This window comes from Adiantum capillus-veneris, chromosome 22, assembly GCF_014529385.1.
Source record: "Adiantum capillus-veneris isolate H3 chromosome 22, ASM1452938v2, whole genome shotgun sequence".
NCBI lineage: Eukaryota > Viridiplantae > Streptophyta > Polypodiopsida > Polypodiales > Pteridaceae > Adiantum > Adiantum capillus-veneris.
The window spans coordinates 11,079,526-11,367,883 of record NC_140952.1 but is presented as its reverse complement, the minus strand read 5'-3'; the positions used below and the strand labels follow the sequence as shown (position 1 = coordinate 11,367,883).

The window sequence follows — 288,358 nt, the reverse complement described above, 5'->3', positions numbered from 1 at the left end:
GAGATTACTGAGGTGTCATCACAAACTACACTTGGGGTACTAGTAAATGTACTCACATGATTGATGCTCCAAACAAAAAATTATATCCTTGAAGAAAGAGAGGCATCATCAATCGCCCAATCAAAGAAGAAGAAGAAAACATGAAGGAAGAGATCACAAAAAGCAGCGAATTCAAACCCAGTTCAAAGACCAACATAGGGATTGTTGACGACCCTGTGTATATGAACAATCTTGAAGATGATACAGAGTCAGATGAGACCGTGGAGACTAAAACGGCCACTATGAAAGAAAAAAACAAGGAGGATCGTCATGAGCCACGAGGGCCAAAATCCAATGAACCCTCCCTATAGAGGAGATCGAGCGAGTCAAGCAATTAAGGAGTTTGGTAGAAGAGACCCAAACAAAGCTAGAGTCAACACCTAAGAAAATCTAGATTATGGACATACTATTTCCTATGCAAACATGACCTCACAAACAAGGACCAAAGACTGCTAGCCACACCTAGTGTCATCTAGGAAGAAAGTGATCTTAAGACATCAAAAAGTGGACATACTCCTTTCTTGTTGGAAAGAATGTTCAAGGAGGGATTGATTGACCCTATTGACAAAATGGAGATTTCATATTCCCCTTATCAAGGGAAAAAAGTCCAAAAAGTGCCCTTAAACATTGCCAAATTAATGGATTTCATGGCTTCAAAAGTTAGAACCACCATCATGTCTAAATTGTATGGAGATCCCGAGCTATTCCTAGCTCTTTGATCTTTAATCAATAGAGAACTGAAAGTCAGGTTACCACAATTTGTGTATATGAATAGGGCTAATAAAGTACCAGTTGAGGAGGATCACTTATATCCACAACCCAAGCTAGATGGGAACTATGTTGTTGAGGTATCAGATAACAAGTTAGGACAATACTTTGAAGGCAATGAATCCAATGCAACCCTACCAATCACTACTAAAGGATTAACAGTAAAGGGAATTCTTGATGGTGGTGTTGGGGTCAGCATTGTAACTAACAATAGTTGGGAATCTATGGGAAGACGTCACCTGGGGATCACAAAAATAGTGGTAACAATAGCCAATGGGACTATCATTAAACATATTGAAATGCTAGAAGATCTCAAGATCAAGGTCCTTGGACACAAGGTAAGGCATACCTTAATTGTTATGGATTTTTCCAAGCATCCTATGGCATCTAAGATTATATTAAGACGTCCTTTCATAAGGGAAGAAAAAATGGTGCATGACTGGTCTAAAAACCATGTCTACCTACAGTTTCAAGATTCTGTCATATGAGTTGATCTTGTAACCGATCAAGTGCATCCTCTAGGAAGCAGATTAAAAATTGACCATCAATCTGACACCACAATTAACTCATCCCCATTGCAGTATTGTTACACATGTAAAAAGGACACTAATATTGGAAAAGATGTCTCTTATAAGGATGTTCTACCTGGAATGGCTGAGTCCGACAACCCACGTGTCCAGCTAGAGGTAACCATAGAAACATGGGGAAATATAGGGACTACTTGGGTAGCACGTGAGGAGAAGGAAGTGCCACAACCTGTACCTTTAAATATGATAGGACCAATGCCTATAGCTTCTAATGGCATACAGGATGAGGTCTTGATTAACGTGGAAACTAGTAGTGTCTCAAAAGATTGTAGCCCACATAATTTGGAGTCTAAATCATCAATTGAAATTGACTTTTGAGCTTGATGGAGAATCTGGAGCAAATATTGGCACAAATATGGAAACAAACCACTCGGAGCCTAATAGTACCCTATATGAAAATCTATCCTGGAGAGAAGAAGACATGAGTAGCAATTCATTCAATAATTCTACACTAGATACAACTCATAATAAAACATTAGACAAGAGGAGTAAAAGGTTTAAGAGGCGATGATATCAAGCAAATGTGCATACTCAAATGAATGAAAAGAAATCCATTGTGGATTAGCTTGGTTATGTAGGGGCATGTGATGCTTATTGGAAGTTGGTAGATAATTGGGGTGAATACCTTCAAAGTGTCATGTGTTGTAGTCCACAACCCCTTGACTAGAGATTGCAAAGAATCCAAAGTTAAGTAGTATTGTAAGGAGATGCCAAAACAAAGAGTTAGCTCAGCAAAAAAAGGAAGCAGAAGTAAAATCACAATCCATAACCCCAACAAGATCCCATCAACTTACACCTTGCACCTGAGCATTTCAAACATTACACCACGGGGGAGCATAAGGTTTTGTACACAAAGGCCCAAAGAGCACCAACCAAGGAAAGTAATGGAGTCTACAATGGTCCGGTGATAATTAAGGAAATAGAGTTAGTAGACCCAGGCGAGGAGTCCAAACCTGTTTTCATTTCCCAAGACCTAACAAGGACCAAGGAATTTGTACTTAAGGATTTCCTCAAGGAAGTCAAGGCCATATTTGCTTGGACATATCATGATATGAAGGGTGTTCCACCTTCCGTAGTGCAACATACAATTCCAATGATTAGCACTCATAAGCCAATCCAACAAAGGCCCTACCCAACAAATCCTAGATATGTCAAGATTGTTTATTAGGAAGAACTTGAAAAGCTTATTAAATGTGGATTCATATACCCTATTGATATTCATCATGCCAAAAAAGAATGGGAAATTCAGAGTGTGTGTGGACCTCAAAAAGGTTAATGCATTAGGAGAGACCATTATCCATTACCATATTCAAAAGCAACGAGTAGCAATCAAAGAGACTTATAGCCTTCTAGATGGGAACTCAGGTTACAATCAAATCATGATTGCACTGGAGGACCAAGCTAAAATTGCCTTCATAGCATAATTTGGGGTGTTTTCATTTTGTGTGATGGCTTTTGGCTTAACCATTGCCCCTGCTACATTCCAAACATTAATAAACATTGTCTTTAGAGAATATTTAAGGGAGTTTTGGGAAGATTTTTTAAACATGTCTACAAAAGGTGTTTCAAAAGTGTAGGTTATATCGTATCAAATGCCAATTTTGGGTCAAGCATGGAGTTATTTTAGGGTATATAGTGTCCAAAAAAGGTATTTCCACTAACGAAGGAAAAATTAAGGTGATTTTTTAGAGTTTCCACCACCCACCTACCATAAGGGAATTCAAAGATTCATGGGTCATGTTGGTTATTATCAACGGTTTATTCTATTTTTTGTCGATTATTATCAACGGTTTATTCTTTTTTTTTGTAGAGATAGTTGGCCCCTTATACAAGATTCTCATTAAATTTAAATGTACCAAAGAGTGTGACAAGGCCTATGAGCTATTGAATAAAGTCCTAGCAAGTACCCCAATTTTAAGGGCACCTATCTAGAATGTTATCTTCCATGTGCATATTGATGCATGAAACTTTGCTATTGGGTGTGTTCTTACACAACCAAGAGAACATAAATTGGACTACCCCATTAGCTTTCCAGACGCCAATTGAATGATGCTTCAAAAGAACTACACGACCAAAGCAAGAAGGTTTATCTATGCTTTATAAAGTAAAGAAATTTTATTATTATCTTCTTGCTAACAAGTTTGTTTTTTATGTGGATCATCAAGCGTTGTTGTATCTGGTATAAATAAATCATGCTCCATGGGAAGAATTACACGATGGTTATTAATTTTTCTTGAGTTTTATTTCACAGTTGTGATGACACAATGGTGACACACGGTAAAATACATGTCATGGCTAATCATTTGTCTCACATACCCAATGGTGAAGCACCTACTGGAATTGATGATGGATTTCTTGATACTCCCTATTCCTAGTCAAGACCATGCTCGAGCGGAGTGAGAAAATTGTAAACTTTTAGTTAATGGTTTTCCACCCAAGGAGCTTTGTAAGGATATAGCTCGGTATATAAGGCGGGACACGGGACTCAACATAATATGCTATCTTATGGAGTGTGGTTTTAGTTAGGAAAGCCACCTTTATCCAAGAGTACCATTGAAGTCAATGATATCAATAAGAAGAAAACTATTGTCTTCAAAATCCTACACACTCGTGTCAATTATTCATGGCTCAAAGATTTTTGGTCATGCCTGTGCGTGATATGGAGGGTAACACAAACCTGGGATGTAAGTGGATGTCTGCAACGAAGAGTACTAATTGGGGGACAGAAAGTATCACAACCCAAAAACCAACTCTTAGCCCTACCAATCAAGCAACGGTCCATGAGTTATCACCTCCTGAGAGAGCACAAGACAAAACAATTTAGATTTGAGAGATTAAAACATCCGTATTTGTAGCACAACCCTCTAGAGTTTCAACTTCCATGGCTACAATAGAGAATGCGCCACCCAGGACTCAGTGTGATTTGACAAGGGGAACATACATATGGGTTCGTAAAGCTACTTTAATGCCATCTGTGTATCTTTGGTCTTATTCAAGATAGAAGCCTCTCAATAAATTCTCCACTTGCCCCACGAAACGCAAGGATACATTGTGTTGGGTTCCTAAATTACTATTGGGAGCCCAAGGTTACTATGATGGTAATGATAAGATTTGGGCACCTAAATGTAAGTTGTTTTCCTCTTTGCCACCTATAGAGCCATGTAAGCCATCTCTTGTAACTCCAAAGCCAATTGAAGGCCATGAAAGGGAAAAAATCATAAAGTACTCCACACATGTTCCGAAGGAGCTAGTTTGGGTACCGAAGTGAGAAAGATTTTTTCCACCTAGCTCACAAAGAGGGGAGTCAAATGAAGCTTCTAGCTCTTCCTGTAGTTCATCCATAGAGATAAAAGGTTCTACACAACCTCCACCTACTACTGTAAATATACACAAAAACAAAAAAGAATCAACACTTCCCATTGCAGACTCATCACCTAAAACAATGTTTCAAGTACAATCATTGGAGAGTACCTTACCACCCTTGCAAATTGATGAAGCGCCTAGGGTGGCAAAAAACTATTTTCCAAAGTCCTTACCCATTACAACTTGGAACATTGGTTTCAAAGGGTGACATCTTTCCAAAAAGCATGATCTACCCAAGGAAGCGGGGAGTACTTACTCACATCCATCATTCACTCTCTTCCCTCTTAGCCTTCCTCCCTGGGCTCTTAACTTTCAAATCTTAGGAAATTTATATATCTATAGTCTTATCCTAAATCCAAAACAAGAAAAAAGTAAAAGATCAAGAGCCACTAAACAACAAGACTGAAACCTACAAGATATGAAACCAAAATGCACAAGGAAACATCATGCAAAATGACACAATCCTTACATTATTTCCCGTGTTATTAACCAAAATCAATTTATGTGTACATACATGTTTAGCTCACCAGAATCATCCACTCCTATTTTTGGTGAGAGGTAGTCTCTTTACCTTTCTCAAGTGTTTCACATGATCTACCCTGTATTTTACCTTAGAATGGATCCTGGTAGCTAGTCTAGCATGTGAGAAAAATTTTGAGGAGTTAGAATGGCTAATGCATCTATTGATCACGAGTGATCCATATGCAATAAAGGACATTGTCCCATTGGCACATGATTACTCCTTTGCACCAAATGACTACCCATGGATGGTAGCATTCTTGATTAGCATACATGCACAAGAATATGAAGAAGAACCAATAGATGAAATTGAGGAAACCTATGATCTCATTGAGGATGACAATATTTATCTTGACAATGAGAATAGAGGCCTAGCATTAAAACTACAGCCAATCTATACGATATCACGTTTCCTTGATCCTATAGTGTGGTGCAAATAGATAGGTTAGGGTTCTCTATTTTGTTTTGATTATATTCAATAAAGGGTTGGGGTCTCTTCCCATTGATGTGCCTTCTAGAGTTATTTCCTATCATTTGCTAGTTTGTACAAGAATGTATTGCAGTAGCTTGTCTTTCAAACATCATACAAATTTGTCATGTTCACTCATCAAATCGAGCAGGATGGATGGCACAAAATAGGTGTTTCTTGACCATTATTATTGATTGTTGTCTTTTCTAGCATACATACTTGCCTGGCTTAAGCATTGGTAACAAAGTATTTAACATATTTGCTTTGTAGTCCCTTTTTTAGGTTTATTATCATAGAATTCTGGCTAAGCTAGTCTAACCAAGGTAGAGCATTAAAAATATTCTTTTAACACAATAGAGTATTCTTTATAATCCTTAATACTTACTTAGAGTTCTTAATCCAATATTATGAGGCATTGTGTACAGTGTGTCAGTGTTTTCTAGAGACCTTACTCTACATTTCTCCTAAGCTTAGATATCATAAAGGAATTTTTCCATTGTGATGAGCTTGGGGAGGGTAGCAGTGTTGAAACGACCCCCCAAATATAACCAACATGGCCACTCAAAAAAAGAGAGAGAAAAGGAGCTAAAAACCAATTAAGTCTCTACGTGGCAAAAAATCTAAACAAATATTCTTTGAGGGTCAACAAAAGGAAATATATTCAAGTGCCGATTTCATTGGTAACTTCCTTTATCGTATCTCATCTTGAAGGTCTTCTAAACATAGCCTCTAGTGGATCTTGGGACATGATACAATCTGCTCTCCCGATTAAACATCTCTAACTTGACTATAACAATTATGAAGGTTACCAATGGGAATAAAAACTCACCTTTAGTGCTTATTGACAAATTTGTGAGTTTGAATTTTTGATTTGTTGACCTCTACAAGTGCTCATGAGTTTAATTATATTGCATTTTAATGTTTAATGATCAACAAACTGTTTAATATTTTGTTACCAATCATTCTTTATGCTTGTTCACTGTATATGATTTTTAATTATCCATGTTCTTATGAGAATGCAGTGACTATGTTATTTCTTGTTGATTTTGTCGCGTTCGAGTGAAGATAAATAGTGCACTCTTACAAAGGACAAGTGCACCCTCTTGTAATATTAAAATTCTTGATTGAGAACACGTCCATGGGCCACTACTCTCATCAAGATGTTTAACTACTACAAGACCCATACGAGTAAATCCACAGAGTTCCTGCTTTTCTCACATACATTCCTAGCTTTCAAGGATAGAATCTACATTAGGAAAGGGGGTATGGTAACCCATCATGCCATTATTATTATTTTTTCATATTTTTATTCATGGGCCAGGTTTGTCACGCCCCTAGGTTATGGTCAAGGATTGGTGATCACTGATGAGAGGCGCACCAGACTTATTTAGTGCTGGCTGGCCAAATGTGGGCGCCCATATGTGGACAAGACAACCCACATCAGTGGTATGTAACCTATTATTTGGTCATTCTGGAATGTATGGAGATTGGTCTTTCTCTCCTCCTCTCTTGTGTTATCTCTTGGCTATGGGTGAGCATGACGGGGGGTGGGGGGGGCGGGGGGGTGGGGGGGGGTGGAGTGAGTGCGAGCGGTGACACAATGGCAGCGAGGTGGTTGAGAAGAGGCGGCAAGCTCCCTCTTCATTGAGGAATGTGTTTCCTTCATTGATAGTAGCTACGTAGAGGTGAGTGACACACCCAACTACATCTACAAGTTTATATGCATCCAGGTTGTGTGTTTGTAGTCTCAGTGGCTCACACACAACACACAGCAAGTCCCTTGTGATCCAACATAGCACAATATATCTATATTATGTCTGATGTTATGACGTCATTAAACTAAAAATTTTCCTCATTGAAAGTGGACAAATTCAATGGTCCCAATTTTTGGACTTGATATGCTATATTGGAGTTTGATCCTATGCACAATAATTTGTAGATTTTTGTCAATAAAACAAAGCAACAATTGTTAACTTGTGATGTTGAGCTACAATGTCTTAAACACGATGAGAAAACCATTGCGATCATTTTCCTAGCACTTAAGGAGAACTTTATCCATCATATGGTAGGGATGACCCCATTGGTGCCTACATGGCAAGATTTGAACAAGCTATTTGGTGCCCATATGAAGAACACAATTTTTTTTGTGAAGATTCATGAAGATTTCCTCTTCATGAAGACATGTACAAATCTTACGACTCATTTAATAGCATGTGTAATTTTATGTTGTAGTTGGTTAGAATTGATGCCAAAGATGAAGAAGGCAATGCTACCATAGTTCTTCTTAAGAGTGCCCAATATTTTCTTGAATATAGGAACATGGTCACTACCTTGTGGCATCTTAATGAGATTTTTTTTTCAGGTGTGGTCACTTCATTATAGTTACAAGAGCATGTGAATTTCACTAGTACTTGGTCTTTAGAAGAAGTGTACAATAGCATACCGGCTCTTACTATTCAACATTAGAGACCGATTGTTGCCAATACATCCAAGAATGGTCGTGGTAAACCTCAATTCAAATGTTCCATATGTGATAGAACTAACCATATTGAATATGTCTGCTTTTATAACAACAAACCAAAGGTCAAAATTCTTGTTTGAAAAGAGAAGTCTCTTCTTGTTTTTTATCCTTCTTTGCAACAATAGAAGAATTGGTAAAACTCTCTTTACATGTCAAATTCCCGAGGTGTCCACTAGAAAATATGTAAGATAGCACGTGCGAACAAAATAAGGGATTTATAATTATGTACATTTACAAAAAAAATGTACTTACATAAAGGGTTTTTTAATTGAGAAAGTGAGAACTTTCATACATAAGGGGTAAATATAATACTTGAAATTATACAGGTGAGGGATTATTTAAATACCTCTTTTTTGAATGTGATATATGCAAATATTTATGTATGTATATGTGTGTGTGTGTAGCCGTTTTATCATAATAATAAGACATAATTGAACTTTTACATTCAAAAGGCAGTTGGATTTAGAAAAACAAAAAGATAAGTACAAAAACAAATCAGTTCTAGAATTATTTTTGTACAATGTTTGTAAGAATGAGGTCTCACTCCAATATACAAATACTAGATGAACTTTCCCAATAGTGAGTGTGTAATCCAGTGTAGGATAGTTTGCCAAAGTAAAAAAAACCTTCCAAGATAAGATAGAGTCCTTATTTGCATCCATCCAAACAAGACAACAGATATGTTAGCCTTGGATGTGTTTTACAGGTATCAATGGACTATACCAGTTGTTATCCATGTCCATCTTACAAACTTTTTTTAAACCTTTTACAAGCTAAGTCCATAGTAAATGTTTTTTCGAAAAAGAATCCAAAAATTTAGAGAAGAATTTTACATCATTCTGATTAGAAGGCCATCAGCCCTTCTAATCAAAATGTCAGAATCCCCCCACTTTTATTATCACAGTTCATCTTCCTGGATTAATGAAAGCACCATCATATGAAGTTTATGCAATAGGTTTTCTTTAGTATGTATAAAAGAATTCCTTTAATAGTTCCGATCCAGCCATAGGCTAGTTCAATGTTTGTTTTTAAGTTGGGAAAAGTTTAGCCCACCATGTTATCCAAACTCACCAGTTTGCAAGTCACCTACCTTATACATTCTTATGGCCAACCCATGTGGCAAGAAGCCCTTGCTGAATCGAGTTAAGAACATGAGTTTAAAAAACTTTACGCTATACAGTAACCAATTCCTTATGTGAATGAAAGAAGGAGATCCTTCTAGTACTTTTATCACGATGGTTTTAGCCATTCAATCAATAACCAAAAGAAGTAAGGCCAAAAAGAACCATCTAACACCCGTATGCAGTAGGGTCAAGCCCTATTTTGTCCGTAATTACAAAACCATAATGCCCATGTAAATATCAAAAACAGTAAATCAACCTGAATTTGGGAACCGTCACAAAAGACGTAATGGAATGCAGTCATGGCAACTTCCCATACCATAGTGATGTCAAACAACATTGTGCAATGCTAAAACCCCTTTTTGTTCAAAAAAACCAACCTAAGCAGCGGCGGTCAGTAGTAGCCCAAGACAAATATCAAGTACCAAAGGGAACAACAACTGCTAGTGGGCAAGCAAAAAAACGTAAAGTATTGCCCTTTACCCTGGTTATAAAGATATGTTCAGAAACAACAATAGTGTGCAAAAAGAACATATTCACTATCGGTGTGCAAAGGGTGGAACAACACACCCCCCCTTTTCAAGTTCTCTATCAATAAACAACTATGGTTTAACCAATCATAGAGCAATAACCCATGCAACAAGGCACCAGTTAGCCAGCCAACCTGCAAACAAATTAGTAAGCATCCAAAAAAAGTCAAATTGTATCAATTACCAGGGAAAAAGTCGTAACCAAACCAGTGGTCAAACCCCTGAACAGTAGCTAGTAGGAAGGTTTGCATTATGATAGAGAAACCAAGGTTTAACAACGACAGTAGGTAGTAAGCTATACCAAAAAGAACCACCAATATGGCATCCTCAACAGAAATAACGCAACACAGATCAGAAGCCCAATATTGGGAATAAATCCTTGCAAGAAAAATAACCCATTGTTTCTTACTATACTGTGTAAAAATCCCCTCAAGGTGTCATGCCCTCTGACGCAGCACAAACATATTGCCATAAAGTAGGTGCGAAAAAAACCATGAAAAAGTTGCCAACCTGTGCTACTTGAGTTGAGAGCTCCATGCTTTGATGCAGTAGAGATACATACCCGCAATCACTTTCTTTATGCAGAAAATAGAGCACAAACAAAGCTAAGTGAGGGGCAGAGATGCACCCTCACCTTTTAAATAGAGGAAGGAGGGAGGTCACCATAATTGCATAGCACGCAGATTTCCATGAGTGGAGAGATCCCCAGCTGCAATGGTGAGGCTGCCTGCATGGTGTAATGAAGAGGCAACCCAAGTGCTTTCACGGTCGGGTTAGCCCGAGGTAGTACCACGATGCAACACTCAAGTTTTTACAAGGGCCATGCCCCATGGTGGAGACCATAGGCGATAAGTCTCAGTAGAATCCCAAGAGTTAAGTAAGCTTGGGATTGTTCAATAAGGAGGTGTTAAAGTGTGTGTGTGTGTGTGTGTGTTACTCAACCCGGGTAGAAAAAACTCCTACCCCAATAGGTCCCTTAAGATGGGCTAAGCCCCATGGTGTGGACTTTTTTGAAGTGAATTTAGGAGTTAAAAAAGAAGCTAGGAGTTCTAAAGTACCATAGTGTGAGTGTGAGTGTGTGTGTGTGTGTGTGTGTAGAGAGAGAGAGAGAGAGAAAGAAGAGAGTATCGTCCTCCATACCCTTCTCCTTGGTGATATATATATATATATATATATATATATCCTAGTCCTCCCAAGGATAAAGAGGGCATGTGGGATAGAGGAAAGACCTTTCCCTCCAAAAGCCTTCCTTAAAATTGCACTTTCACCCACATGCCTACTAGGTAGAAATTGCTTGTTTTGGGGGCCACATGCACCTTGGTTGGTCAAATTTTATGTTGTTAAGTGCACCAAGATCTCCCAAACAATACACTCGTTTTGAGCTATTGCATACCCTAGTTCACATTGGGAGTATCAAGAAAAAAAAGAAAAAGAACAAAAAAAACACAAAACAAACCAAGAAACAAAACACATACAAAACGGAAGGCAAACATCTAGTTCTTGCCAACACTTATAGGACACCAAAGTCACATGTACTTATGATTTGTTTGAGTGATAGAGTCTAAATATCTAGAGAGTGCTTCAATGTACTTGGGTACCCACTATCCACTCACAATAGTTTTCGGGCCTTCGGTTGAGAACCTAATGTAGTGCGATTCAGGACCTACACATCACTGCTAGTGACTCTTTTTCTAACTACGACATGATGGAGGGACACCCTAAACATAACCCTGAGAATCCAAAAAAAAAAACCTTTCTGGGCCACACAACTCAATGCTAGTGTGTTTAGTCACCTAATGGAAACATTCAGTAGAGCTACTCACTCCAAACCTATAGCTAGCAAAGTAAATGAAGGGGACGGGGAGGTAGATTCACCTTTCACATCTCATGTAGACCCTACACTCCCTAAGAGTGTCCATGTGGATATCCTACCCACTACAATTAACGAAGGTCTTACAAGGCTATCATCCTCTGAAGTTCTATTACCTGATGGTAGGAGTCTTGTAGAAGTGCAAGAAGTCGAGCATTATATGCAAGCAAATAGAGAGAATAAAATTGAAAACTTGCACATGGTAGAACAACACCGAGAAATGAAGGAATGGCCCCTATGATAGCACTTGTACTAGTCAAGCAATTGATTTCTCCCAAATTAGCATCCACTAAGAGTCAAACCATAGGGAGTCACAATGCATCCACTTCAAGAAAAACCTCTAGCACACTAATCCTCAATGGAGTATTTCTCAATGAAAATTGGGAATATGACCTAAAAACTAAAACTTTGACCCTATATACAGGCTACACATACCATGGGGGGGGGTTGGTTAGATGTTGTTCAATCCACATCTAGTGGCACCAAAACTGAGGATCATCAACAAATGGTATGTGATATCATCCATAGGATTGTCTAGTTGGAGAGGCAAAACAAATGAATTAAGAAGCCTTTGATAGGTCTTATAAGATTCTTGGATACAGGAAAGGAAAAACAACCAACCCTATCACAAATGGAGACTCCTTTCATGAGCCCCATGGATTCTTTATATGTTGTTTCACCTAAAGTCTCAATGCAGTTTGAGCCCACAAGCAGTACCTTTATTTTCCCATACCTAGCTCAAAATTCTCTTGGAGACCAACCTACTTGAGTGATGAGCATGACAAAAAGTGCACCCTTGTTGTTGGTGGTTTTAGTATTGCACTGCTACCTAGTAGTGTAGTGCCTACAATAGTATATACAAGTGTGCATCAATCATTATGAAGGTGTTTCCACTCATGCTCATGTAGTTCCTACACCCCCAATTATTCCAATGGATTATGCTCCATGATTGCATTATTCAAGCTTTTCAAGTGGAGCCATGCCAGATAACAATAACATGTCATATCCCCCATCTTCTATGCCTAGGGCCACAACTATGAACTTTGTATCGTCACTTGGCATAACATCGTACCAAGCATGGGAGTCAAGAATTATGTGTATGCCAAGTCCAATGTCAACCCTCGGTCCACATGTAGTTTTGACAGCGCCTACACCCGCTACACCTACTCAAGTAGGTGATTTGATAGCATTTTCTCAAACTATTGATCGATCTATTATGGAGACTATGTGTGGCATACTTGACAGAGAGCCTAGAAGCAAGTTAGTACAAGTGGCCAAGCTCACACAGAAATTTAGCATGAATCAAAATATTTGAACACGCATGCGATTCTCTGGAAGAGCACAATGAGTTACATAGGCATAAGACCTTAAGCTTGACCCTTAGCCGGAAGGCTGGAGATTGGTATAGGACCTTAAGGGTTGAAGAGCACACACATTACCCTACTCTTAGGAAGGCTGGAGATTGGTATAGTACCTTAAGGGTTGAAGAGCACACACATTACCCTAATCTTAGGAAGATTGTTCTTGAAAGAGTAACTACAAGAGGATGTGCTTTGGGAGGTAGCATCTCAAGTCCAAAAATCCAAAGGAGAGTCAGTGAGAGATTTTATTAGTCGTTTGAAGCATCTGAATTCTCGTTGTACCCTAAATGATCATTTCAACAATAACCAATTGTTTGATAGATTCATCGGAGGGTTTCAACATGAGGATATCTACAATGGCCTAATCATTAGAGATATTAATGCTTGGGAAGTAGTCACTACCAATGCAATCTAGCCAGAAGACAATTAATGATTGTAGGAGAAAGGGTGTCTTCTGAACCAGTCTCCTAGCTCACAAGAATCTAAGCATGAGCCAATGACAATAAAGCCTATCATTAAAGAAAAACAAATATCTAAGATGAATTTGACAAATCTCACCAAGGCTATTGAAGAGATCCTTGGAGATAATCATACGTCATAAAACAATCATATGTATTTAAGAAGGGAGCAACAATGGTGCTCAATTTACTTGGGTCCACATAGCACCAATGACTACCCATACCTTTAGAGTAAAGTTTAACAAGAATTGCAATGCATGTGGTAGGTATGTCCATCAATCTAAGGACTGCTTAGCACATTGGCAAATAAACCACCTTTAACTCGGACAGATTCACCTCAAGTTCTTGTATTAATGCCTGTCCCACCTGTTGAGCAAGGACATAAGGAAATTGCTCCCATCCCATAATGGTTCAATGAGTGCCTTCATCAAGGCTAACCAAACCGGACAAGAACCTCCAAGACAAGCCACAAGGGCCAAAACCCTAGGAGACCACGAAGAAGATTGGGACTTACCAAAACCCTATAGAGGAGATTGAGCAAGTCAAGCATTTAAGGATTTTGGTAGAGGAGACTCAAAGGGAGTGAGAGCCAAATCTAGGAAGATTAGGATTACAGACATAGTGTTTCCCATACAACCTCACCCTCACGAAGATGACAACCTATTAGCCATACCCCGGGGCGGTCACTTTTTAGAATGTGTATGCTATCACGTGAGCTAACCGGAGAGGATTATTAAAAGATCAAAATGTATACATACAGAGGGGGGTGGGGTTTTTTTAAATACGCACATAGTGGAAATATAGTATGTATGTTGAGGTATTATTAATAACCTCTTGAACGCACGTGATATAGGAAGCTTTTGATAAGTGACCGCCCCGGGAGCCATACCTAGTATCAGACTGGCCTTTGGCCTCTAGAACATTGGCCCAACATTACTCCCCCCTTGGAGAAACGTTTTTTTCTTCAAAAACAAAAGTGAAAATTTTCTTCTTAAGAACACTAATGTTTTCCCAAGTGGCACCTTCCTCAGGCCTGTCTTTCGACTTGATGAATGCCGATGATGCACATGATGATGCATATGTAAATCATCATAGCTAAGAGTATGCTCACATTCATATGTTTGGGTTGGAGTCTCAATTAAATCAACCAAAATATGTTGTTCAATGACCTTTTTGTCCCTATGCAAGCGTTTACGTAAACGACTTACATGAAAAACCGGATGAATATAAGAGTGTGCAGGTAAAGAGAGTTTGTAAGCCATATCTCTAACTCGCTTGAGTATCTTAATAGGCCCACAGTATCTTAGAGATAATTTGGGTGTTGGCCTAGTTTTCAAACTTTTTGAATGCTCTGGCACACATAAAAATACATTTTCCACTTCCATGAAGGTTACTTGCGGACATGTCTCATCGGTATACTTTTTGTATCTATCTTGTGCTCGTCGAACATTTTGATGAGAAAATTTCAACATATCCATGTGGTCTTGGAGAAAATCCTTGACCTACTAAAGTTTCTCAGTTGTTGCCAACCCCAACATAATTGGTGATCTAGGTTGAAAACCGTGCATAAGCATGAAAGGACTGAAACCAGTCATCACATGTTTGACACTATTGTAAGCAAGCTCTAGAGTAGGGAGATAATCTTTCTAATCAGATTGATTTTTGTTGTATGATATGAGCATATCCTCTAGCACTTGACTAACACATTCAATCTAACCATAAATTTTTTGATGATCTACAGTGCTGATGCTAAGTTGTGTACCCAATCGTTTAAACACAATCGTCCAAAAATGACTGTTAAACACGGGATCACGATCACTCACAATATTGTTGGGCAATCCGTATAAAGTATACACATTGTCAACAAATAATTTAGTTGATTCTAGGTTTTTACTTGTGGATTTGGTTGGAATAAATTTGCAAAGTTTAGTCAATTGATCTACTACCACCCATACCGATTCATGACCTTGTACAATGGTTGGTAAACCCATAATAAAATCCATAGAGATACTTTCTCATTTACCATTGGGAATCTCCAAAGGATGTAAGAGAACTCCTGGTTTTAGGCGCTCCGCTTTATTAACTTGACATTTTTGGCAATGCAACACATAGCCTTGAACATACCCGTTTAACCCTAGCCGACAAAACTATCGTCGTACGAGTGCATAAGTTTTCTTTATTCTTGGGTGTCGTGCATTGGGACTGTCATGACATTTATAAAGAATTTGGCATGGAATGTTTGCGTCCATCACAGTACACAAATTTTCCCCTTGTGAGTAGGTACCCATTATCTATGAAAAAATTCTTCCATCTCTTGCAGCTCATCACTCAAAAGAGGAGAATTGGGCGTGGAGGAAAAAGACACACTACTAGCATTGGAGTGAGAAGAATTCCTCATTTTGGCTCCACACTTTGGAGTATGTTTCATCATGCTTATATTTTCCCTTTAAAGATTCCAAAAACTCACTTCAAAGCTCTATAAAAAGAAGAGAGTTGATTTTAGGCATACATCTAAGAGTATTAGCTACCACATTGTATCGTCCATTAGATACAAAAATTGTGCGCCATACTCTTGAAGAATCTCAGTCCACCTAGTCTTTTGACCCTTCAAATTGGTTTTTTATTAAACCATTTTATACTTTTATGACCAAACACAATCTCAAATAAGCCACATACAAATAATGTCACCATGTTTTCAAAGTAGATACTATTGCATAGAGTTCTCTTTTGTAAGCATAACAATCTATTGTGCAGAATCTATTGTACCTCTTACAAAAGGACTGCTCCAATGGCACAATTGGTAGCAACCTTTTCTAACACAAACAATTTCATAGGGTCCACAATAGCTAAAATATGAGTTGTAGCTAATGTGATCTTGAGAGCATCAAAACTTTGTTGTTGAGCTTCTCCTCTTTGAAAGGTTTTCCCCTTGGCTTTCAGTTGGTCAGTCATCGAAATAGCAATACGAGCATAGGTTTTAACGAAACATCCATGAGAACCTACCAATCCCAAGAAAATATGAAGCTTCGCTAGATTTTTGGATGAAGTCCATCTCCTAATGGAATTCACTTTGGATTTATTCCTATGGAGTTCGGAAACTGAAATTGCATGCCCCAAATAGTGAATTTCTTACTTCATAAAATCACACTTATTTTCCTTGGCACATAATTTGTTTTGCCTTAACAACTCAAGCACCTGCTCCTTCAAGGTCATTGGTGTCCACTCCCTCAAGCTCCAAGTCCTCTCCAAAGCCAACCCCAACCAAAAAAGCTCGCAAAATTCTAGACGCCTCTTCTCCTTCCTCAACTGCAACAAAGGCCAAAGGGACTACAAAGGAGCACTCTTTTCGTGAGAAGACTAGACACTACCATTTTGAAAAATGGTAAGATGTTCCTTGTTGGTCATTCCAATGTGCACTATGACATGCATGGCATGCCTACACATGCATCTATCACCTATGATACACCAATTATCAATAGGTCAAAAACATCACCAACAAATAAAGAACTACAAGAATCGATCAAACAACAACACTAACATAGCAAGGATAACTAGAACAACAAAGTTGTGGATTTGTGTGGGAGAGAAAATTTTCTAGTCAAACAAAAAAAAAACACATTCTGTATAGCCTCAGTTTGTTTGTCATACCCTCATTGTGTAGGGGACGATTGTGCATTTCACATTTGTGTTTGGGAGATTATTGTGTTCCACCTAATTGTGCTAGGAAAGGCTTGTGTGTGCCTATCCTATAGTGTAAGTGGAGACCCATTGTGCTAAGGGAGACAATTGTATACTTCATCTTTGCGTGTTTGGGAGAAGGCAATTTGTGTGAGTACTACTACTAAAACCATAGTTTCTACAACAATACCCACAAGGCAAGGGTTGGTGGCATGAATGAGCCCCCTCTCCATGTCATCAATCTATGTGTCAAGCCATGTAAGCAAATACATGTAAAAGTTATGTGGAAAGCCTAGTCAACATCTTATATGGAAGATAAGCATCTTGTGAGGTCATCTATGTGAGTAGAGAGATGCTAATGTAGCTTTGTTTAAGAGTACCCTTTGTACACACTTTGATCTTGCATTAATCAAAGTCTTGCATTGATCTTGCTTTGTACACACTTTGATCTTGCATTTATCGATGTCTACTTTGTGCATTCACTCTCTCTCTCTCTCTCTCTCTCTCTCTCTCTCTCTCTCTCTCTCTCTCTCTCTCTCTCTCTGTGCGAGAACATGTGTAATGTGGGAAACATCAAGTGTTGGGTTCTCAAGAAGTACCTTTTTGATGCATTGGTGACATTGGTTCTTTTTTATGGAGTTGAAGTGTGGGGAGGGAGCATCTCAAAGTCTACTTGGAAAGAGTTTGAGAATGTCCAAAAGCATTTTCTTACAAACTTTCTCCAAGTTAAGACACAAACACTATATATGCTCCTACGTCTTGAGTCAAGATCTCTTCCAATTGAGGTTATGGGCATGGAAAGGGTTGTGGAGTACATGATAAAGATGCATCAAAACCCCTCACATCAAGTTCCTACAATTGCATGGAAAGCAAGCAAAAAAGTTCAAAGGACGCATAAAAGGAAGATCTTGAGCACGAGATGGATGTAAGACGTAAAGAAGTGGTTTGAGAGATGGGATGCATTACACTTGCTACATGATGCTTCAATTGATTCCAAAGTGAATGAAGCTTTTCTACAACGCCAATGTATTACGGCTTGGGAGAATTCCGATGGGTCACACTTCTCACATTACACCACCCATATTGCCCCCTGCTACAAAACCATGTTCTTCGCTGAAAGAGGAAACCTTACTCACACTTACATGCTTGAGCCAATCCCTCGGCGACATGCACTATCGTAGTCATTTGGCTTAGCTCCCATTCCCTTCGATGCGAGACAGGGAGTTGGGGCAATGGAGAAGAGTCAAATTGACTATGCATATTATGCTAATTGTTGCAAGTTTGAGAGTTTGAGTACCACACACTACTAGAGTGCTCAGCTTTTGGTCACATCTGAACTTGCTTCTCTCACATTTTCAGCCATGACTTAGATCTACACACTTTCCTCTCCCAGCCCCACAGTGTGGTCTCTCCATTGCAACTCTCCTCACCACAATTTTGGAGCATCAAGAGTCACTCACATCAGTCATACACATACTACATCACATGTAACTTTGGTCCCATAGGTCATATTTGACCTCCGAGGACGATAATGAAATCTCTCTCTCTCTCTCTCTCTCTCTCTCTCTCTCTCTCTCTCTCCGTCCGTGTGTGTCGCTCGCTTGTGCTAATCTTAAGTACAAGCCATGAATGCTTTATTGACATATCCACCATGACCATTGTAAAGCAAGCTCAATGGGCATCATCAAAATCCAAGCCCAGTTCTCGAATTTGCAACAAAAGATATCTTTCTAGTAGTTATGACCACCATATTTTGTATACCTTTGTAGAGGGTAGGACTTTTAAGTCCCAAGGACCAATGAGCCTAGGTTTATATGTCTACGTATTGTTTTTCCAATGGTAGAAGCTTATAAGTTATGTAAAACTCCTACTTGCAATGCCAAATGTGACGCCAAGGGGGATGGTGAAACAAATGGAGTGTGGGCTCTTGCTTGGTTTCTAAGGAAGTCATTTTCCCAAGTCTATAGGAGATCTTGAGTTCCAAGTAAGTGCCTTGTATTCTCATATTTACATTGGAGTTCATAATGTTTACTTGTGTCGTCTTTGGGCTCATGTAGATTACAAGCATTGAATCCTTGACAAGGTGTCATTCGATAGAATTTGACACACACACACACACACACACATCAAAATCAAGATCGGGATAGCGGTCGTTGAGATCTTTCTTTTTTTCACCCAATCAAGAACTAGTTGGAGTCGTTTTTTTCTGTCAATTCAATTCTTCTTTGAAAAAATTCTTCTCCCTCTCTTCTGTGGTGATTTTTTAGGATCTATTTATGGTTTTTTTTTTAAACTTAAAACCTTTCAAAAATTAAAAAGAAGAACCTCATCACTTCTACAGCTATGGATTGACTCTGCAATGCTGTGAGTGACCTGCTAGCTCTACTGTGACCACAATTTAAACTAAACAACATGATAATACATACACAAAGAGAATTGATAGGTTTGAACTAACAAGGACCATGTGTAATCCCAACACATGTTTGTATAGACGATAAACAAAATCAACAGCAAATGTATCCTTCCCAACATTTCTTGCTGAATGAAAAAACATAACCTCAAACAATAGCATAGATTGCAATTAAAGCTTGACACACAACAGTTCTTTGGTAATGGTGTCAAAAATGTCATCTATAGGGGGCCTTGTTATGTGTCATGTGCAAGTCATGAAGGCTACAAGCACACAACCTTGCTACAGACAAGATCAAAAGATGTAAAAAGTGTGTCACTCACCTCAGTTTGTCGCCATCCAAGAGGGAATCTCATGCTGTAGTGAACAGGAAGCTTGCCTCTGCAACTCAACCGCCTCATCGCCACCGTACCATCACCAATTCTTGATCCCCCATGCACCCTTTCCCTCTCTCTCATGCTTACACACACTCACACATAGACAACCAGAGGATGTTGATGGAAAAGATAAGAAGAGCAAGAACACTCTACATTGATACCCTTGAGAATGATCCAAAAACTAGGTCACAAGGTCTTTTATGTTGGTCATTTTGTGCACCCCTATGCCCACACTTGACCAGTCAACACTAAATCTTTTATCTCATAAAATTTGTGGTGCACCTCTCATCAATGATCACCCGATCATTGACAATGCACCTATGGGACCCACAAGCCTGGCCCATGACTAAAAACAATACAAATAATGAGAATGTCCTCCTAGATTAATAGTGTATGTTTGAAGTTCTTTTTCAATATTCTTATCTGATTTTAGAAAAAAATTTCATTGGATTTGATAAGTAAACTTTTGAATCTCCCCAAGGTCTAAAATGATGTATTAGATCTTACATCCATAAAGTTGAACACAAATCAATGGCTAAAAAATCTGTCTTTTCTTATCATTGGCATAGAGAAATTCTCTAAAGTTTTTTGTGAGTTGTATGTGGAGAAAATTATTGATGGTCTTTGGTTTGTACTATGAATTAATGAGCAGTAAGAAGTATTATTATTTGCTCCTCCCTTTGACTTGGTTGTAAGGAGTATTACTTGATGGAAATTTATCTGCATGATTGAAAGTCTAAACCACAAAAACCTGTAGGATCCTGATAGAGATTGTCCTTAGGGGGGGTAAAATCTGGTATCCCTTACTTGTCCTTGATATGGTTATTAAACTGGGTATCTTCACACTATATTATGCAAGGAATTGGGATTACAATTGTAAGTTTAAGAGAAGAGTATTCTTCTAGACATATTTCAATTTGTTGATTGATTGATGTTGTTCCACTTCAGAAAGCTTAGAGATTTTTCTCATCCACTATTGCCTATCTGACTTTAGGTTAGGTTTTTGAAAATTGTCTCTACGCCTTTTTGATATTTGTCTAAACTTTTCTTCTTGAAGCTCAGATTTGACTCTTGACCTCGATATAGGATTTAGCCTCTTACTTAATTTTATGAAGCTACTAATTTTAAAAATTTTCCCACCACTATTCATAGGCTATTGGGAGCTTTACTGACGTTGATTTGGTCTTTGGTAGAATGTATTTATGGTCACTTGATGCTCTATAGTAATTTTATTTTGGCAAAATTCTCCGAGTCTACTGGTCTTTTTGAGGAAATGTTTTATCATGTTCTTCATTTTATACAAGTGAGCAATATAAAGCAACACCTTCTTGTTTTCTCGACTTAGATATGACTTTTGAATGAATTGAACAAGGCAAGTACCTTTGTTACAAAGCCTTAGTAAGATTCCCATCTACCTTGATATCTAGAATTCTTTTGTTAGAATCTAAGATAGGAATTATACATTTTTTCATAGAGTAGCCTAATAACAAACACGCTTTCTAAAATACATGTTGATATTGCTCTCTGTAAAGAATGTGAAACTATGAAGCTTTTCCTTCTGGTAAATGGAGTTAGATCTAGCATGTTGAGTCTTTGCCTTTTGGTTTGTACTATTTAACCATCTCTAATCCCTTAATATACTTGGTGTACATTAAAGATAAGTTTTGAAATGATAAGTTCCTAATGAAGGCTAGATAGCTTTGCCTATTGATGCCCGACCTCAATTGAGTGTATACCATAACTGTCTTGCATAAAGGGTTCTTATTAACTATACAAAGGAAACTATCTAGCACATACTTTGTCGCTGATATGCTTGACTGTTATGAACTTTGAATTTTTTAAAAGATATTTCCAATATTGGGCATCTTGTCTATTTTTATCTCTAGAATCTAGTTTAGCTTCAAAAAGATCTAACTAAATTGTTTTGATGCATCTCAGAAGATACCACAATACTGGTTTCTTGTCATATAAAAAAGACTTGATAAGAAAGGAATATCTGGTTAAAAAGATTGGTGCATATTTACTTTTTGATATCTAGGAAACCATGTACATACTAAGCTTGGATTGTATAATGGGTTTTTTTGCTAACCAACTTAAACAAATCATTAAGATTATTGGCTATCTTGACTTATGATGAATGTTAGAGGCTAACGATCCGAAAGTATCTTCACGTGGGAAAGTGGGCTTAGAGGCCTAGGGATATAAAAGGTCATGGGAATCGGGAAGTTGAGATTCATAGGGCATTGAGCCATTGGTCTTGGAGCTCTTTAAAAACGAGTCTTTTGTATCATGTTTGCATGCCACAAGGAGAATGGGAAGTTAGTTTGTGCCTTTCCTTGGTCTTTCTTTCTCTCAGTGAACACCAACAATCCTGTTGTTGTTTCCTTGCCGATGGAGGAATTGGAGCGGACCTAGCATCTCTCGGGAAGAAGAAGAGTAAGTAACCAATGCGTGCTACTATGTTGTACCACACATACACACACAAAGGAGCCATGGCGGGTTGACAAAGGTGGATTTTGTAGCAAAGATGAACCATGTCATAGAGGCGGATCTTCTCTAGTAGGCAGAATGCCCGCAACCGAAGGTACAAGGGGAGTTTCACTATGAGTTTTAGATAGTTGATGGCTCTTGAAATAATAGAAAGCGCAAAAGGAGTAGGGCTAGAAGCATAGAAGGGAGCAAGGTGCATTGAGAAATATAGTGCATTTGCAAGAAGTGGATTAACGATGTGAAGACGACACAATGTCTGCACAGGAGTGAAGAGGAAATGACGCTTAGTCCCAAATCTAGAAACCCCTCTCCCTGCCACAAATATATTTTATAGTTGAAGCCATTCACCTTATACACAATGGTCGGTGATTTCAAGGGTGGAAATAATTCTTGCATCCAAATTTTTTTTGCTGCATGGCATGGTTTTGGGGGAGCGCCAGTTTTGAGAGTAACCAGACAGTTGGAGCAAAGTTGGAAATTATTGAAAATTTGACATGGTGATATTTCACGACAAAAGTATCGCATCTTGTTGAATCTGATTATTCGCAAGCAATCAAAGTTGAAAGCGGTATCTTTTTCTGATCTTTGACAAAGATCAAATCCATCACTAGTTTAAAATACAAAAATCAATTTAAGCATCCAATTAAATGGACTTGGTGAAACTCGGTACTATATCTGTGGCCCTCCATATAGCAAGTTTAATCGGTCTTGAATTGGTGTGGTGCACTAATCTTGAGGGTTGAACATGGTTGTTGTATTTTAATTGAAGTGTTTGTGATGGGGGGTAAAAAGACGAAGGAGAAATGTGAGGTTTGCATGAGTTGGAAGCATGAAGTGGAGGATTGTCCCAATCATTGGGAAGTTTCATGGAGCATCATGCTATAAGAAGATGGAAAGAGCTATAGAGAAGCTAGATGCTTTTGAGGATGACCTTGAGAATGCATATGAATGGCTAGATGATCACATATGGGAGAGGAGGAAATCATGTACTAGCAGAAAGAAGATTTGTATTTTCAAAAATCATGTAAGAGGTTTGAGGGATGCATATAAGGATGAGTTCAAAGGGGAGTCAAGTGATGATGATGATGGATGGGCTTGTATGTTGCCATTAAGCCATGAAATTGGGATACCAAAGATGGAGGAAAAGGAGGTTGGCCAAAAGAGCCTAGAAGAGCCCCTAGATACCCCTTCCCAGAGTATGCTCCTGAAGTGGAAGTGGAACATCCATTGACCAAATTTATGAGGGTCGTGTCATTTGCATATGGAAAAAGTAACCTTGTTTGTGAGAAGAAGCAAACCATACATAACAATGATGTTTTTCATGGTATCAAAAGCCCATTTGAAGAGGCGGATAGTGAGATGAATAAAGGGGAGGATGTGATTGAGTTGTTTCTAAGCTCCATGGATGATGTGTACAAAATTCAAGATCAAGAACCAAATAAGAAAAAATTCTCTGAAATTAACTTTGTTGAGGAGAAAGTTTTTGCAAACATATGTGTTCAAGAGAAATTTTCACCAGAAACATTCGTACAGGAGGAATTTCCTGTAGTGAGATCCACACAAGAGGATATGCAGCCAAAGGATGTTGCAAAATTTTTATCTAAACCATATAAAGAGAAGTTCAAATCAAAAAATCAATGGGAAGAATTTCAAGAAATCAGGTATAGTCAAGAGGAACATGGAGGAATAGGAACAAAATCCGTTCTTGGACATTAGATCATGTTTGTTACAGATAATTGTTATGGCTACATTTCAGGTGTTTCAAGAATACTAGAGGAGTTTACAGATGTTTATTTTGATAGTTTTGGCAAATTCAAACAAAAAATCAGACCATTGTGTAAAATGTTACGGATGAACAAGAGAATCCGAATTTTGATTCTGAATGTTTTGAAGGACAGATTTTGATGTCACAAGTGGATACCAGGCAAGAACATGTTTTAGTTGCAGAGAATTTACCAATGGACTGATTTATGGTCAGATTTGGATGAGAATGGATTATGATTTCCTCATGATTTTGAATTGATCTTGTTGATGAAGGATATACATATTGGCAAATGTTTTAGTGACGAGTTTACATGTTGACTACGTTTTGAGGAGGGCCTTACATATTGTCAATTTCTCACTTTAAGTCAATGAAATAAATATAGGCTCTAAATATAGAAGATTTCTAGGATAATCTTGATACTATTATAAGAATAATAGAACCTCTTTAATAATCAAATTCATCGGTGACAAGTAGTTTCTTTTAATTTATCTAGAAAACTTTAAACAAATCATCAAAATCTTTGTATATTGGTAAAGAAAGGGGGGGGGGGGGGGGGGATTTCCCTCTAAATGGATCAAGAATAAACCCAATTCATACACTTTTATTGTTTAAAAACTTAGGAAATTAGCTAGTCTAGTAACTTTGACATAAGACAAGGATAACAATTGATACGTATCCAAAGCTAACAAAATCTATTTTCTTTTTTATATGGATGTAGGTGAGAATTTTATATTTTCTTAAATAGGTTTAGGGCCATCTTTGAAGGTTAAGACCTATTTCATCCCTAATTTATTTTGTATATCCTAATGTATATTTTCATTGCATTGAGTTCTTATTCTGACTGTATCGTAGCAAAATGATTGATATATAGAAGAGTTTTAGTGGAAGTATCTTCTAGAGATCTAGAGCATGTTGTCTTGTGAATATAGTGTTCTTTTGTGTATATACTTTAATTTAAACAACAACACACACAATATAAATGCAAGGCCTTCCGAAGAAACTAGGAGGGCTGAGAAAGAAGTTAAACCTTGCTTCTTATCCTTGGTCTTTGGCATACTCACTATCATTAATTTATTCTTTAGGTTGGTAGGCATTAGGTGGTCTATGCATTGATCTTGGATGAGGTTCACATTTAGTCACTATAGTTCTTTGGCTTAGTTGATTTCACGAAATAGGAGCTACCACTTTGACTTAGCTCTTGTTGGAAGAAGTCGTCCCTAGACTCACTTATAAACAAATAGCTCAAATAAGGGTTGTATATGACCTGAAAGAACGAGCCAAACTCATGGATCTAGGTCTGATCCTTTTCTTGAGAGAAAAGATAAAAACAAACATATTGTATATTCAAAGTAACTACTTTGCTAAGGGATCCACTAGTTATTGGATTTGTAACAAACTTTGGCACTCTCTCAAGGCCTGGAACTAGGATCTGAAGCCCTTTCTATGGCTAAATCTCTTGTTTTGAGATGTATTAGCAGTTTGTATGCTTCCCAGCTCATTTATGACTCTTCTTTGTTGGAGGAAAATAAATCTTCTATTTTGCATACGATTTCCTTCAATAAACAGGTCAAGATACCTGCAACACTTGACAAAAGTTTTGACGAAGATTGCAAAATGATATTTGAAATGATTAATCAACTCCCTCTCTTGGCCCATAAATACAATTAGGATCTCTCTCTCTCTCTCTCTCTCTCTCTCTCTCTCTCTCTCTCTCTCTCTCTCTCTCTCTCTCTCTCTTTTGAGTAGAATATCTTGAGTTTAAGGCCCCACAAGATAGATCTTTAAGGTTTCTTAGGATTGTTCCTATGACGTTCAAAACTTCTCTTCTCGTGTGTGTGTGTGTGTGTGTGTGTGCGCGCGCGCGTGCGCGTGTGTGTGTGTGTGTGTGTATGAATAAGAAGAGGAATGGAATAACTTTCTATCACCCAAGTGTGGTAGATTGGCTATCTCAATTCCCTCTTAAGTAGGTCTTGATATTCAAGCCTCGCCATATAGGGTCTCTTGGGATATTTTCGATGACATTAAAAACTCTCTTCTTCTTCTCTCTCTCTCTCAATGCTAATTACTTTTACTATTGCATGTTGCACAATTGCTAATGCATTTGCATCAACTCACTTGTGATTAGATGTAGCATTAAGCACCCAAACATATCTAGAACTAGTTATACCAAGAATACACAATGGAGAAAATTAGAAAAAAAGGACATTCCCTTTTTTAAGAAAATTGTTTCTTTGGCTCATAATCAAGAAACTTAGACTAACGAGGTCAAAATTAACCCTAGTCTTTAGGTAGAATGACCTTTTGAAAAGTGTTGATTTGTTTACCACATGTTGATTTGTTGCATATGGCAATAGCCCTCACAAAAGCCTGTAGCCAACCACTATTGCTAGTTTGGTTTTGTTAGAAATTGAGAGCAAATCTTTTTAAACCTCAAGCTATGTTATGGAATTGGATATTAGAAATTCAAATTTTTATCCGTGATATTGTATGATGTTATTGTGAAATTTGGTGTTCAGTAGATTTATGTGATGGACATTGTAGGACAGGTGATGGTTGCAATGCTTGAGTGTGGTAAGTGCCACATTCTATATGTAGATGGCGGGTATGAGGAAGGCTTACTCTTTTGCTGAGAATAGCATGATCCTTACCTTTTTTTTTGCCCAGGTGAATGTAGCTATGTTGAGTATATGTCCTAACTTATGTAATGAATACATGCAAGAGAAAGATGCTCGCTCCTGTTTGGGGGGGGGGGGGGGGCGCGGGGCAGGCACAAATTATAACTTTTCGTCTCAGTGTAGAAAAGGGTCAAACAATGCGAACATGGTAGAGAAAGGTAATGTTACCTTCCAAAGTGCCCAAGGAACTCATTAAAGAATCCAATGTTTCTTTAAAATGGGTCTCGAAAGCCTCTAGGAGTGGGTCAAAGGAGGGGGTTTTGGGCAAAGTGGTGCATTTAGACCTATTAGTGCCCAAAAGGGTAATGTTGCTTTCAATACTACCTAGGGAATTCATTTTGGATTTTGACATGATTTTATAATATAAAAAAGGGTTTCCAATGCCTCCGAAAGAGAGATAGGAGGGGCAGCTTTGACTCCAAAGCACCAAAAGGTGAAGGTGGGTTGTCAAAGGGTGGGAGGAGAGGCTGATGAGGGAACCCTAGATTGAGTGTGCAACAAGTAAACAACCCCCCCCCCCCCTCCGAAAAAAGAGACACTCCTTTTCCACCCACAATGGGGCTCAGTTTCGGCTTTTAGCACATATGTGGCCAGGTTTTTGTGTAGACAGGCTCCTCCCAAAGCTTTTTTCTCTCCTCTTATGAAGCTTCTGCAACGATAGAACTCTACTATGCTGTAAAATTCTATATCTGAGCAAAATGTATAAATTATGAGTAGAAAAGTTCCTCTAGGCACAAAGCTCTTAACAAACATTACACTACCAAATTATGGAGCAATCAATCTATGACGGGAAGAATACGAGTACATGATTCTAGGTCTCTTGTGTAGAGAGAATTGAATTAATATAATCCTTTTGTGGGGCCGGGGGGGAGTTGGCTCCACATCTCCATGCTCCATTTCTCTCTCTCTCTCTCTCTCTCTCTCTCTCTCTCTCTCACACACACACACACACACACACACACAATACATGTGTGTAGGGTGATTTAATTATAAATTGTTTTGAAAGTTTATGAAATTGTTTTACACACACATATTAATCTCCATAATTTTTATTTTTATTTTTTGCAAAATTGTAAACTTTTTGTGACATTGGTATCATGTTTTGTCTTTTAGAAAAGAGGGAATGGTCTAGGAAAGAATTAGCACATTTAAGTTTCATCATGAATTGCGTTCTAGTGTTTGATAATGATTCAAAAGAAGATAATTGGTTTCCCAAATCTTAATTTGACGAATGATACTTGAAACTCTTGATGGAGTTTGGGTTGTTGAGTTTAGAAGCCATGACTAATCTTGCTTTGTAAATAGTGATGCGAGCGTAATATTCAGAATTTGGTTCTGATTAGTGGAGAAAAGAAATCACTACCAGATACACTTCTCAATTCAAGAGAAACATTCTCCTGAAAGAAGAGAAAGAATTCCTTCAGGGAGGCAAATGAAGTGTGCTTTGCTTTCGTTGGTGTCCTTTCATTTTCGATGATTAAATTTTGATTGTGTTGTGTTGTGAGACCCTTGCAAATGGCGAGCAGGATAATGCTCACAAAAACAAGACCTGTTGCCAAATTATGTCATGATAGGATTTGCAAGACAGGCAAGGAAAAAAACACAAGATTTTGGCTGATTACAAAATCAAGGAGAAACCCAATGATGAGGGATTTCAAGACTTGGGGTTCCAAGCATTGGTCTAGTAGCATGTCTGAAAGTGGCAAATTTTACGTTAGAAATTATGTCTCAACTCACAATTGTGCCACTTTGAAATCCAAAAGTACCACTTGATAGGAAGAAGAACATGAGAAACCTAGAAAGATTGTGTGAAAACAGTAAAGATTAGCCCCTAAAGAGTTGGTCTAATAGTAAGGCTTTGGCTTCTCAACGTACGGGCTGTGGGTTCAAATCCCCCGGACACCTTGTGCTCACCTGATGTTCATGTTGCTAGGGCTCTTACCCTTGGACACTTCAATGCATCCTCCTCCTGGGGTCCCTAGTTGGTTGCTACTGGTTCTCTCTGTCGTTCCCAACACGTGGTGGATAAAATAGGTGGCCATGGTGATGCCTACATGTAGCTCTTGCCCGATGATAGGCAGCCCATGCTCGACCATGTTTCACGAGAATTGATAAGCACCTGCCCCTGTCGGCCCTATGGTGCGTTGAAAAAGAGAAACTAGTTTGCCTTGATTGCTGTACTATGCAGATGGTAAGAAGGAAAAAGTGATAGTGATGTGGATTTTACCTGATGGTATAAGAGCTTGTGATGATAGCTCCTTAGCATCTCTCCTTGAAGCTTTTGCCAAAAACTCTATGACCTCCATCAGAAATGAGATTTTGCATCAAGATGTATGGGGGAAAAAAATGCACATTCTATAGAGCATTCAACGATGGAAAGAGATGCATTGTGATGCTTGTGCCCAAAAAACAAAGAAAAAACCATATGTATGTATGGTGTGGAGTTGGCACCATTCTCCACATTTATAATAATATCGTAGGGAACGTGCCCTTCCCCCGCCACTTTTATCTCCTCGAGTGTTGAAGGGGGACTTATGCTTCTCCTCCAGTGTTGGAGGGACTTTTTTATTGCAAAAATACTAGAGTTGTAGAAGGAATAACTCACTGTTGATGTTTTATAAAGACATGTATCATTCCACGTTGCCATGTCATGGTGTATTATCCACGTGTTCCTTTGTTCAGCATAACGAAAATTCTTGAGTCCTTGTCACCTTCATCTAGAATCTTTTCAATAAAAATGATGTGAATTTCATTTATTTAATGTGTACATGACGTAATCTAAGTACTATTTGATCACATAAAGGAAATCAAAATACAAAATAAAAGTGTACCTTTGATATTGGTCCTCTGCATCAAAGCACAATCTTAGATGGATTGATTGCTAGACCTTCCTTACATTGTTCCACCACCTCCCACTAGTATGTGTTCTGCCATCGCCATCCCTTTTGCAACTTATGCCAACATGTTGACTGTCACATTCACTTTTTCTAGATCATGCCTACCATTACCTGCACTACATCTAGTGTTATTGGTATTAGAGTAGGCTAAATCGATGTACGCCATTTTGAACAGTAAGCAAGCCTTATTGAGATACCGTGCAATTAGTACACCACTCTCTCTCTCTCTCTCTCTCTCTCTCTCTCACACACACACACACACACACACACACACACACACACACACACACACATGCACACATGGATTGGCCACTACAATCACGCTATTGATATAGGATTGAAGACAAAATCTTCATCTTTACAAGTTGAAAATACACATACACATACATATTGGCCCCTACAATCATGCTATTGATATAGGAGCAGAGTCTTCATATTTACAAGCTAAAAAAGAGCTGATAAAAGTAATCACAATTGTGAGTGGTCGTGTTAGTTTTTCCAAAATAAATGTGAAGTCAAAGTACTATTTACAACTTCAAAAATGAGTTGCTTAATAGCTCTGATGCTTTCTCTCTTGACTAATTGAATGCAACCTCGAATAAACGTCACCGTCAGCTGTGCCAACCTATGGCCATCGCAACTCATCCGATGTTGAGAAAATCCCTAAAACAGAACTGATACGACAGTGTTGCAATTCCACTTAGCAGAGAGAGAGCTACCAATTGGCTGACAAGCATTGTGCAAAAAGCTTTGACTAAACACCATGCCAGCAACCTATAGTAGAACGTATGTGGCAGATGAGAAATAACGGTGTGGTCATATGAGGCCTAGTTACTTGGTGAGCCAATCATCATTTTTTTGGCTGTTTGTGCCCACAAGCAGCCACGTGGCATAGAATAGAAGGAAAAATGTAAGTAACAGCACCAAGAAAAGCAGCATATGGCCCTTGCTAAGCACACACTTATCCGTTTGCGGTAGGCTTTTTGCCAACACGTCACGTCTGGAGAGCTCAAGGCTTTGGAATGTGCTTGCTTCATCGATGACGTGTTAGAAAAAGACCCTCTTCCAGTGTCGTGCCACCTTTGCTCTCCAGCTCAAACATGGCACCATGAATGAGCTCTACTATTGTTGGGCGATCTCCATCCATTGCTGGGCGATCTCCACCCACTAATGTCGACTGCTTGGTGCTTTGCCAAGGCCCTGGCCAGCCATCCGAGGAGCAAATACAGACGAGGAAGAAAAAACCAAGCAATAATATCCCTTTGCACCACTTGTGCATTCTATGTGGTTGATTAACAAGCGTTGCAGAGTCTGCATTGCCTTTCGAACACCGTGTCTCTTTACTTGGTCACAGAAAGGACTCAGAGCTAGATCGCTTGCTTCAGCAGCAAGATACTTCACCAAGGTCTGTTTGCCCTTCATCGCTAGGGTTCTCTTTCCCTTCAACTATGGAAAGTGACGCGATGAAAAGCATGCAAAAATAGCTTGCGAAAGAGAATGAGAGGTGCCATTGTTGAGAAGTGCAAAACTCTATATAACAAGTGCAACCCAAATTGGAGGCAGGATTGTTGCAATCAAGTACAATTACAGGTGTCTTTGTGTCTGTGAGGATTGAGGCCGCATGTGTACATCATTGAGGAATGTTGTGGTGTTGTTAGAAAAGATGATGTGCCTGTAGAAGGCGAAGACAATCCTAGCAGGCGAGAACTATCCCTTAGAAGACCGACCAACAGGAGGCAATCAATCACACTGATAGTAATTACCACAGGTAGTTATTGCACAGTAACTCTTGAGAGCTATAAATAGGACCCGCTACATTGTAATCAGGCTTCTTAGCTGTTTTGCATTTCGGCTTTAGCTTTCTAAACACTTTGGGGTCTACGAGCTCTTCGCCTCTAACTTCACTTTGTAATCATTACTTCTGTAATCATCTAAGCTTAAACCCATTATACATTGTACAGGTTGTCCTTGAGCTACCAATCTGAATTTGCAAATACTCTTTCTAGTCTTTCAGTTATGTCTCTCATTCCAGTATCACATTCCAGTTCAGTTATCTATTTTAGTTCAGCCAATCTCTGTTCCAGTCTCACTAACTAAACTGACGACATAACCAGTAGCTCTAAATTCTAACACCGGAATCAGTTGTCTGAAGAGATCAGCTCTAATTCCATTTTGGCGATCACGGTGGTTAGAGCTGTTCGCTCTTCGACCAGAACACTCTTATCTCCTAGTTCAAATTTTCAGCTGAACACATGGCGCCCAAAGTCAATCACGGTCGTAAACCGTCAATCCGGTTAGGCATTGATTTTGACCGCATCGACCCTATTCTTGAGGTCTCACAAAGAGAGTCTGAGCATAAGAAGGACCCGAATAGCGAGACTGAGGCTCAAGAGGAGCACAATCATGCTGATGAGGCCAAGGACTCTCAGCACTCCTGTCATTCCAGGAGGAGAAGGGCTGAGCGAGAAGAACACAAAACCAGGGGTTCTTGGTCCACATATAAGTTAGATGTAGCCAAAGGCAGTAAGGGCAGTCATCACAATTCCAACAGAAAGGCCAAGGAAGAGACAACGACTGAAACTGAAGAAGAAGTTGATTGGGACGCTGACACAGATCATTACAAAAGGTCTTCTCGACGTAGTCAGGCTTCCAAGGGTAGAAGAAGCAGAGACGATGCCTTCCGGCATGATTATACTTATTCATTGAAAATCTCTTTCCCAGTGTTCAAAGGAGGAAAGAAATATGACCTAGATATTCATATTCAAGCTTTTGAACAGTATGCTGAGTTGAAGAATATTGATGAAGATGATTGGGGAGAATATTTCCTCAAACACTCAAAGATGCAGCAAGAAAATGGTACTACCATTACCCAGCCTGCCAACTCAGATCATACAACAAATTGCTTAAAGCTTTCAGATTGGAGTATTCAGATAACAGGGGTGATGAGGACATCCTCTACGAGCTACATAAGATTAGACAAGGGAAGTTGTCAGTGAGAAGTTATGTAGGAAAGATCAAGGAGTTAACCATGCAATTGCAGGAGCCACCATCAGAAAAGAGGCTACATGCATGGTTTTTCAATGGGTTCCATAGTAAGAATCTCAGAGAACAAGAGGTACCGGCACCAACGAAGAAATTCAATGATTTGGTGTAGAGAGCTTTGAAACTTGAACAACAAGCTAAGAAGGAGAGAAGCCACAAGAAGAGGAGGTCCAGCAGTAGCAGTTCTCCTCTGAGAATTTTGATTCTAGTGTGACCTCCAGCATCTCAGATGAGAAAAGCAAGGACAAGGCTAAGAAGGGATCTTGGTCCAAAAAAATTGATGAAATGGCCCGGAAAATTTCTGAAATCAACCAAACCAAACAACCAATTAGGAGAATGGAAACTTGGTGCTCAAGGTGCAAATCTAAAGATCATGTTTCCATTGAATGTCCACAATGTACCTAAGCATATGGTCATTTATGGAACAATTGTGGCATTCACATTCATCACTTCAAGAAGGGAAAGGATTTGTCAGTAGTAGCATTTATCAATGTTGAACCAGTCAGAGTAGAGACAACTAGTGTACCCCAAGAAGACAAACCAGGTACCATTGGCACTGGTACTGGGCGTGGCACATACCAAGGAGGTACTAGTCAAGGCCAAGGTCGTGGTAACTTTCAAAACTGAAGCCTGAACTGTTATATTTGTGGCAAGTATGGGCACTTTGCGGCTCAATGTCCAGAGGTGCCCACTAATGCGGCTACTACTGAGGCAAAAGTCCTGTGCGCTCCTTGCCGCACTGTCGAAGCAAGGGACTTGCCAATACACCGTATGCGAGCCACAAACGGCTCCAAGCACACAACAAGCCTAAACTAGCAAGCTCAAGAAAACAAAGGGTGTGTCACTCACCGCTCTACGCTCGCCTTCGTGGTGGATTCCTCGCCGCGATGAAGAAGAAGCTGCAGTCGTGCCGCGCTCAACCGCTTCGCCGCCGTCGTGCCTTCGTAATGCTCGATCGCACACACACTCTCCCTCTCTCTCTCTCTCTCACACACACACACACAAGGAGGTGAAGAAGAAGAAGATGGAGATGGAGCAAGAGCACTCTTCAATTGCACAAATGAGAGAATGAGTAAAAATTAGGTTTAGTTGGCTTTTATAGGAGCTCACCCCATTCACACTTGGGCGCCCATGCTTAACCAACTAATCCCTTGAATGTCCAAGTTAAAGTGCGCCTCTCATCGACGATCACTCTACCTTTCCCTATTGGTCCGACAAGCCCGGTACCTGACTCTATCGAATACATAATACGCGTCCGTCGTAGGTGATGGGGTGTCCGTGTGCCGTGAGGGTTAACATGCCCCCCTTCCTGATGTAGATTCCGTCCTCGGAAGCTATTGAGTTGAAGCTGGTTCGTCGAGGTGGAAGAGCATTGGAGATGAATGTCCTTAGCCTTCTTCAGTCACTGCAAAATCAAACAACATTGGCACAGTAATTGCATTCTCTTAAAAAGCATATGCAGTTTTAGGTAGACACATTGATTGGTAAAAGAATTTCAAACAATTTGATAGCAATGAACATTAAATTGCAATGTAATCAAATGCATAAACAGATGTAAAGGCAAAAAATTAAACAAGTCTGGGGTCGCTAATTTGACGGTCGAAAGGCACTAGAGATCGAATATTAATACCATGGGTAAGCTTCTTAATTTTCTGTGGTCAATTAAGTTGTTTAATCGCGAGAGCCAAGTATTCATGTTCAAGGGCTGACTAGAGGCTATATCTAGAAAACCTTGTAGTTAAGCTACCATAAAAGGAATTTCTCATGAAATCATCGCCTGACTGATTACTTTTTCTTTGACCCCCCAAGGTCTTTTCACATTGATTCAATTATGATGTGTGTGCTTATTTTGTATGCCTTGGGTTTTTTGCTTTTCAAGGAAAAGCGCCCACACTGGGAACCTCTAGGGCTCTAGTACCATAGGCTATACATGTGAGTGAAGTACCAAATCAAGCCGAGATTTCTCTTCCAGCTTAAAATTTTACATTGTGGCACTTTGATTTTTGCTTGTTCATTTTCAACATTTAAATTTTGTAACTTTGGGGGGTCATATAACACTGTTACATTCCCCAGGCTCATCACATTAGTAAACTCCCTTTATAATACTTAAGCTAAAGGTCACTAGGGTTAAGCCCACTAGAAAGCCCTAGTACATTTCATACAATGCTGCCTAAATCGGATTAAGAACCTAAGTAACCATTGATTATTAGGAAGGCATTCCCCATGGTATTAAGAGAAGATTTCTAACACCTAGCTTGGTCAAACTAGCTTAGTCAGACTGCTTGATTTTTAAACCTAGACAAGTGACTATGACAAAACATTACATTGAATTAAATGTTTGATACTAAGCAAATGCACTGAATATTATGCTACCAATCACAATCAAGGCAGACAATCATAGATGCAAAAAAGATAAGGGCAATGCTAATGGACAAGAAACACCTGTTTGTGTTGATGGTCGCGCTTGATTTGAAGGTTCCATGAAGGTCCAAATCCTATCAATAGCAACACGCTCCTGTACACACTATGAAACACAAACAATACCTCTAGGAGGCACATCAATGGGAAAAGAGAACTTTGCTAATCACTCAACTCTAAAACAGAAACACTCCTATCGTACTAATCTTACCTACCCTCCATCATTCAAGTGATGAGGATCAAAGGTGTTTTATGGCATAGGTTTCTGTTTCACTGTACCAAATGTGACATGTAAGGAGGCACATCAGTGGGAAAAGAGAACTTTGCTAATCACTCAACTCTAAAACAGAAACACTCCTATCGTACTAATCTTACCTACCCTCCATCATTCAAGTGATGAGGATCAAAGGTGTTTTATGGCATAGGTTTCTGTTTCACTGTACCAAATGTGACATGTATAGGTCTGAGTCAATGTTTTGACTTTAATGTGCATACTCGTTTGCTAATTGCTCTTGCTCCCTTCTTTTTTTTTTTGTGAGTATAAAGCTTTATATGTACATTCCCTAAGATTGGAATTGAGAGGTCAGGGAAAAAGGTTGAGAGGGAAACAAATGAATGATGACTGTCAGCAAACACTCCCCCTTCCTTGGGTAGATCATACCGTTTGAAATGAGCTTGTCACCCTTTGAAACCAATTATTCCAGTTGGTAATAGGTGAGGATTTTTGCTAGTAGTTTGTTATTACCCTAGGTGCCTCGTCAAGCTGCAAGGGTGGTAAGGTACTCTCCCAGGATCGAACTTGAAGTGGTTCATTAGGTGATTCTTGAACACTGGGAGGTGTGGATTCTTTTGTAGCTTCATGGAGGTCCACTACTATAGATGGAGGCTGTGTAGAAGCTTTTACCTCTATGGATGTATTACATGAGGAGCTAGAATCTTCATGGGACTCCCCCCTTCCTGAGCTAGGTAGAACAAATCGTTCTTTCTTTGGTACCCAAACTAGCTCGGGAGCGGGTGTGTAGCATTCTGTGATTTTTTTCTTTTCACGATCATTGATTCGTTTTGGAGCCACAGGATTGGGTTTACATGGGCCAGGTGACAGGTAAGAGGACACTTTACGTTTTGGCACCCAGATTTGATCATTTCCTTGATAGTAGCCTTGGGCTTCCAATAGTCGTTTAGGAATCCAACGCAGCGTTTCTTTACTTTTCTTGGAGTGAGTGGTACGGTTCTTACTAGGTTTCCGTTTTTTAGCACTAGCTATGGTCACTAAAGAAGCTTTAGGGACCCACTTGTATGTTTTCTTCGTTACATTAGGATGAGTCTTGTCGGAAGCGATATGCATCGCTTGTAGCATATTTAAGGGTACATGCATTTCATCCCCCTCAGGTGTTACCCAGGTCGTCCCCCTATTTCCCCAAGTGTCTATGGTTGATGCTAGGTGGACCCAGTCTACATTGTCTGATTCCGTCATACCCGGTAACACATCCATATAAGGAGAATCTTGGCCAATGTCTGTATCCTTCTTACAAGTGTAACAATATTGTAGTGGGGCCGAGTGAACTGTGGTGTCAGAGCAATGATCAATAATGGTTTTACTCCCTAAGGGGTGTACCTTACCAGTCACCAAATCCACTCTAAGGACAGAGTCTTGGAATTGCAAATAGACATGATTTTTAGACCAATCATGAACCATTTGTGCTTCCCTCATGAATGTTCGTCCTAAAATCATTTCATATGACATAAGGTGTTTAGAGAAATCCATTACAATGAACGTATGTCGTACCTTGTGTCCTAGAACTTTGATCTTAAGATCCTTGAGCATCCCCATAGGTTTGGCTATGGTACCATTTGCCATCTTTACCACAATGTTAGTAACACTGAGGCGGGGTTTTCCCATGGATTCCCAACAATCTTTTGTAACGATGCTAACTCCCGCACCACCATCAAGAATTCCCTTTATAGTTAATCCCTTGGTAGTGATGGGTAGGGTCGCATTAGACTCGTCGCCTTCAAAATACTGCCCTAATTCGTTAATGGGTACCTCGATCACAGACTCGTGTCCATCTAAGTCAAGTGATTGCACATGATTTTCCTCATCAATCATAATCGAGTCATGCCTATTTGGTTGCGCAAACTGCGGTAATCCCGTTCGTAGCTCTCCGTTAAGGAATGCTCGAAGTGCAAGGAATAACTCAGGATCTCCATACAGCTTTGCTATGATCGTGGTTCGGACCTCAGAAGACATGAAGTCCACTAGTTTGGCAACATTCATTGGCGTTTTACAGGGTGTAGGTCCTTCACTAGGAACTGGTGAGGATGGAATCTCATATTCCTCAATGGGATCAGGTATTCCTTCGTTAAACATCCTTTCCAACAAGAAGGGTGTATGCTCACTTTCTGATGTCCCGTCCTCACTCCCTTCTTGGATGATACTAGATATGGCTAACGGTCTATGGTTCATGTGGGGTGGATGAACTTGCATGGGAAACACTGTGTCATGAATTTTGACCTGCATGGGTTCTGGTTCTAGTTTCCTTTGAGTCTCCTCCACTAAACCTCTTAGATGTTTCACCTGCTTAATCTCGCCTACAGGGTTTGGGTACGTCCCAATCTTCTTTTTACGATTCTTCCCTTTTTGCCCCTGCGGTTTATCTTGGGGGTGTTGGATTGGATTTGGAAACACTTGTGGTGTTTTCAGAGGCTCTTTATGATTTTCTCTTATTAGGTTTTCATTTGGTTCCATGTTACGGTTTTCTTTGTCGGTCTTTCCCTTTGTGGTATTGGTTCTAGTCTCCATTGTCTCGACTGAATCTAAATCATCCTCGAGGTCATTCATATACACGGGGTCATCTCCTGTTCCTATGTTTGTTTTGGAACTTGGCTTTGAATTTTCCGTATTCTGCGACTTCTTCCTTCGTGTCTTCTTTTTCTTTGCTTGGATAGCTGACGCGGTATCTCTCTCTTCGAGGATATGTCCTGGCCCTTGAAGCATGGACCGTGTAATCGCATAAGCGGGTGCGACGGGTGGCATTGGCGATGTCACACTAGCAATTTCGACCAAATTCAGGGGTGTGATTTTAGGTGCATTTGGGTTATAGGGGCATTGGGCAATCAAGTGATCTATGCCACAACGATTACATGTGAGTATTGGCATTGCAGACGTGCTCCCTTGATTCATTTGCAGCCTAATAGGGCACTCCGCTACTCGATGTGGTCCACCACACTCGTAGCATTGAAGAGGTGGCCTCCTAGCCTGGGTGTTGATATTTTGACCTCTGGATGCGAGAGCAGCAGCTTGATAAACCGGCTTGACTTGTCCCCAACAATCTTCCATGTAGTATATAGGACACTCTTCCAATGTATCAAGTCCGTAGGCAATACTAGTGTCTATTTCCTCCTCACAACCATCTGCATAAGCATTTGATGGCTCGCAACCCACTTGGTTCATAGGGGCGACTCTTGGATGCGGGGGCTGCGGTCCTAGCACAGGAGGTGGTAACGGTGTAGCTTGTACAACATTTTGAGATCTAGGGACCATGTGTTGCGGTAGTTGCTCAACAGGTGGAGTAGGCATCAATACAGGAGCTCGAGGCGCATCCGTCCAAGCTACAGGTGGTCTATTTGCCATCATACGTTTGATCATTAAACAATCCTTAGCTTGGTGACCATACCTACCACATGCGTTGCAAGTTCCATTAAATTTTACTCTAAACGTAGGGCACTCACTAGTGCTATGTGGACCTAAGCAAATGGAACACCATTGTTGCTCCCTTCTTGGATACATGTGACTATTTTGAGGGGGTCGATTATCCTTAAGAGACTCTTGGATTGCCTTGGTGAGGTCTGTCAAGAATGTCTCAAATACCTTTGGCTCATTGGCAATGGGCTTTGCAGTCATGGGTTCATACTCAATGGCTTGTGAGCTAGTGGATCTCGTGTCAGTAGACACCCTCATGCCTGCTATCATCAAGTTGTCCTCTAATTGAATTGCATTGGCAGTGACATCTTCCCAGGTTGTGATACCTCTAATCACTAGTCCATTATAGATTCCTTCATTCCTCAACCCTCGAATGAATCGATCAAGCAGTTGGTTATTGTTGAAGCGCTCATTTACAGGGCAGCGAGAGTTTAAGTGCTTTAGACGACTAATGAAGTCCCTTACTGACTCTCCTTCCTTACGTTCGGCCTTCTGTAGCTGAGATGCTACACCCCAAAGCACACCTTCTCGTATGTACTCCTTTAGAAACAACCTTCGAAGGGTAGGGTAGATTGTTTTCTCGTCCACCCTTAGGGTCCTATACCAATCTCCAGCCTTCCCACTTAATGTCAAGCTTAAGGCATTGCACTTATGTAGTTCGTTGTGTTCCCCTAAGGAATCACATACTTGTTCAAACACTTCAATGTGTTTCCTAGCATCTTCATCCCCATTGAATTTTTGCGTGAGTTTGGCAATTTGTACTGCCTTACTTCTAGGCTCTCTATCAGATGCATGATGCATATTTTCCGCGATAGATCGACCTATGGTTTGAGCAAACGCTGCCAAGTCACCTATGTGAGGAGGCAGGGCCGGTGGAGGTACTCTTGGAATCATATGTGGGAGAGGAACGGGTACCGGTCTTGGCATATGTGTAGATGAAGCAGGATATGGAACATAACCGGGCATAGGTCCACTCGGATAAGAGCTAGGGAGCGGCACTCGAGGAGCATAAGCAAGTGGTACAATTGGAGGTGTGGGGGCCATGTGTGCATAAGGGGCTAGAGGCACATATGGTCGAGGCCCCATATTAGGTACTACAACACTAGGTAGTGGCACTGCGCTAACCGTAGATGTCATCGGTACATTCTCTGTTAGGCTTATCCCTGGAGTGAGCACTGTGTTTTCCTTGATAGAGGGTTGAGCCAAGTTAGGGAAGCTAAAGTTGTCGCTCGGAGGCTCAGATTGCATAGAGACCCCAGGTGAAATGACGTAAGATGGGTCCATGGGGCTCATTAGAGGAGTCTCCATTTGTGATAGAGTAGGCTGTTGAGCCTTGCTCGTATCCAGAAATCTCATGGGGCCAGTTGAGAGTATATTTACCCCTCGGTTTTGCCTTTCTGATTGAATAATGCCATGGATAACATTACATATCATTTTCTGTTGATCTTCGATGCTCGTGGCACTAGAGGTGGATTGTACAATCTCTATCCATCCTACATGGTAGGCGTGGCCAGAGTGTAGATCCGTCAACACCTCAGTGTGGAGGTCGTATGTCCAATGATCATTAATGAACAATCCTTCTAGAGTCGACGTGTTAAAGGTTTCTTGTGAGGTAGAAGCAATGTTGCTCCCTGTGGTTTTACTTGTCACCAACGGTACTCTAGAGGGAACTTCTGAAGGAGGCAGCTCAACAGGGCCTTCTTGGTAAGAAGTTGGTAGGATATCCACATGGACACTCTTTGGGGGTGTGGGGTCCACGTGCGATGTGAAAGGAGAGTCCACTTCCCCACCCCCTTCGTGTGCTTCATTTGCATCAGGTTCCGAGCGAGTAGCTCTACCTAATGTTTCCATGAAACGGCTAAACATACTAGTACTAGGCTGTGGAGCTTCGGGAGGTGCATGGCCTTCTCTCTCAGTGTTTTGGGTAGGGTATGCTTCCATGATTTCTGAGTCGGAGGAGGAGTCACTAGCGGCTATTTTAGGGTCTTGGGTGGTGCTACCTTGTGTCCCCGCTGAGGGTCTAGAGCTTATCGTGGATGGGTAATGGGTGTCCGTATGAACAGAGGCACTCTCAATATGCTCGTGTTCTAGCACCCGCCCAGAGCGTAAGTGCATGTGCTTCTGATACCCTAAGGTGTCAAAAAGCTGCTCTAGGAGGCCTTGTGACTAGTTTTTAGCGTGTTTTTTGTTTGTTTTTTTGCTAGATTTTTTAGAGCGTGTCGTGGAATGGGCCGTGTGATAGCTCGAAACGAGCGTATCGGTCAGAGGGTCGTGCCGTGCTTTACAGCCCTCCGTTTGGTCACTCTATGCCCTCGGAATCCCTAAAACTGTCAATTTCCAGTAGGGAACTAGGCCCAAACTAGAAAGTCTAAGGGTGCAAGTGGGAAGAGAAAGGAGGAGAGTGGAGGACTTGTCCCACATGCTCTCATTCTCTCTTGAGGGAGTAGGGTATATATATAAGAGTGAGTCTAGTATATATCATAAGACTGAGGACTGAGGCCTGGGCCTGGGCTTGGGCTTGGGCTTGGGCTTGGGAAAATGATAGAAATTGCACCACAAGGAAGCGTAAAGTGCTAACCGAGCTTAGTGTAGGGCATATCCTCGGCAGCGGCGCCAAAAATGTGCGCTCCTTGCCGCACTGTCGAAGCAAGGGACTTGCCAATACACCGTATGCGAGCCACAAACGGCTCCAAGCACACAACAAGCCTAAACTAGCAAGCTCAAGAAAACAAAGGGTGTGTCACTCACCGCTCTACGCTCGCCTTCGTGGTGGATTCCTCGCCGCGATGAAGAAGAAGCTGCAGTCGTGCCGCGCTCAACCGCTTCGCCGCCGTCGTGCCTTCGTAATGCTCGATCGCACACACACTCTCCCTCTCTCTCTCTCTCTCACACACACACACACAAGGAGGTGAAGAAGAAGAAGATGGAGATGGAGCAAGAGCACTCTTCAATTGCACAAATGAGAGAATGAGTAAAAATTAGGTTTAGTTGGCTTTTATAGGAGCTCACCCCATTCACACTTGGGCGCCCATGCTTAACCAACTAATCCCTTGAATGTCCAAGTTAAAGTGCGCCTCTCATCGACGATCACTCTACCTTTCCCTATTGGTCCGACAAGCCCGGTACCTGACTCTATCGAATACATAATACGCGTCCGTCGTAGGTGATGGGGTGTCCGTGTGCCGTGAGGGTTAACAAGTCCTAGAGCCAGTTCCAGTAAGAGCAGTTACACGCAGTAAAGGGGTAGTCATTGAGGAAATCCGAGATGAGCCAATAAAGCCAGTCAGTGCTAAAACTAGTAAATGGACTTAGCAGAGAGAGGTATGGAAGGCAAAGGGCAAAGAGAAGGTAGTCGATGAATGGCAGGAGCAAAGAGAACTGGCAGCTAAGATCACAGAAGATCTAGCCAAGAAGCTACCAGAGCAACCAAAAAGTTTGAGGTTGGAGTCATTCAGAAGATACCAGCCCAGTCTTCTGAGAAAAGACAGTCAGATCAATCAAGACTTTCTAAGACCATGCTGGCTGTAGTCCAGGGACTGGTGAAGAATGTAAAAAAGGTCAAATTAGATCTAGCTGGAATGAGAAACAATGAAGAAGGTAAAGATGACACTAGAGCAGAGGATTAGCACTGTGCAGATGATCCCGATTCCTCAAGTTTTGAGGATAGCTCTGATCAAGAGAGAGAGGAAATACATGTAAAGATCTCTGAAAGAATTCAGAAACTGACAGTTGAATTAGAAGACAACAAAAAAACTTTGCCTAAAGCAATGAAATTCATCAAACAGCGAAGGAAGGTTGAAGCCGACTCTAGAGCAGTTCACCTTGTAGCTGTCAGGGATGATGAAGTGTCGATAATCTAGGTAGACTACAAAGTTAGAAAACAATGGGAACCACTATCCGGTGTCATACTGGATGGAGAGGCAGGTATCAACATCATGAGGGCACACCTTCAACAATGAATGGGAGTCACAAACTTCAAATTATCACCATTCAAGGTTCGAATGGCCAATCACAAAGTTGTGCAATCAATTGGGATGATCAAACATATGCAGAGAAGGGTGGGGAAAGAAAAGTTCAAGACCAGCTTCTTAGTTCTAGATGTGCAAGGCACATATGGAATGCTACTGGGATGCCCATGGCTGCGAATGGCACAGGCTGTTCACGATTATGCCAATCAGACTCTGTCAGTACAAGGTTCCAGTAGAAGAATTTAGGTCCAGACAAACACACCAAAAGCTAGAGGAAGGCATTGAGACCAAAGGAGCTTTGCCAGAAGTATGGGGTAAAGAAGATTGAGAGAATACTGGCGGCAATCAATATTTTTCCATTGGCCGAGATAGATCTAAATGCAATATTATTTGACAAGGACAAGGCTGAAAAGCAAAGGAAGCAATGTCCAGATCAGTTCACTGGACTGAATCCTGGAGAACAACCAGTTCACCTAACTAGTCAGCCAGAGAAACCAGTTGACTCCAAAGAAGAATTGACAGATTCTGGTACACCAACGGCTACTGAAGAGGTGCACTCTGAAGAAGTTTCTGAAGCTCAGAATGATAGTTCATAACTACAAGGACTGTCCTAGAATTATGCTGAGGAGTCAGCCAAAAAGAAGAGAGGTGGGCCTAGCTAGTTGCTTCCAAATGATCAAGAAATCGAAGAGTGTAATCTAAGTTTTAAGAAAAATTGTTGATTGATAAAGGTAAACAAGCATCTGAACCCATGAATGAAAGAAAAAGCCCGACACATGTTTCAAAAGTACAAAGACGTATTTGCATGGGAACATACAGATCTAAAAGGTGTAGATCCAGAGGTCTGTCAACATAAAATACCCCTGAATCCAGATGCCAGACCAGTGCGTTTGTAGCGGTACAAAATGAATCCAAATTACGCCAAGAACGTCAAAGAAGAAATTGACAAACTTTCGAAGGCTGGATTAGTCATAGAGGTAGCCAGTAGTGACTAGTTATTTCCTATTGTCGTAGTGCCCAAGAAGAATGGAAACCTTAGGGTTTGTGTGGATTATCGAAAGTTGAATGCTCAAACAATCAAGGATCCTTTTTGGCAATACCTTTTACAGACATGCTTCTTGATGAGATTGCAGGCCATGAGATGTATAGCTTCATAGATGGCTATAGTGGCTATAATTAGCTAAAGATTGCTCCTGAAGATCGGAGTAAAACCACTTTTATTACTAAATGGGATGCATTCATGTAAGTGGTCATGCCATTCGGTCTTTGCAATGCTCCAGCAACGTTCCAAAGGTGTATGATGGAGATATTCAGTGAATTCCTGCACCGATTTCTTGCCATATTTATGGATGATTTCACTGTATTTTCAACAAAGGAGAAGCATTTATTATTTTTGGAAATGCTCTTCCAAAGATGTAAGTGTTGGACGGATACGCCACGACGGACGTCATCACAGCGAGAACTCACCTAACATGTAATGTCAGCTAAGGACGAAGCTCGACCCGCAGGCGCGTGGAAGCAAGCATAAGGTGTCAACCTACACTCGACTGACTCCTAACTAATTTCTACAGAGGTCTCTACCAATTGTCTAAGTCACAGCCTTCAAGAGTGCATAAGAGGAAACTTCCTACAACGCTTTCTAGAGCCGAACACCCATCAAACAATCTCAAAACACCATAGAACTTGAAGGAGATCCTACTAATACCAATAGGTCGCTCTCCCTAAGGTCTATGAACCAAAATCCCAACCCAAAACACCCGCTGCAAAAACACGTAGGATGTCTCGCCGAAATCTACAGGTCTTCGTTTCCGGAATCTAAAGTGCCTAATGTGTACTTCTACTCAATGTGAACGCGTGGATATGCTGCAATGCAAAATCAGACAACGTATGCTCACCCAAACACTCGATGAAGCTCGTAGAAGGAGCTCGTAAAACCGGACCGTATGCGCGCAATGTAGGTATCGGCGCGTAGCTCTCGTCGAGGGCAACACGCTGCACTTCTCCGCACTCGATTACAACCACCGGAGCACACATAGCGTCAAGATGAAGCTCACACTCTCTCTCGTACACAGTACGCTCACTCACAGACTTCAAAACTTGTTTTTTAAAAATGACAAAAGGTTCTTCATTAAGGTCAAAAAGTGGTATATATACCTTACAATTTCTCAAACCCTAAAGTTCCAAAATCAACCATCTACTCAATCTAACTATCAAAACTGGGATACAATCTGGAAACTTCTGTAAGTCCCAATATTTACAAGGTGAAAAATCAGGTTTTCCTCAATGAATGAATAATTACAAAAAATAATAATCCTCCGAGTAGTTAGTTGCCGTGGGGTGTGTCCAGCTTCTAACACTCCCCCCCTCCTTGCTTATGTCGTCCCCGACATGGCCGCTAATCTGCTTCTTCATTGTATCGTTTCTCGCATCTTTAGCAGTGATTCATATCTTGCATGCAGGTTTATCATTTTCGGGCCGAAAATGTCATTGTTTATTGTGAAGAAACCTGTATAGAACGCTTCTTCAAAAGCCTGGAGGTGATAGGATGGTAGAAACATTATCCTTTGATACATTGCATGTATCACCTCCTTGGAAGGCTAACCAGACAGATCATAAGTGCATCTGTATGTATCTTGGAAGAAAAAGATGTTGTTGGTCACCTGGCCTGGCTTGAAAGTCTCGAACACTGCTAAGAGGGTTCTGCAGATTTTCCTCATCATAATGCATGTAAGGTCAGGTGAGCCAGTGAACAACTTTATGGCGCCTGTTAGGGTTTTCACCATGTATTGGACACTTATTCTCTCACCTGCCTTCAAGCCCGGTAGCTTAGGGTAGTTCAATCAAGTGGGTTGGCTCCTTTGCAATATTTCCTGCGCTTTCCACGTCCTAATCCTTGGTAGAGTACAAAAGCTGAGGTTGTCTCTGATATTTTTTGGTGCCTCTACCAAGTGGATTAGGTATTGTGGGTACTTTGTAAGCCAGTCCTTCCTCCACTTTGGCTGAGAATCAACAATGAGCTTGACCCCTTCTGGTTTTGAGGTATCTGCATTGTAAAGGGGTATGGTTGGCTCTTCTATGATCTGCTTGTTTATGGTAGCTGCCTCATATTTCAGCAATGGATATGGGAGAGAGGGTTGAAGCCACTCGCACCTGAGGTTGCTGGCGTCGATCTTCTGAATGGTCATAGACTTGAAGACCCTCTGCTCCCACTCCAAGGCTTCCTTTGTGGTTTCTCTGAGCTCCACTTCTATTGCTTTACGCAATTTTTCTTCCTCTTCCTGTGTTAGATCATGTGGCTCTTGAGAGGATCCTTCTAGGATTTCCTCTTGCATAGGCGTGTCCACCGGATCTGCCATGTTTTCTAAGTCAATGCCCTCATTGGCTGCTGGCCCTATGCTCTCTGGCTCTCCTGCTTGCTGTCCTTTTAACTTCTCAATTTGCCTCAGGAGTTTTTGTTTTTTTGTTTCCGCTTCTTCGTCCATATTCACGAGGAGGTCATTAAGTTCGGCGTTTACTCTCTCCGCCTCCTCGATATTTCTCTTCATGCTTTCTACTTCCTCTTGCAGGGCTTTTTGGCCTTCTTCCATTCTAGTTTGCATGACGATAGATCCTTCTGCCATCATTAATCTCTGCTTCTTCTCTAGAGTTAGCTCTTTCTGAAGTTCTTGCATTTGTTCTTCATAGAGTTTACTCTCAGTCGTGACTTGAGTCGAGCTAGTAGCTCTGACTTTGGCAGGTGATGCTCGCAGCCTCTGGATGGTCTGATCTTTTACTTTGAGGTTGTCCTTGAGCTCAAGGACCTCATCCTGGCTTGCTTCTTGATCTATCTCTGCTCTTTCCTTGGCGTTTCTCATGGCTTCTACTTCTTTAGATTCTTCTGCCAGCTGTAGTGTCAAGTTATCTCTTTCCTTCTCGGCATCTAGCAATGATTTGATGAGCTGCTGACACTCTTCTTCAACTGCTTGCATTCTTTTTGCGGCTGCTTGATTGTCTTACTCCATTGCCTGGCAACTTTCTTGTGCCCTTGCTAGGCTGGCATGTAGCTCAGCTTCTCTCTCCTTTTGCCTCTCGCTTTGTCCTTGCAGAGAGTCTACTTCCATTTTAATCTTTACTTCAGTGGCCTTGAGAGCTGTCATCTCTTTCTCTGAAGCCATGGATTGTGCTCTCAACCCTGTTAGCTTCGTTATCACCACGTCCCAGTCATTGGAGGGCGGGTGCAGGTCCACTGTATCTGTGGCAATTTCCTTTAACTCCACTAGCCTGATGCCTTGCATCTGTTCTTTAGGCCCTGTCCTTGCCAAGTCGAATGCGATTGTGGCGGCTTCTTCCTTCGTGTATCCCGTAGCTAGCAGGTCCAAAAATGCATAATAAGAATCATCTAATTCTTTTTGCTCACTTCGAGGCTTAGCCTCTTCTTTTGGCTCCGGCTCTTGTCTTTGCTCTTGCTCTTCTGCTTTGTCTTCAACCGACTTATCTTCTGGTGGAGGGCTGCTAGGAGGTGGAGAGGGTGGTGGTGAGGGCTGTGGGCTACTGGTTGGCTGGTAGAGATGCAGGTTTGCCCTTTAAGTCCCTGTCTGCTTTAGATTCTTTCTTGGCTCTCTTGCTCATCTAGCAGTTTCTGCCGTATTTGCTGTACTTCCTCCTTTGTGAAAGGGACATGTGGAATATTTTCTGATGCTGCATCAAGAATCTCAAAGTTCTTGATATAGTCCTCAAATCGGTCCCTTTGCACTCTTCGGGATGATCCTGACATAGACTCTAGAGAAGGCTTCTAGAGTTCACTTAAATCACCCTTGAGGGCTCTCTCTGCTCGGAAGCTCTCCATCAGCCTCTCTAGTCTTGCCGCTTTCTGTGACCTTGTTTCTTTGGCAGGCACTTGAGCAAATTCCTTCTTCCCTTTCTTCTGCTCGGGCTGCTCCTCTTGAACTGGCTCTAGCCGTCTTTTCAATCTTGTAGCCACCCTTGGTGCTCTTTGCGGCTCATCTTCCTTGTCTTCTTTTAGCCTCAGCCAATCATTCTGAGACGGGGGGTCAGGCCACCTTCCTTTTGCGTGTAGTGCCCCATAAATCACCTTGGTGATTAGTTCTCCTAGCACTATATAGGTTGGCTTCTTGTTACCCATCTTTACTAGGTTGTCATGTATATATGCCGCATAGTTGATTATCTTTGGGGTGCCTTTCGTCATCGCCCAAGTGAATGTCATGGCAATTGCACCTGGCGGCATCCTGTACTTTTGTGGCCTCTTCGTGCACATGTGGAAGTACTGGTTGTATAACTGGCTCATGATTGCCACTCTTGGGTTGGCAATGTCCAAAAAGGTGTAATTCCCCTTCTTCTCATTGTACACCTTGACCTCATCCCTTCTTTTTGTTACACTATCCCCCTCGTTGGAGAGGTCTAGTGCATCTGCTACAACCCGCTCAGTGATGATTATCTCTGTTCCCAACCTGCCTTGTAGATCTATTACTTTGGCCACTCCATCCTCTTTGATGGTTGTCACAAACTCCCAGACTCTCTTGATGTCCACCCCTGCCGGTATTGCTTCAAAGTAATTATGGAGATCGATCTTCTCCAAGTATCCGGCCATCTTGCTTCGTACGAACTCATTGAGTTCTCGCGGCAGCATTGGTAGCTCAATAACATTGCCTTCAGTGTCTTTGAACAATCCTTGGTAGATCTTTAGGTCATTGGACTCTAACAGATCTTCTTGTATCCATGTGCTAGTGGGCTTTAGTGTTCCTTCTGGAATGACGAAGGGTTCCACTTCTTCCAGGTAATCCTTGATGGTCATTCTTTTCTTCTTTGCCGATGACTTCGCGGCTGCCATAGATCCTGTTGCACTCAGTAGCCCGAAGTTAGCGTTTTTTCATATTAGCTGCGAAACTGACTTATCCAAATGATTTGAAAATTGAAAATAAAGCTTAAAAGGAACTTGTGAAGCTGTGCATGTGCTCACATTGCAAATTTGGCCAAAATTTTTCATCTAGACATCCTACGCGTAGGATGTCTTTTTCATCAGAATTGGTTCATACTTGATATGCTGGTAGTGTATGGCTCATGGAACATGGCTATGTGCTTGGATTTGGATTTTTGGACTGATTCAGGCTTTAGGTCACAATTTGGGTAGAAAGTCCATCATAGGTAGCAATTGATGTCCAAATGGGTTGAAAATTAGTATATGGGCTTATTGCACCATGGTATTGGCTTCCATGATGTCACTCTTTGCACAAAAGGCTAAATTTATGCTGGAGACATCCTACGCCTAGGATGTCTTTTTCATCAAAATGACATGAAACTTGTCTTGTGGGTAGTCCTTGGCCTATGGAACATGGCCATGTTCTTGGATTTGGATTTGGACAAGGATTGATGCTTGTAAGGACCTGTGTGGTGTTTTTGGGCTCAAAAAGTGTATCTTGATAGTGTTGGGGGTCAAAAAATGATTAGAATGGCTTCAAACTTGATGTATGAGCTCCTGATGATGAGGTGATTGGATATGGAATGATCAAACATCCCCTGCATGTCAAAAAAGTCAAATAGATATCCTACGCGTAGGATGTCTATTTCATTATTTTTTGCTTTTGACCGTACAGATTGGTTGTTGATGTGTTGGTGAATGTGTTGTGCAAGTTTTATTGGATTTGGACAAGATTTGGTAGGTCTATGGCCCATTATTGCCTCTATGCCCTAACTTTGCGTTTTTTCATGCATATGAGGTCAATTTTGGTCCAAATGTGATGAGACTTGGTGGATAGTTTGTAATGTCATTCAAAAAATGTGCATGATGGAAAATGTTGGAGTTTGTGCCCCGAAGTGCCCTTGAGACGTCCTACGCATAGGATGTCTCCTGGTGATTTTTTTCATGGATGGTGCTCCCAGTGCTTGCCCTTGGTCCCCCTGAGTCCCTTTTGAGCCTAATTTCAACAAAAAAGTCAAATGGATAGAGAATAACTCCCTGTATGGACTTCAGAGCCTCCGAGCCGTTTTTTGACTTTTGGAGTGCTTTTTGGCGATGAAATTTCTTGATGTTGGTCTCCATAGCTTCCCGATCCCTTGGGGATCCTTGCCGTATGGTTTTTGTCGACTTTGGCTTCACTGGAGCTTCATTTGGCAATTTGTCGCTTTAGAAGCACCTGTGGTTGTGTTTACATACCTTCGATGATTTGTGGTGGTCTACCACCATAGAACTTGGTTGTTGATGGTCTAGGAAGGCCGGTCGTGAAGTTTGGTGGCAAACGGACTTGCGGTTTGGCCGCAAGAGTAATTTGACGCTTTGTGTGTCTGATGCTGTTTTTGAAGTTTAGTGCCGCTTCGGGTCACTTTTTTGGTCATGCGGGTCATATAGACTTGTCGAGCATGTCGAGATGCTCCTACCCATGAATTTTGGTAGCATTTGGTCGCCGTTTCGCCGATTTCCCATTTGGTGGCCTCTTGCGGGTTTCTGGGAATTAGGGTTTTTTTCGATGGTTTCCTGTTGCCTTTGGATATCCAGGACTGGTCTCCTAGGCTAGGGTAAGCTGCGGATGAAGTCTTGTTGCTTTCGGGTTAGCCGTTAGGCCGCCGTCTCTACTTGTAGGTCTCTAGTGCCCGCTTTGTGTGTGACCCCTACGCTAGTTTTCGTGACATAATGACAAACATGCGCGAAAAGCTCAAGGTGGTCATGTCTGGAGCTCGTCGGGTAGTCGTGCGCATTGTAGAAGTTGCTGGAAGGTCGGTCCGCTCTAGGTGGTAGAAGCTCTCTCCACAAAGTCAATAGTGAGAATGAGCTAAAAATGAGGTGAAAATTTCTTATAATGGAGGTCCCTGAACCACTTTTCACGAAATTTGACATGTGCTCCTATCTCCTTGCGAGATGCGGTTTAGGCTCAAAAATTTCTTGATTTGGACTCCATTTGCTCTGTTTACCAGAAATTTGGCATTTCGATCAAAACCTGGCCAAAACACGCTTTTCGCTCCAGTCTCATAATTGCACCCCCACTCTACCATAGGTTGTCCTATAGTCACTGATCATCCCCATATTTTTTGTTTTTCATTACGACTGTTTTTCACCTGCTTTTTGTATTTTTGAAGTTTTTCTGCCGAAAATTAGCAAAATTAAAAGAAAAATAGCAAATCAAACCCTGAAAATCCCCAAAAATCATAATAAATCAAAAAAATCACCACAAAACATTATGTACACTCACATGCAATTTTTATGGCCGGATTTCTCTGTTTTACCAGTATTTTGCCCGAAAAATGACTATTTCTACTTATATACACACACCTAGGGGCTTGATTTGGCGTTTGGCCCCATATACCTATAGATAAATGTTGTATAAGGGCATCTATACTTGGGTTACTCCAGAAAATTTCACGATGAAACAACCCTTAAAATAGTCGAAATTCATGCCCTTTTTTGTTGTTTCTGTTATTGGTTCCGCATTTGAAAATGCCTCCCCCCCTCCTAGCCAGAGTCCTCCCGGACGACAAGGTATCGCCTCGGAGTATGTGTCGTGCATAGGTTGAAAAAGTTGTGCTAATGCCTGGCCGATTAATGTGGCCCTATTTTATGCATACTCGGTCAATGCATGGAAAAATTAATGATGTGCAAGAGAAGGGAATAAGCAAGATGCTTATTGGCATTCGCCATCGAGGTTTCCTTTTTTCTTTCCAAGTAATAGCTGTAACTCTACTGCTCTCTGTTTAATTGTCTTTTTTGCAAAAGGCAATTGCTTTGCCGAGACTGTTGATAGAGCCGTAGTTGTTTCTAGGTCGAGAATTGGTTGGGCCGTAATAGCTATGGGCTGTATTGCCTTTGCTTTCCATTGGTATTTTTTTGCTGCCGGTTTTTGTAGATGTTTTGGCACTTTCTTGTTTGCCACTGATTGGTTGTTGATTGGCATCCACATAAGTCAGTTTTCCTTTTTCAAGTGCAGCTGTTTGCCTTCTGTTGTTGCTTGTACTGAAGGGAGTTCCTTTTGCTTTTGTCCTGTTATCCAAATGCAAGTGACATTTGGGTTATGGCTAAGCATTTTCTTGGGGATCCATACCTGTTTTAGGCCCTTGGTTTGTGGTTGAACCATCTGCTTTGTTGGAATTATGTTGTTGCATTTTTGTTTGTCCGCCATGGCATTTATATCCTTCCGCATCCATACTTGTTTCCCTTGTTTTGGTAACCTAGATCTTTGCATTGCGGCCGGTGACTTCATATGTCTGTAATTAGCATGGTTGGATTTTACCTGATTGTTGGTCTCGGGTATTATGTTGTTCTTTGATGTCATTTGTGCTTCTGGCTTTTTTTCCAATGATTGCATGGCTTGCGACTGATTATTCTGGTCTTGCGGAGCAAAGGCTGTCACCTGTTGTTCATGTGCATGCTGTATTTTGACTGCCTTTGCTTTCCAATCTATCTACACATTGTACTATTTTTGCCAAGGTTGCCCCAACATCATTGGGTGTTGTGTGCTTTCATCCGCCACCACATAGAATTTGTGTGGGTAAATATATTGATGTATCTGTACATGCAATATAGTCCATCCCAATGTTTTCAACGGCTGTGATGTGCTACTTTCCAACACTTGAGGAGTAGGATGAAGTTGACCTGTGAATTTGAGATGTTGGTACAATCCGTAAGAGATCAAATTTGCTTGAGCTCCAGAATCGAGCAAGGCTGTCGATTCAACTTGATTGCTGCCCACTTTGACCGCAATTATTGGCTCTACTGTGTCTTCATGCAACTTCGTTAGTCGCATGGCATTGATTCGCAATGGTGGTCCACTTTGTTGTTGTTATCGCAGAAGTGTTCTTTTTGCAATGCGTTCTTTTGCTTCTGCTTGAGCTTCTTCTCGTACTCTTTGTTTTTCCTTCATTCGTTGTTTTCCTTGATGAATTTGTTGGAGCATCTCCTGTGTGAGTGGTAGATGATATCTCTTCAGTCAACATCCACTAATCCAGTTTGGCATTTCTTCACCTGCTAATGTAGCAAGCTTGATAGCTCCACTTTGCGATAGATCACTAATCACAAATGGTCCCATCCCTCTCTTTTTAAGTTTCTTGGCATGTTGCTTCAAGGTATAAACAAGTACGTAATCACCTGTTTTGAACTCTTTAGTACGCACATGTTTGTCAAAAAATTCTTTTTGTCTTCTCTTTTTAGCATAGAGTGAAGCTACAGCTCGTAAGCGGAGTTCATCTAGCTTTTCAAGATCATCTATTCTTGAAGAGAGCTCATGCCCTGTCCATTCTAAGATTTTTGCTACTCGTAGAGTTGGAATTAAAAACTCTATGGGTAGTATAGCATTTAGGCCAAACACCATGTTGTATGGTGTTGTTCCTATTGATGTTTTGTAAGCTACCATGTATGCCCACAGTGTTGAGTGTAGCTGCTGATCCCAATCTGTTCTTGATTCTGACACTATTTTACTGAGAACCGTGCATAGTGTTTTATTTGTGGCTTCAGCTTGTCCATTGGCCTGTGGATGGTATGGAGCAGATTTCCTATGTATGACCATGAATTCCTCTAGCAGATATTCAATAACTTCATTGAGAAAATGTGTCCCACGATCACTGACAATTTCTATTGGTAACCCGTATCGTACAAAAACATTCTTATACAAAAATTGTGCAGTGGTGCGTGCATCAGCTTTTTGTGTTGCCTTGGCTTCGACCCATTTTGTGAGATAGTCCGTAGCCACAATGATATATTGGGTATGGGTGCGATATGCAGGGGGTGATATAGGTCCCACAAAATCAAAGCCCCATTTTGCAAATGCTCTTGCTCCCATCATTGGCCGTAAAGGCATCTCATCTCTTTTTATTGGCACCTTGGTGCGTTGACATGCGTCACAACGCTTTACAAACTCTTCAGCATCCATGTGCAATGTAGGCCACCAAATTCCTACGGTTAAGATAATTTTTGCCGTCTTATCGCCCGAAAAATGCCCTCCACTTATTCTGCTATGTGCATGTTCTAGAACCAGCAGCTATTCACTTTCACTTGCACAGATTCTAAGTTGATTGTTCTTTCCTCGCTTATAGATTTGGTTCCCAATTAGCTAAAAGTCACGAGCTTCCAGCTCTATAGCTTTTTTCCGTGCTCTTGTGATGTTCTCATGGAATGTCCTGGTGGTTAAGAAGTCAATGATATATTGACTCCATGCAGGTGCTATGTTTACCTGAAACAAAGTTGCGTGATCCACTGGTCGTTTGGCACTACATATAGTACAATTGGTAACATAAGAATGTGTGTCCGCATACATTGTTGGCCAATAAACCCCTAACTGTTTCAGTCTCTGGTGTGTTTTTACTATTGAACAATGAAATGCACAATCCTGGACATGTGCCTCTTCAAGGTAGCACTCGAATTCTTTCGGATTTATACATAATCGTAGGATTTGGTCCGATCCAAAATGATACAGCCGTCTTGCTATCAACTGGAAGTTTTTTGTTTGTCGAATTGTTTGTTGTTTGGATCTGCATTCCGTATTATCAAACCCACTTCCAAAGGAGAGAATGCTAACAATTTCCTGAGACCATTTGGGTACCATTTCAAAATTGAAAAGATAAGCATCTGGTATGTCATCATCTACTCCTTCAAGAGCTTCCCCGTTGTGTATCCTTGAAAGATGATCCGCTCGTAAATCGGTTTTCCCCTTTTTGACCACCACTATGAAGTCAAATTCTAGTAATATAATAAACTAGCGTACGATTCTCCCTGTATTGCATGGTTTATTTACCAGATACAAAAGAGCTTGATGATCTGTGAAGAACACAAATTTGTTTGCAAGCAAATAATGCCGAAATTTCTTTACAGCATAAATCATTCCTAACCCTTCCCGCTCGGTGGTTGTGTAGTTCTTTTCCGCAATGTTTAACTGTCGGCTCGCATAGCAAACCGGAAAATCCATTGTTCCGTCTCCAGGTTGAGCCAGAATACTTCCAATGGCATATGCTGAAGCATCAATGTGAACATGGAATATCTTTTCCCAATCTGGTGCCTTCAGTACAGGTGCTGATATAAGGTTTTCCTTCAGCTTTTGGAATGAAGTTTCGCACTCCTCGGTCCAATCGAAATCGACTAGCAAACGATATAGAGGTTGTGCGATAACCGCATACATGTATATGAATCTTCGATAATATCCGCAGTGTCCCATGAAGGATTGCACTTGTTTCGTATTAGTAGGCCTGGGTAGGTCTACAATGACTTTGACTTTGTCTAGGTCTGTGGTTATGCCATTTCTTGAGACAATGGATCCTAAGATGCGGCCTTGCTTAACCATGAATACACACTTTTCCGGGTTAAGACAAATTCCATATGTCCTGCATTTTTCAAAGACCTTTCGCAAATGGTCAATATGCTCCTCTCGTAGAAGAGAGTGTACACAAAGATCATCCATGTAAATTTCTAAGAATATTCTTAGGTATTCCTTGAATGCGTGCGTCATTAACCTTTGGAAAGTGGGTGGGGCATTAGTTAAGCCAAATGGCATAACTCGATACGCATAAATCCCCCATTCTGTGGAAAAAGCTGTTTTGTGTTGATCCTCCCTTGCTATTGCCAGTTGGTTGTATCCTGAAAACCCATCCAGAAAGGAATAAGCCAGTTTCCCGGCCACTCACTCAAGTACATGTTCTGTGATTGGCAAGGGATAATTATCCCTTATGGTGGCTGCATTTACCTTTTTGAGGTTTACACACACTCGCAGTTTTCCATTCTTTTTGGGAACTACCACAATGGGTGACACCCAATCTGTATGTTCAATCTCATAGATGACTTCAGCTTCCATCAGTTTATCAATCTCCTCTTTGATTCGTTTAGCAAATGTGTCATTATATGTATAAGGACGTTGTTTTCTAGGTTTTGTATCCGATTTCAAAGGAATTGTATGTTGGCATATCGATGGATCAACTCCTTTGAGGTCTTTATAGGACCAAGCAAATACATCTTTATACTTCTTGAGAAGTTGTTTTAGCCGTTCTTCCTCTTCAGGCTCTAAATCGTTGGCTATATAGACCGGCTAAGGCTTTTCACCTGGTTCTGCAAGGTCTATCCCTTTTGCATTTTCTGGCCCATCGTAAGATTCTTGGTTGGTTCTTTCTGACTGGTGGTGTCATGATGATTTTTCTGTCCTGGATAGTAAATTTCCGATAGTGTGATGGTACATTCATGTTTCCCTTTTCTGAATCCCCTTTACCATCACTATCTTCTTCAGTAGTCCATATCTCACATAAAGACCGTTTCAGTTCTTGGTATTTCTGTTAACGCTCCAATTTGGTCCACTTTTGGTCTTTTGTTGTTTCTTTTTTTTATTTTGGATATTTTTGTGATTTTGTTTCTGTTTGAGCTTTTCGTACCTGTTTTATTTCCTCTAGAGTTCTTTCTTTTCGATCTTTTGAGAATCTTCCTGATATTTGATCTTTCACACAATCCTCTGCTTTCACAAGCATCAAATAGTGGGTTTTACCTTTTATCCTGGGCATCAGGTTCTCTCTCGCTTTGTTTTCTGCTCGTTTCCTCCTATAGCGTTCCTGGCGTCTAGGGCGTTGATTAGAAAAATCATAAAACTTGATATTCTCGGTTTCATTTCCACACTCACTCGAGGTGTCTAAACACTCATTATCTGCTTCATCATTTACTTCCAAATGTTCAGAGGAGTTGTAAAACTCTTCTTGTTCTGGTGGTTCTACCGTCTCATCTTCTCCAGGTATAACGCTTACCATGTAATAGGGTAACACATCATAGCCATCCTTATCACAAAATTTTGTTGTTGGACTATCTGTAATGGTACAGACATCCAATGTTGCTAGTATGTGTTCCCATTCTAGAGGTTCCAAGGTATCTTCAGGGAAAGGTTCCGGAATATACTCTTTGTCCTCTATCGCTCTTTCTAAGATGCATTCCTCTCTTCTTAAGCTTCCACAATGTGAAGGTCCGCACATCCATAGCTCTTTTGGTTGCCCTAACCATGCTGGGAGTTTTGATCCTGCTATTGTAGCTGAATCAAACTCTTCCACAGGTGTTTGGTTCACATCTTTGTAACGATGGTCTTTCAGGTATATTTTAGTTGTTGTCTCGCCATGTCTGAGGTATATGTGGTCATAACCCCAATCTTGGACCATCTTCAATTGTCACATGAATGGTCGTCCCAAGATGATCTCATAATTGTTCTTTTTGTCGAAATTGACTATTGCAAATGTATGCTCATACTCAATTCCGCACGAAGTGACAATCACTTTTTCTAAGAGTCGTAGAGGCTTCTCCATGAACCCATCTTCCAATTGTAGTTTCATCCTGGTAGCCCTTAAAGCTGGTTTTTCCCATTTTTTCCAGATTTCCTTGGTGGCGATAGCAACTCCCGCTCCACTGTCAAGAATAGCTTTGGAAACTACTCCTTGGAATTCTACTGGTAGCGTGGTGTTTCCATCTTCTCCCTCGCAGTACTCTCAAACCTTGTTCAATGGTACTAGCCTAGTGTTTAGTTGGGGCATGTCCAACTCTCTGATCCCTTCCTGAAGCTTCAAGGTGGGGTCTTTAACTCCAAATTTTTCTAGGCATTTACCTATTGTGGTCCACATGTTTGGTCGTAACCTTAGGAGTTTTGCTAATGTGATTGTGCATGCCACCGGGGTGGACAACAACTCAATCAATCCTTGCAAATCCATCACTTTGTTAGAAGAAAGTCTTTGAGATGGGATTACTCTCACCTTCCGACTTAGCTTCATACTCTCCTAGGTAAGAGGGTAAAGTTCTCAGCGAGTCTTGTTGGCTATGCCCCGAACTAATTGATCGTTGGTCTCCCCCTTGTGAATGTATCTCAAAGTTCATTTGTGACCTTGCCTCAAATTCTTCAATAGGAGGTAAGATCACATTCTTTTCTTTTCTCGTGCCATTCATGTGGTTACTCATCCTATTAGCCTCGTTGGCCTCATGGATTTGCTTCCACAGATCGTCTAGACCGTTACAGTCCTTACCCATTTCTGGCAATATTTTAGGTTGGAACCCGTCACTTGTCCCATCTGTGGTATTCGGCACTATGATAGGCTCTCCTCTGGACTCATAGGCATTAGTGAGTCTTTCCTTTGTTTCCACATGTCTTTCCAAAGTTGGTTGGATAGGGGTTGGAGCTGGTGCCTCATGCCAATTTGCAGGTTTACCCAACGGGTCTTCCATCAATGATTGAGCTGTCTCGATCATCTTTTTACACATTTCCAGCCTTTGTTTTTCTATTTCATCGTATGGATAAGTCACCCACCTTTGCTCCTGGGTTTGGTTATTTTTGAGTCTGGCTTCATAATCTTTTGGAAGTGTATCCAACTGCTCATTTACCTTGTCTGCCAGTACGGACCCTCCTGATCCCGCACTTTTGGGTTCTGCTATTTCCTTGGGTGCTATGGTTGCTGTGGTGTGTGAGCTTAAGCTAGCTAGATCCTCTAACCTCTCTAATCTATCCTTTGTATGTTTCAACTCCTCGGGCAGAGCTGTTTGTTCTCGTTCTTTCCTTGCTTTCCTACGAGTCTTTCTAGCTTTCCAAGTGCTTCTCTGATTTTTCGTTTCTGAACTTTGGGCGTCAGTTTTTGGTTCTTCAACTATGGGTTCGTTCGTCCTTCTTTGAGCTTGGGCTCGTGTTACCGCCTGGATGGGTATGATTGTTTCATTTTCTGATCCTCCACTGGAAGGTACTGTTTCTCGCCTGTTCAAGGTGGTTTTTGCTCCTTTGCTCGGGTTTTTAGGACAATCGGGAATCAAATGAGTAATTCCACATTCTAAGCAATACGCATTGACTCTAATGATTTCATCATGGGGACAGTCTCTCAGCCAATGGTCTCCACCACACTTGTAGCAGGGTCCCTTGGGTTGTTGAGGTGCTCCTTGAGCTCCTCTTTGTTGGTAAGCATGTCTCTGTCCGCCCATGCCCCCATTGGCTATGAACATCAGTGTTCATTCATCTAAGCTATATCTTCCTTCTCCTGCTGCCTGTGCAGCAGTTGGTGGTCCTGTATTTCCTATCATGCTCCATGGTTCTGGTGTTGAGGGTTCTTCCGGTGGATAATAGACAGGGTTTGCCGCATATCCATTGGGATCTTCATAATATGCATGCATAGGCACCAAAGCCTTATCCTCTGATTCAGTTACTATTGGTGTGTATCTTATACCAATTGGTCGTAATCCTGGTAGGGGTGGTTGTTGCCCCAACACTGGTTGTGGTCTTTCTACACCTACAGGTCCTGGTAGGTTGCCTGCTTGATATCTAGGCATCGGTGGAACTTGAGGAGAAGCTACCGGAGCTTGGGGAGCGTAAGGTCTCTCTCTCACATATCCCTTGTTCTAATAACATTCCTCGGTCCCATGGTTTGTCCATTTTTGTTCAATAGCACACCACTTGGGCTATTTAGCCTAGGGTTTGGCATACAAGTTGATCTTTTTTAGCACTTCATCTACAAGCTGCTCCTGGTTTACAGCTACTTATCCTTTCGGTGCTGTCTTAGAAGACTTGCTTTCACTTTGTTGTGAAGATGAATCGTCATCAAGGTCCTTGAACTCCCCCTCTTTTTAGATCGCACAATTGTCCACAAGGTAAAGAGCCTCCTTGGTGAACTCATTCAAAGTCGTGCTCCTCTTCATATGTAAGTCTTTTTGGAGATCCGCATTCCTTAGTCCTTGGATAAATATTAGCATAAGTCTGGACTAAGTTGGCAATTCTTCCACATGGCAGAACTTAACATATCTTTTTAGTCTTAGGGCTGCCTTTCGTACAGATTCTCCATCTTTCTGTTTGAATTTATGGATCTATGAGATGGTATTATGAGCTATTCCCCTTTGTGAGAATTCCTCGATAAAATCCTCAAACACTTCCTCCATAGACTCAAAGTCTCTACGCTCTACAGAGTCAAACCAAGTGGCAGCATCATCCTCTAGGGTTAGTCCAAATCCTACAATGTGGGTAGGAAAATCTAACACCTCTTTGGCTCTAATTACACGCACAAAGGCTGCTACATGATCTCTTGGGTCTCTGCTTCCTGTGTATTTCTTGTTTACCCATTTTTGCACTTGAGAAGGTCTAATTCTTCGATGGTCTACAAACCTCATCATTGGATCTCCACGTCCTAATCGATATACCTCCTCATGTCTTCTGTAATAGGCCGGTTCCTCTCCCAATGGTGCTCCTAAGCCATAATTTCTAATGGTTCTCGCTGGAGGTGGTTCTTCTCTTCGAACTCGTTCTATGGGTGGTCCTCCAGGCTCTGTTGACCCTTGAGTCTTTGGATTACTCTCTCCCTGATACCTTGAATAGAGTGCTGGTTCTTGCAAATCCCTTAGCCCTCGTGCGTCTTGATAACCATCTCGGTTTTGGTCTTGTTCCATTGTTGCACTCTGTCAAAGCCATGCCTGCAATGATGGCTGGTTTGCTGGTTGGTCTTGGTTGTTGAATGCTTGCGGTCGGGTGGAATGTGAGGTAGCGTCATACTCATCTGAAAAAGGATTCGTTGACTTGCTTGGGGTGTAGGTGGCTCTTGGCACTTCCTCACGGGCATATGCTGATGCTCTTGGACCTGTTTCCCTTTCTACCTCCTCTGGGAGAATACGTTGATATTCTCGCCCGTATCTATCAACAAAAACTATACCCTTCCCCGTAGCAGTTTCATAAGAGAATAAGTAAAGAACCTTGTCTTTGCTTAATTCGTTTACGTATGGTTCTTTGCTCCAAAAGTAAGAGACTATACCCTCACTCTCATGCTTGTAGATTCCCAAGCTCTCGTTATAAGTTGGAACCCTGGTTGTTTTCTTATCATAGATAAAAATAGCTCCGGGCCGATCAATGTTTGGTGGCGGTTCTTGAGCTTCTGAAACCATTTTCCCTTTCGCCACGTTATCTCCATATCTGTTGTAATCTTCAGGGTTACTAACTATTAGATAGTGGTTCCTCTTTTCATCTCGGAATCTATCTCCATCATCATATACTCGGATTATCTCCAATCTCTGAGCTGGTCTCTCTTCGATACAAATGCACTTGCGTCCTCGATAGTCAGAATAGACTAGGGCTTCCCTCGAGTTTGTTCCCTCTAAGAAGATCACAGTGAGCTTAGAATCATTCAAAGGATTTTGGGAGGTGCTTCTCCTCGCATAGGTCCATCATAGGTGAAACCTCCTGGCTGTTGACTACCCATCATGAAGAAAGATTTTTCTGATGAAGTGTCAGTATCACTACCTTCCTCAATAATCGGTGCTAGCGGATCTAGCCTTGCCTGAGTTACACTCTCTTCGGTGGACACTAAGCTACCTTAGTTACCTGCCACCTTCTGGTCTCTAACAATGTATCTTCCTGATCTTAAATCCATCAAACTTATCAATGCAATTTATCACAAATCCAATCACTCACCTGGCAAAGTGTCAGTTTCTGCACAACTTCTTGCTTTGTTGCTGAATATACCTGTACACAAGCATTTTAATTTCGGCAATCGAGTCAAAGCATTTATCTGCTAGAGGTTATCTTAGTAATGATTGGTATAACTGGAGAGTTAATCTCAACCACTACTATATTTTATACACTGTTGATGTTCTGGATTAGGTCTGCTAATCTGAAACTGTACTTCCCTCGGATGTTGGTCAATTTACGCAAAAAAGTTTGAATTCAGTCTTTGCTTCGTCAAATGGGTAAACAAGGTCCAAATTCACTTCTGAAAGAAGTTCTGGAACCCTTAAGCCAAATGGAATCTCAGTGTCTATGCCCAATCAAATTTTCTTTGCAGTATGCCCCAATAGACATCCTACGCGTAGGATGTCTCTTGCTTTGTTTTGCCTGGATTTTTGCACTATGGTTTCCCCTTGATGTGCTGAGCCTACAGCTGCTTTTACTTTTTGATTTGGACACCTATTAGCTGGTCAATGAGTCAGAAATCTGTTCCGACAGCCTGTTGCTGATATTGATCAGTCTAATCAACTCCAATTTGGATCAAAATTGACTAGGAGGCTTGCCTTAGGCTATAAAACACCTTACTATGCTCTTTGTCAAAGTCTGGTTTCGATTTCTTGCAATAGACATCCTACGCATAGGATGTCTTTTTCATCATAATGGCTTCAAACTCAGAGCCCAGGCTCCCCTTGAGTTGTTGATCACTTTGGTATACTCAAAATTTGGTTTGGAGTCCAAAATCACTCAAAAGACATCCTATGCGTAGGATTTCTTTTTGGACTGTTTGACCCCAGACTTGTCCCACAGCTTCCCCTTGATGTCAGTAACCCAGTGGTATGCTTAGATTTTGGTTTGGATTTCAAAAGTCCCAAATTTTAGTTGTTCTTGCCTTTTTTAGTCAAAAGTGCTAAAGTCCGCTTTGAACCCAATTTTCTCACCCAAATGAGATGAAACCCCTTTTAGTCACTCAATATATCATGCAAGACATGCTCATGCAGCCATCTTATGGTTTTGGTCTCAAAATAATGTTTTGGCACAATTTGGGTAGGATGTCTGCCAATTTCACTTTATCTGGCCTTATTCTATCAAGATATGGTCAAATTTCCACTTTCCAGTTGAAATTAGGGTAAACCCTACCTTCTGAACACACTGGTCAACTCAAAATCCCAAAATTCCCACCATATTAGCCTGTAGACATCCTACGTGTAGGATGTCTCCTGGCTTAAAATTAATTTTTTTTCTGACAGAAATGCTCCTAATGCTCTGTAGATTTATCAGAACCACTCACAGAAACTTTTGGACTTCAATTATGCTTTCAAACACACTTTTGCGTCTTTTACAAACTTGTGATGACTTTACCAAGCAAGTGTACATGCATGAAATGCTCTAGATCCTGAATCATGATGTCCTACTTACTCTACTCCTACTTATCATGTGAAATGGTGATAATGGTGTTTTTGGTTGCTTTTTGGCCTCTCCAAACTCTCAAGCTCTCCTCTCACCGCTTCTACCACTTCAACTCCTACTCAAGACCTCGACTACTACCTAAAACTATCTTTGTCTACCTAATCTACCTAAGTCGAAGGATCTAGGCCAGACACACGCTTCCTAGACTCCCTCTAAGACCTAGAGAGTCCTCCACCCTCTGATCCTATTTAAACGTAAAACAAGACTCTTGGCAAGCCAAAAATCCCAATCCTCAAGGATTAGTCTCGGTCACCTACCTAAGGTTTTCGTCCCCGGCACCGGCGCTAATGTTGGACGGATGCGCCGCGACGGACGTCAGCACATCGAGAACTCACCTAACATGTAATGTCAGCTAAGGACGAAGTTCGACCCGCAGCCGTGTGGAAGCAAGCATAAGGTGTCAACCTACACTTCATCGACTCCTAACTAATTCCTACAGAGGTCTCTACCAATTGTCTAAGTCATAGCCTTCAAGAGTGCATAAGAGGAAACTTCCTACAACGCTTTCTAGAGCCGAACACCCATCAAACAATCTCAAAACACCATAGAACTTGAAGGAGATCCTACTAATACCAATAGGTTGCTCTCCCTAAGGTCTATGAACCAAAATCCCAACCCAAAACACCCGCTTCAAAAACACGTAGGATGTCTGGCCGAAATCTGCAGGTCTTCGTTTTCGGAATCTAAAGTGCCTAATGTGTACTTCTACTCAATGTGAACGAGTGGATATGCTGCAATGCAAAATCGGACAACGTATTCTTACCCAGACACTTGATGAAGCTCGTAGAAGGAACTCGCAAAACCGGACCGTACGCGCGCAATGTAGGTATCGGCGCGTAGCTCTCGTCAGGGGAAACACGCTGCACTTCTCCGCACTCGATTATGACCACCGGAGCACACATAGCGTCAAGATGAAGCTCACACTCTCTCTCGTACACAGTACGCTCACTCACAGACTTCAAAACTTGTTTTTTAAAAATGACAAAAGGTTCTTCATTAAGGTCAAAAAGTGGTATATATACCTTACAATTTCTCAAACGCTAAAGTTCCAAAATCAACCATCTACTCAATCTAACTATCAAAATTGGGATACAATCTGGAAACTTCTGTAAGTTCCAATATATACAAGGTGAAAAATCAGGTTTTCCTCAATGAATGAATAATTACAAAAAATAATAATCCTCCGAGTAGTTAGTTGCCGTGAGGTGTGTCCAACTTCTAACAGTAAGGAAAAGAGGATCTGTTTGAACCCATTCAAATCTATTTTTTTGGTCTGGAAGGGACAACTACTGGGACATATAGTGTCCAGGAATGGCATAGAGATGGCCAATGATAAGATCCAGAGTGTCCAGCAGGCCAAAGCACCCTGCTCAGCATCGGACTTAAGTTCATTCTTGGGATATATCAATGTTTATAGAAGGTTTATTCATATGTTTGCTTCCAAGGCATTATCCTTGTATGATCTCACAAACAAAACCAGAAAGTTCATTTGGACTGCTAAATGTGAGGAGAGTTTTCAATGTTTGAAGAATGCCATTATCAGTAAGCCAGTACTCAACCGGATTGGGAAGTCATCTTCCATGTGCATGTCAATGCATCGGAATTGGCAATGGGGGCAATCCTGGCTCAACCAAAAGGGAGAACAGACTATCCAGTGTATTTTGCTAGTCGGAGATTCAGTCAGGCTGAATAAGGATACACTACTACGGACAGAGAAGCCTTAGGAATGGTTTTTAATGCTACTAAGTTTTGACATTATTTGTTGGGCAAGCTATTTAATTTTTATGTGGATCATCATGCTTTTTGTTTTTTATTAATAAAGCTATTATTCAAGGAAGATTGATCAGATTGATGATGTTACTGATGGAATTTGAATTCGGCATCTTCCACACGCCCTGTAAAACCCATTGTGGCGTTGATTTCTTGTCGAGAAGCACTGATGGCTACTCAAAAGTATCCTTGAGAGATGAGCCAGTGGACGCCGAACTGTTTCAGGTAATAGCTAAGGAAAACACAGATCAAGAGTGGTATGAAGTATATCAATTCCTTTCCAAAGGAGGATCCCTAGAAAACTGGACTCAAAATCAGAAGAAGGCTCTGATTATTGAGATTCTGAAGTTCACCATCATAGGAGGTTTTCTCTATAGATCGGGAGTAGATGGGGTTCTTTGAAGGTGTGTACCGATGGAAGGAAGGATGCAAGTTACCAATCCTCTTGCTGTGTGAGCTACCTAGACATTTCAACAGTCTCTGTGTGTGGTTCCTAGGGTGGGACTGTAGCAGTTACTGGTTGTGGTGGCGGCAAGGGTTCTACCTCTGTTTGAGACTGTGTGGTTGCTTCTGCTGCTTTGTCTTATTGAGGCTTCATGGATGCCTCAGTTGTTTCCTGTTGGGTGGTTGTAGACGGTGTTGCCTCTGTTTCCTATGCCTTTGGTTGCTCAAAACTTGTTGTGCTGCCCTTTCTGATTCTGGCTCTTTTTCTTTGGCTTGCTCATCCTCAGTGGGTCTAACTGTTGGTGATGGGGGAGGGCTTGGCATGGGGTGATCTTGTTGTTTCGTAGCAGGTGATGATGGTATCGAAGACATCTCACTATGTTTGTACTGGGCTTCACTTTGTTGTGTTGCTTCAGCTTGTCTTTCTTGCTCGGTCGAATCTTCCTTGGCTTTTCTCTCAGCTTCTTGAGCTTCTTCAGCTTCTTGTAGCCTTAACGCTTCTGCTTCCGCATACATTCTTTCAAGAAATTTAGTGGGATCCTATGTCTCTTTCCTTGCAGGGTGCTTTATTTTAGGTCCCTTTATTTCTTTAGGAATCCACTTTTCAAGGTCCTCCTACAGCTTGGCGGCTTCTTTCATAGGTGTGCTTCTCCCTTTCAAATCTTGCCTTTTTCTGTTGAGTCTCCTCTTGATGTGCAGCCACTGCTTTTCTTTTCATCTCTTCAATCCAAACTCTTCTTTCCTCATTGTCTGAGCTTTCACTGCTATTTGCTTCAGGAGAGCTCTCGGCATATTCTTCATTGGATTTGTAAGATCTTTTTGTGGACCTTGTGGCTCGAGGGTATGGCTGTGCAAACACAATCCATGTGTTCTAACCTAGGGCAGGCGGCAAATTGTTTGCCATTTGATAGCATGGTATGCTATTCTTGTGACCACCTCAGGTGCTCCCAAATAGGTTATCTTGCCCTCTTTCTTTGTACCCTTCAGTGTGGATACCACACACTGTGCGAGATCAGTGGGTTGCCTGGTTGTCGACTTTAACACTTGTGTGAATGTAGTCGCAACTGCATGATTGAGTGTTGTGTACCTTGGTGGTCTCTTTTCTAGAAAGTGGAATGTTGGTGATATAACCGTGCTGGTTCTTCCACTTGCTTCTAGATGAGATCAGCAAAGGTTGCCGCAGCGGTTTCCTTGGTGAAGGTACCTGTTGTCTTTCTGTCTCTAGCTCTCATCATCATCCCCTTTGTCGGCAACTTGAGAGCTTCAGCCACTATTTCTTTCGTAATGACCACTTCTACTTTTTACCCTTGCTGGTCAGTATTCTGGGCTATCTATCTTCCTTGATTGTAGCCAAAAGCTCATAGGCTTTCTGGAAGTCTACACCACATGGCTCTTGGTCATAGAATTCTCTGAGCCCAAGCCTTTTGTAAGCTTCTTTTGTTTCGGGCTTTGCCGCGACATTATAGACCTCTTTTGGCAAAAGCTATAGTTCTACCTGATGTCCTTCTACACTTTTAAATTTGCCTGTGAAAACCATTGTGTTGTTCTCTTCAAGCTGTTCTTTGGATAGATAGGTTGCTTTCGCTGTCTTTACTAAACTGGGGTCCAGTTGGTATGGTGGAAACTCTTGCAGCTTCTCTTTCTGAGTGACTCTCTTCTTGCCCTTCTCCGCAGCTTGCATTGCTCCTGTTAAGTAAATAGAGTGCCAAAGTTAGAAAATTTGACAGATTCGCTCTGAAATATTCTTCAGTTTGAATTGCTAACAAATTGAGTCTAATTTGCTTCAATCAATTTTTGAACATGCATAGATGCATAAAAACATGTAAAGATCAAAATCATGAAGTCCAAGCAAAGATTTGCAACAAAAGTAAATAGTCGCGATTATTTACAACTGATGAATTTTTTAAACTTTTTGCAATTTTGGCATCATTGGCTTGAAATACATATCAATTAGATACTCTGAGTGAAGTGTGGGGTCATTTGAGTGCACAGGGTGAGAATGGTGCTAGATTTAGGCTTTTAGTCTCTAAAACCGTAGATATAAATGAATTTTAAGATTTTAAGCTCCAAATTTGTTCAAACTTGGTTAGTGGGCTTAGGACATCATGTGCTTTGGTCCCATAAGGGCAAAGTTGCAATTTTTTTCCATTTTGGCAACAAAGTAAATAATCGCGATTATTAACTTTTTCATCAAAATAAACATTTTTTGGTGCAACTTGGTTCTAAGCATGATGTAGACCTTGTGTATGTGATATGAGTAAATTTGGATCAAAAAATGTGACTCATAACTCAGAAGTTAGTTTGAAAGGACTTCTTTGCGTTTTTTGACAATTTTCCAAGTTATCATTGATCAATTTGGCTCATACTTGAAATGTGACATGTAACAGGTGTGCACAAGTGATAGGTGAGGTGATGGTATCATTTTCAAGCCAAAATAATGCAAAAGTAAATAATCATGATTATTTACAACAGTCAATATTTTTTTTACAAAACTTAAAAATTTTGACCTAGACATATTCTAAACACCTAAAGCAAGTTCTAAATTGAATTTGGTAAAGTTTCTTCTTGTCAGTATCACTTCGTGCTTTGTCAACTATGAAATCACCGATTTTTGTGACTACATGGCCTATAGAGTTGGTTAGTCACTTTTGAGGCTATGGACTTGTCCGCTACATAGTCCTGAAGCAGCTTATCCAATTTTGGCCCATTTGGAGTCAGTTTGACCTGGTATATCAATTTTGACGCTTTGTAGACTTCGAGTTGTTTTCTGCTTTCCAAGGGCTTGTCCTGATTGATTTTATGAAACCAACCATATACATTGTATATAGACCCAGTCTATAAGCTGTCTGTGGAGTCAGAGTCCAATTCTGGCATCTGCCAAAAACTTGGCTTTTCTACTTGGGACCCCCTCAACCCCTGTCAAATGGTCAACTGTTGATATAGAAGTGTTCTATCATCTAAGCGCATGCTACAGGTGTAGTCTCGTCTGATTCAGTTGAGCTGACAGGCCGTTATGGTCAATTTTGGTCGTAGGTCTGCGTGCACTACTCGGATTCTAGGGCTTTTTCATGGGGTTTAGACTAGCTACCAGCCGTACAGAATGGATCATTGATAAGTATAGAACTTACCCCTCATGTTTCGTGTGAAGACGGCGCTGAAAACAGTCAATTGTGGACTCCAGAAAATGCGCGCGAAGAAGGTCGAAAAGCTCTCTCTCCAAAGGCGACAAGTAGAAATGAGGTGATTTTAAACTACCTTGGGTATCTATACTCGCACTTCCCGAACCATTTTTCTCCAAATTTCCCTGTTAGTCCTACTATGCCGTGAAATCAATGTTAGACTCAAAAATTTCTCCAATCGGATTCCTATAGCTCGTTCTATACGAATTCTGCAAAAGTAGGTATGGCCGCCTAATTTAGGCTTTCCGCTTCAATCTCCCGATCTGATTGAAATTTTTTGTGTCTGTGCACCTTGTCCTTCTGATCATCAGCGCATCTTCAATTTTTCCATCTGAGCTCATTTGCTATTTATTATTAATTTTTGACCTGTTTATTAAAAAAATCAAAGAAAATAACAAAATGCGCTAAAAAAGCAAAGTGAAAATCCAATAATAAAGAAAACCCATTGAAAAACACAGCTTTATAGTTTTTTGTTGGATTTCTCCATTTTTAAGTCTCAATATCAAGAAATATGATGAAAGATAACCAAAAAAGACTATTTTTTGATGATTTTTTGATAGTATATACACTATTTACACTCATCGGGGAGATATTATCAGCTAAATTCTCATGTTGATGATTTATAAGGACATTAGTAGGTAATTTTGTAAAAAATCACACATTAACATCAAACTTTTTCCTCCCTCTTCAAACATTGCCCTTAACTATTTACAATTGTGTCTATGCATAGCCTTGGTTAGCTCTACCATGCTTTGAAGATCAATGCAGTTAAGACTATGATGTGTAAGATTTGGGTCTTGAGTAATAAACTCAAGGGTTTCTGATGCCGAGGTTTTTTTATGCTATCTTCCAAAGAGCAAATCTTGTAGCTTGTGTGCTCTTTGCTTGATTATACCATCAGGATGCTTTGGCATGCTGATTTCCTGAGCTGTTGGTATCAATAATGATTGTTGCTGAGCTTTTCTCCGCCATTGGTATCGTGGTTTGCTTTGTGCAAAATGGTGTGGTGGAGTCTTTTAAGACTTAACTCTCCATTGCTTGATCGGTTTTACAGTTTGAGGAGAAGATAAGTGCTCTTTTTTCTTCCAAATCCATTTTGTGTTAGGTTCCTTGCTCGGAGATGCTCCCTTTGTGTTTTGAACCTTGGAACCATCTTCGGTACAGTAGATGATGTTTTGGGCACCCAGATTTGAATCGGATTGTCCGTAAGCTGTGCTTTTGGTACCCAATTTTTCCTGACTCCTTGCATGCTACTTGTAGCATTTGCTTGTCGATAGGATGGACAAGATTGATTGCTTTGTGCTTTGATCTGTCGGTAACCTCCTTTCCATTCCTCTTTGCTTGGTGCAATTGGAACAATGAGTTGTCCACCTTTAGGCGATAGCTTGAGTTGATTGGTATCCCAATCTGGTACTGCCTTGTATGTCCGTATCCATGAGATTCCAAGAATCATTGTCTCATTCATGTCTTCATCTGGTAAGCATACAAACTGATGAGGACATGAATATCCGTGTACTATCACATTTAAGTTGACTATTCCCAATGTTGATGTTGGGTTCTTGTTGCATCCTTTGATAGTCGCTATTCCTACTGTCAAAGACTGACTTGTTGCTTTCTTCTGCGTGGAATAACTGACCGCATTTACTCGAGCTCCTGTGTCGACCAATGCATTCGTGCTATGATTGTTCAGTTGTACTTTGATGCGAAGGTCCATTCCATCTAACCATTCATCATCTGTTGACACTGCATCTTTCTACAATTCCGATTGTCAATCATCTATCTCCAGACTGTTGATGGGAATAGGTATTTGTTGATTCTTGAGAGCAGCTTTCCTTTTGAGTACTCAAAGCCGATCTTCTTCTTAGGCTTCATCAATAAGTTGCTACCGTTTTATCCTTCTTTGTTTAGCTGCATGCATTCTTTCTAGCAATTCATTGGTTAGTGGCAAATTGTACTTCTTTAAACGACATCCACTAATCCAATTAGCCATTGGTTCACCATCTAGGGTAGACAACTTAGCTCCTCCACTTGGAGATACATCTTCAATGATAAACGGTCCGTTTCCCTTTTTCTTAAACTTGGGAATGTGTTGTTAAGGGAATAGATTAAATCTAAGTCCCCTTTTTTGAAGATTTTTGTAATTAGATGGGAATCAAAAAAATTGTTTTTGTTTCCGCTTTTGTGCATAGATGTGAGCTATAGCAGTTAGCCTTTTCTCATCTAGCTTTTCTAAATCTTCAAGTCTCTCTGAAAATTCATGTCCAATCCACTCAAGATCCTTAGCTACCCTTAGTGTTGGCAATAGAAATTATATTGGCAGTATGACATCAAGACCATAAACAAGGTTAAAGGGTGTAGCATTTAAAGTTGTTTTGAATGAAACTCGATAAGCCCATAGAGCAGCATGGAGATTCATTTTCCAGTCTGTCCTTCCAGAACTAACCACTCTAGTCAATACTGAGCTAAGAATTTTATTCGTATGCTCAGCTTGTCTGTTTGCTTGTGGGTAATAGGGAGCTGATTTGTTATAGATGACCATTTATTCATTAAGCAGATAATCAATTACCTCATTGAGGAAATGAGTTTCCCTATCACAGACTATTTCTATTGGCAGTCCATTTCTTGTGAACGCATACTCATATAAGAATGCAGCAGTGGTTTTGGCATCCTTCTTTTGAGTTGCTTTAGCCTTGGCCCACTTGGTCAAATAGTCCGTAGCTACAATGATATATTGAGCTTGGGTTCTATAAGCAGGTGGTTGTATTGGCCCAACAAAGTCTATACCCCATTTTGTGAAATCTCTAGCCCCTATCATTGGTCTTAAGGGCATGCTATCTACACGGGTTAGCATTTTTTCTCGTTGACAAGCATCACACCTTCAAACATATTCCTTGGTATCTGCAAAAAGCATTGGCCACCATATGCCTGCCATTAAGATTGCTCTTACAGCGGTATCACTAGAAAAGTGACCTCCAGTTAATCCAGCATGTGCATGTTCTATAATGGGAATATATTCGTCTTCATTTGCACAAAGACGCAGGTGTTGATCTTTACCTCTCCGATACAATTGATTTTCAATAAGAGCATAATCTCTTGCTTCTATTTCAATTGCTCTTTGACGGTGTTTACTCATATCCTCAGGAAACGTTCGGCTTGATAAGTAAGTAACTAGATAGTTACTCCACTTAGGAACAGGTGACATTTGAAACAATGCTACATGAGCTATGGGTGTTTGTTTTTGACATTGAGGACAATTTTTCACAAAAGAAAGAACTTCACTCCTCATAGTTGGCCAAAATACTCCGAGTCTCAAGATCCGTCGCATGGTTTGTTCTTCCGCCAAGTGAAGTCCTACTATGGTAATATGTGCTTGACTTAGGTATTGGGTCTTCTCCTCACGATTAATGCATAAAAGCAACATTCTGTCTTGATTTCTTTTGTATAGCCTTTCAGCTAGTAATTGATACATAGACGATTGCTCAATTAATCCGATTGTAATAGGAAGTGGTATTTGCGAATCCACTTGAGCTATGGTCACCAATGATACCATGCTTTCTGACCATCGAGGTATCATTTCCAAGGAGAATAGATATGCATCTTGTAGATTATTATCTACTCCTTTAGATGGTCCTCCTGAAACAATTCTTGACAAATGATCTGCTCTTTGATGTGTAGTGCCCTTTTTTACAACTATAGTGAAATCAAATTCCAAAAGAATGATGTACCATCTCACTAGTCTTCCCGTGTTGCATGGCTTGTTGACCAAGTACAATAAGGCTCGGTTGTCCACAAAGAACACAAATTTGTTAGCTAATAGGTAATGTCTATACTTTTTTACGGCATAGATCATTCATAGTCCTTCTCTCTTGGTGGTAGTATAATTCTTTTCTGCCATGTTCAACTGTCGGCTAGCATAAGAAATAGGAAAATCAATTTTCCCCTCTCCTAGTTGAGCTAGTATACACTCGATGGCAAAATTGGAAGCATCTACATGTATGTGGAATATCTTATTCCAATCTGGTGCTTTCAATATTGGAGCTAAGGTGAGAGCTTGATTAAGCTTCATGAAGGATTCTTCACACTCGTCAGTCCACTCAAAGTGTTGTGACCAAACTATACATGGGTTTTGCAATTATAGCGTACATGTAAATGAACCGTCTGTAATATCCACAATGTCCCATGAAGGCTTGAACCCCCTTGACTATTGTTGGTCTAGGAAAATGAGCACTAACATGAATTTTATCCATGTCAGTAGCTATGCCATTTTTAGACACTATATGTCCAAGAATTTTTCCTTGTCTATCCACGAATGTGCACTTCTCAGGATTTAAGCAAATCCTATAAAGTTTACATATTTTGAATACCTTTTTGAGGTGTTCAAAATTATCAGCCCGGATTGATGAATATACACATAGATCATCCATATATACTTCCAAGAACTTGTGAAGATATTCTTTAAAAGCATGGCTCATCAATCTTTGAAAGGTGGCAGGAACATTAGTTAACCCAAAAGGCATAACCCGATAGGCAAAATTACCCCATTCTGTTGCAAATGCAGTTTTATACTTGTCTTTGGGATCAACCAAAAGTTGATTGTATCCTGAAAATCCATCTAAAAAGTTGTAAGCTTCTTTTCCTGCAACTCGTTCTAAAACATGCTCAGTGATTGGAAGAGGAACATTGTCTCTAATGGTAGTTGCATTCACTTTCTTGAGGTTGACACACACTCGTAATTTTTCATTTTTCTTGGGTACTACCACAATTGGAGACATCCAATCTGTGTGATTAATTTCATAAATGAATTTGGCCTCCTTTAGCTTTTCAATCTCTTCTTTGATCTTCCTGACAAATGTTTCATTATATGTGTATGGCCTTTTTCTACTTGGTTCACATCATCTCTCATGGGTATGATATGTCGACAGATTTTTGGATCAACACCCTTGAGATACTTATAAGACCAAGCAAAGATATCTTGGTATTCTTTCAGTAAGCTTAACAAAATCTCTTCTTCTTCTTCCGTAAGGTCATTTGCAATGTAGGTTGGTCTAGGCTCTTCTCTTGGTTCGGCCAGATCTATCTTTTTTGCGTTTCCATGCCCCTCATAGGGCTTGCCCTGTTTTTGTAGTTCTCTGACAGGTTGTTCGACTATGATTTTTCCATCTTGGAGAGTATATTTCTTGTAATTGGATGGAACACTCATTACATCTTTACCTTCATCCTCAATGGTTTCCATTTCAGTTGTATATATCTCCTTTAAAGCTTTTTTCAACTCTTGATATTTCTTTTTCCGTTCAATTCGTGTCATGGTTGAATCCTTGTCCTGGTTTTTAGGTTTTTCTTGAGTTTCCTTTCTTGTTTTTCTCAATGTTTTTGACATTTTTTAATTTTTGTTGAAGGATATCTATCAGTGATTTTGTCTTTGACACAAATCATGTGTTCTACTGGAGACTCATGGCGTAGGTCTAGCTTCATGTGTTCTACTGGAGACTGATGGCGTAGGTCTAGCTTTCAAATTTCTATTGTCTCTTTTTTGTCTATATCATTTATGTCTTCTCGATTTCTGGTTAGGAAAGTCAAAAAACTTTTCCCCCTCCTTTCATGAGTATCTTAGCTCTCACATATTCTTTCTCTGACCCCGAATCATATGAGGTAGCTGAGTGTTCTTCTAACTCATTTGTTGCATCATAGTAGAGGTCTGAAAAGACTTGTTGAGCTTTCATCAAGTCTTTGGGTTCTGGAATTTTGTCTTCAATGTGAAGGGTTGAGATCATTTGGATGGGAATTATGTTGTAGCCGTCCTCATTGCAAAATTGAGTAGACATAGACGTGTTTACACATACATCCATTGTCGCTAAAATATGAGTCCACTCAAATGGCTCAAAAAAATGCTCTGGAAAGGGTTCAGGTACATAGGCTTCATCTGTGCAATCCCTTTCTAAGATACATTCTTCTCGTTTTAAACTCCCGTTTTCTGAAGCTCCGCACATCCGAATACGAGCGTCTTTCTTCAACCAAGATGGAAGTTTAGTTTCAGCCGAAGAGATTGAATTGAATTCTTGTATGGGCGTTTTCATGGCATCTCTATAAGTGTGATCTTTTAGATTAACCCTTGTTATTGATCCCACTTGCTTCAAGTACAGATAGTTGTTTCCCCAAATCTTGTATAAGTTGTACTTGTCGCATGAAAGGTCTTCCCAATATGATTTCGTAATTGAGTTTCTTTACAAAGTCTACTATGGCAAAAGTGTGTTGATGTTCAATCCCACAGGAATTAACTATCACCTTTTTAAGCAGCCCTAAGGGTCTTTCGATGTGTTTATCATCCAATTGCAATTTCATTTTAGTTTGTCTAATGGCTGGTTGGCCCAGGATTCCCATACTACTTTCGTGGCTATGGCTATGCCTACCCCACTATCCAGTATCGTCATGGTATGTCATTATATTTCATTGGAAGGGTTGTGTTTCCTCCTTCCCCTTCGTAGTATTCTCCAACTTTATTCTCCTACAAAAAACCATAGAAAAGGTGGGAATAACAGGGCAAATCGCAAAAAATTTGAGAAAATTGAAACATGAAATGGATAACAAGGCTGCATTAAAAATTTTGTCAACCAAAATTGATCCTCCAGATTTCACGGTGGTTTCCTTGATTTCGCTTCCAGTTTCTTTTCCCTTTTTTGGGAACAGCTTCTTTGCTTTCTCCTTAATTTCAGTCCTTTGTTTCTGTTTTCTCATCTCATACCTTTTGTTTTTGCTTCTCTTGGTCTTTTGAGAGGAAATTTTTGTATTTTTTGAATCATCAGAGGAGTTATATTTCTTTTTCTTAGCCTGGGCTCTGGTGATTACCTTGATTGGAACAATTGGTTCACTCTCAGAAGAGCTACTAGGTATCACTTGGACTAGTTCACAACTATTTTACCCTTATTTAAAGGATTTTTTGGACAATTTTCCGGGAAGTGTCCTCCCTTTTTGCAACGTTGTATGCAATAATCTTCAACTGGCTTGAGGTTCTTGTCAGGCTCTGGGCATTCATTTTTCCAATGATCATCTGCACCACAATTATGACAGTTTCCAGTTCGTGGCTTAATCATGGGTCTTACCATTGGAGGTCTGACACCTTGATTAGCTACATAATACATTGGTGCAAGATCTGTTGTAGTATGAGTCACGGGTTCTTCCATTGGTGGTGGATGCGAATTATAACAATCCCCTTCTACCATTATTATAGATGGACTATGCTCAACATAGGGTGTAACACGCACTAGTGCTTGTTCATCTATGACTCCCTCTGGATGCATGTACTTTACAGGCACTGCATTATGTCTTGGATATGGAGGTTGTTGACCCAACAGGGATTGAGGTCTTTCCATACCCATCGGTGGTCTTTGAGCTGGGGCCATATTAGGCTGATATCTATACATGGGTTGTTCTTGTGGCCTCATAGACACGTATTAATTATTCCCATCATACTTTTGTCGGTAATAGCACTCATTGGTCTCATGGTTGGTCCATTTATCCTCGATTGCACACCATTTCTACGGCCTAATTGGTTGTCCCTGTTGAGGTATCCCTTGTCCTAGTCCCCTCATAGGTGCTTTCTACATGTTATTCATCATGTCATTCATACTTTTGAGCATGTCTTCTATGGCTGAAAGCGGTGCTGCAGGTATCCGTTCCCACTTGTGCTAGTTTTGTAGATGTTATTTTCTCACTTTGGTTATCCTTAGGGACATCTTCTTCATTGAAAATATCACAATTGTCTCCTAAGTCAATAGCATCTGACACACACTCTTCTAGGGTTGTGTACTTCTTGCTATATAGTATAGCATGAAGTTCTTTGTTTAGCAGTCCCTCTAGAAACAATAATACTAGTCGTTCTTCTACAGGTATCTCTACCTCTAGGCATCTTGCAATGTATTGTTTCATTTGAGTTGCACAATCCCTAACATACTCACCTTGTTTCTATTTAAAGTTATAGATTTGAGCCACCGTATTGTGTTTGATCCCCGTTTTGGAACAAGCACCTACAAATCCTTGAGCCAATGCATTTAAGTCCATGATTGACCTTGGTGGAATGTTTTGGAACCATGTCAATGCTTTTCCTTCTAATGTCATTTCAAACCCCTTGAATTGAGTATGGAAATCAAATATGCATTCTGCTCTTAGCACTTGCTTAAAGCTTGCTAAGTGGTCATATGGATCCCCAGATCCATTGTATTTCTGATAATCAGCTGGTCTGACACGTCTATTTGGTTCAACTCTCGGTCTCCTGGCAGTTGGTCTTGTTCCGAGTCCTTCAAACCAGTCTGTTGGAAATAGTGACTCATGTAGCCCTAGGTTGGCTTTAGTGCCACTCGGTTTTCTTCGTGATGAGGAGGTTTCTAGTTTCTTAACATTACTCTCAAAAGATCTCTCGTGGAGTTCATCCCTTGGAATAGTTTTTGGTCCTTGGCCCAATATCCAATCCCTTATGGAGTACCCTTGGTATTTGGTTTGTTCCACCTCCTCAGGAGTCATCATAACAAAGTTGTTGTTATAACAATCCCTAAACAGGTAGGTTGGTAGATCTGCTAAACCCTTATCTTTGATCTTGAAGATATAGATGATCTTCATGGGTGTTAGTTGTCCTGATTTGGCATGCGAAGTCCACAAAAGATCTTTGACGTTTCTATCCTCCTAACAATAGACTCCAATCCTAGGATTATCCGTACTGAGCCATTTCTAAGGCTTCAAATCAACTTCATCGTATCGCTTGAATTCTAAAGTTGGTGGTCCTTCTTTTGCTGCCATATCTGGAATTATGGTGTTTACCTCTAGCCCCCATTTTTCTATCACGTCAAGGTTTTTGACTTGTAAATACTGAGTTCTGTTTCTATCCATGTACATTTTTCCTTGTTTGTTTGCCCTGATTTCCTCTTCGAACTCAATACCATGGTCATCAATACGAATAGCATACTCTTTGTTGTGATCCAGGTAAATCTGAGCTCCATGGCGATTGATCTTATAAAAAGAGAGTATATGCTTATAACACACTGTAGTTCCAGTTTCTGAGTGAGTCAAATACGAAGACATTTCAGATTTTGATTTTGAAAAAGTGTCTGAGACTTCTTCAAGGATAGTGTCCAAGTGCTCGTCTTGATTAACACTCTCTTCAGTGGATATTCTACTGGAGATTTCTCCAAATATGTGTTGGTTTCCTAGTATGCGACCAGATCTAAGGTTCATATAGACTTGTGAAGCCCTGGATAGAGTACTTACCGTCGGATTGACTTGTTGTCAATTTCTTCAACTTGACTTGATTGCAACTTCTGTCAAGTTGACATTCCTTGTCTGCAACCTGATTCTTGTATCAATTTTGATCAAGTTAGCTATTCTTTCACAAAGATTGTATAGTTTTTGCTAACTATTGTGATTGGTTTATGTGTATCACTTCAAATCGAGCTATGTCAGTCAGCAGTTGAGACTTTCAGATTCTAATTTTGTAAAAAGTCAAAGGACTAATCTGTAACCTGAAAACTAAGTGAACATGTACAAATTTGAATCCGATTGAACCCAAAATTGCTCGGTGGCCTTGTATTATGTTGGTCTAACATTGTACAAGTTCAGAAGTCAAAAATGGTGTCTTCGTGTAGCAGTACTAAATAATTATGATTGTTTACTTTTCTCAAATTTTTACACTTTTTGGCTTGATTTTCCAAGTATACAACCTATTAAGGTCCCCGGACAAGTTTCACTAAGTTTGGACAAAATTTGTTCAAGTTTATCAATTGTTTCGTGTCCGCTGACTCGGTTTTCAAGAATCTAGTTTAAGTCTCACTTTTGTGATCCAAATTTCACCAAAATTGATTTGTGTGGTCTACTTGATATGCTTGACCTTGTGGTATACTCAAATGTACAAGATTATCAAATTTTTTAGCAGTAGTAAATAATCGTGATTATTTACTACAACTATTTTTTTTGCAAGTTTTTGTCCCAATCTTAACACAGATCTGTTAAATATCTCAACTTAAGCCCCCTAGCCAAGTTTCATCAAGTTTGGACAATTTTTGGTTCAAATGGTCATCAGTTTTGTACTGTAGACTAACTTTGCAAATTTAACCACAATTTCCAATCCAATGATCAAAATCTTACCAAATTTGATTTGTGGGCTTATTACAACATGGTAAACCTAGTGGTATGTTAATTTGGTCAAAGAAGTTGAAAAATGGGGTAGATGTAAATAATCGCAATTATTTACTTCTAGCAAATTTTTGTATCTTTTTGGTCAAGTGAGCATGTACACATGTCTATCACATCAAGATAAGCCTATGAATCAAGTTTCATTAAGTTTGAACAAACTTTTTCCCAATTTACACTCAAGTTTCCGAAAGTCAGTACAAAATTTAGTTTTTACCCAATTTTTGGTCAATTTGGTGATCCAAATTCTATGGTCCTTTACAAAAGTTATTTGTACACATGCGTAGAGTCTCTGATATCAACCTTGGTCAATTTTGAGTTGAAAGTAAATAATTGTGATTATTTACTTTAGGCCTAAAATGAACACTTTTTTAAATTTTTTCATTTGACAGTCTTTTCATGAGCTATTTTAAGCCTGTTTCAAGTCAAAACTTAATTTGGCCTAAAATATCAAGAAAAAGTAAATAATCTGAGTTTTTGCAAGCTCTTGAAATTTTTACCTCTATGTGTCCTTGAGCTTACCCACTGGTTCATACAACTTTTAAGCATACTCTCTAGTCGGATTGAGTGGTTGGCAATCTTTTCATGCTATTTATAGCCATAGTCTTGAAATTCTGCAACTTCAAATAACAACTCACAATTGATTCTTTTGGAGAGAGCAATGTTCTGAAATCCACCTCGGAATTTACTTACCCTACTCCTACGTTCTATTGCAATGGGGTTATGGAAAGTGTCCACTAACACTTGTTTTCTTGTTTTTTATGGGTTTAAGAGGCTTGATCTTAAGACTTGTTTCGTTCGTCAATCATTCTCAAAACCCTACTCTAATTCTACAATCCTACAATTCTAAAGGCACTCAACAAGTACAATTACTTCCAAGCTACCTCTACACCGCAAAAGACGACAATCTTAAGCTATGCGGTTTTAAAAAGAAACTTTCTACTCTAGGAGATCCTAGAGGAAGTTAAAGGATAACTTCACAAGACACTCGTGTTTTTTTCTAGTTAGGTCTCTTCGATCCCCGACAACGGCGCCAAATGTGGGATAGGTGCCTAACCTCACTCCTATCTTATTGCAGATGTAGCAAGAACCACAATTAAATTGTCAATCCATAGGACGAAGCTGACTCGACTAGTGTATAGAGGCTACAAGAGGTTGTCAATCTTCTGGAAAACAACAAAAAACTCCCATCTAACTCAAGCTACACTCAAGTGACTGAAATCACCAAAAGCCAATCGCTCATCGACAAACAAATCACATCCGTTACAGCATCAAATGAGATCCAAACGTACCAAAACTTCTAGGACATGTTTATAAGACCTAAGCACACATGCTTATGGTCTCAAATCTCGCTTTAGGTCAAGCGCAAAAATTGCAAGTATTAACAATAGTGGATTTTTGACATAGTTTTTTTCGACCCAGAATGCATCTAAATGCTTAGCAATGATGCTCCAATACCCACCTGTGTTTAGTTTTTTATTTTGAAGTGTAAATTCCTACTTATGATGAGATTAGGCCGCGGGTCGGCGATGCCAAAAGCTACGAAATACCATAAAATGCTTACATCAATGGGTAGAGCTCTTACCTGCGGTTGCAATGCAGTCGACGCGACTACAATGTGACAACCGGGGAGGGAGTAGGAAGCGTGAGAAGGAGAGAAGTGAGCGCCATTAGCTCACGCTGTGTATTTGATTATCCAAAACTTGAAAATAACTTACAAAAATTGTCTTTTATACCTTAGCTAAGGTTTTGGTGGTCAAAACTAATAATCTGGGAGCTCTAACTAAGGACAGGTTGATACAATCTGGAAGCTTGTAGCCCCGACTCATCAATTACAAAGTTTATCAGGAAAATCGCAGTTACAATATTCCCGATTCATCAAAATAATAAATGTTTTTACAATGAGAGCTCCAAAAAATGGTATTTAAGTTAGCAGCTAACAGGGAAAGAAATGTATCAATCAATGGCAAAGTCCCGTAGATCTTTTGAAATCCATTTGTCATATCAAAATTGGGTTTCAAAAAAATTAGCAAAAACAAAACATTTTGAGAAAGAATTAACGGATCAAATCAAGTCGTTAGACACTGGTTCTTCATTCTCAAAGACGATGAGTAGAAGAACAAGATTGATGGGCGGTAAAAGGAGGAGAATACCCTGCACCTATGACCCCTTCGTCAATAACTTCCACATAAGAATTCCAATTTCATAGAGATTTTTGTTAGAAGATGTCTTCGGTTTGAATCTATGGGAATGGGAGAAATCAACGGCCGAAAGAAAAACTAGAAAGGCAAAAAAAACTGTCAGGATAAATGCTATCAAAGGTAAGCTCTTAACAAAAATTCAGGGATCGAAATAGGGATATGGAATTCCACTACCTTGGGAACCTTGCCGTCGAGAATCAAATGCATGTTCTATTTTATATTTGAAAATCGATATTTATATGACTATGATCTACAAAAAAAAGACAAATCTTTGCCCATACTCGATGCTACATGGAAACTCCAAGTTTAGTGTGTCGTTGACGCCTAATACGTTTTTGTCACTCTTGACTCTCAACTTGAGCTTGTATCTTTTTCAATTCTGCTTCTGCCTTGGCTGCCTTGTTTTTATGGATGGCACATACCTCCTCTTGGCTTAAAGGATCATAGTATCTTTTAAATTTACTCCCATTGAGGAATCCAATGGTTTAAAGTCCATCTAGAGTTTCCACACAAATGGTACCATGTGGGCTCATTTCTATGGTCCTTTTCCAACATATTTCAACCTTTTCTTCTTGTTATGTACTCTATACATAAGGAATTTATCCCCAACTTTGATATCCTTGTTCTTTTTCTTGATTTGATGAATGGACATAACAATTATTACATGATTTTTGAAAGCCAAGCTACTGCAATACGTTCCTGTACAAACTAGCAAACAATAGGAAATACCTCTAGGAGGCACACCAGTGGGAAGAGGCAAAAACCCTTTATTGAACAAAATCAAAACAAAATAGAGAAGCCTAACCTATCTATTTACACCACACTGTAGGATCAAGGGAACATGATATTGTATAGATTGGCTAGCAGTATGAAGATTAGGCCACCATCCTCATTGTCAAGATAAATACAATCATCCTCAGTGAGACCACAAGCTTCCTCAATGTCATCTATTGGTTCTTCTTCGTATTATTGTGCATGTATATTAATCAAGAATTCTACCATCCATGTGTAGTCATTTTGTGCAAAGGGATAAGCATATGCCAATGCAACAATATCCTCTATCACATAGGAATCACTTGTGGTCAATCATTCTAACTCCTCAAGATTTTCTCACATGCTAGACTAGCCACCATGTCCCATTCTTGGGTAAGTATAGGGTAGATCATGTGAAACACTTGAGAAATCTAATGAGGATACCTCTCACCAAAAGTAGGAGTGGATGACTCTAGTGAACTAGCCATATTTGTATACACAGATTGATTCTGGTTAGTTTGAAAATAAGGTAAGGGTTGTGTCACTATGCATGATGTGTCATTGTGCGTTTTGGTTTATGGACCAAATTTTGTAGGTTTCAATTTTGTTGTTGGGTGGCTCTTGCTCTTTTACTTTAACTTTTCTCTCTTTTTGTTTTGGTTTTAGTATAAGGCTATATACATATATACATTCACTAAGATTTGGATGCTAAGAGGTCAAGGAGAAAGGTTAAGAGGGAAGAGAGCGAATGATGGATGTTAGTAAGTACTCCCCCTTTCCTTGGGTAGATCATACCTTTTGGAAATATGTTATTGGAAAGAGGAAAATGGGAACACCCCCGAAATACAAACCGCACATGTCTCTCTATAGCCCACAATATACACAACACCCCAATCCACTAGAGTTCACCTTCAAACTTGACACAGTCTGCATGCAAACCACCATTTGCACACAAGCATACGCACACACACATTGCACCAATGCAAATGCAACCAATCATCCCGCACTGCCCAATTCATTGCGTTCACCACACACACAGCCTCTCTCAAACTCTCTTTGCCCAATCAACCTCCGGGGGGCACACTTGCCGACACACGCCCGAAAATGCACGCACACAAGTAAAGAAGAGAAGGGGGACCCGACACAAAGAGCACAACAATGATGGATTTTCTTCATTCAACATGACACCATATACAAAACTCTCCAAGCAGGCACATTCCTTGGCAAGATCAACAGAGCCACTGGTAGTGTTCTCGGCTCCGCACAAGCACCATCTAGTTCAATAGTCTCCCATCTGCAATACACACTGGCTCCAACAGCCACCAATGGCTTCCACTCCAAAATGGCAAGAAAAGAAATGGTCCTCCCACACAACCACAGGGAAAGGAACCCTTACAAAATGTTGAAAACCCCCTTCATAGGAGTGAATAAACTTCAAAAAAGAAAAAAAGTTGGGCTATCTCTTCTTGTATAGTCCTCCTTGAGCTTCATTAGGAATTTTACTACATTGCATACAAGTGTGCACTCTCCATTTAGTATTTGTTGCACGGTACAACATCTCGGCCACATTCTTTCTCAATTGGATGTGAACTTCCCCTCGGATGACTTGAGGGCCAAGGTATGTGAGCACTCCCTCAAGGGATGTCATGGCATCGTGACAATGGTCACAGGGAACCCAGGCTCCTTCACTAAAAAGTGTGGCACCCTTTCAACACCACGGGGACAAGCCTCCAACTGGGCATGCCACATAATCACCACCTCGCAAAGACGCCAACAATGGATGACCACCACTACAACAGCAATAGAAAGAGCACCAGCAACACCAAAATGGAATGCCAAGGCTAGGCACCCAAGGAGCTTCACCTCCCATTTGTGATGCCATTTATCTCTCTCCCGCCTACTATATATATCGTGCACTATTGCATCCAAAAACCCCATGTGGGTTATCTTTGGCACCACAAGGCAGTCTCTGGATCTCCAACCCTCAAAACTTCTCCATGACTCCATAAACTTCAACAAAAACTTATTATCAAATTTTTTTGTTTCCTTTCCCAATTCCCCTGCCTGCCATCCACTACTTCGTGATCCAAATCCTGAACCGTAAATTCATGCCTGCAAAGCCTATTGCTGGCTACAACATGTACCATCCCTGATGCATTTTGACTATGTGGGGCACTCCAATCGATGCGATCAAAACAGAAGAAATTCATATGGTGGCACCCCGCAGGAAACTGGCACCAACTTCTATAGGCCATATCTCATTGTCGAGGCATCTGATTGATGAGAAGTCACTTCCTATTAGCTCCATATAGTGCATACTACCCTCCAAAACCTTATTGAGGTCCAAAAACTCCTGCTAGAACATTCTCCTATGCTATCAAATTGGCTCAGAACCGGCCCCTGGAAAAACTTTAAACTCCTGTAACTTGGCATCTAGGACTCCAATTGTCAATCTAAAAAAAACGACAGGCTCCACATTACAAGCTCTTCACAACTATCGACTGAAACCGGCTTCGACCATCTGTCATCATTTGCCATGTCTGTCTAGAGTCTACAAACCACCTCCAGTTTTAAACTTCAATATCTCGCACTTCGTGGCTTCGTTTAACGAGCCGTCTAGACCAGATATCTCAACACTTCAAGCTCTACATCCTTAAGCAAAAAACCAGCCTCTCGGACATCCTTACTTGTCATCCCATTTAGTCCCACTCTGAACCCCTTCTGGCCTATGAAAATCGCATCAGTCATATACATCCACTACCACCTACTTGTCCAGGACCTTCACACCTCCTTCAACCCTTTGGTGTAAGTTGTAATGGGTGAGGACTTTGGCCAATAGTTTTCTGCCACCTTAGGTGCTTCATCAAGTTGCAAGGATGGTAAGGTACTCTCTCATGATCTTACTTAAAATGTTGCTTTAGGTGATGAATTTACAATGGGAGGTGCTGATTCTTTTTTTTTTTGTGGATGTTTACGATGGTAGGTGAAAGTTGTGTAGAAGCTTTTATCTCTATGGATGAACCATGTGAGGAGCTAGAAGCTTCATTTGACTCCCCTCTTCCTAAGCTAGGTGGATCAAATCGTTCTTGCTTCGGTACCCAACTAGCTCTATAACATGTGTGGAGTACTCCATGATTTTTTCCTTTCCCCAGTCTTCAATTGGCTTTGGAGTTACAAGAGATGGCTTACATGGATCTATAGGTGACAGGGAGGAAAACAACTTACGTTTAGGTACCCAAATCTTATCATTACCATCATAGTAACCTTGAGCTGGGACCTGAAATAATTCCTCTCACGATTCAACAACCCTAACTTGACTATAAAGAATTAGGAAGATTGTGTATGGAATTAATAATTGACCTTTAGTGCCTAATGACAATTAAATTAGTGACACTACTTTTTGATTTGTTGACCTCTACAAGTACTCATGAGTTTAATTATATTTCATTTTAGTGTTTAATGCTCAATAAATTGTATAATATTTTGTTACTAATCATCATTTTGTGCTTATTCATTGCAAATGATTTGTAATTATCCATATTCTTATGAGAATGTAGTTTTTGTGCTATTTCTTGTTAATTTTGCAGCATTTGAGTGAAGATAAAGAGTGCTCTCTTGCAGAGGACAAGTGCACCATCTTGTAGTATTAAACTTATTGATTGAGGACACATGCATGGGCCACTACTCTCATTAGGATGTTTAACTCCTACAAGACCCATTCAATGGATCGTAGTTCTTGCTTTTCAAACACACATTCCTAAATTCCAAGGATAGAATTTACATCAAGAAGGGGGGCATGTTAACTTTAAGCGTCATTCTTATTTATTTGTATTGAATCATGGGCCGATGGGCCGGGCTTGTCAGTTCCACATGTGTAGTCATGGGTGATCGTCAATCATATGTGCACACCATATTAGCAGAGAGAGAGAGAGATAACATGTTTGACTATCGGCCAAGTGTGGGCACCCATATGTGGACGGGATGATCCACATAAGTGGTCTGTAACCTAGTTTTTGGTCATTCTTGATTGTATTGTGATTTCTCTTGCTCTCCTTCTCTCTTGCATTATCTCCTATTGTGTGTGAGCGGGAGAGAATGTGTACGTGTGTGCATGTGTGTATGTGACTTGGGGGGGTCACTTAATAATTATGTGACTATCACGTGAGTGCAACCAAAGGGGTTATTTTTTTTTTTCCTCTCATTTTTACATACAGAAAGGTACCATAAAATATCCTCAACAACAACAAAATGATGCATTAGCATACAACACATACCAACGGGCAATGATGAAGCACGAAGCTTTGCAATAGTAGCAGCTCGGAAGGACGGATATAACATTGTGTGTGTGTGTGTGTGTGTGTGTGTGTGTGTGTGTGTTAGAGAGAGAGAGAGAGAGGACACTTTGAAGAGAAGAAAACGCTCAAGGGAAAATAAGGAGAGGACACTTTGAAGAGAAGAAAACGCTCAAGGGAAAATAAAGGAGAAGAGAGAAATCTCTTTATATGGACACAGAAGGTCTTTTAACTTTCCATCTTCATATGTCTTTTGACTTTCCACTTTCCTCTATCTTTTCATTTCCAAAAATCACCCTTCACTTATGCCCTTAATATATTTTGAATGAATATTTATTTTTCTGAGATTGGGGAGTTAAAGGTATTCCTAATGGCTTCAAAAAACATTAAAAGGTATTTCTAATTCAAAAATTCCCTCAATAACAACAAAAACAATGCACTAGTCTATAACAAGCAGCAACAACAATGACAAAGCACGTAGGTTTGCAAGAGTATCAGTTGGACATGAGAAAAACGGATACAATTTAAAGAGAGAGAGAGAGAGAGAGAGAGAGAGAGAGCAAGGACACTTTAAAGAGAAGAAAACACTAAAGAAAAAATATACAAGAGAAACATAAATATACAATGTGAAGGTGCACACCTCTTTATATGGACACAAAAGCTCTTTTGACTTTCCACCTTCATATGCCTTTTGACTTTCCTACTTCATCTATCTTTTCATTTTCTAAACTCCCCCTTCACTTCGTGCACTTAATATGTTTTGAAAGACTTTATATTTTTTCGAGATTGGGGAGACCTAATGGAATTAGAAAAAAATTTACAGATTGAATATAAAAAAGGTGTGTTTTATTTGTCAAAAATTCATAGATAAGGACTTTTATAAATAGTCCTTTAACGCACGTAATATGCAAAATTTATAAATAATGACTCCCCCCCCCCCCCTCTCGGTATGTGAGCAAGCGTGAGCGATGATACGGCACTGCGACGAGGTGGTTGAGTAGCAACGACAAGCTCTCTCTTCCCTGCAACATGGGTTTCCTTTATCGACATCGAGAGAGAGGTGAGTGACACACCCAATTGCATCTATGAGTTAATTTGCATCCAGCTTAGTGGCTCACACATGATGCACAACAAGTCCTCTGCGGTTCGACAACTTGTTTGAACCTGTCCAACCTCTACTACTACTATCTCAAAACTGGCCAAGTTTTTGTAGTCCTTTGTTATTGATGTTTCTAGACACTTCCCTCCAGAAGGGGTTCAATAGGATGCTTCCCGCCCTTGACAACCAAGGGAACCAGTGAGTAATCGAGTTTCGAAAGTACCTAGTAGTCTCTTGCCATTCTAAGGTCTTTTGTACTTTATTGCACTTTTTAACTAGCTCGCCTATTGTACCCCTAAGTTTTAGGTTAGACCACTGAGGGGCAAGCAACTTGTTGTGCATCTCCATCCCTTTCCACTAGCCACCTTGCAAGCACAGCCTGGCATTGTCCATCATGGCCTTTGTTGTAACATCCCATGCTTAGTCCTGCTCCAAGGTTGCTATCACAAACTTGGCACACTGTGCCTCTGCATGAGTACTAGGGTTAAGGATCCTAATACCACCTTGCTCTATTGGTCTAGCGATGGACTCCCAACTCACCCATTGGGAGGGCAGCGAGTCTTTAGTGTTGTTTTCTGGGGGGGGGGGGGGGTTCACCTCTTAAACATGTAAGTTACCAAGTGACTTCAAATGAATGGGTTTTTAATTACCAAAATTGTAATATTTTAGGAGGATTATAATAATATAAGGGGTCATTTTATTACCTTAAGCATGTTAGTAAAGGAGTTTCCTTAATACCCTTTGAATGCATGTTAAATGAATAGTTTCTTAAAGGTGCACCCCCGAGGCTGTTTATCCATAGGAATCTTTTCACTCGTTTCAAGAACTCCTTCCTACTGCACTTGGCTAGCTTTAACAACGGACCATTGAAGGCTATGTAGGGGGGCATAAAAATCACTTTTACTTTGCTCAAGAAGGGGAGAAGCACAAACTCCCACCTTCGCATATTTCTCCTAACCTCATCCAACACCCATCAAAATCTTTGTTTGTGGGTTACATCCACACCTAGATGGGCTCCCAAGTGTCTAAATACCTTCCCTTTAGACACAATCTCCCTGGTCCACATTGATGAATCGAACGAGTCATTTTTTGAGAGGGAGATCAATCTTTATTTTTCAATATTGCACTTTGACCCTAATGAAATGGCATACTTTTGCACAATCTCTAGAGCCTTCCTAATCACACGAGGACAAGGTTTAAGGAAGAGCAAGGAGTCATCTGCAAACAGATTCGCCAGAATTTGGTCCTTGTTGGGTAGAGAGAGCCCTTAAATCTCCCCTCTTGCAACGTTGTCTTCAAGTAATGTCACCAAAGGATGAGATCCAATGGCAAACATTAGAGGGGCTAGTGGATAGCCTTGCTTGATCAAAAAATGCACCTACAATTCTCTCATTAAACAGGATCTCATATTGGCTACCAACACCAAGAGTACTGATCAACTGGCCCATCCTCGACCCAAATCCCAACTCTTTCATGACTTCTTCGATGATGAACGACCATGTGATTCTATCATGAGATTTATCTAAATATAGTTGCAGCAATATACACTCTTGCTTGGTGAATGATGCATACTCTATGCCGACCATTGCTGGTAGGATGTTATCATATATTGACCTTCCCTTGATAAACCCATGTTGGTGGGGGGTGACGACCTTGCCCAAGAGGGGAGAGAGCCTGAGGGCTACAATTTTGGCAGTTATTTTGTATGCAACTGACATCATAGTAATGGGACGCTAGTGCTCCAGCTTGGCATTCTAAAACAACAAGACAAAGCTTCGTGTTGTAAAGAAACTTAATGTGGTTCTTTTTTGTTTTTTTGGATTGTTTAAGACCTTAGTAAAGGTCTTATGCAATTGTGGACATGGACCTAGAGCATATGAGGACCTCCCTCACCTGTTTAGGGAGTGAATCTCTGTTAGCGGCCTTGCAGGAAAAAATTTCAAGTTGTCAGGACAAGGGTCCTACGGGGCAAGGCCCAACCTAGGGGGTCAGGGACCTAGCCCAAGGGCCTGGACTGGACCAATGTGGATTGGGGATCCGCTTAGGGCAAGAGCTAGGAGCTAGGCCTATATAAAGGGTGGTAGGGAGGAGGATCCTATGTCTCAGTTCCCTAGGTCTTACATTGGTATCAGAGCTCAGGGGGAGGGAGGAGCTATGGAGGAGGAGGAAGCCTTGCACGGATGATTGCATGATGCCTCTCTCTCATCGAGATCTCTCTCTCTCTCTCTCTCTCTCTCTCTCTCTCTCTCTCTCTCTCTCTCTCTCTCTCTCTCTCTCTCTCTCTCTCTCTCTCTCTCTCTCTCTCTCTCGTTCCCATGGCGGGCATGGCCTCTTGGTTCGACGAGAAGGGACTGGCAACCGACAGGGCGCATGCAAGAACCCTTATCCGTGAAGATGAAGGGCCGCGGGCATCAACCCTAACGAGGGAACATGGGCATAGGGGCCACGGGAAGATGAACGAGGGCACAGGGGCAAAGGGGCCGCTAGCATCAACCCAAACGAGGGGAGGGTGTTGGGGGGCGATCTGCTCAAAACAAGGAGATGAGCTGAGCAGAATCGCCCTGCGACATTGAGAACTTCTCGTCACTGGCCCATGGTCGACAGAGCATCGCAGTAAGCGTGATCTCTCTCGCTCTCCCTGCAGCAGGTGCCGAGCTCGCCATGGCCAATTCCAGAGTTTTTTTTAATAAGAAATTTATTATTTTTTTCCTTCCTTTTAAACTGGCATGCCCAAGGCCATATTGCCTTAGGGCAATATGTTTGTACAAGGGAGGGTACCCACGCCCAAGGTCCCCCCCTCTCTTGGAGTGTTGTCAGTCGACCTCAGTGCTCGACACGCCGTAGCATTGCAAGCAGCAAACAGAATCGCATTTCAGACCCTTTTGAATCACGCCAACACTTCCAGACGCACTAAAATTTTGGTTATCTCCCGGATTTGAGGTTGCGAGTATAATTAGCACCAATTATCAGTGTCTCGTGGTGCCTACGAGGATTATGCCTTCAAAGAAGGGGATTAATCCAAGACTATGGCCTCACGCATACGACAAGTCTACCAGCTACTACATTGGATTTGTGGATGCTACGCCATGCATTATCATACAAGTCGGTAAGCAAGTTAAGTTAAAGGTTTTGTGTCCTAAATTCATGGAATTTTGCAGGTCTCCCTGTACTTCAAGCATGGCAAGTAAAGGTTGCCTTAGTTCAGCGGGCAAAGTATGACAATCCATTCTTTTGATATTTTTGCCGCCATGAACATTGGCACATGTACTTAAATATCACAGGTAGCATCCAAAGTCGGGCTACTAAGCTATATCATGCATTGGCATGTGGGTGGAAAAGCATGGACATTCGAAAATGTTTTGGCATCTCCCAAACATCGGCATGGCCGATTGCTAGACTTGCAGCAAAGGATTTGCAATTTTGCTAGAGCATGGCTTCTTGGTACACTATTTTTTTTCCCATTCATCGATCAAGACAAATCTATATGGTCAAGGACAACAATAATCAAGCAATGCAGTTTGAAATATGCTCTTAACACACAAACTTGGAAAAACTTGCGAAGATGTTACATGTTTTTACATCCCACAAGTGTATATGATCGATACGCTCACTCACTTGAGCATATTCGAGCGCACTACCAACAACTTCGCCACAAGTGGGCGACAAGGTTAGTACATTTCAAGTTATGTTTGTTCTTGCATATGTTTTACTTTTCGTTTTGGAAAAGATTTCTCTGCTATGCAAAGCAAATTGCTTGGGCAGACTCCATAAGATGCCGCTGTACAAAGCAAAGTGCTTTGCCCGACTTCATGTGTAGTACAGCTTCTCTTATGTGCCAAAGTATCATCGATTGAATTTAGATCATTCTCACGCACACATCTTTGGCACTATGTGGATATAAGCTCATAGTTTTCGCAATGGTGCACTGTGATGTATCCATGCCAGTGTAATCGTGCACGGCTTGTATACCAACAACTCCCAAGGTTGAGGCTATCATTGCAGTCACGGGCCTTTTATTCTAATTGTTATTCTATTTTTTGCTATGTATGCACGACGTACTAGTCTACTAGACGTCGGACACTCCATGGTGGTATACGCTTCCGCTATAACACCAGACACTTTGTCAAGGACAAGATAAGTTCTGAATTGTTTAATATGATTTTTGGGTCATTGTCACAAAACAACACCACTAAAAAGAACCTAAAACTTGGACTTAATTCAACGGCAAAGTGCTATCATTAAGTCACACTGGTGTCGTCACAACCACATACACGACATGTGGGTTGGTCTGTGACTTGTTTGTGCTTTTCTATTACCTCTCTCGATGAGAGAGTCATAGCAGAAAGCTGTTGCATGCTTATAGGATAAGCTGCATGTAAGGCATAAGATGCACAAGAGCATGGAAATCAAGTATACACGTCATAGTTGTTTAAGGAAAGTTCATCAGCCCAGCATGCTCTTATTTTCTCTATTTCTTATTTCTCTCAAAAAATACTGAAAACATTTTAAGAATATTTTGATACATGTTTTGCTCGTGAGTCAGTTTGAGCCAAGGTGCTTCAACTCTTAGATAGTAAGTGGCCAAGACGCCACTCCAATTAGTCTTCATTGGTTTCTTGATTGACCACTAATTTGTTGTTGGCACAAGGTCTATGAGCCACACATGCGAAGAGCCATTGTCAGGACAATGGTAAGACCCAATGCTGGTATTTCTTGGGTGATTGTTCTCCAGCTTGAACAGATCTATCCCATGGAGTTCCCATTGATGTTAATGTCCAAGCAAGAGTCTTGCCATTATAGATCTTTTCGGTGTTCTGTATGCACTACATGTTTTTAGTATGATGCTCGAATTGAGGTTCTCATAATCTTAAACTCACATCAGTTGATCTCTACCACAAAGTATGGATGCAGCAATCAGTTGAGACAACATGGGTGTCCATAAGAGCTAGGCATCTCCCTTATGTCGATCTCTTGCTCTTTCTATAGCACTACGAGTGTCTATGGCAGTAAAGTTTTGGGGTAAGACCCAGCGGGTGTTTACTAAATCACCCCACAGGCATTGAGGATCCCAGTTATATCTATCCTAGTTGTACTTTCAAGGAAAGAAGTCCACAATCTACCAGGGGGTACTGGACAAATTCAACTTTTCAAGTTGATTCCAATCATTTGTATAACGTTCGACTATGTTGGTTACCGTTACCTACTCGTTGAGCAGATTCTATAAAGGGTCTTACAAAGGGGTTTGACTACGTAGATAATAACCAAAGGGTTTGGATTGCAACGACAACACCCAGGGTACCCAGTGCAATGTTGCTTGTTTTTTTTTCCAGATGGGAGACGTGCTTCTCTACATTTGAATACGGGTAAGTGATCATTAAGTTCAAATCTCCAGGTACGCATCTATTGATTTGGTGTTACTCCATTTTTTAGTATGCTTTGCTTGGTTTCTTCAAGTCGTATAAATCTGCTTGAATATTTCCGAGCCATGCCAAGGGCATGTCGAAACAAAGTATTTTGGGCCGTAGTGTCCAATATACGTTATGCTGTTATGAATCCACTTATCAGGTTTGATTTGGCACATGTTGTCACATGGGATACAACATGGTCTAGGAACTCAAGGAGTTCAATTTAGCCAATGTGGAGCAATGATAATGAGGGTCCCTCTCACTCTTGTCGCGGAGTGTTTTGCAGTTCCTCCACACACAAGTACATCTTGTACTTGATTGATGTCGCTTTTTCGGCCATCCTTCTTTGAGACATATTCCACATGTGGTGAATGTGAGTCTCTGGACTGACATTGGCGCCTAATTCTTAATGATGTGTCGCCACGAAGTCCCTACGTGCTAGTCGCATCCGTTTATTAGACCATTTGGAGCACACCGTATCAGGAACAATTTCAGTGGCCAAAAATTGTCGGGTACTCAGTACAGATTTGTTGCAGTGACAAGTGCTATGAAACCACCTTAACGGAGGGTCGTTTCTACATATAGCCAAGTATGCTAAGTTACTAAGACTGTCTCATGGTTGGGACCTAGGTGTGACTGATCTTTCACATTTTGCTATGGTCCAACTCTTGTTGAAAGGCTTTGTTACAAGTATTACTAAACAACATTAGAGAGGGTTGTTTATACATATAGCAAGGCTATAAGTTGTTAATGAAAAAGTTTCATTGTCTGTACCTAGAAGTGATCAATGTTTCACCTTCTATTGTGATTCAGACGTTTCAGCAAGGCTTGCAAAAGATTGCAACTAAAAGTATTTAGTTTCTTTTCAGAACTATTTACATTCCTTTTAATGCGTGCTAGGCGCATCACATTTGCCATAAGTATTGGCAAGGATCATTATGGATATATAGGTTCGGGTTTGTTTTTGCTAAATGCATGCACACTAGGTGTTATGGGCCCTAGTGTTTAGCAAAGGCTGACTTGGAACGGCATGCATATTCCTTAAGTTGTTGCTTATGAAGCATTTTGCACTCTCTAAGTGCAATATCTCTAGGAGATTACTTTTGGGTCTACTAATCACCAATAGAGGTCATGGCTCGGTTTGGGCGTTTGTGGATTTTTTCAAGTTAACCACGATGGTTATTTCGGACATTGTTGATTCCTCACCAATCTTATACACTACTGTGATTCCCCGTTTACCAATCATCTAGGACGACTGTTTGTAAACCGTGAGGAAAACACACCTCATTACTATCAGTTATCCAAGGGGATAGGTAGATTACAAAGAGTAATCTTGTGCTAAAGGATAAGCAAAGTGCGTACGTTAGCACCAAGCGATCCAATTAGTAAGCATTTATTGCTCTTCTTGGAGTTTACTTACTATCAGTTAATGCATGTTGCGACTCGATAGTATCTTCATGTATAACTCAGGTTCTCAACCTTGACACTCATTAGGGTGGGGTTGTTTACTGATGAAATTTGAGAACAAGTCAAGGACTTACACTTGGCTGATGAGTTAGGTCAACAAGTTACTTTCACAGAAATTGAAAAGCGATACTCTTCAGGTACATCTTTGTCGTGATAACTCGTTTAGCATGCTCATGTGCATTCTAAATGGAGTCTATACACTAGATGGTTGCAAATGGACAACAATGTGGAAAATCAAGATGTTACTCTTGGTTTCATTGAACCTCCTGCGGAACCGTGTTCCGGGCAACCAAACAGCTAGATCCATGAGGGATGCCACTTGGGAAAACATTAGTGTTCTCAAGAAGAAGTTCTCCACTTTTCTTTTCGAGGACGAAAACTCTTCTTAAGGGGGGTGTAATGTCAGGACAAGGGTCCTACGGGGCAAGGCCCAACCTAGCGGGTCAGGGACCTAGGCCAAGGGCTTGGACTGGACCAGTGTGGACTGGGGATCAACTTAGGGCAAGAGCTACGAGCTAAGCCTATATAAAGGGCGGTAGGGAGGAGGATCCTATGTCTCAGTTCCCTAGGTCTTACACAAGTGGTTTCAAAGGACTTGGGGAATAGCATTCTTCAAAAACTATTTGTTTTTTGGAGGGAGGACATTGAATAGCCAAATTCTCTTGGTCTGCACTCAAATAGTTAGATAAAGTTACTTTAAGCAAATTTGGAAGGCTAGAAATAGTTGGGTGTTTGAGAATGTTATTGTAATCACTAGCTTCAAAGAGATTGTTCAAAAAAGCAAGGATTCGATTGTAGCGTGTGGCAAAGGAAGGACTCGGATGAGTGGGTGTGGGCCATCACGGACGTATTGACGTGCTTGAGTTGACTTGAGGATGGGTAGTGGGCTATCTCTTTATGAGGCCTCAGGCTTTGTCGATGTAATATGATATCCTTCAAGACTTAATATGAGCTTGAGGTCTCTTTGTATATTTTTTAGGATGAGTTCAATACACCCACTCACTATTGTGAGTTTGGAAAAAAAAATCTTGCTTATTAGTGTCACATATAGTAACAAACTTGTTTTGTTACTATTTTTTGGAAGTCTTCGTGAGAGGGGTTGATATTTGTGTACTTCTCTCTTTAAATAGTTCATTGTTGCATTTGTTTTCATAATAAATATTCTTTATATTATGATAATTTAATTGTTTTAAAATATTAGTGCCACTTTCTTGTTTTCTTTTTCACAAAAAATTTCTTTTATTATTAAATTGCTATCAATAGCCTTATGTAGGTCAAAGTGAACTTTCATCTTGCTTTTTTTTTCTAAAGCCATATTCACAATTGTAAGTCTATTTGGTTGAATGTGGCTCTTTAAGAAAGGGACCATTCACTCCAGCTACACCACTACAACCTAGACAACATGGCCGCATGGGATTAGAGTGTTTCTATGGAAGGTACTTTGGGGAGCCTTACCAATTGGTGTGAAGGTCCTACCCAGAGGTATTGGTCAAGATGGATGCTCGCAATGCAAAACTAGAAGTGAGGACTTGCCTCACTTATTTAAGGAATTCCCTGCGATCTATAGCCTAGCAGGAAAGACTTGCAAATGGGTTCAAAAGACATGGAAGATTGGGCTCTTCAAGAACAATCTCTTCTTGGGTGGGAAGGTGTTCAAGAGCCAACCACTACTTATTAATATGAAAATTGTTAGATTCAGCTACTTAAACATGTGTGGAAGACCAAGAACTGTCGACTCTTTGAGAATGCCCCCTTGAAACAGCAAGGTTCACGGAGATCATACACAAAAGCAAGGAAGCGATTGTCCCCAATGGGAAATGGAGGAGCTCTGATGAGTGGAACAAGGTTATGGGTGCCACAATGTATGACACACATGGGTAAGTGTATGCTCCTTGTCTAGCCAGGTCTCTTGCTTTTACCGTGGAGTGGCCTCCCTTTCAACCAATGTAACTATGGTTGCTGGGAGACATCGTGGCTTGACATGAGCATGACTAGTATTTGTAGTTGTTTTGAGTTGTTAATATAATTCAGTCATGATTGTGAATTAGCCCAAAAACAGAAAGAAAGGGACCATTTATTAAGTAAACAAAGTCACAAAATCAATTTATAATGTCTTTCTATTCTCTTCTTGAGCCTTTTTTTTTTTGCTTGCTCAAAAAAGCCTTAGAAAACAAGGGATTAAGAAGTACATTCATTAGAGTTTGATCGCATGATATAAAGTATTAACTCATAATTTTTTTAAATGTTATTTTAATTAATAAAAGAGTTCTTTCATTTCAAAATCTCATAAAGGTCCACTTCATTAAATTGTTTTATTATTTTCTAGGTTTATTAAACCTATCATTTCTTATCAAAGCAAAAAAATATTCTTTTGTATTAACTTGTCAATGGGTTCCTTTATTATTTTTATTTTACTTTTCATTTTATTTTGTTTTAGAATGCCAATGTGAGCTTGTCACCTTGGTGTTTAAGTGAGGCATTTCATAACATATAAGGCATTTGTAATTATGTGTATAATAGAGAATACAATAAAATGTTAATTTACAATAGAGATGACATGTGATTGTGAACACTCATTTAAAACTACCCTCCATAACTCTTATCGCCCCTTGACTGCAGCCAGCAGTCTTCTTGACTCCTCACCTTGTTTTTTTCCCATGCTCACAATTGTGAGTGGTAGTTTAAAAAAGAATGTATAGTAAACCTCCAGCATGGTTTGTGCCTTGAGAAACCCAAACATACAAAAGGATGCATAGGGGGTTGAGTCAGACTAGGTCTGATCACTGGGGAAGTACATATCCAATGTCAAGTAGTGCTTGCTTCCCCTCTTTAGAGATTTTGTGCTTTCCTATAGAGAGTATCCACTCAGTTCTTTCCTAAATGATTTCTTAAAATTTGGCCATCGCAAAGTTTTCATAAAAAACATGTCCAAAAAATGCGAACTTATTGAAGGGGATCGGGGAGCACCACAGACGGAGAGTGTGAGAGAGAGAAGGAGACACATAACACAAATATGGGTGGGGAGACTCCAAGAGTGAGCAGCCAGCCCCCTATACACTTATGCTATGTATAAGGTATACAAGTCAGTGGGCGCCCAGACTCTGGGCGGCCGGGCAAGGCATAGACGCCTATACCCCAACAACCTCCCACTTAAAGGCGACTGTGCCTTTAAGCAAGGGAACCTAGTCTAAAGACTAAAAAAAGGGGAGAGAAAACCGCTCTCAACCGATGCCCACTGGCTGGCTGTGATCGTGTGCATCCGGCTGTCCTGCTCCCGTGTAAGTCCATACACCACGAGACGTACCGCACACGTACTGCAAGTATGTACGCAATACCTGCATATCTCCCTCGTGCACTATGCCATCATCAGTCAACAAACGACTGACAACCCCAACTGCAAATGCTCCCACTGCAGCTGCGATATCCGGTCTCAAGATCAACATCTCATACATGAGACCACCGAATGTCGATGCAATGCTAGTGGGCCCTGCTAGCTCTACGGAGCATGCATCAACATATATATCCCTGGCAATAGGCATCTCTGACTGACAAAGTGTGTCAGCCACATGCATCTCCTGACTGTTCGCAGAAGATGCATCAACCTGTCGTGCAACCTCAGAGCAAACCAGCTGCTCTAGGTGTCTGCTGGAAGACATATCCTGCACAACTATATCCCCATGCTCATTCTCGAGCATAGAAAGGAATGACTGCATAATCGCTGACATCTCAGTCTCCTCTGTAATCATCCACTGCAAACATGACCACTCAATCTGCTGTGACTCACTAGAGCTCTCATGCTCTAACTCCGTATGCATAGACTCTTGCACAACGTCCTCCTGTCGTGACTCACTAGAGCAAGACCGCTCTACCTGTCTATCCTGCATAAAAGTATCTCGCACAACTGACTCTCTGCTTTGCTCAGTCACTAGCAAAGCATGCATGTCTGACTCTGTCACCTCTCTGTGTGACTGCTCAAGTCGTGCCCCAACTGTGTGCACAACGAGCTCACTACTCTGCACTCCATGCAAAGCACCCTGCAACCCATGAGCAAAAGAGACTCGCCTGCTCTCTCGCTCTCTACCTGGCTGCGTGATCACAGAGACAACACCGTCTCTCCCGTGATCCACATGCAATGGGTAACTTGTACCACTCCTGGCACCTCTCGCAATCACTAGCGAACCCAAATGCATCACAAAAGATCGCTCAAGCAGTGATACCCGACATCCACTATTCCATAACTGTCTGACTGAGATCAAATCCCGTCTCAGATCTGGCACATAACGCACGTGACGCAGGGTAAATCTCATACCACTGGGCAAGGACAAACATACGTCTCATGTACCCTCAATGTCATACACAGCACCATCAGCCATGTGCACACAACCAAGTCTCCCACTAGAAAACGTGCTAAACCACTCATGATGCGACGTGACATGGAATGTAGCATCTGAATCTAGTAACCAATGTGAAGACAATGTGCAATCTGATATGCAATCCGTAGACATAAGATCGTATGAAGACAAGCTAGATGTAAATGTGACATCGCCATCACAAGCATACTCAGTAACCACCGTACTGATCTCACTAGCATCTGTCATGCCCAAATCTGCATCACGCATCTGTCGCCTCCTTTGTCTCAAACGCCTGAAACATCGACGCCTAATGTGCCCTCTATGTCCACAATGCCAACATGTCAAGTCTCTATGCCGTCGAGACTTGCGTGTGGGACCAATCTCTCCCATGGACATAGAAGTGGGACTAGACTCCCCTGTAGACATGGATGTCGCGTACATAGCATGTAAACTCTGCCATAAAGCATGAGTTATAGTCTCCCTCGAGACCTGCCAGTAAACAGACTCAACCAGATGCAAATGAATTGTAGACATGGCTAACTCATCAAGATCCTGCCAATCATCATCACGCATAGACTTGGGCTTCGCCGATAAACCAAGCAAGGGTTTATCCTGCCCCAAATCTGCCAATGCAACAAGCATATGCTTCTTCCAAGCAACGAAATCTGCACCATCAAACTGTGTCAGACCATAACGCTGGAAGTCAAATGAAAAATCAGCCATAATGCTCGCAAAAGAGCAAGCAACAATGAGTAGCAAATGTCAACCAAATCAGCCCTAAACTGGCTCGAATTGCATCAACAAAAGTCTGCAAATATGGCTGTAAAATATGGCTGCAGATCAGCCCAAAATTCAGCTCTTAAACAGCTGCATAAACAAGTCACAAATGTGTCCCAAATCAGCCTACAACTGAGCCATGCATGGACACCTGCAAAGAGGAAACAATGGCTGAAAATTCAGCACCCAAATAAGCCCTCAAACCTGCCTGTAAACTTGTAAACCTATAGCTGAAACCTGCTGAAAAACCTTAAGCCATTAGTGCTCGAATCCGGCTACCTAGCTCGTAGCCACACAAGCATACATCACAATACTCACTCCTGTGAGTGTGCCAAGATAACTGTACGCCTGTCAAACCCGTGAGCTAATCACCAAGCCCACACTGTGCGGTATCGATGCATACACACGCACAAATCTCCCACCTGCAGAGAACACCGCACACAAATGCTGAGTGCAACCCGCAATCTCTACCTAGATCTCATAAATGATGCGCATAAAACTCCTGGGAAAATTTCGCCAGAGTTTCGTCAGTAAAACGGCCACAAAACTAGTAACCAAATTGACTGCACGCTCAAAACCATGAGCAACCAAAGCGCATCAAACCGCACTCCAAATGCATGCACCAATCTCCACACTTTGCATACATCATTGCAAACACCTGCAAATCTAGTACACAAATATCTGCTCTACCTGTGACTGTTAAAAAACATGCTCGAGGCATACATTGCAGCAAATATCACTCTCACATCTGAGAGCAAACCATGTGTGGAATCCTCGACACACAATAAACAAATGCTGCTGCAGAAAATTCAGCGTTCAAAATTTTAAAATTCTGATATGACGAGCGCGTTCAGAGCGTGCCAAAACCCCAAGGTAGACTCCTGGATCATATGTATCCGAGTCTGGGTGTGAAAGCTATACCAAAAACAGTGTTTTTGGGACGCGAGAGTGCACAAATAAACTTGCTGCTGTACCTGCTGTAATTCAAAGCATAATTTCAGCAAATAGACATCACCATCGCGTCCGGAGCGTGCCAAAACCCTGACCTAGACTCCTGGATCATGTAGATCTGACTCTGTATGACGGAGCTACGCAAAAAACTGCGTTTTAGAGCCCGAAAATGGCAAAAACGAGCTGCACACAGTCTTGAACCTGCTCTTGCTCCACTCTGCGTGATGCAATGTCCTCTCAATGCAAGCTCCAACACAAGAGCTCTGCCACAACAGCATCCAAGCACTCGAATGTCAAGCTCTCCTCCGCCGAGCACTTCTCTAACGAGCTCCACTGAGCTCAAAAGCTCCTCTCACCAAGGAAGCCGCAACCGCCTCCTCGACCAAGCTTGACCACACCAAGCTCCTAAGCTCCAAAGACAATGCTCCTCAAGCTAAAATCGCTCTTCGTGAAACTCCGCGATCGAACTCCACCGTCGAGAGCGAGCGAGCTATCGCCTCGAAGCTCTCAAAGCCGTCGTGCTCTCCGCGGTCACCATAGCTCTGATACCAATTGAAGGGGATCGGGGAGCACCACAGACGGAGAGTGTGAGAGAGAGAAGGAGACACATAACACAGATATGGGTGGGGAGACTCAAAGAGTGAGCAGCCCCCTATACACTTATGCTATGTATAAGGTATACAAGTCAGTGGACGCCCAGACTCTGGGCGGCCGGGCAAGGCACAGACGCCTATACCCCAACACTTATATGAGGCTCTTTGAAGTCACATACACCAAGAAACTATAGATTCCTATGTTGTGTTTAAAACGCATATCACATCCACTTTGTAAGAATGCACTACCTCCTTCTTGTGACTACTTTAGTGCATACAAAACCCACATGGGGGGGTAGTACATAATGTGTGTAAGCCCTCTTACATGTGGATGCCTAGTCAACATATGACGTGTGAAAAACCATGTGATAAATCCTAATTTGCAGCTTACTTGGCAATCTCAATGACATCATAACCTATGTGTGCAAAGATGCTTAGCTCAAAGCTATAAATTGAGCTTGTGTATACACTCAATAACCATCTATAATCATCGTGTGCCTCTGTTATGATTTTGTGCGTATTGATTATCTAAGCGTGATTAGCATTCTTAGTTTCTAATCACATGTATTAATGAATGCTACATTGCTTAATCCATCCTAATTATTTCAATTGATATCAGAGTCATAATGTTGATTCACACTTCTCAATCACATAGTAGATTCTATTGTCTCTCTTTTCTATGCTAGACATTGTGTGCTACACACTTTTTTGCTATTCAAATTCTATTCTCTTATAAGCACCTTAATCATTGTTTAATTGGTTAAGTTTGGAAAAATTCATGGTTATTCTATAGATCCACTACCCTTCTTCACAGGTTTTACATTGATTAATGTGTATGTGTGTGTGTGTGTGTGTGTGTGTGTGTGTGTGTGTGTGTGTGTGTGTGTGTGTGTGTGTTGTTAGGATTGAGGCCAATTAGTCAGACATCCATCACATTGACGGTACTAACCTTATCTTTTCTTTTGATCATATAGAACAATAAGGGGTAGTGAGGTATTCCAATTACAAACCCTCATTGAGAGCTCCATCCACATTGTGCTCCTGTCTGCTCTTCTTCTCCCTCACACTTTGCACACACTGCACACTCTTCAAGTGATATCAAAGCCAGAGTGAAGGCCTTGCATCATTGCAACGTCGTGGCGGAGATTGTGGTGAAGCTACAAACTTTCTAGCATTGTAAAAGGTCAATTTTCAACTTGGTTCCCGCTATCTTACGAGTGTTGGGAAAACAAGAACAAGGGGAACCTCTATAGCAATGTCTCTCAATAGTGCTCAAGACACAAGATCAAAACCACAAAAAACCACAACTCAAAGACAAGTGATCCCCTTGGAATTTACAAGCACAAGCCCACCCCAAAAGACCACCATGGAAACTAGAAAGAACCTACTCTGGCATGGATTTACAGCGCATAGTGTCATTCTATGGCATGTACATAACATGAAACAAAAACATTCACCTCACGTTTGACACCTTATGATGCATGGAATTAAAATCAATAATGTACATATTGTGATATACGCTCAAGCGGCTACTACAGTCGCTATCATGTACATTTCTATCCAAGGAGTCGTGGCCCTGGATGTGGCACCTTTGCGTGCTTTTTCACGCTATAAGATGCCTATTTTGGTTTTATGATTTACATATTCCAAGTGTTTCATGGTGGCGCACTCATCTCGCCTATAAAGATTGATGCCGACAAAAACTACCAAAATAAGGAGCTATCAGACATCATTACAAAATTGCATGGAAAGTGACCCAAAATGGTATATTGATGATAGTTGATTCTTATCTATGATTTTTATTCTTATGCAAGTGATCCCACAAATTTAGGGATTTTTCTGACTTCGTTTTGGAGTTTTCGCATCAAAAATGGCATTTTTGGGTCAAAAATGAGCTGAAAATGACCTAGTTTTGATCCAAGGTGGCAAAATGGCCCAAAATTTGACTCATCGGCTCATATTTCCATTGAGAAGAGAGAGATGGCTGCTTTTTAATGAAAAAAACCTGCAATTTTTCTCTACTTTGCAATTGTTTCCATGGTTGCTCAATCTATGTGTAGTGCCGTCCCAGCTCTCCGCAATCTTGCATTTGAGCTTGTGAGGGAGTGAATTAGGGTTTCCCCTTATCAAAATGGTGTGTGGGATTCAACATAGAAGCTCTTAAATCTCTGCAAAATCAAAAAATGGTCGTCGTCAAGGTGGAAGCTCGTACATTGATTTGTGCTTGTATGAGCATTGAGGTTTCATGGATGGAACTTTAGTGTTTTTTAAATGGTCTTTTAAAGTGAAATTGAATGTGATTTGGTGATCCTCTCATCAGAATCTCAACTATGAAAACAAGAACTTTCCAAGCACAATAGGGGAGAGGGTTTGTGACTGTCTTGTCACCAATGCTCATAGATTTCTAGCCACCCTTAGAAATAGGGTTGGTGATTTTAGATAAACGTTTTTTCTTAAAGTTTTTGTGACTCTCATCACAAACTCTCATAGCTAGAGGTCTCGCACCTTTCCAACTAGACCGCACACATTCTGACATTTTTGGTGAACCCGACGTGGAGCAACTGGGGTGAGCATTTGTGGTGATATAAAGTTTGATATACATGATGTTATTCTAGCGAGGGATAGCCTATATAGAGTCAAAAAAATAATTGGTTAACCAAAGTGATGTAGATGGAATAACCATTGGGGGTTGCATTGGGTGCAATGTATGAGAAATTTAATGTCTTTGAGGGTTATTACCAAAGAGGATTTCTCGAGTGCTATGCAATGGAGATGAGGGTTCAAGGGCTTCCTTTACAGATTGATGATTACATCCTTTCAACAATTGGTGGCTCTAGATTCTATGAGCAAGTCGAAGAGATTGCAAAGGAATGTGGAGACAACTGGGATGCTTTTTCAAATGCTTTTACACAAGAAACCTTGGGCTTTATGGAATGGGAAATAGAGCGCATTGCTTCTACAAAATTCAATGTTGTGCAAACTGTTGAAAGTAACAAATTGATACAAGTATTCCATGCTATACAATTGATCGCAATCAAATTCGTGAAAAGCTGGAAGTTATAATAGATGAGTGCCTTCTACATGACAGAACATTGTTACATGCAAAAGATGAGGATATACTCAAAGCTGTTTATGTAAAACTTGGTGTTTCAATTCTAGCACATTAGCATTGTGCTTCCTTGTGTGATCTATGGATTTTTCACATATATCTATGGTCAAAGATACTATGGAGTTTTCACATATACCTATGGTCAAAGATACTATGGATGGCACTCAATCTGCAAAAGATGCTTATGTGAGCTCAATTTCTATTGGCGGTTTACTTGAATGGATTCCTTTTTGTGATGCTTACAGTGCTTTTGGTGAATTGGTTATGCAAAAATTGTCCTTTTGTGAAGAAAAGGATGATAAAGATATTGTAAAGCATATGGAGAGCATGGATGTAGCCAAGGATATGTAAACATGAAAAATGGTATGACCCAGGATGACATAGAGTATTGTGATTTGGAAGTTGGTTCATGCTTCAAAGAGGTTCACAAATCTCCAAATGAAGATAATACTTTTTGTGATGCCAATGCTCTTCGATGTGATACATATGCTTGTGGATTGGTGGATAAGATGTATTTCAAAGTCATAGGCTCTTGTTTGGAGGGGGTGCAAGTTGATATGCAACCACCCACTCCTACCAATGAGTGGAAGGGTTACGATGATGAAATGGAAAAAGAATTGACTTCTATCTTTGTGAAGCATGCTGATTTTTGTGAGATTGAAGTACAAATGTACTTAAAAGAGGTGTTATGATAGAGAAAAGTGTGAAGGAAATATGGCCTATATGCATACCACATGTGATGAGTATCCACTACAACATGGGATATGCTCTCAAGAGGGTCCCATTGAAGAGGATCTTATGTATCTTTTGGATGAAGCTTTGGATGGTTTCCATGACACATACAACAAGGTTTCTAAAAGATATCAATCATGTCATGAATTGGGACAACAAGAACAGGAGGACATGGAGATTATGCCTCTTTAAGACGATGCTTTGGAGGAATTTCAAGCTCCTTATGATAGGGGTTTCCAAAAGTAAGATGAGGTATGTGACCTACAAAAAGAAGGAGATGAGCATGAGGTAGATCTTATGATATTCTTGGATGAGGCTCTACGTGATTTCATGCCTGTAAGAGAAGTTATGCATGTAGCTTATGAGGCACCAAATGAGGTAATGGATAATATGGAGCTTGATGATTCAAAGATGCATGTTGAAATTTTGGATACTAGAGGGAGTGATGCAAATTCACTAGAAATTCATGCTATGTGGCATATGTGGGACTTTTTGATATTACCATATGACCCAAGAGGACATTATGATGCTTATGGACTTTGTTTGAGTATTTATATGCCCTTCGATAGAGGGAAATTCTTTGAAGTTCTTGATGAATATCCCTCCAATCTTATGCCTATCAATTTAGGGAATGCATTGCTTATCATATGGTTGTGCTATTATGGCAAATTTTTTGAATGCTTTCCATATGACCCAAGTGACAACTATGTTCTTGTTGCATCCATCACTAGATCTTTACAATCGAGGTGTATGCAAACGAAGAAGCAATCAAGTTGGCACATACCGGAGGATATGCAAGTTCAAAGGGGGTGTATGTCGTGTCGTGGCATGTACATAACGTGAAATAAACATTCACCTCACTTTTGACACCTTATGATGCATGGAAATAAAATCAATAATGTACATATTGTGATATATGCTCAAGCGGCTACTACGATCGCTATCATGTACATACCTATCCAGGGAGTCGTGGCCCTAGATGTGGTGCCTTTGCGCGCTTTTCCACTTTAGAAAATTCCCAATTATTTACATATTCCAAGTGTTTCATGGTGGCACACTCATCTCACCTATTAAGACTGATGCAGGTAAAAATGTCAAAAATGGCAGCTAATAAATGCCGTTGCAGAATTGCATGGAAAGTGACCCAAATGTTGGAATTAGGGTTGCAGGAAACACACACAGCTTGGAGAAGACAAAGGAAACTCAAGGCACACAGTAGAGATATTTTTACGTAGTGTGCAACGGAAAGATAGATAGCCCTAGAATGATGGGTGTATGTACAATGCATGGGGGGAAAACCTCCTAGTGAGGGAAAAAATGCAACAACGGTCCTAAGTGTGTTCACACACATCACTACCACATGTATATGGTAAGAAATCCCGCTGGAGTGATGCGGTGAACAAGGGTTGGCACATGAGTAAAGGAAAGTGCCATCCCCTGAGGACATGATCAGTCCGCAAAGAAGAGTAAGCCCAAAGCTTTGCGGAAAGCTTCAAACTTCTCATGAGACAATGCCTTTGTGAAAAGATCTGCAAGGTTGTCGTGTGTTGGCACATAATCCAAGCTAATCTCTTCTGTTGAGGGCCTCTACCTGACATAGTGGTAATGCACCTCAATGTGCTTTGTGCAAGCATGCAGTGTCCTATCCAACACCCAAATCAGCCACCCATAAGGCATATGAGCCACACACATTCAACCGTAGCTGTGAAGATTGCCCTGTACTCAACATCACAACTAGAAGTGGCCATAGTACGTAGGCTTCTTGCTCAACCATGATATACATGAACTGCCAAGCATGAAACACAAACCACTCGTGGACACTCGCATGTCAAAACAACCAACCCAATCTGAGTCAAAAAAAGCATGTAAGTCTAGTGGCAATGATCCCTTCTTGGGATAAAACAATCGAAGATGTAAAGTGACACTCAAGTAGCTAAAAATCCTCTTGACAGCCTACCAATGCTTAGACCCTGGGCTATGCATAAATCTATTGACCTGTGAGACTGCAAACTGAATATCCAGCCTTCTATTGCATACATAAATGAGGCATCCAACATCAGTTTGGTAAAGAGGATCACCAGCATCATGAAGACTCAATTTCAAACATGTTTCCATGGGAGTGGCAATAGATTTGCAATCCTCAAGTCCAAACTTACATAACAATGTCTCTATGTAACTTTTCTTACACAAGGCAATACCACCTTCACATTGCTTAAAATGTATACCCAAGTAATGATGCAACAACCCCAAATCTTTCATCTTGAAAGTAGCATTCAAATCAGTCTTAAATTCAGCAATATGTCTCTCATTTGGTCCAGTGATTAGCAAATCATCTACATAAAGAACCACAATGAGAAGTACATCACCCTCACGCTTTACACACAATGTGCTTTCTGTTGGACTGTTACGAAAGCCTTGTTTGAACAAATGAGTGTCAACCTTCTCATACCAAACACGAGGAGATTGCTTCAACCCATACAAAGCTTTGTTACATTTGCACACCTTATCCTCTTGTCCTTTGTTGACAAAATCGCAAGGCTGCGTTATATAAACTTTCTCAAATATGTCACCATTCAAGAAGCAGTAACAATGTCTGATTGATGTACATACCAACCAAAATGAGCTGGCAATGCATATAGAAAATTCACAGTAGTCATACGACAAGTAAGAGCAAAAGTCTCTTCATAATCTATGCCTTTTTGATGTGCATAACCCTTTGCAACAAATCAAGACTTATAGCGATCGATCTCACCATCTGGCTTATGTTTCAACTTGTACTTTGTACCAATGGCCTTTTTGCAGGAGGAAAATCACATAAAGTCCATGTGTAATTTTCTATAAGTGCATGATATTTTGATTGCATGGTAGCCATCCAATTTTTTGAATTCTATGCTTCATCAAAAGATAGAGGTTCCTCAACATCATGTAAGCTAGACACATCCAAAGCATAACAATCTGATGCATAAGATGCATGGCGAGAATCTGAACAAGTATGACTAGAAAAAGGTGCATCCAATTTACTATCATGCAAAGTATGCAACAATCATTTAGGCATACCTCTAGCCCTACTCATTCTCAGTCCTTTCCTCATCAAGTACATTATGTATATCTGCATTAGTAATAGGTTGATCTGTAACATTTTCAAAAACCCCCATAGGCTGTACATTTGCCTCATTGGAATTTACATTCGTACTTCCACCACTGAAAAGAGGTAACAAAGTGTCATAAATGTCATGTGAGCTTACATTACTGTCTCTAGTACATGACAACGAGGGCTGAAAAGAATCTTCCACAAACACAACATTCCGTGAAACCAGAATACGCTTTGTTTGTAGATGATACAACCTGTAACCTTTTCTTTTGGCACTATAACAAAAAAAATACATTTGACATCCTTATCATCCAATTTTATGCGCTGTGTTTGTGGCACCAAAGCATATGCCAAATAGCCAAAAACACGTATGTACTCAATATAAGGCTTTCTATCATTTCATGCTTCATATGGAGTAATAGACTGCAAAGCTTTTGTATGACACCTGTTTAGTACATAAGTGGCACACATGATGGCCTCAATCCAAAAAGAATGTGGAAAAGCTTAACTTTTGACCATACATCGTGCCATTTTCGCAAGTAACCTATTTCTCCTCTCAACAACACCATTTTGCTGAGGTGTATAAGGCATTGTACATTGTGTTTTATCCCATGACTAGCCTGAAATGCATTAAATTCATGAGACATATACTCCCCCCCCAATTGGAATGGAGGGTACCTATAGTACTTTTATGAGACATTTTCAGCCATAGCCAGATATTGTTTGAAGCATATAAAACTTTGGACTTTGCTTTAAGCGGAAATACCCATGCATGACTCGAGTAATCATCAATGAAAGTCACGAGTATAGGTAATTGTCCAAGGACGGAGTTTGTATGTGAACCATCCTTTGGAAACTTTGAACTCTGCATCTTACCCAAAATATAGCCTTCACAAACATGTTTGATAGGTGCTTCAAGAGGTGGCAAAGAAGCAACCATAACAGATTTCTGCAAACGCAGCAAACTAGCAAAATTCAGATGTGCAAAACGGGCATGCCAAAGTTTTGCATCTGAAATAGCCTTTGAGTCCACAATTGCATTTGCAAAATTTTGCCCGCAGTTGCTATACAAAATGAGCTTATACAACCCATGGCATAAAATGCCAGATGCAACAATTTCATCACCAAAATTGAGATCATGTATTGTACATCTGTCATCCATAAATTTGACTACAAGACCAAGTCTAGCAAGTGCAGATACTGACAAAAGATTCTTCTTGATCGCAGGTCCATAAAGTGCATCAACAAGTGGGAAAGAATTGCCATTTGCAGCAATAAGCACAATCTTTCCAACTCCCTGAATCTGATAAGAGGCATTGTTGGCACAAGTAACTAAATTCCCATGAGGGACAAACTCAAGAGAGGTGAAAAAATCACGATGTGAGGTAATGTGCTTTGTAGCACCACTGTCAAAATACCACACATGTGAATCTGTAGTAGCTGACATGCATCATGGACAACAGGATTATAGGTTTACTCTGCACTAAATGCCCATTCTGCATCAACATCAGCATTACAGTCTCCTTTCATAGAAGACTCAACAATAGCTGCATTTGTAGTGGAACCACCCTCTTTCTTCTTAGCCTCTTTGGCCTTGAACTTAAGACACTGCTTGATCAAGTGATCATTAGCTTTTCAATAATGGCAACACATATTCTTTTTGCCCTTATAACCAAAATTTCCAGATGAATTGTTGCCAGCAGAAGCATTAGGAACAAGTGATTTTCCACTCGCAGAAGAACCATAAGAAGTGGTTGCATTACTATTACCACCCTTTCTTTGAGCATCAATAAAAGCCTGCTCAATGTTGGGATCGGAGAGCACACACACAGAGAGCAAGCACGAAGAAGGAGATAGACGCAGTGTGTGGCGTGGCGGTACTCACACTACAATGTGTAGTTGTGAGTATAGTTATTATGAATGAGTAAATGAATGGCTGTACATGGGCGGCTGAACAACGGGCAGCCGGGCACACGGGCCTTTAACCCAACAATCTCCCACTTAAAGGCAGTGTGCCTTTAAAGTGGCCAAAGTACAGCAAAAGAAGTCAAGCCATACCCATCAGCGATCTGTAGTGTGCAAACCGCTGTGAGGCTAACGACTTCGTGGGTAGATCAGCAGGGTTATCGTCAGTGTGTACCTTGACAAGCTCTATGCGCTTGTCCTCTAGCACCTCTCGTATGAAGTGATACCTCACCTCAATGTGCTTTGTCTTCGCATGGAAGACAAGATTCCGTGCCAACGCTATGGCACTCTGGCTATCACAATGTAGAATCGGAGCATCACCAGCCATACCAAGATCTCCCACTAGTCGTGAGAGCCATACGGCCTCCTTGGCAGCCTCAGTGGCAGCCATATATTCAGCCTCTGTAGTGCTCAAAGCAACGCATGGCTGTAAACGTGATGCCCACGAGACCGGTCCACCTGCAACTGTGAACACATAGCCGCTAGTAGACTTCCTCGAGTCCACTGACCCTGCATAGTCTGAATCTGTATATCCGCAAACAGACACATCCTTCTCACCATAATATAGGGACAACTCTGAAGTCCCTCTCAAGTATCTGAGAATACCTCTCACTGCATCCCAATGACGCTTGCCCGGGTTAGACATGTACCTGCTAACCACACCAACTGCATGAGCAAGATCTGGATGCGTAGCCACCATGGCATACATCAAGGAACCAACAGCTGACGCATAGGGAATCTGAGACATCTCTGTAGTCTCCAAATCTGTCTGAGGGCAGTCATCATGGCTGAGTTTTACATATGGAGGCAACGGGGTACTAATGGCCTTCCCCCCTTCCATATGAAAACGCTCAAGCACCCTGTCAATGTACTCTTTCTGACTAAGAAAGAGCATCTTGTGAGAACGATCACGAGTGATCCGCATACCCAAAATATGACTGGCATCCCCAAGATCCTTCATGGAAAAGGTCTCATGTAGCCTATGTTTCAAGGCATCCACATCAGAAATACACTTCCCTGCGATCAGCATGTCATCCACATACAAAACCAAAACAATAAGACTACCATCTGCAGCCTTGCGAGTATAGAGGCATGGGTCCTCATAACTGCGTACATAAACCAATGAACTCATGAATGCATCAAACTTACGATACCATTCACGAGATGATTGCTTCAGCCCATACAAGGTCTTAAGAAGCCGGCATACCATCTTCTTTGAACCATGAATAACAAACCCACTTGGTTGCTCCATGTACAAATCCTCGTGCAAGTCCGGATGTAAGAAAGCTGTCTTTACATCCATTTGCTTCAACTCCATGTCTTCTGTGGCTACCAAGGCAAACAACATACGCAAAGTAGACATCTTCACCACTGGGGAGAAGATCTCGTCAAAATCAATGCCCTTCTGTTGCTTGAATCCTTTAGCCACAAGCCTTGCTTTGTACCTAGGCTTTGCATCCATTGAACACAATTTTATCTTGTAAACCCACTTGCATGGTAGTGCTTTCTTACCCTTTGGCAAAGGAGTAAGCTCCCAAGTTTCATTTTGGATCAACGAATCCATCTCTGACTGCATAGCCTGCTCCCACTTGAGCTTGTCAACACTAGACATGGCCTCATCATAACATGATGGCTCCCCGCAATCAGTCAACAATACATAATCCATAGAAGGCACAAAATGCTGAGGCTGTCTTGCACGCCTCTCTGAACGCCTCAAAAACTGTGCAAGAGGTGCATCTGGCTGTCCCACATCTACATGATCTCCCAACAAGGGCTGATCTCCCACTTGATGGTCAATGGGCTGCCCACGAGTAGCCATGGGACCATTATACCGATGACCATCCTCCTCAAATATCACACGCCGAACCTCAACCGTTCGCGGTGATGCTCTATACATAGAGTCCTCATGAAAAACAACATCATGGCTGCGCACAATCTTCCTGTCAATAGGATCCCACAATCGATAACCCATCTCACCAGAGCTACCATAACCCAAGAAGATACATCTCTTGCTCTTTGGATCCAATTTGCTGCGTTTTGCCTTAGGTACATGTACATAAGCTTCACAGCCAAAAACACGAAGGTGACCATACGAAGGTGGCAAACCTGTCCATACCTCTTCAGGCACTTTGAAGCCCAAAGGAACACTAGGTGAACGATTTATCAAATGCACAGAAGTGGCAACAGCTTCAGCCCAAAATCCATTTGACAAACCAGCCATAGAAAGCATACTACGGACTTTTTCTTGTATAGTCCTGTTCATGCGCTCTGCCACACCATTTTGAGGAGGTGTATAGGGAGCACTAAGCTCGCGCCGTATACCCTTCTCAACACATAATGTTGTGAAAGCATGAGACATAAATTCACCCCCATTGTCCGTACGTAAGCACTTCAACTTACAACCTGATTGGTTCTCAACAAGAGCCAACCATTGCTTAAATATATCAAACACCATATCCTTCTTACGAATGGGGTATGCCCATACCTTCCTGCTAGCATCATCAATGAACGTAACAAAGTACATAGCACCTCCAAGAGAAGCATTGGGCATCGGCCCACATACATCACTATGCACCAAAGCTAGCTTTTCCAAAGATCTGTGTGGAACACTTTTCTTATGAGAAGACCGAGCATGTCGACCATAAAGGCAATGCTCACAAAACTCAAAACCACCAAAATCTGAAATGGGAATGTAATCCGCACGTGCCAACAACTTCAAACCTTTCAGTGACATATGCCCCAAACGCTGATGCCATAAAGAAGCAGGAGGTTGCTCAGTGATCCCCACAATGTGATCAGCCACACTAGCTACACAAAGGGAATACAACGTATTCCTCTTAGCACCTTTAACCAAAACAAAGCTGCCCTTAGTGATCTTCCAACCTCCATCACCAAAAGATACATTGAAACCAAGTGAATCCAACTGACCCACACTAATCAAGCTTTTTGCAAGAGCCGGCACATGACGCACACGCTGCAAGACAAACGTAGTAGAGTTTGGCATAGCCAAATGAATATCCCCAATGCCATGAATCTGCATAGAACGCCCATCGGCAATCCTGATAGTACCTGTGCTCGAAGCATCATAGTCATGAAACCACGACCTATGAGGCGTAACGTGAAAAGAAGCACCATTGTTAATGACCCAATCCATAGGCATACTACGCTCATGAGTGAGAAGAAAAGCGTCATCAAAATAGGATGCAAGCAACACATCACCAAGCTCTTCACTAGTAGCACTAGTCGGAGCACATACATGGTCATCTTGAGAGCTACACTCTCCCTGTGTTGCATTTAACTCCTCAATCTTGACATTGGACTTAGGCTTGTCCTTAGCATCATGGTCTTTCTTCTTACCATCTCCATTTTCCCTTTTCCACTTGTAGCAATCCTTTTTGAAATGGCCTTTTCTACCACAATGAAAACATTCCACATCCTTTTTACTTGTGCCTGCACGGGACTTGCTTCTAGATTTACCCCTGTTGGACTTATACTTGTCCATAGTCCTGCCTCTGACAACCATTGCACTAGAAGACTTACTACCTGCATTATTCTTTCGATTAATCTCTTCCGTGAGAAGACTAGACTCCACATTAGTACTTGTCAACTCATCCGCAGGAACCGAGTTACTTATGGCTGTCCTAAATGTGTCCCATGACTCAGGCAACGTGACAAGTAAAAACATAGCTTTTACATTTTCCTCAAACGTAATTTCCTGCGTAGCAAGTTGGCTAAAAATTGTATTGAACTCATTCAAATGCGCATTCATGGAAGCACCTTCCTCCATTCACAAATCAATAAGCTTTTTAATCCAATACACCATAGAAGCAGCTGAATGCTTATCATACATATCGCAAATCCGTTGCCATAGCTCATAAGCTCCACCCTGTGCATCTTTCACATTGTAATAAACAGACTTTGAAAGGGAAAGCCTAATGGTAGACCTGCACATCTCATCCAACTCCTCCCAATCATCCATCTCCATGTTCTCTGGCTTAACTCCCTGCAACTTTAGAGGTCGAATCTGTTCCTTCTGCACCAAGACATCCCAAATCTGATCTTTCCAATATGAGAAATTAGCACCATCCAATTTCTCAATATTGAAAACTGTGTCCTCTTTAGTGCCCATTACAATAAGAATGCAACAATGAGAAACCTGTAACCAACCAACAAACTGCCACAACAAAGTAGTGTTGCAAATCTGACAACACCTGCTGCTCAATCAAAGAGCAAATGCATAGAGTATAAATCAGCCCATAATATGGTCAAAAAACGTACGTAGAAATCCACAAACAAATGCATAAACCCGTGACACCTGTAACTCAACCGGCCTAGGCAAACTGTGCCACAAAATGCATCAACAATGAGCTGTCATAGAGGCATAAACATACTCCATGTCTGAATAACCACAATAGAGACATAAGCTGACCAAGCTTACACAAATCCGTGAGCATAAATGGATCCAAGTGAGCATATAACCAATGCACAAGCTCAACGAAGTCCAATCTCTACTGTCAACCAAGTACCTGTCCGTACTCAAACCGCAACACTGCAAGCAAGAGCAAACCCGCTCTATGTATAAGTGAACCAAATCTCCACAATATCATGCATAAAGAGTGTCTGTCAAACTACCATATCCACATCCATCAACATACATAGATGATGTCAACCTGTAGCTCAAGAACACGCATAAACAGACTGCCCAGAAGAGTAGAAGCTCCCACTCAAACCACAACCATATGCATGGCTGTCCCACAGTCAAAATACATGTTTTGTAACCACAGAAGAAACCTGTATCCAAAGCTCCCTGTAACCTGTAACCTGTACCCGTACCTGTACCTGTACCTGCACCTGTACCTGTACCTGTAGTCGAAGAAGACAATGTCGCCAAACTCCCACTCTATCTGTGTGTATGAGGCCACTCCAAGAAGAGGCTACACACTCTCAAATGAGCTGTGGGCTCACGTAAGTGGAAGACACTACAACAATGGCACCTGTAATGGCTATGGAAGCTCTGGCAGCAGAAAACTACCAAAGAGAGATGAAAAACGTAGCTCCTAGTCTGTAGCTCGGATGGGATTTCTAATGGCATGAATGGCTCCGAAAGGGGGGTTAAACTGCAGGACACCTGCTAAAAATACTCGCAGAGTGCTGAACCTTCCAATGCCAAGCTCAGAAAAACCTTCTGCTCTTTGGAAATGCGCGCGTGCGCGAAACCGAAAAACGGCAATGAAACAGCAGCAAGTTTCAACACACTCAACAATGATGATGAAGCTCTCAATGCTCTCACTACCAAGCTCTGATACCACTTGTTGGGATCGGAGAGCACACACACAGAGAGCCAGCACGAAGAAGGAGATAGACGCAGTGTGTGGCGGGGCGGTACTCACACTACAATGTGTAGTTGTGAGTATAGTTATTATGAATGAGTAAATGAGTGGCTGTACATGGGCGGCTGAACAACGGGCAGCAGGGCACACGGGCCTTTAACCCAACACTCAAATGCACGATGTCTAGTCCTGTTTTTTTTGGAAAGTGACTCTTGCAACAGCAATGTGCATAATGCATCAAACTTGACAACTTCATGATTTCCTTGGGTCATAAGTCTCCAAGTACTAGCAAAAGTCTGGTAAGAATCTGCCAAGGCATTATGAATAGTCTGCACAAGGGAATTGTCTAAAATGACTTCACCTGCAGAAATAAGTTGCTCATTGATATCCTTGACACCAGCAAGGAAAGTGTCCATGTCATCTTCCTCATGCAATCTTCAATTCCTGCTCTTTATGCAACAATGCAATTTTAGCCTCATTGTGACTTGCATAAAGACCAGCCAGAATATCCCAAGCCTGTTTTGCAGATTTCGTTGAATGAATGTGGGGAGTAATAGTGCGCTTCACAGACAACGCAATCAATTCATGAGCCTGCATATCTTTTACATCCCAACGAGCTTGCTCAACTGTAGGAAGAACAACTCTAACAACAACAATCTTGCAGCAAGACCTACAACATCCTCAACATCGCCTACATCTTCAGACCTGGACGTACATCAATGCCTTGTACTATATTCTAGACACCATTTGACACAAGAACATGTTGCATCATGTAAGCCCTCATAGAGTAAATGTCCCCACCCAATCTGTCCTCAACAGTAAACATCTTGAACACATCTGTGTTGTTGTCGGCCATGATGAATGCATGCACCTGATGTGAAAACTGCTCGAAAAGAGAAGAAACAAAGAGGGAACAACACATGCTATATAGCACAAACCGTAGAAGACTGTAAGGGACTTGTTATGCAAAAACGACACTGACAAAAATTTTCCACAAAATGACAAAATAGTATGTGCAGTATTGCTTGTAATGGAAACGGAGGTCGAAATGAGCCCGAATCAGAAATCTGAGCAGACTTAGCTCTTCAAGCAATCCCAGAATATTAGTCGACCTGTGAATGCTTGCCAAATCTCACCAAAATTGAAGAAAGTGAGCAGGCGTGTACTGAAGCTGCTGGCGACTAGGCCCGGGAGGAGGCAACCTGCTCTGATACCAATTGTTGGAATTAGGGTTGTAGGTAAACACACACAACTTGGAGAAGACGAAGGAAACTCAAGACACACAATAGAGAGTGTTTTACTTAGTGTGCAATGGAAATATAGATAGCTCTAGAATGATGGGCATATGTACAATGCACGGGGGGGAAACCTTCTAGTGAGGGAAAAAATGCCCCGGCGGTCCTAAGTGTGTTCACACACATGACTACCACATGTATATGGTAACACTAAAATGGTACATTGATGAAAAATGATGCTTATCTATGCTTTTTATGCTTATGTGAGTGATCCCACAAATTCAGGGATTTTTCTAACTCCGTTTGGGATTTTTGCATAAAAAATGGCATTTTCTTGGGTCAAAATTGAGATGAAAATGACATAGTTTTGGTCCAAAATGGCAAAATGGCCCAAAAATTGACACATCAGCTCATATTGCCATGGGCAAGAGAGAGAGGGATGCTTTTTACTAAAAGAACAACAATTTTTCTCTACTGTGCAATTGCTTCCATGGTTGCTCAATTCATGTGTAGTGCAGTCCCACCTCTTCGCAATCTTGTATCTGAGCCTTTGAGGGAGTGAATTAGGGTTTCCCCTTATCAAAATGGTGTGTGAAATTCAACTTAGAAGCGAAATCTTTGCAAAATAAAAAAATGGTCGTCGTGAAGGTGGAAGCTTGTGTATTCCTTTTAGCTGTTTGATGCTACGACTATGTCATTGGAGGCGAGGCTACATGATACCATGAAAGAGGTTTGGATTTTGATTGAGATTTGTGCTTGTATGAGCATTGAGGTTTCATGGATGAAACTTTAGTGTTTGTAAAATGGTCTTTTAAAGTGAAAGTGAATGTGATTCGGTGATCCTCTCATTATAATCTCAACTATGAAAACAAGCAATTTTCAAGCACAATAGGGGAGAGGGTTTGTGACTTGTCTTGTCACCAACGCTCTTAGATTTTTGGTCACCCTTAGAAAGAGTGTTGGCAATTTTACATAAACACTTTTTCTTAAAGTGTTTGTGACTCTCATCACGAACTCTTACGGCTAGAGTTCCTACACCTTCCCAGCTAGACCGCACACATTCCGACAACGCCAACCAACACACTTGTGGAAAAGAGCTTCACACTTCACCAAATGATTCTTCAAGACCCCAATTTTGAAGTGTGTACACACCACCAAACAAGCAAGCTTCCACAACTTACCCTACACCAAATTGTCTGCGGGATGCCTTATCTTGTACCCTACGGAAAATAGACTGTATTTTCCAAACCGCAACTCCAAAAGGATGCTTTCAAGCCTCAAAACTCTCTGCATTTTCTGCAAAAAAATCTCTGAAGACCACAAATTTCAAATCTATGCACCTCTATGTGCAAAATTGGCGGGAACAACAAGCTGCCATGGCATGCCTACACATAGGCAAGGCTAGTCGAGGAGAAAAAATTGCATCAAAATTCATGGAGGAGGCACAACAACCCAAGACCTGAAAAATTATAATATTTGGTTGAACATTTTATGTATTTTCATGAGTTTTAGTTAGATACAAGTGAGACTTCAAAAATACACTTGCGGACACTCAAGGCAACCCAACAGCTGACACTATACTTAGCGACTTGCACTGCATGTACATTTGCTTACTAAACCAAGCTAAAAATCACACAAAATTTTCACACACTGTACATATGTACAAATTTACAAAAAATAGTGGATTTCAATATAAGGCCTCGAACACATGAAACATAGGAAGATTTCTCAAAATGAAATCCCCCAACGGTTAAAAGTATGCGCATTGACCATGTTGGTTTGATTAGAGTATGCTATCTTGTAGTTTGTATGTAAAAAGGAGTGTTTAAGGTTGATTTGATTTTGGAGTTGCACCGTTGGCATCCATGTTTTTGTGGTTGAGGGCCATTGATCAAGGGGTAGGGAAAGGACACTGTCCTTTCCCTCCCGTCAAGTGTCCGGAGGAGGGGGGCTATAGTGTGATCATTGATCATGCTACGTGGAAGGCATTTGAATCTGCCTACGTCACCATCAACATTCCCAGAACTGACATGGAGACCATTTGCTCATTCACATGTCGTTATCACCCGTTCCGAGAGCTGACTTGTTAGCAGTAGAGCTCGCGCTCAACTATTCCGCTTGCTGCTGTGTCCCATGCACTAGCCCGTAACTGTGGCTTGCACAAATTTTTCTTGCTAATGTGTCGCATGCTCATTGTGCTGATACGTCATGCATCGGTTGGCGGATGGTGAACTCACGTATGCATGGAAGACTGTCGGTGAGTGATATTCTATGCGTGCTGACTTGGCACTGATATGTTGGCTGCAACGTAGATCATGCTGAGGAATGCTCTGTGAAGGGAGGGCTGAGATTAACAGCCCCCCGACTCCCGACCTTGACGAAAATTAACCGGTCAATAGTTGACTCATCTGCATCATCACTACCTCCTAGCTTCCTTTAGTCCCCATTCCTCTTGTACATGTGACTCACCCTTCAAGCTTCAAGGATGCCTCGAGGCCCAAAATATAGTCCATAGATTAATATTTTGTTGGATTACTATTGTGTGTGGTTACCTCTATGCTTTGGATGTCCCTAGCACACTAATTCAGAGGAAGAAAGGTATAATTATTACTTGACACTAGGTTGGTTTCTTATGGGCAACCGCTCACTTAGGGTGATGCTTTGCTTTTGTCTCTCAAAGACATGTGCATGATAGTTTGCTTTTAGATTTCACATGGAGCGCATACAAGTAAATAAGCTCCCTGCTTGCTTGCTTGCTTATTGTCAGCATGATGGTTTGATTTTCATTTACAGAAGATGGAATAAAAAGTTTGCTTGCTCTATGCTTGCTTGTTGGTCATTGAGCTTGTAGTTTGGCTTTGTGTTCACAAGATGAGGGAATGAGAGTTGATTCTTATATATTTACAAGAAATTTTAATGATATATCAACTTGGTGTTTCACTGAATATGGGCAAGATGGTTGGCTTGCTCTTTTCTTTTTTGCTTCTTTTGCTCACTCACCTTTTGTTTCGTTTTCAGACAAGAATTGTGCAACAATCAGTGGAACTCCTTTGAAAAGAGCCTGCTGGATGTAAAAGGTGAGTGTGGGCAATCACACTTTTGTGAGGTATACATATTCTAGATAGTTAGAGTAGTTGCCTTTATCTTTCAAAGGGTACGCACATGTAAGGCTAGAGGGGAGAGAGAGTGAGACCCCTTGAATTTCGGGCCCTACCGCCGAACTCATCTTGCGCACATACAATCTTAGTAGCGAAGGTGGGTCGTTAGTAAATTTGACACAGAGCTAGAATTTCGTAGACGCAGCGGCAAACTACATAACAAATCCTATTCTCACGCTATTAGCCGCTGCGGGTGGAATTTGCTATCCACGTCAGATTATTTGCCGCTGTGGCGTTTTTACAATTGCATGTGCGCACGCTTTCAAGAGTTGCATTTATTTAGGTACCGAATGTCTAACAACTGCAAAGAGCACTTGCAAATATTGCTCAAGGTCAGGGGGTAGAGTTTATTGACCATGCCCAATGGTTCGACCTTTGTCCAAGGCGAAAGAGGTGGGAAATCACACTATCTACCTTAACCACATACTCGGAATTAGGAGTTGCATACGCCATAGAGCACTTTCGCACACACTACGTTTCTTTGTTTTTCTGATCGAGGCTGTTCTTAAGCTGAAAAGTTGCAATGCCCAGAGCACATGTCGTCTCTCCCAAAGGCTACCCTCCAAAGCCAACTCTACCAAAAATGGCGGAGTAGCCTCAAGCAGGGCTTCATTTGCCAAGACAAATGCGCACACTTGCTGCAAGCTTTGTCACACACAACAAGAGGACGTTGATGGAGAAAAATAACCCAGCCAACTCTGTGTGCGAAACCTGCCACATAAGAATGCTATTTGAAGTTGGCAACATCTTTCATGGAAGAAAAGGTCAAGTTTGCTCCGTGGGACCGACCGCTTGTACACTTTGAGGAATTAAAGTAATGAGTTTGAACGAGCTTGAGAAGCTTGCATCAAGCTACAGGAATAGCAGAGTCCAGACTTCAGCTCAGGTGTTATTCAAGTGTAAGCGCGTGGGCGCCAACCATCAACGTCGCCGTAACAGCGACGTACAAACACACAGGAGAAGGGGGACTTGGGAGAGAGAGAGAGAGAGAGAGAGAGCGGGAGAGGGCTGCTTATTTTTCTGTAGCCGGAAGCTGCGCTGCCTGCCGCGGGAAATCTTCTCTGTCTGTCTCCTCTCGCTCTCTGTCACTTACACATATACACATACGCGCGCGCGCAGACAGAGAGAGAGAGAGAGAGAGAGAGAGAGAGAGAGATGGCGGAGGAGACCCCGGCCTTGCTGAACACACCCACATGGGCGATTGCCTGCACCTGTGCCGTCTTCATCCTCATCTCTCTTATTGCTGAGCGAGCCATCTTCTTCATTGGACGAGTAATCACCTTCATTACTGCAATTTAGTACTGCTTCCAGATTGAGATGGTCATTCTGCATTCATTCCAGCACCATTTTGTTCTTAAAGATGCCAAGTTTCTGCAGGCGAGGCTAAAGCGTAAAGATAATCGTTTGCTTCACATGATCAGACATAAATCATTAATCTTTACCAAATTTTGCTGTAATTTGGTGCATGTTTATTTGGCAAACTCGGATTCAGGGCTACTTAATTACTGCATCGATTGCTCTTACACACTTAACCTTTGCTCCACCAGATTGCTTCCAACTATAACAAAGCTGCCCTCCTGGAAGCATTTGAGAAAATCAAAGAAGGTGACTGGCTAGTTAGATTTAGTCTGCTTAGACAGAATCTGAATCAGTTGTGGATCATGCGAATTGACACAGTTCCTTTTGTTGTTTGAAGAGTTGATAATGGTGGGCTTTATATCCATTGCACTCACTGTCGGCCAGAATTGGTTCACCAAAATATGTGTGCCAAGCAAGTGGTCAACAATTATGCTCCTTTGCAGCGATTCAGACAGCAACTCGACGGAATCTGTGCAAACAACAGAAGGATTCAGTAAAAGAATACTCGCATCGACAGAGGCGGTGACTGAATCTTGCAAAGAGGTGAGCCACCTTTGGTACCTTTGGTGAGGAAGGATGTCTTTTAATTAAGTATACTCTGATCAAAGCCAAAACTGGCATCGAATGGTTTTCTATGAACCCAGTTTACAAAAGCTGTTCACTGTTTATCTTGATGATGGAATGTGTCTCTGTGTTTTCACCGCACAAAGAGTGGGTAAAGCTAGTTTCATTAGGATTCTGCCATCGTACTTTTTTGGCCTTGATAGAAATAAAGTTGTGTTCTTTTCACCAGAGAGAGAAATTGAAACGATCTATTAACCTCTTTAAGAGGCCAAAATGACCTATGAGACCAAACCGGTACAAACTGGTGAATCTGATACCATGTTTGGGTTCAAAAAAAAAAATGAAACTAGAAGTGCTACTAGTTGGAATTGATCACTGAATCCATCCTCATCTGTACTCTGGATGTCGAGACAGTATGGCTCAAATCCTTTGGTGTAGTCTCCGTCGATGCTGTGAAGCTCCTCTCCTCAGTTGTGGGTGTCTCGATCTCCCTATCTCCAATGCTCGGTCAATGAGAGTACCGCGGGTGTGAGTCTGGGCTGAGCTTTGCAGTGTTGGCTGCTCCCATATTTGGCGATTGTCTGGTGTGAAGAAATCAACAATCTGTCTTTGGGATCGTCTCTCTTCAGATCTCCTCAGTAAACTGTCTCTGTGTCTGTGTAACTCGAGCAAATACAACCCAAGACATCTTTGGTCCTAATAGTTCATGATTCGCAAGAAAGGTCCGAAGCCTTCTCTGAAGAGAGAAATGAAATGAAATACTATATTAAACGTCTTCAAAAGGCCAAAATGACCTATGAGACCAAACTGATACAATCTTGGTGGATCTAGTACAATGTCTGGGTATAAAATAAAACTGAAGGAAGGTAAAAAACTATCATCATCATCAATGTCCGAGGATGCCCGACATCGGGCATTGTCCGAGAATATATTGCATCAGCTGCTGAAGAGCATCGTCAATATCTGCCTTTGTAAATAGTTGTACCGGACGTCTCCCATCTCGTGCTAGAATAGTTCTGATCCTTTGATCGAGCCTCATACATTAAGTCATCTTTGACTCTAGAAAGTTTCTCTGCGCTCACAGAATCTAGCGATAGTGTGCTCTTTCGGAACGTCCGCCTAAATGTCGCATGATTTAGGCGGGGTTTCACAAATATTGTCGTCCCCGACCTCAGCTGATTGGTCCATCCTTAGACACTCAATAAAAAAGAACAGCTATGCAAGAGTGGCGCAATAGTCCAAGCAGTGAAGCGCATTGAGCAGGTTTGTGGGTAGCACCTGCGAATACCACTCTTGATAGAGACTGCTGCAAATGGTCGGTTCAACATGGACCAATGACTAGCTTCATAGGTGTGGCAGCAAACACAAGCTCTGTATGGATGAGTGATTGGCTTTGTATGGACCACCAGCAGCAGGCAGACTTAGACGTAAACCATAGCGTGAGCAGCAGGGCAGGCCAGCAATAGCAGCACCGCCAGGGTCAAAGCAGCAGCGCGTTCAGGTTCATAGGTAACGCGAGGCTGAGAGCAGGTGCGTGAGGCTGAGAATGTGCGCGAGAAGAATGAAATGTTATATAATTGTCTTCAAAAGGCCAAAATGATCTATGAGACCAAAGTGATACAATCTTGGTGGATCAAATACTATGTCTGGGTACAAAATAAAAATGAAGTAAAGTGAAAAAGTAAAATCATCATCATCATCAATGCCCGAGGATGCCCAGCATCATGCGTTGTCCGAGAAAGTATTGCATTGGGATCTCATAGTATACCGGACAATAAAAAATGTGATGTAACTCTGTCTCTAGCTCTATGTGCCCCAAGTGGCAAATTTTGGCCTCTGTTGGTACTCCTAAATTTGCCAGTCTCAATCTCTAACTGATGCGATGGTGTGCGTATGTGACCAATAACACATCGTATCCCATGGGATATATGAGTGTCCATATGGGCCAATATGATCACATATCCATCCTCTATAGTTGGAGAGAGAGAGAGAGAATGAAATGAAATGCTATATTAAACGTCTTCAAAAGGCCAGAATGGCCTATGAGACCAAAAAGTTACAATGTGGTGAATCTGATACAATGTCTGAGTACCAAAAATAAAAAGAAAAGGTACTGAAATGGAACTGTGTAGGATATGAGCAAGGGGGGGGGGGAGTGAATTAGCGAATGAGGGCTAACATAACACAATGTGGGTATGTGTGGTACAAGATGAGCATGATGTTCAACCCTCAAAAGAGCTTAGTCACATGTGAGAGAGAGAGAGTGTCCATATGGGCCAATATGATCACATATCCATCCTCTATAGTTGGAGAGAGAGAGAGAATGAAATGAAATGCTATATTAAACGTCTTCAAAAGGCCAGAATGGCCTATGAGACCAAAAAGTTACAATGTGGTGAATCTGATACAATGTCTGAGTACCAAAAATAAAAAGAAAAGGTACTGAAATGGAATTGTGTAGGATATGAGCAAGGGGGGGGGGGGGGGGGGGGGGGGGGGAGTGAATTAGCGAATGAGGGCTAACATAACACAATGTGGGTATGTGTGGTACAAGATGAGCATGATGTACAACCCTCAAAAGAGCTAAGTCACATGTGAGAGAGAGAGAGAGATGATGATGATGATGTTGTATTTACGTCCTCGGGGGGCCAAAATGACCCATGGGACCACAAAAAAAAATAAAATCTAGGCTCCCCTCATGTGTGTAGAGGGGGTAGTGGGCTAGTAGCTTTCTTGTGTGTTAGTGTTGTGTGATGATCCAATACTTTGGCAAAGTAGATGCCTAAAGCTACTGGGGAGGGGTGTGTCCGAGAGGGAAGCTCCTCAAAGGTGACATCTCCTTGCAATAGCAGTGGGAAATCAGCACGGATGTGTGTGTATGCTGGGCACTCGATGGTGACATGGGCCTCGCTTTCCACTTTGTTTAAATTGCATTGTGTGCATGTCCTATTTTTCTTAATACTCAGCCACCCTCCCGTTTCAATCTTGAGCATGTGTGATCACGTCCGCATCAAAGTAATGGCCCGTCTTGCCCGGTGGGACATAGGTGTCCTGATATGCATCTGGGTGTCCCCAGTCTTGTAGGTCTCCCAATATCGTGTATTGATGTGTTTGCCGTAGTATTCAAATTTGGACCTGTGTACTGTTGTACTCCATCTAGTGTGTAGGGCTTCAAGTATGCTTGTGTCAAAATTCAGCCCATGCTCATGTTCAGTGCCTTCCTCTATGTGCATGTCCACATGGTCTCCCACATTCCATCTAGAGAACCATTTCCGTATGTCTTCTACGAGACTGGATGTGAGAAATTTACTCTTGTAATTCTTTTGCGGTTTACATCCGGCTTGCCATGCCATGTGGGGTAGACGGCTCTCCGGCATCATCTTAACTTTCATGAGGTATCTGTGTACCCTCTGTAAGGCTTGCATTTCCAAGGGTCTCTTGCCTGTCTCCAAAAGCATCACTGAGTATGGGGTGGTAGTTTTGATCCCCATGTGTCTACATAGGAATTTTTTCTGTATCTTTTCAATGTCATTCCAAGTGCTAGCGGGGATACTCCCCCCCAATACCTCTACACCGTAAAGTATTGTTTGGACCACGCATACATCAAATGCTAGAGACTTGATTTCCCATCGCCTTGTGACACTTTGCTTGCACATGTTCTCAAATTCATAGTATTTCGCTTGTCCTGCATCAATTTTGTTTTGTGCGCAACTTCCCCATGCATGGTTTGAAGGTACATAGATGCCCAAGTACTTGAACCTCTCAACCGCTTGGAGTGCTTGCCCGTCATACGTGATGATGGGTTGATTCTTATTTCTACATGTGTGGACTGACATAACCTTTGTTTTGGCTACATTGACTGACAAGCCCGTTGCATTGCAAAATGCATGTACTGCATCCAAAAGTTTCTGTAGGAGGGCCTTGTAGGCAAAGAGAACCACATCGTCGGCATATATGAGGAGCAGAAGCGTGAAAGTACCAATGCGAGGGTGATCTCCCCCCTCTCCCATAGCCTTGTTAATGAAATCATCAAGCTCATCTATGCATAGTCCAAAAAGCGTAGGTGACAAAGGGCATCCTTGTTTAACTCCCATAGTGCTCCTAAACTCTTGTGAGAAACCTGTGTTTGTCTTGAGTTTACATCTGACCTCTTGGTAGAGGCGTCCCACTGCTGCCCTGAGATGCATAGGAACTCCCAGAGTTTCCATACGTGACCATAGCCCTTGACGGGGTACTGTGTCAAACGCTTTCGTGAAGTCCACAAAACAGCAATACAGGGTTTTGCCTTTTAGCTTGGTTTCATCCATCAAGACCCGGAGTGTGATAAGGTGGTCTATCGTGCTGTGGCGGGCTCTAAATCCTGCTTGTCCAATGGCACGTTTCCCGTTATTTTCAGCCCATGTGCTAAGATCTTTCTCAATAATGCTTCCAAATAGTTTTGCCATACATGAGCTCACCATGATGGTGCGATAATTAGTGAGCAAATTGCGGTCACCTTGAGATGCATAGGAACTCCCAGAGTTTCCATACGTGACCATAGCCCTTGACGGGGTATTGTGTCAAACGCTTTCGTGAAGTCCACAAAACAACAATACAGGGTTTTGCCTTTTAGCCTGGTTTCATCCATCAAGACCCGGAGTGTGATAAGGTGGTCTATCGTGCTGTGGTGGGCCCTAAATCTTGCTTGTCCAATGGCACGTTTCCCATTATTTTCAGCCCATGTGCTAAGATCTTTCTCAATAATGCTTCCAAATAGTTTTGCCATACATGAGCTCACCATGATGGTGCAATAATTAGTGAGCAAATTGCGGTCACCTCCTTTAAAGAGCGCTTTCACCCAGTTTTCTTACCAATCTTGGGGTAAGTATTGGTTGATTGCTTGATTCATCATATGGTGTATCCATTTCTTAGCCTCAATACCTGACCATTTCAGCATTTCAGAGGTAAGATGTAATGTGTCAGCTGCTTTCCCATTCGCCAGGCTTTTGAGGCCTTTAATGACTGCCTGGAAGGTGATTGGCTTTGGATGTTCGGCCTGAGCCCCTGTGTATATCGCCTCTTGAGTCCCCGACGGGGCATACAAAGTTTGTACATAAGCATACATTTCATTTAGGCTTAAATCTCCCATCACATCCCCTTTCTTCCCCTTCATGTTACGCCAAGCCTTCTTTGGCTCTTTCTTGAACCTGCTGAGGTCTAGTTGTTCTTTTGAGAGTTCATACATGCGTCTCTTTTTCCTCTTGAGTGTATTGTATTCTCTAGCAGCCCATTCCCATTCAATTGAGTGTTGTGCTAAGCCTCTCATCTTGCGTTTGGCCTCCTTGCATTCTGCATCAAACCAAGGATTATGAGGTAAACCCTTCCTGGTCTGTTTACCATTTTGATACTTGCCCATAGTAATTTTTGCCGCTTCCTCCATTGCATGTCGGAAGATCTTCCACGTCTCTTCAATGTCACAAGGCATGTTCCGGTCAAACAGTAAGCTATCTAAGAGACTAGCATAGTCCTCTTTCTTCGTGAGTTGCATTTTGTATGACCAATTTGGTGTATTCATTGTGTTGACAATAGGCATACTGGGCATGTGTAGGCATATATGAATTGGGGTATGGTCGGAGGTTGGTAGCCTGCTACCCACTTCAAAACTATGGTCCAATTCCAATGCATCGTATCTCACCAAGGCATAATCATTTGTACTCCTCCCATCATTTGCCGTGTAGCAAGTGTATGATCCAGAGTGTATGAACTTATCTGCACCATTCATGGCTACAAGCTGCATTGAGTTCATCATACTTATCATGACTGACCCTTGTGCATTCATGATGTTATCACTTGAACGTCTATCCCACATAGAACCAAGTATAAGTTCCCCATTCTTATCCGCAGGGTGCATTGAATGGTCTGTCAATTGTACCTGTGTGTTTCTAATCCGGGCATTCAAATCCCCAAGAAGGACAACTACTCCCTCTTGTGCATACATTGCAATGTCTGTACATAGGTCAGCAAAGGGGTCATTTTTGGATAGCTGGTTTGTGTCATAAAAAGGTGACTCTTGATGCGGGATATAGCATCCTGCAACAAAGATCAATCCTTTTGATGAGCAAACCTTAACCCATATATAGCGCTTGTGGTCATCGATCTTGCATACCTCAACCATCTTTTGAAGCTCTTCCTTATACATTACAGCTACACCTCCTTGTCCTCGCATTTTGGTACCATTCCACCATACGGAGTGCTTGATATATCCACTAATGTCCGGCAGCCTGCATGTGTTTTGTTCCCATGTTTCCAATAGGAAGAGTATGTCAGCTTGTGGTAGAATATCCACCAGCCCTTCTCCCTTATGCCATGGGAAACCTCTACAATTCCAGCTTGTAACCTGTATGGTCGTGATCCCATGGGTCGCGTGCCCCTATGCATTTTTAGGCGGTGATGTTGGTTTTTTCTCCTTGAGACGTTCCTCATATGCTTTCCTTCTTGCTGCCTGTTGTGTCGGTGTTCTATCTTCACTTACATAGTACTGAGTGCCTTTCAAGTAGAAGCGTGCAGTTTCCAAAATTATGGCCCTTTTGCGAGCATCCAACATTGTGCATACAACTGCCCTATGAGCATCAGTCTTCTTCTGACCCACTCTATGTGCCCCATAGACCCCTGCATCTTGCATATCAGGCTTTTCTGCTAACAGGGTGGTAACGTCTACGTTCAATGACATGAGTGTTTCCCCCTCAGGTTCTGGCATGCCTCGTATCACAATGTTTTGGGATCTTTTCTCCCTTCCCTTGTATTCGGTAGAATCCTCATGCGTATACATACTCTCATACGTATACATCTCTCCTGTCTTGTGTCCCATTGTCCTCTCTTGTTCACTATGTGTGCCCAAGATGGAGGAGACCCCTCGGGTGCATCGGTTACATTATTGGTGACCTGTGTTATGTGACTGCCTTGTTCCAGCACTTGAGTTTGCAGTGTTTGCAGGGTGTCTTCTTGTTGTTGAAGCTTCAGAGCTTGCAGTGCAATGGTATGATCCAACTCTTGGTTGCGTAGTGTCAGGTTCTTGAGGTCTTCATTTTGGCGTGAAATAACCTCATTCTGTTGTCGTACCTGTTCTTGGATAGACAGTAGCGGTCCCCAAATGTCCTGTGTAGTACATGTGATCGTCGTGTCCCTTGAATCCTTGGGGGGCGTGTCCTTTGGCATTGATTTAAAAGGCGATGAGCTCACTGTTCGACCGCTTCTGGATACCCTTTGATTAATGTGCGTTGATTGCATAGGTGGGGAAACATGCGGTAGTGGCTACATGCAGCAGTGAGACAGCGGGCCTGGTGCAGTGAGGCAGCGGCAGGTGCTACACTCTTGGCACTGTGCAATCGCAGCAGGTCAGCCACAACGGGTGCAGCAGCAGCCGCAGTAGTGGCGTGCGCAGGGGATGAAACAGCAGCAGCGGGTGAGAGCAGCAGCAGCGCGTGGGCAGCCACAGGGGTGGCGCGTGGGCAGCTACAGGGGGTGTAGGGGTTGCGCGGTGGGGTGGCGTTGGCGAGGAAGGTGGTGGGTAGGCATGGAGAGAGAGAGAGAGAGAGAGAGAGAGAGAGAGAGAGAGAGAGAGAGAGAGAGAGAGAGAGAGAGAGAGAGAGAGAGAGAGAGAGAGATATGAATTGAAATGAAATGCTATATTAAACGTTTTCAAAAAGGCCAAAATGACCTATGAGACCAAACTGATACAATCCTTGTGGATCTACTCCAATGTTTGGGTACAAAAATAAAATGAAGTGAAGTGAAAGACTAAAACTAAAAGATTAAAATGGTCAGACTGAAATCATCATCATCATCAATGACCGTGGATGGCCGACATCGGGCGTTGTCGGAGAAAGTATTGCATCGGTGTTGAAGAGCTTCATCAATGTCCGCCTCTGTAAATAGTTGTACTGGGCGTCTCCCATAGCTCAAACAATATAATCAAGGAAATTTGCCTGATGCAGACTTATCTTCTTATGTGCCAGAAATTGAAGATGAACATATTATTCTTGTTCCAGAAAAGATTCTGCATGTTCGTCAGAAAGAAACAAGACAAAAGATCACAATCGAGTTTCTTGTTAAGTGGATGGACTTGGATGAGTTAGATTATACTTGACAAACAGATGAAGAAATGCAACAATACCCTCATCTCTTCCAAGAGTTCTTTGACAAACGACATATTTTCATTTGACACACGGGTTTTTAAAGAGGGAGGGAATGTCACGATTGTGACTAAGATACATCATACACACTTACTCATGGATGTAGATATGCGAAGTGCCATGCCAAGGAGGATCCCTACGCTTGGATGGTCACGACCCTTCGCTCAAGAGACATGCCTCTTCTCAAAAGCCACACTCCTTCGACGAGTGGTCACATCCCTTCGCTCTACGGTTGCAACTCTTCGCCGAATGGTTGCAGCTCTTTGTCCAAAGGATGTGTCTCTACGCCTAGAGTCATGTCTATTCGCCATGAGATGTGTCTTTTTATTTGTAACTCTTCATCTCCTATAATAGGAGCCCATTGTACTTGGATTCAAGCAATCAATCAAGCACAATCTCTTAAGTCTCTTTTCAGACTTGTCTTTCTAGTTGTGGTAAAAAATATAGTAATCACATATGAGGTAATAAAGCATAGTTCTTCACATCAACTATGAGAGGGGGGGCAGCTAGCTCGGCTCGAATAATCTCATGTGACACTTAGGCCTTAGCCCGAATCAGCCCAGAGAACATAGAGACTAAAGGCCTCTCCATACATCTCCATCCATCAGTGCTACCAGATCTTCTGTAACAAACTTGGACACCCCAAGTCAAGATTCTATCGCGACACAATAGAGATTCACTTCAAAATAATTCACTAATCAAAAGAGAGTCGACACGGCCAGGCGTAGTTCTGTGCCAAGAGGTATTTGCCCCAAAGATTGGTGCCCCTTTCGATATTCCTTTATATTAATCTTTGAGCAAAGTACAATCGAACCCGCGGGTGCTCGCTCTCAGACTCTGCATCCAGATGCTCTGCAGAGTGAGCCCCTAGGGTCACTTATAAAGATTACAAGGGATGCTAAAAGCAGAGCCCCAAAAGCTTTCAAAATCAAAAGCAACTTGTTCGTTGCCAGAAAAAATTAACCGACGCAAATTACGGATTTCCGTACAGTTTTGCCACGTCAGCACAAAAAGCGGAATTCCGTACTGCTGCCAAGCCAGCTTGTCAGTACGAAAAGCGGGCGTCCGTACAGTGCCACGTCAACAGTCTGTATGTGTTTCCACTTCAGTAGTCCGTACGTTGCCACGTCAGCAGTCGGCGAGAGTCACGAGCTTCCGTACAAGTTAGTGAGTGTGTGTATGAGTGTCTGGGCACTGCCACGTCATCAGTTTGTGACATACCCCCCTCTTGCAAGAATTGTAATCGCCCTCGATTACGCCTGTAAAACAGACAAAGGCCATAAATTGTCTTAGTAGACACTGACTGTTAGTATCGACGCACTAGACACGACACATCTAGTACTTGTACAAAACAACAGTCACATCACTTGACATCACTTGACATCACAAGACATCACATGACAAATCTGTCACAAAGTGATGACGTGTCTGCTCGAGAGCATGCGGGAAACCCTAACCCTGATTGCTGTTGAAAACTCTCATTCTGCAAACCCCAACCCTAAAACCTGCAAACCCTAAAATCTGCCAAAAACCCTAACCCTAAAAACTGTCCTAAACCCTAACCTAACCCTAGCAGCAGGCTGAAAATCCAAAAATTGCGTTGGCTGAAACTGCGTCACCTTTTCAGTTGCTTTTGCGTCAATTTTGCTTTAATTTCCTACGCATGGGAGATAGAGAGAGGGAGAGAGCACTATTGCTTTATTTGATTAAAAAGCTCAAGAGAAAGCTTGTGTGGGAGAGAGAGAAAACCTTGCTTTTGATTGGAAGCTTTTGGGGCTCTGCTTTTGGCAACCCTTGTAATCTAAATAAGCGGTGAGGGCACACACTCTGCAGAGCATCTGGATGCAGAGTCTAAGAGTGAAACCCTAACGCTCTCTTGTACTGTGAACATTGATTAATACATAAATAAATACCGAAAGGGGCGCCAGTCTTTGGGGCAAATATCTCTAGGCACGGAACTCCGCCGGGCCAGTGCAAATCTATTGTGAACTGTGAACTGTTTTGAAGTGGTTATTTGGTGCTGTCGTGATTGATTCTTGACTTGGAGTGTCCCAAGTCCGTTACAGTGGTATCAGATCTCGGCCGATTTCTCTTCTATGGGAAATCCGATCCCCAAATTTTTTTCAGCGGCACCTATGGCTTCACACAAGGATCAGTCGACTCCCTTTGCATCTGGAGATGCGGCTACGGATCACAACGAAGATTCCGGCAGAGAGTATGGCCCGCCTCGGCCTACTTAGGCGGAGCAACGAGAGATGAAGTGTCTTCAATTGATCGGCGATGCAACAAAGATGATGCTCAGTTTTTGCGAAGGACTCGAAATTGGCAAAATATATGAGCGAGACTTCTTTTCAGGAACTACATGCGCAGTGGCAGAAAACCACAACACCACCCCCGAAACCCGCTCTCAAGAAACCTTCTGATCACAAACAATATTCAGAGAAGGAATTAGAAGAGGTGGTTTGTTAGGTGCAGCAGAATGAATGTTTGCGCTTTGCTCAAGATGAGTGCTCCGAACTGTGCTCAAGGTTCCTTTTAGTTCTTATGGAAAGGAGAGCCTTCCGTTCTTAATGAGAGAATGCTATGATCACAAACAAAGTGAATGGACACTGTGCGTGCAAGTGTATGAGGCTGAGAGATAGAGAGATACGACACGAGAGACGTTGTAAAACCCTCCTCCGAAGGCCCCACTCTCGTTGGCGAGAGTGGTCTACCTATGATTGCACAAAGTGGTACAATGACGATGCAATGGACTGATGCAACCTGGGACTATGTTGGTGACGACGACGGGGATGATGACGACGACTTTAGGGCTGAAATCTGCGGTCTTCTATCTGTTGTCCATAAACACACTATGGTTGAAAATGTGGGACTATTTTTGGTGGCTGAAAATGACTGTTTTGGCTGCATTTTTGATGGTTGACAATGGGGATACTCTGCATGAGGCTAGGGCTGAATCTGTTGCTATCTATGAAGGCTGAAAACGCTGACCATCTGCTGCGGAATGGGCTGAAAACCAAAAACGTTGGCAGATCTGGAAACGCTAGCAAAAACGCTGGGGCTGATGTAGTGTTAGTAAAAACGCTGGCCTGTTCGGGAATGATGGCGACACTGCAATGCTGAAAACGCCATGGAACTGTATGCGATGGGAGGAAACTGAAAACGCTAGGCTTAGGGGATTCTGGGCTCGCCAAGGAACTTGGAGAGGTCTTGCCGAGAGAGAAGGGGTACCTGCTGCCTGAGGGCCTGTTGTGCTCCTTGGTCATCTGCCAAAGAATGCTAGCTTTGGTTTGCTTATATATTTTCTTAGCAAAATTGCCCTACCTACTTTTGTTGGAAAGTCACTTAAAAATAATAAATGAAAAATGTCAAAAATAGGGAAAATAGGCTAAATGCACTGGAAAATTCCCCTGACTGATTCGGATGGATTCTGATGGGAATGCTTATGATCATGCTGTGTGCAACTAGAGGATATGCATCCATACCAAGTGACTTGGCATGCACGGTCTACGAATAGACTCACAAAAGTGCCAGATCTTTTCTAATTTAGATTGACTGGACTGACTGAACCCTGATCATGCTATAGCTTGTCCATGGACACATAGGGTTGGATGTGTCATGTGACATCCCCTCCTTTTCAAAGTGAGGTACTGGTACCGAACTGTATGGCGTCGAGGGAGATCGCCAACAGCATTCGGAATCTTGGAAGAGACTCTTCGCCGGCCCACTCTGATGTGTGGGTCGTGCAGTACTTGAACTTCATAATGGTCTGCAATGCTTGCTTCTTTGGGCTGCGCCGAAAGCGACACAGTCTTTTGTGGCTCCTTCGATGCTTCAACTTCGTTGAGACTCATGCTTCTTTCTTCTTCAAGAATCTCCATGGCTGAAAATCCGTGAAACCACTTCCAACACAAAAACATGAACATACCCATTCCATGTAAAGCGAGTGGAAAAAATCTTGTCTTCCTAAAAGACTGTGTATGCAATGTAGCTGAACATAGAGACGGAGTGACAACCCATTCATCAAACAAATGCAAACAATGAGATCGAATGATCTAGAGCAATCAACTGTGGCAAAACACAATGGAAATGCCCACGCTTGGTGCTTATACTTTCATGTGCTCGTTCTACGAATGTGTCATGCCAAGGAAGAGACATGGAATGTGACTTCCTTACATACATACTTTTCAGCTTTTTATGAAAAATCCGCATACATTCGTGCTCATCCATGAGAGAAACGTGTTCAACATACAATATGTCATGCCTAGGAAAAGGGATCACATAACGATGCTGACTAAAATACAGGAAACGATCACGAATGAAACATTCTAACAATGCGTGCGTATCAATCATGCGAACACACAATACTTCCTGTGAGGGTTCTTTGGACCTAGGCTTGAGAGCCAAGATTGCTTCTTCTTGAGGGGGTTCTTTGGACCTCGACTCGAGAGCCAAGATCGATCCTTCGTGATTGATCGAATCTGTAACGAGGTTAGCTTCGCTAGAAAAAGCATCAACTAACACATCATCCTTGTGAACAATCACATCTTCTTCATGCAACTCATCATGCTTGTGAGAAATCACATCTTGATCATGCAAATCATCATGCTTGTCTTTATCATCCAAATCATCATGCTTATCATGGTCAATCAAATCATCATGCAAATCATTGTCATTCAAATCATCATGCTTCTCATAATCATGCAAATCTTGTGTGTCATGCTTTGGAGAAAAAGAGACTGAGAGAGTCTCCTTCTCCTGAATCCTTGCAATCTTGTCCTGCATATTAGCAATGAGAGATGGAGAATGAACAATGTCCTCTCCATGAATGACAATAGGAGAATCACTTTTGGCATTGAGAGTTGGGAGTGCTGAGAATCAGAGGATTCTTATCGAATTTTCTGGTTCTCAATCGACACTAATGTATTTTATCATTAATTTGCTGTTTTGGATTAAAATTCAGCATATGATCTACTTTTACATCTCTCTGTAAATTCCTCTCTCTCTGTAAGTCTCTCTGTGCGAAGCATAGAGAGAGAGAGAGAGAGAGAGAGAGAGAGAGAGAGAGAGAGAGAGAGAGAGAGAGAGAGAGAGAGAGATACCTCTTTGTGTCTGTTTCCTTAAGTTTGCAGGGAACGTTCCAGGAGAGAGAGAGAGAGACAGTTTGCGCAAGGAGAGAGAGAGAGCCAGCGTGGTCTCTCTCGTGTGGGTTGCACAAGCGGGCAGGCTTTCTTCGTGTGGTAGCCACAAGCGGGCACAAGTCCCAATGCCTCCCCTTTTTCTCCATGTGGCAGCTCGCTTCTCTCGCTCTTTCTTTTTGCGCTAGCAGTTTTGCGTTCGATTTTCTTTCAGCTGTTCTGGGATCTTTTTTTTAAGGCTCACTTATTTAAATGAGCTCTTTAAGTGGCCTTTTATTTTAAATGGCCAGGACTTGTTTAAGGCCAAAGTTTGAAACCTGAGTTTCTTAAAAACTCACTTACAGAGACTTCACAGTTTACAGAGAATTCATTTTCTCGAGTCTTCTGCTTCGCTCTCGCACCTCCTCTCTCTCACCTGCTCGCGCTCCCACGCTGCCGCCATCACCTGCTCGCGTTCCAACGCTCACGCTGATGCGTAGAGCTCTTCAAATTTCGACTTTTCGCGATCAAAAAGTGCAAAAAAGGCTCTCTTTTGCGTGAAAATTCCAGTTTTTCACGCTCTTCGCCATGGATTCCTCCAGCTCAGATGTGCAGCGTGACGACGCGCCAGGTAACATCCAAATCCTATTCATGCATGCTCTCTACACATGGATTACAACTACTTTCCAGAGCTTCAACCAGCGTGTTACTGCTCTGAAAAACGCGAACGTTCAGACGAACATTCGCCTGGCCTCTCTCGAAGGGGTCGTGCAGGGTCTCAGTTCTCGCCTCTCTACCCTCGAAAATATGGCTCAATCGACGACTGCGCGTATTTCCGAGGGCGAAACCCATCCCCAGCAATTGCGGACGCAGATTGTTGCTCTTGGGCACTCACAAGGTGGTCCGATTGCCACAATTCCGTGCAAAACTACAAATTTCTCAGGTGAAGAGAAGGAGTGTACGGAATTGGCCGCAAATAACTGGCTGCACCAGTGGACCACATACTTTGATCTCCATGGCGAGCATGATGAACGGAGGATTCAGATGATTCCTCTCTATCTGCACAGCAAGGCGCTTACCTGGTGGCGTGACATGACAGAGAAGCCTACGACGTGGGCTGACTTTTGCGTGAAATTCAAGAGGGATTTCGCCAAAATGGACCCTTTGAAAGCTTATGCCAAACTGCAGAGTCTTTCGATGAAAATTCTGTCTTTTGATAAGTATACGACAGCTTTCAAAGAGGCGCTCACCTTCTGCAAGGTGGATTCCATGCACGTCGTGCACATGTACTTACTGGGGTTACATGAAGATTACGGTTGGGCCTTGATCAAGGACAAAGCCCTGACTGATGTCGAGGATGCAGTGGCAAAGGCCAGGACGTTCCATTTGATAAATGGAGCGAATTATGAGAAGAAAAGAACTGCAGACCATCAATCCGGTGAGGGTGCTTCGAGGAAGCGACCCCGATTCCAGCATTAGTCCAAATCACCGCCGAGATCTTCTCAGGAAAAGAAGAAAGCTAGAAATGCTTCAGTTACTGATGCAGTGAAGAAGGGGGCTTGCTTCGGATGTGGCCAGACGGGTCACCAAATCAAGGATTGCCCCAAGAAGAAGAAGACGCAGAAACCGCAAGGCCGTCCTTCGGTTCAGATTCACGAGATCTCAGGTAACTCTGATGTTGTTCAAGTTGAAATCCATCATTTAGCGCACAATTCATGCACTAATTGTACTTTTAGCACCAAAGTGTTTGGTAAGCACGATCTTCTCCGTTTCCCCAGGAAGATCAATGGTCACGACGTGACCGTACTCCTTGATCATGGAAGCTCACACAATTTTGTGGATGCAAAATTAGTGCAGAAACTGAACTTGCGGACGCAGGATAGTGACCATGAGTATCGCGTGAAGATGGCTCGTGGCGTGGATACGGATGTATGGAATCGGATGGTTCCAGACTTGTCGCTCGAGCTGGCTGATTACAAAGAGAACCTGGAGTTCCACATCATTCTGGACAGAGCAGATGTTATTTTAGGAATTTCATGGTTTTATGATAAACAAGACTCATTATATAGACTATGTACATCACTCTCTTGTTTTTGTTAAGCAAAACATGCCTCATGTATCTGTGTCGCTTTGTAATCAGAAGTCTGTAAATAATGGTTTTGCAATACCAATTGTTATCGCTTTAGAAATGTATAAAGAAATAAAGTCTTTTGATGTTGACTTTTATCAATGTGTACCGTCTGCTTGGTTTGATTCATTAGTGCTTGGTACTTCTGTCATTGAATTTTGTAAAAATGTTTCATGTTCTTCTGTTGAACTTGGGGATTCCGACGAATCCAACCTTATCCGAGAAATCATGACTGATTTCAAGGATGTTTTTCTTGATGATCTACCTCCAAGCTTGCCGCCTTCGAGAGGAGTAGATCATGGCATTGAGTTGGTGATTGGTAGTCAGCCCTTCTCAAAGCAACCCTATCGGTTTAGTAAAACCGAGGAGGGCGAGATTCAGCGGCAGTTGCAAGATTATCTCGACAGGGGTTTTGTTCGGCCTAGCAAATCTCCGTAGGGAGCGCCAGTGCTACTTTCTCGAAAGAAGAATAACACTATGCGCTTCTGCGTGGATTACAAGGGTTGAATAAGCTCATTGTTAAGAATAAGTATCCGCTCCCGCGCATGGACGATCTGATAGATCGGCTCCATGGAGCGTTGTATTTTACGAAGATAGACCTGCGATCAGGCTATCATCAGATACGGATCAAACTGGAAGATATTCCTAAGACAGGCTTCCATACGCATTATGGTCACTACGAGTTTTTGGTCTTGCCTTTTGGTTTGACCAATGCTCCAGTTATGTTTCAGCAGATAATGAATGATCTGTTGAGACTATTTTTAGGCAACTTCGTTCTTGTATTTCTCGATGATATCTTGATCTACAGCCAAAGTTTGTCTGAGCATCTAGTGCATATACGCACTGTTCTTGAAGTACTGAGAACTGAGAAGCTTTACGCTAAAGCTTCGAAGTGTGAATTCTTTAAGAAAGAGCTTCTGTATTTGGGTCACATCATTACTCGCGATGGAATTCGCGTTGACCCTGAAAAATTGGATAAAGTGTGAAATTGGCCCATTCTGAAGAATGTACGCCAAGTAAAGTCCTTTTTAGGCTTTAATTGATTCTTTCGCAAGTTTATCAAGGATTACTCAAAAGTTGTTGCTCTGCTTACGCAACTTTTAAAAGGCGGGGTGAAAGGGCCGAAGACTTCGGGTCCTCATCGTAAAGGGAATTTCCCTGTTGTCTGGAATGAGCGTCTCGACGAGAGCTTTCGGACACTAAAGCACTTGGTGACTACTGCGCCAATATTGCACATTGTGGATCCTAGCAAACGGTTTGTGGTTGAAACGGATGCTAGTGATTATTGGTGCGGCGTTATACCAGGATGGACGTCCTGTTGCGTTTGAAAGTAAGAAGCTTTTTGACACTGAGATGCGTTATCCGACATATGAAAAGGAGCTTTATGCTGTAGTCCACGCCCTGAGGAAATGGCGGCACTACTTGTATGGTTCTACGTTTGTTGCATGGACATATCATCACTCCTTGCGCTATATCTGTGATCAGGGTGATCTCAGAGGCCGGAAGGCTAGATAGGTTGAGCTTATGCAAGAGTTTGACTTTGAGATCCGTTATAGAAAAGGATCCAGCAATCGAGTTGCCGATGCGCTCAACAGGATTCCTGAGGTCAATGCCTTGTCTATGGCTGAAATCTCGATGAATTTCTATCTCTCTCTCCGAGGGCTATGTCGTTCTGATGGCCATTTTGGCAAGATATGGACCGAGGTCGAAGCGGGGCATGACTCGCATACAGACTTGGGTGGTCCAGAGACCCAAGTGAGTCGTGTTGGAGAGACGAGACAACGACAATATTCCATTAGAGGTGGACTATTGTTAAGAAATGGTAAAGTCTGTGTGTCGGAAATCGATGAGATTCGACAAAGGATTTTGTGCGAATGCCACGATGTTCCTAGCGTTGGGCACCCAGGCATCCAGAGAACTTTGGCTTTGGTCAAGCGATATTTCTATTGGCCAAGAAAGCGCTCTTACATAGAGAGCTATGTGAAGAGATGCGCTCAGTGTTAGGTCAATAAGGCAGAGTGCCTTAGGAAAGCTGGCCTGCTACACCCATTGGAAATTCCAGATGCCAAGTGGCAAAGTATTTCCATGGACTTCATCGTTGGTTTGTCAAATACTAGTCGGGGCAATGACGCTATTTGGGTTGTGGTCGATAGACTCACAAAAATGGCGAAGTTTATACCAATGAAGTCGACAGTAAAAAGCCATGAGTTGGCGGTTTTATTTGTTGATCAGCTTTATAAGCTGTATGGTCTCCCAGAAGATATCGTCAGTGATCATGATACTAAGTTCATTGGCCGATTTTGGCGAGATGTGTTTGCTCATCTTCAGACGAAGTTGAGTATGCCGTCTTCTGACCATCCTGAGTCCGACGGACAAACTGAGAGGATGAATCAGACGTTAGAGGACATGCTGAGAGCCTATGTCTCTCATAGGCAGTCTGACTGGGAAAGGTATCTTCCACAGTTAGAGTTTGCCTATAATAGTAGCAAGCATTCTGCTACTGGATTTAGCCCGTTCATGCTGATGTATGGATTTGAGCCTAAATCCCCGATTGCTATTGGCTTAGAGAAAGTCAAGGAACGCCAAGCTCGTGATTTCCTGTATGACATGTTGGAAATGCTCGAATTGGCTAAGGATAGTATAAGAACGGCTCGTGACCGAGTCACTATTTATGCTAATCAAAAGAGGTCTCCGAGGACTCTAGATGTGGGACAATGGGTCTATCTGAAGATACCCAAGGATTCCAAGACTATGCGAACAGGAAAGCATTATAAGCTTTCAGCTAGATATTGTGGTCCGTTCTTGATCACAAAGAAAATTGGCCAAGTTACCTACAAACTGACTCTTCCTTCGAATGTTAGTGTACATCCAGTGTTTCATGTCAGCCGCCTTAAAGTGAAATTGGGCGAAGCTGATGTTGTCGTGCCTATCGAGGAAAATGTATGGCAAGATATGCAAACTGAGTATATTCCTCGAGAACCAGAAGCAGTTTTGGATCATCGTACCCGTCATTCTCGCCAAAAGGCTTATGACGAGTACTTAATTAAATGGAAGGGTCAATCTGAAAGGTTTGCTACTTGGGAACCTGTTAGAGCTTTGAAGGCTCAGTATCCCCACTTCATTGATGAGGACATCAATGGTTCTTAAGGGGGGAAGTATGTTATGTCCCGCTCACAGGAGAGGGGATCTAGCCCAGATGCCGTCGGGATGGGCGCCCAATGTTCGGGCGGACGTAGTGTGAACACGACCAGTGTGGCCGGCCATTATTATAAAAGAGAGGCCAAGGCCTCATTTACAGTTATCGACCCCCACTAGCAGAGTGCCAGTGGTTAGTCCGCGAGGCTAGGAGTGCACGAGGTCACCTCGAGGAGGTGAGGCCGGGTGGTATGGGACGCCGGTCTTACAGGCGTACGCCTACGTCCTCGGACGCTGGCCGCAGCACGAGGGAGCTGCCGGATGGTGGCTATGGTCGGGTGGTTTGTCGGACGCGCGTCTGTAGGCGGTCTGTGTGGCTGGGAGATCCTATCTCCTCGTTCGTTTCAGAGGGACTGATCACATCATGCACACTACCTGGGTCAAACAATATGACAAAACGCTGCCCCGACATACGACCATAACATTTAATGAGAGAATCATCAATGGGAGGGTCATGAGAAACTCGAGGCACACTCGTGTTATCATTAATTGCATTGACAGAGGAAGTGGGTTCTGTGGATTCTTTAGATTCATTCGATTCAAGCTTAGGACATGTTCTTTTTATGTGACCCTTAATGTGACAATGAAAACAACGACCTTCCTTAGAATAAGTGCTTTGCTCTTCCGACGTGATGTATCCTCCTGCAATTCCTTGTGCTACCTTTTCATCTGGAGTAAGCTTAGGTTTAGTAATTGTGTTAGCCTTACCCTTAGATTCATTGGAAGAATTCTTTTCTGAGAGACTGTTGGAAGATTGGTTAGAAGAGTTACCATTCTTACCGTTCTTACTGTTCTGAGGGTTCTGAGAAGTCTGCGAGGTATTTGTGGAAGTCTTGTTCTCCTTGGGCTTTCCCTTGTTGTGCTTCATCTCCTGTGCGAGAGCAATCGCTATTGCCTTGTTGAGATCGATTGAATCGAAGACTTCTACATCAAACTTGATATAGTCGTCTAACCCAAAAAGGAATGCCTCTTTGCGTTCATCATCCGACTTGCGTAATTGGGTACCTAGCTGCAAAATATGATCAGAAAAAGACATAACCGGCATACCATTTTGCTTGAGAGTGCGTCAATCGTCCTTCAATCGTGCGAGGTACTGAGGTGGCATAAACCGCGCCTTGAGCTTGTCTTGGAAATCAGCCCAATTGAAGGAAAGGGGCGTGAATCCGTCGGCTTCCTCTAGGTGCGTGGCTAGCTGTGCCTCTTGCCATGCGTGGTACCAATTGATGGCATCACCGGCAAGGTACATAGCTGTCGTCAAAACTTTGCTATTTCCTTTCTTCTTAGTTGTCGCAAAATAAGCATTAAATTGATGCAACCAAGAATGAATAACCGTCTCATCCATCTTACTGTCATACTTACTGAAAGTCAACTTCTCTGTGACTGGATGGTTGGAATCCGCATCGTGGCTTGCGCCACTTGATGAACTCCCACGATCTTTGGGTGGGTGGGACTTCGAGGCAAGTACTTGTCGAATCAATTCTTGAGTGCGTAGTTCTCGTTGAGCTTCATGCTCAATCTCCAAGGCCGCGCTTCGTGCTGCCTCTTCCGTCTTTCTTTGTTGTTTTCTTTCTTTGCGTGCGTCGCGTTCGCGTTCTAAAGCAAGGCGATTTGCTTCTTGCTCGCGGTCCTTAGCAAGGCGATTTGCTTCTTGTTTGTCCATCATGGCCATCATCTGCTTGACCATTGCCTCCATAGGGTTTGGTACACTTGGTGGCGTAGATGGCGAAGGGAGAGGGTCGAAAAAGTCTCCTGGTGGGGAAAATTCTTCGTCGCCTCTCTCATGCTCATCACCTGTATGTGAAGTATCCATTCCGCTTCGGGTGACGACCATGCACTATGATCTTTGGTCCTTAAGTCCACGAGGAACTTGGGTTCTTGAGGGTCTTGGGTTCTTGGGTTCTTGGGTGCTCGAGGATCTTGAGGTTCTTGAGGTTTTCTTTTGCTTGCAAATTGCGTTTGAGAAGGATCTCTTCACCCGAGTTCTACTCTTTTCCGCGGGCGCACCCCTTGGTGGCCTTGCGCTCACACCAAGGTTGCTTTTTCCCACCTCATGTCGATTGGCCGGCCGCTAAGTGCACGGTCCGCTCTCAATGAGTGAAAAGAGACACAAGGGGAGGCTGGACAAGCCCTTCTTTCTTGGGATTCCTGTCACTCTTAAAAAAAAACACGATTAGGAATCGACACGCCCAAGTGAACTTGGGTTCGTGCGACCGCAACTAGCAAAAAAAATTCTTGTGATTCTTGTGGTTCTTTCCTTGAGTGATACAGAACACTGCCAAAGCTTTGATACCAATGTTAGGTGCAGCGGAATGAATGTTTGCGCTTTGCTCAAGATGAGTGCTCCGAACTGTGTTCAAGGTTCCTTTTAGTTCTTATGGAAAGGAGAGCCTTCTGTTCTTAATGAGAGAATGCTATGATCACAAACAAAGTGAATGGACACTGTGCGTGCAAGTGTATGAGGCTGAGAGATAGAGAGATATGACACCAGAGACGTTGTAAAACCCTCCTCCGAAGGCCCCACTCTCGTTGGCGAGAGTGGTCTATTTATGATTGCACAAAATGGTACAATGACGATGCAATGGACTGATGCAACCTGGGACTATGTCGGTGATGACGACGGGAATGACGACGACGACTTTAGGGCTGAAATCTGCGGTCTTCTATCTGCTGTCCATAAACACACTATGGTTGAAAATCTGGGACTGTTTTCGGTGGCTGAAAATGACTGTTTTGGCTGCGTTTTTGATGGCTGACAATGGGGATACTCTGCATGAGGCTAGGGCTGAATGTGCTGCTGTCTATGAAGGCTGAAAACGCTGACCATCTGCTGCGGAATGGGCTGAAAACCAAAAACGTTGGCAGATCTGGAAACGCTAGCAAAAACGCTGGGGCTGATGTAGCGTTAGTAAAAACGCTGGCCTGTTCGGGAATGATGGCGACACTGCAATGCTGAAAACGCCATGGAACTGTAGGCAATGGAAGGAAACTGAAAACGCTAGGCTTAGGGGGATTCTGGGCTCGCCAAGGAACTTGGAGAGGTCTTGCTGAGAGAGAAGGGGTACTTGCTGCCTGAGGGCCTGTTGTGCTCCTTGCTCATCTGCCAAAGAATGCTAGCTTTGGTTTGCTTATATATTTTCTTAGCAAAATTGCCCTACCTACTTTTGTTGGAAAGTCACTTAAAAATAATAAGTGAAAAATGTCAAAAATAGGGAAAATAGGCTAAATGCACTGGAAAATTCCGTTGACTTATTCGATGGATTCTGATGGGAATGCTTATGATCATGCTATGTGCAGCCAGAGGATATGCATCTATACCAAGTCACTGGGCATGCACGGTCTTCGAATAGACTCACAAAAGTGCCAGATCACTTCTAATCTAGACTGACTGGACTGACTGAACCCTGATCATGCTGTAGCTTGTCCACGGACACATAGGGTTGGATGTGTCACGTGACATGGTTGATGCACGGATTGCTCATCTTTTTGACGCGCAGAAGAAAGCCAAAAAGCATGGCAAAAAGCAGAACAAAGACACTGACTTCCCAGGTTATTTGGGTCGTCAGTCGACATTTGACAAAGCAAAGAAACAGAAGAAGCGTGTTCGATTTGAAGAAGTACCCAGTTCGTCTTCTTCTTCTTCTGACAGTTCTTCTAGCTCTTCAGATTTGAGCGAAGAAGACACAGAAGGCAAAAAGCGAAGCAAGAAACAACGCTTCAGAAATGGCAAGAAAAAGGCAAAGAAGTCTAAATCTCGCCCAGTGAGTGATAGTTCTACAAAGGACTTGTCTACAGACAGTTCAGACTCCGATGACGGAAAATTTTATGCGAACACGAAGAATTTTTATAAAGCCAACCAGTATGACTTTCTAGAAGATAAAAGCAAGAAAGTCCGAGAGTTTAAGGAAGGCGGACAGCCGATCAAATTTGACACTTTTTCAGGATACAAAGATGCTTCGAAGGCTTTGTCTTTTATACAACAGTTTGACATTGCTTTCGCGGGAGGATGCTACTCAGAGCACTCCAAGATTCGGAGAGCTACCTCTTATTTTACGGGGAATGCTCGAACTTGGTGGTCCACGCTTCTTTTAAACAAGACTGCGCTAGTTAAATGACTGAAATTTAAGCTTTTTATTTCTTCTTGGTTGACGCAAGAGTATGAACGCGAAATACGAGCTGCTTGGAACCATCTTCGGATGACCAAGGGAGATATAGTGGATGCTTATTGTGAGAGATTCTGGAGCTCTTTTCTACCCGCCTCTTCATTCAAGAAGATCTCGTTCAAAGAACAGATTGAGCGGTTTACCTTGGGTCTACCTATAGAGATCCGAGATCACTGCTTGGAACAGAAGTTAACTTCTATATAGGAGTGGATGAGTCATGCGAGACGGGGCTTTGCCATTCACTCTGGCAGTCTAACCTACCCCACCGATGAGGTCATGACACAACGAGCCGAACAGACTTCAGCGAATGAAAGTAGAAAGAGAAAGAGCAACCCAAAAAAGAAGGATGCATGACCCAAGCTTACTCTTGAGGAAAGAGCTCGGCTCATCAGGGAGGGGAAGTGCTTTGGATGCAGGGAACATGGACATATCTCCGTGAAGTACCCTAACAAGGCACCGAATGAACAAGATGAAGAAAGGCCAGAAAGTTTTAAAGCAGCTGAGAGACGTGGCAGAAAAGGAAGATAAAAAGCAGAACTGGTACCACATGGTGTGGGACCTGAACTGAATCAAATGAATGAAAGTACAAACTTTGCCGTTTTTGGGGCAAAGTCAAGGTCAAGAAGCTCTTTTGAAGGAGCCAAGGCCAACTTCTTTTCACTTGGAATTGGTGGCTCGATTTGGAACTACGCCCGACAGATTGAGACCACAGGCGGAGGTAGTTCGAGTGGCACCCGGACGGGATGTTGCCATTACACCGAGCATTGGCAAACGTCCTTTGGAATGACAGGGGTGTTTAGGGCACGCGAGTGATGTTCTACTCGAAATCCCTTGGTACCACAAGAACTACGCCGTGGTTGACTACTGGGCCGAGAGAGCGACTTTGACAAATGAAGAGCTCAGAGATTGTACTTGATGAACTTCAGTTTCTTTACTCATCCTTTTGGGAGAGAACTGAACGATGGATAAAGGTCGAATATGTTTTGACCTGAACAAAAGAACGCCAAGCTTTTTCTCACACATGCTGATTGCTTTTTAGAGGGCCTGAAGATCATACCATTGATCTGATACCTGGAAGCACACTATCGAACCACCCACCTTACCGTGTGAGCCGAGCACAGAATGAAGGGATTATGAACCAAGTGAAAGACCTCTGGGAAAAGGGTCTCGTCCAGCCTAGTACTTCACCGTATTGCTCTCCAGTGTTGTTGGTTTTGAAGAAAGACGGATCTTGGAGAATGTGCATCGATTATAGAGCTCTCAACAAAAATCACCATCAAGAACAAATTTCCGATTCCTTGGATCGATGATATACTCGACAGATTACAGGGATCCTCGTGCTTTAGCAGGATTGATCTAAAGAGTGAATATCATCAGATCAGGATCGCGCCGGGAGACGTCTACAAGACAGCTTTTCGGACGACTTTTGGGTTATTTGAGTTTTTGGTGATGCCTTTTGGCTTAACCATTGCTCCTGCGACATTCAACCGGATGATGGACAGGATTTTTCAAGAGTACAGGCTATTTGTTGGCACTTTCTTTGATGACATCATTGTTTTCTCCAAGAATGAGGTAGAACATAGAGATCATCTGCGTCAGGTCTTTCAGGCATTACGAGATCACAAGTTATTGATTAATGCAAAGAAAAGTGAATTTCCTACCAGAGATACACTTTTTGGGACACATTGTCTGAGCAGCAGGAGTGCAAATGGATCTGGCCGAGATAGAGACTATACGTGATTGGCCCGATTTGAAGAATGTCCATGAAGTTAGAAGCTTCTTGGGATTGTGTTCGTACTACAGGCGGTTCATTTGAAAGTTTGCAGAGGTTGCTTCCCCTTTGCATATCTTGACACAGAAAGGAGTCCCTTTCTCGTGGGGACCCACAGAGGTGACTGCCGTTTCAGACATTGAAAGAGAAATTGACTACGGGACCAGTTTTGACTTAGCCGGACTTTTTTTTTTTCTTTTTTCCGAGAAAAAGAACCTTCTATTAGTTAATGAAAACTGCCCATAGGGCTACATCCACCTCTGCAAGAGAGGGCTACAACAAGCATGATGGGGACACTCTCCCAATGAAAAAACAGCATATATACAATGAGGCTAAATCAAGAGATGGGAGGAGGGAAGAGCCACACAGGTGGACAGTAGTGCCATTTGAGCACCCTCTAGACAATGGTGTAGAAAGGCCCAGGGCGCCAGAGTCAACGGAAAGCCTCGCGGCGCTCCCGCATGCGATCGGAGCTGCCCTGTAGTCCCTCAAGTTGTCCTCTGAGAGTATGGATCAGCTGTAGCCAAAAGTCACGAACAGTCTCTGCTGGTGGCACAGGGCGAGCCTCAAAGATGCGGAAACAGCGGGCCCGCCAGATGAACCAGAGAGCTAGGCCGCTGATGAGCTCCCAACACTCCTCTCTCTCACTGCAGGTGGAAGATAGCTCAAATTGAAGTGCCGGGCCCGTGAGGGTGGACCAAGCCGGTGCCCCCGAAGTGTACTGCCGAGCCGTGGAGAGGGTAGGCATCAGCCGAAGAACTCGAAGCCACACTTGCTGGGCCGCGGGACAGTCCCAAAGACAGTGACACTGACTCTCCACCAACTGGTCACAGGCTGCACATGCGGCTGAGAGACCACTATGCACAAGCCAACTCCCTACTGCTGTGGCTCTGTGTGCAACCTGCCACTGGAACAAGGTGACACGCCTCAGCTGTCTGGAGTCCCACAGCCTCTGCCAAAAAGCTGCCAAGAACTCGACTGTGAGGCCCTCCTCCTGCCAATGACGTGCTGCAGCGGGGCGGACCTCTCTCTGTGCTGCAAGTATATGACGTCCAAGTTGAACAGTGTACTGAAAGAAGGGGACTCCTGGGCGGTCGGCAAAAGAGAGAAGGGGTCCCTCCATAGCCACTCACCAGGATCCCACTGTACTCGTGCCAGTGGACAACACTCCCAAGCCCATAGCCTCCAGTGTCCAGTCTCAAGAGCTGCTGGGTCAGGGTCTATGACGCAAGTCCTCCCACAGATGCCCACAACTCGGATCCTCTGGAAACAGCACTCTGCTACCTGCGGGGCCTCTACTGCAACTCGTTGTAATCGTCCCCTACCCTGAAGCTCGAAGAACAGGGTTGGAACAGTCTCTGAGCAAGCCCTGACTGAAATGAGAACCTCCAGTCGTGTGAAGGCTCCCATCCACCGGGGTGCTACTGGCTCGAGAGGCGTGAGCCACTCAGCTGGAACTGACTCTGAGATATCCTGACACATGCTCTGCACCCCTCTCATGCCCTGCAGCTGGACAGCCTGCACCTCCTCTGACAAACCTGTGAACTCTAGCCAGTCACCTAGAGAACGCGCTGGACCTGCCGCCATGGGACCCCAAGAAACATGAGGCCGACTCCCAACCAAGTGGCCTCTCTGAGTGCTAACCATGGGGTTCCAGACGAGGGGCTGCCGTAGGCGCTCCTCCGTCCACGTCGGCTGTCTCTGCTCTAGGCCACGCCGTAAGAGCTCCCAAGATCGAAGCAAACTCACAGCGAATCGGTCCTCCAGTCTCCTGCTCAAACCAACTCGACGCAACTCTGTAAAGATCCATCTGGTCGAAGGTTGCCAAGGGCCTCCTGACTGAGGCACCATGGCACGAAACCTCTGCAGCAAGAACTCCTTCCAGGGCTCCTCGCCTTGACGAAGTCCTCTAACGACGAACTTCCCAAGAAGGGCTCTGCTCTGTTGTGCTGGATCAATGATCCCAAGCCCTCCCTGAGAACAAGGAAGTGTGATGACTGACCAAGCCACCTTGGCTCGGGCAATTTGAGTGTCGCGACCTAACCAAAGGAAGTTCCTGATCAGCCTCTCTACCTGGCTGATACAAGAACTCGAGAAGATCCAGCAAGAAGTGATGTACCACATAGTCGCCAACAACACCTGGTTGGCAACTACTACTCTACCAGCCAGCGAAAGTCGTGCTGAGCTCCAATGTAACAGCTTTCTCTTGATGGACAGGAGAAGAGGAGCTATCTGCTGCTCGGGGGACAAGTCCAAACCAACCTGACAACACAAGTACCGAACTGCAGTCCCTGGAGGAATCCACTTGAAACCCTCTCCTGGCATCCAATCTGGCACAGGAGCACTGCCAACCGAGAAAGCCACTGTCTTTCTCCAGTTGATCAGTGCGCCCGATGCACAGCAGAAGGTCTTCAAAGCCTGCTCACATTTGTGAAGATTGGCCTCCTTGCCCTCTAAGTACAAGGCTGAGTCGTCGGCAAACTCAACGTCCAAAAGCTCATCTCTCCGTATAGGGAGTGCTAAGCCCCTCAGACCAACCTGCTGTGACACCAAAAATCTGCTCATCGCCTCCACATAGAACAGAAAGAGAAAGGGGGCAAGAGGACAACCTTGTCTGACCGAGCGTGTGAGCATGAAGCGCTCACCTCTACTTGTTGCCAAAAGCACCTGACTGTGAGTCTGTCTGTACAAAGCTGACACCCCTCTGATCCAAGCATCTGAGAAGCCCATCCTGCGTAGCGTGCCCTCTAGAAAGTCCCAGTCAACTTTGTCGTATGCCTTCTCAAAATCGAGAAGAAGAATCACAAGATCCTCCCCACGGAGCCGTGCCAAGGCAGAAGCCTCCCTGAAAGTGAAGATGTTGTCAAGGATACTGCGTTCCTTGACAAAGCCTGTCTGAGTCCCATGTATAAGGCTCTCCAAAAGTGGTTGAATCCTCAAACTCAGAGCCTTGGCAAGAATTTTGTAGGCTGAGTTGAGGATGGTGATGGGGCGCCACTGTCGAATCTCATCCAAGGAGCCACCCTCCTTTGGAATGAGGTAAATCAGGGCCTCACTCATGCTATCCGGCATCACTCCTGTGTGCAGAATGTACTAAAAGGCACTACAAAGATCCAAGCAGGTCCCAGTACTCCAAGAAGAAGCTGGGAGTCAGCCCATCCTCACCTAGACAGCTACCACGAGGAAGAGCCCTAAGAGCCGTGTGCAGCTCCTCAAGTTGAAGAGGCATCTCTAGCCTCTGGCGCATCTCCTCAGTCACAAGACATGGCATCTGTGCCCAAACCTGCTCCCTGTATGCATCCTGTCGCTTTGACTGGGGCTCAACCGACAGTAACTCACGGTAAAAGTCGGTAGCAACTGCACGCATATCGTCAGGATCACAAACAAATGACCCATCTGGTCTCCTCAACTGATTGACCCTGGCATGCGAGTGTTGAGGTCCCACTGTCTCAAAAAAAGCACCTGTCACTTTGTGTAGCGCGGATAATGTGTCGTGCTCTCTACAGTGTGGGTGCCCCTCAGTGCAATGTGCGTGACAATCTCACTCAACAAATGGAAACTCTCTCAAACAATTGAAACACCGAAACAATGGATAACAACAGAGACACAGCAGTGGACCAGAACATATGGACTCGACTAGCTCACGGAACCATGTACAAACTCAGGCGTGGCAGCACACTTAGCTCCAGCTCAGGACTCACAGGTACAAATGGGGTGTCGAGGCTCAGATGTGCGGGATGGTGAAGCAGTGCTCTGTGTAAGACTCTCTCTAGACGACTAAGTGCAAGATAAGATAGAACTGCCCAAAACGACTACTGATATGCCCAACCATAAGAGCCACCAACGGCCCATAAATGTCCAGCCAGCTAAGTCTATCTCCAAACTGAGTGGTGGTGGTGACCTGGCCACGATGTCCACCAGACCACCGTAGGTACCCTGCCACGTGTCACTCCTAGCCCAAAGGGTCCGTCCAGTGTGAACTAGACCAACTGTAGCTAACTGTCCAACTGCCTGTCCTGTGAAGTGACACTGTAGCAGGCTACACTCTGTCACCCACCTGAGTCCACTGAGATGCTTGTCGGTGAAAGGCAAACTCATGACGCCTCTCCTCTGTGCAAGCAAGCTCCTGTCGAGCCTGCTGTAACTGCTCCTCCAACCATGGACTGTTTAGATGCTGCTCCTGCATCCTCTGTAGTGAAGCAATGCCTCGTCTGAGACGCTGCTCCTCCTCTCTCGCTGCAGCCCGTCGAGCCAGAGACTCCTGGAGAAAAAAGTGGCTAAGCTGAGCGAGGCCTCAGGCCACTCTGTCTGCAGGTAGAGCCTGGCTGTCCATGCCCTCTGTCCAGAGAGCCTCTACCCTCTCTCTGAGTGCTGAGTCCAACAAGACTCGCTCTGGGATGCGAAGCATCGTGCTCCCACTCCTCTGCCTGCCTGCCACTGTGAGGATCACTGGTGCATGGTCCGAGAAGGATGTCCCTGCCAGGATGCCCACTGATCCCCCCAAGTCACTGAAGTGGTCACTAGTGTAGAAGCGATCTATCCGCGATAGATTCACTCCTCCCACTTTGCGGTCCAATCTAGAGAAGGCAAGACTCTCTGAAGGCCTCACAAAGCCAGAATGCTGCCATGTATCCGAGACCCTCAAAGTCATACACAACCTCTCCCAAGCTGCCAACTCGACTCCATGCACAGTAGGATGGCTGCCTCCGATGCTGTCAGAAGGGTCCTCCAACATGTTGAAGTCCCCTCCTACACACCAATGGTCAACCTGTGGCAAAGACTCAACAATCTGTGACCAAAACTCTGCACGAGCACTCGCCACATTGGGCGCATAATGTTCAGGAAGCCCACAAGGCCACCCTGAACCTGCATAGTAATCCACTGAGCCCTGCCTGGCACAATAATCCCTCTGCCCACAATGGCCTGTTGCAATGAGTCTGCAATAGTCATACATACCCCTCCCTCGATGCCTCCAGGTCCAAAAGCAGCTGACCAAAAGGTATCATAACGTCCACGCAAAATCTGACCACATCGTCGAATGGGGCTCTCAGACAAATGGTGCTCCTGAAGAATAAGGAGATCAATCTCTCCTCCCACAAGGCAACGCTGAAGCTCCTGACGCAATCGCCCCCGTTGTCGCTGAAACTGGGGCCCACCTAGTCCCTGCATGTTCCACGAGACGATCCTCATGGGGAGCGAGAGAGAACAGATGCTGCCGCAGCAGCAAGACGGGCTATCTTCGAGGCTGGCTTGGATGGGGAGTAATCCGCATCCAAGCGTCCTCTAGATAGGCGAGACTGCAGTGAGTGCTTGGCCCAAGCCCAAGCAGAGCGAGCCGTGCGTAAAGCAACCTCCTCTGTCCAGGAGTCCTCATGAATGTATACATAGCAAGGCAAACACTACGTATCAGCAAAAAAGTACACCACAATGTGCCTACATCCTACTGAGTCTGGGGGTGTCACCGCAAACTTGGCCAGTGGCCACAAAGTCTGCAGCAAATCTGTAACTCCAAGTTCTCCCATGTGGTGAGAGAACTCGAGAACCTGTGTATGCAACCATCCCACCATTGAGTCGAGGGACCACTCTGTCTCGGTCCTACCACAGAGGGGGAAGGAGAAACCAACTGCTGAGTCCAAGGAAATTGTCCCCCTAGCGGCGAGGAACAAAGCATGGACCCTGAAGTAGGTTGCCTCGTGGTCTGCTGCGTAATCGCCGAGAAAGCGAGTGAACCCGTAATCGAAGAAATCCCAGCGGCGTCGGAGGTCAATGCTCGTCAGACCACGAGGGATAGCTGCAAGGGAAGATGTATGAATCTGCAAAGGGGTCCGCAAGAAGGGCTGACCCTTTGCCACGAGTCGCCTAGTCGCTGGCGAGGGACCAGTCTCCTAAGTCGTCTGTGGTACTGAAGCAGGAGGAGGGGGAGAAGGAGCTGGGGGGGGGGGGGGGGGGGGGGGGGGGGGGCGGAGGAGAAGAGAAGCGGGGTGGGGCGACAGAAACAGGGCGGCGAGGTGGGGAGTGGACGGGATGAGTAGGAGGAGGGGAACTCTGAAGGTGGGGCGCCTGGCAAGGGTGAAGCGGAGGTGGAGGCGCGCGTTGCCCCTTAGCTCACCCGTTGCCCCCCCCTATCTGCGCGCTGCCCCAAAGGCTGCCGCAGCCCACTGCCCTCCTCTCGCTTTGCCTTCCCCACTCCATCCCCCCGCTTGCTGCTGCTTGTGCACCCGCACATTGCACGGCTGCCCTCTTCGTCCTCGCCGTCCCCCCATCCCCCCCCCCCCCCCTCCCCCCCCCTATCCTCTTCGCTCCCGAAGGCCCTTTGCACCTGGCTCGACAGCACTTTCTCTTCGGAAAAAGTGCCTGGCTGACTTGTTTGCAGTTTTTTTCTTCACCGCCCGCTTCTTCGACTCAGCAGTAGACACAGATGGAGGCTCCAGCTTCACCACAGAGGGACTCGCCTGAAGCCCCCTCGCCCGACCCCGCTGAGCCCACCATTCGACTTGCTCTTTCGCCGACAGAGCAAGCGAGCCTTGCCGCAGAGGTAGAACGCTTGCAGGCGACTTCTGTCATCTGCAAGGTTCTCGGCACTCGTCCTAGAAGAGGAGAGCTGCGAGACCTTCTCCAGGCCCGCCTCCTCGCAGAGGTGGGCAAGATCTTGGATGTCCAGATTCTCGGACGGGGGTACTACCAGATTGAGTTCGAGACTTCCGAGATGGCCTCCAAGGTCATAGCTATGAGTCCATTGGCCATCCGAGCATCACGCGCCCACTTTCGACAGTGGCGACATGGTTTTGACCCGACTTCGGATGTGCTAGTAGAGGAGGCGAACATCCCCATCTCAGTCTGCTTTCCGGGTTTACGGAGGGAGTACCTTCCACTTCTCTCCAGGATTGGCTCCGCCATCGGGACTGTCCCGGAGACACCTCGTACGACAACATCAGTAGCTGCCAAGGCGGCTGGCATCCCTTCAGTTCGAGTTTTGGTCAGAGATACCCACACGCTCCCGAAGGTCATCCTTTTGCCTTGGGTGAGTGGGGGTTGGTATAGACAGAGTGTTGAGTACTCGGGTCTCCCGAACCAGTGCTTCATTTGCAGACAGATGGGCCACCTAGCGAAGGCCTGTCCACGGAGGAGACCACGACCCACACCTTAGCCTCAGCCCCAGCCTGCCAAGGCTGGGCTGCAGCCACAACCAGCGACAGCGCACAGATTCAGCGCCACCCTCCGAGCTTGGGGCTCCAGCGGAGGAGGGGTGGCAGCAGGCCTGTGGCCGTCGACGCCAGGGGCCACAGCGACAGCCTGGCACTCAGAGTGGCCCTCAGGTGCCCACTCAGCAGCAGTGGGTTCCCACGGGGAACCGCTTTGGTCCTCTTGAGCAGGAAGAGCCCCCTACGCCAGCCTCCACCTCCGCTTCACCCTCGCCAGCCGCTTCGCCTTGCGATCTCCCCTCCTCCTCCTCATCCCCTCCCCTGCCCTCTGCTCCCGTCCACTCCCCACCTCGCCCCCCCCATGTCTTTGTCGCCCCACCCCGTTTCTCCTACCCCCGCCCCCCCAGCCCCTTCTCCCCCTGCTCTTGCTTCAGTACCACAGTCGGCTCAGGAGACTGGTCCCTCGCCGGTGGCTAGGAGATCTCTTGGCAGCGCCTTTGCCACGAGACGCCTAGCGAGAGAGGGTCAGCCCTTCATGAGGCCCCCTCTGCAGATTCATACATCTTCTCTTGCAGCTATCCCTCGTGGTCTGACGAGCATTGACCTCCGACGCCGCTGGGATTTCTTCGATTACGGGTTCACTCGCTTTCTCGGCGATTACGCAGCAGACCACGAGGCAGCCTGCTTCAGGGTCCATGCTTTGTTCCTCGCCGCTAGGGGGACAATTTCCTTGGACTCAGCAGTTGGTTTCTCCTTCCCCCTCTGTGGTAGGACCGAGACAGAGTGGTCCCTCGACTCAATGGTGGGATGGTTGCATACACAGGTTCTCGAGTTCTCTCACCACATGGGAGAACTTGGAGTTACAGATTTGCTGCAGACTTTGTGGCCACTGGCCAAGTTTGCGGTGACACCCCCAGACTCAGTAGGATGTAGGCACATTGTGGTGTACTTTTTTGCTGATACGTAGTGTTTGCCTTGCTATGTATACATTCATGAGGACTCCTGGACAGAGGAGGTTGCTTTACGCACGGCTCGCTCTGCTTGGGCTTGGGCCAAGCACTCACTGCAGTCTCGCCTATCTAGAGGACGCTTGGATGCGGATTACTCCCCATCCAAGCCAGCCTCGAAGATAGCCCGTCTTGCTGCTGCGGCAGCATCTGTTCTCTCTCGCTCCCCATGAGGATCGTCTCGTGGAACGTGCAGGGACTAGGTGGGCCCCAGTTTCAGCGACAACGGGGGCGATTGCGTCAGGAGCTTCAGCGTTGCCTTGTGGGAGGAGAGATTGATCTCCTTATTCTTCAGGAGCACCATTTGTCTGAGAGCCCCATTCGACGATGTGGTCAGATTTTGCGTGGACGTTATGATACCTTTTGGTCAGCTGCTTTTGGACCTGGAGGCATCCAGGGAGGGGTATGTATGACTATTGCAGACTCATTGCAGCAGGCCATTGTGGGCAGAGGGATTATTGTGCCAGGCAGGGCTCAGTGGATTACTATGCAGGTTCAGGGTGGCCTTGTGGGCTTCCTGAACATCTATGCGCCCAATGTGGCGAGTGCTCGTGCAGAGTTTTGGTCACAGATTGTTGAGTCTTTGCCACAGGTTGACCATTGGTGTGTAGGAGGGGACTTCAACATGTTGGAGGACCCTTCTGACAGCATCGGAGGCAGCCATGCTACTGTGCATGGAGTCGAGTTAGCAGCTTGGGAGAGGTTGTGTATGACTTTGAGGGTCTCGGATACATGGCAGCATTCTGGCTTTGTGAGGCCTTTAGAGAGTCTTGCCTTCTCTAGATCGGACCGCAGAGTGGGAGGAGTGAATCTATCGCGCATAGATCGCTTCTACACTAGTGACCACTTCATTGACTTGGGGGGATCAGTGGGCATCTTGGCAGGGACATCCTTCTCGGACCATGCACCAATGATCCTCACAGTGGCAGACAGGCAGAGGAGTGGGAGCACGATGCTTCGCATCCCAGAGCGGGTCTTGTTGGACTCAGCACTCAGAGAGAGGGTCGAGGCTCTATAGACAGAGGGCATGGACAACCAGGCTCCACCTGCAGACAGAGTGGCCTCAGGGCTAGCTCGGCTTAGCCACTTCTTTACTTAGGAGTCTTTGGCTCGACGGGCTACAGCGACAGAGGAGGAGCAGCGTCTCAGACGAGGCATTGCTTCACTACAGAGGATGCGGGAGCAGCATCCAGACAGTCCATGGTTGGAGGAGCCGTTACAGCAGGCTCGGCAGGAGCTTGCTTGCACAGAGGAGAGGCGCCATGAGTTTGCCTTTCACCGACAGGCATCTCAGTGGACTCAGGTGGGTAACAGAGTGACAGGTGCTTTTTTTGAGACAGTGGGACCTCGGCACTCGCATGCCAAGGTCAATCAGTTGAGGAGACCAGATGGGTCAGTTGTTTGTGAGCCAGAGGATATGCGTGCAGTTGCTACTGACTTTTACCGTGAGCTACTGTCGGCTGAGCTCGAGTCAGAGAGACAGGATGCATGCAGGGAGCAGGTTTGGGCACAGATGCCTTGTCTTGTGACTGAGGAGATGCGCCAGGGGCTAGAGATACCTGTTCAGCTTGAGGAGCTGCACACGGCTCTTAGGGCCCTCCCTCGTGGTAGCTGTCTAGGTGAGGATGGGTTGACTCCCAGCTTCTTCTTGGAGTACTGGGACCTGCTTGGCCCAGATCTTTGTAGTGCCTTTGAGTGCATTCTGCACACAGGAGTGATGCCGGATAGCATGAGTGGGGGCCTGATTTACCTCATTCCAAAGGAGGGTGGCTCCTTGGATGAGATTCGACAGTGGCGCCCCATCACCATTCTCAACTCAGCCTACAAAATTCTTGCCAAGGCTCTGAGTTTGAGGATTCAGCCACTTTTGGAGAGCCTTATACATGGGACTCAGACAGGCTTTGTCAAGGAACGCAGTATCCTTGACAACATCTTCACTTTTTGGGAGGCTTCTGCCCTTGCACGGTTCCGTGGGGAGGACCTTGTGATTCTTCTTCTCGATTTTGAGAAGGCATACGACAGAGTTGACTGGGACTTTCTAGAGGGCACGCTACGCAGGATGGGCTTCTCAGATGCTTGGATCAGAGGGGTGTCAGCTTTGTATAGACAGGCTCACAGTCAGGTGCTGTTGGCAGGAGGTAGAGGTGAGCGCTTCATGCTCACACGTTCGGTCAGACAGGGTTGTCCTCTTGCCCCTTTTCTCTTTCTGTTCTATGCGGAGGCGATGAGCAGATTTTTGGTGTCACAGCAGGTTGGTTTGAGAGGCTCAGCACTCCCTATACGGGGAGATGAGCTTCTGGACGCTGAGTTTGCCGACGACTCAGCCTTGTACTTAGAGGGCCAGGAGGCCAATCTACACAGATGTGAGCAGGCTTTGGAGACCTTCTGCTGTGCATCGGGCGCATTGATCAACTAGAGAAAGACAGTGGCTTTCTCGGTTGGTAGTGCTCTTGTGCCAGATTGGATGCCAGGAGAGGGTTTCAGGTGGATTCCTCGAGGGACTGCAGTTCGGTACTTGGGTTGTCAGGTTGGTCTGGACTTGTCCCCCGAGCAGCAGATTGCTCCTCTTCTTCTGCCCATCAGGAGAAAGCTGTTACATTGGAGCTCAGCACGACTTTCGCTGGCTGGTAGAGTAGTAGTTGCCAACCAGGTGTTGTTGGCGACTATGTGGTACATCACTTCTTGCTGGATCTTCTCGAGTTCTTGTATCAGCCAGGTAGAGAGGCTGATCAGGAACTTCCTTTGGTTAGGTCGCGACACTCAAATTGCCCGAGCCAAGGTGGCTTGGTCAGTCATCACACTTCCTTGTTCTCAGGGAGGGCTTGGGATCATTGATCCAGCACAACAGAGCAGAGCCCTTCTTGGGAAGTTCGTCATTAGAGGACTTCGTCAAGGCGAGGAGCCCTGGAAGGAGTTCTTGCTGCAGAGGTTTCGTGCCATGGTGCCTCAGTCAGGAGGCCCTTGGCAACCTTCGACCAGATGGATCTTTACAGAGTTGCGTCGAGTTGGTTTGAGCAGGAGACTGGAGGACCGATTCGCTGTGAGTTTGCTTCGATCTTGGGAGCTCTTACGGCGTGGCCTAGAGCAGAGACAGCCGACGTGGACGGAGGAGCGCCTACGACAGCCCCTCGTCTGGAACCCCATGGTTAGCACTCAGAGAGGCCACTTGGTTGGGAGTCGGCCTCATGTTTCTTGGGGTCCCATGGCGGCAGGTCCAGCGCGTTCTCTAGGTGACTGGCTAGAGTTCACAGGTTTGTCAGAGGAGGTGCAGGCTGTCCAGCTGCAGGGCATGAGAGGGGTGCAGAGCATGTGTCAGGATATCTCAGAGTCAGTTCCAGCTGAGTGGCTCACGCCTCTCGAGCCAGTAGCACCCCGGTGGATGGGAGCCTTCACACGACTGGAGGTTCTCATTTCAGTCAGGGCTTGCTCAGAGACTGTTCCAACCCTGTTCTTCGAGCTTCAGGGTAGGGGACGATTACAACGAGTTGCAGTAGAGGCCCCGCAGGTAGCAGAGTGCTGTTTCCAGAGGATCCGAGTTGTGGGCATCTGTGGGAGGACTTGCGTCATAGACCCTGACCCAGCAGCTCTTGAGACTGGACACTGGAGGCTATGGGCTTGGGAGTGTTGTCCACTGGCACGAGTACAGTGGGATCCTGGTGAGTGGCTATGGAGGGACCCCTTCTCTCTTTTGCCGACCGCCCAGGAGTCCCCTTCTTTCAGTACACTGTTCAACTTGGACGTCATATACTTGCAGCACAGAGAGAGGTCCGCCCCGCTGCAGCACGTCATTGGGAGGAGGAGGGCCTCACAGTCGAGTTCTTGGCAGCTTTTTGGCAGAGGCTATGGGACTCCAGATAGCCGAGGCGTGTCACCTTGTTCCAGTGGCTGGTTGCACACAGAGCCACAGCAGTAGGGAGCTGGCTGGTGCATAGTGGTCTCTCGGCCGCATGTGCAGCCTGTGACCAGTTGGTGGAGAGTCAGCGTCACTGTCTTTGGGACTGTCCCTCGGCCCAGGAGGTGTGGCTACGTGTTCTGCGGTTGATGCCTGCCCTCTCCACGGCTCGATAGTACACTTGGGGGGCAGCGGCTTGGTCCACCCTCACGGGCCCAGCACTTCAGTTCGAGCTATCTTCCACCAGCAGGATGATAGTGATTCAGGGGGGGCGACCTACACTCCAGCCTGCTACAGAGATTACTCCACAGGAGTGGTGCAGTGAGAGAGAGGAGTGTTGGGAGTCATCAGTGGCCTAGCTCTCGGGTTCATCTGGCGGGCCCGCTGTTTCCGCATCTTTGAGGCTCGTCCTGTGCCACGAGCAGAGACTGTTCGTGACTTTTGGCTAGAGCTGATCCATACTCTCAGAGGACAGCTTGAGGGACTACAGGGCAGCTCCGACCGCATGCGGGAGCGCCGCGAGGCTTTTCTTCGACTCTGGCGCCCGGGGCCTTTCTACACCAGAGTCCAGGGGGTGCTCAGATGGCACTACTGTCCACCTGTGTGGCTCTTCCCTCCTCCCATCTCTTGATTTAGCCTCATTGTATATATGCTGTTTTTTCATTGGGAGAGTCTCCCCAGCCGCGAGGCTTTTCTTCGACTCTGGCGCCCGAGGCCTTTCTACACCAGAGTCCAGGGGGTGCTCAGATGGCACTACTGTCCACCTGTGTGGCTCTTCCCTCCTCCCATCTCTTGATTTAGCCTCATTGTATATATGCTGTTTTTTCATTGGGAGAGTCTCCCCATCATGCTTGTTGTAGCCCTCTCTGGTAGAGGTGGATGTAGCCCTATGGGCAGTTTTCATTAACTAATAGAAGGATCTTTTTCTCGAAAAAAAAAAAAGATGACATCCATTGCAATACTTCCCCACGGGAGGGAGGGAATGGGTAAAGGCTGTAGTAATCCCTGTGCCTTATGCCTGTCAAACTTGACCTTTTGACATACTAAAGAACTGCGAACAAAGTCGTCCACATGCTTCTTGAGCCTCGGCCAAAAGAAATAACGCTCCATACCTTTCAACGTGGTGTCAATGCCGCGGTGACCCGTAAAAGATGGAAAATGGCACTCAGTCAAAACCTTTTCCCTCAACGGCTGTGTGACGCACAACATCGTTTTATTCATCAAGTAGCCATCCCGTATGGAATATCGAACTACTATCTCCCCATTCTGTATTCGAGTGAATACATCGGAAAAAACTCTGGTTCGGTGGCATACTGATCAACCATATCCTCGAAGCTTCTATGATGAATCGCGAAAATAGCCAAGACTAGGGGCTTTCTAACAATGCATCTGCCACCAAGTTTTTTGTCCCTCCACATGGACAATCTGGAAGTAAAATTGTGATAAGATGTTAGCCCACCGCATTTGCTTTTCCGAAAGCTGCTTCTATGACAAGAAGTAACGTAAACTTTGATGACCAGTAAAGACCGTGAAATTGGCTCCGAGTAGGTAATGCTGCCACTGAGTAAGAGCATGGATCTCTGCCAATAGCTCTTTCTCATAAATCTGTGCTGTCAATTCTGGCCCTAAAAACAATCGGCTTTCATAGGCAATCACATGGCCTTGTTGCATTAAGACCGCTCCCAGACTACGAGCACAAGCATCACAATATACTTCGAATGGCTTTTGCAAGTCTGGCAAAGCCAACACTGGTCCAGTTTTCAGTTTTTCCTTAAGTGTCTGAAAGGTAGTCACCTCTGTCAGTCCCCACGAGAAAGGGACTCCTTTCTGAGTCAAAATGTGCAAAGGGGAAGCTACCTCTGCAAACTTCCGAATGAACGTCCGGTAGTAAGAACACAAGCCCAAAAAGCTTCTAACTTCACGAACATTCTTCAAGTTAGGGCAATCGCGCATAGTGTCACTTTTGGCCGGATCCATCTGTACGCTTTTTGTAGAGACCATGTGTCCCAAGAAATGTATCTTAGGCAAGAAAAACTCGCTCTTTTTCACATTTATAAGCAATTTCTGCTTCCTTAGTGTTTGGAAACCCCACAAATGATTGGTATTCTCTGAAAATCCAAAAAGTTGTCTTGAAAGCTGTCTTGTAGACGTCTCCAGGAGCAATACAAATCTGATGATGATTACTCTTCATATCAATTCGGTAAGTAGAATTCTGAAGTTTGTCGAGTATATCATCGATCCTCGTAATGTGGAAATCTGTTCTGGTTCATTGTTTCTTTATCTTGGCCTCATATTACCACGAATCAATCATGTGATCTTCACGACATAAAGGAGGTAACTCGCTTTGTACGCCTTTAGAGAAACAATCAGCCTCTATTTTAGAAAATCTTGTCGTTCGTTTTCGAGGTCAAACATAGTCGGCCTTCAATCATCATTTAGTTCTCTCAAGAAAAAATCGAGTAAAGAAACTGAATTTCATCAAGTACAATCTCTTTGCCCTTCATATCTCAAAGTCGCTTTCTTAGCCCGATAGTCAACCACGACGTTGTTCTTGTGGTACCAAGGGATTCCTCGGAGGACATCACACCCTTCCCATGGCATGATATAACAGTTCTCGTGTCCTAAACACCCCTGACATTGCAATCGAAGTTTGCCAATGATCGGTGTAATGGCACCATCTTGTTCGGGTGCCGGTAGAATTGCCTCCGCGTGTGGCCTCAGCCCGTTGGGCGTCGTCACAAACTAGTGACATGGCTGCCCTGTACCCCCCCGGCTGGCCAAAATGCTGACGTGGCAAGATTTCCAGAATTTGCGTTGAATGTTGACGTGGCATGATTGTACGGCAGTCCCCCCGTTTTGCAGTGCTTTTTGCAACAGCAGTAGCTTTATTCTACGCAAAAATTCCTACTCAAATAGCAAGAGAGAGAGCGCTTTATTTTAAGTTGCTTTATCAAGCAAGGCTTGGAAAGGAATTGCTTTATTTTTGAAAGATTTTAAAATTGGTAGCTTTTGGCATCCCTTGTAAACCTTTATAAGTGTGGCTTGGGCTCCCACTTCTCAGAGCATATGGACGTAGAGTCTAAGAGTGAGACCCTCCCACTCCCTTGGTACTTTGAGCACAGATTTAATACAAAAGGAAATACCGAAAAGGCGCCAATCTTTGGGGTCAATATCTCTAGGCACGGAACTCCGCAGGGCCGTGTCGAATCAATTATGAACTGTGAATTGTTTTGAAGTGAATCTCTGCTGTGTCGCGGTAGAATCTTGACTTGGAGCGTCCAAGTTTGTTACAGTGGTATCAAAGTGCGGCCAAATTCTCTTCTACCGGGAAATTCGATCCTTTTTCTAGCGACACTTATGGATTCAAACAAAGATCAGTCGACTTCCTCTGCATCTGGGGATGCGGGAAGAGATCACAACAAGGAGTATGGCCCGCATCGGCCTACTTAGGTGGAGATTGAAGAGATGGAGCGTCGACGATTGGTTGACGATGCAACAAAGATGATGATAAATTTTGCGAAGGACCCGAAATTTGCAAAATTTTTGACCCAGACCTCCTTCGACGAGGTGCACTCACAGTGGCCGCAAACCACGGAGCCACCCCTCAAACCGGCACTCAAACACCCTCTTACTCCGAGCATGTTTACTGAGCAAGAATTGGAAGAGGTGGTTGATACACGAATTACCCAGCTTTTTGACGCGAACAACAAAGCCAAAAAGCACGACAAAAAGCAGAAGAAAGGAATTGACTTCTCGGGTTATTTGGGTCGTCAATCTGCTTTTGCCTTGGCAAGAAAGCAGAAAAAGCATGTCAGGTTTGAAGGAGTATCCAGTTCTTCTTCTTCTTCTTTTTCTTCTGATAGTTCTTCTAGCTCTTTTGACTCGAGCGAAGAAGACAAGAAAGGGAAAAAGCGAAGCATAAAGCAAAGCTTCTGAAAGGGCAAGAAAAAGGCAAGAAGTCTAAGCCCAGGTTTTGACAGTTCTAGAGAGGACTCGTCTTCAGATAGTTCGGACTCCGATGATCACAGATTTTATGCAAAGAAGAAGAATTTCTATAAAGCCAACCAGTATGACTTTCTGGAGGATAAAAACAAGAAAGTTCGAGAATTTAAAGAAGGTGGATAGTCAATTTAATATGACACTTTTTTTGGATTCCGCGATGCTTCAAGGGCTTTGGCCTTCATACAGCAGTTTGATATAGCTTTCTCTGGAGGGCATTACTGTGAGCACTCTAAGATTCGGAGGGCTACCTCTAATGCTCGAACATGGTGGTCCACTCTTCTAATGAACAAGAAAGCGCCACTTAAATGGCTGAAATTTAAAAGGATTTTTATTTCTTCTTGGTTGACTCGGGAGTACGAACGCGACATACGAAGTTCTTGAAACCATCTTCGGATGACCAAGAAAGATACCTTGGACGCATATTGCGAGAGATTTTGGAGCTCTTTTCTACCCGCTTCTTCATTTAAGAAGATTTCGTTTAAAGAAGAGATTGAGCGGTTTACCTTGGGACTTCCTACGGAGATCCGAGATCATTGCTTAGAGCAAAAGTCAGATTCTATTCAAGCACTGATGAGTCATGCGAAACGGGGCTTTGCCATACACTCAGGCAATTTGACTTACCCCACAGATGAGATCATGACGCAGAAAAGAGAACAGACTTCTAAAAATGGAAGTAGAAAGAGAAAGAGACCCCAAGATCAGAAAGATAAGGATGCACGACCCCAGCTCACTCCTCGGGAGAGAGCCAACTACATCAAAGAGGGGAAGTGTTTTGAATGCGGGGAACAAGGACACATCTCCACGAGGTGCCCTTAAAAGGCATAGAAAGAACAAGATGAAGAAAGGCCAGAGAATTCAAGAGCAGCTGAGGAACGTGGACGAAAAGGCAATATGAAAGCAGGACTGGTTCCAGATTGCATGGGTACTGACCCAAGCACGATTGATGAGAGTACAAAACTTTGCCGAGCTTGGGGCAAAGTGAAAGATCAAGAAGCCTTGAGTTTCTTTGATGGAGGAGCCAAGGCCAACTTCATTTCACCAGAATTGGCGGCGTGGCTCGAGATTACACCCCATCGGATGGGGCCACAAGCAGAGGCAGTTCTAGCGGCACCCGGCAGGGACGTAGCCATTACACCTGTCATTGGCAAACTTCGGTTGCATTGTTAGGGGTATTTGGGGCATGAGGACTTCTACATAATGCCCTTGGAAGGTTGTAATGTCCTCTTGGGAATTCCCTGGTATCATAAGAACAACGCCGTGGTCGACTATTGGGCGAGAAAAACGACTTTGACTACAGAAAAGGGCCGAACCATTGTACTTGATGTAAAACTTAAGGGCGAGTCTATCCCTATTGTATTGGCTTCGGCCATTTCAAAATTCATTAAATCCAGTCTGTTTGTTTAGTGGATCCAGCACATTGTCTCAGATTACGGCAATTACGGATTTTCGTATAGTTTTGCCATTCAGCATGTCAGCGCAAAAAGTGGAATTTCGTACTGTTGCCACGTTAGCCTGTCAGAGCGAAAAGCGGACGTCCATACAGTGCCATGTCAACAGTCCGTACGTTGCCACGTCAGCAGTCAGCGCGAATCACGGGCTTCCGTACAGGCTAGTCAGCATGTGTATGAGTGTCCGAGCATTGCCACGTCATCAGTTTGTGACATCTTTCATGGTGGTCCACTGTCATAAAAACTAATATCTAACCAAGCCAAATGATTTTCTCATATTAAACTGATCACTTAATGTGGGAGAATAAACGGGAACAAGGGTTAAGATATAGACATGTGCTTACAGATCTATCTCAACACGGGGCCAATGGTAAAGGAGCCCAAATGAGAGATGGTCTATCAAAGAGCAAGGCTAACCAATGGAGCATAAGACCTTACGGTTAGCTTCATTGAAGACCTCCAATAATGTGTGTAAAAGTCCTTTGACCTTAGGTAAGCTAGGGTTGAGCTTGAGGCGCGGGAACCTAACCCAGCTCGAGGTGCTTGTCATGCTTGATGACTAAGGTGCTTGAGGTGCTTGATGATTGAGGTGCTTGAGATGCTTGAGGTGCTTAATGATTGAGATGCTTGAGGTGCTTGACATGCTTGAGATGTTAGGGTTGCACTTGAGGTGAGAACCCAGCCCAAGCTTAAAGTGCTTAAGGGCCAAGCTTGTGGTGGGAACTGGGCCTATGCATGAGGGGTTGAGGTGTCAAAAAGTCAAAGATTCAATCTCTACAAGGAGGGGGCGAGCCCTACATGAGGGGGGATGAGAGAGAACACCCACACACTCACACAAGGCATGCATGGTACAAAGAAAGCAAAAGGGACACTTGTCAAGTTCCTCCTTATGTTGCCCTCATTGTGTGCCTGAAGCCTATTGGTTGGCCACCCAAGGGGTCCAATGATAATTTAGGGGATTTAATTAATTGATTTTGCATTTATCAAGTCCTCTCTATCAAAGGGGAAAGGGGGACACTTGTCTCAAGGCTACCCTTGCTGCTTGTAATGCCTCTTGCTTATGATTGGCTAGGCCTGGAGGGGTCCAATGAGCTTCAAGCATGAGCTACAAGGGGGGGACGACCCAAGCAAGCTAGGGGGTTGCTTAGGGGGTATACTCACCCACACACACTCACAAACACTCTCATTGTGTGCTAGGCAAGGTGCAAGAGCTCCATCTCCTTCTCCAAGCTCCTTGAGAAGTTGAGAGCATACACCAACACTCTTGGATATGGAGTGCAAATCCAACCAAGAGCCATGCTTCAATGCTTAAGCTTGCCATCTCCTTCTTCTTCATTACTATGCTATTATGTATGCTAGCAACAAGAGTTATGATAAGTGAGGAACTAATTCTTTTTCCTACGAAATGTTTCTTCTTCCTCTTCCCTACCCTCATTCCCTGCTAGCTCTCTCCACCTTCGAAGGTGTTTGAGGTCTTGGGACTGAGGCTTGGGATAGTTAATGCTTTCTACAAAGTGCATGTTATGCTTATTGCAAGAAGGCTAATGGTTTATTGCAAGTAGATTAGTTACTTAATACAAGTAGATTAATTGTATTGAGGAAGATTAATTGTTGCTTTAGGCACAAGTTGATGCATAAAAGTATACATCCTCATGCACTCAAATGATTTAGGGAACACAAAGACTAATGATGTTCACGAGTTCTTGATTGTTTTCAAGCTAAGATTGATTGTTGATATTATGCAAAAGCTTGGTGTATGAAGCTTCCATCTCCATACTGCCAAAGAGGTCTCAAGGAACACAAAGATTGTATTGTACCAAGTCTCTCTTAATGAGAGAATCTATAATACAAATGCCTTTTGGAGGGGGGACCGGCTCCACATAAATCCGGTCCTTAACAGTTGTCATATTCTCTAAAATCTCTCTCTCTCTCTCTCTCTCTCTCTCTCTCTCTCTCTTTCTTGCAAAGGTATTGCTCATGCCTAGTTAATTAAGTGTTATGATTAAGTTGCTACTACCAATTAAGTTCACCATCTATGCTCTCAAAGTTGCTCACTCTAATTCTCTTAATTCCGCTATTCTCTAAGTTCATAGGCCATTTCCATTACATCCACTAAGGGTCCCCAAACCTGTTTTTACTCAAAGTTTCCTCTGAACCCATCTTCATTCAAGTGCTTGCTTTTCCTTGTGCCCAATTCTAACATAGTTCGGAATTTCCTCTTGACTATGGATATCCTCTTTTCGATGCACCAGTCACCCACCGAAAACCCTCTCACTTATAAATCCAATAATTCATTTAGAATTATTTCTCTGTCAGATAAAGCCAATTTAGTAATAGATGTCCAGAAATGGTAGCACTAGCAGGGAAATCTGCAGATCTGATGTTTCTTGCAAAAAATGCAGGTTGAGGTAAGGTCCTTCGTGACAGAAATGCTCCCGTTTTTTCGCTTGCTGGCTGAAGCAAAAACGTTGGCTGATCCAGCCCTTGGGAGAAGAACCTAATGCGATGTAGCGCCTCAGAATAGGCAGAGCCTGAAGCTCTGATACCATGTGAAACCTGAGCTCTGATACCATGTGAGTGCGTGTGTGCGGAAGAGAGAGAGAGAGAGAGAGAGAGAGAGAGAGAGAGAGAGAGAGAGTATACATTGTAGGAGGTTAGAGGCTGTGAGAGCCAGGAGAAGAGAGGCCAAAGAGAGGAGGGGCGGCAGAGGCATCAGACAAGTTTACTAGCGCAGGGATCCCCCATAGGATCCTCCACTTCAGGCTTCTTCTTCTTCTTCTGCAGGGATTCCATCTATTTCTCCTGAGCCCCAAAGGGTTCATATGGAAATTGTTGTACCTTCGTGTAGTTCTGACAACTAAAGAAGATTGTTTTTGTTGATTTTTGTCATGTACATTATTTGCTGTGCTTGACTAAAAACCTGCAATCTAAGTATCAAGTGATGGAAAGTTTCACTATCACCATTATGGTTCTTGTGGTTTATTTTGATGAATGTAAGTAGTCCAAACTCTAATTCTGTTTTATGTCTAATTGATGCGCAGGGTCATGTGCTGTTTATGTCTCCAGATAGCATTCATGAGTTGCACATTTTGATATTCATCTTGGCATTGGTTCATATAGTGTACACAGTCGTGATAGTAGTTCTTGGAATGTGGGTTGTAAGTATTCAAATCCTTACCATTTTATAAGCTTTAGCAAAGAGTGAGATGTCACTTGCAACTATTTTAGGTCAGCCATTGGAAGGCTTGGGAACAACGGGCCGCTACAAAAGAGCTGCTAAGTGCACATGGTTGGTTCACTTCCATTCTTTTTGTATTGATGTACTGTAAAAAATGAAACATCATCAAAAAACTGTTACTAGCAAGCCATGCAAAGATGTCCACTCCAATGAGTTGAACGAAGCCTAGATATATGTTACTGTTGTCCCAGTAGGGTCTAAGTTTGGTTGCTTTGAGTAAGTTGGGTCGAGGGTTAAGGAACTCTCCTGAATCGCACATTGTGGCTTGGAGCCATCTTTGATGCCTAAATTGATATGAAGATCTTTAGATCTGTAAGCTTATCGTGATGAGGGCTTCTTTTTTTTTGAAAGAACGCAGTAGCACACCTGAAGATGGTTTTGGGTGTTCTGTACTGGTTGATGTTTGTGAATAAGGAACCAAAACACCTTTTCTCATTCATTCTTGTAAAAGAATCAATTGTCTGTTTCCCTGAAACCAGGGTACTCTCTAATGGTAATGTCAGTTGAAGTTGCGCTGATAACATAGAGAAATTAGTCAGAATGGTATTGGTTGAGCAATGTTTTTCTATTTTTGATGTTCATTTAGGCTTCCTGAACATCTTGTAGGAATAATATGCCCATTGCCTACTAAAGATTTCTGTTCATGTCAGATCATTTTTGCAACTGAATGATTGTTGTCATTATTCTGTCGACTTTGATGCTCAAGATTTTTTTTTTCTCATGTAGCCAAATGTGTGACGGGTTATAGATAATCTTTGGCTATTTCATGTAGACCATTTACAAAAAAGTATTTTGTCTTTGCTGTCTGAAAGCTATTTTGATCTGTCCTTTTAGCATCAGCCCTAAAGTCTTAGTTTCTGACGTCATCATATTCGTACTTTCAAAGAAAAGGTCTTAGGAAACATTTCTTAATTTCCTACCAAAAATTAGTAGGAAAAAAACTTTGACAGCCAGGGTCCTTTTATTGCTCAAGTTGATGATATTATACTTTTACTCCTCATGTGACAAATCTCGTTTCATCTGCTCTGAACTTTTGAATGGAAGGCGGTGTAAGAATTGTGAGGGATACAAGTTTTGAGGTTTTTTTAGCACCAAAAATTGAAGATGTCATGTTAGAGTTTTATTGTGCTCAAGTTGATGATATTATACTAGTACTCTTCTTTTGTGGCAAATCTCTTTTCATCTGTTCTGAACTTTTGAATGGAAGGTGGTGTAAGAATTGTGAGGGATACAAGTTTTGTTCGGGCTCGTGCGGCAAATAAATGGATCAGAAATCCAATCCTAGCTTATGTGGTATGGGCTAAACTTCTTTTCCTTCAGCCTTATTTTCTTATAGTTTGTCTTAAGATTCTCTCTTTTCAGTATAAATGACATTTCTTATGTAACATAGGAGGATTTTTCTCTTAACAGTAGTCAGAAGTAGTCAGTAAAGACAAGTTGGACAGTCCCCTGGATATGTCTGTGAAATTCAGTAAACATCAAGTGTATGCACACTTTAGGATCACTATTGTTTGCCAAAGGAAAAAGAGCTTCAGTCAATAGTATTTCCCTGCTTGAGTGGAATCCTTAAAACAGATAAGGTGGTGTGGCAGCTACAAGTTAAATGACCAGTCATGAAGCTGCCACATGGCACATATTGAGCATTCATTGCATTGGAATCGCTGCTGGGAATGGCTGTTGATTTTCTACCTAATGTTCAAAACCCAACTGGAAACAGAAATTTTGTTGACAATGCTTGCTTCCTTCTAAAGCAGATTTTGTTTACTTTTTAGCGTTTTGTTTCTTTGTAATTAGAATTTCATGCATCATCTTATTGAGTGCTTGGGATTTTGCACGTTATGGTGCTGTAATGCTTGTTCATAGAGGTTTGAGAGCCGTACTTAATGCTTATAATCATTAATGGCCCTGTTTTGTATGTCTTATTTTGCAAGTGAAAGTTCAAAGCTACTTGTTTTTTACCAAGTGGAGGCTTACCTCTTTTTCTGTCTCTTGGTCTTTATCTTGGAACTCGGGGTCAAATAGTTAGGCTACTCCATGCAAGGGCGAGGCATAAGAATTTTCTTTCACCTTATGAGGTAAAGATCATCCTGTTGATCATTCCTGCTTTTGTTCGGTTCTAGTTTCTTGAGCCGCTCCATTGCAGTCATTGACCTGGTGGACCTTGCCAATGCAAGGCTGCAAGCTGTCTACCACTGTCAACAGATCAACCAAAGGATGAATTATGCTTTGATGGTCTTTGACTTTCCCACCACCGCAGATCGCTTATGGCAAGATTTCCTGTCTGTCTTGTGGAATAAATTGAGTTTTTAAACTCATTATTGACAAGCTCCAGGAAAGGGACACGGACCAGGAAGCTAGAGTGAGTAATCTGCAACTATAAAGAGAGGGTTTCGTGGATGAGGATATCTGCTACAGAACTCTGAGGTTGAATAATATGTGGCCACCATATCATCCAGAAAGACGGCCAGGAAGTAAAATGATGTCCACTGAAATGAAATCCAGCTTTATCAAGAATCTCCTCAACTCAACCGACTAAGAAGTCGCACAACTTTGAAGCTGATGCTTGTTTTCACGTACGAAGCCATGAAAAGACGTTGTTTCAACGGTTTGTTTTCAGCTTTCCCAATCCTTCAATAGGAGAGCACCCCTTCCTAGCATTTGCAAAAAGTATTCCCGCTCCAAGAGAATGCATCAAAACTGAGGGTAAAGGCATAAACTACTGGTACCTGGATCATTTCCCAACTCTAGAGTACTCCACCCACGAGGAGAGAGTCAGAAATCCGCACCGCTGGTCATATTCCACATGCCAAAAATCTCCAAGATTCTTTGAGAAGTCCAAAGAATGGGACAACCAAAGCTACTGAGAAATTAGTTGCTCGATGATGAAGAACCAAAGAACTGCACCAACCACCATAATGATGAACTGCAAACTGTATCTGAAGGAACTTCATCAGAACTGAGAGTGAAACGGCTATTGATCTTCATCTATCTGGAACACATCCCGAGTGGATATCACCCCACTCTCAAAGTGAATTAGGAACAAACATCCAACAGAAAGGAACACACATCAATACTGAGACTGCAGCTACCACGGCAAGATCAAGAGACCCTGCACCCAAGATCTGCAAGAGAAGAATAAGGTGCTATAGAAAGCCACCAAATAGACTGTCAACCCTGTCGGCTGCACATGGAACCATAAAACTTGTAAGGAAGTGGTCTTAGAAAATGACTCCCAAGCTGGCTCCACATCCCCCTCGTAAGGGAGAACACCCTGTTGGGTTAAAGGCCCAAATGGCCCCCTTTAATGTACATTTTAAAGGTTACTAACCTTTGGCCAAGTTCACATTGAACTTGGCCACTAACTTATTAAATTGGTCCTTATACAATAAAAGGAATAGTGAGTTTACAAAACTCACTCACTTATTCCCTGCAAGATAGCGTGCCCTCTCTTCTTCTGCTAGTGCTTTCTCTACTGCTGCCCTTCGCCTCCCTTCTCTGCACACACACTGCACTTCCTCGCGTGCTCTTTCACTTGCACACACCGCCGCGCGCTCATCAACTGGTATCAAAGTCCGATTAGGGTTTGCCCCCAAACTTGCAAACGTTGAATTTCAGCCAAGATGGTCAACTTTCACGCGAGATTTTGCAATTTCGTCGCCAAAGAACTCGTCCCCGGACACTAGAGAGCTCCTGGCAACCAAAATTGACCTAAAACAGGCTGAAATTAGGTCAAAAACAGGAAATTACAGGTTATGACAGCAAAATACAGGTTTTGCAAATGATGTATTAAAGTGTGGGAATACTTTTGCTAAGTCCCCGCTACCCGAAAACCTTGAAATTGCCGAAAAACAAGCTCTAAAACACGTGTTTTAATCAAATTTCAGATTTACGCAGGTTTTTGCAAGTGTTTTTATGGTGCAATTACATTGGGGAAAGTGCAAATTGATGCAATCTACGTACATTTGATAAATTTTGTCGATGTATGACCATTTGTGGCTCAATTTCATGCAATTTTGATGCTACAAATTGGGGCTTTTGCGCTTACATGCTTCTAATACACAACCTTATGTATGTCTTCTGAGGCTAAAAACAACTAAATTTGTTGTTTTCGAGTACAAATTTGCTCGCTGAAATTTCCTGCGCGTAAAATTCAGAAATTGAATTTTGTGCCCAAATCGACCTATTTTGCCCCAAATTGCTCCTGTGACCATTTGGAGTTGTAGTGCACATCTCTGTGAGGCTATACTCCGATTTTTGCGCATTTTGCCCAAAAATTCAGCGTATTATCTCTCTTATTTCGTGCAACTATGGCCTCATCTTCTTCGGATGTGAAGAACCTCTTCGAGATTAGGAGGTTCGATGGAACATGTTTTGATCTTTGGAAAGACAGGATTCAGGGAATCCTATTTCTTAAGGATTGCGAAGGGGCACTTGAACAAGTGAAGCCACAGAATATGACAGATGAAGCATGGGTTAGCATGAACAGGAAAGCCGTTACATACATTAAAATGGCCATGATAGATGAGACCGTCATTGATGTGAAAGGTCTCACGACTGCTTTTGATGTGTGGAAGAAGTTAAAGGGAATGTATGAAAATACAACGCTTGTCAACCATGTGCACTTGATACGAAAACTTGTTGGCATGTAACTAGATGAGTCCAAGAGCGCGGCAGAGCACTTGTCATTGTCGCAGTTACAAGATTTTGGCTTGTCTCCTTTTGATGATAAGCTGAAAGCTATCTTTTTGCTTATGACCTTATCTGAGTCATGGGAAACTTTGTCCAATAACCCCAATTTGACCTTTGATGGTGTTAGGGGTTCTATCTTGAATGAAGAAATCGGGAGGAAAGCAAGTGGAGAGGGAGGCATCTCTGCCAACATGGTTAGACGCAGGACAGAAAAGAAGAATGTTTATGCACAAAGGAGTAAGAGTAAGAGTAAGAGTAAAGAAAGGGGAAATGCAAGCAAAGGCAAGGGTGATGTAACTTGCTATCAATGTGGCAGGAAAGGTCACAAGAAACCCGATTGCAGGTACTATAAAGCTGAGTTAGAAAGGAAAAAGAATGGCGGAGACAAAAAGAAAGAGAAGAAGGAAGTCAAGGCAAATGCACAGGATAGCTCAAAGGACAAAGAGAAGGCCAATGTGGCTTCTACTGTCGTGATTGAGCAGCTGTCAGATGTAGAGGACATCTTGTGTGCCACTTTGTCAGACGACGATGCTTATGATTTTGATGCCTCTCTAAATGTTCATTCACAGGACATGCAGATCACCAAGAGTGATCTTATTGATGCTTTGTTGACTGTCAATGATGCATTGTCCCAGACTTGGATTGTTGATTCCGGTGCTTCATTTCATGTGACTCCTATCAAGGAGTGTTTCTCTACTTTTGATGCAGGCAAGCGTGGCCATGTATACCTTGGAAAGAATCATGCATGTTCCATTGAGGGTATTGGTACTGTGCATCTCTCCATAGATGGCACAAATGAGCTTGTCTTGCATGATGTTAGATATGTGCCGGGAATCAAGAAGAGTCTGCTTTCTGTTGGTCAGATGGATATGCATGGTTACAGCATCTTGTTTGAGAGAGGATCATGGAAAATGACCAAAGGCTCAAGGCTGATTGTAAAGGGCACAAAGAAAGGGACACATTACTGCATGCATAGAAAGGCCGTGTTGGGCAAGTTTATTGCATTGGCTGAAATTAACTCTCACATGGAGTTGTGGCACAAGAGGCTTGGCCATATGAGCCAAAAGGGCCTTTCTAAGCTTTGTACTTTGAACAAGCTTGATGCTAAAGGCACAAAGCTTGATTTTTGTAATGAATGTCAATATGGCAAGCAAGTAAAGCGTTCTTATTACTCTGGTGTCTCTCGTAAATCTTGTGTGCTTGATCTTATACATTCTGATGTATGTAGCATGCCTAGTAAGTCTATGGGTGGTGCATGTTATTTTGTCTCCTTTGTGGATGATCATTCTAGGAAAATTTGGGTTTATTTGCTCAAGTCTAAGAATGAAGCCTTTGCTGCGTTTAAGAGATTTCATGCATTTGTGACCACCCAAACAGGTAGAAAGCTAAAATGCTTGCGTACAGACAATGGGGGGGAGTACACAAGTGCTGAATTTAACAAGTTTTGTGAAAATTTGGGCATTAAGAGGGAGCTTACTGTCCCATACAACCCCTCTTCTAATGGTGTGGCTGAAAGATTCAATAGGACACTTTGTGAGAGGGTGAGATGCATGCTGTCCACAGCTAATCTCTCTCATGGATTTTGGGGAGAAGCTTTGAAAACTGCAGTGCATATATGCAATCGATCCCTGCACATGTCTTTGAAAGTGACATCCCTGAAGAGGTTTGGTCTGGAAAGCCTGCTTCATATGATCACTTACGCATTTTTGGTTGCGAAGCTTTTGTGCATGTTAGACCTGAGTTGAGGAGTAAACTCGATGCGAAGTCCATTAGAGGCCTCTTCATGGGCTATGGTGAAGAAGGCGAAATGGGCTACAGGATTTGGTTACCTCAGCTCAAAAGGGTTGTACGCAGTCGAGATGTTGTTTTTAATGAGGCAAGGCTGCTTCAAAACAATTGTGCCTCAAAGCATGACCATAAAAGGGTGAAATTTCAGCATGACCAGCCACCTGTTAGGCCTAATTTTGACCCTCAGGATGCACCACGAATGGCTGAAAATGTAGATGATCCAGTGGTGTTTGAGCCAGATGATGTTGGACAGCAAATTGAGGCTCCTGAAGGGCATTTGCAGCCAAGAAACAATGCTGAAAATGGTGCTGAAAATGATGTACAGCAGCCCATTGTTGATGATTTTGTAGTGCCACCTGATGTAAACCCATTGCCGGATAATGTGGATCATTGGGTGAGGCGGTCTACTCGTCAAAGACGCCCTGTGAGTCGATATGACTCCTCTTTGCATTAAATTATGTTGACAGATGAGGGAGAGCCTCTTGCGTATAAAGAGGCAAAGGCATGTGAGCACAGCGACAAGTGGGACCTTGCTATGCAGGAAGAGATTAAATCTTTGCATGCTAATCATACTTGGGATTTGGTTGAATTGCCCAAAGGAAGGAAGGCTATTCCTAACAAATGGGTGTATAAATTCAAAACTGTTGATGCAAAACCCAAGTATAAGGCAAGGCTTGTGGCAAAGGGATATGTTCAAACCAAGGGCATAGACTTTCAGGAAGTGTTCTCTCTTGTTGTGAAGATGACCACTTTGCGTATATTGTTTGCCATTGTGGCTGCTCTTGATTTGGAAATGGACCAAATGGATTTACATACCGCTTTCTTGCATGGTGATGTGGAAGAAGAGCTTTACATGAAGCAACCCGAGGGTTTTGTCATCCCTGGCAAGGAACATTTGGTATGTATGCTCAATAGAAGCTTGTATGGGCTGAAACAATCATGTAGATAGTGGTACAAGAAGTTTGATCGCTTCATGCTTAAACATGGTTACAAAAGAAGCCATGCAGACCATTGTTTGTATACCAAACATGATGAGGATGGCAGCCCTATCATTCTTGTGCTCTATGTAGACGATATGTTGATAGCTGCAAAGAAAAGAAGCACTGTTGATGCTCTTAAAGGGCAGCTGAAATCTGCGTTTTCAATGAAAGACCTTGGGGTAGCTGAACATATACTTGGAGTGCGTGTTACACGGCAAAGAGACAAGCGCCTATTGTATTTGTTGCAAGAAAAGTACATTGAAAAGGTGCTGGACAGATTTAACATGGCTGAAGCAAAGCCTCTTGGTGTGCCATTACAACAATATGTCAAAATCTCCAAGGATGATTGTCCCAAGTCAAAGGAAGAAGCCAATGACATGCAAAGTGTCCTTCAATGAGTTCTACAAGGTTTTTTTGGGTGGTTCCACAAAGAAATCTAAAAACCTAGGTTCTCAATTAACACCAATAGATCCTACATAGGGGATATTGCTAAAACTAGAAAGTCATCCAAAAGTGTTAAAGACTTTATCAGGGCACTACCCCTACAAAGCAGTGCATACTATATCCTTTCGTGGGTCATAGAATCAAGTGCTTGAAAAAGAAAGGTCATGTAGTTTTCATCGGGAACAGAGCATGGTGCGTCCTACCACTAAGTGCATATTGCCCCCATTTCAAAAGGAGCATAAGATTTTACGTCCCAAATGGAGAGATTCTCCTTCCGAACATGCTGGAGATGTTTGTAAGTGTGAATCGAGAAATTTAATGAAATCAAGCCACGCTATTGTTTGTGAGCTCCCATCCTTGGAAACATGGTTGTCATGGTGGGATGTTTGAGTGCTGTGGTTCATTTATGTATGCTATGGTTGCTACTAGGTCTGACATAGCCCATGCAGTGGGAGTTGTGAGCCGGTTTATGGCTAATCGAGGCAGGTTACATTGGGATGCAGTGAAGTCCATTATGAGGTACTTGAAAGGGACTAAAAACGCCTCTGCTATGGTAAAGGACCAATGGAGTTGAAGGGATTTTGTGACTCTGACATGGTTGGTGATGTGGATACACGGAAATCCACAAGTGGCTATGTATTTACTCTTGCGGGAGGTGCTGTTTCATGGTGTTCTAGAGCGCAAAAGATTGTTGCGTTGTCTACGACAGAGGCTGAATATATTTCAGCCACTGAGCTTCCAAAGAAGCTATTTGGTTAGCACGCCTATGCAGTGAGTTTGGTTTGCTTGCCAAGGCACCTATGCTTGGTTGTGATAGCCAGAGTGCCATATGTCTGGCAAAGAACGCCATGTTTCATGCACACAAAAAGCACATTGATGTGCGGTATCACTTCATACGAGAAGTGCTTGAGGATGGCCTTATTACATTGGTTAAGGTCCATACATCACAAAATCCAGCCGATGCTCTCACTAAGTGCTTACCCAAAGCACAACATCATCTATGCATAGAGATGGTGGGAGTCACGTAGCTTAAAGGCGCCATTTATGCCTTTAAGTGGGAGGTTGTTGGGTTAAAGGCCCAAATGGCCCCCTTTAATGTACATTTTAAAGGTTACTAACCTTTGGCCAAGTTCACATTGAACTTGGTCACTAACTTATTAAATTGGTCCTTATACAATAAAAGGGATAGTGAGTTTACAAAACTCACTCACTTATTTCGTGCAAGATAGCGTGCCCTCTCTTCTTCTGCTAGCGCTTTCTCTACTGCTGCCCTTCGCCTCCCTTCTTTGCACACACACTGCACTTCCTCGCATGCTCTTTCACTTGCACACACCGCCACGCGCTCATCACACCCGAATCATGGATAACCGTCATAACTCTCCAACAATCTCTATCTGTGTAAGTGGATCATCCCAAATTGTTGATCTGAGAAATGGTTGAGCATTAGAAACTAAGTGCAAAGTGAAGATTGGGCAATCACACAATCACAACTCTTATGTTCCTTTGTGGTAATGAATGTGGCAGCCAGGAATCTTAGCTTCAAATTTTCCAAATACCACGAAGGCTGCAAGTGACCAAAAGTAGGTGTGGAAACCGCATGAGAACACCAAAAAGCAAACATCATCGTCCATGGCTGTTTTTGTTCCACAAATACTAATAACAGCGTGGCCTTCCTTGCAATAACATGAGAACACAAATGTAAGATATTCAGACCCCCATAATGCTTTTGGAGTACATAGCTTATCCATAGCAAGCAGTCGCAACCCTTTTTTGAGGGAGCAAGTAGACCAAAAATGGTTCAAAATTCGAGACATGAAATCACGAAGGCGGCTGACTAGGCGGCCAATGCAGCGTTGGTAGAAAGAATTGCATGTATGCCATCAAGATAGACTACACTATTTTGAGTCGTACATGTCGCGGCTGGGTAGACAATTTCCAATATTGCAATTTAGATCTAATTTTATTCTCAACCCAATCCAAACATTTGGCATTGTTTACTAACCAAGCCAAAGGGTAACCAAGATGCGCACAATCTGATCCGGCTTCACTATCTCACTTGGCCATAAAATAAAGTGCCAATCCATCTGACGCAATGGCAAAAGTTTAGATTTTCAGAAGTTAACAAGCGGCCAACCCATAAATGTGCAATAAAATAAACTAGCAGCCAAAGAGGGAAATGATCGGATAGGGTAAAAGAGCGATCAACCTTCAAATTACATGTAAACATATCATTTTGCTGAGTACCTAATACATACCAATGATCCAACCGTGCTTGATACCTTGAGTGCGCATCATGAGTAAGAGTATAATCCCTCTCTTGAGAACGCGTAATGGCCCATAAATCCAAAATAGCAACATCATTGACCATATTGTCCCAAGAAGAACGCTCAGAGCTCAACATGATATAGTGTCCATGTTTGCAGGTGCATTAATAAAATCCCTACAGCTAGACTCTACACATAGGAAAAAGGCGCAAAAAGGGGGTTACAAAACAAACAGTGCTGCGAAGGGAGCCAGCGATGAGCGGCAGAGCATCCACAAGGGGCCAAGCCGAGCGTGCAGGGGTTGTAGCAATAGTCCGTGTAGGGACAGTAGAAATAGTCATAGAAGCTGAGGGCGACCCGCACAGGGGTTGAAAGCGACCATGCGCAGGAACAGGTGAAGACTCGCGCACAGGAGCTCTCTCTCTCTCTCACACACACATCCCCCCCTCTCTCTCTCTAACACCACATTACAATAGGTCAGGAGGTCAACACCCACATTTACATATGGTCAAGAGAAGGTGGAATATACAAATGCATACACCTACCTTGGGGTAGTCTTCAGTGGACCAGTTTTTTCATTGAGGAGAGCACCAAAGACTAGAATGATAAGAGCTTATTCAGCTTTAGGAGGATTGGAGAGGATGTGTTCGCAGGTTCGGTTTCGGGATCCTCGAACAAAGCTCTGGCTTTTGGGCACTCTAGTGGCTTTGGCTATACTTTACGGAGTTCAGATTTGGGGACCCTCAGTGAACCACCATGACAGAGTTGGTAGCACTGATGTATACAGAGGCCTTTAGTCTCTATGATCTCTCGGATGCTTCAGGCTAAGGCCTCAGTGCCACATGAGATTATTTGAGCCGAGCTAGCTGCCCCCCCCCCCCCCCCCCCCCCCTCACCCCCCCCGCCCCTTTTGTGGTCGAGGACTTACTATATCAATATCCTTCATGCATAGTTTATGGCACCTCCCTAGAGACAAATATGCTCAGCCAGCCCTTGAGTCATCCTGACAGCTAGCGCTACAGGGGGATACAGTATGCTGGGATGGGCAGATGACATCATGGTTTCAATCACATGGTTTCAGCATGGATAGACTGCCTCTGCTCCAGTACTCCTTGGATGCACCCTCCCTATCTCTCACACAAACAGAGACCACTAGACTCATATGTCAGGATCTGATTCAGCTAGAGATCACGAGCACATGGATACAACTGACACAGCAGTTGGGCACGAAGATGGCTTTCTATAGAGAGCATCTTCTCCAACTATTAGAGGATGTGATGAGACCGGCCTATATGGACACTCATTTTTCCCATGGGATACGATGTGCTATTGGTTAGATGCACACATCATCACACCAGTTAGAGATTCAGACTGGCAGATTTAGGGGAGCACCAACAGAGGCCAAAATTTGCCAATTGTGTCATATAGAGCCAGAGACAAAGTTACATCACATTTGTCATTGTCCAACATACTATAAGATACGAGGCCTCTTTCATTGTCTATTTAGAGAGGGGTTTGGACTGTTGGCTAAAGTCATGAGATATGAGGATCAAAGATGCCTCGGGTTGTTTTTGCTAGAGTTGCGCAAACATAGGGAGAGTCTCTTGAGGAGATTTGCAAGCTAAAGAAGAACCTCAAGAACCTCAAGCACCTCAAGAACTCAAGAAACTCAAGACTCTCCAGAACCCAAGAACCACAAGACCCCAAGTTCCTCGTGAACTTAAGAACCCAAGACTTCAGTGTATGGTCATTACCCGAAGCGGAATGGATACTTCACATGGAGGTGATGAGCATGGAAGTGGCGAGGAAGAATTTTCCTCACCGGGAGGTTTTTCCGACCCTCCCTCTTCCCCATCTACGCCAAGGATTGCACCAAATCCTATGAAGGCTTTGGTCCAGACGATGATGGACATGATGTTACAACAAGAAGCGCAATGTGTTATCTTGGAGCGTGAGCACCAAGAAAGACAGGCATCCTTGGATCGTGAGCGCCAAGATAGACAGGCATCCTTGGATCGCGAGCGTGAACAAGCGCGCTTGGCGGCCGAGGAACGAAAAGAAAGAAAAGAAGAAAGAAAGTCCGACTTGGAGCGTGAGCGTGAGCAAGCGCGCTTGGCGGCCAAAGAAAGAAAGGTGGCGGGTGAAGAAAGAAAGGCAGCTATTGAGCATGAGCGTGAGCAAGCTCGTTTGGCGGCCGACGAAAGAAAGGTGGCGGCCGAAGAAAGAACGACAGCTATTGAGCGTGAGTGTGAGCAATCACGTGAAGCCCAACGTGTCGCGACCGAAGACAGATGAGCGGCCTTGGAGTTATAGAGTGTGAGGCGCAGAGAGACCAACGCATGCAAGAGTTGGTCTGACAGGTCCTTACCTCGAAACCCGAGCCGGCGATAGATGTTGGTGGTTCATCAAGTGGCGCAAGCCGAGATTCGGACTCCAACAACCCCGTCACCGAGAAGTTAACTTTCAGTAAGTATGACGGTAAGATGGATGCTAGTGTTATTCATTCGTGGTTATATCAATTTAATGCTTATTTTGCGATAACTAAGAAGACACGGAATAGCAAAGTTTTGACAGCAGCCATGTATCTGTCGGTGATGCCATCAATTCGTATCAAGCATGGCAAGAGGAGCAATTGGCCGCGCACCTAGAGGAAGCCGAGGTAGGCGTGCCCTTGTCTTTCAGTTGGGTCCATTGCCAAGACAAGCTCAAGGCGCGGTTCTTGCCACCTCAGTACCTAGCGCGATTAAAAGAAGATTGGTGCAATCTTAAGCAGAATGGTACTCCAATCATGTCTTTTTCTAATCGTGTTTTGCAGCTTGGCACCCAATTACGCAAATCGGATGCGAAGCGCAAAGAGGCTTTCATTTTCGGGTTGGACGACTATATCAGGTTTGATATCGAAGTCCTCGACCGCATAGATCTCAACAAGGGGATAGCGATTGCTCTCGCACATGATGAAGCACAACAAGGGAAAGCATGGAGAACAAGACTTCTCAAAGTACCTCTCAGACTTCTCAAAACCCTCAGAACGGTAAGAATGGTAACTCTTCTAACCAATCTTCCTCTAGTCTCAAAAAAGAACTCACAAAATAAGCCTAAGGGTAAAGCAAACACAATTTCTAAACCTAAGCTCACTCCAGATGAAAAGGCAGAACAAGGAATCTTCGGAGGATACATCACTTCGGAAGAACAAAGCATTTATTCTAAGGAAGGTCGATGTTATCATTATCACATCAAGGGTCACATAAAAAGAACATGTCCTAAGTTTGAGTCTAATGAATCTAAAGAACCCACAACACTCACGTGCTCTGTCAATGCAATAAATGAGAACACGAGTGTGACCGAAGTTTCTCATGATCCTCTCATTGATGAGTCTCTCATTAAGTGTTATGGTCATGTGAAGGGTCAACGTTTTGTCATAATGTTTGACCTAGGTAGTATGCATGATGTGATTAGTGACTCTCTTGTTGAAAGAGCCCGCTTGGAGGTTAGCAAGACATCTCCTTTCAAGGTGTCGAGCTTCGCTCCCGGTATGGACTCTCTCATCACGTAAGAGTGCCTTGATGTTTTGTTCAGTGTTCAACAAGTGTCCTTCCGCAAAAAAATTGCGGTCTCTTCTCTCTCAGGATGTGATATGCTTTTAGGCATTCGATGGTTTTGTGAGCATAACCCTCTCATTGATTGGGCAGCTAATACTTTCACTTTCAATGCCAAGAGTGACTCTCCCATTGTCATTTGTGGGGAGAAAGTTGTTCATTCTTCGTCTCTCATTTCTAATGTGTAGGCAAAGATTGAAAAGAATCAGGAGAATGAGACTCTCTGAGTCTCTTCTTTTCCAAAGCACGACACACATGATTTGCATGATAATGATAAGCATGATGATTTGCATGAATCAGATGTGATTATTCACGAGCATGATGATTTGCAGGATAATGATGTGATTGTTCACAAGGATGATGGTTTAGTTGATACTTTGTCTAGTGAAGCTAACCTCATTGCAGATTCGATCGATCACGAAGAACCAATCTTGGCTCTCGAGTCGAGGTCCAAAGAACCCCCACAGGAAATATTCTGTGTTCGAATGATTAGTCAGCACGCATTGTTCGAGTGTTTCATTTGTGATGCTTTCCTGTATTTTAGTCACCGTCCTTATGTGATCCCTTTTCACAGGTATGCCGTATTGCACGATGAGCACGATTCACTCATGAATGAGCACGTTGTATGCGGATTCCTCATGAAAAGATGAAATGTTTGCATCCAAGGAATTCTCATTCCATTTCTCTTCCTTGGCATGAGACAGTTTCAGAAAGAGCACAAGAAGGATTGAGCATCAAGCATCGGCATTTCCATGGTGATTTGCCATAGTTGATAAATTTAGATCAGAAAGACAAGTTTCGATTCCATTGTTTGCGTGTGTTTGATGAATGGTTAGGCACTTCGTCTATATGTTCATCTACATTGCATGCACAGTTTTTTCGAAAGACTATAATTTTTCCAGTCACTTTACATGGAATGGGTATGTTCATGTTTTTGTGTTGGAAGTGATTTCAAGAATTTTCATCCTCGGAGATTCTTGAAGAAGGTAGACGCATGACTATAGACGAAGTTGAAGCATTGAAGGAGCTACAATTGACTTTGTGTTGCTTTCGGCGCGGCCCAAAGAAGCAAGCGTTGCAAACCTTTATGAAGTTCAAGTATCGCATGACCCACGCATCGGAGTGGGCCGGCGAAGAGTCCTTTCTGGGATTCTAGACGTTGTTGGCAATCTCCCTTGATGTCATACAGTTCGGTACCAGTACCTCACTTTGAAAAGGAGGGGATGTCACGTGCACATCTAACCCTATGTGTACGTGGACAAGCTACTTCATGACTGCGTTCAGTCAGCCTATCTTAGGAAGTGTTCTGGCACTTTTGTGAGTGTTCGCAGACCATGCATGTCCAGACACTTAGAGTAGATGCATATCCTTTGGTTGCACACGTGACACAACCCGATCATCAGCATCACCATTAGATTCCATCAGGAGCATTTTACAGCGCAGAAAACCTATTTTCCCTATTTTAGCTATTTTTCACGTATTATTAATAAGTGACTTTGTTGAGAAATTGGGTAGGGCAATTTGACTAAGCTAGTATATAAGAAAAGCTAGCGCTAGGGATTTCTGGCAGAAAAGGTAGCAGACCATAGTGAAAGTGCACCTTCTTAGCAAGACCATCATGAAGATCTAGCGTTTTCAAGCTACCAAGATAGCCAGCGTTTTTCCCAAGTGCAGATCAGCCCAGCGTTTTGCCACTTGCAGATCAGCCTAGCGTTTGCAGTTTTCGTAGCATTTTCTGCAGCAGATACAGATTCAGCTCTAGCGTTTTTCGACTAGCATTTCAGCCTAGCGTTTTTGTAGATTTCCGGCATCATAACCTTCTTTGCATCAGCGTTTCAGTTTTCAGCGTATAGACTCCACACTGCAGCCCCCAAACCTCGTAGATCTCACCTTCCCGCAGCAGATCCTCGCCGCTCGGTTAGATCAGCCAAAGTTTGTAGATTCAGCCCGGAAAACGCAGATTTCAGCATCTGCGTTTTTCAGCTCCTCGTCGTCGCATCGTCGTCACCGCCGTCGTTGCCGACATAGAGTCAGAATTCAGAATTCAGCAGATACAGGATTTGCAGATTTCAGCCCTTAGCATTTGCAGATTTCAGCCCTTCTTGTCGCCGTCCTCATCGTCGTCGACATTGTCGGCAAGTCCATTGCATTGTAGAGATTTGTGCAATCAATAGTAGACCGCTCTCGCCATAGAGAGTGGGGCCTTCGGAGGAGGGTTTGACAACATTCTGATTCTTCTCTCTCTCTCTCTCAGTCTCAGAACCTTCATTCACAGTGTTTACCACTTTGTTTGTGATCATTTGCACTCTCTCACTAAAGGAACGGAAGGCTCTCCCTTCCGTAAGCCGTAAGTAAAAGGAACCTTGAGCACAGTTCGGAGCACTCATCTTGAGCAAAGTTCAACGTTCATTTCCGCTGCACCTTACACAATATGACAAAACGCTGACCCTTCACATGACCATAACACTTAATGAGAGACTCATCAATGAGAGCATCATGAGAAACTTGGGTCACACTTGTGTTCTCATTTATTGCATTGACAGAGGATGTGGGTTCTGTGGGTTCTTTAGATTCATTAGAGTCAAGCTTAGGACATGTTCTTTTGACGTGACCCTTGATGTGACAATGATAACATCGACCTTGCTAAAATTCCTTTTTTTGCCTTTTCATCTGGAGTGAGCTTAGATTTAGCAATTGTGTTAGCTTTACCCGTAGGTTCATTTGGAGAGTTCTTTTTTGAGAGACTAGAGGAAGATTGGTTAGAAGAGTTACCATTCTTACATTCTTACCGTTCTTACCGTTCTGAGGGTTCTGAGAAGTCTCAGTGGTACTTTGAGAAGTCTTGTTTTCCTTAGGCTTTCCCTTGTTGTGCTTCGTCTCCTGTGCGAGAGCAATAGCTACCCCCTTGTTGAGATCTACGGGGTCGAGGACTTCGACATCATACCTGATATAGTTGTCCAATCCGAAAATCAAAGCCTCTTTGGGCTTCGCATCCGATTTGCGTAATTGGGTGCCAAGCTGCAAAACACGATTAGAAAAAGACATGACTGGAGTACCATTCTGCTTAAGATTGCACCAATCTTCTTTTAATCGCGCTAGGTATTGAGGTGGCAAGAACCGCGCCTTGAGCTTGTCTTGGAAGTCGGCCCAATTGAAAGACAAGGGCACGCCTATGTGGGCTTCCTCTAGGTGCACAACCAATTTCTCCTCTTGCCATGCTTGATACCAATTGATGGCATCATCGACAAGATACATGGCTGCTGTCAAAACTTTGCTATTCCCTGTCTTCTTACTTGTCGCAAAATAAACATTAAATTGATGCAACTAAGAATGAATAACGCTAGCATCTATCTTACCGTCATACTTAGTGAACGTCAACTTCTTGGTGACGGAGTTGTTGGAGTCCGAATCTCGGCTTGCGCCACTTGATGAACCACCAACATTTGTTGCCGGCTCGGGTTTCGAGGTAAGGACCTGTAGGACCAACTCTTTCATGCGTTGGTCTCACGCTCTAACTCCAAGGCCGCTCGTCTTTCTTCGGCCGCCACCTTTCTTTCATCGGCCGCTAAGCGCGCTTGCTCACGCTCACGCTCAATAGCTGCCTTTCTTTCTTCGGCCGCCGCCTTTCTTTCTTCGTCCGCCAAGCGTGCTTGCTCGTGCTCACACTCACGCTCCAAGTCGGCCTTTCTTTTTGCTTTTCGTTCTTTTCGTTCCTCGGCCGCCAAGGGCGCTTGTTCACGCTCCCGATCCAAGGTAACACATTGCGCTTCTTGTTGTAACATCATGTCCATCATCGTCTTGATCAAAGCCTCCATAGGATTTGGTGCAATGCTTGGCGTAGATTGGGAAGGGGGAGGGTCGGAAAAAGCTCCTAGTGGGGAAAATTCTTCTTCGCCACTTCCATGCTCATCACCTCCATGCGAAGTATCCATTTGGCTTCGGGTAATGACCATACATTGAAGTCTTGGGTTCTTAAGTTCACGAGGAACTTGGGGTCTTGTGTTTCTTGGGTTCTTGAGGTTCTTCTTTAGCTTGCAATCTGTGTTAGAGAAGGATCTTCTCTTACCCGAGCTCTTCTCTTTCCCGCGGGCGCACCCTTTGGCGGCCTTGCGCTCACACCAAGGTTGCTTTTTTCCACCTCACGTCGACCGGCCGGCCGCTAAGTGCACGGTTCGCTCTCAATGAGTGAAAAGAGAAACAAGGGGAGGTTGGACAAGCCCTTCTTTCTTGGGTTTCCTGTTACTCTTCAAAAACACGATTAGGAATCGACACGCTGAAGTAGACTTGGGTTACATGCAACCGCAACAAGCAAAAAAAATTTATTGTGGTTCTTTCCTTGAGTGATACAGAACACTGCCAAAGCTTTGATACCAATGTAAGGTGCAACCGAAGTGAATGTTGGACTTTGCTCAAGATGAGTGCTCCGAACTGTGCTCAAGGCTCCTTTTACTTATGGAAGGGAGAGCCTTTCGTTCCTTTAGTGAGAGAGTGCAAATGATCACAAACAAAGTGGTAAACACTGTGAATGGAGGTGCTGAGACTGAGAGAGAGAGAGAGAAGAATACGACACCAGAATGTTGTCAAACCCTCCTCCGAAGGCCCCACTCTCTGTGGCGAGAGCGGTCTACTATCTATTGGACAAATCTCTACAATGCAATGAACTTGCTGACACGTTCGTCGATCGCGATGAGGACGGCGGCGAGATGGGCTGAAATCTGAAAACGCTAATGGCTGAAATCTGCAAAGTTTGTATCTACTGAATTCTGACACTTATGTTGATGACGATGACGTGCTGAAAATGCAGATGCTGAAATCTGCGTTTTCCGGGCTAAATCTGCAAACAGTGGCTGATCTGACCATGTGGCGAGAATCTGCTACGGGAAGGTGAGATCTGCGAGGTTTGGGGGCTTCGGTACGGTTGCTAACTGCTGAAAACTGAAAACGCTGGTGCAGAGAAGGTTATGACACTTGAAAACTGCAAAAACGCTAGGCTGAAATTCTGGTCCAAAAACGCTAGGGCTGAATCTGTCTCTGCAGCAAAAACGGTGTGGAGTCTGCTGTCACTAGGCTGATTTGCAATTGTTGAAAACGTTGGCTGGTCTTGGTAGCTTGAAAACGCTAGGTCTTCATGCTTGTCTTGCTGAGAAGGTGCACTTCCCTTGTGGTTTGCTGCCTCTTTTGCCAGAATACACTAGCGCTAGCTTTTCTTATATACTGCCTTGGTTAAATTGCCCTACCCAGTTTCCCAACAAAGTCACTTAAAAATAATAAGTGAAAAATGCCTAAAATAGGGAAATTAGGTTTTCTGCACTGTAAAATGCTCCCAATGGAATCTGATGGTAATGCTGATGATCATGCTGTGTGCAACCAGAGTGGACTGTTGTTTTTATTGAGGAGAGCAGTAGAGGCTAGATTGTTAAGAGCTTATGCAACCTTGGGAGGATTGGAGAGGATGTGTTCGTAGGTTTAGTTTCAAGAACCTCGAACAAAGCTCTGGCTTTCTGACACTGTAGTGGCTTCAACTATGCTTTACGGAGTTCAGATATGGGGACCCTCAATGGACTACCATTGCAGATCTGGTAGCACTAATGGCTGTAGATGTATGGAGAGGCCTTTAGTCTCTTTTGGGCTAAGGTCTTAGTGCCACATGAGATTATTCGAGCTGAGCTAGCTGCCCCTTCTCTCGTGGTCGAGGCCCTTACTAGATCAGTATCCTTCATGCATGATTTATGTGACCTCCCTAGAGACTCGAGTCATCTCGACAGCTAACGCTACAAGGGGATACAGCATGTTGGTATGGGCACATGACATCAGTCACATGGTTTCAGCATGGATAGACTGCCTCCGTTCCAGTACTCCCAAGATGCACCCTCCCTATCTCTCACTCGGACAGAGATCTGTAGACTCATACATCACGATCTAATTTAGCTAGATACCACGAGCACATGGATACAACCGACGCAGGATTTGGGCCCGAAGATGGCTTTCTGTAGAGCATCTTCTCCAACTCACAGAGGATGGATATGTGATCAAACCTGCCTATATGGACTCTCATTTATCCCATGGGATACGATGCGCTATTGGTTAGATGCCCACATCATGGCATCAATTAGAGATTGAGACTGGTAGATTTAGGAGAGTACCAGCAGAGGCCAGGATTTGCCGGTTGTGTCATATAGAGCCAGAGACACAGTTGTATCACGTATGTCATTTTCCGGTATACCATGAGATACGAGGCCACTTTCATTGTCTATTCAGAGATGGCTTTGGACCATTGGCTAGAGTGAGGAGATATTAGGATCATGGATGCCACAGGTTGTTTTTGCTAGAGCTGCGCAGACACAAGAAGAGTCTCTCGAGGAGATCAGGCAGTGAAGACATTCATAGAGGGAGATCACTGACTTCTTTAGAGTAGAGATTCGGGTGTTGGGTGAGCAATCTTCACAAAAGGCTTTAGAGCCCACCTATGCCAGAGGAATATTAGTTGATAGAGCCATTGAGCTCGGGAGAGCTAGATGTTTACGTTTATGAGGGCGACCACGACATCAACAAAGGCTCCATCAAAGGATGAGGACTATTCTAGCACGACATGGGAGACGTCTAGTACGACTATTTATAGAGGCGGACATTGACGATGCACTTTAGCGACCGATGCAATACATTCTTGGACAACGCCGAATGCCGGGCATCCTTGGACATTGATGATGATGACGCTGATAACGATTTTAGTTTTTTATTTTACTTCATTTTTATTTTGTACCCAGACATTGTGTTAGATCCACCAAGATTGTATTATTTGGTTCTCATAGGTCATTTTGGCCTTTTGAAGACGTTTAATTTAACAGCTCATTTCTCTCTCTCTCTCTCTCTCTCTCTCTCTCTCTCTCTCACACACACACACACACACACACACACACACACACACACACACACACACACACACACACACACACACACACACACACAAACACACATTTTTTTTTTGTAAATCTTGATCTTAATTTACAAGTGGGAAACCTCAAAGCGAGGAAAACCCACAATGCTGAAGTACAAAAGACGGAGCATCATGATACTTCTTAGTCTAGAAACATTGAAAGAAAATTCTATAGCCTTCAAGAGTGATGTCCCACATCATAAGCATAGTGAAGCGCTTGTCCAAGTGAAAACTTGAAGTAAGGGTAAGGGTCAATATGCATTGCATGAAACATCCGAGAGTTACGTTGATGCCATATTGTCCACATAATCCAAAATCTGACCCAACTGAAGACGACCTCAAATAGAGACTGTGGTAGTTGGAGGACACCAAAATCCGAAAACCATCTGTGAAAGATTCCGGATGGGAAACGGAGGCGCACAGAGAGGACACTTGCATGATGAAAATCCCACGAATAGCAGCAATTCCGAAGCAGGTATGTAACAGACTCATCAGCTCCATGACATCCGACACAACGAGAGGAAGCAATGCATCATGCATGCAACAAAGAACCAACAGGTGGAGCACCCACCATGCATCGCCATAAAAAAATGCGTTCCTTGAGTGGTAGGTGATTCTAATGTTCCTTTGCCACCACAACTGAGACTTGGAGAGCGACCATAATTGATTTCCATGAGACACAATCCATGCATCAGACTGTAGTAAAGCATAAACCGACCTTGCCGATATGCAATCCAACCAAATATGAGCAAGATGCCAAGCTGAATGCCGAGAGTCCCCAAGTAATGGAGGTATTGGAGAAACAACAGCAAGTAATTGTTGAATTTGCTGCCACAAATGCCGATAATGAGGTCCGAGCTCATAATGAAGAGCGGCAGTAGAAAAAGAAAGAACCTGTCCCGAGTCATCCATCACTTGAGCAACTTGACAAATCCCTTTTTGCGAAAGAAAGTGTGCTTGTCTAGGAGAGCGTTGCACCAATGTAGGAGGGAATGATATACTCCAATGAATACTCTCCAACCGAAGTGAGTTACCTTGAGGGGATTGGCGACCATGCTAGCATAAGAACGAGGTAACAGCCTTCCAATACACACACACACACACACACACACACACACACACACACATTTTGTAAATCAATTTGATTAATCAACCTGTGGGAAACCTCAAAGCGAGAAAAACCCACCAAAAAGATCAGGTACAAGGGAAGGAACCCAGAAGTGTTCAGCTGTACAAAATGGCTAAAAGCATTCATAGGAAAGCTGATGTATCTCTGCAATGATAGTACCAACTTCCAAGGTGAACCGTAAAGACTGCCTAAGAGAAAGCTTGAAGAATGGGAAGGGGTTTGCATGAATACGATGGAACATATATCACGATTGTGACTATGTTGTAGTATTACATACACTCCTAGTTGCAGATACGCAAAGTGCCATGCCAAGGAGAACCCCTGCGCTTGGATGGTCACGACACTTCGCTCAAGAGACGTGCCTCTTTGCCAAAAGCCACATCCTTTGACGATTGGTCACACCCCTTCTCTCTATGGGAGCGACTCTTCGCCCAATGGTTGCAGCTCTTCGCCGAAAGGATGTGTCTTTACGTGTAAAGTCATGTCTCTTCACTAGGAGACGTGTCTTTTCATTTGTGTCTTTTCGTCTCCTATATAAGGAGCCCTTGTATCAGTCATTCGATCAATCAAACACAGAATCTTCTGAGTCTTGTTTCTGAGTGCAATTCAAGTTTCTTAAGTCTTAATCATGAGTTTAAGTACTTAACTAAGAATTAGTACCTAAAATCCTTACAGTGGTATCAGAGCAAATTTTTTTCCCGAGACCCGAAGGTTGTGAGTCTCTCACCCTCGTTGCTACCCTCTCCCCCCCTTCCCGGAGCTACATGGAAGCAAAAGAAAGGTGGTACACACACGCATACGCTTATGGGGTAACCTAAACCTTCTTTCTCAATTCTGTAAACAGAAAACAGAACACAGGTGTGTGTCTGCACGCGCACGTACCTGTGAATGGTGATGCTGGTGGCCCTGCTGTTGCCCTTTCGTGGGATGCACCCTTTGGCTTTTGCTTGCACCTCTTTGTGCAAATAGCCACATATTCAGCAGGCTGCCCCTTCGAGCTTGCACCTCTTCGTGACGGCGTGCCCCTTTGTGTTCGCACCCCTTCGCGACGGCGTGCCCCTTCGTGCTTGCACCCCTTGGCTCATGCAACGTTGGCTGGATTGCCGCTTCGTGATGCAATCTACACCCCATGGCGCATGACATATTGGCTGCCCCTTGTGACTTTTCACTGGCATGCCTCTTCACCTGTGAGCACCCCTTCGCTTGTGAGCACCCCTTCGCTGGCATCTCCTGCTTGCAGAATCGATCACCTCTTGTGCCCTTTTGGAAACGCTGGCTGCCTTTTCATGTTACGCAACACCCTTTCGAAGGCAATTCTTACGTAAGGCAATAACAGCGCTGCCTAAACTCAGCCAACGATATTTTTTTATATTAAGTGGCCAACCTACAAGTTGGTTTGGCCCGCAACTTATTAACCTCAGTGGGCACCCCCTTGGTGAAAGTTAAAAAAAATAAAAATAAACAAGAGAACAGGTAACGATGTGTACACTCCAACGTTTCATCTTTCTGGCCATCAATATCTCACACAGAGCCAACGCTGGCAAATCCGGCCCCTTGCACATCGTTTCCCGCACTGTTTGTCCGCATTCGCTATGGCCAATGAACATCAATGGACTGCTTTCCCATACATCTCGTACATAGACGAGATTCCCGACGCAGTCTTGCCGGCGTACCCTCTCCCGACACCCGAAATAATCGTCATTCCCAATACTCCTAAGCCGAAACCCGTTCCAAACGCAGTTTTCGCTCCCGAAGTATCAATTATTAAACTTATTCGGAGAAACAATCACTTTCTTTGGGCAGTCAGCATGGCTGACTTACAAGATGGCAACGACTCTATTTCACTCGAGGACCCAATAGCAATTCTCAAAGTGTAGATGGCAGCACTTTCCAAGAGTCTCGCATCAATTCACACTCGATTAAAGTAGATGCAGACACAAACCTCTTCCCGAAGCCATCGTACCGTTTCTCAGAATACACATGCAATTTCTTTGCCATCTTTTTCCGACGCTTCAGTCGTCGACCCGGAAGAACCACTCAGACGAAAGCCTTTGGAACTCAAATTTTCTCACCCAAAGCATGGTTTCTCAGAGACAACTAGACACAAAGTACCTTCGTGTGAGCAACAAAAGTCTCAGCATGAATATTCTTGAAAAAGTTGCAGTTCTAAGCAACCAACTTCTTATTGGAATCGTCAGCAACAGAAGCAGCAATATAAAGTTTCCAAAGGATCATCAGCAATATCAAGATGGGCTTACTTAGTGGCACATATATCCGACCCTAGTCGAGTATTCGGTCGTGAATGCCGCGACGTTGGACAAGTTCCCCCTCGGGAGCCATGCCCTACATTTAAGTCTTTCTTGTCTGATGGTGGTACAATTACAGATTTATTGATCCTTTCCTTGTGCAAGAGGATCCTTTAGAGGTCTAAGAAGCAACAACTCCCTCGACCTCCCCCTTCTAAATTGGAAGCCTTAATACTCGCTGAGAAAGCTGAAGATTCGAGAGATTCCAATTCTTGTGTGACAATGGACAAGCACAAAACCCCTTCTTTGGCCGTGATCCACTCAGGAAAATTCGCCTCATCACCGCCCTTGCAAAATACAGTCGCTGACTCTAAACAGATACCAGATGCTATGGTGAATGATAATTCTTCAAACTTGAAGATACCAGTCCTTACCTTCAGTGATGCAAAGGATAAATCAGATGCAGAATCTTGCAACACGACTTCAGTCGTTGCAATTGAATCTTTGGACACAACTTGTTCCACAAGTAAACCTTTACAAATGGATATACCTCCAAACACTACTTTGTTTCAGTCTACGACATCCCTTCAGGAGGATTTTACTGTTCGAGACAAATCGATGGAATACCTTACAGATTTCCAATGAGTAGTCACCACTCAACATAAAACTCAAGTCAGTTTACCAATAATTTCACTCGAAGCAGATACACATTCAATCTTTTATTGGACAAAGCTCGAAGTTACAAATGACTTTGACAAAGGCACTTATCAAGTTGCAAATATGATCAGTTTTCAGTTTGGCAAAATAGTCATGGTCAATAACAGTGCCATGAGATGGGACTTAACAAAAAGAGCCTTGGATGCAGAAGCACAACAACAATACATTTCCTTGTCCTGGAGTTTTTACAACTACCCTGGGTTTTATTTAAAGAGGGAGGGAATGTCACGATTGTGACTATGTTGCAGTATTACATACACTCCTAGTTGCAGATACGCAAAGTGCCATGCCAAGGAGAACCCTTGCGCTTGGATGGTCACGACCCTTCGCTTAAGGGACGTGCCTCTTCTCCAAAAGCCACACTCCTTCGACGACTGGTCACACCCCTTTGCTCTACGGGTGCAACTCTTCGCCCAATGGTTGCAGCTCTTCGCCGAAAGGATGTGTCTTTACGTCTAAAGTCATGTCTCTTCACCAGGAGACGTGTCTTTTCATTTGTGTCTTTTCGTCTCCTATATAAGGAGCCCTTGTATCAATCATTCGATCAATCAAACACAGAGTCTTCTGAGTCTTGTTTCTGACTTTAGTTCAAGTTTCTTAAGTCTTAATCATGAGTTTAAGTACTTGATTAAGGATTAGTACCTAGAATCCTTACAATATTGCCATTACGTTGTTGCCATAGGCTCTAGTAAGCTCAAAATCCGACCCACATGAAGAAGACCGCAAAGCGGTGCAACGCCGGTGAGAAAATACCAAATGCCCATAAACGTTTATGGAAGACCGTCATGGGAATTGGGAAAACGGAGCCGCATGCACGTCGATATGCGGTGAAGGAAATCTCGACTATTACAACAATTCCACAACAGGTGACAAACATCCTCTTTCGCAGTCAAGCAACGGATACAAGATGAAGGGCAGATATGGTGCGTCCCAAGAAAAGTGCCCACCGGGAGCACACCAAGCAAACAACGCTAGAGAAACAATCACTCCTTCAAAGGCAAATGGCTTTTTCATAAGGCAGATACATGCTTCCTCCACCAAATATCAGATTTATGCATGTGCCAAAGAGCATAACAATGATCAGCAAGCCAAGGTTGAGGTAGAAGAAGAGCATAAACTCGACTTGCAGAAATATCCTGAAAGGGCATTTTCCGAAGATTCGAGTCAGACATGCGATCACGATCGGGCAGAGGTGAAATGGGCAAAAAGCCAACTAGCATTTGTTGCAATTCTCTCCAGAACCGGCAGTAATGCATGCCTAATCCAAAACGGTGAGCATCGAAGGGAAACTCCAAAGTGAAACCGGCTGCATCCACCACATTCTCAACCACCCGAATACCATGGCAAGAGAGGAAGTACGCCTGGCGAGGTGAGCGGTCAACCAAAGTAAAAGAGAAAGCGTGGCTCCAATGAAGACTCTCCAGACGAAGCGAATTTCTTTCTCTCTGAGCATTCCTCGATAGATGAATTGCAACCTCTTTCCAAGCAGAGAGCAAGGTGGAAGCAAGCGGACATTCAGGAATATGCCCGTTCATCCTACCTAATACAACCTCCCAAATAGATGATTGCCAGTGACCAAATGAGGAGGTAACAACATGCTGACTCAAGTGTGCAAACATAAGAGTCCAAGGCTGAGATTTTTTGCGCAAGTGTAGGCAATATCATACCCTTCCTAGCAAGAACATGCTTACGCAGGTCCAAGATATTTAGACCACCGAAGCATTTGGGTGTACAAAGCTTCTCCATCTACATCAAACGCAGGCCTTTTTTGAGTGCGTGAGTTTGTCACAAATGAGACAAAACGGCTGCCTTGAGAAAATCAAGACAGTGGCGAGGCCAATGCAATAATGGCAAAAGAATTGAACATATGTCATCAGGATACTTTGAACGATTCGCATGAGAACATGCAGTGGCCAAGTAGATAGCTTCCAGTAAATCCACTTTTTGCGTGAGTGACATTCCATCCAATTAGATATCCCAATGCTTGGTGATTACATTTGGAGAAACAATCTCACCTGGCCACAATAGACTATGCCAATCGCAGGAAGGAAGTGGCAAAAGCTTTGATTTATGAAAGTTGACTTTAAGACCAGCCGCAATCCCAAACAATTCCAAAGCTTCAGTAATCACTTGAACATCACTCTATTGGTTGCGAGGCATAAGCAACGAGTCATCCGCATAAGCCTGCCCAATAAAGGTATGACGCGAGGGTAACTGCAAACCATGAAGACGCTCCGGAGGGGTCAAGTGATCAAGATACATCAACAAGGGGTGAGTGGCAATAGCATACAACAAAGCGCCAAGGAGGCAACCTTGCCTAACCGAACAACCAAGTGGCCACCATACGAGAACCCAGCCTCGGAGTCAATACAGGAAATGTGTCCTTAGGATTCACACGCGATGTGGAAGTCTCACCAAGGAGTATATCTTTGTAAGAGTGCATCGCTTTTTCCCATGCATCAATCAACGTGTGATTGACATTACAAGGAAGTTGCTTAAACGATGCATTCTTATTTGCATTAGCAGGGGGAACATAATTACGGGAAGAGGGTGGTGTGTGAATCTTCATTGGCTTTTTAGGCACCACCAAGGGGTTAGCATCAGTAGGCCCAACATTTTGCCTTTTGCAGCAGCCCCATTCTCAAGATCAGTGGATGACGGTGTCTTGCCTTTCCCTTTGTCCACATTCGAAACCACCTTAGCAGCAGAGGCTCCATTCTGCTTAGCTTCACCGATAGGTTTACTTATAGTGATAGAGGTGGACGAAGGAACAACTGAAAGAGGGGGTTGCAAGACCGGCTTCGGGCATTCAAATCGCATATGACCAAATTTGCCACATCGAAAGCAGGAATTTGCCCCATTTAAGTTTAACGCTTGCCCATCGATGGATCTCTTGAGTCAGGGGTTTGTTTGTCAATGTCCGAAAGAATGCAAAACCTGTTGTTGTTAGCATCCAATTTTGGGGGACAAATCACCTTGCCAAGCTATGCAGCCAACAACAGCAGGAAATGTCTCCATGTGCGAGAGAAATTAACAATTTCCACCCACACCGGGCATTTGTGACGAATAAGACTCTGGTAATCTTTAGTGAGTGCCCACGGTAGAACATGCGTCATCTGCGTATTAAAGAAAAAGGGAGACATCTCAAGCAAAAGATTTCTAGCTTCCGTATCTATGAGCAGAACTTCATAAAATCCACGGGCATCAAAGTAAACGCCACGGACAACTTGTTGTTTAAGGAGAAAATCAACCCATTGCGCGACATCTTGCGCAGTAGGCATTTTCCCAAGGAAAAAGAGGATAATTGCATTCATAGCATACTTGCAACTGGGTCCATGAGGTCTTGCACAAGAATGCGCACCTCAAGAGTAGGCGCCTGACCATTCCAGGCTTGTCGAGCCTCCTCAAAGTCCTCATACAAGTGAGCTTTGATCTCCAAAGCGGGTTCCATTGCTTTCAAACGCTTAAACACGCACAGAGTGTCGAACATAAATCAACAAAACCTCACCGGAAAAAAACAAACGTATAGAAAAACTCTACGAGAAATTGAGGAAGGCAACCAAAGCCCTGTACAAAAATCACACAATATTGCATCCAAAACCACAACAGAGTTACATTAACTCATCGCTGCCCTTTCCACACTTCTGAGCTCGACACAATACAGGCGGATCAAACCTCTGATGAAACTGACAGCATTACCTGCTGACTGAATTCACCCTCACAACACTGACACACCAAAAAGCGACACACGAACTGTACAGAGAGTCGAGGCTGACTGCGCAGGGGCAAAACCGCCACGCTGAGGGCTTGCTGCAAGGAGATCGCACAGAGCTCGTGCAGGTCAAGTCGCTCAGGTCGCGTAGGCAGGTCAGGTCACACAGGCTCGTGCAGGTCCAGATCGTGCAGAGCGCGTCGGCAGAGAGCTCGAGCAGAACGCGCAGGTAGGCACACACACACACACCGGAGCTCCACCACGTGCGTGCACACACACACAAATGGCAATGTTGAGGTGCATATGGGTAAACCTGACTGTCTAGTACAATCAGCTCGGGTGGCTTGGCGTGAAATCCTCGCTATGTGCTCTCCAGGTGTGGTCCGTGTATCTGATAGTAGGACGGCAATGGGCATGAAATTCCATTCCCTGTTATGGACACTCATGTTTGAAACATGGAACAGGGATTCGGAACGGGAAGAGGGAATAGAGAGCTGAAAATGGCCATTCCACTGTAACTATGATTAAGGGCTATGTGACAGATGTAAAATCTAGTCCCTCTTTTGTCTCATGTGCATGTTGGACTCACAGACAACACCTACTTCATGAGATCACCACAGGCCACTTAGGTTCTTCATGTGCCAGTTTGTGCAAAATTTCGTACCATTATTCACATGTAAATTGTTTTATTTTGCTAAAATATCAATGAACTCATTTAGTTTCTTGTGGGAGCTAATCGGTGTCACTATTTTGTGCTTTGTTCTCTTTCTAGGTTGCTTTCTTTCAACAATTCTACAGCACAGTGACAGAAATAGATTACATTACACTTCGTTATGGATTTGTAAAGGTATGTGCCGTTATACTATCCCCCTTCAACCCCCCACCCTTCTCAAATCTCTAAGTCTCCAAGATCATGAAACATTATTTCTGTCTAATCTGATTACTCTAGACACTGTTCATCAGGCCATAGGAACATGTACTAAGTCTCCTCAGCTATTTACAGCAACCTAGTTAGAGCTATAAACAATATCGTAGTCATGTTAGTGACCACTGACCCATTGCACTACGAAATATAGTTGAAAATGACACTGTTTAGTTTTTGTGGAACTATAAATGTTGTCATACATTATTTCTTTCTAATTGATTACTCTAGGCATGTTTCATCAGGCTGTCAGCTCGCGTGCTGTAAGAGACCTCAACTCTCCAGATTCTGTTAACTTAAGAAGGGAAGGATGTCAACCAGAATCTTATCACAAGTTTTCTAAAAAAAGCACAACTCACTAGGAGAAGAAAAAACGTGGTATTTGTTGTTTTTTGGTGATTGCCTCCTTAGAATATATATTTGTAAACATAGAAATGTAGACAGTATTAAACCTAATTCTGTTGTAAAAAACTTTTTCATACGAGGACCAGCAGTAGCATTTTACGACCAAAATGAAGGCATACAAAAATGAAAGATTCTGTTTCAGCCAAGAATGAAAGACATTGCTAGGAAAGTTTTATACATAACTGAAGATTGCGGAAAACAATTGATTGAAAATTGTCTTAGCGAAGTTTTTAGCAGACCTGTGATTCAATGCTGATTAGGGTGCTAGTTATTATGGCTGATTGATTGTCTTCTGTACATGATTTAGAGCCACCTGGCAGAAAGCTCTCCTTTCAATTTTCACAAGTATATACAACGGTCATTTCAAGAAGACTTCAAGCATGTTGTTGGCATCAGGTTTGTGTTTAATCCACCTTCTTTGAAAATATACATTTCTACCGTGAACTCTCAATCTTGTGTTTGTGACTTGCGAGTTGCAAGGATGATAAAACAGTTACATAGTGGTCAGTGTACTATCAATAAATTAACTAGGAGTTATTTCTAGCATTCTCAGTTGCAGTCAAGCATTAGAAGCGATGCGAGAGCTGTTTCTCAGAGAGGCAGGTTTAGGGTTCATATAGAAAGTCCAGTTCACTGAGACTTAATGCAACAGTATGATGATATAAAGCCGTTTCTCAGAGAGGCAGGTTTAGGGTTCATATAGAAAGTTCAGTTCACTGAGACTCAATGCAACAGTATGAATGGTATAAAGCCGCTTGTCACGACTGTTCTAGTTCTGATTAGAGGATACCTTGCAAATTTTCTCTTGATCATGATGACTCTAACATAAGATTTTACAGTTTTAAAGGTTTCATCAGGTCAAGAAAATCTCAGGTTAATTTATTGCATTCTTATCAGCAGTATAGCTTGACTGAGTTTTGAGACTAGAGAGAGAGAGAAAGAGCCTAGCAAGCTTTCTTTTTTGTGGCAATATTGCAAATTCTATTAGTTTGTTATCAGCCTTTTGTCGAGATGTAATCTAACTTGTGGTGCTTCACTGAGCAGTCCTGGACTTTGGGCATATACTGTTTTCTGGTTGCTAATCAATGTACATGGTAAGACTTTACTTCACATCTCCATATATTATGAAGTATCAGTTTGTATAAAGGTTGTGTACTATGAGGTTTTTCTTCCACTGTGAGCTTAAACAATCCCTTCGCTTTTCAGGTTGGGAAACCAGCATTTTTGTAACTCTGATACCTCTTCTTGTAAGTAAGCACTCATTGTGTTAAAGTCCTGTTTATATTTTATCCTAAAATTATGAACATCAAGTGATTGCAGTCCTATTTTGAGTAGTTTTGGTTTTGTAACATACCTTCAAGAAGGATGTTGCAAAGTGAGTCTTCTATTTAATTTTCAAGCCTTAAAAAATGAGAGCAATGTGAGTGCAACCATTAGCAGTCCCTCCTTAGTGTTTGGTGAGGTTTTGAGATGTATAATATGAGGGTCTATGATGAAGTTTTTGAAACGGGCCAAAAAGGAGGTGAGGCTACATACTTTATGACTCTAGACCATCTATGGTGGTCCACTCGAGTGTGGAATGTTTCTCTCAAAGACGGGGAAAATACCGTATAGCGAGTAGTACCCCTTTTACATTAGTTTTCCTTGTAAAACCCACATTGTCATGTACATACTGATTCTAGTCAGATTGCTGTGGGTGTTGTTCTGACTCAGCCTAGCAAAGAATTCAACCTTGATCCCCCATTCACTATGCAAGTCACCTGCTGAGTGCAACTACAGCACAATAGAGAGGGAAAGCTTGGCTATTGTTTACGCAGTGCAAAAATTCGTCATTATTTAATGGGTTTACACGTCACAATTATTACGGATCATCATGCTTTGTGTTATCTGGTAAATAAGCCACAAGTTACAGTCCCGGTTTAGCGGTGGCTACTTCTATTTGAGGAGGTTCATTTTGTCTAGGTTTTACATTTCCACAAATCCTTTACTTTCTTTCCTTGCGTAGTGATTCCTTTTAGCTTGAATGGTGGTTCCTTTTACCCTTTCTTGAAGAGAGGGAATGAGAGAGTGCGGTGAAGATGTGTAGAGGGGGAAATGAAATGTTATATTAACGTCTTCAAAAGGCCAAAATGACCTACGACACCAATCTGTTACAAATGGTGAATCTAATACCATGTCTAAGACAAAAGAACTAGAACAAAGATACTACTACTAGAATCCATCCTCATCCTCACTCTGGATGTTGAGAGAGTATGGCTCGAATCCTCTGCTGTAGTCTCCGTCGATGCCGTGTAGCCCCTCTCCTCAATCGTGGCCGTTCGGATCTCCGTAGCTCCAGTGCTCGGTCGATGAGAGTACCGGTAGTGATCAAATGCGTGTGGGCGGAGCTCTGCAATAATGGCTGCTCCTCTGGCTGTTCCATATCTAGTGAAAATAAATCTTTAATCTGTCTTTGGGACTATATATAGCGCGCAGGGATGAACAGGTTAGGTACATGTGGGTGAGGCTCAGGGCAGAGACGGGCAGATACCTCTACATTGCTATCTGTTACTTTCCTCCTAGTACGTCAGTATATGCATCACCTAGAGGACAGTCCCCCTTTGCTATTCTGGAAATGACATATGGGAGTTTTCCAAGGATGGTGACATTATCATACTAGGGGACTTTAATGCTAGGTCTGCCCATCACCAGACAATATTTTATGATACTTCAGAGGATATGCTTAGGGAGCTGGACGTTACAGAGATGGGCCTATCCACACTATCACAAGATGAGGAGTACACTGAGTATGGCAGATACTTGATAGATATGGGAACTGCACATAGATTGGCCATTTTGAATGGCCTACAAAGATTTTTGACAGCTGGAGGTTCTACTTGCTTTCCACACCGACATGGTGCTAGCATAGTGGATTATGTTATGGCCCAGCCAGGTCTCATTACATTCTTTCAGGATTTCATAGTGGGCACTAGGCCAGTTGGAGTAGCAGTTGATCATGCTATCTTTCACCCTGACATTTCAGTTCAGCATAGCTCCATTAGGAGAGGTCCCCATGCACACTCGGTATACCTTCATGAGGGAGACGGATTTTGTGTATATGGATGAGATATACAGGCAGCTATGCACTCAGGAACCGGGACGGCCACTAGCTGAACTCACTCAGATACTGACAGAGACGCTCCACGATGCAGCATCAGAGGCATACCCCCACAGCCAGCCTACACGGAGACGATCTGGGAGCATGCACTAGGACAGTTGGTATGATGAGGAGTGTCGAGAGATGAGGATCAAATTACAGAGGGAAGTGCTCATGGGTATTACCACACATAGACAGTTACAGATTATCTTTCGCCGCCTAGTGCGACGAAAGAAAAGGGCTTATCTATCTCAGCTTGAGCGAGATCTGTATCAGCTATTTATGAGTCAAGACTCAGGCGAAGCATGAAGTCTATTCCACGAGCACTCACCACCACCAGCGGTCACCTCCACAGAGACATGGGGGGAATATGCCACATCTCTCTATACAGCACCATGGCAACCACCTTTGCGGACCCACTAGAGACATGCCCGGAGATATGTTCTTTCTTTATTGCCGAGAGGGTAAGGAAAGCCATTGACAGGATGAAGACAAGGAGAGCACATGATCATGACGGTCTGGTAACAGAGCACTCCATCTATGCTTGCAGAGCTCCTTGCTATGATGTTTAATTGAGCCATGTATGGAGGCTTCCCTGAGACTTGGAGTATGTCTACGATTGATTGTATGCATCCGTTCTTGAGCAAGAGCTGAGTGGATGGGCAGAGCGAGAGGGCATACGAGCACCAGGGCAAGCAGGATTTAGAGAGGTTTCTCCACTCTTGACCAGATTCTGACACTCATTATTGAGGAGGGTGGACACCATGGAAAGAGGATGTATTGTAGCTTTGTGGATTTCCGCAAAGCTTTTGACACAGTGTTGAGAGCAGGACATGGTTGTGCCTACAGAGCTGATATGGGGTATCCCGGCTTTATACAGGACGGTGATGGGGCGGGTTCGCACTACTGAGGGAATGTCTAACATGGTCCACTCCACTATTGGAGTGAAGCAAGGATGCCCCCTATCTCTGACTCTTTTTGGGATGTATGTGGATGAGTTTTCAGACTATGTGGAGCGTGAGGGAGACAGAGGGGCTTAGGTAGCAGGGACATGGATTCCGTTGTTACTATATGTTGATGATATTGTGTTGACTTCTGACTCTCCAGAGGGGATGCAACGACATTTAGATGCTTTGCATACATTTACTCGTGACAGTGGATTGTCTGTCAACCTGGGGAAAACCAAGGTCATGGTGTTGTTGAACACCACAGTGGGTCAGGAGGTCATCACCCACATTTACGTATGGCCAGGAGATTGGGGAGTACACAAATGCGTATACTTATCTTGGGGTAGTCTTCGGTGGACCGGTGGTTTTCACTGAGGAGAGCATCAGAGACTAGATTGACGAGAGCGTATGCAGCCTTGGGAGGACTAGAGAGGATGCGTTCGCATGTTTAGTTTCAGGAACTGCAAACAAAGCTTTGGCTTTTTGACACTCTAGTGACTTCAACTATGCTCTCTGGGGTTCAGGTATGGGGACCCTCAGAAGACCATCATGGGCGGTCTGGCAACACAGATGGATGGAGATGTATGGAGAGGCCTCTAGTCTCTATGATCGCTCGAATGATCTGGGCTAAGGCCTCACTGCCGCATAAGGTTATCCGAACCGAGCTAGCCCCCCCCCCCCCCCCCCCCCCCCTTTCCTCGTGGTGGAGGCATTGACTAGATTAGTATCCTTTATACACGGTTCATGAGGTCTCCCCAGTGACAGATACGCTCGGCTTGCCTTGGAGTCATCTCGACAACTAACGCTACAAGGCGATACAGCATGTTGGTATGGACAAATGACAACATGGTTTTAGTCACATGGTTTCAACATGGATAGATTGCCTCCGTCTCAATACTCCCTGGATGCACCCCCCCTGTCTCTCACACTGACAGAGATCACCAGACTCATACGCCAGGATCTGATTCAGCTAGATACCAAGAGCACATGGATACAGCCAATACAGGAGTTGGGCACGAAAATGGCCTTCTACAGAGAGCATCTTCTCCAACTCATGGAGGACGTTTTTGTGACTAGGCCTGCATACATGGATACACACTTATCTCATGGGATACGATGCGCTATTGGGCAGATACGCACATCCTCACATCAGCTCCAGATCGAGACTGTCCGATTTCGGGGAGTGCCAGCAGGGGCCCGAATATGTCACTTATGTAACTTAGAGCCAGAGACAAAGCTGCACCACACATGTCATTGCTCGGCGTACTATGAGATACGCGGCCGCTTCTACTGCCTGTTCAGAGAAGGTTTCGGACCATTTTCTAGAGTCATGAGATACGTGGATCAGTAATGTCTCGGATTGTTCCTGCTAGAGCTGCGCAGATTTAGGGAGAGCTTGCTGAGGACATTAGGGGAAAGACATTCTCAGAGACGAATCATTGATTTTTTTACACTAGCCAAGGGAGAGCCAGAGGAGCAGTCATCAAGCAGACCTCAGAACCCCCACCCACACTAGAGGTATGTTGCTTGACTGAGCCATTGAGCTAGGCAGATCATGTAGCAGGCTACAGTGTCACTTTCACAGGACACATAGTTAGTACAGTTGGTCTGGTCTGGTTCACACTGGAGGGACTCTTTGGGTTGGGCAATGACACATGGCAGGGATACAGACGGTAGTCTAGTGGACATCGTGGCCAGGTCACCACCACCACTCACTTTGGAGATAGATTGACATTTATGAGCCGTTGGTGGCTCTTTATGGTTGTACATATGAGTAGTAGCTATTGGGTCATCATTATCATCTTCTTCATATACGGTCCAACGTCGTCGTCTAGAGTAGAGAGTCTACACACACAACACCTCTGCACCATCCCTGCACATCTCAGCCTCGACACCCCCATTGTACCCGTGAGTTCTGGGCTGGAGCTGAGTGTGCTGCCACGCCAGAGTCTGTACTCGTTCCTTTGAGATAGTCGAGTCTATATGTTCTGGTCTGCTGCCGTGGCTCTGTGTTAATTTGCTGTTATCTATTGTTTCCTGTGCTTTCATTCTGTTTTGGGTGAGATGTCATGCACATTGCACTAAGGAGCACCCGACTCCTAAAACAAAAAATTGCACTAAGGAGCACCCAGTGTAGAGAGCACGACACACTATCCGCGCTACAGGTGCTCTCATTTTTGGCACGACCGGTGGGACCTCAATTGAAGTCTCACTCTCTGTTGAGGTACAAATTGAGGAGCTAGCTGGTTTTTACCTAGCCTCGCCTACTTCGCTTGGCACCGTCCAGCCTGCAAGTCTGGTCCAATTTCACCCTAGACAGCTTAGTCTAGCTGACCTAGTCTCTCGCCCTGCTGGTCTGGTCCTTTCTCGCCTTCGTCCAACCGGCTCTCGTCCTGGTCTAGTCCTTCCTCGTCCCTGGTCTAGTCCATCCTTGTCCCTGGTCCAGCCAAGTGGTCTAGTCACTCGCCCTGGTCTTGTAGAGTCTAGGCCGATGTTCAGTTAGTTAAAATTCTTCTTGCCCAAAGCTTGGTTAGGTTTGTGGTCACTGCATGTGTAACAAATTGCTACGTGGCAAAACCCTAAATAATGGAGCCAACTTACATATGTCGGGCGAGGGGCCTAAACCTTAAGAAGAACAAGAAGCAGAAGAAGAAGAAGTCCTATTAACTTATGGGGACCCCATCCAATGGGCCCCCAAATGACATAAAGGATTAAAATAAAGCAGGATCCGGACACACTCCAAAACTGATGACGTGGCAGATTTTCAAAAATTGCGCTTACATGATGACGTGGCAGGCTGCACGGATTTTCGTAAATTGCACTGGCAGCTTTTGGCATTGCTTTTTGGACCAGAAGCTTTTGAGTTTTGAAGGCTTTTCAGGCCAAGGGCCTTTAAATATGAGGTTAGGGCTCATTCTCTAGCATGCTTCCTGGAGAAGGTGCAGAGTCTGGAGTACCGGCTTGTACTGTGTTGATGCAATATAAAGAAAAACCGAAAGGGGCGCCAAGGTTTGGGGCCACTACTCTTTGGGGTGGAATTCCGCCACTCCGTGTCGCCTGTCATCTCTCTCTTTTAGTTCAGTTGTTATTGAAGTGCTAAAAGTCTGTTCAGTCTGTTCTTTTCTATTGGCACGTGGTCCCCGTTTTGTGACAGTGGTATCAGAGTATCAGGCGTGTGTTTTTCTAAAAGCATACCGGTCCTACAAAAGAGCAGAAAGAGCTATTGGAACTTATTTGAGGTATCTTCGCCCTCCAACCCGAACTTATTAGCCACTCCCACCCTTACTTCGTCACGCATCGGGCTCACGTCTTCACCGCAGTGTCTTACAGGGCATAAGCCAATTAAGAACCCCAATACTTGGAATTCATGGATTCAGCAGAATATTTGCAGTTCCTGCTCAACGAACTCCACGACATTCTTTCGCAGCATCCTCAACAGAATCTTCCGATGCTGCAAAGTTTTCAACAATTTTTGAACTACATGTTACCTCCTCTGATATCCCAGGTGGTACCTCCTCCTCCGGCACCAGAAAGTACGAGAGCTTCCAACCGACAACCTTCTCAGCCGTCTGTTCCAATCGGGTAAGTCTTCAGGAATATGGTGCAGCCATCTGACCCTGATCCAGTGCAACCGCCTTTCCCACCGCCATTGCCTCCACCTCCACCACCACCGCCACCAAGCTACAATGGTTGGAGCCCATATGGATACCCTTATTATCCATACCTTGGATATGCGCCAAACCAACCCAAAGATTTCAAAGATGGTGGCACGACAATCAAATTTTTCACTTTTTCCGGGAAGATCGCAAGAAAGCATTGCAGTTCCTACAGGAATTCGACAACATCTATGCTTTAGGGAACTATACAAAAGAATCCAAGATTTCTTGAGTAGCGGAATTTCTTAAAGATAATGCTATGCAATGGTGGAGTTCAATCGCGACACAACCGCATGCTCCAAGGACCTGGCAAGCTTTCAAGACAGTTTTTGCACGTAGTTACATGACTTCTATGTCTGAAGTCCGGATTTTGGCAGAGTGGGGCAACTTGAAAATGCTTGCCACTGAAACCATGGACGCATATAACCAAAGGTTTCTCGACGTGTACCTTCCGGTGTCCTTCTTTAGATCTGTTTCCTTGGAGGCTCAATGCGAGCGATACACCATTGGATTACCATCACCATTGCTGGAATATTGTCTATCCAAGCAAGTCTCTACCATGCAAGAATTATGGACCATGTCGCGGTCGGCTACAAACTGATGAAGGGAAAGCTAGAGTTTAGCACAGAAGAATCTCCAGCCACTAACCACATCTCTCGGCAACAACGAACAAATTCTCGAGAGTCTTGTGAAAATCAACCGAAAGGCCTCGTTTGATGCCTCAACAACGAGACACCTTACTACAAGAAGGCCGATGCTTTGGATGCTTTCAAACAGGGCATAATCATTCTAATTGTCCCAAATGCACTGATAGACCAGAGGAGTCGCCGCCCGCATCAACGGTCGACAGAACCCCAACGCCACCTTCTGCTAAGAGAGCTAGACCCGCTATTGGACTAGCTCCTGATATTTATGGCATACGCCTTGAGAGTACAAATGAATTGTGTCGAGCATATGGCAAAGTCAATGGCTTCAAAGCCCTTATTTTCTTCGACCCCGGAGCTACAGAGAACTTCATCCATCCATAATTCTTAAAGCAGATGCGCTTTGATTATGATGCAGAGGGTGGAGAAATTGAAGCTGAGCTAGCCACAGGGCATCAGAAAGTAGTACCGTTCATTGGTGCTCTTCTAGTGACTATTCAAGATTATCATGGAAAAAGCTGATTTCCACATCATGAAGTTGGCAATTGTGACGTTCTAATAGACATGCCTTGGCATGACAAGAATGATGCGACTCTCCAAGTCCGGAACCGAACCATCATCGTGATGCAGAAGGGCAAGCCAGTCGTCCTCAAAGTTTGGTTGTCCGAACAAAATCTTGCATGAACTCTCTAGTTGTTTTATAGTTAGATACTTTGGAACTTTGTTTGAGAAAGTATTGTTTGAAACTTTGTTTGAAATGGATGGTATCTGTTTTGAACTTGTCTTGGTGCCGATTTGAAATGTTTGACTCTAGTTTTCATACTGGTTTCATTGATTGGTGATTTTACTCCCGAGTTAGAAGTGAGAAATACTGTTTTGGTATTGTCTGAACCTCAGAATGACGCAGGCCGATGCCTGGGGAGTGTTCCGTTGTATGCTAGAAAACCTCCGAACGACGCAGGCCGATGCCTGGGGAGCGTTTGGTTGTATGCTTGTAAAAAAATTGTTGTTGTGACTCCTGGCCCGGACCTGGATGGTTATGCGGGAGGAGTATTAAGAAGTCTGAGCAGTGGTTACTCTCAGCAGCTCCAAATGACGCAGGCTGCGGTTTGGGGGACGTTTGGTTGTAAAAGGCCTCTATATCTCCCGACCCAAACCTTTTTAGGTTATGCGGGAGGAGGGAGTCGTTGAATATCTCCCGGCCCGGACCTTGTTAGGTTATGCGGGAGGAGTGTTGATCGGCGGCTTTATGTTTCTATGTCTTGTAACATTCATATGTGAGCATTTGTGTTGCATTGTGATGTGCCAACTACTGAATATTCCTAATTGGATGAGATTGCTTGGGTACGTAATTTTTTAGTGCATCAAGACACCCGTGGAAGATCAGTACGGTCTGGTGTGATGGCTAATTTTACTACGCCGGAATATCAAGAGTTCCGATCTGGAAGAAAGGAGCTAACTGCTTGATCAAAACAACCGAAAGGAGAAGCTAACTCCTTGATCAAAAGAGCAGAAAGGAGAAGCTAACTTCTTAATAAAAAGAGCAAACTGATTGTCCCTCGGAATGACCCTCGGATTTTTTTTTTTGAGCTAACTTGAGTTGTTTTGCAGATATGGTGTAATTGCGGACAATTACTCTTTTTCGAGAAGGGGAGATGTACTAAACTGCTGATGTGGCAAAACCCTAAAGAATGGAGCCAACTTACATATGCCGGTTGAGGGGCCTAAACCCTAAGACGAACAAGTAGCAGAAGAAGAAGAAGTCCTATTAACTTATGGGGACCCCATTCGATGGGGCCCCAAGTGACATAAAGGATTAAAATAAAGCAGGATCGGGACACACGCCAAAGTTGATGATGTGGCAGATTTTTGAAAATTGCGCTGACATGGTGACGTGGCAAGCTGTACGGATTTCCGTAAATTGCGCTGGCAGCTTTTGGCATTGCTTTTTGGACGGGAAGCTTTTGAATTTTGAAGGCTTTTCATTGTAACTGCTTTTCAGGCCAAGGGCCTTTAAATATGAGATTAGGGCTCATTCTCTGACATGCTTCCTGGAGAAGGTGCAGAGTCTGGAGTACTGGCTTGTACTGTGTTGATGCAATATAAATAAATACCGAAAGCGGCGCCAAGGTTTGGGGCCAATACTCTTTGGGGTGGAATTCCGCCACTCTGTGTCGCGTGTCGTCTCTCTCTTTCAGTTCAGTTGTTATTGAAGTGCTAAAAGTCTGTTCAGTCTGTTCTTTTCTATTGGCATGTGGTCCCCGTCTTGTGACAGCATGACACATACAAGGCGGTCATTAGCACGTCAAAGCGCACTACTGAGTCCTCTGAAGTACTACAATAGAAGGCGTCAACCCTTGGTACCTAGTAGAAGTCCACCAACCTCATCATCCATACCTCCACATACTACATCATCCATTCCTTCATCTGGTTCTACATCTTCTAGGTCACCTTTCCCAGTAAAGCCCTCTCCCATTTTGTTACAGCAAGCTATTGAGCAACAGGCTCCTGAGCAAGAGGTCATGGAGGAGTTGACCAGTGTTTTGGCCAAGGTAAACATCAAGTTTCCTACTTTCAGGGGACTCTCTTCAGAAGATGCAGACGACCATGCAAGGAGGTTTATATCTCTATGTAGAGGTGGTGGTCTTAATAGAGAAGATGCTTATTTGGTGTTGTTTCCATCAACCTTGGATGGTTTAGCAAACAAGTGGTACAGTCAGTTTGTAGAGAATCACTTTCCAACTTGGGCAGCTTTAAGACAACAGTTCTGTTCAACATTCAGGCCCGGTGACTTCCAGGAAAAGGTTTTGGATGAGTTGGCCAACATGGTGCTCCAGCCAGAGGAGACTTTTGTAGAACTCATGACTAAAACCAAGTCTCTGGTTGCCAAGCTTCCTCGGTCACCAGGGGAATTTATGGTCAAGAAGTGGGTAGAGAAAGCTCTTCCAAAGATGTCTCAACAGAAACTACGCGAAAGTCTTCGACTTGAAGCATCTTTGGAGGAGTTTATAGTGGCCGCTACCAGGATAGAAGGAGCAAGGAGGCTATTCAAGGACCCCCTTCAGGTAGAGACTGCCTCAGCACTCATGAAAAATCCCTTTGACCCCTTGCTTTCTTTACGCTGGGAGTGAGAAGCACTGAAGTTACAAAGAGCACTTCAAGAGGAGAGGTCCTTCTCTCTTAGACCGGAAAAATCTCCACAGCAAGAGGCTTTAGAACAAATCAAGCGGGAGCTAGAAGAGCTCCAAGCATAGCAAGACACTAAGCCGCCGATGGTGTGGTGTACCTCTTGTCGCTCTCCAGGACATCCTCCTCAACACTACCCACTTCAAGCTTACTGCCATTTCTGCGAGAAACCTGGCCATGATGACAAAGAGTGCTATTATCTGAAGGGAATGCGGCAACTACAACAGAGCCTCGCCCCCAACCTTCAACGATGGTTGACACCTGCATCCAACATAGTTTCACCCTATGGCCATCAAAACCCTATGCCACCTCTGCTGACAACACCTACACGTGCATCCAACATGGTTTCACCCTATGGCCATTAGAACCCTATGCCACCTCTGCTGACAACACCTCCTATGCAAGGTATGCACAACAACTTTGCATCTCCCAGCTTTTAGCATGCTAATGCTCCTTCAGCTCCCCAAAGCTTCTACACATCAGCATCCGTTCCCATGCAGCAAGGGCCAAGACCGCCCCTCCAATAGGCCAATTTTGTGCTACACGTGCGGGGAATATGGACATTATCAGAGCAAATGTCCGTTGCCAGAAGGGTCCCCTCCTTGCCGACACTGCCCTGAAGCTAAGGATCACTATAGTAAGGACTACCCAAAACAACGCGCATCCACATCTGCAAGCACAAGCCAGAACCATAAGTTGGTTACATACCTAAAGATCAACCTAATCACACAAAGCACCATTTCACAGGCACCGCCTTCCACTCTTGTAGTTGCCTCTCAAAATGGGTTGAAACAGGTGGAAGAGCCTGCTGGTGTGCTCACACGGGCACAGAGAGTTGCTGTTGGTCTCAGCCTCCTTGACGGTCCAACTTTTTTATCTCTAGTCACACAAATGAGTCAACCTCCCCTAGTAGCTGACAAACCAGCAGGTAGTGCCAAGAGCCAACCTACCTCTCTTCTCTCAGATATTGATGGTGCCTTCATGGAAGCAGTAGAGGACTTGCACAAGCTCAAGACACAAGAGCAAGCACCGACCAAAAGAGAGAAGCCTACAACAGAGACTATCTTCGAAAACACCTTTCAGCAAGTGTCATTGTACGACATGCTTCGACTTGATGCAAATTTTCGAAGTGACACTCTTTCCGTCATTCAATCTCTGTATCTTGGAGCAGGGTCTAGTGGCGGGCACCTACCAGTGCAGCCCTTAGAGTCCTACATGATTTCATTTCCCGCTGCTTCGCTCACTGATTACAGGAGTCCTTGTCTCACCTCGTCTATTCTAGGGCGCGACTTCTGCGGTGTCATAGTGGATGGTGGGTCGGGTATCAACTTGATGCCCGGATTCACTATGTTGGCATTGGGTGTCCAGCCTACCTGACCCGCTCCCTTTACAGTGACTTTGGCAGACCAGAGAACTGTCTACCCTGTGGGAATAGTAGACAAAGTCCCTCTGCAGGTACAAGACTTCACATTCAACCTAGATGTTGTTGTTGTTCGCCTCCCTCAGATAGAGGGCGGATTTCCATTACTCATTGGAAGACCATGGCTCCGACACACGAAGGCATTACATGATTGGGGAACTAATTCAATGTGGATATGTAGCTCGGGCTATCCAATGAAACCTATTTGCCTTGAAGGGGGAATGGATCCGTTGGTGAATCATAGTTCTCTATCAATGGAGTCAACTCCCCAATTGAACCAGCCTACTCCACCGGATGGACCAGAAGAAGACCTGCTGGAGTAGTTGGAGGCTACCCACTCTATGCCTTGCTATGTGGTCTCCATTCAAGCCTTGCCAGAGGATACACCATCTTCCTGTGTTGCTACAGTGGCTGAGCCCAGTACACCGACTCCATTGCTCCTAGAGATTGATAGCTAAGCTGGCCCCTCAATAGAAGCCTTTGGACTTGGTGAGCCTATCAAAGACCATAGAAGGGGTAAGAAATCTCCTTTACAAGAGTTCACCCAAGCCACACCCTCAGCTTCACCTGTGTCTGATACCCTGCCCCAATCCAAGCTATCCTATGTACCATATAAACTTGCCTTCGCCGAGCTTCCACTGAGATGGTTACAAGAAGAGTATGCCGATTTCAATATCGATCAGATGCCAGCTCATGATGTTTAAAAGCTCACAGAGGCGGCAAGGTCTTCTCTTCCTGATGCATCCTCGTCAACTACACCGCCTGACCCCGTCAGAGAAGTCAACCTAGGCACCCGTGACAACCATCAGCCCATCCTGTTAGCCGCTTGGTTATGGGATCACCCCGTGCTACTCGACCAGGTAATCTCTTTCGTGCACTCTTTCAGGGATGTGTTTGCTTGGTCTTACCACGATGTGGAAGGGATCCCAGCAGAGTTAGGAGTCCACACAATCCCTCTGGTTGAGGGGGTCAAAGGCTTACAAGCTCAACCCCAAGTATGCAGAAGCAGTCAAAGTCAAGTTAGAGAAAATGCAAGAAGCAGGTATTATTGTGCCAGTAGAGCACTCAGAAGGGTTGTCCCCTATGGTTATCGCTCCCAACAAGCAATCCAACTACATTTCAGTTTACGTCGACTACCGGGCTCTGAATAAGGTGACAATCCGATCCCTTTCACTGAGAGAGTCCTCGAAGATGTACTGTACAATTTCATGAACGAGTTCAGCGGCTACAATCAGTTAGGAATACATCTTGACGACCAGGGAAAGATAGCTTTTGTCACTCCATGGGGAATTTTTATCTACAAAAGGATGTCCTTTGGGCTGAAAAAACGCTCCTCCTCCATTCAATCGTATTGTCTATAACATATTTCCTCCCCTACCAACACAATCTCAGAATCTTTATGGATGATTTTTCCACCTTCTCTAGCGCCCAATGTTCCACCCCAGTGGAAAACTTGGAGGAGCACCTGGTTCAACTCTCTGCAGTCTTCTCAAAGTGTCGCGAGGCGTGCCTTAAGCTCAATCCAAACAAGTGCCACTTTTTGGTGACTCAAGGTACGCTTTTAGGTCATGTCGTGTCTGTTGAAGGTTTAGCACTTGACCTTGAGAAAACAGTGGCCATTTTAAGATTGCCCCCTCCACTTAATCTCAAAGGTGTTCAAAGCTTTGTAGGCCATACAGGTTATCATCGGAGGTTTATTCGCATGTATGCAGAGGTTGCCCAGCCCTTGACTCGCCTTACTAGTGCTGCTGTATCCTTTCAGTGGTCCATAGCTGAATCCCAAGCTTTTGCCTATCTCAAAAAGCGCCTAACTGAGGCACCTATTTTAGTTGCTCCTGATTGGTCCACTCCTTTTCATGTCCATATTGATGCTAGTCAATTTGCGGTCGGCGCGGTTTTGACTCAGCCGAGCAAGGAGTTCAACCTAGATCGCTCAGTCCACTATGCCAATCGCCTGCTCACAAAGACTGAGCGCAACTACAGCACCACAAAAAGGAAGGTTTGGCTATGGTGTATTCTTTACAAAAGTTTCGTGATTACTTTCTAGGGGTTCACTTCACTATCATCACGGATCATCATGCGTTGCGCTATCTTCTGAATAAACCCCAAGTTGCAGGAAGAGTCTGATATTCCAGGAATTTGATTTCGACGTAGTTCTTCGTCCAGGCAAGCAGCACGTCATGGCCGACCACCTCTCTCGCATACACATAGGTGAGCCAGATACTGGGGTTGGCTATGGTGTATTCTTTACAAAAGTTTCGTCATTACTTTCTAGGGGTTCACTTCACTATCATCACGGATCATCATGCGTTGCGCTATCTTCTGAATAAACCCCAAGTTGCAGGAAGAGTCTGATATTCCAGGAATTTGATTTCGACGTAGTTCTTCGTCCAGGCAAGCAGCACGTCATGGCCGACCACCTCTCTCGCATACACATAGGTGAGCCAGATACTGGGATAGATACTGGGGTTGATGAGGATAGTCATCTCTTTAAGGTCGACACGACCTCTGAATGATATGGAGATGTGTTATATCTGCTCTCTACTGGCCTATATCCTGAGAATGCTTCTCCCTTGCAAAAAAGAAGACTTTTGCTGAAGTCTAGACCCTTCTCTTTGATTGGCGGACAACTCTACAAATCTGGGCCAGATGCTGTGCTGCGCAGGTGTCTCTCCCCTCATGAAGTGGACCACATTCTGGCAGATGCACACAGTGGTCCTAGAGGTGGCCATTACCCTGGTCACATCATGGCGCAAAAAATCTTATAGATAGGCTTATGGTGGCAGGTCTCCTGTGATAGTTGCCTACAAAGTTAAAACTCTCTTCATCTTCTTCTTCTTCTAGTGTAAAACACTTTGGTCATTCTGAGGCTTTTTTGGACCATATATGAAGAAGATGATCTGTATGACCCAACAGCTACTACTTATATGTACAACCATAAAGAGCCACCAACGGCTCATAAATGTCAACCATCTAAGTCTATCTGCAAACTGAGCCTAGTCCCTCCCCCTCGCCCCTTATCTAACCCTCGCGCCCGCCCCCCCCTCCCCCCCCCTCTCCCCTCGCGCCCTATCTAACCTGATATCCTACATTGCGGTTGTGGGCGTGCTCTTTGAGTGTGACTCCCTACGATGTTGTCACACCCCGGTGACATGCAAGTAGGAAGAAATCTGTCTACTATGGTCTCTCTCGCTCCCGATCTATAGAAGTCCCATACTCGGGAGTCATCACCATTGAATCATCATCATCGACTGTAGAGACCAAACAAAAGGAGTCTACTTGCACATTAATCTACATCCCTGGCCCTACTCGCAGTGCTTGGCAAGATCAACTTGGCTCTCTGCACCTCTCTGCACGCAATCCATCCATACGGCGCTCGCGTACTCGCCATTGAAATTCACATGCTCTCAGTCAAATTTTCAAGATACCAGCTTTCAGCTTTCAGTAGCACAAAAATCGTGATTATGCTGTATACGGAATTGCGATTGCTGCATGGGGCATACGGTGATATACTGCTGTATGTATGATCCTGGGGATGTTTTCTATGTATGTTCTTGTGGGACTAACAAAATCTAGTTTGCAGTGAGCTCACTGCTATAAGCTTTTGGGGTTTTTGAAAAACTGCTACAGTGTTTACAAATAGTTGTCAATCAGGTAGCTATGGCAGGAGGCAAAAAACTGTTGCTGAGGGAAAGGCCTCAACCACACGGGTAGGCTAATTATGAAACTGAAGCAGAATTAGATCCTAGCAGCCATTGGGTCACGGATATGACGTCCAGTGCTCCATCTGACGAAAATTACAAGGCCTCGGCATCAGATGCAGATTCCAACTCAGGCTCAGACAGTGGTAGCGGCTCAGAGAGTGGTAGCTCAAGTGCACAGGAGAAGGATCCAAAAGGGAAACGGAAAGCAATGAGTCACCTGATCAGTCATGAAATTGCCAGGCCTGACAAAACAAAATTTTTCCTCAATTTTCACATGCAGCAACCCAAGCCATCTCTTATAGATGTTCTCTCACATGACCAATTGGACAACTTGGTGTAACATCGCTAGCTGAAGTTGTCCTTCTTGATGACATACCTGTCGGCATGATTCACGAAATGCAGAAATTTTTTTCCAAAGTCAGAGGACACACTTTGACAACGGCGTGTCTAGGACATGCAATGGGGATGACCAACTTTCCCTCCTTGTAGCCGAGTACTAGGTCATATTCAAAGCTCTCCAAAGCTAATACCATAAAGGCATGCAAGGCATTGTTCGAACCGGATCATCCAAATCTGCCGCATCACAAAGCTCTCTTAGCAATATTCAGATATTATTTTTTAGTGAGAGATGCTCAAGGACCAAAGGGGAAATGCGAAGTACCTACCACATTCCCACAATGTGATAGTCTTTACTGTTTAATCAAGAACATACCTTGCGAGTTTCATCCGATCCTCTTTACATCATTGTAGACCAGGGCAAAAAGGTTTAGAGCACAAGTGCAGTCACCTCAATTTAGCTTCCAATGTTTTGCCATGCGACTGTTGGCTTGGGTGATAAACATCCGCATTAATCGTCTTGAAGTGGATGTGTTAGGTGCAGCGGAAATGAATGTTGATTTTCTCAGGATTAGTGATCTTTATTGCTCAAGGTTCCTTTTAGTTCTTAGGGAAAGAGAGAGCTTTCCGTCTTATGGAGAGTGCTATTATCACGAACAAAGTGAGTAGATATTGTGCGTGCAAGTGACTAAGACTGAGACTGAGAGAAGGAGAGAGAAGAGATACAACACCGAGAGGTTTGTAAAACCCTCCTCTGAAGGCCCCACTCTCGTCGGCGAGAGTGGTTTAATCTTTGATTGCACAAAGGTGTACAATGCGTATGCAATGGACTATGCAACTTGGTCTATGCCGATGACGTCGACGACGACGACGACGATGGTTGAAATCTGAGATCTTCTAATCGCTGAATTTCGGGACTGTTTCGGTGGCTGAAAATGACTGTTTTGGCTGCGTTTTCTTGGCTGAAAAATGAGGTTTCTCAGGGCTGAAAACTGATGGTCTTTACGGGCTGAATCTACTACACTTTAGGTGAATGATGCCGGTCTTAATTTTCTGCTGAAATCCAAAAACGCGAGGGGCTGAAATTGGTCCTTTTGTCGCCGGGGTTCTGCAAATGCAAAAACGCTAGGCTGATCTGTTGTGTCGTGGTGACGCCGGGGCTGATCTGCTGTGCACAAATCGCCAAGGCTGATCTGATGCAAAAGCGCTAGGTCTTCTGTGGAGAAAACGCCAGAATAGTCGCGGGGTTTGGTCTTGTTGAGAAGTTGCCTGTTGAGCAAGGTGCTCCTGCTGCCTCTTCTGCCATTTAGTGCTAACTTGGGTTTGCTTATATAGAAACTTAGCAAAATTGCCCTACCTACTTTTGTTGGAAAATCAAAAGGAAAATAGGCTAAATGCACTGGAAAATTTCCCTAACTGATGCTAATGGATTCTGATGGGAATTCCGATGATCATGTTGTGTGGAACCGGAGGATATGCATCTATGCTAAGTGACTGGGCATGCACGGTCTACGAATAGACTCACAAAAGTGCCAGATCACTGCTAATCTAAACTGACTGAACTGATTGAACCCTGCTGTGGTGTAGCTTGTCCACGGACACATAGGGTTGGGATGTGTCACGTGACATCCCCTTCTTTTCAAAGTGAGGTACTGGTACCGAACTGTATGGCGTCGAGGGAGATCGCCAACAGTATCCGGAATCCTGGAAGGGACTCTTCGCCGGCCCACTCTGCTGTGTGGGTCAAGCGGTACTTGAACTTCATAAAGGTCTGCAACGCTTGCTTCTTTGGGCCGTGCCGAAAGAGACACAAAGTCTTTTGAATCTCCTTTCTTGCGTCAACTTCGTCTAGAGTCCTGCTTCTTTCGTCTTCAAGAATCTCCATGGCTGAAAACTCCCGAAACCATCTCCGACACAAAACCATGAACATACCCATTCCATGTAAAGTGAAGGAATGCCCATGCTTGGTGCTCATACTTTCATGTGCTCGTTCGGAAACTGTGTCATGCCACGGAAGAAACATGGAATGTGACTTCCTAACATACAAACTTTTTCAACGTTTCATGAATAATCTGCATACATTCGTGCCCATCCATGAGAGAAACATGCTCAACATACAATATGTCATGCCTAGGAAAATGGATCACATAACGATGCTGATTAAAATACAGGAAACCTTCACGAATGAAACACTCGAACAATGCGTGCATATCAATCATGCGAACACATAATACTTCCTGTGATGGTTCTTTGGACCAAGGCTCAAGAGCCAAGATCGCTTCTTCTTGAATGATCGAATCGTCTTGTGGGGGTTCTTTGGACCTCGACTTGAAAGCCAAGATCGGTTCTTCGTGATTGATCAAATCTACAACGAGGTTAGCGTCGCTAGGAAAAGCATCCACTAACTCATCATGCTTGTGAACAATCACATCTTCAACATGCGAATCATCATGCTTGTGAGAAATCACATCTTGATCATGCAAATCATCATGCTTGTCATTGGCATCCAAATCATCATGCTTATCATTGTCATTCAAATCATCATGCAAATCATTGTCATTCAAATCATCATCATGCTTCACACAATCATGCAAATCCTGTGTGTCATGCATGGGAGAAGAAGAGACAGAGAGAGTCTCCTTTTCCCGAATTTCGTGCATCGGTGCCGGTACTTCAGAAAAAAGTCGCAACATCTCTTGCATTCGTGCTTTGTTCTCGCGATAAAATTCTGCTCGTCTTGCTTTGTTCTCTCGATCAAATTCTGCTTCTCTTGCTTTGGCTTCCAAGCGTGCTTGCTCGTTCTCACGCGCTATGGCTGCCATTCTTTCTTGGTACTTACGCTCGATGGCTTCGATTCTTTCTTCGCTTTCTAACTTCTTGTCCATCATCCTTTTGTCGAATGCCTCCATAGGAGTTAGTGCAATCCTTGTCGTAGATGGTGAAGGGGGAGGGTCAGAAAAACCTCCTGGTGGGGAAAATTCTTCTTCGCCTCTCTCATGCTCATCGCCTCCAAGCGAAGTATCCATTCCGCTTTGAGTGATGACCATTCTGAAGTCGTGGGTTCGTGTGGGTTCTTGTGGGTTCTTCGGTTCTTAAGTTCACGAGGAACTTGGGTTCTTGGGGATCTTGGGTTCTTGGGGTTCTTGAGATTTTCTTCTGCTTGCTAATCGCGTTGAGAAGGATCTTCTCTTCACCCGAGTTCTACCCTTTTCTGCGGGCGCACCCCTTGGCGGCCTTGCGCTCACACCAAGGTTGCTTTTTCCCACCTCACGTCGATTGGCTGGCCGCTAAGTGCACGGTCCGCTCTCAATGAGTGAAAAGAGACACAAGGGGAGGCTGGACAAGCCCTTCTTTCTTGGGATTCCTGTCACTCTTCAACAAAACACGATTAGGAATCGCCACGCCCAAGTAAACTTGGGTTCGTGCGATCACAACAAGCAAAAAAAAATTCTTGTGGTTCTTGTGGTTCTTTCCTTGAGTAATGCAAAACACTTCCAAAGCTCTGATACCAATGTTAGGTGCAGCGGAAATGAATGTTGTATTTTCCCAGGATTAGTGATCTTTATTGCTCAAGGTTCCTTTTAGTTCTTAGGGAAAGAGAGCTTTCCGTCTTATGGAGAGTGCTATGATCACGAACAAAGTGAGTGGATATTGTGCGTGCAAGTGACTGAGACTGAGAGAAGGAGAGAGAAGAGATACGACACTGAGAGGTATGTAAAACCCTGCTGCGAAGGCCCCACTCTCGTCGGCGAGAGTGGTCTAATCTTTGATTGCACAAAGGTGTACAATGCGTATGCAATGGACTATGCAACTTGGTCTATGCCGATGATGACGACGACAACGACGATGGCTGAAATCTGAGATCTTCTAATTGCTGAATTTCGGGACTGTTTCGGTGGCTGAAAATGACTGTTTTGGCTGCGTTTTCTTGGCTGAAAAATGAGGTTTCTCAGGGCTGAAAACTGATGGTCTTTACGGGCTGAATCTGCTACACTTTAGGTGAATGATGCCGGTCTTAATTTGCTGTTGAAATCAAAAAACGCTAAGGGCTGAAATTGGTCTTTTTGTCGTCGGGGTTCTGCAAATGCAAAAACGCTAGGCTGATCTGTTGTGTCGTGGTGACGCCGGGGCTGATCTGCTGTGCACAAATCGCCAAGGCTGATCTGATGCAAAAACGCTAGGTCTTCTGTGGAGAAAACGCCAGAATAGTCGTGGGGTTTGGTCTTGCTGAGAAGTTACCTGTTGAGCAAGGTGCTCCTGCTGCCTCTTCTGCCATTTAGTGCTAACTTGGGTTTGCTTATATAGAAACTTAGCAAAATTGCCCTACCTACTTTTGTTGGAAAGTCACTTAAAATAATATGTGAAAATAACCAAAAATAGAAAAATAGGCTAAATGCACTGGAAATTTCCCTAACTGATGCTAATGGATTCTGATGGGAATTCCGATGATCATGTTGTGTGCAACCGGAGGATATGCATCTATGCTAAGTGACTGGGCATGCACGGTCTACGAATAGACTCACAAAAGTGCCAGATCACTGTTATTCTAAACTGACTGAACTGACTGAACCCTACTGTGGTGTAGCTTGTCCATGGACACATAGGGTTGGGATGTGTCACGTGACAGGATGAGGATGCATCATTGCCATTGCAAGCAAAAAGAAAGTCTCTTGGCACAGATGATCAAAAGAGGAAACAAAAGAAAAGAGTCAAAGTGGTAAAAGATACGGCAGAGATACTACGACCTGTGTCATTTTCAGAGATCTAGACTCGGGTGACGCATCCTCCATGACGTCCTTCTTCTACCTCCGTCCCCGTCTGTGCAGTGTCGAAGGCCGTCGGGAGCTCCGTTGTTCTTGGTACGCCCACTCTTGTTATTGAGGCGGTCTCTCTCCCAAGTACCTCTCCCTATTGCTCTCGTCTATACTCTTGCCACTCTTACCACACCCTTCTGAGCACCTGTGGTATCCTCGTCATTCTCTCCCATTTCCAGCTCACCCACCGAATCTACTACCACTGTCACCCCGACATCCACTGCAGTGCCTCTTGGGCACCCTACTCCTACTGTCACCGACTGCAGTGCCTCTTGGGCACTCTACACCTCTAGGTGCTACTGCTTCTTCCAGTGGAACAGACTCTACCTCGTTGTTCAGAATCTCTGAAGAGAACGTGCAGGAGTCCAGAAATGCGATTGCGATGATAGAAGTTGGTGCCGAAAAATTAGCAGCTACCCACCAAAAGCACTCGGCCACATATGCGGCCATGAAAGGCTGCTTGTGAGTTGCAAAGAGTGCCATTGCTGAAAGAGATGCTACCATTTTCGCCTTGCGTCAGGCTTTACATGTAAAGTCCCAGATAATTGATGACCTCAAAGCTCAAATGCAAGGATTTCGGGACATGCTAGTCAAGGGGACATGGGGTTTTAGCAGCAGCCTCATGCTACCATGGGATATGGGTGGACTCGTCCCGCCAGATCAATACAGACGCCCATGGGATACGGAGAGCGCAGTCATCGACAGTTTTGGGGAGGTGCTCCATCACAGCAGCAGTTTGACTACTACCCTCAGGGATTTTAGCAGCCTGGCAGCTTTGGCTCCTTACCACACGTGTCATCCTCACAGATGGCTCTTTGTGACGGCTCGCAGGCGCACATCGACATGGGTGTGCGAATCCGCGGCCTTAGTACACCTCATGCTAGGTACTCCCATCCGCTGAGCAGCAGGTGGTTGCTCCTTTCGCTGAGAGTTGGTTTGTGGAGAGCACTCATCGAGTCCAGAGTTTTCCCATCGATCTGATGGCTCCACCTCTAGAGTCTGATAATTCGGGTGCAGCAGTGGCCACAACTCTCATCTCTTGGATGACAGAATCAGGAGCTCACCATTGTACAGATGCAGTGCCTAGTGCTTTTCTTTCACAATTTTTCAGTATTCCTCACTAAGATGGTGAGCGGTCTTCTGGCAGGCAACCTGTAACAGGCTACAATGCCACTTTCACAAGACACACAACTAGTACAATTGGTCTGATTTGGTTCACACTAAACGGACTCTCTGGGCTAGGCAGTGACACATGGCAGGGATACGGACGGTGGTCTAGTGGACATCGTGGCCAAGTCACCACCACCACTCAGTTTGAAGATAGACTTAGATGGCTGACATTTATGAGCCGTGGTGGCTCTTTATGGTTGTACATATGAGTAGTAGCTGTTGGGTCATCATTATCATCTTCTTCATATATAGTCCAACATCGTCGTCTAGAGTAGAGAGTCTATACACACAGCACGTCTGCACCATCCCTGCACATCTGAGCCTCGACACCCCCATTGTACCCGTGAGTTCTGGGCTGGAGCTGAGTGTGCTGCCACGCCAGAGTCTGTACTGGTTTCTTTGAGATAGTCAAGTCCATATGTTCTGGTCTGTTGCTGTGTCTCTGTGTTGATTGCTGTTATCTATTGTTTCCTGTGTTTTCATTCTGTTTTGAGTGAGATGTCACGCTCATTGCACTAAGGAGCACCCACTGTAGAGAGCACGACACGCTATCTGCGCTACAAATCCAGACACCTGCGACCTGGGGAGGTCTGCCACCATCGAGGAAGGATGTAGTAGAAGATACAGATCACACTAGCTCGACATGCAAGACGCCCAACCAGAGTCCTGACCATGGAGGAGGTTGATGAGTTCGAACAACGATCGATGAGAGATTTCATTTGAACCGACCAACCCCCCCCCCCCCCCCCCCCCCCCCCCCCCCCCCCCCCCCCCCCCCCCCCCCCTTGCGTGCGCGCCTCCCCTATATCTCGCCTCAATCTGAATCAGCTTTAGATTCATTTCCTTATTCCTTAGTGTTTTAGTATTAGTTCTTTGTAATTTCCGTCCTTAGACATGATATCAGATTCACCAATTGTAACTTTTTGGTCTCATAGGTCATTTTGGCTGTTCGAAGACGTTAATTTAACATTTCATTTCATTTCATTTCCCCAGTAAAGTGTCTCTATATCTGTGTAGCTCAAGTAGATATAGCCCAAGACATCTCTGATCCTCATAACTCATGACCCTATTGAAAGGACCAAAACCCTCTCTGAATAAGCAGTGGAAACGGCCCCGTATCTCATAGTACACTGTGCACTGGCATATGTAATGTAGCTCTGTCTCTAGCTCTAACCGGCATAAGCGGCATATCATGCTGTCTGTTGGGATCCCTCGAAATCTACCAGTCTCAATCTCCAGCTGATGTGAGGATGTGCGTACTTGACCAATGGCACACCGCAAACCATCAGACATATGTGTGTCCATGTAGCTGGGTTGAATCACAAACCCATCTCTTGTGAGGTGGAGAAGATGCTCTCTATAGAAAGCCATCTTCGTGCCCAACTCCTGTGGCGGCTCCATCCATGTCCTCCTGGTATCTAGCTGGATCAGGTCCGCACGAATGCGACTAGTAATCACCACCCGTGTAAGAGACATAGAGGGTCCTGACGACTGAGACAACTTGCTCTCCACGAATGACAATGGGAGAGTCACTTTTGGCATTGAAAGTGAACGTATTTTCCGCCCAATCAATAAGAGGGTTATGCTCACGAAACCATTGAATGCCCAAAAGCATCATATCACATCCTGAAAGAGGACAGACTACAAATTTCCTGCTGAAGGATGCTTGTTGAACAGTGAACAAAACATCAAGGCACTCTTGCGTGATGAGAGAGTCCATACCGGGAGAGAAGCCTGACACCTCGAAAGGAGATGTCTTGCTAACCTCCAAGCGGGCTCTTTCGACAAGAGTCACTAATCAAATCATGCATACTGCCTGGGTCAAACGATATGACAAAACGCTGACCCTTCACATGACCATAACACTTAATGAGAGACTCATCAATGGGAGGATCATGAGAGACTTGGGTCACACTCGTGTTCTCATTTATTGCATTGACAGAGGAAGTGGGTTCTGTGGGTTCTTTAGTTTTATTAGATTCAAGGTTAGGACATGTTCTTTTTATGTGACCCTTGATGTGACAATGATAACAATGACCTTCCTTAGAATAAATGCTTTGTTCTTCTGACGTGATGTATCCTCCTAAAATTCCTTTTTCTGCCTTTTCATCTGGAGTGAGCTTAGGTTTAGCAATTGTGTTTGCTTTACCCTTAGGTTCATTGTGAGTGTTCTTTTCTGAGAGACTGGAGGAAGATTGGATAGAAGAGTTACCATTCTCACCGTTCTTACCATTCTGAGAAGTCTGAGTGGTACTTGGAGAAGTCTTGTTTTCCTTAGGCTTTCCCTTGTTGCTTCATCTCCTGTGCAAGAGCAATTGCTACCGCCTTGTTGAGATCGATTGGGCCGAGGACTTCGACGTCAACCTGATATAGTCGTCCAACCCGAAAATGAAAGCCTCCTTGCACTCATCATCCAATTTGTGTAATTGGGTGCTGAGTTGCAAAACACGATTACAGAAAAACATAACTGCATACCATTTTGCTTGAGACTGTGCCAATCGTCTTTCAACTGTGCTAGGTACAGTGGTGGTATAAACCGCGCCTTGAGCTTGTCTTGGAAGTCGGCCCAATTGAAGGAAAGGGACGTGCCTTCCTCGGCTTCCTCTAGGTGCGCGGTCAATTGTGCTTCTTGCCATGCGTGGTACCAATTAATGGCGTCACCGGCAAGGTACATAGCTGCCGTCAAAACCTTGGTATTTCCTGTCTTCTTAGTTGTCGCAAAATAAGCATTAAATTGATGCAACCAAGAATGAATAATCGTAGCATCCATCTTACCATCATACTTATTGAAAGTCAACTTCTCGGTGACGGGGTTGTTGGAGTCCGAATCTCGGCTTGCGCCACTTGCCAACATCTTTGGTTGGCTCGGGTTTCCAGGTGATAACCTGTCATACCAACTCTTGCATGCGTTGGTCTCTCTACGCCTCACGCTCTGCCTCCAAAGCTCTCTTCGGCCGCCTCCTTTCTTACTTCGGCCGCCAAGCGTGCTTGCTCACGCTCACGCTCAATAGCTGCCTTTCTTTTTGCTTTTCTTTCTTTTCGTTCCTCAGCTTCCTAGCGCACTCGCTCACGCTCACGATCCAAGGATGCGTGTCTTTCTTGGCGGTCTCGTTCCATGGAGTCCTGTCTTTCTTGGCGAACCCGTTCCATGGAGTCATGTCTTTCTTGGCGCTCACGCTCCAAGGTCTCGCATCGCGCTTCTTGGTGTATCATCATGTCGACTCAGCGATTTGACCAAAGCCTCCATAGGATTTGGTGCAATCCTTGGCGTAGATGGGGACGGGGGAGGGTCAAAAAAACCTCCTGGTGGGGAAAATTTTTCTTTGCCAATGCCATGCTCATCACCTCCATGCGAAGCATCCATTCCTCTTCACGTAATGACCATACACTGAAGTCTTGGGTTCTTAAGTTCACGAGGTTCTTGGGTTCTTGAGGGTCTTGAGTTCTTGAGGCTCTTCTCTTTCCCATGGGCGCACCCCTTGGCGGCCTTGCGCTCACACCAAGGTTGCTTTTTCCTACCTCACATCGCTTGGCCAGTCGCTAAGTGCACGGTCCGCTCTCAATGAGTGAAAAGAGAGACAAGGGGAGGCTTGACAAGCTCTGCTTTCTTGGGTTTCTTGTCACTCTTCAAAAACACGATTAGGAAGCGACACGCCCAAGAGGGCTTTGGTTATGTGTGACCGCAACAATAAAAAAAAGTTATGTGGTTCTTGTGGCTCTTTCCTTGAGTGATACAGAACATTGCCAAAGCTTTGATACCAATGTAAGGTGCAACGGAAGTGAATGTTCAACTTTGCTCAAGATGAGTGCTCCGAACTGTGCTCAAGTGTTCCTTTTACTTGTGGAAGGGAGAGCCTTCTGTTCCTTTGGTGAGAGAGTGCAAGTGATCACAAAAAAAGTGGATAAACATTGTGAATGAAGGTGCTGAGACGGAGAGATAGAGAGAGAAGAATACGACACTAGAATGTTGTCAAACCCTCCTCCGAAGGCCCCACTCTCTATGGCAAGAGCGGTCTACTATTGATTGCACAAATCTCTACAATGCAATGGACTCGCCGACGATGTCGACGACAATGAAGGCGATGACGAGACAGGCTGAAATCTGAAAATGCTAAGGCTGGAATCTGCAAATCTTTATCTGCTGACTTCTGACTCTATGTCGGCGACGACGACGATGACGCTGATGCAACGACAACATGCTTAAAACGCAGATGCTGAAATCTGCGTTTTCCTGGCTGAAACTGCAAACGCTTGCTGATCTGATCGTGCGGCGAGGATCTGCTGTGGGAAGGTGAGATCGGCGAGGTTCGGGACTTCTTCTGCGGTGTCTTGACGCTGGAAACTGAAAATGCTGATGCTAATCTGGGTCTTGTCGCGAAGAATGTGCAAAACACTATGAGGCTCTGCTGATCCAAAAACGCTAGGGCTGATTCTACTAGCGCTAGGGCTGATTTGTGATCTGATGCCAAAATGCTAGGTTAGTTTTGTTGTTCTGCTACTTCCGGGGCTGATCTGCAATGCAAAACGCCAAGCTCTCTTCATCAAAAACTCTAGGCTTGATGTGGGGTCTTCATGCAGAAAACACTGGGTAACTGCTGGGGAAGGTCTTGCTGAGAAGGTGCCTGTTGAACAAGGTGTTCCTGCTGCCTCTTTTGCCTGGATTTGCTAGCGCTAGCTTTTCTTATATAGTGCCTGACTCAAACTGCTCTACCTAGTTTCCCAATAAAAGTCACTTAAAAATAATAAGTGAAAATTCGCTAAAATATGGAAAATAGGTCCATGCACTGTAAAAATGCTCCTGATGGGTTCTGATGGAAATCTGATGATCATGCTATGTGCAACCAGAGGATATGCATCTACTCTAAGTGTTTGGACATGCAAGGTGTGCCAACATACTCACAAAAGTGCCAGAACACTTCCTAATCTAACTGAATTGAACCCATGTCATGAAGTAGCTTGTCCACGTACACATAGGGTTAAATGTGCACGTGACATCCCCTCCTTTTCAAAGTGAGGTACTAGTACCGAACTGTATGTGGTCGAGGGAGATCGCCAACAGCGTCTGGAATCCTGGGAAGGACTCTTCGCCGCCCACTCTGATGCGTGGATCATGCGCTACTTGAACTTCATAAAGGTCTGCAACGCTTGCTCCTTTGGGCCGCGCCGAAAGCGACACAAAGTCTTCTATGGCTCCTTCAATGTTTCAAATTCGTCTATAGTCATGCGTCTACCTTCTTCAAGAATTTCCGAGGATGAAAATTCTTGAAACCACTTTCAACACAAACACATGAACATACCCATTCCATGTAAAGTGACTGGAAAAATTATACTCTTCCTAAAAGACTGTGCATGCAATGTAGATGAACATATAGACGGAGTGCCAAGCCGTTCATCAAACACACGCAAACAATGGAATCGAAACTTGACTTTCTGATCGAAATCAATCAGTTGTGGCAAATCACAATGGAAATGCTGATGCTTGATGCTCAATCCTTCTTGTGCTCGTTTGGATACTGTGTCATGCCAAGGAAGAGACATGGAATGTGAATTCCTTGAATGCAAACATTTCATCTTTTCATTTTCCCACGGACGCACCCCTTGGCAGCCTTGCGTTCACACCAAGGTTGCTTTTTCCCACCTCACGTCGATTGGCCGGCCGCTAAGTGCACGGTCCGCTCTCAATGAGTGAAAACAGAGACAAGCGGAGGTTGGACAAGCCCTTCTTTCTTGGGTTTCCTGTCACTCTTGCAAAACACGACTAGGAATCGACATGCCCAAGAAGGCTTGGGTTATGTGCGACTGCAACAAGCAAAAAAATTCTGTGGTTCTTTCCTTGAGTGATACTGAACACTGCCAAAGCTCTCATACCAATGTAAGGTGCAACGGAAGTGAATGTTCAACTTTGCTCAAGATGAGTGCTCCGAATTGTGCTCAAGGGTTCCTTTTACTTACGGAAGGGAGAGCCTTCCGTTCCTTTAGTGAGAGAGTGCAAGTGATCACAAACAAAGCGGATAAACACTGTGAATGAAGGTGTTGAGACTGAGAGATAGAGAGAGAAGAATACAACACCAGAATGTTGTCAAACCATCCTCCGAAGGCCCCACTCTCTATGGCGAGAGCGGTCTACTATTGATTGCACAAATCTCTACAATGCAATGAACTTGCTGACGATGTTGACGACGACGAGACGGGCTGAAATCTGAAAACGCTAAGGCTGAAATCTGCAAATCTTTATCTGCTGAATTCTGACTCTATGTCGGTGACGACAGCGATGACGATGATGCAACGACGACACGTTGAAAACGCAGATGCTGAAATTTGCGTTTTCCTGGATGAAACTGGAAACGCTCATTGATTTAACCGTGCGGCGAGGATCTGTAGCGGGAAGGTGAGATCTGCTAGGTTCGGGACTTGTTACCGGGGAACGCCCCCTAGCCCCCGTTCCGGCGTTCCAGGGGGGCAGTTCCCTTCCCGAACGTTCCGAAACGTCCCGAAACGTTTGACGTTCCGGGTGGCCAGTGCAAACCGGAACGGCCGTTCCGGAACGTTCCGAACGCCCCCAAAACGTTCCGGAATGCCCCTGGAACGGCCAACGGCTACAAACAAATTTGGCAAAAATTGAAAAAATTGAAGTAAATGTTTGGGCTTCTTTTTGAAGTGTGCAAGGCCTCAAGGACTCATAAAATGCACCCCCCTCCCCCTTTCTCTCCACAAGCTAATCCTCAAGGCTCAAGCTCTCTCCCTCTCACACTCAAGATCTCTCCCTCTCAAGACTCACTCTCTCAAGGCTCAAGGCTTTAAGCCTTCAAGCTCTCTTCCTCTCCCTCCCACTCTCTCAAATCTCTCCCTCTCCCTCTCACTCTCTCGAGTCTCTCCCTCTCTCTCTCTCTCTCTCTCTCTCATCATCTAGTCATAGCAAGATTGAATGGTCTTCAAAACGAGTTTTTTGTGAGTATTAGAGTCAAAGCACTCTAATACTCCTTGTATTTAATCACAAGAAGCTAAAAAATGCACTATTTGGGTGTTTTTTATACCTCCCGTTCCGCGCCGTTCCCGTTCCGAACCCCTAGCCGTTCCCCCGTTCCGCGGGGATCCCGTCGCCGTTCCCGTTCCGCGTTCCGGGTAACTATGCTATTGTGGTGTCTTGATGCTGAAAACTGAAAACCCTGATGCTAATCTAGGTCTTGTCGCGAAGAATTTGCAAAACGCTATGAGGCTCTGCTGATTCTGCTAACGCTAGGGCTGATCTGTGATCTGATGCCAAAACGCTAAGTTAGTTCTGCCGTTCTGCTACTGTCGGGGCTGATCTGCAATGCAAAACGCCAAGCTATCTTCATAAAAAACTCTAGGCTTGATCTGGGGTCTCTATGCAGAAAACACTGGGTAACTGCTGGGGAAGGTCTTGCTGAGAGGGTGCATGTTGAATAAGGTCTTCCTGTTGCCTCTTCTGCCTGGATTTGCTAGCGCTAGCTTTTCTTATATAGTACCTGACTCAAATTGCCCTACCTAGTTTCCCAACTAAAGTCACTTAAAAATAATAAGTGAAAATTGGCTAAAATAGGAAAAATAGGTCTATGCACTATAAAAATGCTTCTGATGGGTTCTTATGGAAATCTGATGATTATGCTATTTGCAACCAGAGGATATGCATCTACTCTAAGTGTTTGGACATACACGGTGTACGAACACTCACAAAAGTACCAGAACACTTCCTAATCTAACTAAACTCAACCCATGTCATGAAGTAGCTTGTCCACGTACACATAGGGTTAGATGTGCACGTGACCTTCCATCTCTTTCTTTGGTCCATCTTTGAAGAATAGTGCTCCTCTCCTTCCTCCACTCTTCCACTTTGTTTCTCCACTCTCTCATTTCCTTCTCTATTGCCGACATCCTCTTCCCTGTCCGCATGAAAGAGGCTTTGTGGGTGATAGGCGAGTGATGCGTCTTCTTACACGTAAGGGAAGCCGTTGTCACTTCTCCGATGCTTCCACACACACACACACACACACACACACACACACACACACACACACACACACACAGAGAGAGAGAGAGAGAGAGAGAGAGAGAGAGAGAGAGAGAGAGAGAGAGAGAGAGAGAGAGAGAGAGAGACTAAAACAACAAAAATTACAAGAAACCCTAAAAAACAACAAGAAACGCTTGTGAACCTTAGAAAACAGCAAAACACAGATTTGAAACTCTAAAAACAGTGACGACACCCTAAAAATCATCAAGAAACGGTGATGAAACCCTAAAAAACAGCAAAAACATTGTTACAAAACCCTTAAATCAACCAAAAAACAATTTCGAAACCTTAAAAATAGCGAAGAAGAAGTGACGAAACCCTAAACACAGTGAGAGACCCATGAGAGAATGTCACAAAGTGATGACGTGGCAGACAACAGAAACCCTAATTTCTGCCAGAAACCCTAAAATTTCTACAAACCCTAATTTTTTAACCAAAAACCCTAATTTTCGGAAATCGGGGAGGCTTTTTTTTTAAATAGAAAGATGAGCGACGCAAATTTTGCTTTTTCTCTACCTCATGAGAAAGAGAGAGAATGCTTTTGCTTTCAAGTTTTGACTCTGTGAGAGAGAGAGAGCAGTTGCTTTTGATTTGAAGCTTTTGGGGCTCTGCTTTTGGGCATCCCTTGTAACCTTTAAATTAGTGGTGAGGGCCTCACTTCTCAGGGCATCTAGACGCAGAGTCTGAGAGTGAAACCCTAACCGCTCTCTTGTACTTTGATGATTGATTAATAGAAAAAGAAATACCGAAAGGGGCGCCGGTCTTTGGGGCCAATATCTCTAGGCACGGAACTCCGCCGGGCCAGTGCAAATCTATTGTGATCTGTGAATTGTTTGAAGTGGTTATTTGGTGCTGTCGTGATTGATTCTTGACTTGGAGTGTCCAAGTCAGTTACAGAGAGAGAGAGAGAGAGAGAGAGAGAGAGAGAGAGAGAGAGAGAGAGAGAGAGAGAGAGAGAGAGAGAGAGAGAGATGAGAACGACACCGGATGGGGTCCCAACCAACCCTCTCAAGGGCCCCCCACACCCATGCCGATATGGTATTTGTTTTTGATTGCATAAATGGAATGTACAAACATGTAATGGCTCAAGTGCAGACTCTACTGACTTGATGATGACTGTAGCCTCCAGGGCTGGTTTAATGCACCTTTGGATCCTTCTCGATTTGGGATTGCGGATGGCCACCAATGTGAGAGGAATGAAGGGCTGAAAGCTGATTGCAAAAACGTAGATCGGCAACGTAAAACATAGCACATCTCTTGCGTAAGGCAAGGCTGAAAACGCAGATCTTGATGACGCTAATGATGGATAGAAATGGAGCACTCGATGCCGGCGAGGGGATGGCCAATGGGAGGCTCATAGGGCTGTCGAAGGATTGGACCGCATCTCAGAGAAGCTAGCGTTAGTAGATCTTGCACAATTCGACGATGGAATGGGCTGAAAAATGAAAATGCTGGCTGATCTGCAGGATACTGACTAGCGCTAGGTAGAAATCTGCAAAACGCTAGGGTTTGGAATGACTTGTAGAAAATGCTGGCTAATCTTTGAGCAAAAATGTTGGGGTTGCTCTGCTCCTTGCTAGCGCTACCTTCATCTGATGAAAACGTTGGCTTCTTGGCTGCCTTTATAGGCTAGGAAATGGACTTATAAACTTCCTTTGCCTTAGGTAGGGCAAAGTGTCCACCAGACCCAACAACTAAATCATAAAATTAAAAAATGGTTTATTAATAAATTGGACTAGGGGTCAGTTTCTGGGTGAAACTGTTGCACATCTGTCCACCCGACTATCTGATTGACGCGGGGAATGGCTCGTTGGATTCCTTTAACCTAAAACTACATGCACGTCTGTCAAGATGCCCATCATAGTGTAATATTACTTGGCAAAACGCGTGTACAAACCAAGAGGGTTTCAAAACTGAAAAACCTAATCCGATGGACTCGTTGAGACATGCAGGTCCTGGAACAGGCTCAGAAAATCGCTGGTACTAGTCCTTCGAGGATTCTAGATACTCCTATCTAGAAAGAAGGGGAAAACTGGTTCTGGAAGTCGATGAAGCATGTCCACGTGGCACATAGAGCCATGTACACGTGATAGATTTCGAGATAGTTTTTCCTCCTCAGGAAGCATCATGTCATGGCCGACCACCTCTTGAGTACAAACAAGTGAAGAAGCAACAGGTGTTGAGCATGGTTTCCCAGATAGCAATCTCTTCAAAGTGGACACAATCCGAGAATGGTATGGTGATGTGTTGCATTTGCTATCCACCAGCTTATATCCGGACAATGCCTCTCCCTTGCAAAAATAAAAGATTACTACTCAAGTTTAGACCATTTACTCTAATTTGAGGTCAACTCTACAAGTATGGACCAGATGGTACCTTGGTCACATCAGAGCACAAGAATTCTATAGAGTGGTTTATGATGGCCCTATGTGTTTAGGGATGCAATTGCTCGTGTGAAGGTTTGTGATGTTTGTCTTAGTGTCGTGCACCTAAACCTAGTAGGCAGCCCAAACCTCTTTTAAAAGTTTCAATGGCATGGTTGCCCTTTGAACGATGGGGTTTAGACTTTGTTGGTCCAATTTCTCCCCTAGCTCAACCAAGCAATGGCAAGTATCTTGTAATTGCTACATATTATGCCACCAGTGGGCGGAGGTACTAGCCACCACCGACTGCACAGGTAACATTGTTGCAAAGTTCTTGTATGAGAATATGTTCTGCAGCAAGTTTGCATTCGTACGTAGGTATGGTACAATACGGTACGGTATATTTGTATGGAAAGGTATAGCACGACGGTTTTTTTATATAATAAAAGTTGTCCCTTATTTCGTGTATGTGTGGTCGAAGCAGTTTTGCGAGGGTTTTTTTCCAATCGCTAGGCTTTTTGTGGCATTGTGAACCTGTGCAAGTTTTTACAGAGGACCAAAGATTAACAGAGAGCTCTCTATTGTAAAGAGAAACGACATGCAGAAGCTGAACAGAGGCAAACCAGACGCCTCACCTTCTCTTGAGGTACTCTCTGCAATCCTCTCGTGTTTCTCTACGTCTTTATCTCCTCTCTTGTGGGTTCTGGCGAATCTCTTGGGAGTTTTCGTGCATCTTTGCTAGTTGACACATAAAACTATGAACGATCATGATTGTAGTGTTAACTGTTTAACTTCTAACTTCTAAGTGTTTATAACTTCATATGAATCTTGATGTGATATGGTCCATGGATATTAAGGTTTAAGAATGGTTGTCTATGGAGCAAGATGGCTGATATGTCTTTGAAAATGTAGAACTTGTTCAAGAATTTCTTCTTGTTGTAAGAGGCTAACTTTGTAAGGTGGCTGATTTGGGGGTGAACTGCCCGGAATTAGATTGATACGATGATCTTGCGGTCTTTCAAGAGGTAATTCATTTGGGAGAGTGTCAGTAAAACAATCCTGATATTGGTTAAGAAAAGTTAGGCGATCGATAGTGATGTGACTGACCATGGGTATAGGCCAATCATTAGCACTTGCATCTACATCATACTTCTGCCCTTTGAGAGAGAAGGACAGTTTCTTATTAACATAATCTGGGATAGGATGAATTTTGCCATGCCAAGGCATTCCCAAAAATGACATCGCACCTAGTATTGGAGCAAGTAGGAAAGATTCTCGATCCGAGTACTTCCCAATCTTCAGATTCAAATGCCCTTGCACTGGAGTGGAGTTCATGGTCAACCCCTCAAAGCCTGCGCTAGAACTAATTCGAGTTCCCAACCTCTCGGGAGTGAGACCGAGAGATTCTGATGTGTCTAGCGAGGTGAAATTGTATGTCGAGCCTGAATCAAAAAGAGATCGGGACTCTTTGCCCATTCAAAGTGTCCCACCCCCTTGAGTAGCTTCCTTTTTTCTTTCTCCTTCTTTGAGGCTTGTACGTCAGGGACTGAATTTGATGCAGGAGGAGGTGAGCCTTTCATAAGCTGTGGGCAATCTGGTTTCTAGTGGCCTTTCTCGACACAAGAGAAACATTTTCCCTCTTCCATGTAGGCCTTCAACTGAGAGGGAGTGAGAAATCTACTCGTCTTAGCCCCCTCTAGCTTCTTTTCTGGGCCTTTGGGCTGATCTGAAGGTCGCTTTCGTGTGGAGGTGTGTGTCTCAGTAGAGAGAGCCTTCTGCTTAACATGAAGGGTACTAAACTCCTGCTTGTGAGGAGTTCTTTTTGAATGTAAATTACCGGCTACCAGGGTGGATTGCATCATAATTTGAAGAGTGTTTCGAGGGTATAACTTCATGCTTTTTTGAAGTATAGGCTTGAGTTCAGCTTCAAACTTGCACATCTTCTCTTCATCAAAAATGTTCATAAAGGGATTGACTTTGAGGAGAATCTCCCAGAACTCGTCGACGTGGTCAAACACGTCTTCATTCACGTTTTGGAAAAGTCAATCCCATTTTTCGTTACATTTGTCTCAAAGTGGGGAGGAAGGAATTGAGCATAGAAATGCTTTTTGAATTCCTCTCGATCTTTGGGTTTGCGCCTTTTCAGAATTATAGTAAGCCACCAATGCTAGTTGTATCTTTCAAATACATGCGAACATGGCGTAGCTTGGAGCATTCTGAGAAGTTGCCTTTTGTGAAGACCACTTCGAATTGCCGGATGAAAGCTAGAGCCTTGTTGACCACCTTCCTTATGTTGTAGCATTCGAATTTGATGTCCTTATCTCCAGCTTTGAATGTCTTCTTCTTCTTGTGGTGTCAGGACCGCATGTTGGAGATAGCTTTGGAATCTTTGTGCACAGGGATTTTTTGTGGACTCTTCCTTTGATCCTCATCTTGCTTTCCTATTTCAAGTGGTTGACCTATAGCCTCATCTGGATGCAACTAGAGAACCTCATGAGAAACAATATTATCGAGGTTCTTTATAAAAGAGTAATTTGGCAAGTAAGTCGGCGAGGGGATTGAATCTTCTTCATGCTGTCGGTAAGTTCCCACTGTAGGATCCCTTCGGGACTGTGTTGGAGCCCGTGACTGAGGGGGAATTCCGAGGTGGATCCACCATCTTTGCTTTCCCTTTTTCAAGAGTCTTAAGCACTTGTTGCACTTCTGGCTGAGCGAGAGCGGCTTGTAGTTCTACCATCTGTTACCTGAGCCGCTCGAGCTCTTCTGCTTGTCCTGCCATGACGGGTATTTTCTTTTATGCCAAGGACCGTCTCTCCTTAGGAAAGGAAAAGAGAGGACTTTGCTTTGATACCACGGTCACAAAAACGGAAGCGTGCCCTTAAATACTTATAGTTAATTTAATTGTTCCACGTAGGATTTCACAAAAAAACAATACCGAGAAAAAAATGCAGAAAAAGGACACAACAGAAGGGACCAGAAGATGGGTTGTCCCCCCCCCCCGTTGAGGAGATTTTTGAGTAGTTTTGATGTCACGAGAAGGGGCACCACGTGCCAACAGGAAAGAGCAGACTGAACAACTTTAAGCACTTCAAATAACTACTGAATAGTAAGAGATGCACGACACGGGGCGGGGAGTGGCGAAATTCCACCGCAAGAGAGCACTGGCCCCAAACCTTGGCGCCCACCGTGATACCACACGGCAGTGTCTAATTCTCGTTGAGACATGTGCATAGTGCTTGTGTTCACAAGTATTACATTCATTGCATGATGTGCATGCATTATCATGAGTTCGCGGTTTGTGGTATGGGAGGAGTTTCAGTACGTGAAATTGTCCCCAAGTACAAAAGTGAAATGTATGAAAGCCTATGAGCATAAAAGCTTTGGAGCCATTGATAAGCAATGATGCAGGGCTTGTACAAGAGCTATATGGGAATGATACCTCTTATGAGGCTTTGAAGTGGATAGACCATAGCAAAAAACAAATTGAAATTAAAGTAGCAGCTGAAGTGGGTCTAGCGAGATTGCGTGTTCGATTCACGTCGGGTTCATCAGTTGGAACTAATGAGGGCGAACAAGCCAGCACAGGTAGGGCGGTGGTGGGATAGGGGAGGAAATCACAACAGGGCTACAGGGCATGTGTCGGCCGGCTGTATGCAGTCGGGATAGGGATTTGCGAGTGAAGATGACGAACTGTTCTAGGTTCGCAGGGATGGGGCAGGTTATAGCGCAGGGAAATTATGGGCCTGAAGATACGTGCATATGCACTCGAGCTGGCGAATGGAGTCGGGGTTGGTGTAAGCCGAAATATAGCTGAGCAGGGTGGGGCTATGTATGCCTTGTGGTCATATATGAGACCTGCAAAGCCACGCATATGTGGTGGTGAGCGGTGGGAAAGCAAGAGGAGGCAAGAGCAAGCAGTAGGCAGGTGCTGCAGAATAAGTGGTGGGCAGCCCTTTGAAGGATTCAAATTGAAGTGGCGAGGTATGCTTGGGGAGTGAACAGAGAAGCAAGTTACGTGTAGCCACCTCAAAGGTGATAATATCAACAATCTAAGTACTCTCCTATTTCCACCTCACTATTCCAAAACAAGTGTCGATTCCTCACCAAAAGCCCCAAATTGCTAGACAAGTGTTCACCCTAGTGTGTGTTTCTTCTCACTTGGACCTGTTTCCAAGTATGGGTAGTGGCACTATGTGCATATCTTAGATACTTAGAATTAAGCCAAAGAGATTAGAAAATAATTATGCAAAATATGAATGCTTATGCAAAGAAATTGAATCGATCAACTAGCCAAGAAAGAGAAGCTAATGGATCTAGCAGGAATTTCGAGGCCCAAGTATCGAACCATCGGCTCTAATACCACTTGTAAGACTGGTGAAGGCAGAAAATAGTTAGTTGCGTTCCTAATCAAGACGTTAAGCTAACTCGCTAATTAAAATGACGCAAACAAGCCAAGTAGAAAATAATACAAAATACGTAAGTTGATTAGGTACATTATTTGTGCAATGCTTCTCCATTTATAGATGTAGTAGTACATGCAAATGTTGGAAGTGGCAGATGCTAGTGCATCCACATATCTGGCTAAGTGTTGTGTGCATGAGGAATTTTAGGACAAGTGTATGCTCCATGTGGCATATAAATTGAAGTGCTAGGTGTAGGCATATTTCCCACAATGATGTGAGAGTAGCACCATAAGGGGTTGTTCACATAGGCATAGGATGGAAGTAGGTTTAGACCCTAACAAGTATTTCTAGGAGTCATCACTCATAGGCAGTCACGGATTGCTTATTAGTGCTTGGTGCGACGGAAGAAGAGGGCGTTCTAGCTTGATTAGAGCAGGATTTATGCCAGCTATTTTTGAGCCAGGACTCAAGCAAGGCATGGCAACTCTTCCATGGGCATTCTCCCCCACCAGTCATTACTTCTATGGAGGTATAGGGTCAGTATGCATCATCTCTCTATGCAGTCTCGGGGAAGTCACCTCTTCCGGATAATGCCAGAGCCATGCCCACGCACATGGTAAAGAAGGCCATTGACAGGATGAGGACCAAGAGAGCATATGATCATGATGACCTAGTAGTAGAGCATTTTATACATGCCAGAGATCTGCTTGCAGAGCTTCTAGCAATGATGTCCAACCATGCCATGTGTGAGGACCTACTAGATACCTGGAGTTTGTCTACTATCGTACCCTATGGAGCCTGGGAAGTACTTCACTATCATGATTGGACGCATCTATCCTTGAGCAGCAGTTGAGTAGATGGGTAGAGAGAGAGGGTGTATGAACAACAGGACAGGCAGGCTTCAGGAGGGGCTTCTCTACTCTTGATCATATTCTGACACTCAGAGCCATTATTGAGGAGGGGAGATCACTTGGTAGATGGATCTATTGTTCCTCAAAGCCTTCAATATAGTGCCCAAGGCTAGATTGATGTGCACTGCAGGAGATGGGGGTACCCACAAAGTTGATTTTAGGGATCATGGTTCTATACATGTCAGTAGTGGGGCATGTACGCACTGTAGAGGGGATTTTTGATTTGGTTCACTCCACTATTGGGGTGAAACAGGGTTACCCGCTATCTCCTACACTATTTGGCATGTATGTGGATGAGGTTTCTGACTACATTGAGAGGGATGGTGATAGAGGAGCACAGTTGGTAGAGACATGGATCGCACTATTGTTATATATTGATCATATTGTGTTGATTTTTTACCAGAGTTACCTGGAACCCGGAATGGGAACGGCGATAGGCCTCCCCACGGAACGGGGAAATGGGGAGGGTCTGGAACGGGAGGCATAAAAAAACACCCAAATCATGCAATTTTAGCTTTGTGTGATTGAAAACAAGCAGTATTAGAGTCCTTTGACTCTAATAATCACAAAAACCTTGATTTGAAGACCATTCAACATTACTATGGCAAACATGACACATGGGCCATGTAGACTTGAGAGCTTGAGAGCAGGGTAGTTTTCGTACGTCGAACAGAACCTCTCGTTCCGTCCGGCCAGACCCGTCCCGTCCCATGCGTTCCGTTCGTTCCGTCCGGTCACTTTTTTTCGGCAGTTTATGACCGTTGGCAGGTTTTTGACCGTTTGCAAAGTCCACTTTGTAGGCCTTTTGGAGCTGTTTACGGACAGTTTTGAAGCCAAATGCAAGCCCATGGCCCATGGGCCATTGCCATGCTTATTGCCCAAGGGCCAATGCCCATTGCTCAAGAGTCAAGCCCACATGCTCTTCCTCTCCTATTTAAGCAACCCTTCCCCTTTGTTATCCAACACAACCTACAACTACAAGCTAGAAGCTTTATCCCTAAGCCTCTGAATGCTCTATCCTCTCATCTCCATGTGCTTCCATTGAAGCTCTCAAGTGGGCTCAATCTCTCGAGTCTCCATTGGGTCTACCATGTCTCTCCTTCAAGCTCCCTTGGGTGACGGGTCTCTCCTTCAAGCTTCCTTGGGTCTCTCTCTCTCTCTCTCTCTCTCTCTCTCTCTCTCTCTCTCTCTCTAATCTATTGATACATCATACATCATACTAGTAGCTACTAGCTACATACTACATAATGCCGCCTCCTCTTCATGAAGTCTTTGAGAAGCATTGCCGATATTTTGAGCGGGTGGGGGGCAAGCAAAACTCTTGCAAGTGGTGGTGCAAATATTGCCCAAAAGCTATGACCTCTTCTGTCACCCGTCTCATCATCCACTTGACAAAGATGGGAGGACAAGCGGGGCCATGTCCTAATATCCCCAAAGATATCCTTGCGGAATGCAAGAGAAAGTATCTTCCATTGAAGACACGCAAGGGTAGAGTCACCTCGGATGAGTTCGTGTCGCCGGATGTTGATAGCTCCGACTCATGTGATGGTAGTGCCTCCTCCAAGAAGTCCAAGAAGTCCAAGGGGTCTTCAAGTGATGGTGGCCGGCCTCCGAAGATGGCAAAGCAAACTTCTCTTGTGAAATCGGTGGGTGGATGCTCCGGCCCCTTGTCTTTCCTCAAGGAGAGACAAAGAATCGCGGAAATAGAGATTGCCCGCACGGTGATTGAATGCAATCTCTCCTTCAACATTCTTCGGTTGGAGCGATGGAAGAGGATGATCATAGCAATTGCGGCGGTTGGTCCATGCGAAGGGTGGACGGGTGTGTCATACCATGACATGAGAACAAAGAAGCTTGATGAAGAGAGGGCAAGGATTGACAAGTCACTTGAGCTCGTACGTGCGGGTTGGGAAAAGTATGGATGCTCTATCCTCTCCGACGGATGGAGCGACCGCAAGAAGAGGGGCATCATCAACATTCTTGTTTCTTGTCCTCTTGGCACGTACTTCTTGCGGGCGGTGGATGCGGGTTCGAGAGGGAAGAAAGCGACCGGGGCATTCATTTGGAAGCACATCCGCCAAGCCATTCTTGAGGTAAAACCGTAAATCGAGCCTTTATGTCTTGAGCAATTGCCAATGAGTCCTATGTTTTAATTTTTAAGTTTTAACTCTTCTTGTCACAAATGCCTCTTGTGTAGGTTGGTGCGGAGCATGTCGTGCAAGTGATTACCGACAATGCTTCAAATTGCAAGGCAATGAGTAAGAGGCTAGAGAAGGAATTTCCATCCATAGTATGGACTCCCTGTGCCTCTCATTGCCTTGACCTTCTCTTTGAAGACATAGGGGAGCTAGGTTGGGTGAAAGATATCCTCAACCAAGCACTCTCCATCATCAATTTCATCAATGGCAAAGTGAGGGTGCTTGCCATTTACCGCACCTACTCCGACCTTGAGTTGAAGAAGCCATCGGCCACTCGCTTTGCCGCCATGTGGCTACTTCTAGAACGGCTCTATGATGTGCAAAACAAAATACAAAAGACCATGGTCTCCGATGAGTTTAAGGAGTGGATGAATGGAGAGTCCGCCGCTTCCCAACAAGATGCAAAAGCCATCCAACGGCTTTGCTTGCGAGAGGAGTTTTGGCAAGAAATTAAGGGTCTTGTCGTTGCGATCTTGCCCTTGTATAAGGCTCTCCGCATGACCGACATGGAAGGGGCAACTATTGGGCTTCTATGGCACTTCATGGAGGAAGCTTACAAGGAGATTGAGAAGTCTACAATCCTAGATGGGGCTCCCGATGGAACACGGTATAACTACATATTTATTATTACATATGTCATTCTCTATATATCTAAATTCTACATGCTTGTTTCTCTACTGAGTACATTTCCTCTCTCTTCTTGTAGTGATTACCTCGAGGACTCTCCCAAGAGAGACGACATTCTCCTCCTAAACACAAAGCGGTGGGATTGGATGAAGAGACCTATCCATTACTTTGCGGCTCTCTTGCATCCGGCTTACAAGAAGCCCGAACTCTTGCAAATCAAGAGCTTATTGAGGAGCGCAACAATTACCTCTTTAAGGTGCTAAAAGAAGAGGACATTGGAGCATTTCTCCAAGAGGTAATCAACTATAGCGACCAACGAGGCACCGCATTTACTTCCAACTTGTGTTGGAAGCGGCAATCCTTGGTGAAGCCTTTATTTTGGTGGGAGAGCTTTGGCTATCAATTGCCTACTCTCAAACGACTTGCTTTGAGGGTTCTTGGCCAAGTAAGCGACAAGCCTCAAACTTTTACATTTTGTGCTTAATCTCTTCAACTATAATCTCTTATAGCTTATGTCTCTCTTGATGTGTTTTAGGATTGCTCATGGGGAGCATGTGAGTGTAATTGGTCCGCATACTCCCTCATCCACACCAAAATCCGAAACAAGCTCTCAACGAAGCAATTAGAGCGACTTATCTATTGTCGCTCCAATTTACGCATGTTGCGCTCTATGCATGAGATGCCTATGGCTCGACAGGTATAAATTATAAATTATAATCACTACTCACTCCATTTTCTATACTCTAGAGTCTAGTCTTTAATTAGTTTGAATATACTAATTATGTTTTCATTGTCCAATGTTGTAAATGTCAAATAGGTCAACGTGGATGAGCTCACACTTACGATTGACACTCTAAAGAGTGTCAATAAAGAGCAAGACCCTGAGGAGCAAATGATTTTTCGTGAGCTCTACTTGGAGCTTGAGGAGATTGATCGCCGGGTTTCTCGCACACGATCACGCAAGAAGGTCGTCATCCATGGAGTTACATCGGCTACAAGAGGCAGAGGTGCCAGGGCTACAAGAGGTAGAGGCAAAGCATCAACAACACCCACGGAGGCTCCTAGGACCTATGTGCGGCGAGGCTCCGGAAGCGGCTCTTGTGCAGCGGCCATCACTTCCGAGGATAGAGAGCCTCGAGAGCCAGAGTATGATGATGAAGGCAACCTCATTAGTGATGGAGATTATGAGCTATCATCCTTCGACTCTTGTGAGGAAGAGGATGATGTTGATGAGCAAGGTTCAGAAGAGGAAGATGATGAGAGCACTAGTGACTAGTGACTTTACTATTTGGTCTCTCTATTATGGTGTGCCACTTTTTGAGTACTTTGTAGCCCTTGTCACTTGGTCACCCCACTTTTTTGTATCCCTTGCCACTTTTTGAGTACTTTGTAGCCCTTGCCACTCGGTCTCTACTTATCAAATTTCAATGATCATTTTGGTTTATGTAATGCTCATTCTCTTTAGTCTTTGAGTCTTGACTCTTTACATTGTACTATGTAGTATTGTAACCACTAACTTGTAATCTATACAAATGTCAAGTTTCTATAAGTAAGTATTAAGGCCTAAGCCTAAGGCCCTTAGACTTGAGAATTATTTGTTTTTAAAAATTTGAATGTACATAGCATCGTACATCATAAATTTTTTTAGTTCGTTTAGTACCGCACATCATTGTACGCGTACAAAACGTACGGGACCGTACGAGACTACTATGCTTGAGAGGGAGAGAGGGGGAGAGGGAGAGGGAGAGAGAGCTCGAGAGAGATAGGGAGAGAGCTTGTACTATGCAGACTTGAGAGTTTGAAAGAGGCTAGAGCTTGAGAGTCGAGACTCTAGAGGATAGAGCTTGCCTCTTGAGCCTCGGCTCTTGAAAGCTTGTGTGCATTGTGAAGGTAAGGAGTGGGGGGAGGGGCATTTTATAAGTAGTCCGTTCCGATATCAACTGCTTGTCCGGAACGGCCAGCTGTTCCGAAATGTTCCCTAGCTTGCCTGAGGCCTGGAATGCCCCCCCCCCCCCCCCCCCAAATGGGCGTTCCCTGGTAACTATGTTTTTGACTCCCTGTAGGGGATGCAACATCACTTAGATGCTTTGTACACATTTGCTCATGAAATGCATTGCTTGTTAACCTTGGGAAAACTAAGGTTATGGTGTTTAACACCACACCACAGTGGGTCAGGAGGTCAGGACCCACATTTACATATGGCCAGGAGACAATGGAGTATACAGATGCATACTCCTGTCTTGGGGTAGCAGTGGGTGTTTTCTTTGAGGAGAGGAGCGGAGACCAGACTGACGAGAGCTTATGCTGCCTTGGGAGGATTGGAGAGGATGTGTTCATAGGTTCAATTTCAGGAATTTCGAACAGAGCTCTAGCTTTTTGACACTCTAGTGGCTTCAGCTATGCTTTACGGAGTTCAGATATGGGGACCCTCAATGGACCACCATGGCAGATCTGGTAGCACTAATGGATGGAGATGTATGGAGAAAACTTTAGTTTTTATGATTTCTCGGATGATTCAGGCTAAGGCCTCAGTGCCACATGAGATTATTCGAGCCAAGCTAGCTGCCCCCCCTCTCATGGTCGAGACACTTACTAGATCAGTATCCTTCATGCTGGTATGGAAAGATGACATCACGGTTTGAGTCACATGGTTTCAGCATGGATAGACTGCCTCCGTTCCAGTACTCCTTGGATGCACCCTCCCTATCTCTCACCCGGATAGAGATTAGTAGACTCATACATTAGGATCTAATTCAGCTAGATACCAAGAGCACATGGATACAGTCGACACAGGAGTTAGAGCACGAAGATGGATTTCTATAGAGAGCATCTTCTCCAACTCAGAGAGGATGGACATGTGATTAGACCTGCTTATATGGACACTCATTTTTCCCATGGGATACGATGTGTTGTTGGTCAAATGCACACATCATCGCATCAGTTAGAGATTGAGACTGACAAATTTATGAGAGTACCAAAAGAGGCCAGGATTTGCCAGTTGTGTCTTATAGAGCCAAATACAGAGTAACATCACATATGTCATTCTGTGGTATACTATGAAATTTAAGGTCGCTTTCATTGTTTATTGAAAGAGGGCTTGGACGACTTGCTACAGTCATGATATCAGGATTAGAGATGCCTCGGGTTGTTTTTGCTAGAGCTGCGCAGACACGAGGAGTCGTCTTTCTTGAGGTGATCAGGCAATGGGAGACATTCACAGAGGGTGATCATTGAATTCTTTAGAGCAGAGACTCGGCAGTAAGAGGAGCAAGTTTCACAGCAGACTTCAATGCCCACCTATACTAAAGGTATATTAGTTGACGGAGCTATTGAGCTTGGGAGAGCTAGACACCCACATCTAGCAAGGCGACCACGACATCGACGGAGGCTCCATCAGAGGATGATGACTATTCTAGCATGACATGGGAGACGTCCAGTACGACTATTTACAGAGGTTGACATTGACGATGCCCTTCAGTGATAGATGCAATACATTCTCGGACAACGCCCGATGGTGGGCATCCCCTCGGACATTGATGATGATGATGATGATGATTTTAGGTTTCACTGTAGTTCATTTTTATTTTGTACCTAGACATTGTATTAGATCCACCAAGATTGTATCAGGTTGGTCTCATAGGCCATTTTGCCCTTTTCAAGACGTTTAATATAACATTTCTCTCTCTCTCTCTCTCTCTCTCTCTCTCTCTCTCTCTCTCTCTCTCTCTCTCTCTCTCTACATATCAGTGATGGGACATGTACGCACCCCGGAGGGGATATCTGATTTAGTTCACTCCACCATTGGGGTGAAAACAAGCTTGCCTATTGTCTCCTACTCTATTTGGTATGTATGTTGAGGTGGTGTTTGATTACATTGACAAAGAAGGTGATAGAGTTGCGCAACTGGCAGGGACGTGGATCCCATTATTGTTATATGCTGATGATATTGTGTTGATCTTTGATCACCAGAGGGTATGCAACAACAGTTGGATGCATTTACACACTTTTGCAGAGGATAGTGGGTTGTCTGTAAACCTTCGTAAAACCAAGGTTATGGTGTTTAACACCACACCACAGTGGATCAGGAGATCATCACCGACTCTCACATATGGTCAGGAGATTGTAGAGTATACACATGCATACACTTACCTTGGGGTTGTCTTCACTGGGCCCAGGTTTTCTTTGGGGAGAGCAGCATAAACTAGACTGACTAGAGCTTATGCAGCCTTGGGAGGCTTGGAGAGGATGTGTTCGCAGGTTCAGTTCCAGGAACCTCAAACAAAGTTGAGACTTTAGTAGCCTCAGCTGTGTTGTATGGGGTGCAGATATGGGGACCTTCTGTAGACCAGGATGGTTGGAGACGTATGGAGAGGCCCTTGGTATCTATGATCTTTCGACTGATTAGAGCCAAGGCCTCCGTACCCATGCTATCATTCGAGCAGAGCTAGTTGCCCCTCCTATGGAGATTGAGGCGCTTACAAGATCAATCTCTTTTGTGCACACCTTGTGGATACTACTAGAGACAGATATGCTAGACTTGCCCTTGAGTCTTCCAGACAGGTAGCTCTTCAGGGGGACACTTCATGCTAGTATCCATAGATGACATCATGGTTTTAGACGCATGGCTTCACCATGGACAAGCTGCCCCCTTTCCAGTACTCTCTTCAGGCACCCTCGATGTCTCTTACACGCGTGGAGATTGCTAGTCTCATTCGTCAGGACCTGATCCAGCTGGATACCAGGAGGACATGGATAGAGCCGCCACAGGAGTTGGGCACGAAGATGGCTTTGTATAGAGAGCATCTTCTTCACCTCACAGGATACGGGTTTGTGATTCGACCCAGCTACATGGAAACACATATGTCTCATGGTTTGTGATGTGCCACTGGTCAGATACGCACATCCTCACATTAGCTGGAGATTGAGACTGGTAGATTCAGAGGGATACCAACAGACAACAAGATATGCCGCTTATGCCAGCTAGAGCCAGCGACAGAGCTACATTACATATGTTCTTGCAAGATGTACTATGAGATACGGGGCCGTTTCCACTGCTTATTCAGAGAGGGTTTCTGTCCTTTCTCTAAGGTCATGAGTTATGAGGATCAGAGATGTCGGGCTATATCTACTTGAGTTACACAGATATAGAAATACTTTACTAGGAGAGCTAGAGAGAGAGAGAGAGTCCGAGAGAGGGATTACAGATTTCTTTTCACTAGTTATGGGACATCTAGAGAAGCAGCCATCACTGCAGAGCTCGGCCCACATTCATTCGACCACTACAAGCACTCTCATCGACCGAGCACTGGAGCTAGGGAGATCTAGACAGCACTGATTGAGGAGAGGGGCTACACAGCATCGACGGAGACTACAACAGAGGATCCGAGCCATATTCTCTCAACATCCAGAGTGCAGATGAGGATGGATTCTAGTAGTAGTAGTATTTTTGTTCTAGCTCTTTTGTACCCAGACATGGTATCATATTCACTATTTTGTAACAGATTGGTCTCAAAGCCTATGGGTCATTTTGGCCTTTTGAAGAAGTTAATATAACATTTCATTTTATTTCATCTCTCTCTCTCTCTCTCTCTCTCTCTCTCTCTCTCTCTCTCTCTCTCTCTCACATGGATAGAGCCAACACAGGAGTTGGGCAGGAAGATCGCTTTCTATAGAGAGCATCTTCTCCAACTCACAGGGGATGGGTTTGTGATTCGACCTAGCTATATGGATACACATCTATCTTATGGGTTACGTTGTGCGATTGGTCAGATACGGACATCTTCACACCAGCTTAAGATTGAGGCTGGTAGATTGAGAGGGATACCTGCAGCTAGTAGGATATGTCGCCTATGCTATATAGAGCCAGATACGGAGATGCATTATACATGTCGTTGCACAGTGTATTAATAGATATGGGGGCCGCTTCCACTGTCTATTCAGAGAGGGCTTCAGACCCTTCTCTATAGCCATGTGCTATCAGGACTAGAGATGTCTTGGATTATATCTACTTGAGTTACACAGATAGAGAGATAGTTTACTGAGGAGATCTGGAGAGCGACAATCTTAGAGATCGATTATCAATTTCTTTCAGTTTGGTCTCATAGGTCATTTTGGCCTTTTGAAGACGTTTAATATAACATTTCATCTCTCTCTCTCTCTCTCTCTCTCTCTCTCACACACACACACACACACACACACACACACACACACACACACACACGCACACACTTTTTTTTGTAAATCTGCTTTGATTAATTTACAAGTGGGAAACCTCAAAGCGAGGAAAACCCACGAAAAGAAAGGGATACAAAACACGGAGCACTATGAGGCTCCGAAGGCTAGAAACAGTCAAAATAAATCCTGTAGGTTTCAAGAGTGATGTCTCCAGCGTCATAGGCAAAATGCATTGCTTGACCAAGAGATAATTTGAAATAGGGAAAGGGGTCAACAAGAGTTCTCTAGAACATTAAGGAGTTCCTATGATGCCAGATGGCCCTCATAGTCCAAAATCTGACCCAGGTTAAGAACACCGCAAACTGAGATTGTTGTGACCGAAGCACTCCAAAAACCAAAATCGTATGTGAAAAGAGCCGGAAGGAAAACGCAGCTGAAGAGCAATCGACACTTGCCGAATGAAGGCTCTGGAGTGACGACAACACCACAGTAAGTGTGGCACGGTCTCGTCAGCTTCAAGGCATCCGGGGCAGCGGGAAGGCGCAATATGCCGAGCATGCAACACACTGCCAATAGGTAGAGCTCCCACCAAGCACCGCCACAAAAAAACACGTTCCTTCAAAGGCAGATGACTCTGCCTAATACGAGACAATGTGTGTTTCCACCACAAGGATGACTTGGAAAGCGACCATAGCTGATTACCCCGATGCACAATCCATACATCAGACTGAAGAATGGCAGACACTGGCAGCTGAGATGCAGTCCAATCTAGTAGTAGCCAGATTCCAATCAGAGAAGCGAGTCTTCATCCAGAGGAGGAATGGGCGAATGAGCAGCAAGCATGTTTTGAATCTCCCGCCAGAGAGGAGAATAGTGAAGACCCAACCGAAAGCGGGAGACGGCATCAACGAAAGAAAGAACATAACCCGAGTCATCAACCACCTGATGCACCTGACAGATTTCTTTTTGGGAAAGAAAATACGCTTGGCGAGGAGACCGTTGAGCCAAAAGCGAAGCAAAAACCCTGCTCGAATGCAGACTCTCCAAGCGACGAGAGTTACCCCTAGAGGATTGTGGATTGTCGACCATCCCAAGCCAAATGCGAAGTGACAACCTTCCAATCAACAATCAGAGAAGAAGTAAAGGGACATTCAGGAATGTGTCCTTCAAGCTTCCCAAAAACAACATCCCAATAAGTCAGTTTCCAATGACCAAAAGAAGGGGTGACAATGTGCGCACATAAATGTGTGACCATGAGAGCCCAGGGTTGCTGCTGCTCCACCAAAACTGGCAACAACATAGCTTCCCGAGCTAGAGGATGACGTCTCAAGTCTAAAATATTCAACCCTCCAAGCCTCTTGGGAGAATACAGCTTGTCCATGGATAGAAGCCGAATGCCCCTCTTGGTAGACGAGGTCCGCCAAAAATGTTCTAAAATATTGGACATGAGAGATTGCAAGCGCAACCGAGGCCAGGATAACAAAGGCAAGTAAAACTGCACACACACACACACACACACACACACACACACACACACACATACAAAGTAGAAAATCTTATGTTAAAACAAGCATTGAAGGGCACAATCCTCGAGAGAAATGTACAAAAAGCTGGTCATCACAATAATGTGATCCCAAAATCCATAAAATATACAAATCAAGTACGAAAAAGTTTCTCCATCTCTTAGTTCTCCTAATATATTCATTTGTATACGTTCCAAGAGGTCGAAAATTCTCCTCGTATTTTGGGATGAGCACAGCAAGAGGCCTATCCAAATCTACAGGTTGGAACATCTCCAAGATCTTTAACCGTCTTTGGAGAAACGAGTGGTATAGGTGTTGAAGACGAGGAATCCTGAAGAGACAGATCTATGGAATAGGAGCCATGCGTCTTTAAACTTGTAAGACTTGAGGAGTCTCTATTTGCTTTTGTTGCCTTCCTGTTCTTTTCTTTGCTTCCCTCCTCGTGGCTTCCTCTACATCTGATCTTCTAGTGCTTATAAATACTTGTGCTTGTCTCTCATGATCATCTATTTGCCGTCCTACTCTTGATGTGCATGCAACTGCCATATGTCCTTGTCTAGCATTGACGTAATAGTGCCTTGGAAGCCCAATAAAGAGCTCTCTACTGAATGTGTGTTGGTAGATGCCCACAGGAAGCCAGAGAAGGAACCACGACAATCTTTTTTGCGAGAATCATTTGTGAAGACGGAAACCCATTTTTTTCCTAATTTGTTTTTTCCCGAGAAAAAGATCCTTCTATTAGTCAATGAAACTGCCCATAGGGCTACAACCACCTCTACTAGAGAGGTCTAGAACAATCATAAGGGGAGACTCCAAATGAAAAAACAACATATGTACAATGAGGCTAAATCAGGAGATGGGAGGAGGAAAAAGCTACACAGGTGGACGGTAGTGCCATCTGAGCCCACCTTGGACCATGGTGAAGAAAGACCCAGGGCGCCAGAGTCGAAGGAAAGCCTCTCTACACTCCCGCATGCGGTCGGAGGTGCCCTGGAGTCTCTCGCATTGTTCCCTGAGAGTATAAGATCTCGAATTGTCTCTGCTGGTGGTACAGGGCGAGTCTCGAATATGTAGAAGCAGCGGGCCCGCCAGATGAACCAGAGTGTCCGGCCGCAGATGAGCTCCCAACACTCCTCTCTCTCAGTGCACCACTCTTGTGGAGTAAGCTCTATAACAGGCTGGAGTGTAGGTCAACCCCCTTAGATCACTATCATCTTGCTAGTGGAGGATAGCTCAAACTGTAGTGCTGGGCCCATGAGAGTGGACCAAGCAGCTGCCCCCCAAGTGTATTGTCGTGTTGTGGAGGAAGCTGGCATTAGTCGAAGGACACGAAGCCAAACGTACCATAGGACAGTCCCAAAGACAATGAGGCTGACTCTCCACATGATGGCCACAAGCTGCGCATGCTGCCGAGAGACCACTATGTACAAGCCAGCTCCCCACTGCTGTAGCTCTATGTGCAACCAACCACTGGAACAAAGTGACTCGTTGCGGTTGTCTGGCGTCGCCCAAAAAACTGACAAGTACTCAGCTGTGAGACCCTCCTCTTGCCAATGAGGTGCTACAGCAGGATGAGTCTCTCTCCGTGCTGCCAGTATGTGACTTCCCAGTCGAATAGCGTACTGAAAGAAAGGGACAGCTAGATGGTCGCCTAAGGCGAAACGGTCCCGTCAAAACCACTCTCCAGGATCCCACTGCACTCGTGCGAGTGGGCAGCTCTTCCAAGCCCACTGCCTCCGGTGGCCAGTCTCAAGAGCTGTTGGGTCAGGATCTATGACACAAGTCCTCCCACAGATGCCCACAACTCGGATCCTCTGAAAGCAGCACTCTGCAACCTGTGGGGCCTCAATTGCAACTCGGTATAAACGACCCTCACCCTGTAGCTCGAAAACAGGGAAGGTACACTCTCTGAACAAGCCCAAACTGCGATGAGGACCTCCGGTCGCGTGAAGGCCCCATCGATCTGGGCGTTGCTGACTCGAGAGATGTGAGCAACTCAGCTGGTACTGCCTCTGTGATGTCTTACCACATGCTCTGCACCCCTCTCATGCCTCGTAGCTGGATGCTTTGTAGCTCCTCTGACAAGCCTGAGAACTGTAACAAGTCACCTAAGGTGCACGCTGGACCTTGTGCCATGGGACCCCAAGAAACATGATGCCTACTGCCTACCAAGTGGCCTCTCTTAGTGCTAACCATGGGGTTCCAAACAAGGGGTTGTCACAGACGCTCCTCCATGCAAGTAGGCTGGTGTTGCTCCAAGCCTCTCCTCAAATGCTCCGCGGAGCAGACTCACAACAAAACGGTCCTCCAGTCTCCTGCTCAGGCCAACTCTGCGCATCTCTATGAAACTCTATCTGGTCAAAGGTCTCCAAGGGCCTCCAGCCTGAGGTACTCTAGCACTAAGCCGCTGAAGCAAAAACTCCTTCCAGGACTTCTCCCCTAAAAGCAATCCTCTGACAACTAACTTCCCAAGCAGGGCTCTGCTCTGCTGTGCTGGGTTTGATCCCCAACCCCCCTTGAGAACAAGGAAGAGTGATGACATGCCAGGCCACTTTGGCCCGGGCTATCTGAGTGTCGCACCCTGGCCACAGGAAGTTCCTGATCAGCCTCTCTACCTCGCTGATGCAGGAACTCGAAAAGATCCAACAACATGTGATGTACCACATAGTAGCCAACAACACTTGGTTGGCCACTACAACTCTGCGTGCTAGCGAAAGTCGTGCGGAGCTCCATTGTAACAGCTTCCTCCTGATGGACAGGAGGAGGGGAGCAATCTGTTGCTCAGGAGACAAGGCCAAACCAACCTGACAGCCCAAGTATCAAACTGAAGTCCCTAGGGGAATCCATTTGAAACCCTCACCTGGCAGCTTATCAGGCGTAGGATCACTACCAACCGAGAAAGCCACTGTCTTTCTCCAGTTGATCCGTGCGCCTGATGCACAACAAAAGGTCTCAAGAGCCTGCTCACACATGTGAAGGTTGGCCTCCTAGCCCTGCAAGTACAAGACTGAGTCGTCAGCAAACTCAGCATCGAGTAGCTCGCCGCCTCGATTAGGGAGCGCTAAGCCACGTAGACCAACCTGTTGTGAAGCCAAAAATCTGCTGATCGCCTCAGCATAGAACAGAAAGAGGAAGGGGGCAAGAGGGCAGCCCTCTCTGACCAACGCGTGAGCATGAAGCGATCTCCTCTACACCCTGCCAAAAGTACCCGATTGTGTGTCCGTTTGTAAAGGGCTGACACACCTCTAATCTAGGCATCTGAGAAGCCCATCCTGCGAAGAGTGCCCTCCAGAAAGTCCCAATCGACTCTATCGTAGGCCTTCTCAAAATCGAGAAGAAGTATCACGAGGTCCTCACCTCAGAGGCGAGCGAGGTCAGAAGCCTCCCAAAAGTAAAGATGTTGTCAAGGATACTACGCTCCTTGACAAAACCTGTCTGTGTCCCATGTATAATGCTCTCTAGAAGTGGCTATATCCTCAAACTCAGAGACTTGGCAAGAATTTTGTAGGGTGAGTTGAGGATGGTGATGGGCCCCCACTGTCGAATCTCGTCCAAGGAGCCACCCTCCTTGGGAATAAGGTAGATTAGACCCTCACTCATGCTGTCAAGCACCTCTCTTGTGTGCAGGATGTACTGAAAAGCGCTGCAGAGATCTAAGCCAAGCAAGTTCCAGTACTATAAGAAAAAGCTGGGAGTCAAACCATCCTTACCTGGACAGCTACCACAGAGAAGTGCTCTGAGGGCCACGTGGAGCCCCTCTAGCTGAAGAGGCAGCTCAAGCCTTTGGTGCATCTCCCCAGTCACAAGACAAGGCATCTGTGCCCAAACCTGCTCTCTGCATGCATCTTGACGCTCTGACTAGGGTTGAGCTAGCAGCAAGTCATGGTACAAGTTAGTAGCATTTGCTCGCATGTCCTCTGGCTCTGAAGCAACTGACCCATCAAGCCTCCTCAACTGGCTGACCCTGGCATGCATATGTCTGGTCCCACTGTCTCAAACAAAACCCCTGTCACTCTGTCACCGACCTGGGTCCAGTGAGATGCCAGTCCATGGAAAGAAAACTTGTGGCGAGGCTGCTGCAACTGCTCCTCCAACCAAGTACTGTTTGGATGCTGCTCCTGGATCCTCTGTAAGGAAGCAACAACCTGCAGAGACCTTTCTCCTCTTTTACTGCAGCCAGGCCGGCCATGGACTCTTGAAGCAATAGCCGACTAAGCTGAGCAAGTCCTGAGGCCACTGTGCGAGCAAGAGAGTCCTGTGTGTCTTTGTCTCTGTCCAAAGAGCCACCACTTGCTCCATGAGCGTAGAGTCCAGCCAAAACCCTCTTAGGGATACGTAGCATCGTGCTCCCCCTCCTCTGTCTATCTGTCACTGTGAGGATCTCTGGTGCATGGTCAGAAAAAGAAGTCTCAGCCAGAATACAAACTGTCCCACCCAAGTCACTGAAGTGGCCACTAGTGTAGAAGCGATCTATCCTAGATAGATTCACTCCTCCCACTCTGTGGTCCAAACGAGAAAAGGCCATGCTGTCTGGGGGCCTCACAAAGCTAGAATGCTTCCACACATCTGAAACCCGCAGTCATACATAACCTCTCCCAAGCTGCCAACTCAACTCCATGCACTGTAGTATGGCTACCTCCAGTCCTGTCAGAGGGGTCCTCCAACATGTTGAAGTCACCTCCAATGCACCATTGCTCTGCCTGCGGCAGAGACTCTACAATGTGAGCCCAAAACTCTGCACGTGCACTCGTCACATTGGGTGCGTAGATATTCAGGAAGCCCATGAGGCAACCCTGAACCTGCATAGTAATCCACTGAGCCCTGCCTGGCACAATAATCCCTCTGCCCACAATGGCCTGTTGCAAAGAGTCCGCAATAGTTGCAAAGAGTCCGCAATAGTCATACATACCCCTCCCTGGATGCCTCGAGGTCCAAATGCAGCTGACCAAAATATCTCATAGCGACCACGCAAAATCTGACCACACCGTCTAATGCGGCTCTCACAAAGATGATGCTCTTGTAGCATAAGAATGTCAATCTCACCACCCATAAGGCATCTCTGAAGCTCCTGACGCAGCCGACCCCTCTGATGCTGAAACTAGGGCCCTCCTAATCCCTGCACATTCCATGAGATGATCCTCATGGATTCAGTGAGAGAAAATAGATGTTGCCATAGCAGCCAACCTCGCTATCTTTGAGGCTGATCTGGATGGGGATAATCCGCATCTGAACGACCTCTAGACAAGCGTGAAAGGAGTGATTGTCCTGCCTAGGCCTTCGCCGAGCGTGCAGCGCGAAGGGCTACATCCTTTGTCCAAGAATCCTCATGTACAAATACATAACAAGGAGGGCTCTGAGTGTCAGGAAACAAACGCACCACAATGTGCCTGCAACCCGCTGCATCCGGAGGCGTTACACATAACTTGGCAAGTGGCCAAAGTGTCTACACCAGATCTATCACCCCTAAGTCCCCTGTGTGGTGTGAGAACTCAGTAGCAAGAATTGTGTGTTGGGTCCACTCTGTGGAATCCCTACCGCACAACGGAAAGGAGAAACCCACCAGTGTGTCCAAAGCCTCAATGCCTCTAGCTGCAAGAAAGAGGATGCGGAGTCGAAAGCAAGCCTCCTCCAAATCAAGAGAAGAGTCACCGAGGAATGGTGTGAAGCTGTAGTCGAAGAAGTCCCAGCGTTTGCGAATGTTAAAGCTAGTCAAACCTCTAGGGACTGCTGCAAAAGGAGAAGTGTGCACCAAAAAAGGCGATCTCAGGTGGGGCTGTCCCTCTCGAGCCACACGGCTCGTAGCGAAAGCACTACCAAGAGAACGCCTCGCAGTAGACCCATGTCCAGTCCCCTGCATCTAAGGAGGAGTGGAGGAGGGGTCGGCGGGAGATGAGGCTGTGGGCCCCACCAGGAAGAGAGAGGGACATGAGGCGGAGGGGGAGAGGGGGGGGGAGGTGGAGATGGAGGTGGAGGAACTGAAGTGGACTGGGCCTCCTCAGGCGGGTCTTGCTGAAGGGGTCAAAATGATTCCCATTCGAAACCCAATGCTGCTGAGCTGCAAAGCAGGTCTGTCACCAGGGGGAGCAGTGGGCCAACCCCGCCCTTGTTGGCAGCGGCTAGACACCTGCTGCCAACCGTCAGTTGTCTGATTGCTGGTCTCAGTCGAGGTACCAACATGTGCGTCTTGTGTATCTGTCTGCTGGGCATGCTTAGCCTTGGGAGGATACGCATGCGCTCTGGGTCGAGGCCTTCTGTGAGGACAGCCCTTTGCCAAATGGCCCATCTGTTTGCAAATGAAACATTGATTCGGGAGGCTCGAATATTCCACGCTCTGACAGAACCAACCTCCACTCACCCGAGGTAGAAGGATGACCTTTGGTAGAGTGTGGGTGTCTCGAACTAGAGCACGTACTGAGGGGATGCCGGCCGCCTTGGCAACTACAGAGGCTGCCATGCGAGGTATCTCAAGGACAGTCCCAATCGCTGAGCCTATCCTGGAAAGGAGCGGAAGGTACTCCCTCCGTAGGCCGGGGAAGCAGACTAAGATGGGTAGGTCTTCCTCCTCGACAAGAACGTTGGTAGCTGGGTAGAAACCGTGGCGCCACTGTCGAAAGTGTGCTTGAACTGCTCAGATGGCTAGGGGGCTTATCGCAATGACCTTGGACGCCATCTCGGGAGTCTCAAACTCTATCTGGTAGTAGCCTCGTCCGAGAAACTGAACATCGAGGATCTTGCCCACCTCTGTGAGAAGGCGGGCCTGAAGGAGATTGTGTACCTCCCCTCTGCTGGGTCTGGTGCCGAGAATCTTGCAGATAACAGAAGTGGCCTGAAGGCGCGCCACCTCTGCCTCTAAGCTCGCTTGCTCTGTTGGCGAAAGAGCAAGTTGGATGGTGGGTTCTGTGGGGTCGGGCGAGGAGGCTGTAGTGGAGTCCCTCTGTGGTGGAGAGCAGAATCCTCCATCTGTGTCTGTTGCTGAGAAGGTGGTCGAGGGTGTTGCTGAATGCGAGGTGAAGCGAGTGAGCAGAGAGGTTGATGACGGGAAGAGGGAGAAGGGGGCGGGTGAGGAAGGTGAGAGTAGCGCGTGGCGAGTGAGGGGGGGCTGGCGGGATGCTGCAGGCAGCATGAGGCGAGTGTGGGGGGCTGGCGGGTTGCTGCAGGGAGCATTGGGGGGTGGGGGGGGTGGGGGCAGTATGCTGAGAACAGGTGGGGGTTTGCACGCAGGATAGAGCACGCAAAGGCGGGGCTAGGAGGCTGCGTGCGGGAGGTGGGGGAGGGTGAGGCTACGCGAGGGCAAGGATGGCGAGGGGGGGTGCGGGCAGAAGCAGTGAGCTCGTCTATATCCAAAAATTTCCCTATTTAGAAAGCCAGATTGTGTTTTTCAATGCAAGCACGAGTTTGAACTTTGAGTCACACCCACACACTCAATTTTGAGCCTAGGTCAGTTTTTGTCCATCAAACCCTAGGAGGTTAAAAATACAAGGGTTTGAAACTAGGTAAGGGCATTTTGTCATTTTGAAGGTTGGAGCTTTTGAGAGCCAAGTTATTGCACGAAGAAGAGTGTAGATTTTGGAGATCTGATCCTTGAATGTTATCATCCACATTGGTAATGGAAAGCCCTTCCTTCTATTCGCTATTGTGTTTTTGCCAAAGGAGAGAGCTTGAGCTCTTGCAAGCAAACACGCACACAACCAAGAGAGCACACAATGAAGGTAGGAGGCACAAAGCTGTTGCTTCTTCTTCACTACTTATATAAAATGGTCTGTGAAATTGCTAGTGAGGTGGCGAGATAAGTGGCCATGACTCTTGGTAGGTAGATCACGTCACTGAAGTCCAACTGTAGTACCACTGGTGATGATCCTCTTGTCCACTACGTGGTGCAAATGATAAATGTAAGCGAGCAGTCGTCCAGGCGAACCGCGTGTTAAGCTTGACATCTCAATACTCCTACTAAAGCTCAACGCCATGTCTTGTACTCCAAGCATAGCTTGAAATCACCTAAGTGTCTCTACCTCCAGGGCCTTCGTGAAGATGTTTGTATCCTACTGATCTGTCCTCACATACCTAAGGTCATGCGCCCAGCCAAGACCCTTTCTTTGATGAATTGGTAGTGCACCCTTATGTGCTTTGTCCTCGCACAGAACACTGAGTTCTATGCCAACTATATGTTGTTAAGATTGTTGAGGTAGATGACAATCAAGCCTTCGATCCTATATGCCTAACTCTCATAGTAGCATCTCTAGCCATGCTACCTCACATGCTGCCGTTGTAGCACCTTTGTACCTGTGCCTCTATGGATGACAAAACAACCGTGGGTTGCTTCTTGCTACTCGATGTGATAGTAGCAAGTGAGAATAGGAATTGGTTGGTAGATTGTTGACTAGATAGACTACGAGTCCAATCTGCATCTTTGTAACCATAGAGTTGCACCTCCATGCGAGCCTCATAAAAGAGTGCATAATCCAAGGTAGCACTCACATAGTGCAATGTGCACCTCACCGCATCCAAGTGTGGCTTCCGTGGAAGCTGCATAATTGACTCTTAAGCCCGAACGTGTAACTCAAATCTAGTCGTGAGATTGTCGAGTAGATTAGGCTACCCACAATCCTCCCATACACGGTGGCATTCTCAAGCACATTACCCAGGTTAGCTCGCATCTTCAAATTTTGATCCAAGGGCATAACACTAAGCATACAATTAGCCATAGCATACTTTGACAACATAACCAATGCATATTGCCTTTGTGATAGCCATATGCCCTCTTTCGTGCGTATGATTTCAAAGCCCAGAAAGTAACACATCTCTCCCAAATCTTTCAAGTCAAACGCTTCAAGAGGCTCTTTACTTGCTCAACTTCAGCCTCAAATCAAATCATAGATGCATATGATCACAATACCTACCTCATACTCCTGTCTGTACAAGAAGTGATGTACGTTAGCCATATGAAAACCAATAGTGATCAAATAGGTTGCAATCCTCTCATTCAAATAGGTTACAATCCTCTCGTGCCAAGCTCTTGGTGGCTGCTTTAGCCTATGAAGTGCTTTCCTCAACTTGCATACATACTCAAGATGTCTCACATCCTCATATCCTTTGTGGTTGCTCCATATACACCTCTTCTGGCAAGTCACCTTGCGAGAATGCATTTTGACATCCATTTCATGCAATACCCAACCTCATTATGAGTTGAGGAGGGTCGATGGTTGAGAGTTAGGTGGTCCCGGAGCAGGATGTAGCGCGGATAGTGTGTCGTGGGTCGTGCTCTCTACAGTGGGTGCTCCTCAGTGCAATGTGCGTGACAATCTCACTCAAAACAGACTGGAAACAAAGGAACAATAGATAACAACTGAGCTCACAGAGACACCACAGTAGACCAGAACATATGACTCGACTATCTCCAAGGACCGATACAGACTCTCGCGTGGCAGCACACTCAGCTCCAGCCCAGGACTCACAGGTACAATGGGGGTGTCGAGGCTCAGATGTGCAGGGATGATGAAGACGTGTTGTGTGTATAGACTTGCTACTCAAAACGACGACGCTGGACCTAACAGCTACTACTCATATGTACCACCATAAAGAGCCACTAACGGCTCATAAATGTCAGCCATCTAATCTATCTCCAAACTGAACGGTGGTGACCTGACCACGATGTCCACTAGACCAGTCCGTATCTCACAATGCCACGTGTCACTGCCCAGCCCAGAGAGTCTGTCCAGTGTGAACCAGCCTAGACCAACTGTACTAACTATGTGTTCTGTGAAAGTGACACTGTAGCCTGTACAGGTTGCCCGCTACAAGACCGCTCACCGTCTCGGTGAGAGGAATACTGAAATAACTGTGAAAGAAAACCACTAGGTATTGCATCCGTAAATCTTTCCTGAAGCACGTGCTAGGCCCATGACCTTACATGCCTCAAAAGTGGCGTTAAAAACACTGTATGCTTGCCACCGTCGTAAACCTTTAAATAGGAAGGAACCATTATGATTGCATAGTCCAAGAATCCCAATTGGCAAAACAGAATGAGGCTCCAGAACAAAGAGATATGGTCGGTTTGGATCCTTCGCATCTTTATCCTCCATAACCATAGAGTTGCACATGTTTGTTGATGCAACTCTGAGGTCTCTGACTTGCTTGTGAAGGCAAAAACTTTGGAAACATGCAATAGCGGCTACAAACTTGAAGATAAATCATGCTTTGATTACTTGCAAGGAAGAGAAAAACCAACTCGTTGAAGCTCGATACCACGGATTGCAAGAAATGATTGCAGCTGGCGAGGAGGTTTCTCTGCACGAATATAGTTGAGCTGCTTGCCAAATCCAATCAAAACATACAATTTACTTGATATGCTTTACTGGACAGTACTGAGAGGGTGAAGAGCTTGTGTAGAGGAGCTCTACGTTGGCCTGCAGGCGTTGAAGGTCAGAGGTTCACCTAGCCTGTGGGGCATCCAATCAATCACCGACCAGGTACCATCAGCAGCATCAGCCCGTGGCAGCGAGGGCGAGGGCAGGATTGAGAGGGGGGGGGGAGGGGCGAGGGGGTCCAAATGGGAGGGTAGGGGTGAGGAGAGAGAGGGAGAGGAGGGCTGGTGAGGGTGTGGGTAGGGGCGAGGGGGAGGGGGAAATTGGGTAGGGGCGAGGGCAAGGGATGGTGTGGGTAGGGGCGAGGGGGTGTGGTGAGGGACGAGGGGAATTAGATAGGGGCGAGGGGAGGGATAATTTGGGTAGGGGCGAGGGGATAAGAGGGTAGGGGCGAGGGAGGGAGATTTTGGGTAGGGGCAAGGGTAAGGGGGTGGGTAGGGGGCGAGGGAGAAAGAGGGGGACGAGGGCTGGTGATGGGGTGTGAAGGGGCGAGGGCTGGGTAGGGGGATGAGGGAAAGAGAGGGGGTGGGTAGGGGCGAGGCTAGGTAGGTAGGAGGTGGGTAGGAGCGAGGGCTAGGTAGGAAGGGGCGAGGGGTGGGTAGGGGGGCGAGAGAAGTGGAGGGGGAGGGGCGAGGGGTGGGTAGGGGCGAGGGCAAGATAAGGGGCGAGGGTGAGTGGGAGAGGGCGAATGAGTGTGAAGGGGAGGGTAGGGTCGAGGGGATAGGAGACAACAAACAATCTTCAATGCAAGATATAGCCGGAAGAGAGGAGATAGGAGAGAACAAACATTCATCTTCAATGCAAAGTATAGCCGGAAGAGTTCGTGTTCCACTGTAGATGAAATTCCGTGGTCCACTGGCTGAGAGAGGAGATGCTACAGAGTGCAGCAGTTGATGGAGAGCATGAGGAGGTATCATGAGCAAAACAGCTATCATGAGCAGGGAATTCATAAAACTTAAAAGCAACATCCTTTTGGTTGTATCCCGTCTTGAGGAAGCTAGACACATGGGAGAGCTTTGTTCTGGTGGGATCCTTTTGGTTGTATCCTGTCTTGAGGAAGCTAGACACAGAGGAGAGCTTTGTTCTGGTCGGAGAAGCAGGCACAGGGGTTGATGGGGCTGATGGTGAAGGGGGGCGAACTCCTGTAGAGGCAATTACTTTCCGCTTCTATGATTCTTCATAGGCTCACCAAATTCAAAGGCTTCCACCAAGGGCGCATCAGGAGTATTCTCTATGACCTACAACCTTTGAGCTGGCTCAGGTGGCTCATGATGGGTCAGATCCTCATCTGACCCGTCAGGTGGAGTAGGCTGTTCCAATTCGAGGCTGGTTGCTAGGGACAAAGAACTATGTTGCACGAGGGGATCCATGCCTCCTTCTAGACAAATTGGTTGCATTGGGAGCCAGGAGTATGTATCCACATGGCATCGTTTCCCCAATCATGAAGTGCTTTAGTGTTTCATAGACATGGTCTGCCGATGAGCAAGGGAAATCCGCCCTCTACCTGTGGAAGATGAACCACAACAAAATCCAAACCAAAAGTGAAATCTTGTACCTGCAGAGGCACCTTTTCCACTATGCCCACAGGGTAAACTCTCCTCTGGTCGGCCAATGTTACTGTGAAAGGGGTAGGTTGAGTAGGCTGCATGCCTAAAGCCATCATAGTGAACTCGGGCATCATATTGATGCCAGATCCACCATCCACAATTACTCTTGAAAATTGCTGTCCCAAGACGGACACTGTCAGGCGAGGGCTTCTATAATCAGTGAGGGGAGCAGCGGGATTGGATATCATATAGGACTTTGATGGTCGCACTGGGAGGTGCCCGCCACTAGGACTTGCTCTGCGGTAAAGTGACTGAATAACAGCAAGGGTGTCACTTCTAAAACTCGCATCTAGTCGCAGCATGTCATAGAGGGACACTTGTTGGAAGGTGTTCTTTAAGATTGTCTCTGCAGTAAGCTTTTCCTGTTCTACCAGTGGTTTCTCGGGTACCTTGATCTTTTGTAGATCGGAAAAAGCTTCATCAAGATTGGAGAGCAAAGATTTGGATTCTTGCTTGCCACTGGGTGATAGCTTGTCAGCAGCTAAAGGCAAGGTATCCACTGTTGGAAGAATGTGTGGGGGAGTTGAACGTGTTGGAATACTAAGACCGAGAGCACCTCTCTGGGCCCGAGTGAGGACATCCGATGGGTCCTCTACCAACTGCAGCTTATTTTGAGGGGTAACCACGTGGGTGGAAGGGGGCGGTTGAGGAACGGTGCTAACTGCTATCAGATTGAGCTTGGGAAAGCTAAACTCATTTTGGCTTTGACTTGGGTTCGAAGCCGTGGATGCATGAAGTTTAGGGCAATCCTTACTGTAGTGATCCTTCATTTCTTGGCAATGACGACAGGGAGGGAACCCATCGGGCAGATGGCATTTGCTTTGGTAATGACCATATTCCCTGAATCTGTAGCACAAAATGGGCCGATTGAATGGGCGAGTCGAAGGACGAGGTGGTCCTTGCTCCTGGTGCATGGAGTTGGAGGTGGAGGCATAGAAGCTGTGAGGTGGGGAGGGAGCATGGGTGTGATAAAAGCTCTGAGAGGGAAAAGTGCTCTGCATACCTTGCATAGGAGGGGTTGACAATAAAGGTGGCATATGGTGTGGATGGCCATAGGGAGAAACCATATTGGATGCAGGTGATGGCCCTTGTTGCAGAGTAGGACCAAGACTTTGCTGTATTTGTCGCAATCCCTTGAGGTAGTAGCAGTCCTTGTCCTCATGCCCAGACTTTTCGCAGAAGTGGCAATAAGCCCGAAGGGGACAGTCCCGTGGAGGATGTCCTAGAGAGCAACACGAGCTGCACCATACCATAGCTTTAGTCTCCTGCTGAGACCGAAGCTCTTCTATCTCTCTCTTGATTTGATCCAAAGCCTCGTGATGTGGGGACTTCTCCTGTTTAAGAAAGATTGATTTCTCCTCTTGAAGAGCGCGTTGTAGTTTAAGGGCTTCAAGTTCCCTCCGTAAAGAAGTCGAAGGGTCAGCTGGACTCTCCAAGAGTACAGAGGTAGTTTCTACCCGAGAAGAGTTTGTAAACAGCTTCCTTGCCCCCTCTATCCTAGTAGTAGCCGCAACAAACTCCTCCAAGGTGGCATCAGGTCGGAGATTCTCTCTCAGTTTTTGCTGAGAAGTCTTTGGAAGAGCCTTCTCGACCCATTTCTTGACCATGAACTCACCTGGTGGCTGAGGAAGCTTGGCAACCAGAGACTTGGTTTTAGTCATGAGTTCTGCAAAAGTCTCCTCTGGTTGGAGCACCATGTTGGCCAACTCATCCAAAACCTTTTCCTGGTAGTCACCTGGCCTGAATGCTGCACAGAATTGTTGTCGTAAAGCTGCCCAAGTTGCAAAATGGTTCTTTGCAAACTGACTGTACCATTTATCTGCTAAGCCATCCAAGGTAGAGGAAAAGGAGTACCAAAGAAGCATCTTCTCTATTAAGACCACGACCTCTACAGAGAGATACAAACCTCCTTGCATGGTTGTCTGCATCTTCTGAGGAGAGTCCCTTGAAGGTAGAAAACTTGATGTTTACCTTGGCCAAAACACTGGTCAACGCCTCCATGGCCTCTTGCCCAGGAACCTGTTGCTCAATAGCTTGCTGTAACAAAATGGGAGAGCTCTTCACTGCGGAAGGTGACCCGGAAGATGTTGAACTTGATGGAGGAATGGCTGAGGATGTATGTCGAGGTATGGATGATGAGGTTGGTGGACTTCTACCAGGTACCAAGGGTTGATGCCTTCTGTTGTAGTACTTCAAAGGACTTATTAGTGCGCTTCGACGCTCAAATGACCACCTTGTATGTGTCATGCAGTGACCACCAACCCAACCAAACTTTGGGCAAGAAGACCCTTAACTGGCTGAACACAGGTCTAGCCTCTACTAGACCAGGCGAGTGACTAGACCACCTAGTTGGACCAGGTACGAGGAGGGACTAGACCAGGGACAAGGAAGGACTAGTCCAGGGACGAGGAAGGCCTAGACAACGAGAGAGGACCAGACATGACCGGACCAGCAGGCTACACAGTGAAAGGCAAAGTAGGCGAAACCAACTAGCTTCACGATTTGTACCTTAACAGAGAGTGAGACTTCAGTTGAGGTCCCACCGTGATCGCCAAAATGAGAGCACCTGTAGCACGGATAGTGTGTCGTGGGTCGTGCTCTATACAGTGGGTGCTCCTCAGTGCAATGTGCGTGACAATCTCACTCAAAACATACTGAAAACAAAGGAACAATAGATAACAGCTGAGCTCACAGAGACACAACAGCAGACCGGAACATATGACTCGACTATCTCCAAGGACCGATACAGACTCTTGCGTGGCAGCACACTCAGCTCCAGCCCAGGACTCAGAGATACAATGGGGGTGTTGAGGCTCAGATGAGCAGGGATGGTGAAGTCGTGCTGTGTGTATAGACTCAGTACTCAAAACGACGACGCTGGATCCAACAGCTACTACTCATATGTACCACCATAAAGAGCCACCAACGGCTCATAAATGTCAGCCATCTAATCTATCTCCAAACTGAACGGTGGTGACCTGGCCACGATGTCCACTAGACCAGTCCGTATCTCACGATGCCACGTGTCATTGCCCAGCCCAGAGAGTCCGTCCAATGTGAACTAGCCTAGACCAACTGTACTAACTGTGTGCCCTGTGAAAGTGACACTGTAGCCTGCTACACAGGAGCGTCTTGTCATTGACCCTGTTGCTTATGTATCTTGAGTCAAGGTTTGGCGCGTTGGGTGGGGTCTCTGACAAGAGCAAGCTTTTGTTGACTGCCCCATCTAACGGTAAATGAAACACTGGTTGGGCAACCCCAAGTACTCAACTCTCTCTTGAATAACAGGTCTCTCCTCGTCGGATAGATCTTTAAGGTCTCTTGCGATAGTTTCCTACGACGTGAAAATTCTCTTCTTCTTCTCTCAAATCCAACAAATACCAACCTTCGCAAGAAAAATCCTCTTGAGAGGGATCGGGGATCACGGACCAAAAACTTTTGCGGCTACTGTCACAGCTCTCTGTGGGGACTTAATGAAGGTACCATTTACATCTCCCATCCAAGGGAGCGGGGGGAGGTACTCACGGTGTAATAGGGAAGCCGATTGAAATTGGAAACTCTGCCTCCTTAAAAGTACCATCAACTGCAAGGTCAAAACCATGGTGCCATCATCTGATGTAAGCCGTGGAAGCTTTGAGAACCAGAGAACTCATCTAAAGTACCTTGGCCCACCATATCTTGCGCCTTGAACTCAATTTGGTAGTAGCCTTGGCGGGGAATCTGCACACCAATAAGCTTGGGGATCTGAGCTAGGAGACAAGCATGCACCAAGTCTCAAACCTTTTTGTGACTAGAGCGGGTGCCGACACTTGTGCAAATAACAAAGGTCGTGTGATCCGATCGACCTCCATTGCAAGGCTCACTTTTTTCGTTCGTTGAAAGAGCAAGTCAGACGGAGGCCTCTATTAGGGCAAGCGAGGGGGCTGCAACTTTTCCCTCTCCGGCGAACCTAAGGTCTCCATTAGTGTCTCGTACTGCTGAAAAAGATGAGGCAAATCAGAGCAAGAGCGAATGTGAGCAAGGCGGGGCGCGATAAGAGGTGCTAATCCACTTAAGGCTCGAGAATGACGTGTTGGATAAGGGAATATATTCTATTGAACTATTCATAATGAAAAGCAAACAAAGTAGACATAACTTGCATTATTGAGAATTGCGTACAAGATTGTCTCTTACATAAGAGAAACCTGGCATTTAGGGCTTACACCAGATTGACAGAGCACTACTTGCATTATGTTGCAAGTGGTAGAATCGATCTACCTGTTTAGAAGATGCCCTTGGACTTTAGCTCAAGTATATAACCCACATAAGGCTACACACGGGATATCACATGACTCTATGCCACATAGGCTAAAACTGGACAAGAGAGGCTAAAACTGGACAAGAGAGGATACTTATGATGACTTAGAAAATGCTCCAAGGTGAGTTTCTTACCCAGGTCATAAGACCTGGGCCCTGCCCAACACTCTATAGGTGCCCCTTCTGCATCCTCTAGAATGAGGCACCCGTAGAGCGTTGGGCATTGCATCACCCCTCTCAGCTCATTGCTACTCACCAAATCTTCTCCGCAGTCTGAGCCAAGCTCTCGTCAAGAAGCACGTTCTCAAGTATCCGGAGTGTTCGGCTCCCCTCCCTTCTCAATGACAAGTACGATTAGCGCATATTATGAGGTGTTTTTTTTTTTCCGAGAAAAAGATCCCTATTAGTTAATGAAACTGCCCATAGGGCTACAACCACCTCTACTAGAGAGGGCTACAACAATCATAAGGGGGATACTCTCCCAATGAAAAAACAACATATGTACAATGAGGTTGAATCAAGAGATGGGAGGAGGGAAAAGCCACACAGGTGGACGGTAGTGCCATCTCATCACACCCTGGACCATGGTGAAGAAAGGCCCAGGTTGCCAGAGTCGAAGGAAAGCTTCTCTACGCTCTTGTATGTGGACGGAGTTGCCCTGCAGTCTCTTGAACTGTCCTTTGAGAGTATGGACCAGCTCCAGCCAAAGATCTCGAATAGTCTCTGTTGGTGGTACAAGGCGAGCGCCTCAAAGATGCGAAAGCAGCGGGCCCACCAAATGAACCAGAGTGTCAGGCCACAGATGAGCTTCCAACATTTTCCTCTCACTGCGCCACTCCTGTGGAGTAAGCTCTGTAGTAGCAGGCTTGGGTGTAGGTCGACCCCCTTGCATCACTATCATCCTGCTGGTGGCGGACATCTCAAACTGAAGCCCCGGGCCCGTGAGAGTGGACCAAGCAGCTACCCCCCAAGTGTACTGCCGTGTGGTGGAAAGAGCTGGCATCAGCCGAAGGACACGAAGCCAAACCTGCTGTGCCAAAGAACAATCCCAAAGACAATGGCGCTGACTCTCCACAGGATGGTCACAAGCTGCGCATGCTGCCGAGAGACCACTATGTACAAGCCAGCTCCCAGCCCGATGTTCAACCAGTCACTGGAACAAAGTGACTCGCCGCGGCTGGCTGGAGTCCCACAACCTCGCCCAAAAAGCTGACAAGAACTCAGTTGTGAGACCCTCTTCCTACCAATGAGGTGCTGCAGTAACACTGGCAAATCTTCCAAAATTGGCCTATACTCAGGACTGGCCAAAACCTGCTGAGCCTCTTGTTCAAAGTATCCAGCTAACACCAAATCCTAAAAAGTCTTCAATTTCTCTGAATTTCCTGTAAATACTTCTGATTTCTGAGATTTCTTCCCCTGATCAAGCACTTGATCTAGCACTTGATCTGACTCAATGCTTGGAGTAATGTTAGGCACATGAACTTCACTTGTATTTACCTTCAAGGCAAAAGTAAATAAAGCAGCTAAAAATGCAGACAACCTGCTGTTAGATTGAGTCTTCCTCTTATGTGGAGGACTGAAAATCTCAGCATGGATTCTGTCATAGACCCAATTGGCCCAACCTCTCTCCATGCTGCCAGTATGTGACGTCCCAGACGAACAGTGTACTGAAAGAAAGGGACGCTTGGATGGTCGGCTGAGGAGAAAAGGTCCCTCCAAATCCACTCCCCAGGATCGCACTACACTCGTGCCAGTGGACAACACTTCCAAGCCCACAACCTCCAATGGCCAGTCTCAAGAGCTACTGGGTCAGGATCTATAACACAAGTCCTCCCACAGATGCCCACAACACGGATCCTCTGAAAACAGCACTCTGCCACCTGTGGGCCTCTACTGAAACACGGTGTAAATGACCCACACCCTGTAGCTCGAAAAACAGGGAGAGGACAGTCTCCGAGGAAGCCCGAACTACGATGAGAACAGCCAGTCGCATGAAGGCTCCCATCCATTTGGGCGTTGTTGACTGGAGAGGCGTGAGCCACTCAGTTGGCACTGCCTCTGTGATGTCCTGATACAAACTCTGCACCCCTCTCATGCCTTGTAGCTAGATGCTTTGTAGCTCCTCTGACAAGCGTGAGAACTGTAACCAGTCACCTAAGGTGCGCGCTGGACCCTCTGCCATGGGACCCCAAGAAACATGAGGCCTACTACCTACCAAGTGGCCTCTCTGAGTGCTAACCATGGGGTTCCAAACAAGGGGTTGTCGTAGACGCTCCTCCATGCAAGTAGGCTGGTGCTGCTCCAGGCCTCTCCTCAAATGCTTCGAGGACAGGAGCAGACCCACAACAAAACGGTCCTCCAGTCTCCTGCTCAAGCCAACTCTGTGCATCTCTGTGAAAATCCATCTGGTCGAAGGTCTCCAAGGGCCTCCAGCCTGAGGCACTCTAGCACTAAGCCCCTGAAGTAAAAACTCCTTCCAGGGCTTCTCCCCTAAAAGCAATCCTTTGACAACAAACTTCTCAAGAAGGGCTCTGCTCTGTTGTGCTGGGTTTGATCCCCAATGTCACGAGGACGTGGCAACTGCTAACCTTAGTTGTTGGTTTCTTTCCAATGATTTTTGTTTAATTTTTGAAACCCTCTTTTTAAAGTTGCAAATGGTCGGACATTGTATGGCCAATGTGAACGGTAGTTTCACCCGCAGACGGGAAGTTGGTCGGCATTGGAACTTGTAAAGTAAAAGGATGTCTAGGCTCAGTTCAAGATCATATAGGTCCCCTTGTCACACTTAGCAAGTTGGTGGATACTAGGAAGTGAACTCGATAAAGGCCTAGAGTCAAGGTGTGACTACCAACATAAAGTATCCGACAGTTGGGCCACATTGCACTTTTGGATGCGGTCCCAATGAGGATAGATGGTCAGATGACCACAGGGAGCCCAACGGAATCATTTCCTAAAATGTAGGGAACTGCTATTTTGGGCCGTGAAATGTGTTCGCATCATTACCTCTGGTATGACTAGGGGAACATTTTACAACTCTGCCGCAAAGTCAATTGGGCGACCAGTCGGGAGATTTTAAAGCGGCGAACCCAAAACGGGAAAATGCTTGTAAATGCGCAAGTGTCAATTTTTCATGCACTTTCCTCCTACAGAAAAAAGGGCGCTGATTTTTTATGCTGGGAGAGGCCTCATTTGCTCTTTGTCACAGGTTAAGAGCTATGGAGTGCTTCCTTTCCCCCTTATGTACAGTGCGGTGCCAGGAGTGATGACCTGCACGCTCCGCACTGCTCTCTCTCTCTCTCTCTCTCCCATACGAGCAGTACGTTATGCCCCACTAGTGGGCTTTTCATTTGACGGGATTGTCGAGGCAAGAGCCTCTTGCACAGGTATTGGATTAGCTAGCGGCTAATCCCCCGCAGGTACAAGTGAATTCGGAGAGGTTTTACGTCAGAAATCTCGTCCGATTCCAAGGGGCAAGTAGCCCTACAGGTGCAGGAGCTCGAGGTCTTGCTACAGATGTGACCGGCACGTGAAACGGAGCCCAAAACAGGGAATTACAGCCTGCTGTGTATTTTTGCAGGTTTAGGGTCTCGGCCCTAAACGGACCCTAATACCCCCAGGAGGTTCGGGGACGCGAGGGGACCGCTGTACAGGTGAACTGGCGCATTTTCGGGGCAGAAAACAGAGAATTCAGCGTGCTGCAGATTCTCGCCAGGTTTTGCAAAGTGTCTGTATGCGTCGGGAAAGTCATCTATTGCGTGGGGATACTGACTGTGAAGCGTCCTAGTACAGTTATGTTACCGAAATCGGGCCAGAACATGTGTTTCTTAGCCTAGATCGTGCGGGGCAGCTCGTAGGAGATCACAGGTTTTATTCCCTCTGTTAAAGAATATAGAAATACTGAAAGGGGCGCCAATTTTGGGGCCTACAGGTTATCGGCGTTTGCTTGGAGCATTCTAGCTTCCGAGCCGTGTGTGTACTTAGGTGTTAATCCCCGTTACAGGTTATCTTTGCAAAGTACTGTGTCTGTGTGTAAAGTAAAGAATTTCGGGTGAAAGCCAAAGCCTACCGCCCTACGGGCCGGTTTCACCCAACCCCCCTTGAGAACAAGGAAGAGTGATGACTTACCAGGCCACTTTGGCCCGGGCTATCTGAGTGTCCCGCCCTGGCCAAAGGAAGTTCTTGATCAGCCTCTCTACCTCGCTGATGCAGGAACTCGAAAAGATCCAACAAGATGTGATGTACCACATAGTAGCCAACAACACATGGTTGGCCACTACAACTCTGCTTGGTAGAAAAGGTCGTGCGGAGATCCATTGTAACAGCTTCTTTCTGATGGACAGGAGGAGGGAAGCAATCTGCTGCTCAAGAGACAAGGCCAAACCAACCTGACAGCCCAAGTATCAAACTGAAGTCCCTGGGGGAATCCATCTGAAACCCTCACTTGGCAGCCAATTAGGCGTAGGAGCACTACCAACTGAGAAAGCCATTGTCTTTCTCCAGTTGATCTGTGCGCCTAATGCACAACAAAAGGTCTCAAGAGCCTGCTCACACGTGTGAAGGTTGGCCTCCTGGTCCTACAAGTACCAGAGTGAGTCGTCAACAAACTCAGCATCCAGTAGCTCATCTCCCTGAATAGGGAGCGCTAAGCCACGTAGACCAACCTCTTGTGAAACCAAAAACCTGCTCATCGCCTCAGCATAGAACAGAAAGAGGAAGGGGGTAAGTGGGCAGCCCTGTCTGAGCCGAACGTGTGAGCATGAAGCGATCTCCTCTACGACCTGCCAAAAGTACCCGATTGTGTGCCCATCTGTAAAGAGCTAACACACCTCTGATCTAGGCATCTGAGAAGCCCATCTGTGAAGAGTATCTCCCAAAAAGTCCCAATCGACTCTATCGTAGGCCTTCTCAAAATCGAGAAGAAGTATCACCAGATCCTCACCACGGAGGCGCGCGATGGCAGCCGCCTCCTAGAAAGTAAAGATGTTGTCAAGGATACTACGCTCCTTGACAAAACCTGTCTGTGTCCCATGTATGATGCTTTCTAGAAGTGGATGAATCCTCAAACTCAGAGCCTTGGCAAGAATTTTGTAGGCCGAGTTGAGGACGGTGATGGGCCGTCATTGTTGAATCTCATCCAAGGAGCCACCCTCCTTGGGAATGAGGTGGATCAGGCCCTCACTCATGTTGTCAGGCATCTCCCCAACGTGTAGAATGTACTAAAAAGCGCTGCAGAGATCTGAGCCAAGTACGTCACAGTACTCTAAGAAAAAGCTGGGAGTCAGACCATCCTCATCTGGATAGCTACCACGGGGAAGTGCTCTGAGACTCTACATGCATCCTGACGCTCGGATCGAGGCTCTGTTGACAATAGGTCATGGGAAATGTCTGTGGCAAAAACACGCATGTCCTCTTGCTATGAAGCAACTGATTTGTCAGGCCTCCTCAATTGGGTGACCCTGGCATGCTCCTGTCGGGGCCCCACTGTCTCAAAGAAATCCCCTGTCACTCTGTCACCCACCTGGGTCCACAGAGACGCCTGATGATGAAAAGCAAACTCCTGGCGCCTCTCCTCTGTGCTGGCAAGCTCCTGGCGAGCCTGTTGTAGCTGCTCCTCCAATCAAGGACTGTCTGGATGCTGCTCCTACATCCTCTGTAGGGAAGCAACACCTCGTTGGAGACGCTGCTCCTCCTCTCTCGCTGCAGCCAGGTGAGCTGTAGACTCCTGGAGAAATAGCCGACTAAGCTGAGCAAGTCCAGAGGCCACTCTGTCAGCACGAGAGTCCTGCAAGTCTAAGCCCTCTGTCCAAAGAGTCACCACTCGCTCTTTGAGCGTAGAGTCCAGAAAGACCCTCTCAGGGATGCGAAGCATTGTGCTCTCCCTCCTCTGTCTATCTGTCACTGTGAGGATCACTGGTGCATGGTCCGAAAAAGAAGTCCCAGGCAGAATGCAAACCGACCCACCCAAGTCACAGAAGTGGTCACTAGTGTAGAAGCGACCTATCTGAGATAGATTCATCCCTCCCACTCTATGGTCCGAACGAGAGAAGGCCAGGCTGTCTGGGGGCCTCACAAAGCTAGAATGCTTCCACACATCTGAAACCCGCAGTCATACATAACCTCTCCCAAGCTGCCAACTCAACTCCATGCACAATAGTATGGCTACCTCCAATCCTGTCAGAGGGGTCCTCCAACATGCACCTCCAATGCACCATTGCTCTGCCTGCGGCAGAGACTCTACAATGTGAGCCCAAAACTCTGCACGTGCACTCGTCACATTGGACGCATAGATGTTCAGGAAGCCCATGAGGCAACCCTGAACCTGCATAGTAATCCACTGAGCCCTGCCTGGCACAATAATCCCTCTGCCCACAATGGCCTGTTGCAAAGAGTCCGCAATAGTCATACATACCCCACCTTGGATGCCTCAAGGTCCAAATGCGGCCGACCAAAATGTCTCATAGCGACCACGCAAAATCTAACCACACCGTCAAATACGGCTCTCACAAAGATGATGCTCTTGTAGCATAAGAATGTCAATCTCACCACCCACAAGGCATCTCTGAAGCTCCTGATGCAGCCAACCCCTCTGAGCTGAAACTGGGGCCCTCTAATCCCTGCACATTCCATGAGATGATCTTCATGGAGTCAGTGAGAGAAAATAGATGTTGCCGCACCAGCCAACCTCGCTATCTTTGAGGCCGGTCTGGATGGGGAGTAATGCGTATCCGAAGGACCTCTAGACAAGCGCGAAAGAAGTGACTGTCCCGCCCACGCCCAAGCTGAGCGTGCAGCCCGAAGGGCTACATCCTCTGTCCAAGAATCCTTATGCACAAATACATAACAAGGAGGACTCTAAGTGTCGGCAAACAAATGCACCACAATGTGCCTGCAACCCGCTGCATCTAGAGGCATCACGCTGAACTTGGCAAGAGGCCAAAGTGTCCGCACTAGATCTGTCACCTCTAAGTCACGTGTGTGGTGTGAGAACTCAATAGCCTGAATCTGGAGCCAGTTTAGGACTGTGCACAGGGTCCACCTTGTGAGATCCCTACCACATAGTGGAAAGGAGAAACCCACCGCTGTGTCGAGAGCCTCAATGCCTCTAGCTGCAACAAAGAGGACATGGACTCGAAAGCTAGCCTCCTCCAGGTTAGGAGAAGAGTCACCCAGAAACCAAGTGAAGCTGTAGTCGAGGAAGTCCTAGCGTCTGTGAATGTTGAAGCTAGTCAAACCTCTAGGGTCTGCTGCAAAGGGAGAAGTCTGCATCAAAAAGGCGGCCTCAGGTGGGGCTGTCCCTCTCGAGCCACACGGCTCGTAGTGAAAGCACTACCAAGAGAACGCCTCGCGGTAGAAGCGTGTCCAATACCCCGCGTCTGAGGAGTGGAGGAGGGGTCGGGAGATGAGACTGTGGGCCCCATCGGGGAGAGACGAGAGGCGGGAGGCGAAGGTGGAGGTGGGGGAGGCGGAGCGGCAGCGTCTGAGGGAGGAGGAGGTGGTGGTGGAGGAACTGAAGTGGACGGGGCCTACTGAAGGGGGTCAAAACGGTTCCCAGTCGGAACCCAATGCTTCTGAGTTGCAAAAGGTCGGCCACCAGGGGGAGCAGTGGGGCAAGACTGCCCTTGTCGACGGCGGCCAGACACCTGCTGCCATCTGTCAACTGTCTGATCACACTGGTCACAGTCGAGGTACCAGCATGTGCGTCCTATGCATTTGGCTGCTTGGCATGCTCAACCTTGGGAGGCTACGCATGCGCTGTGGGTTGAGGTCTCCTGTGAGGACAGACCTTTGCCAAATGGCCCATTTGTCTGCAAATGAAATACTGATTCGGGAGACCCGAATACTCCACACTCTGTCTGATCCATCCCCCACTCACCCGAGGCAGCAGTACCACCTTGGGGAGGGAGTGTGTCTCTCGAACAAGAACCTGCACAGTAGGTAAACCTATGGCCTTGACCACAATTGAAGCTGCAGTGCGCAGAGACTCCGAACTGTCCCGAACATGGAACCAATCCTCAGGAGAAGAGGGAGGTACTCTCGCCTCAGGCCTGGGAAACAGACCGAAATCGAGTCTGCCTCAAAACCATGATGCCATCGTCGGAAGTAAGCTCGAGCTGCTTGGATGCCGAGCGGGTTCATCGAAATCACCTTGGCCATCATCTCTGCAGACTCGAACTCTACCTGGTAGTACTCACCCGAGGATCTGGACATTGGTGATCTTGCCCACATCAGAGAGGAGACGGGCTTGAGTAAATCCCGAACCTCACCCCGACTGGGCCAAGTGCCAATGATCTTACAGATAACCGAAGTGGCTTGCAAGCGCTCCACTTCGGCCATCAAGCTCGCTTGCTCTTCTGGCGAAAGAGCAAGTCGAAGGGTCGGCTCCACGGTGCTGGGCGAGGGGGCTTCTGTGGAGTCCCTCGGAGGTGGAGCAAAAGCCGCCATTCTGTGTCTGTTGCTGAATCGAGGAGGACGTTGGCAACGAGGCGCTCACAAGGAATCTAAAATACAGCCTGCGTGCAGCCGAAAGCGTGACTCGGAGGGATGGGGGATAAGGCGGGGCAAATGGAGCAGGGGAAGGGGGCGCGCACAGGGGTAAAAGGGTGGGGGAAGGGGAGGATGAGGCGGGCAAGGGGCAGCGCGGCGCAGAAAGCGGGTGAGGGCAGGGAGAGGTTGCGCGAGGGGGATAAGGGGGGGGGGGGGGGGGGGGCTGGGCGATGGCGGGCAGCGAGCAGCGAGCTTTCTTTAGTTCTCTCGCATAATATGAGGTGTTAGTGTCAATGGAGGAGTAATTAAATTGACATTCATGATTAAGAGAGTACACAATGAGACAAGCACAGGAGAATAACCTCCCCTACAACACTGGTCCAAACCCTACAAAGATGGAATCCATTTGGGCTTATGTACAACTAGGCACTGCCACCTAAGCATCACATGACTCCAAGAGTAACACATGAACAACTACCTCAGATGCTCCATATGGACAAGAGGGTACATTCCAAGATACAACTAAGATAACCAAGAGAGGGGTCATAGGACAAGGCCCAGATACCCAACAAGAGCCTGCTAAGACGGCCGTGGACTCTGGAGCCCCTCTGACACCTAGGAGGTCACCTGAGTAGAAATGGTCAATATGCGAGAGGTTGGAACCCCCAAGGCATTGATCCAATTTGGATTACTCTAAATTCTCCTGCTGCTGTGGAAAAGCCCTATGTTCCCATACAACTGTCAAACGCAAAGCCATGCATAGCCTTTGCTAAGTTTCCAGCTTACTGCCGTGAATAGTAATATGGCTCCCTGAAAATTCTATATGATAGGTCCTCAAGCGTATTGAAGTCACCCCCAACACGCCAATGTAAACCACTGGTAAGACATCTGCAATCATAGTCCAAACCTGTACTCTCGCATGCATGATTGTGGGCATAAACATTTAACAAGCCAGTACTCTCTCCATGAGAGCACATTATAACCAGTGAGTTTGTCCAAGCACGATGAGTCTTCTATCCACCATGGCACGCCATCAAGAATCCTCAATCGAGGTATAAATGCCACCTTGGGTACCTTTAGTACCAAAAGAAACAAACCAGAAAGTCTCATGCAGCAGGAAAAGCGTGTTGTGCTCTCTACAATGGGTGCTCTTCAGTGCAATATGTGTGAAACCTCACTCCGATAGAAAGAGAAAACAGCACAGCAATGGAACCAGCAACTCAAAAGACACAACAATAGACTCAGAAAACCATGTAACTCGACTAACTCATAGAACAGACTCTGGCTGGGAGCACACTGAGCTCCAAGCCCATGTCTCATAGATACAATGGGGGTGTTGAGGCTCCAATGTGCACGGAGGGTGCAGGTGTGCGGTGTTGGACCCAAGACTCAAGACTCGCGACGCTAGACCATAGAAAGTAGATAATGATGTCGTAGGTGGCCACAACCGACTACAAATATATACAACTGGACCACTCAACTAGACCAGGACGAGTGACTAGACGAGCTGGTCGACCGTCGAGGGCTAAGCTGGACTAGACCAAGCTGGACGAGACCAGGCTAGATCTGCAGACTGGCACAAGCGAGGGCTTCACCCAGCTAGCTCCTCCGATCTGTACTTTGAATGGAGTGAGATTTCAGTTGAGGTCCACCGGGCGTGCCAAAAATGAGAGCACCTGTAGCAAGAAAAGTGTGTCGTGTTCTCTATAGTGGGTGCTCCTCAATGCAATATCTGTGAAACCTCACTCCGACTGCAAGTAAGAAATTTCCGCAATCCTTGCCTTGGGAAAGCTGAATGAAGGGTACTCTCTAAGAACGATCAAAACATTGTACTTTATGTGTTTCCAAGGCTGAGGTGCGTGTTTTGTGAGTTTTAGTGTTTGAAATTCTTGTCACATTATGGGGCGAGAGAACAGCAAGGTGAAGATGTGTAATGTAATGTGCTAAGACCGAAAGTGGGTATTGCAAGTTAAGATTTAACCACCACTAACTTTTGAGATTTAGTCTTTTGGGTACTAGCTGAGTTAAACATAGGTATCGCTAATAGCTAGTATTGATTGCTAGCATCCATTGTTTTGGAACAGCTTCTTCTCGCTGTAGGCACAAAAATGCAGGTCATCATCACAAAGATGGCAATTCAGATGGCAGACCAGCATGCTGTTGTACTGGGCATGCCACTTGTAAAGCCAAATGACAATCTTTTCTGGTTTGCTCGTCCCCGATTTATCCTTCACTGCCTTCACTTCATTCTTTTTCAGGTGCCTTCACTTCATTCTTTTTCTGGTCTTGTATTATTAGCTTGTTGTCAATTATCTTTGTCACGCCAGTTCTCTATGTTTAGTATTAAATAGTACTTGTCTTGGATTTGCAGAATGCATTGGAAATCTCTTTTGACATCTGGGCTGCGGTAAAAACTAACCTTAGTGCTGATGTATCTTCCATTATGATTGTTGCCTTCAAGCTGCATTTTCAGAAAAATATATATAATAAAAAGACAAATTTGGTAAGCGTATTGCATGTAGGTCTCATTCCCCCCCCATAACTGCTTGTATGGACATCCAAGCTCACTGGTCAGACGCCTTGTTATTGGGTGAGATGTAGTCTTAAGATTTTGAACTGATTTCTCTCTGAATGCTTTCAAGAATCAATTGGTGAAACTAAGAAGGTGACATATTCTGTGTTTACAATACGCAGGATTGTGGTCCAAATGGTTTGTGGAGTCGTCACTCTACCTATTTATGCTCTTGTATCTCAGGTGATTATTCACCAGTTCAAGTAGAGAAGCAAACAAATGACTGATACAGACAGTTTTTCCCATTTGAAAATTATAAAAATTGCGTTCTGATGGCTACATGATTTTAATTGGATGTTTCTACACAGCAGAAAGCATGTGAAGCCAAAATTTAAGACGCTACCTCAGACTGCAAGATATCTTGAGTGTGCAATATGTTCCAATTAGTCACCATTTTTGAATTGGATTTTTCATGTGATAGGGTCATAGCATTGGGAGAAGCTTCTCTATGGTTGATCATGTATTTACACTTGGAGCTATCATGAAGGAGAGTTGAGCACATGGACGTTAAATCACTTGCTGCTTTGTGAATATCCGCAAAGCTTTTGATGTAGTATCCAGAGCAAGATTGATACATAAATTGTATGCTCTGAGTAATATTACATGGGGTAGCTTGGCACTTTATGAGACCGTGACATGTAGAGTGGGAATGCTAGAGGGCCCATCAGTGATGTTTCACCCCACCTTGGAGTGAAGCAGGGATGTTCACACTCTCTTACACTTCTCGATATGGATATGATGAGATATTTGGCTATATTGATAGAGAGGTAGATAAGAGTGCACAATGATTAGGCACTTGGATACCCTTGTTGCTTTATCCGGATGATATTGTTTTCATTGCTGACTCGCCTGAGGGGCTACCGCAATAGTTATTACAGAGCTAAGTATAAGATAGAGATTTGTCTGCGAACCTCGACCAAGCCAAGGCAATGATATTTAACACCATAGCACCAGTAGTCCGTGGTTGAAAGCATCAGCACTAGTAGTTACATATTGTCAAGAAGTGGTTTCGCAATCGGTGGCCTAAACATATATGGGAGTCTTTTTTATAGGACATTCTTTCTCTATGAGTAAGTCACCAGCTTAGGGATTGACACGGGGATATGCAACACTAGCCCGGTTGGAGAGGGTGTGCTCATTGTTACAATTTCAAGAGCCCCACACTAAGCTAGGTTGTTTGATACATTAGTGACATCCACATTATTGTATGGGGGTACAGATCTGGGATTCAACTCTAGACCATCACAGGCGGGGTCTAGCCACTAGTCACTATGATCTCTAAGATGATCTAGTCGAAGGCTGTAGTGCCACATGAGGTTGTTAGAGCAGAATTGGCAGCTACAGCGGTTGTGATTGAGGCTCTTACTAGACTGGTATCTTACATACATGGCTTGTGGGAGTTTCTTGGTCATTGTGATGCTAGATTGGTCCTCCAGTCAGAACTCAACAGCTAGCCATGCGGGGAGACTCAGATGTTGATACACATAGATGTGAGCTTGGTGTCAATTGCATGGCTTTACTATGGACAGATTGTGATCCTTTGAGTACTCCTTTGGGTGCACCACACCAACAGGATATCAGACAGGATCTCATGTAGATTGATTCGGAGGAGACATGGGCAACACCTCCTCAAGAGTTGGGGAAAGAAATGGCTTTTACAAATTTCACTTCAGGATGGAGTTTATTTTACAGTCAAGATATATGGATTGACACCTCTCGCACAGGCTTGGATGTCATAGGACAGCTCTGCACCTCCTGCCTACTGATATCAACTGCGGATAGATATACTTCGGTGCCTTAAGAGAAGGATATATGCCAGCTATTCGATTTAGACTGAGAGACGAAGAGCAATACACATGTCAGCTAGATATGGGGATATGGGGACAATTTCTTCCTCAGAGAGGGCTTTGAGCCTCTGCCGATGGTGATGGATTACAGTGATCAGAGATGCCGTGGGGCTTTTTCTTGTTAGAGTTATGCAGACACATACATGCTTTATTAAGGGAGTTCGGCAAGCTTTAGCAAAGACCCTTTCATAGGCAGGTGACAAATTTCTTCTAGAGAAACCCTTCGGCTGAAGTTTAGGGCAGGAGATTGATGCCAGGATGCAACAACTCATTAGTCAGGTGGTGGTATTTAGTCATGCCTACTCAGGAGATTGGGCTTTTGGGAGATACTTTATGGTGGATGTCTTCTGTTGTAACTTATGTCACCGGAGAAGACACTGGTATATGATTTCGTCTCATAGGCGAGTTCTCTTTGGCCGTATGAGAAGTTAATCGCATTTTTTGTTCTTTCTCTTATTCTTAATATATGTTGCTGACTGATTGGCAAGCTATGTTACTATGTACTGTGCATATTGACAGGTTGTGATTGCCTTTGTGCAGATGGGTTCCAGTGTGAAAAGGACTGTATTTGAAGAGCACATTCAGCTAGCACTAAAGAGGTGGCACAAGCGAGCAAAAGAAAACACTAAAAAGGATGATAAAACCTCAACAGACTCAGATGCTGAAGGCACATCCCAAGAGCAGCCATTAGCTGAGGACTCAGTTTCTGTTGAAACGGAGATAGTCGTACACGGACCTCGGTCTCCTTGACGTACACGAAGGACTGATGCTGGAGAAGAAGTACCCAAAGTAAAGGAATGATATTTCTTGGGGAAGAGGAGCTCTTGCATATCTGAACCATCGAAATGGTGAGAAACAGATGGTGTGCTATGCTTTGTATCACCTGAAGGAATGTTAGCAAGGAGTGTCAGTCACTCAAAGAGGAAAAGATACACGTCAACCGAAGAAGTGCAAGTGACAAAGCTACCTGGGTAGGCAGATTGTGGCTCTCAATAATGGCCTCCATGCAAGCTGAGGAGTCCAGATTGTAAAAGGGCAGCAAGCTGTTCTTCTTTCTCACGGCAAATTTCAAAGCCGTTGTAAATTTGTATGTACTCGAGAAAGCTGGAATGTCTCGAAACTAGTACACTAGGCTTTCTATGGACAAATTGTTTACTGCAATGAAATGGGTTGTCTTGAAAACAAAATAGGGTTTCCTTGCAACTAGTCTTGCTTTGTAGGCTTCCTTTAGAAGGTTGTCTCGGAGACGTTACCTTTAATATGATTCAATAAATAAAGAAGAGAGGACACTATAACGAACGAACGATTGAATGTATGTGGAATGAGGACAAGTGAGGAAAACTTGTAGCTAAACTAAACCAAAAGAAGCATCGACGAACTCTCAATACAACATTGACGAACCCTAAAAATTGAATTGCACTATTGACATGCCAATCGTGTACGGACGTGTTTCGATTGTGCAACGTAGAGGGCAATGTATTCTGTGTCAAGCTATAAAAAAGCAATGTGAATAGTTCAAACATTTCGTCTTGTTGTGAGGCAAAGAGTGAAATGCTAAATACATAGTGCACGTCATGCAGAATTGCCATACAAAAGTATGGTGGAGAGTTGGCATTGTGGTTTCTCTAGAAATTGTAAGGGACGGTAGTTGTGCCTTGCCCCGTAGTTTGTATATGTGGTCCAAGCAAATGCATGGGCATAGGCAACTGGAGGTAGATAATGAACTTCACAGTTTTGTCGAGGTGGAGCCCTACTTGTGTACCTGAAATGTCCATTGTTGCAAATATATATTCTTTCTGTGACACACGTCACAAGGGTTAATACAAATACAAAAGACGTAGAGACGTTTAAACTTAATGTAACGAGGAGGAAAATAATTTTTTGTTTTTTGTGAGAATTGAATCAGAATAAATTAGAATATGAGGAGTCTTTTTAATGTGGAATTTCTCTTTTTAATTCCAAGTCAAGATTGAATTTGTGAAAGTCATCATATACAATCAAAACTATAAATTTTGAACGGCTAACAATATAATCTATTTTTAAGAACTTTTGATTAAGATTTGACTGAAAGGTTGTTACGAGTTCTCTCCGTCGTTCCTAGCATGTGGTGCATCAATTAGGTGGCCATGGTGATGCCTACGCGTGGCTCTTGCCCGATGGTATTGGGCCCTTGCTCGACCATGTAACATGGCTAATATTTGGAAGGGATAAGCACCTCCCCTTGTGGGCCTTCTGGTGTGTCGAAAAAAAAAGGTTGTTTTTTTTGGAAAGAGGGTTTTTCTTAACATTGGGTCTTTGTCCTAGTAACCAAGACTACATGTCCTAATAACCAAGACTCTTGTAGCTCTCAACTATCAAGGCAAGTTTGGTGATTCATTCATCATTTGTTTATCGCAAAATTAATAGGAAATGGTAAATGAGAAACATGGTTAGCATAGCAGAAGCCATTGGAAGCGAAGCTTGATATCTGTTGCCTATAATGGTTGTATTTGCCTCTTTGTTACAAGCCTCTCTACATCAATTTCAAGATTTCCATGCCTACTTAATAGCTGAAAGAATTAAATGGTGCCCCCTTTCGCTAGAAATTTTGCTCTTTTTTGGTCGGTTTGTGCATGTCAAGGAGTACGAGCGGAAGTGCGACGCGAGAGAGTGCGAGAAGAAGAGCACGACGATATGGTGAACTCGCTCTACTGTAATGTGTAGAGCATAGTGAGTTCTTATTACGTTTTTACAAAAGAATATGTGTACATACCTGGCGGCCCGCCCACTTACCTGGGCGACCACATTGGGCTTTATACCCCAACAACCTCCCACTTAAAGTCCAATGTGGTACTTTAAATGTGAGAGAAGCTACTATACAAGCTAATATACAAGAGATGTAGAGAAGTGATGTACTACCCTACACCTAACTGCTTGCGAAAATGCGCAAAGCTCTCTGAGGGAAGTCCTTTTGTAAGTAGATCAGCAGGATTTTTTGTGGTGTGAACTTTGACAAGCTAAAGTTGCTTATCCTCGAGCATTTCCCTGATGAAATGATACTTCACATCCACATGCTTTGTCTTTGAGTGATAAACTGGATTGCGAGCCAATTGTATAGCACTTTGACTATCACAATATAACACAGGCATCTCTTCTTTGATTCCCAAATCTGTTACTAGTCGATTAATCCAAATTGATTCTTTGCATGCCTCTGATGCTGCAACATATTCAGCCTCTGTAGTAGACTAAGTAACATAATCTTGTAATCTAGAACGCCATGATACTGCTCCACCAGCCAATGTAAAGACATACCTTGACGTAGACCTTCGGTTGTCTAAGTCACCTGCATAATCTGAGTCTGTAAAACCCTTTACACTTAGCTCCTGACTCCCATAGCATATACGCATACTCTTTGTAGCTTTCAGGTATCTCAATATTCCTTTCACTGCCTCCCAATGTTTCTTGCCTGGGTTTGACATGTATCGACTTACTACTCCCACTGCAAATGCAATGTGTGGGCGAGTAGCAATCATTGCATACATCAAACTACCCACTGTAGACGCAGAATCTTATCTATTTTAGCCTGTTCTTCCTCAGACACAGGACAATCTTGTTTGCTAAGTTTCACATATGGTGGCAATGGAACACTCAGTGCCTTTCCCTTCTCCATATTGAAACGTTGCAAAACCTTGTCAATATACTCTGTTTGAGATAACCAAATCAACTTCTTTGATCTGTCTCTCTCAATGCGCATACCAAGTATATGACTTGCCTCACCCATGTCTTTCATGTCAAACGATTTTGCCATCTTTGACTTCAAAGCTGAAATTTCTTCCAAGTGCTTGCCAGCAATCAACATGTCATCCACATACAAAATAAGGATCAGCCAACTGCCATCCTTAGCCTTCTTTGTATATAGACAGTGATCGAACTCACTACGTTTGTAGCCTTGAGAAAGCATAAACTTGTGGAATTTATGGTACCATGCCCTCGGTGATTGTTTTAAGCCATAAAGTCTCTTTAACTACTGGCATACCCAATCTTCCTTGCCTTTCTCAACAAACCCTTCTGGCTGCTGCATGTAAATTTCCACATCTAAATCACCATGCAAGAACACTGTCTTGACATCCATTTGATGCAACACCAAATCTAATATGGCAACCAATGCAAGAAAGCATCTCAATGTAGTCATCTTGACCACCGGAGAGAAGACTTCATCAAAGTCAATGCCTTGTTCTTGCTTAAAGCCCTTGGCAACAAGCCTTGCGTTGTACTTTGGCTGACTATCATGAGCGGTGATCTTATTCCTGTAAACCCATTTACAAGGTAGAGCCTTTTTGCCCTGTGGTAATTTAACTAGCTTCCATGTCTTGTTTTTATGCAGAGCTGTCATCTCTGACTGCATGGCCAATTGCCAATTCCCGGAGTCCTTCATTTGCACTGCTTCCTTGTAACATGAAGGCTCATTGCAATCAGTCAACATGACATAGCTCATAGATGGAACAAACCTATCAGGAGGTCGCGTGACACGTCCAGATCTACGCACAATAGGTGGCTCAGGCTCAGCCACAACCTGTGGTTCCACTCTATCCTGTCCTTGCTCCTCTTGAGCCCTGACATTTTGTCTTGCACGTGTAGGTCCATCTTCTTGGAAGACAACTCTTCTAATCTCCTCAACCCTCTCTGGTTCAGAATGATATTTGGATTCATTAAAGTGAACATCATTGCTACGGACAACCTTTCTGGATTCGGGATCCCAAAGTCTGTACCCCATCTCACCAAAATTACATAGCCTAGAAAGATGCACTTTCTACTCTTTGGCTCAAGTTTGTTCCTAAATTCCTTTGGAACGTGAGTATATGCCTCATAGCCAAAGACTATGAGATGCTTGTATGAGGGCATTTTGCCTGACCATACCATCTCTGGCACTGAATCCTTCTGCAAAACCTTGTTAGGAGATCTATTTACAAGATGAACAGCTGTTGATACAACTTCAGCCCAAAACCCATTTGGCAGCTGTGCATTAGACAACATACTTTTGACCTTCTCTTGTATGGTCCTATTCATCCTCTCAGCAACACCATTTTGAGGAGGATTGTAAGGGGCAGTAAGTTCACGTTTTATACCTTTTGACTCACAAAAGTCCTGAAAGGCCTTTGAAACATACTCTCCACCATTGTCAGTGCGTAAGCATTTAAGCTTCTTGTCACTCTGATTCTCCACAAGTGTCACAAACGTTTTGAAAACACTAAACGCTTCATCCTTGTGCTTGAGAAAGTAAACCCATACTTTTCTCGAGTAATCATCTATAAATGTCATAAAGTAAGAAGCTCCCCCTAGAAATAGGTTAGGCATAGGTCCACACAAATCACTATGAACAAGTGCCAACTGTGTATCTCTTCTACTGCTTCTATGCTTATGTGGTTGCTGTGTTTGCTTACCATACAGACAATGTTCACAAAATTCAAAATCATTAAATGAAAAGCCAGGCAAATAACCAGAACGAGACAAGATTTCCATTCCCGTCTTGGACATATGTCCTAACCGGCTATGCCACAAAGAAACGTTCGGCTTCTCGGTTACATTGATTACATTCTTAGAGACATTTGATACATAAATCATGTGAAGTCCTCCAGACTTTACTCCATGTGCTATTGTCATAGAACCCTTGGATATCTTCCACATGTTCTGTCCAAAAGTGGTGACGTAGCCAGCATCATCAAGTAAACCTGTTCTGATCAAGCTCTTTGTAATTGCGGGAACATGTCTCACATTCTTCAGCGTGAAAGAAGAGCCATTCTGAAACTTCAATTGAACATCTCCAACACCTAAGATCTCACATGTCTGCCCATTGCCTAGCCGAACATGATCTTTAGTGGTCACATAAGAAGTAAACTCCTTGTTTGGAGACACATGAAGTGATGCCCCTGAGTCTATTATCTAGTCACTCAGTGCATTTCCATCAGATGTTGTAAGAAGAGCTGAGTCCATTGTATTCTTCAAGAAGTAGATGTCTCCTGACACTAGACTGTCATCCTCTGCAACAGTGTTTGTCACATTTATTTCTTGAATCTTCACTGAGGACTTGTTCTTCTCACCATGGTCTTCAGCTTTCTCTTTGCCTTTTTTTGCTTTCCATTCTCTGCAGTCTCTTTTCATGTGACCCTTCTTGCCACAATGGTAGCATTCTATGTCACTCTTGCCTTTAGCACTGCGGGACTTGCTACGAGACTGAATCCTCTTTCCACCTTTGTACTTTTCTTTGGTCCTTCCCCTGACAACTAAGGTTGCTCCTTTGCCTTTGTCCATTGTCTTTCTATTGGTTTCTTCAGTAAGCAGACTTCCTTCTACACCTGCTATGTTCAAACCATCTGGAGGTGCAGAATTACTCAAAGCTGTGCGAAAAGTGTCCCAACTTTCCGGCAATGTGATCAACAGGAACATAGCTCTTACAGGTTCATCAAACTTGACACCTTGAGCTGACAACTGACTATAGATTGTGTTGAATTCATTCAGATGATTGGACATAGGTGTCCCTTTATTCATCTTCAAGTCAACAAGCTTCTTAAGCCAGTATACCTGTGAAGCTGCACTCTGCTTCTCATAAAGATCACTCAGCTTTAACCATGCTTGATAAGCCGACATTTCGTCTGCTACATTGAAGTAAACGCTTTCTGCCAAAGTCAGCATAATGGTAGAAAGTGCCAATTCATCCATTTCGCTCCATTCATCTTCGTCCATATCTTCTGGTTTTATCCCCTTGAGATTTATGGGTTTTATCTGCTTCTTTTGTACCAACACGTGCCAAATATGCTGCTTCCACAATGGGAAATTGGTTCCATCCAGCTTCTTGATATTGTAAAGAGCAGTGTCCTGTGATCCAGCCATAGATACGCTTCACAGTGGTTTACTTTCCTGGGAAAAATTCGGCAGAGTTTCCCCTGTAAACTGACCTCTGAACCAATATCAACCTGATGAACTAGTGGATGTCGCCTACAGTCTGTGTGTAGATGCGCCCGTGTCGTATGTGACACGCCTCCAAGAACTGTGAGCCGTCCTTCAATGTGTAGACAACCACAAATCAACACTCTGGGAGTGTCGATATCCTCAGCACCTGCAGTCGTAGTCCGAAAAACCCCAAATTTGCAGAGTCGGATCTGCACCCGCCGAGACCACGTAGTCGAAAATGGCATGCGCAGACCTTTGTCGAAGCCGAACGGTGGCCGAGATGACCTCAGAATGAAATTCTGAGAACACCGAGGCCTTCGGGTTCTCCCACAAGATTTGGGGCCGTGTCATCGCCTGTCGAATTTCACTCCAATCTGAGCTGGTGACTCTAGCCTCCTGCAGTGCTGCCCCGAGCCTCGATCTGAGCTCTGATACCAGTTGAAGGAGTACGAGCGGAAGTGCGACGCGAGAGAGAGTGCGAGAAGAAGAGCACAACGATGTGGTGAACTCGCTCTACTGTAATGTGTAGAGCATAGTGAGTTCTTATTAGGTTTTTACAAAAGAATATGTGTACATACCTGGCGGCCCGCCCACTTACCTGGGCGACCACATTGGGCTTTATACCCCAACAGCATGTAGAAAATGTTTATGTGCAAATGATATGGCAATTGTGGTTAAAATCTCTTGCTTGTAACTAAGGTCCTCGCTAGCAAAGTAGCTCTTTCATGGAGGAGGTAACAGATAACTAGTCTTGCTTGGTGGGTGTTGCTATAGAACCTAACATGAGATACATAGATTGACATCAAGTATCTAGCACTGAAATAAAAGAAGTACAAAGCGCATTGACAATTTTTTAAAAAAGAATTGTGTTTATGATGAGTAATTACCTCTATAGCTGTTTGTAAAATGGTCCAATTTCACGGCATTGATGAACTTTAAAAAATGAAATGCATGTATATTTATTCTCCAAATCAAGCATAGTTAATTTTCTCTTATTTCTCATGGAACTTGAGAGAGAGAGAGAGAGAGAGAGAGAGAGAGAGAGAGAGAGAGAGAGAGAGAGAGAGAGAGAGAGAGAGAGAGAGAGAGAGAGAGAGAGTTATGTGTTGTTGCAGTCGAAGGGAGCAAGGAGTCTTGGTTGTCAATCACACAACCTAGGGAAAAACATATTTGAGGAGGAAATCGCTAGGACTTGTCCTCGTGCTACATAACGCTTTAGTAAAGGAGAACGTTGGGCTACAATATATAAGATGCATTGTCAAACAAGGACGTATGTGGATTCACAACAACTACCTAAGAATAAAGTAAACATGTGCAAAGTGGATTGAGTACTATAATACATAACTTGAATTGCCAAACTGTCAGAAAAGACGTGCGTGTCTATTTGATATTTAGATTCAGTGATCAAGATTGAGCATCCACTAGCGAGGAAAACATGTGGCTAAACTAAACTAAAGGAAGAAATGACAAACTCAAAAAATACAGAAAGCATCAACATACTAAAAATTGAAATGCACTACCGACTTTGTAACTATGTACGTGTGTCGTCCAATTGTGCAAGTCGGAGGAGAATGTTTAATTCAAGCTACATAAAAGCAATGTGAATAGCTAAACATATCGTTTTGGAGTTAGGTACAAGGTGAAAATGCTAAATATATAATGAACATCATGTAGAAGTGCCATACGAAAGTATGGTGGAGAGTTAGACATTGTGGTCTCTCAAAAAATTATAAGAAACAGCAGTCGTGCCCTGCCTCGTAGCACTTATGTATTGCACCAAGCAAATATATAGGCATAGGTAATTGGATACAAATAATGGACCTTGCAATGTTGTCAAGATTGAATCATTGTTAAAAAGATACAAGATATTGATTAAGCTTAAAGAGAAGCATAGGTAACTTTATATTGTACGTCAAAGATGGTGTAGGGTTTATGTAGTAATGAGTTCTCAGTTCAAAAGCCCCACTGGAACCTAGTGAAGCATGTTGCTGCCATAAGCCATCTTATAAATTGAAAAATTTACATATCTTGATCATTAGCAACTATCTTCTTTTGAAAACATAGTTGTTGTTGAAGAGGTGACGAGTGTCAGCGGACCTGTCCAAATTAGGCGGGCGAGTGTAGTGGTTTTGAGCGCTCTGGTATCCCTGCGGTGTGCCTAGGAAGGCACGTTTTGGGATGCGGAGGTTAAAAGCTATCGCTTGAATAGACTCCCTAACCGGTAAGCAAAAGTCGGACCGCTGCCGAAAACCATAGCATAGGGACTATCTGTTTGCCGCAGGGCTAGTCGTACGCAACAGGAGCAAAGTAACTTTCCCCACCCCAGTGGAATGGAGGCACTTGAGTCCGAACGCTATTATTCATGTGCGACTAACCCTCCAAAAGTGTTGAGCATATCCCTTAATTAGTGTGTTTCAAGAGATGACATTCTATACAAAAATCTTCTTAAGCACACCACAACTGACTGTGACAATCTTGGCCTCTTGTTGCCTTCGAAGCACAAAACCTTGCTCACATGTGTTGCCTTTCTTGCAAGACTTTGTCAGTCACATAATGGATGATGCTTGGAAGCTTGTAATCTAGACATGGCTCAAAGTCTCCCTAATAGATACATGCAAAATCAACCAATGCATGGCTCAACTGACATAGACATCTTGGCTCCAGTTTATAAGCTGAAAGGGACCACTTTTTGAACAAAAGAATCATCACGAAATTCTTTGTCACATCTGGCACTTGGAGCTGATCTCTTTAGACAACTGATTCTGGTGATAATTTAGAGCTACTGGTTATATCGTCAGTTCAATTAATGAGACTCAAACAGAGCATTGATTGAACTGAAATAGATAACTGAACTAGAATGTGATACTGGAATGAGAGACATAACTGAAAGACTACAAAGAGTATTTGCAGATTCAGATTGATAGTTCAAGGACAACCAATACAGTGTATAATGGGTTTAAGCTCATATGATTACAGAAGTAATGATTACAAAGTGAAGCTAAAGGCGAAGAGCTCATAGATCCCAAAGTGCTTAGAAAGCTAAAGTCAAAATACAAAACATCTAAGAAGCTTGATTACAATGTAGCGGGTCCTATTTATAGCTCTCAAGAGTTACTGCAATAACTACTTGCGATAATTATTGTCAGTGTGATTGCCTCCCGATGTGGTCGGTCTTCTAAGGGACAATTCCCACCTGCTAGCCTTTGTCTTCGCTTTCTACATCCTTCCCTCCTTTCTTGAATTTTGGTATAACTCCAAAATTTTTGGAAAAATTTTCATCGCCTTATTCTGATTTGGTGTTGTTGAGTTGGCCTATGTTCCTCATGAGTTTTGTAAATGTTCCTCATGATAGTACTCTTTCGGTATGACTTTATGCCATACTTCATGCTTGTTGAGTGCTTGACACCCCTATAGTTGTAATTCCAACGGTGCCCAGCCAAGGAGATCCCAATGCCTTACTGGAAAAATCCACCATCTGATTCTGAGATGAATCTAGAAAACCCACCGCCTGATTTAGAGATGGAACTACCTAGTATCCTTCCACTGAAACCGCTTCCTCTTGCCCTTCTTCTGTGTTGGTGCCTCAGAAGTCCAGTGCCAGCATTGTCCTTCTGGATAAGTCTGTAAATGGCCTCTTCTTCAAGCCGATCCCGCCTTTCAATGGACATCTTAAATTCATAAGGCGTGAGAGGATTGTAGGTTTTGGTGTCGAGATCATACATAGTGCGTTTTCCCTTTGTCAGACAGGTTCTGGCCAATTTATGACAATGCGAGGCTGTGTGAATCCATCCCTGCGAAAGAAGCTAATTTGTCTTGATTCTAGCTTCAAAGAGAATCTCAACCATTTCTCTGTATTGTGGTCCCAGTCTTGGTTTAGCAGTGATATCCTTTTTAGGGATTTTGGAAGACTCCACAGTCAGTTGAAGTAACTGATTTGTGATCTTCGTTAAACCTCGGAGTTGGATCTTCCACTGTCCCATACAAAGTTTGACCCTCTGCTTTTCTCCCTGCAACTCCATGACATCATCCATTTTGAGAGCGTCATTGATCAGTGATTGCAAAGTTTTCCATTCCACAGTGGCTCGCTCATACCAGTCCTGAAGATCATTAGTGATACTGAAGTAGGTGAGCCGATCCACTTGTTCTGGGTGCTGAGGATACAAAGCCGAGAATAATCTGATAGTTCAGTCTCTTTAGGAGGTAATGCATACAGGAGAACTGGAGAGTTAGGCACAAACTTCAGAAAATTGAGAATAGCTTGGTTCTCTTGCTGCATCATCTTCCTGGTAACTCGGATGAGCTGAAAGAGTCTTCGGAGAGCAATTGTCTGTTCTCCTACTATCGTTTGAGTCCGAGTTCCTTTGCTGCTAGAAGATCGGTCTTCAATGATAGCCTGCACCCTCTGATCTAAAACTCCTCTAGCAATTCTCATTTGAATTAAAACTTCTTTTAGCTGAGTTCTGGCTTCTTTCATACACTTGTATATAGGCCTGTTTCCAAGCAGTAAGTATTATTCAAGGGCTAGGGAGTGTCGGTCTGCAATGGACTATCGCTGCTAATGTGGATTGACTATCTTGTCATCAAAAATCATCGCCCACTCACGTACCCTTTCCAGCAGCTGGATTCTGCTGGGATGCACAAGCAATTGGCACACTTCTTGATCATGGAAGGCAGTCGATTTTTAGTGATGTATCATTTCTCTGGCTCTAACATACAACATTTGAAAGCGTTCCAGATTAGAGATCAGAGTATCATCCTCCAAATACATCCTAGTAATAGGAGCTTGTTTATGTCTTAATATCTTGTTCAGTGTGATGATCTGTAATACATGTTGCTCATCACACTTTAAGGACTCAGTCACAACTTTGGCTTTTCCTTTGCTGTTAGCAAGGTGCTGTGACTGGTGTACTGGAGAATCTCCAGTGTTCCCTTCTATCCACTACCTGGCTATTGATCATCAGACCGCTGGTCCCCCGACTACTGGTCTGGCTCGTCTTTATTGGGCTGATTGTCCCCTGTGGCAGTGGACCCACCAGCTCAAGAGAGTGAAGGTGAGGAAGGAGGAAAGTCATCATCTCCATCAACTGGTTTGTCGACCTGGTTGTCCTCCCCTTTCTCATCCTTCTCTTCTTCCCTCTTAGAATCCTCATCAGGATTATTTTTCTTTTCAATATAATCCAGAACGGCTTGATTTGTTAATGCCGTGTTGTATTCAGAGAGCTTGTCTTGTAGATCACTCTGCATAGTCTCCATCAGTACCTTCCCATTGTCCATATTCAGAGTGACGTTCCCTTCTAGACTCAGGATATCAGCAAGATTATTATAAACATATCTCTCTGTAAGAGAAGCCTCTACTGTAGTGTGAGCTGTCATCAGTTCTTTGAAATCTGTCCGCTTCATTCGGAGCAGAGTCTGAAATCGATTAGCATCTCTCAAAGCATCTCTCAGCAGAGTCTGAAATCGATCAACATCTCTCAAAGCTGCTACCTTATCTTCCTTTAATTTCCTATTTTCTATTTCTATCTTCAACAAATTTGTTTGCAGATCATTGATTGTCCTTACTGACTGATTCTCAACAATAGTATGCCTGAGTCTTTGTGTAGCCACATTCTTCTGAAGTTCTTGAACCTACTGCTGACTGATTTCCAGTTCTTCTTTAAGCTTAACCACCTGCTCATTAGGAGCTGATGCATCCATCATCTGGCCTAAGGCGTTAATAATGGTGTTCCATGATGATTGGATAAGCATTGAACATCTATCAGCTATGTTTGCTTGGTTAGATTGAACTGGCTCATAAACCATTACGGGAGCCATGGATGGTAAGTGTGCCAAATCAGATGTTTGAAATGTTAGTCGGCCTTTGAGGGGGTTATGTTGCAATTGTTGCAGTTTATTCTTCTTGGCTATGGACAAGGCCAATTCACTAAAAGGAATTCTGTTGGTTGGACTGTCAGGTACTGGACCCTTTCCCTTATCTTTGACCACAGCCTGTTCAGCACTTGTCTTTTCTTTCTGGCCCTTCCCAGTGCTGCTGTCTGTTGGGGTCTGTTCCTCCTGCTGGCCCTTCTCAACACTGGTCTGTGCTGGAGTCTGTTCTTCAGTTGTGGCTGAAGTCTGGCCTGCTGAAGTTTTTCTAGTAGGAAAGGACTACCTAATTTTCCAGCTGCTTTATAAAAGTAGTGCTTTTTGCCAACATAATCTTCGGTTTCTTTGAACCACAGGCTTCCCCCTGTGTGCCTTCCTCTTGTGTCCAGTTAGGGCCAACTGATTGCCTGGATCTTCTTTATCTGAAGACAGCTCGATATTGTTATTCGTTGGGATTGGCTTTGAGTCCAAGCCATCCGTACCTGGTCATTAGCTTTTGGCACAGTTTCCTAGTATAAAAATTGCCAGACATACCAAGCTTTTAATACACTCTGGGATTTCAGCTTGGCAGTGTGCTGTAGCACATTGCGAGACAAAATCTAACATAAATTTATTTTGGTTGTAGCATTTAATCTTTTTACCAGCATCATAACAAACAACTTTTCTAACATATACGTAGGATTATTCTTCAGGCTAATAGCCTAAGCAAAAAACCTGTAAACTGAGGGAACGTCCATTCCTTCTACTGGAACCCCTTGTGCACTGGGCTTTGCATTTCTTCTTTGGTGCTTCATCCTCTTTCAGAGCCACGCTTATCTATTCCACAGATGCTGTGGTCGGCTTTGGCTCATTAGGCATCTTGAAAGCATATGCAATGTCGTCAGGAGTTGCTGTAACTTTGACACCGTTGACAACAGCACTTCCATCCTCGGCATTAAAGGAATCAAGAACCTGCTTGATTATGTCCGACTCAAAATCTATCCTTGTGGCTTGTACCACCACATGCAAGTCCCATAGTTGTAGCAGCGCTTCGGCCTGCTTAGTGAATACATACCTTTGTATCTTGCTACGTGGAATAATTTGTAGGGAAGCTTCAAGAGAAGTGATGATTTTTGAAGTTTCATCTATGGCATCCTGCATCTTCTCCGAAATTTTCTTCCTACCCATGCACTGTGAGGACAGT

The 288,358-nt window shown here is 44.2% G+C and overlaps 1 protein-coding gene and 1 pseudogene across 4 annotated transcripts; both read left to right on the top strand.

The window, feature by feature from the left end:
• Positions 1-103,797: 103,797 nt before the first annotated feature.
• LOC147428911 (uncharacterized) lies at positions 103,798-105,019 on the top strand (annotated as a pseudogene).
• A 14,807-nt stretch (positions 105,020-119,826) lies between these two features.
• On the top strand, positions 119,827-275,570 carry LOC147428910 (MLO-like protein 5). Of its 4 annotated transcripts, none has more exons than XM_086495341.1 (15): positions 119,838-120,227; positions 120,503-120,560; positions 120,652-120,857; positions 165,953-166,069; positions 166,140-166,200; positions 167,357-167,442; positions 195,421-195,495; positions 196,283-196,371; positions 197,020-197,069; positions 197,182-197,222; positions 272,049-272,222; positions 272,336-272,371; positions 272,473-272,554; positions 272,659-272,719; positions 274,924-275,081. In XM_086495341.1, the coding sequence occupies exons 1-15, from the start codon at positions 120,111-120,113 to the stop codon at positions 274,937-274,939; spliced, it is 1,269 nt and encodes a 422-aa protein (XP_086351467.1). In that variant the 5' UTR covers positions 119,838-120,110; the 3' UTR covers positions 274,940-275,081. The 4 variants fall into 4 exon arrangements, with proteins under 4 accessions (XP_086351464.1, XP_086351466.1, XP_086351467.1 ...); XM_086495339.1 differs by having other exon boundaries at positions 119,840-120,227; positions 272,487-272,554; positions 274,924-275,570; XM_086495338.1 differs by lacking the exons at positions 272,049-272,222; positions 272,336-272,371; positions 272,473-272,554; positions 272,659-272,719; positions 274,924-275,081 and adding exons at positions 238,055-238,216; positions 238,337-238,995 and having other exon boundaries at positions 119,827-120,227.
• The last annotated feature ends 12,788 nt before the right edge of the window (positions 275,571-288,358 follow it).

What these genes read in the sequence shown, in the direction of transcription:
- LOC147428910 (XM_086495338.1), top strand. Translation starts at nt 120,111, where the DNA reads ATGGCGGAGGAGACCCCGGCCTTGCTGAACACACCCACATGGGCGATT. An exon ending in TGACTGAATCTTGCAAAGAG is followed by an intron (nt 120,858 to 165,952) that starts GTGAGCCACCTT and finishes ATTGATGCGCAG; the next exon opens with GGTCATGTGCTGTTTATGTC. An exon ending in AGAGCTGCTAAGTGCACATG is followed by an intron (nt 166,201 to 167,356) that starts GTTGGTTCACTT and finishes TTTGAATGGAAG; the next exon opens with GTGGTGTAAGAATTGTGAGG.